We start from the raw sequence: 288,358 nt of genomic DNA on the forward strand, positions 1-288,358 counted from the left end.
CTGGAAAATCTACTTTATCCCTGTCCTTGTATCCCCGTGACTACTTTAAAAGTCATATCTTCCGACTCATTCTCAAACGGACTATATGAAAATCACAGATTCACTGTCAGGGTAAATCCTCTCTAAATTGCCAATAATACAAACTTTCCCAGAGCACAGGAAAATATCTTTCATTCATAACTAATATATAATGGCCCCCTCACTCACCAGACAAATAAAGCTTATATTTGGGCAATGAATGGCATATATAATAATACCTATGGTACTGTGCAAGTGAGTATACAAATACATTTTGACTAATAGGACAAGTCAGTATAGTTGTGTGCATGGCCCAACAGACTCTTTCAACGTGGCGACTGGATCCATTTCTTCTCCTGCTATGTTTTAACAATGAAGGTGATTTTAACCACTTTCAACCCGATGTCCCATATTTTGGGAGGTTTCAGAAATGTTCAAAACATTGCAAGAATCTTCAAAGAATTGCAAAAACAGCAGATCTAGAATGATAACAATGTGTCGGGATGAGACACATTGTGAACATTGTAACCTTTCGACACCTTCACAATTAGGCTTAAGTGGTTCACCAACATTCATGACCCTTACAAAAGCATGCAAAATGTGTGCATTTACAACTGAAAAATAACTTTAATTTGCCACAGAGTTGGCTTCACTGTTCATGATACAAAATTCACAAACTTGAGTGCAAAGCTGCTGCTACAAATTACCAGAAACTGATGAAGTAGACTCTCGTTATCACGTCTTTCAAAACAATGATCTTCAAAATTATACAGCCCCAGATTGAAACAAACACTTCTTCAGAAATAAATTATGCTGTGTTTCCCATGTACACGAAATGGTAATTATCACATGTATTGCATGCACAATTATGACACAGTTGACTGCAAGTTGTGACACAGACAACTGTTTTTGGACGCCTTCAACATCAAAGTTACCCCACCCATGATGAAAAAGCCACTAATTGCATCAGAAGGGGAAAAAAGAAAAAGACACACTTCCCTTCAGCCACATTTCATATTTTCAGTCTGTCTTTATTGGATGGCTATTGGCTACCATAATCAAACATCAGATTGGTGCTGCCGTGGTATGGATAAAACAATTAGGAGGGATATAGAAAGCTCTTACATTTTCTTCAAAATGGATCAAGGACACTTCCCTAAATTAGAATTTCATCAGGCTGATAATCCTTCTAATTAAAGGCTCCCTGTTATCCCTCAGGAAGAAGTCACCAGGAAAGGAGCAATAGACTCATAAATCAAATGTCGCCATCCTGTACTTAAAGGGGAACGTAAAGCTAAGCCTTGTGTGAGCATGGGTGGAATTATCCACTGGGTGGGATTTGAGGAAAAGGGGGCTTGTGGCAGTGGGGTGTGGTCAGCACTGGCAGCACGCGGGGAGAGAGGAGTCAGCCAACTCTATTTTCCTGACTTGCCATACTCCACAATTATGTTCCCTTGATAGAAGTTGGGGGGTGGTCTTGCCTGGTTAATAAACCATATCGAACACAACAACACCCCCTGGCGGTAGTGGTGTTGTAGTACGGTCTGGAACCGATCCATTGAGATTCTATTTCCTTAACCAGCTTCAAGGGTTGGCCAATCAGGGTTGTATGCTTGGGGCACGTGGTTTGGGGCTTGCGTCACTAGGCTTTAGCCTGCCCCCCAGAAATGAAAGCTCTTCCTGAAATCCCAGACTCTCTTCCCAAAACGAAGTTTGATAGAGGCTGGCAACGCCAGGCAAGGGGTGGTCTGCATTGCTGGACCACTAGCCCTCTCTCCCAGTCCAGAAGGGTCAATCTGTAGGTACCCATGCTTTGGTGGATACAGGCTATCATGTAAAACAGTGGGTTCTCAGGGGAAACCCGCTAAGGCAAACGCCGATAAGGCAAACGCTGATAAGGCAAACTGGGCAAATGTACTGCCCGGGTCTCCTACCGTACTGTCCAACGAATACAGAGTAGCCTCCTTTTGTTATGGTGAAATTAATAAAGATGTTTAACAATACAATGGTTATATGTCACAGTTATTGTCCACAACATTGCAAGCGGCGCGAAGGCCAGCGGACCTTGGTCCTGCTCTTCGCGCCCTAGCTCCGCAGGCACGAGTGCCTGCGAAGAGCGGGCCAGGGCCGCTCGGCCGGCGGAGCGCCGCGCGAGTTATGAAGCCGTGGTGAATGCAATCGTTATATTTATGCCCAGGCCGTAAGGCCTGGGCAAGTGCACGATAAACGCATGAATGGGATGAAGGTGAGCTCACATTTCACAATAACAAAAGGTTATTAACGGGACGCGATTATTCCTACGGCAGACAGTACGGTTGGAGACCCGGGCAGTACATTTGCGCAGTTTGCCTTATCGGCGTTTGCCTTATCGGCGTGTGCCCGGGTTCTCAACCTTTTCAGGCTGCGATATTTGAACTGGGGACCCCCCTACCCTGACGAGCACTAAGAGTTGAGGCATTACATTTTGTATAACACGGTTCTATTGTGAAAATAGCCGATCTACATACTCACAACGCCTGAAAACTATGATTTGTTCATGAAGATAACCGAAATCGGGATACATTTTGGCAGTGTGGGAAGCGCCCCAGGTTCAGTATGTCCTGGACATGAGAGAAAAACTATTCTCCCAGGTCTTCCTCAGGTTGATGATGTACTGTACACACCATCGGTCAGTTATCATGGGAGAATTTGCTCCAGGCCCAGAAACGTCAGCAGAGCGGCTGACTAGGCAGTTTTCACAAAGAGTTGAAAACTGTTTCAACACAAGATTTCACTTGTGTAGTTCATATCCTAGTGGCAAGGGCCCTTCATGGTCATACAAGAACTATGAAAGTGACTCACTCGGACAGAGGCGGGGAAGCATCATCTCAACCAGATGGTAGAGCCAAGTATCACTAATTATAACGAATTCTATCGTTATGCATCTCGGACAGCGTTGAGTCGACAGTACAGTCATCACACTGCTCGGTGTGGGCTCCTTGTTTGCACAGGTGGCCTCAAGGCCACTCCTGTCGATACACCTGTCTTGTTTTAAATGCCAAAGTGTTTATTCAATCAACATGGAACGTAGTCCACATTCCTTTGTCATCATCAAATAGTGAAAAAACAAGGCGTGCTTTACTTTTAGTTTCTATATTAGTTTACCTAAATCCAGCATACAAATTGTGAAGTGAGGGTAAATTATTTTCTATTTCTATTCCTATTCATGCGTTCTGGCACACATTTATCGTGGCAGCTCTCACCATACCTTACTGTAGGGGAAGCAGATATATTTCAGTCTGTGACATTTATGACAGTGTGTTTGGCACACCAAACACACCGTAATTCTTGCTGAAAATGTGACTAATTGGAACCAAAAGGCTCAATGACACTGGAGGCTATCTTATGCTCTGATTTCTATTTGAGGTTACATGCAGTGATTTACTAACTAACTTCCTGCTAAGATCAACATCATATATTTCTCACCTTGCTGATTTCAAGCTGATCTCATTCAAGTTCAACAATCAGCACAACACGTTTCTCACTATGGGCTACTTCCGTTCTGTAGAATTACAGCTCAGATCATATGAGACTGAAGTGTAACAATTACTACGTAATAATTATCTTGAGAAAAGTAGTGAAAAAATAATACTTGCTAATAATACGTGCTATCTCCTGTGTAGAATAATTGTAATGTTGGATGGATTAAAGTAACTCAGAATAACTCAAACATTACTGTAGCTCAATGAAGGCATGCACTGAGTTTATTAGGAGATATTGTGACTAAAGCTGCATTGTTTACTCAGCACTGACACCCCAGGAGACAACCTGCTGGATGCAGTTTTGGGTTCTCTGAGAAAACCAACATTCTTTTTGTTTTGTTTTTGGCTGGAGAGAGAGGCCTCCTTCCTCTTCGATGATCAGCAAGAGCAATGATTTAGTCTGAGAATATAGAAAGGGTGCTGCTGTCTTTTGTCCTCATCCTGTAATTCCAAAGCTGCCAGTTTGAAAGCTTCCTTCCTGCCCGTGAAATTACATGCTAATGGACTGCTCGTCCTTCTTTTACAGTCTCACTCACATCACAGCTGTCTGATGAGTGCATCAGCTTATAAATGGCTGTTGATGAAAACCATGGCCACTAAGCGATATAAATAAATTATGTTTTCACATTAGTGTAAACGTTTTATCAATTGTTGCAAAAGACCCTCCAAAGTAATGGAACATTACCTTTAACCTATACATATATTTACTATGTATGATGTTGATGTTGACATACAGAACATGTCTTAGACAGACTTGTTCAGTCGGTCAAATCTTTTATGTATTTTTTGTTTTTAATTTATGACACACCACCTGTGTGCGATGATTATGATATAACACTGATTTATTTTTTGATGAGGATCCAATATCATTATTTCGCTCTCTGCTTTTATTGGCTGATCGCCTTGTCAGGCATTCTGTAGGTCTTCAAGAAATGGACTATAACTCACAGAATGCTGTGGAGAAGCATTGCCATGCAATGATAAAACCTGTCTTCTGACATGCAATATATATACGTACAGTATGATGGTGCATCCTTTCAAATATATATATATATATATATATATATATATATATATATATATATATATATATATTTTTTTTTTTTTTTTTTTTTTTTTTTTTTTTTTTGATACCATAGCGTTTACCATATATGGTCAAATAAACTAATTTTCAAATGTGACTTTAAAAATGTACATAAACTATAAAACCAATTCTGTATGGAGTTTGCATGTTCTCCCCGTGTCTCCTAGGGTAGGTACCCTCACAAAAAACATGCAGTAATCCTGGTCTCTATACTGCCTGATGGAGGGGAAAGGAACTGGTTGGAACAACGTGTTCCTTCCACACGCTACGTCCAACCAGAGAAACTCCCCTCTGTCAGGTGGTGAAAAGAACCACCTTGGACTCCTCTTGCATAGAAGGAAGCATGAGGTCAGTCTGTTGCTCTCCCCAGGTTGGCAGAGGGAGTGTAGCACACAGGATTACATTAGATAATTTACACTGGGTGAAAATGGGTTACAAAATCCGAAATCGTGGGATAAAAATATATACATTTAAAAAAAGTTTAAAACCAAGCTCCTGGAGACACTGGAGCTTGGATATGTAGGGCTATTATTGACTGTTTTCTGTGTGTGTAAGACAGCAACACAATGTCACAAGACAGATGGGACCATGGCAATACTGATAAGGAGGACACTGTAGGCTACTGTGGTTACGCTGGTTTCTGGCAGTGAATGGGAACACGTGTGTAACATGGATAAGGTCCTTTAGGTGTAATGCAAAACCAGGGTCACTTTGTCTTGGCTCGTCTTGAAACAATTCAGGACAGGTCCAATGGTGTCGTGGTAACGACCCATTGGTTAGTGGTTACTGAACAATCAGTGGCACATGGCACTGACAGCAGCCATTAAACAATGTGGTCAGTCAGTGGTTGCTGCCCTACATGGGTTTTGTGTGAGAGACGGACACCTGTATCAGTCTTCTGGTTCTATATTCTCAGAGAGATGTTAAATATTTGGGAAGGGTGTGAAAGTTCTCACAAATCCAGGCTCCCTATACAGTTGTCAAAAGTAAGCATGTACCATGTACTGTATATTATACCATTAGCTATACTCTTAATTTTATTCATAGTTTTAGAATTATCCACAACTTAGCTGTAGGTGATCTACATGTATGTTTTTCAATAACCGCCGGGTATTTATACTGTGACATTTGATGTACTGTATCTGTAAGTCTATAAGGGACTGGAATTTTGATATAAGACTGCCACCCAATCATGTCTTTCATCCAGAATACATTTTACAGTTTGTTTACCCCATCCTTGAGACCATAGACTGTAATATATAACTTGTGACATGGTATAGAGTTGTCAAATGTTTTACGTTTAAATTAATTTTACTAGCCCTTACCCGTTCAAAGATATGAGCTCCGAAATGATGTGCAGTGTGTGGGTTATGGGATGTGCACTGTGCACAGTATATGAGGGATGGAAAGTAACTTTAACTGGTGCTTGCATGATAATGTAGGAGCATCAATGTAAGAAATACCCGTTTCGTTTAATGGCTACAGAGATACTGTGTACCCACCCCCCCCACCCGCCCGCCCGCCCGCCCACACACACACACACATGTACACACACACACACACACACACACACACACACACACACACACACACACACACACACACACACACACACACACACACACACACACACACACACACACACACACACACACAGCTGGTTAAACATGTTGCCTCATGCTAGATGCAGAATTGCTATGCCTCAAGCTAGATGCAGAATAGATATAGATACACCATAAAAATGCTAATATACAGCATATGATTTGTGAAAGTGACAAACGGGCTTCACAGTTATGTCAGGTGTGTTCATATGCTAATGGTGATGCGATTTCAGATCAATTGCTCCAGCCACTGAGGAGAAACGCTGTGACAGACAGACACTCAGACAGACACTCACTCACTCACTCAGACAGACAGACATTTGGAAAATTATATGTTTGATAGGCACACACAATGTGCTTATAAATTGTGCTTATAAATCTCTTGGCAGTGCCAAAATGCATTGTTTGAACCTCACACAATAAGTGCTATTGTATACTGAAATCCCACAGTTTCTCACCATTGCACATTACACTTGATGTGGTTAATTTGAGAATATGGCACTTCACCGACACAAAACTTTAAAGAAGCTTTAACATTTGTGTAGTATTTCACGAAGAGGTGCAACCATAGGTGCAACAATGTGCTATAGGTTCTGAACCGTTTGCAGCATGCAGGAAGTATGATTTCATAGGCGTTTTGTCTATGATTTATGAAGCCTTATTAGTTTTGGTGATAGCCAAAACTCTTTACCTACCCTCGCAAATCGCTTTGACAGTCACATGGGCATGGGAAAGTGGATAAATGTCCCCTGATGAGGACACGCGGGCGGCGCTCTAGGCTGCCTCCACGTATGCTTATCAGGGCAGTTGATACTGTACAACTAAATAAACAGAATAAAGTGTCATTTTAACCAGTCTGCATTATTATTATTTTTATTAACCTTTATGTATTCAGGGAAGACCATTTTTGAGGATGCCCTGATCAGAACATGATCACAACAATGTGCAATACATCAACGTATTAAAAACATCACAAATGGGTACCTCGGCTCTGTGTAGCCGGGCGGCGTGTCGCGGGTTCGCGTCACGATCCCAGCGGCCTATGCTGCGTGTCACTCCATGTCTAAAAATAAACCAAAAAACATTACAAATGCATGGCTACGCAAAGCAGGTGCAGTCCTTATCTCTGCAGTCGGGCAGAAACGACCACCTAACTCCAAAATGTAACGTTTTCAGGAAATGAAGTAGGCCTATACGTTTTTAAGGAAACAATGTATTTTCTAAAACAAAGTGATAAACAAAGCAATACTGCCTCATCAAAGTTGATACAAAATATTGTCAGATACTTGCATGTGTCATTATATTATCACCACTTTACCCCAATCCAGCTCAAGTGGAGTCGGTCATTGTCCGTCATTGATAAGAACAGCTGACAATGGACCTCCAAGCTCACAATGCATGGTGCGCTGGTACAGGGGCTGCACCGCGACTCAGCGTGTCACGTATGCGAATACATGACTGCTGTGTCGTAAGACAAATTTCAGTGTGAACTGACAATAAAGTACTATATCATATCATATCATCACAACATGTGAATTAATGCTTTTGATTGATTGATTGATTGAAGACTTTATTAGAAGTTTGCATAGGAAAAGGTACAGTTTCATGACAGTACAGTTCACTGGTTCAAGGTCGACTAAAAGGAGATCATAGAAAAGACTAAGCTTATTTCCACAGGAAACCATTTAAGTATCTCATATAACATTGAATGACAGACGAATAGAACACAGTACAATGCAGTAGATATGTAAATAAAATAAAATGAAAGAACAAAAAAAAAGAAAACAGTAAGTCTAAACAAACAGTAAGTATATACAAAGAAGGGGCAGGGGAGGGTAGGGCTGGGCTGGGCTAGGTTTTTTTGAGCGGTGGTCACAACGCTCCTATACGTGGCCGTGTGTGTGGGTCTGTCTGTCTGTCTGTCTGTCTGTCTGTCTCCGTGTCCGTAGCCTGCAGTAACCTTTTCTGACCACACATGTTAAGGGAGGGGCGCTGTTGCACACACACACACACACACACACACACACACACACACACACACACACACACACACACACACACACACACACACACACACACACACACACACACAACCGCTCAGTTCACACGAGTGTGATTTTTTTTTACCAGTTGCGAACGGCTGTTGCCTGTAAGTGGTTTTTCAGGGCAATTTTAAAGCATGCTAGGGATCCACACTCCTTTATGGCCTTCGGTAAGGCTTTCCACATTTTGGTGGTATAGCAGAAGAACGAGTTTGACCCTTTGTTAGTTTTGACTCTGGGTTGAAAGTGATCTGTAGCGCTGCCTCTGGTGTTGTAATTATGGACATCCTTAACGTTTATAAAGTATTTTGACAGGTACTTGGGTATCATATAGTGGTGTAGTGTATCTTGTTCACCAGGCCCATTGCAAGTTGCTGTACTCTGTCATCTACTCTGAGCCACCCCAAGAGGGCTTCATGGAGTTGCAGTTTCAGTAGAACTAGCGAGAGAATAGCCCTGAAGCATGACTGTCAGGAGACCGTTGTAGCATGGCTAGTGAGAGAAATGAACTAATTTCCGGTCACATATTTGCTCTCCTCAGAAAATACTACATAGATTTTAGAAATAGAATTAAGTGTTTTTATAACATTAGCATCAGTGCTAAGTTTGATAAACCTGTACACTACTTTTAAGTTTTAACTGACTATTTACCAGTAAGACTCCCTAATCGGGAGATAAGCGACTGTCAGGTCACATGTTATACACAAATGTGTCCAAAAATGAGTTTGAAAAAATCGGCCTGATGGTGGCGCTAAATGGGACAGATCCATGTTGATGACATGACTATAGATATACCGTGTAACACTTTGTGTGATTTTAGGGCCAAATCTGTAGGAGTAGTGTCCAAAAAGATGTTTTGGAAGTATTTTGTCAGGTACATGGGTATCTTAGTGGTGTAGTGTATCTTGTACACTAGGCCCATTACAAGATGCTCTGTCAGCTACCATGAGCCACTCCATACTTAAACATTGATCAGTGGTGGTAAGGTGTGCCCAAGAGATGGAAGGTTAAGCAGAAGCCTTATCAGTTTGTTTTGGGCTGTTAGGAGCCCTGTTTTTGAGGCCTTTGTAGCGCTGTGGACTCCATAGTCAAAGTGGGGCTGAATGAGTGCTCTTGCTAGAGTCTTCAAAGTATTTTTTGCTGACAATGTATTCATTATACCTACAATCTTTTTTGTTTTTGTATTTATTCTTGATAAAGGATGATTGATTACTGCATGCACATTCATACGGTACATTTGCCATATCTGCAATGAATTAACTATTAACAGCATTTAATAGCTCAATAACACATCCCATTATGACATGGTTGGTTATTTATTTTTAAACTCTTAAAACACTCACACTCAGGTCCACTGAAGCTGAGACAGTGAAGCAGAGGAATGGCAGCTTTAATTTGTCACGCTCACACATGAAACCGTGTCTCCACACATTTCCATTTCATGATTAGCCTCACTATATTCCCATGCAGCCTTGTGTCACACTACTCTGCCTAGTACTAACATACAAGTTTACTGCCTGCTACGTATACGCAAACAGAATTGTGGCAAATCTGCCAATTGATTCCTCTCCACTCACATTTCTGTGTGCTGTCACTGCTGTCCTACCGGCTCACCTGAGTGAGAAGCCTCAACCGGGAGGACGTAGAGCCTTCGTCCCACTGCATTTTGATCTATGGGAAAAGACAGTAAATACAGTTGAAATTGCACATTCAATGACTGTGAAAAACCGAAGAGCAACTCTTCCCCAGGTGACAGATAATGCTGGTATGTGATCAGAGTGTTAGCATACTGTCAAGTGTCAATAACTACACAGAAAGTGATGCTCTACTAGAGTTGGGTTACATAAACACCTCATTACAAAGACAAATGCAAATCTTTTCAGTGGTACGCCGTTTTACAAATATATTCTGCCAAGAGAACGATACAGGCCTGAAGGATTGACACCTACTGTGAGGGTTGCTCTGTTATGCCATGGGGGCGCATTTCAGTGGTAGGCTAGAGCAGTGGTTCTCAAACTTTTTGGCCTTCAGTAGCCCCTTTTCCTGCATTATATGAATCCAACTACCCCCTTTAATCGACAACAACATTTTGACTCGAAAATACTGTCATCAAAAGTCCAGTTTTTCTGTAAATATGTTGAAAATAAAAGTAAGTAACCTGTTTTCTATTCAGTAACAGTAAAAAGGCATACTTAATTTGGTTTAAAGCTTTACGAAGCAACACATTCACATACATTTGTCAATGTTTTATCATTTAACATAGTAAAATAAACGTTTCCATTTTCTCTCAAGTACCCCCTGTAGTACCCCTAGGGAAACACATACCCCCATTTGAGAAACACTGGGCTATTAGAGTAGGCTACACTTGTTACTTTAGAGTTTGAGCATGGGTCTTCAACAGGGGGTCCTCAGAGTTACTAGGGGGATCACCATATCTTTGTGTGATTGGAACGAAATATAGGCCTATACTGTATATTAACCACATCTGTCTGGAAGGAAACGTCAACAGGGCAGAGCTAGGACCAGATGGGGACATTTATAGCTCCACACTGGCAATGGAACGCCTCTGGTTCCCCCAGTTAGAAGTAAAGTAGCTATATGGCCCGGAAAGTCTGAGATTCTCAAGTAGGCCTACAACATAGATAATATAAGCCTACAAATAGACAAGAAAGAATATACAGTATGATTATACTGTAATTACATGATCTAAAGATGCTTCGCCTTCATTCACGTTTGATTGCGACCGTAGGTCGCATCTTACTACAGAAAGCTGCTCGAGGTGTCCGTGCGTCAGTCCGTCACACGTCACACGTCAGTCCGTCACACCTCACACGTCACACTTTTGGCCTGCTCATATCTCGGCCACCGTTGGCCCGATCCATGCCAAAATTTCCACACAAACTCCTTGCCTGCCAAACTACAACCTCCAAGGACCCCCGGAGTTCCAGGGACCCCCAGGTCCCTGGGGGACCCCCAGGTGTAAAAAAAATACCAAATGTGCAAAAATGACCAAATGACCACCCCAACGGAGCTGCTCACGGGGAATTCCTGGGGACCACCCACTCCTGGTGCTCCAGAACGGATGCAAAAGTGGTGGCGCCCCCAGTGGAGGACCCCCTGCCACTGCAGCTCACATAAAATGCCGTAACTCAGGCTAGGAGCGTCCGGGAGAGCCGGGGCCAGTACCTATTCGTCCGCCAAGGCAACGCGGACAGCCCACCCCTCATTTCTCACATGGCCCTCTTCTAGCGCCACCTACAGGCCGATTTTTAAAACACATTTTTGGCCACTGCTCCTACAGTTTTGGCCCGAAAATCACTACACAGTATGTCTACACTCATGTCATCAACATGGATCAGGAAGTTTATGGAATAAAAAATGTTTGCCCTATTTGTGGAGATAAGTGACCTACGGTCGCTTATCTCCCGATTAGGGAGTCTTACTGGTGAATATAGCCCTGGCCAGGAAGAGTTGATGTCTTCAGGGCGTTCAGGCGATAACCATCGTCATCGATAAGGTATTTCGAACCTTATTGAATGACTACACCCTCCAATAGCATGGGGTCGGCAGTGGTGGCCATTGGCCAAATCACTGCCCATCTCCTCCTGGCCAAGGCTAAACTCCTCCCTCCTGCTCCATACATACTATCAAAACCACCACAAAGTGTAACTCCGTCCGTCCGTCCCTCCGTCTGTCTGTCAGTCTGTCTGTCACACCTCACACGTCACACTTTTTCCCTGCTTATATCTCCGCAAGCGTTGCCCCGATCCATGCCAAATTTTGCACACACGTTCCTTGGCTGCCAAACTACAACCTCCAAGGACCCCCGGAGCTCCAGGGACCCCCAGGTCCCTGGGGGACCCCCAGATGTAAAAAATGACCAAATGCGCAAACATGACCAAATGACCACCCCAACGGGGCTGCTCACGGGGAATTCCCGGGGACCGCCGACTCCTGGTGCTCCAGAACGGATGCAAAAGTGGTGGCGCCCCCAGTGGAGGACCCCCTACACTGCAGCTCACATAAAATGCCGTAACTCCGGCTAGGAGCGACCGGGACAGCCGGGGCCGGTACCTATTCGTCCGCCTTGCCGGCGCGGAGACCCCACCCCTCATTTCTCACATGGCCCTCTTCTAGCGCCACCATGAGGCCGATTCTTGCAAAACACATTTTTGGACACTGCTCCTACAATTTTCGCCCTAAAATCACGCAAATCGGTACACAGTATGTCTACACTCATCCCATCAACATGAATCTGTCCCATATAGCGCCACCTCCAGGCCGATTTTTAAAAACACATTTTTGGACACTGCTCCTACAGATTTTGCCCTAAAATCACGAAAATCACTACACAGTATGTCTACACTCATGTCATCAACATGGATCAGGAAGATTTTGCCAAAACACATTTTTGCCCTATTTGTGGAGATAAGTGACCTACGGTCGCTTATCTCCCGATTAGGGAGCCTTACTGGTTTTTTAAACCAACAAGAGGCTCCTCTGGGGAGGTATTGGGTGGCTTCCTCCTGAGGTCTTAAGGTGACACAGGTGCGTAGAAATCTCCAGTAGGCCTACTGTGGGGTTATTCCTGCCTGGAGCTCTCCTTCACCTCACCAATGTATTTGTTTTGCTTTGGAATTGTGTAGGTAGGCTAATCTATGCAAAGTATGGGATCAGGTTTAGACTACATACGAGAATAGCAAAGTAAACATAATGTGAAAGTAAACAGAGGTATTTGTATGAGGTTCAATGACAATTGAAACGTCTTGTAATAACCTTACGTAATGTTGGCTACTAGCCTACTGTGACCATAATAGATAGGTTCCTAACTTCCTAAGGAAGTCTAGTAGTGAACTGTAACGTCATGTAGGTCTACCTTTTCCTATGCAAACTTCTAATACAGTCTTCAATCAATCAATCAATCAGTATGTTAAGGGTGTTGCTGATTTGCTAGAGGTTATGGTTGCAAGTCGGCCTTTCCTTGGATTCTACTCCCCCCTCGTGGTTGGCAATAATATTGCAACCAATGATGTGGGGGTGAGGTGTCAGTGTCAAGACTCAGCCTATGTTGCATGAAAACTAGGAGTGAATATAAAATTAGATTAGTAGAACTGCCGAAGTCCTTGACAATCTCAAGTTAAAGGAGTAGTTCTCCCCCAAAATGACTTTTTTTTCTATTGCATACTCACACCATGGAGACTTGAATTCAATATATATTTTTTCTTACTTGTAAAAGTACTAAATTGTTGCTATCAAAATGTACATAAAGTAGGCTACCAAAAGTAAAAGTACTCACACAGTAGGCAGAATGTCCCATTTCAAGTTTTCAAATGTACAAACATCTTTTGAAAATAGCAGATCTACAAGCTCACAATGCCAAACATTGTGAGCTTGTATTGTAAATTAGGAGCTTCTAAATAATCAAAATATACAAAGTAACTAAAGTGTTCAAATGAATGTATTGGAGTAAAGTACAATATTTGCATCTGAGATGTAGGCCTAGTGGAGTAGAAGTAAAATAACTGGAAATTGGAAATACTCAAGTAAAGTACAAATACCTCACAATTGTACTTAAGTACAGTACCTGAGTAAATGTACTTACAGCAGGTACTTTACACCACTGTGCTTGTGTCTGAGTTTCATTATATCCATGTGATGGTGGGCTCCCTGGCAACGAAGCAGCTAATCCCAGCAGTGCTACAATACCTCCGGGCAATGGGATGTAGACTCTGCCAATGATGTTGTGGGCCAATGCTTGATGCTTGGGCTCATAGGCATAGGGAGGGATCAGAACACAAGTGTTCCTGTTATGTCTGTGTTGTACCAAAGTCTGTGGTTACTGGTTATACGCCTGATGGAGCTGAGAGGGTCAGACTCCGCACAGAGCCAACACAACAACCAAAGCAGCTTCAAGAGACATGACAGCTCTTCAGGTGAAAATGGACGCCAACATTGTTGTGTTGGGGACAGAACATGTTGGTAAATCAGGTAAATAAAAAAGAAAACAATAATTTCCATGAATTGGCATCTAGATTCATTACATTTTTGAACAAAGATGGTGATAATAATTGTGCATGTTTTCTTTCTTCAGCACTCACAGTGCGCCTCCTAACACGAAGATTTATTGGAGAATATGGAGAAATTGGTAAGTAGCCATATCTTTCCGTAAGTTTTTACTGATCCTGAATAGTGTATATTACCTACAACTGTGCCATCTATCCTTCATTAACCTCCTGGCTAATGTATTACAGAATCCATCTACAGTCACAACATTACAGTGGATGGAAGAGAAATTGGCCTTAAAATTTGGGATTCGCCTCATTCTCAAGTAAGATAATACAGTATAACCGTGGCTTTCCAAATGACTGATTTATTTTTTAATGCTGTTAGAATGTATGAATTTATTAACTCCAGTGTAAAATGTTACCCTTATGGATCAATATTAATTATAGGGGTCCATTTTTACACTGAGTTAAATCAACATTTTATACTGTATTCCAGGACCTTTCTGTGGAGACATCACTGTTTGAAAAGCGGGTCCAGTGGGCAGATGGCTTTATTCTTGTGTACAGCATCTGTGACAGGGCCAGTTTCAGCACTGTCACCAGGCTCGTCCAGGCCATTAAAGCCTCCAAGGACTATCTAAACATAGACAAGGTGCCCATTGTGATTGTGGGCAACAAGAGAGACCTGGATCACAGACGGACGGTTCTAAGCGAGGAGGGCAGGCTGCTGGCGCTGGCCACAGACTGTCACTTCTACGAGGTGTCAGCAGCTGAGAACTACCACAGCGTGCTGATGGTGTTCCATTTGCTCGTGGACAGGATGAGGGATTCAAAATGTGCCGCAAAGAGGCCCCTGGGATTCAAGGGCATAGTGAAAAGCATGTCTGCGGTGTTCAGCAGAAGACGGACCGATTCCTTATAACGAGATCACACAAGGGCTTTAGAGGAAAGTGTCAGTGAAGCTACAGCATGGATAGGACACATCCATCGTGTCTAATCCACTGAATGGATGTCATGTTCAGGCCATAGGTTGTCATACGGCGTGTGCTGCAGTCTGCAGGGTTCTGTGAAGTGCTTTGCGGCTTTGACATCAGCAAATTGGGGCTACTTTGCACTGAAGATGTGGAGAGACTGGGACTTGTGACAGACAAAGCCAAAAGAGCAAGAGAACAGAGCGGTTATTCAGACTGTGTGATGTCATGAATCATTTTTAAAGCTTTACAAAGAGCGACTTGCACTTGCAGCTATGCTGGATTGTGATATTTACATAAAAATGCAAAGTAGCCATGTACATGAACGATGGACAAGATGCAAACATGGTAATTGTGCTTCGACGTGCTTTAATGAATGTAGAGAAGGGTTAGGACATTATTTCAGTTGGATAAAATAAAGTGTCTTTAGAGTGCAACCCAATTAAATTGCAAATTTAATTTGCTCTTATTTGTGCTGCGTATAATTATGCATAATCATAATCTATTCATATGTATATATGGCATATTGTTCTATTCACAAACTAAGTGTGCCTTCTGATTCATACACCAAAGTACACTTATGTGTTAAGACAGAAAAATTATAAATACAGTTGCTATGTTCCACTATTAAGTTGATATAATTAACATGTTAACACATTGGCCGCCATTTTAACATTGACTGTATGGCTCCCCTGCCATTTTGTTTAATGAAAAAATTGATATATTTTTTTTATATTGACATTTTTCCTAAATTCTGTGTTTTTTCCACAATGTTATACCGTACCTGACATGAAAGAAGACAAGCTCTAGTCTCATCAAAAAATAAAGAAATTGAATAAAAAGCTTTTTTTTCTATAGTTGTAGCCATCTCAAAATAGCCATTTTTGACCAAAATCCAGCTATATTTGAAATAACAGGAGTTATTCACCTTTTTGTGATTGATGGCTTTTCGAGCGAATAACTCTGTTGATATTTGTATTTATGGCGTCAGGCACTTATCAGATAAGTGTACTAGTGTAATAAGTGTAATTGTGTAATAGGGCAATAACTGGAATAGTGTAATAGGGCTGTAATAGGTCACCTCTTGCCCTTAGGGCGTCTTACTGACTTCACACAAATAGAAATAAGCTTTTTACCTTTTATTCAGCATTCAAGTGTTTTATTTTGCACAGATCACACACGCACGCACGCACACACACACACACACACACACACACACACACACACACACACACACACACACACACACACACACACACACACACACACACACACACACACACACACACACACACACACACACACACACACACACATAACTTTATATAAGGCCTATGTGTATAACTGTAAATATGTTCCCCATATTCAACTTTTTTATTTATTTGTGGCACTTGCTTTGGCGATGTAAACGTAGCCTATGTTTTCTCATGCCAAAGCAAAGCCCTGCTTCATCATACAAGACTGTCGCACAAAATAGCAGAGTAACTTCATTGCTATCAGTTCTCTATATGTCGTTGTTGGGTGGAAACCTTGTATGTCCAAAACCGTTCGTTTTGTATTTATCATCTATAAAATGTACTAAACTAGTGAAAACAGCCGATCTACAAGCACACAACGCCGGCGTTCTACAAGCAGATCTACAAGCACACTACAAGCAGATCTACAAGCACACAACGCCGGCGTTGTGTGCTTGTAGATCTGCTGTTTTCACTAGTTTAGTACATTTTATAGATGATAAATACAAAACGAACGGTTTTGGACATACAAGGTTTCCACCCGACAACTAGAGAACTGATAGCAATAAAGTTACTCTGCTTGTTGGTGATCCGGCCTGGGTCTGTACCGGATGCGGAGACGTTTCTTGCGTGCATGTGAATGTTACATAACCGGATACAGTAGGCGGGCTTTAGAACGGAACAGACTGCAGCGATCACACAGACACCCACGCCCTCCTTCAAGCTGCAAGCACTCCAAGCAGTTGTTGCGCGGCGCGCCTCAAACACGAGCACATGCGCGATTGCGCGTGCACGCCATAGGGAGGACGCACGCTGCTGCTGCTGCTGCAGAACAACAACAGTATAGTTTAGGTTAGGATGTAAACCACAACAGTAAACTTACTGACAATGACGATCGCCGTGTTTGAGTTTCTTCCTGTTGGATTCCACTCGGTCGCGACGTGTTGTAGATCTGCTATTTTCACTACTTTTCTTTTGTTACACCGCTGGTAGTTTGGACGCAACCTTCTTGTGAGAACTGGAATATAATACTCCTCATCAGCCTCCATGGTCACGCTTGGATGCAAGGCGTTGTGTGCTTGCATATCTGCTATTTTCAGCAGTTTTGTTACATACCGATGGAAGTTATATGGACGCGACGCGTTGCTTTTCTTCAATGGTTGCCTGACTTGAGGAGTCCGCCGGGGGAGGGGGGATATTTTCTCCTCTCCACTCCCGTAGCAGGGCTTGAAGATCGGTTGGTGCTCGACTGGACCGGCCAACGGCGCTGCATCTTGTCCAGTAGGTGATTGTGTTGTTTGTAACCTCGCCTCACCAGGCTTTATATATGTGTGTTTGTAGTGGGCTGAGGATCTGTTCCAACTGGGTGTCGGACCAAATGATGGGCCCTGGGTACAAGGATTCACTGCGGGCCCCCCATGAATTTTTTTGGGTGATTTCAAAAATAGATATATACAAGCTCACAGCATGGCACCGAGTGTCGCGCTACAAGCTTGTAGATCTGCTATTTTTCAATAGCAAAAGTATAAAATAATGAAGCCCCTTCCACCTTGGGCCCTAGTAACTCAGACTCAGTCCCACTTTTCCCTTGTGAGTTGTGACGCTCCTGCTCTGATCTTGTTGTCTGACTGGGCCTGGGACATAATATTTTGTCGTGGAGACTTTGGGGGTTATGAAGGTGTGTGTTCTGTTGGCCCATGTGGCAGGTTATGGCTTTCCAAGTGAACATTTTACTGGATTTTGTTTGATTTGTGCATGGTCTCAGATCCAGCTGCTCCGTTTCGCTTCTGCGAGCCCTTGCACCAGGCATGTACACACATAGACATCAAAGGGGGCTTGAGCCCCTGCCCCTGAGGGCTGCATTCAATAGAATTGTCCACCAAAAGGCCCCTTTAGAAATGTCAGCCCCTGCCTCTCTAAATATTCTCTGCACATCCCTGCCCCACATCCCTCTACATGCGTGTGCCCAGTGTGTCGCTGATTTCACTCTGCGGGCTGCGCTCTGCCACGCTAAATGCATTCACTGTGGTTTATTGAGAGTTTTATTCATTTTTATTGAGATTTATACATTATTACACTCTTGTTTTCAAACACACTTACTTTGATGAGTGATATCTTTGGTTCCCTTTAAGTGAGAAACCCCAAACTTTGTCACGGGCTAATTAAGAGTCTAATTAAACATTACATTATATAAAAGCAAATTCTCGGGACTATCGGGCCTGGCGGGGAACGACATTTAAAATTTCTCGGGACTATCGGGGGAGGCGGGGAATGAGTTAAAGACCAGCTTGTCTGCTGGGAAATGAAACATATGTATTTATTCAAGTACAAGCGCTGTAAAGATCAAAGTGAGCTATTTGCTTTGTATATTTATGAACCTGTCAGTTCTTTAATGTCTGTACAGTTCATCCAATCCATTGTCTGCATTCAAATGTGTCTTACCACTTACAGGGATCACAAGATCATGTCTAATGTCCTGTTTTCTATATGGCTGATTGTTGTGACAAATATACATGTATTCAGTGTTTCCATTCAGTAATGCATTTATAAAACGGTTGCAAGTAAAGAGAAGTGAAGTGCATATGCTTGTGAAATGTTACTGAATCTAATTTCACTTAGGCAATTTTGCAGTCTTTTTTGCTTCTGTGGTTTTGCACTCTCCTTGTTTTAGAACGCCTTAAATTAAATTGGTGTCCACCTTCAAGGCGGAATTCCTTTCTGCTACTAGGACACCAACTCCCCTGAAAGAATTCCTCCTCATTGACACTGGCCCGCTCCAGTAAACTTGGATTGACCTCCATGATGAGGAGGCAGACATCATGCCTCGCTCCTCTTTTCACTTCTTCCCTGGCCTTTGCCTCCTCGCCGAGCAGAGCACTTCCACACACAGCTCTCTGGACCCATCTCAGTGGGAATTAGGGGTAGCAGCTTGGGGAGGTTACATACAAAGAAAAAGAACATTCTCAGTGTTAATTGCCCCATTTGTAACCCTGGGAGTGTACAAATGTAGTGTCCATTTGATTACATTTGAACACCCCCCATCTCTCCAAGTCTTGTAAACAGAAAATAAAATCTAATTTATCAGCTTCACTTTTATAGCTGTTTGCCTGCTCATCTTTTCATTTGTTTCATTACTAACACTTGTACTTGTTTATCCTGTATCTTGCACCTCTCTCTGGATAGAATTGGTATCCTGACCTGAATGTATTGGCACCTTACGCAATAGCAATGCTTGCTATAATCAGAGTATATGCCATATTTAATGAACAATGACACATATAGTCTACCCCCTTTTAACACCCAGGATTTTGCAGTGTGGATGTCAGGTAAGCTGGTGCCAGACAGCCAGACTCATTGGACTCTCCCCCTTTTCTCTTCATGTGTTTCTGACAGGAACATGGCATGTGGGTCAGCAATGTCAAACCCAGCCTGTCTTTGGCCCCCTCAGCTCTTTGTTACATTCTCTGACCCCAGACACAGCCAGACTCAGCTAAACAGCAGCCTGACTAAGACAAAGACAACGTTTTACCTGCAAGAATAGAAATACTCACTGCTTTACTGAAGCCTTTATTATTTATCTGCTTGACTGCTTCCATTTTCAACCCAGAAAAACTCAAATTAATATTAACAAAACACTGGTACACTAGACACTACAACACATTCCTTGTTCACATACATAACAAAATATTAAATATTCAGTTCAGTCTGAATTAAAAAGAGTAACCTTGTAGGTCTAGGTTTAAATAATGCATAAATGAATAGCCAGAATCGTACTGTAGCATATAGTGCTCCATTTAAGTATGTTAAATGCTGTATGAGCAAGATGGTTGTCACTGTATCTGGATGTCAATAAATAGATACACACAGTCCTGTTCTACATGACCTGCTCTAGATCATATAATATTAGTAGAGGAAAGTAGAAGATTGACCAAACTTGTGCAGAATGATATGTTCCCTATTATCCCTACAATTCCAACACAAATGCATGCATCAGCTTCGTCAAATAAAGTAGGTCTATGAGATCCCCTCAATTCCCTTCAGTTTTGAATAAAAAAACGATTATTCCAGTCAGTATTGTACTTATTGCTGGTTTACTACTCCAATAGGCTTGTTGACTATGAGTAGGAAAACCATTTCACACATTTCCACCGCTGGATTTCTTTAGCTTTTTCAAGTTTCAAGCTCTATCAGGCACACTTTAATATCGCAACCAGTAAGACTCCCTAATCGGGAGATTAGCGACCGTCAGGTCACATGTATACTGTGTACCGCTTTGCGTGATTTTGGGGCAAAATGTGTAGCAGTGTCCAAAAATGTGTTTTGCAAGATTTGGCGTCATGCACTAGAAGAGGGCCATGTGAGAAATGAGGTTGTAGGTTGTGGTTTGGCAGCCAAGGAGTGTGTGTGCAAAGATTGGCATGGATAGGGGCAACGGATGCCGGAGATATGACTAGGGGAAAAGTGTGACGTGACGTGACATGACGTGCTGGCTGACTGACTGACTGACAGTACTATAAACTAGAACAAAATGTTTCTTGTTTGATCCTATGGTACCTTAATTGTGACATTGTAGACTACCAATGACACTGACATTGACTTTCAAATTACGAACAAAGTATTTATACTGCTCTGCAGGGGGTCAGGAATGTGTGAAATGTAAAAACAAAACAAAAAACAAAGGTCTTAAGTAACTAAGAAATGTGTTAGCTGTTCAAAAATGCCAGCCATCTCTTGGGTTGTATCCCTTTGCCCTTGCCATTCCTAAACGCCTAGTGGAGAATTAACAGCCCCCTGCAGAGCTGTTCCACTGGAGTGCTCTCCCAATATGGCCCTCTTTTGTACACACAATAACTATAATTCACCCCCAGTAGTGAGAGCAGTGGAAGCTCACAGGGCATAGTGCATGTTTGGCACGCAACACAGCAGCTGTTAGAATTAAATAGTTCATAGTTTTTTGGTCACGTGATCTATCAAAACTTTGTATCAACATTTCTCATATCTAAAGCCTAAAACTTTTCCATTCTCAGGCAACATTGCTTTGTCGTATCCGCATAATTCAGGAGAAAATGAATGTTACACTGATCAACAGCCTTTCTTTGTCATTATACTGTAAAGTGTTGCAGCTCTGTGAGAGAGGACAGATCCTTGGACTTTGAACCGTTTGTCAGCGAGAGCAGTGTGATGCAATGTTACATCTCTGACCGGGAAATGGGAGAAAGGGGACAATGACAGGGCTTGACCCGAGATTTCACGGGTCATATATGCATGTTTGTGTGTGAACCACAACATCTCAGAGAAATGCTGACTTAATTATGGCAACCCTACATTTACACTGGCTACACATCAAACATAACAATTGTCTGGATTAAATTCAAAATGTTTCATTTTAATATACACAAAATGTACACAATAACATTCATAAGCTAGTACAAGGAGTTAATGCCAGTATAGCAGTGTGTGTAATACAGGCTAGTCTCTTATGTGTGACATTCATTAAATGCCTCTTAAAGTTGGTGTAGTGTAGACATTGATGTCTGAGGATATGTAATGTACATGTATGTTACTTTTAGTTTATGAGTGAAATCCTACTGTAGGTCTGATGCATTTTGTAGCTAGTCAAACTGAAGTGTTTGACTCCCATTTATAAAACAATGAATTAAAAAAGCATTTATTTTGACTAACATGAAATCGATTTCCTTTAAATGTGCCCTTGCTGCCCTTCTGACACTGACACAGACTGGCAGATTGTCTCGAGGGCAGAGCTGATACTGCCTTTGATCTCGGATAATGGGTGATTGTGTTGGGGAGACTGTAAGTAGTTTTCCCTCACATGTGGGGTTCACGTGCAGTGGGACAGATCTCTGCACGTGATCTGGTAAATTGAATCTGGTGCTGTAGATGAGTGATTCATCGAACCATTGATGGTGTTTGTTCAGAGGGGCTGCTCCCAGGTGACTACCTGGCTACCAGCAGTCACAGCCAGCATCCTAATTTCTATATTTCTTGGCCAACGGCATTCATCCGCTCAGTCCACAGATCAATCACATTTCAAACCTAGAAGCAGTGCTCTTCTGAGCACGGGTCTCCGCCAGGTCAGGTATGTTATTGTGGCCTCCTGGTGGCGCATATAATAGTGAAAAGGGTGCAATATGTCCTCTTCGACCTTTCACTGTAATCTGACGCTGCATTTGTGATTTGAGACATTTTGTTCCAAAAATTTGTGTTGCAAAAGTCGACCTGCTGGTGCCGCTATAAAAGGCTGATGCGAAAAGGATGGGATTTGTTCCTCGACCTAGTGGGAATGTGCGTGCAAAATGTAACAGAAATTGAACCCTGCGTTCATGATTTAAGGTATTTTGTTCGAAGCGGACCAATCCTGCATATCTTTTAAGCCAATATTAGCCAATTAGGATGGAATATGAAATATCGGACAGATCCGTCTTAATCACATGACTATAGAGTTACTGTGTACCGATTTGCTTGATTTTTGGATAGAATCTGAAGGAGACTCATTAAAAAGTCATCACTTTTCACAGTTTTGTGGGTCCCTTTTTAGCCCAAGGAATGTTTTTCATGCAAAACAAATGCTTGCAATGGATTCAGAATCATGACAAACCCCTAGTTAGACCCCTCACATGCTACTTAAAGCAGATTCTTTTTCCTCCTGTAGTACAGTGTATAGAAAGTCAATGGGAGCCCAACTTGATTTGGCCACTGTGGTGACCCCGAAGGTCGCCGACTCGGGCGCCCTCGCTAAATCATTAGCTTTTAGACTGATTAGCACGAAATTACCATTCTATCTCCCTAAGGCCCCCAACTAAGGTCGAGGAACAAATGACACCCTTTTCACAATGGCCTGTTATAGCACCAGCAGCAGGTCAACTTTTGCTAAACACATTTTTGGAACAAAATGCCTCAAATCATGCATGCAGCGTCTGCACCCTTTTCACATTGGCCTATTATAATGCCACCAGGAGGAGGCCACAATAACCTACTGTACCTGACCTGGCGGAGACCTGTGCTCGGAAGAGCACTGCTTCTAGTTTAACCATCTCTTTACCTCAGTAAACTACTGTACATGCTGCTGAACAGCTTCCCACAGACACAAACCTCTTCCTGGCATGTAGCCAGTACATCAACAGTCAAATATATGAAAGCATACTATTTTCCTACTAAAATACTATGACTGTAATGATACCTCTACATATTCTATTGGTCACAAATATAGCAGGTTTTATTGTCACTGGCTCATATCCTCTTAAATTAAAGTAGATGATACATCATAGTAATATGTAGAAATTAAATAATTAGGGTGTATATATAATCAAACAGTAATAATGAATTGCACTGATTAAAAACAACAACATGAGTCATAATTCAATTTGAATTAGGATATCACCAAAATGTAACTCGTGCTGCATGGTTATATGCATGCCTATACTTTATGTGGAGGAATGACCAGGAAGATTTGGGCTATAGAGACTACAGTCTATGTATAGAATGCCTTCTGCCTTCTTGCACATTCCCCTCTCCAGTTTTGCTGCCTGTACCTGCATGAGTGAATGTCAAATGAACCCCTCTTCATTCTCGATTCTACTGTAGGTATATTGCGAGTGACACACAATGGCTGTGTCACTGGGTCCTGACCTGTTTGAACTGGATTACTTGTCTGATAATGGGTACAACTCTGTTGGACAGGGCCCCAAGGCCTTCTTGGACTGGACTGTAGCCAAGGAACACTGACATTAAATGACTATTCCCATGGACCCTCCAGTTCTGGAAGGAACATAGGCAAGCGCTTAGCTGCTGGACAGGAAAATGAATGTAAGGGCATGTTTCTGCCTTCCAGCTTAAACAGTTGATGATGGATAATTGAACATCTCATAACAAACACAGTTATGCAACAGCTTTTGGAGACCAGACCTCCATTCTTTAGTTGTTGCATAAAACATTATCAAGCTCACTTTAATGATGATAGATGGAGATTCCCAGAGCCATGAAAATGTGTCTTGAAGCTAGATTCTCAAGCAACGGGAAACAAGAACATTTCGATCAGACACCTCCCTGGCTACTGAGTTCCTTATTATGATAGTAGGTGTTAGGTGTTTAGGCAGATTGGTAATGTCAGCCTAAGTATGTGCCAATTTGATTGAAGGAGTGTGGGAGTAATATAAGTTAAGCTTCATAGTTATCTGCCATGTGAAATTCTGTTGCAAATTCGTCTTCAGTTGTTAGTGTTATGGTCCTTGAAGAATCCCACAGATGAAATTCACTGAGAAATAATAATGTTATAGTTAAAGGGCAACTTTGTTTTTTTTTTACAACAAGGGTTCATATCTTAGATTGTCATTAGAGAAAATAAAAGATGAGTGTTAAAATGTTTTCATTTACTTCTTTTTATCGTTTTAGTGATTTTAACTATTTTGATTTGCAAGCATGCCCCTGAGCAGAAATTGAACATTGTTCTATGCATATAATTTAAGGTGCGCTGAGCATTGACAAAATGCTTTAAAGCAAATGTAAATGCTGTAATCATTTAGAGCATGTTCTTTCACAATAGCCTTGCATTGCATGTGTGTGCTATTGAAGTATGGATATCTTATAATCTATAGATTACCAAGAGCTAGCTGACGCTCTGGACCAGAGCTAGAAGAAGAAATGCCACCCTTCACATTGGCGATTAGCCTAGTGCCACCAGGAGGCCTATACACACATTTTGTCCAAACAACACGCAAATTGATACACATTAGCAGTTTGCAATAGAAAAAAGTATATTTTTATGACAGCACAAATCACTGGTACAAGGCCTTTAAGGGCTGTGGCAGGGTGTTCCACATGTTGGTGGAATAGCAAATTGATACACATGTCTAAAGTCATGTGATACCAATTGATTGATTGATCGAAGTGTTTATTAGCAGTTTGCAATAGAAAAATTTACAGTTTCATGACAGCACAAATCACTGGTACAAGGCCTTTAAGGCCTGCGGCAGGGCGTTCCACATGTTGGTGGTATAGCTGGAGAACAAGCGTTGTGTGCTTGTAGATCGGCTGTTTTCACTACTTTTGTGCGACGGCCTGTATGATGAAGCAGGGCTTTGCTTTGCGAAAAAATTTACAAAATGGAACGAAGGCCGACATTTTATTTTTATCTTTTTCCTAATGGCCGGCCTGGACCGGCCGTTCGGGAGTTGTCCCGCTTTTCCCAATGGCCAGCACGTCCCCCCCCCCCCCCCCCCAACAACACATGGGTAGTTTATAAGAATCAGATCATATATTTAGTTATGCATAATACTTCTGTTAACCTCTCACCAATGGCTCAATGTAGTTTGAGAAAGAAAATGCTGGCAACACATGGAGGGAAACTTTCTTGCCAGTGCCACAACATTTCAAAACATCTTTCACTAAAGCTTAGTTATAATTATCATATTTCTCTTTCAAAGCCCTCTAGGCAGGCATGCAGGCTGGTAAGGTTTTTTATACAGTATATACAGTTTTTCCCCACTGGGTGGCAGGTGTGTCCACGATATGAATGATTTAAAGCAGCGGTTCCCAAACTTTTTAGCATGTGACCCAAAAGAGAAATGAGACATTCGCCCAAACTAGTGAAACTAGCAGATCTACAAGCTCACAACGCGTCGCTTGTGCACCGCATTGAGAGCTTGTAAATCATCTGTTTCACTACTTCTTAATTATTATGTTGTATTTATGTTTTTTTCCCACCCAAAATATTTTCCATCTTTTTAAATACATACATTACATTTTTTGTAGGCAAATAAAGTGGGATTTTTGCTCAAGTTGTGACCCATAAATTGGTCTGTGACCCACAAATGGGTCCCGACCCACTGTTTGGGAAACAGTGATTTACAGGACATTCATGATGAGTATTGATTTTATATGAGATACGTAAAGTGTGGTTCCTCTGGAAATAAGCCTTGGCTTTCTAGGACCTCCTTTTAGTTGACCTTGTACCAGTGATTTGTAGTCATGAAACTGTACTTTTTTCTATTGCAAACTTCTAATAAATTCTTCAATCAATCAAAAAAAAAAAGATCTAGCTCCTGAAATTTGGATTTGTGTTATACCAGAATACTTAAATGAATATAGAACTAATTGCTAACTGACGAAAATTGTGTCATGCAACACAAATTGTCCTGGTCAAACTGAAATAGCTACGCATTTTGTGCCAGTGTGGAATGAAACGTTTTCTATTGTACAGTATACAGTGCAGAACTTTTTGACTTAAATAGTTTGTCCAGTGGACCAGGCGCATACCATATAGGCATTGCCATTTCGGCATCAATGCCTGTCGGCGTCGCCGGTTTGATTCCCGATCCGGTCGACCTTTGCCGCATGTCACTCCCTGTCTCTCCCCCATTTCCTGTCAGTCTACTGTCCTATCCAATAAAGGCAAAAAGCCCAAAAACAAATCTTTAAAAAAAATAGTTTGTCAGTGTGCATAGGTATCTGGTTGGGTTTTTATTTGTTTTGATTTTTTCCCCCTGAGTTAATGTCGAAGAGTCCTTGGGCAAGAATCTGAACCCCTAATTGCTTCCGGTGAGTATAGGTTGGTGCCTTGCATGGTTTCCTCCGCTACCGGTGTATGAATGTGTGTGTGAATGGGTGAATGTAATGCACTCTATGTAAAGCAATTGGGATAAAAGCGCTATATAAATGCACCATTTACCATTTTATATGCATGGGTTGTTGATTGTGTTCATGATGTGTGTGGGCAGGGTGGCCTGCCTTCACTATAGACCATAGAATGATGTTAATTACCGGTAATTAACATTTATGCTGAAGACAACATATTATGAAAACGATGTGTGAATCTGGACGCACAAACCTGCAAGTAATGATTGATAGGCCTACACAAATAGATAGACCTTTATTGATCCAGAGAGAAAATACAGTTGCCATAGCAGCACCGGAATTTACATGAAAAACATACAGATAAAGATAGAAAAGTACATCTAAACTTTAAGAGTAACAAAAATGAAAAGAAAGGACTATGGTTGTAATGTAAATGGAGTAGAAACTAGAAGCAGTGCTCTTCCGAGCACAGGTCTCCACCAGGTCAGGTATGTTATTGTGGCGCTATACTAGGCCAATGTGAAAAGGGTGCCATGTCTTCTTCTGCCTTTCACGGCGATCGGACGCTGCATGCATGATCTGAGGCATTTTGTTCCAAAAATTAGTTTAGCTAAAGTTGACCTGCTGGTGGCACTATAAAAGGCCAATGTGAAAAGGGTGGCATTTGTTCCTTGACCTAGTGGGAATGTACTAGTAAAATCTCACGGAAATCGCGAGCTGCGTTCATGATTTGAGGCATTTTGTTCGAAACGGACCAATCCTGCAAAGTTTGTAGGCCAATCTTAGCCAATCAGGATGGAATATGTAATATGGGACAGGACTCTAGAGATATTGTGTACTGATTTGTCTGAAGGAGTAGTATCCAAAAATGTGTTTTACATAAGTTGGCCCCCAGGTGGCGCTATAAAAGGCTGATGTGAAAAATGCAGGGGAAAGGTTTTTCTTGGCCTCTGGGGGAGTGCGCGTACAAAGTTTGACACTGATCGGTGGAGTTATAGGTTAAAACACAAAATGGCCTGTTATAGCGCCACCATGAGGTTGATTTGAAATGCCATTTCTTCCTCTGCCTAGTGGGAATGTGCGTTCACAATTTCCCAAAAAAATGCACGCTGCGTTCGTGATTTGAGGCATTTTCTTCAAATGGACCAATCTTACAAACTTTGGAAGCCAATCTAAATCAGGATGGAATATCGGAAGAGCCGTGTCGATCACATGACTGTAGAGATACTGTCTACCGATGGTGCGTGATTTTTGGACAAAATCTGTAGGAGTACTGTCTCATGGTGGCACTATAAAATGTGAAAAATGTGGGTCAGAGGTTCTGAATTGGCATTCAGGGAGTGTGTGTGCACAAGACACACACGCACACGGACACACGGGCGGACAGGGGCGAAAACATAGTCTCTCCCATGCCTTTTGGCTGGTGGAGACAATAAGGTAAAAAACTAAAAACAAAAATCTTAAACAAAAATCTTGTTTAAATCTTAGGAGTCCCTTGACTGACTCCAGTCCCCGCTGCTGTCCCTGAAGCTTGCTTGCACTGATAAGCATCTCTTATGAATCCCATGTTGCTCTCACCGCCCCAAATTGAGGCAGCAGACGAAGTGCAGTCACAGCACGATATAACTCTGAGTCAGAAGAGCAGGCAGACCCTGCTTCCAACAAGACATGGGCCATAAATCCAGTATATGGCTTGACCATGCAGCAATGTGTGAACTTGTGGGAGGTTGTTACAGTCTTTGGGAGTGTGAATTCCTGGATATTAATTGTACATTTCTGTTATTATATAGCTTTGAAATGTTTGCGTTTACGAGTGCTAGTAGTTTTATTTTTAGGAATTGACTCTGTCTCTTTTAGTTTAGTTTTAGTTTTACATGAATTATGAGGAAAGTATTTCTTTTCAAAGGCTATAAAAGCTAGGATTCAGAATGCAGAATGCATGCACAAAATACGTTATTATTTATTAATAGTCCCATATTGAGCGAAGAAGCGAAGATGTTTTAGTACTAGACACAGTGAATAATTACATAAATTCAGGACATGCATGATAATTGCAGGTGAAGGTGATTATTACAAGATCCATTGAAATGCTACACATGTACGGTATGCTGGAGGTTTTGTGGAAAAAAACATCTGAGATTAACTGATCTTTTTTATTTATCCCACAAATTTGCAACCCATTTTTCACCCGGTGTCAATAATCTAAGGTAATCCTACACTCCCTGTGCCAACCTGGGGAGACAACTCCAAGTCGCTTCTTTTCACCCGACAGGGGGGAGTTTCCCCGGTTGGACGCGTAGAAGGAACATGTTATTCCAACCAGTTACTTTCACCTCAATCAGGCGCCCCGGTTGGCCAGGGGGAGGCAGTATAGAGACCAGGATTACTACATGTTTTTTGTGAGGGTATAAAGTACCATGCATAGTAGAACATAAGGACCGCAAGAATACACAAGAAACGGAGGGGGAGAGTGATTTAATCCGGTTGCTCCGTAGGTCCGTACGTATAATTGTCTCTGTCCGTAACCTTATGGACAACACTCAACCCGACGGATTAAAACCGATAAAAACGTACGTACGCTTGAACTACCCGTGGCGAACTTTTGTCAACCGTGGCAGTAGTGAGGAAAGTTACTTATGAGAGCGGTTCTGAAACTATGTGTCTCAACAAGAAATATAATTTAGCAAGAAACAGGAAAAAAGGAATGTCATTGCAATCACTGAAGAGGATGTATAGACTCCTCACAGGCTCAAACAGCTTTATTGGCATGAGAAAACATACACACAAACGCGTGCACGCACACACACTCACACACACCGCCTGTCCTCCAACAGCGAGACGGGTGCAGTGCACTGTGTTTTGTTATAATTACTCAGTCCGGGTGGTTAATCTGTACCTCGGTCCCTCGCGGAGTTGCATTTACCGCGATAACGTTGCTGACAGACAGCAGCTTATACCAAACATCACGTCGGTCGTCTGGTCAAGAAATTCTGTGGTTCTACATATTTTGGCTAAAAAAAGGCTTCGGTTTACACGTGTGTGCGGTGCAGAACCACTCCATGTGGCGCGCGGCCCCAACGGGAGCAGAATTGGAGCGGAGAGAGGGTCGGCACGTAAATAACGTAGAGACGAACTATGCATGTCGACGGATCTACCGTACGTACTCTCTCACCCAAAAACGTACACAAAATCATGCATATGTAACTATAAACGGCCCTTACCCTGGGAGACACAGGGAGAACGGACGGACAGGGTGCAAAACATAAGTCTCGCCATACCTTTCAGCCTGACAGAGACAATTAGGATATTGCCAAAACTCATGCAGGATATATGCATGCCCAGGACTGGATTAACCTTGGGCAGGTGGGGGCCATTGCCAGGGGCGCTTGGCTCTCAGGGGCCCTTGGGGGAACTGGGCTGCATGGTCATTGACAATTTACTAAAATTAAATGTATACGTTAATTAAAAATCAATCAAAAACCAAATAAACAAATTAAAAATAAACAAATTCTGGAATTGCTTTATTGCGACTGTCAGGTCGCAGTTACTATCAAAACCTCCACTGTCAGTCAGTCTGTCACACGTCACTTTTGCCCTACTCATATCTCCACCCTATCCATGCCAAACTTTGCACACACACTCCTTGGCTGGCAAACCACAACCCCTCTTCTAGTGCCACCATCAGGCCGATTTATGCAAAACACATTTTTGGACACTTCTCCTACAGATTTTGCCCTAGAATCTCGCAAAACGGTACACAGTATCTCTAAAGTCATGTCATCAACATGGATCTGTCCCATTTCCCATATTCCCTCCTCATTGGCTACCATTGCCTTCTAAAGGCAATGGTAGTCTTACTGGAGTCTTACTGGTTTAATATTTTGCCAATGTGTGTGTTTTGTGTTTATCTTTATTTTACTTTTGTATCATTATTATTTGTTTGTGGATTATTTGCTGACTAGAAATGCTTGTGAATTTGCATTGAGACATAATGGCAAATAAATAAATAAACCCGTATTTCTCCTGGGATTTTTGAGCAATCTCTGTGAAACGTACACACAATCTATGGACCATGATCTAAAATCCCAGTTTAATAAACCACCGTTTCAGTGCTCCTTCACCAGCCCAAAGGCTGGCAGCCTTTGCTATAGATTTCAGCGCTTTTGAGGTGATATTTCTGTCTTCTTTCAGTTTATCCCCACCGTTTGGTGCTCCCCCTAAGCATGGTGCCCTGTGCTTCAGCACATAAAGCACATGCATTAATCCGGCTCTGTGAATAAATGAAGTTTTGCATATTGCAATCTTTGGCCCTGCTAGCAGCTATATTCATATTTTATTATCTTTGTCATTTATTCATTCATTCTTTATGTGGGTGATTGGGATGTATGCGTGTGTGGGTAAAGCCTTGGTGATGTTGAGCAGAAAGGCAATGTGATTTTTGCCTGTATGTGTATTTGTGTTTTAGACACCTGTAAAACGAAATGATTCGTTTTGCAATATCTTAATATCTTTTGATGTGATTCAAATAGGCCTGCTTACCCTCATTTAGATATAATAGAATCTCCTATTTGGGAGCTGAGGACTTTTTTCTGCCAGTGCCAGTAACTTACTTCATATTAAAATGATTATGCCTATAGTATTTGTACCCCTAAATCAGGCTCTTGAGTGATTCTCTTCACACCAAGCGTCATGTCTGTGCTTGTCGAGGGCAGTAGAGGAGAAATGGACCTGCCGCTATTTTCTCTCCCCAATCATCGCTTGCGTGGGAGAAGAGGAATAAGGGACTGAAGCAACAGCAGCAGGGACACAAGAACACTTCTCGCTGGTAACATGATGTGCTGCTCGCTCTTTCAACTTCAGGTAGGCTACAGTAACTGATGGTTTCACATTCACTTTGAAAATGACTGTACTCCAGGTTAAATAAAAGTGACTCATCTTCGTCACATTCTTTTGATGTAACCAATGGAGCAATTCTTTAGTGGAGGAATCTATATGATCAGAGTCAGTGAAATATTCAATGAATAGGCTATTTTGGAATGAGAATAATGTATTCTGATTTTGTAAATTGTCTACATTTACACTTATGGCTATGATACAAGAAGAGTGGGCACTAAGGAAGTGTGACCACCTCGATGTTTTGCGTTTGTTTGTTTTTTGTCTTGTCTTGATCATTTTGTTTTATCTTGTGCTTGTTTTTTTGTTCCTTCTTTTCCAAATGCTGAATATTGTAATTTCTTATACTGTCTTAATGTATTGTATTTGCTACAACTATGCTGGTATATGGGATTGAGAGTAGGTATTTGTTGTAAGGATGTGGGAGGGGTGGGGGAGTGGGCAGTGTGTGTGGGGGGGAGGTTTGTTGGAGTGTATATGAGTTTTGTTGTCTTTATAACAAATAGTCTACGGTATCCATAAACATATTGTTAAAAATATATATTAGAAAAATGATCAAAAGGCCTATATGAATTAGAACTTCTATGCATGTACTTTGCTATAAAAACTGCTTGAAATGGTGTTAGTTGTGTGACACTCCACTGACACTGTGAGGCTGTCGGTTGGGGACGTGGGCAATGGGCATCATGAAATCCATTCTACAATAAATCGGACAATAAATCGGACGAACTCTACCTGCCTGCATTTCTCTCAACCTCTTCTCAAGACAAGACTTAGAACTATTCACACTCACATTCTCAAACTCAATTTCAGTCTAATGCAGTCCTATTATTTATTGTACACACGTGTCAATTTAATTAATTCTCCAATCTGTTTCTTTCCTTCTACGTATGCTGTTGATGTTCAGTTCCACTGTTAACTCAGCTGTGGAGCCATAGCCTCCAAATCCCTGGATTCATGATGTTTCGTCAAATGACGGAGCAAACAGTCAACGGCAGCTGTGAGAGACCCACATTGTTCTGCAACAGGAGCACAAGTGGACAGGAGCACCAGCTTCCCACCTTCTCCACAGCGGCCAAAGTCAGAGTGATCATCACCTTTGTTCTCTGTGCTGTGTCGGCAGTGTGCAACTTGGCTGTGCTGTACGCTGCTGGGCATGGCGGAAAGCGCAAATCTCACGTCAGGATACTCATAATGAATCTTACGGTGGCCGATCTGCTAGTTGCTTTCATTGTAATGCCAGTGGATGCCGTCTGGAATATCACGGTGCAGTGGCAAGGGGGAGACGCAGCCTGCAGGGTGCTGATGTTCTTGAAACTGGTGGCGATGTACTCCTGTGCCTTTGTAACAGTGGTTATTAGCTTAGATAGACAGTCTGCTATCCTAAATCCACTGGGCATCAGCGAGGCCAAGAGGAGAAGCAAGGTCATGTTGTCTGTGGCCTGGACAATGAGCGTGATTCTGTCTCTCCCTCAGGTAAGAGTGCGTGATAAAAGCCAAAGCTCTCCGAGCATTGTATCAAATTCATCAAATTCTAAGTTGTAAAGGTGAACTGTGTACACTGCAAAAGCTAGACGGTCCATTTATCCCGCATCTCAGAATTAAAATGACTCTCAGAATGTTTCTCTGTAACCTTCAATCAATTGTTTTCATCAAACGCTCTGTTCAATTATCTCTAAAACAGGGATAGCTGGCATGGTTCACATCCCATGACCTTTATTACAATCGCCCCAAAAAATTAGTGTGTTTGTTTGTGTGTTTGTGTGTGTTTCCATCTGTAACTCCACGTTCAGCAGTTGTTCAATTGTCTAAAAAACATAATACAAAAATCAATAACGCATGTACCTTGCCCAACATCAACTTTATCACCTTCAGATTTGTCTCTACTTTTCATATAATGCCAAAATGTTTAATTTTTTTTGGGCCATATATTGCACAAGCCATAGTTGACCGACGACACGATTCACGTCACAAATGGGCGTAAACAAACACTGCCTGCAAGCAGAGATGCAGAGATGGAGGAGATGGGGGGGGGGGGGGGGGGCAGTTGAGAGAGAGCAGCGGCACAGTATAACATATGATAGGAATAGCGTGCTTTAAACCTTCTACTTTACCCTTTCTGACTTTCCTGCAATGACAACCTTAATGCAGCTAGCAACAAAGGACCTATCTAATTTCGTTATGTGCCCACATGTGTCACAATTAATCCCACAATAACTGTTCCACTCTGTCTTTCTGTGCGCAAGGTCGCATTTCCCTCGGAACACTCCGGACACGGGACTGTAATCATCATGTATATAACCCAAGAGGACCTGTTAGGACCCGTACTGTGTGTGTGACATGTGTGTACTTTCTGCTTTTTATGCAAACTATAAAGCAAGCAAGCAATCAATCAATGTGTGTGTGTGTGTGCGCTGGCGTGCGCTTCTGCACTATATGATCAGGATACGGAACGAAGTGGAGTTGTTGTGTTTAACGTGCGTGCTGTGCTGTGTTTAGGCTGGCCTGGGATCAGATTCAGGTCCGTTATTACTATTAGCAGCGAGGCAGCGACATGAAGAATTCTGCCTGTCAATCAGTTAAGCGCACGCCGCACAGCTGCTGTGAGTGAGGGATCTCGGTACATGAAAGGGGATTTTAATAATGATTTACTCAGCGGCGGCGGACCGTACACGCAGACTACGCATGCTGCGTAGGGCCCCGCCGACCAAAAAGGCCCCCCACCGCCCCCTCCTCAGCAGAAAAGAACTACTGCTGCATGGTTAATCGTTTTCAAACCGAAATCGCGATGCGAAATCCCGCGATTAGCGAATCGCAAAGGCCCAAATCGCAAATCCCAAGCAATATGGAGACATTTTAATTTTTGAAATCCCTTCATAATTGACTAAGGAATGATCAAATCAAACTGTGGTGACTTTCTTTGCTTCCGAGCATCCACACCGCTGAAAGTGAAAGTAAATTTGTGCAGGACTCTGCCAGTGCGTGGGAACTAGGGGTGCTGCAGGTGTTCCAGCACCCCATGGGGAAGTTTTCATTTTTTTATTTAAATAAGAAAAGAACAAATCAAACATAGCAAAAATACGTTGCCTGTTGTTGTGGTTTTTTATTTATTCATTTATATATATATTTGTATTTATATATATATATTTCCATTATAAAATGGATACAAAAATTATAAAAAATATTAGGCCTATTATTTTTAAATAAGAAAAGAACAAATCAAACATAGCAAAAATACGTTGCCTGTTTTTGTCGTTTTTTATTTATTCATTTATATATATATTTTTTATATATATATATATATATATATATATATATTTCCATTATAAAATGGATTAAAAAATGATAAAAAAATATTAGGCCTATTATTTTTTCGCGAACAACAACGTGTGTAGAAATTACCTAAAACAAACAACATCTGTGTAGAAATGACATAAACATGATTTAAAACATCAAAACATCGCAGGCACCGTTTTCTATAGTTCACGATTCGGTGTATAACACCAACGGCAACGTCCGTTGACGCTGCGAGTGGAAAAGTACTGAAATGTTTCTACTTAGGTAAAAGTACTCTGTTACAAGTAACGTGTGTGTTCGAATGTGTTACTTGAGTAAAAGCACAAAAGTATTAGGCTACCGATGCCAAAATCATTCCATGTTCTACAACAACTTCATAATTAAAAAAAAAACTATTCAACAGTAGGCCTATACCATTGTACACTTTATTTCAACATAATATTTAACTTTGCCTTTCCTACTACACTACACATCCCATGCCACCTAAACAAACGCCCAGGGGGTGCTTTTTTTCTATCTTATTATAACCCACCCAGCCAAAACAGAGCAGGCCACCCTGTACCTGAGGGGTTTGTATTTCTGAAACTATTGTATATATCTTACAGACTCAACATTTTACACCATTTTGCATTTTGGAACAAACTGCATATTTAATGTTGAGCTATCCTACATTTGTAGGTATATTGCTTAGCTGCCCTCTGGACTGTATCCATCTCTTGAGTACAGGGGACTTTTACATAAGGGGCCAGGCCCCCGCAGGGGGCTTTTTTCTAGTTTCTATAACCCATAAGTTACTGCAGAGAGCACCTTGAAGCAAGCAAAGATAATACATTTCAGATAACACAAATATTTGTGTTATCTGAAATAGGCAGCATTCTTACTTGAGCTGAGTGTACTTGCAAAGGATGTTTTGCTGTTCTTCTTTAAACATCTCAACATAGATCGCTATCCTAATGAAAGGATGGATATCTGCACACTGACTTAGAGCCTGCTGGCCTGTGTACCTGTCATGGTCAGCACACAGTTTTGGTTCACATAATTTTGTGGAGCCACCTATGGGAAGAACTGAACGTGCTTATAGAGGGCCCTCAACAATTTGGGTTTAATTGGATGTTGCATGTCTGCATGTCTATGCAAGAGGATATGAGGGTCAGCCTGTTTGTCTGTACGGATCAGCATCAAATGTCTTGTGCCCAGCCAAATATGGTTGTATGCTCTTTGAAATATTTAACTTTCATTTTAATAAAGTAAATGGGATCTGATCTGGCTGCAATTTTTCCCTAACTTCAGGGTCATAGATATGACATACTTAGTACATATGACATACGTAGTGTGGCAACCCAGCGGATGTGTGGAGGTAAGTTTCACCATAAAACTGAGGTTCTTAACGCCTGGGGTCTTTGTCCTTGAGCTTAGGCTCATGGAATCTCACGCCTGGGGTCTTTGTCCTTGAGCTTAGGCTCATGGAATCTCTTTTGTCTTGTAATGTCCTTCTTACCTGACTCTTGCTGGAAAGTGTTGCCTCCCTACTGTCTGGCACCAACTGACTCTCCATGTTACTTGTTTGCCAGTGTGTTAAAGGTTCAGCTGATTGATTATTAGATAAATAGTAGGGGTGTAAGAATCACACCTCTATTGACACGTTTCACACAGATTTAATGTCTTTGCTAAATAGTTACTATATTGATTTTAAATCATTAAATCAAATCGTATCGTATCCCCATGAATGAACCAATATTGTCCATGTATCATATCGTCAACCATGTATCGTGATGCGTACCGAATTGTTGTTCAAATGTATTGTTACACCCCTAATAAATAGGCTCCAGATACATCCATGTGCCAATTACCTAGTGCAGGGGTAGGCAACCTTAGGCACAGGTGCCAAAATTGGCACCGGCACACTGGCAGAAGTGTGTGAGAGAGGATTTTTTATTTAAAAACAAATCTTTTTTGAAACATGGTCAATTAAATGAAGTTAGCTAATTTATAGCAAATTATGTCTTGCACAACATTCTACATTCATTAAAACTCTGAATTCTGACTGCGGAGGGAGTCAGGGAGATAGTTGGGTTATTGCTCTGGGACTAATGATCGTTATAACAATGTCCTGCCAATCAAAATATGTCAAAATAGTTGTCATTATTATTTTTTTAAACATGGTAATTAATGAAGTTTGCTAATTTATTGCAAATTACATCTAGACTTGCACATCATTCTACATTCATTAAAACTCTGAACTCTGACTTGGGAGAGAGTCGGGGAAATAGGTGGATTAGTGCTCTGGGTCTAATGATCGTTATAACAATGTCCTGCCAATCAAAATATCTCAAAATATTAGTAATTAAAATTCATGTTGACATGGCACACTGACACTCTAGAAAATAAAAACATGGCGCTTCATTTCAAAAAGGTTTGCTGACCCCTGACCTAGTGGCTGTAGAACCTGGACAGGTCCCTCCCTCTATCACCTCTCTCAGTCTGACAGCTGAGTTGACAGCTCAGTTCACCCTGGTTTGCCACAGTAGATAGACAAGTGACGTCATAGATGACTGACGTCACACGATACCTACACAAATCTACATTGCAGCCAGGCCGTTCCGCTCCTATACTGTACATCTGGCTTTGTCCGTTTGTCCTGAGAAAATGGCCGCTCAGGGTCACATTGGCTAAGCTTTGCAGGACACTAAGTAATCAAACTAGAAATACTGTTCCTACGAAACAGTGAGGGCTTGCATATAACACCATGTATGGGCGCAAAGATCTACCGTTTGGCTGCACCTCATTGGCTAAGGGCCCTGCCTTTGTACTGTCGAGGAGAACTTGACTGATAAATAATGAAGGTAACATACGTGTGCTTTCAGCGAGCCCACAACAACTAACTCATAAATAGCACCACTCACTTCACACCCAGTGTGATTTTCTTTTTATTGTGCACAGCTATTATGGTTTTCTTGTAATATCCTATATTCTTTTGCAGAGAAATTGTCCACAAAATGTCTCTTCAGAGAGAAAAAGCATGTTTATATGTGAATGACAAATACAGAATAGCCCAGTGATTGAGATTGCATGCTGAATACAAATAAGGCAGGTTTCTGACCAGATGCACTTGACTCTTCTACAGTACTGGTTCCCAAACAGTGGGTCGGGACCCGTTTGTGGGTCACGGACAGATTTTTATGGGTCACGACTCGAGAAAAATCCCAATTTCTTTTCCTACAAAAATAATGTGTGTATATATATATATATGTTACAATACGTTTGGGTAACTCAGTACGTTCATTGTAAGAGCGCTTGTTTTGTCGTTCACCACACACTAATCACCACCAGATGGCGACGACAGCCATTCACTAGTGCAGGCGCTGAAGTCACTCGTTTGCGACTCTCTTTCTTTATTTACTAGCCTAGCTCGGCAGTGTTTAGCCATTAGCTTACTATGCCTTACTCTAACCCTAACCCTAACCCTAACCTCAGTAAAACGATGCCTAACCCTAACCCTAACCCGAACCTCCGTGGGGTGAGGCGTTGTCATTCCTGCCGACGCTACGTTGTTGTGGATCAAAGCGACCGCTTGTTCCGCCCCGCGCTGCACGACGAGCGCTCCGTTTCTCGATCGTACTGTTTCTCTATCAAACCGTGACATATATATATATATATATATATATATATATATATATATATATATATAGTGAAAATTGCCGATCTACAAGCGCACAACGCAGCGCAAAGCTACGACATGTTGTGTGCTTGTAGATCTGCTGTTTTCACTAGTTTGGGTCCCGGTCAAATGTCTAATCTCTCTTTTGGGTCTTGAACTGAAAAGTTTGGGAACCACTGTTCTACAGTATATTACTGTGTTGATACATGTACTGCACAAGATCAAGATCAATCAAGGGGAGTTTATATGTCGCTATGGCCCTCAAGACAATAACAGGAATTATTACATTATACATAAGATAATATCTATTGAAGACGTAAATATGCTAAAACAAGGTTATTTACAGATCAATGCAGCTTATTGTTTTAGTTAGTTTTTTTCTCCTTTTCATTAGTTTATTATGTATTTATTTGTCTGTGTTCAAGGCTCCGACAGTCACAGAGAAAAAGCTCTTCATAAGCCTTGAGACTCGGGCTGTGAGACGCCTGAAGCCATTGCCAGCCTGCATCATGAAACGGCCTGTTACTGTGCTGCTGTGGCAGTCACTTAAGCAGTGTATTAGGACAGTGGTTCTCAACCTTTTCGGGCCGTGACCCCCAAAATAATCATATTCTAACTGGGGACCCTCCCACCCTGATGAGCACTAAGACTTGAGGCATTACATTTTCTATAACACGTTCGATTGTGAAAATAGCAGATCTACATGCTCACAACGCCTCGCAACGCACAATGCCTCTAATATTTGACAATTTGTTTAATTTGGCATTTAATAGGCATTAAAAAGTCAATACATTGTCACTTTAGAAATGTGCTATACACTTAAACTTTATGTTGGTTTGTTTACTGTTGAGTGAGAAAACAATGTTGCACATTAATTTAATCATCTGAGGACCCCCCAAAATAATTTGGGGACCCCTCTGGGGGTCCCGACCCACAGGTTGAGAACCACTGTATTAGGAGACCATTTAACATTAAAAAAAAACATGTTGAATACGGAATATAAACAAATTCAACATTCCAAAGCAGTCAAATGAAACAAATGAAAAAAACTGTGTTTTTCAAAAATCAGCCTCACACGTGGCGCTATAGCAGGCCCATGTGAACAAATGTGGGGCATAGGTTCATAATTGGCATCCAGGGAGTGTGTGTGCACAGTTTGGCAGCAACCGGGTCAACGGTGCCAGAAATGAGCTGGTGACAGACAGACGGACACACGGATGGACAGACAGGGTGCAAAACACACTCTCTTGTGAACAATGCTGGTCTCTTGTATGAGCAATCCTTTCCTTGCCAAAGGATTTCAACCCCTGCCATCTGCAATGACTGTTGCAGGACATCTGATGGCTGACTGGCAATGAGTTTGTTTGTCTGGCCATGTGTCTATAGCTGCTGCTCTCCCCCATTGATTCATTGATTTAATACTTTATTAACAGTTTGTAAAAAGTTCCTAAAAGGATAAAAAAAACAAATCCCAGAGGGCTTGTTTCCATTATGGTCCTAGGTATTGATTACTTATTTGCCTTTTTATCACCTGAAACATTGTTATCTAAAATACAATAAGCCATTAGAGGCAGTTTGCCAAGTATTTTATAATGGATGAGGTGTGTAGTAACTCACACTCATACATTTTCCCAAAACTCGATTTAGATTTTCCATTCTAATAGAGCAGGGGTAGGCAACTTAGGCACGGGTGCCAACATTGGCACAGTGGATGGTGATCACTGGCACACTGGCAGAAGTGTGAGAGAGCCCGCACATCTATATGGAACTTACTGCCTGCATATACTGTAATTCTACATTCATTCAAGCTTATAACTTTGACTGGGGTGAGACTGCCTAGTCTGGGAGACAGTCTGGGAGAGTGGGTTATTGCTTGAGTCTAATGATCATTAGGCCAACATAAGCCTACATCCTATTGTAAAAGAATATATTTTTAAAGAGGAAGGACAAAAATAAAGGTTATTTGTAGCCTGTCCAAATCAATTGGAAATATGACATTTTGATGTGTTATGGCACACTAACTATCAAGAAAATGAAAACATGGCACTTCATGTCAGAAAGGTTGCCGAGCCCTGTAATAGAGGGTATGCGTGTTGATGTATTTCAGAGCCATGGCTAAGAATAACTATATGTTGTGTCTTCACACAGATGTTTATATTTCACAACGTGACCATCACAGTTCCTGAGAACTTCACCCAGTGCACCACCCATGGGAGTTTCGTCAGGCGCTGGCAGGAGACCGTCTATAACATGTTCACGTTTGTCTGTCTCTTTCTGCTTCCTCTGGTCATCATGATCTTCTGCTACACACGCATCTTCGTGGAGATATCCAGACGCAATCGTACGTTTCCATCTTTTTAGCCTAATATGCAGTCGCAATGGTTGATTTATGTTTTATATATATTTGAGTGTACAGGGGAAAAAAACAACAATTGATGGTGTTGATTTAACTGTGAGTAGTGAGTGTTATGTTGTGAAGTGACACTCTTGTGGTAAAGTACAGTATTTATGTATGATTGCTACAGTCCTGTGGTGAAGTCAGTATTTTATGTCCATTACAGTTCTGTCCAGGGAAGATCATCTCCGGCGCTCACGCAACAACATCCCCAAAGCTCGTATGAGAACTCTGAAGATGAGCATCGTTATTGTGACATCCTTCATCGTCTGCTGGACCCCATACTATCTTCTGGGCCTGTGGTACTGGTTATTCCCTGATGAAATGGAGGAGACCGTGTCTCATTCTCTCACTCACATGCTATTCATCTTTGGTCTCTTCAGTGCATGTTTAGACCCCGTTACTTATGGCCTGTTCACCATTCACGTTCGCCACAGCTGTAAGGAGCGCTATCATAGTACAACAATGCGAACAGATTTGGAAAACTACGCATCACTTTCAAGCTCTCTGAGGTGCTCCAACTTACAAATGACACGGCTCTCTCCTCAGAGGCAGGCTGTCACCAGAAGCCACAATGCACACACACAGGAGAGCAAAGAACCCCTGGGACCCCAATCTACACCGTAAAATACTCCGTTTTAGAGAGTATTCTTCTGTACCAGATGGAACATTCCATGCATTTGCACATGAGTTAAACACCTGTGTCCATTGTGTCCATTTGGTTCCTAACTATCAATTATTTCGCTCGGGACCCACTGGAACCCCAACCCCCCCCAACCCCCCCCCCCCCCCCCCCTGCCCAAAAGAGGATTCTCAGACCCCATGTTGAGACCCAGTGAGAACCCAATGGCAGCAAAGCCTAAGCATTACCAGAGGCGTAGCCATTATAGGCATATTGGGTGGTGGCAGCCACCCCAAGTGCAATCTTGCCTCCCTTAGAACACTGACTGGGCCCACACTTATCTAGCTGCTGAAAGGCTGAGGCAAGAAAAAACAATCTGCTCTACCGACAACAGTAGCTACATTGGCTGCCCCATTTGCACTGTTTACCAAGCTACAAAAGCTATCCATTCTCCATATCAATGTGTGACGTTTTAAGTACTGTGTGTACTAATTTTGTATATAGTGTATTGCAACACATTGCAATATTACAATAGAGACAGACTTTGTGCAAACATATGCTCAACTGATTCAATGTTTTATTTATGTACCGTAAGTATATACTGTATATTGAGAACTGTACCGATTTCATGTCATCACATATTCCAGAAAAACAGAACACCAGATACTGGTAATGTCAAGAAAGGCAATTAGTTCAATATCCCTTCTTGTGCTGTATGTGTTTGTGTTTTCAAAGACACAAAGGTGGCAAAATGTATGCATGATAATATTAAATTCTTGCTCCAAGTAATACTGTATAAGATATTGTGCATGGTAATGTCAAGAGAGGCAATTAGTTCAATATCCTTTCTTGTGCTGTATGTTTGTGTTTTCAAAGACACAAAGGTGGCAAAATGTATGCATTGATAATATTTAATTATTGCTCCAAGTAATATAAGATATTGTCCACAATATGATTGCAACCTGTCAGCAACCTGTCAAAAACATATACTGAATAAAGTGTTTGTGCATGATTTGACTGAATTCCATTATACCATTACCTAATTAATACCTACTGTATATGATCACAATTATGTTTTTTCGTCATTTTAAATATTCACATTCATGTTGGAGAATGGCTTAATCAAAGTAAGACCCAGACTTATAATGCAAAACATAACTAGAAGCAGTGCTCTTCCGAGCACAGGTCTCCACCAGGCCGTGCGTCCTGGTGGTGCTACTGTATAATAGGCCAATGTAAAAAGGGTGGCATATGTTCTTCACCTTAGATCTTTCATGGCAATCGGACGCTGCATGCATGATTTCAAGCATTGTGTTCCAAAAATGTGTTTTGCTAAAGTCTACCTGCTGGTGGCGCTATAACAGGACAATGTTAAAAAGGTAGCATTTGTTCCTTGACCTAGTGGGAATATGTGTGGCAAATGTCACGGTAATCGCAAGCTGCGTTGATGATTTGAGGCATTTTGTTCAAAAACGGAGCAATCCTGCAAACTTTGGAAGCTAATATTAGCCAATCAGGATGGAATGTGAAATATCAGACGGATCGGACTTGATCACATGACTATAGAGATACTGTGTACCGATTTGCATGATTTTTGGATAAAATCTCAAGGAGTAATATCCAAAAATGTGTTTTACATAAGTCGGCCCAAAGGTGGCGCTATAAAAGGCTGATGTGAAAAATGCAGGGCAAAGGTTTATCCTTAGCCTCTAGGGAGTGCGCTTACAAAGTTTGAAACTGATCGGTGGAGTTATAGGTAAAACCACAAATCGGGCTGTTATAGCGCCACCATGAGGCTGATTAAAAAATAATTAAGTGGCATTTCTTCCTCGGCCTAGTGGGAACGTGTGTGCGCGATTTCATGATAATTGCACTTTGCGTTTGTGATTTGAGGCATTTTGTTCAAAACGGCTCAATCCCACAAACTTTGGAAGCCAATCTTAGCCAATCAGGATGGAATATGCAAAATCGGACAGATCCGTGTCGATCACATGACTGTCGAGATATTGCCTACCGATTTGTAGGATTTTTGGACAAAATCTGTAAGAGTAGTGCACAGAAATGTGTTTAGCAAACATCGGCCACTAGTTGGCGCTAGAAAAGGCCCATTTGAAAAATTTAGGGCAGAGGTTCTAGATTGGCATCCAGGGAATGTGTGTGCTCACTTTGGCAGCGACCGGGCCAACGGCGACTGAGATTTGGCGCTCAAAAACTGCGAGGACGCACGGACGCACGCACGGACGGACGCACGCACGGACGGACACACGGACGGAGGGGAAAACATACTCTCCCTCAGCCTTCGGCTGGTGGAGACAATAAGGTAATTGTATTTAGACAGGTCCAAGAAGGGGATTTTAATGCACTGTGAACATCTTCTAATTTATGGTGCCATCAGACACCCAAAACCAATTGACTCTGTAATTGTCATTTATACTAATTACAAGCCATTGCAGTCATGTATTTATGAACTATTGGACAAAGAAGAGTGATTTGTGAAAATATCCATATCATGTTACATCAAAAACCTGTGGCATTTTACATTACCACAAGAAAGATGTCTCTTAAAGTTTGGTGGCTATTTTAATGTTTGTAGTGAGTGTTTAGGAATGTAGGAATTCAATGAATTCACTGGCAGAATTCATCAGTGGTGGACGAATTTCACCAATACTAGTCAGTTCAGTAATTGCTTTTAAATATATTTAAGTATTCAAAGATTCATGCTTTCAGCTAGTGGTTGGCTAGGGAGGTAGAGTGGCCGTCTTGGAATCCGCCACTAATGTCTTTGCTGTGTTCTGTTATTGTGGGAAAACAATAACAGTGAATAATCCTGAATTAGCCGATCAACAAGCTCACAACGCATTGTGAACTTGTCAATCTGCTATTTTCTGTGAAACAATACAGATGCTGGGGTTTAGTTTTTAAATTAAATAAAATGGTGGCATGTGTAGCATGTTTTTACATGTTTGGTTTAGCTTGTACTATCCTATTTATAAAATAAGAAACTAGAGATGTTATGTTTTGTTTATATTGTTCATAGTTAGCCCGGTTGGTAGATTTAGCGACTTGGTCGGTAGATTTAGCGACCCGGTCGGTGGATTTAGCGACCCGGTCGGTCGATTTAGTGACCCGGTCGGTCGACCGGTCGGTAGTTTTAGCGACCCGGTCGCTGAAAACTACCGACCAGGTTGCAACCCGGTTGGAGGTCGCTAAATGATCTCTATGAAAATCTATGAAAATCCTGAACTTCCTCTGGTCCATATGTGCTTTCCAAGATATGGACTTAATACTGATGACATCAGGGATCTCCATATATGGGCATAAATGGGACATAGACTGACACAGAGATTTCCATAATTGTACTTTTGGTACTTTAAGTACATTTGGATACCAATACTTTTGTACTTTTACTCAAGTACATTTTTTATTCTGGACTTTTACTTGTAACAGAGTGATTCTACATTGCAGTATTGATACTTTTTACTTAATTATAAAATGTAGGTACTTTTTCCACCACTGTGTAAACGTTTGTGTTCTCATGCCAATAAAGCTTCTTTGAATTGAAGATTGGCTTTAAAACTTGAATATCTCAAAAGTACTATTTCAGCATGGCATCATTCTATAAGCTATATCTTCAAAACGGTTGGGTCAATCTCCACAACCAATATATCATTTTGTAGCTATGATCCCCAGCTTTCAAATGAAATGAAAGAATGAAAATGAAAAAAAGATCAATGACTAGCTGTCAGCCGTGTCCAGTCACATATACGGCCGTTCATTTATTTAGTGAATTAATTTCCCCCATTGACTTCAATAGGGAAAATTCAAATGGTAAGACAAAATTCATTTGCGTCCCGACAACCACACTTGCAATTTCCAATTGTATCTTTCTAGTTTAACTTTGTTCTCCATCAAGGATTTCAATTAATGTTTTTCTTTTTACGTACAGTAATAGCTTGATGTGTAGGCCTATACTGTTGCAACACATTCTACTGGCTACATGACAGAGTTCATCTCTGCAGACTGTTCTGAGAACAGTATTGCTTATTGTATGGAACAGGTGTCACACTGAATTACACCAGTGAACAGGGCATGGCTGGTGAACCATGTAAATACTGCCAGTAGTTGGATGACAGGTGCATCTTGAGCTACTGTACGATGAAATTCTAATCAGTGACCTAGAGCAGATACGTGGCTTTGCATGAACATCAGATTGCAAAATCATTACTCTCAGTACATTTAACACACATTAACTTCCATTGAGACACACCATAAACAACTCCCAGTGGGACTATGCTAACAGTGTTGTCCATTCCTGCTTCACTGTTATTGCTTTAACGCAGGGGTCTTCAACAGGGGGTCCGGGACCCCTAGGGGGTCCTCAGAGTTACTACAGGGGGTCCTTCAAATCTTTGTTTGATATAAAGCTTTTTTCTCCTTAATTTCTTATATGTACCCACTTGAACCCTAATGTCCATATTCTGAGAACCTTTGCCAAAAATAGACGATCTACAAGCTCACAGCGCCTATTTTTGGCGTAGAGGGGAAAAAAAGAGTGAAAGGTCAAGTTTATTAAGTATTGACAGTTCAAGTGGTTAGTTATATATCTGATAACACAATGAATCCAAAATACACCGATGCTTGTGCTGTCAAACGATGAAACTATGGAATCTGGGGGTGAGTCCCTGCTTCATCTCTCTCTCAGCTAAGGGGTCCTTGGCCTGAAAACGTTGAAGACCCCTGCTTTAACGCATTAAAGTTAGTTAGTTAGTTAGTTATGAGAAAGGGCTCATGAGGTAGCTATGATGTCATTATGTAACTAGAAATACTGTTCCCACGAAACAGTGTGGGCTCGCATGGAACACCATGTATGGGCAGATTGGGCACAAAGATCTACCCAACGGGCACTCCAACATATATGGGCATAAAGATCTGCTCAAAGGGCACTCCAACATTACTTCTCCTACCTTCAATCCCTCAGATCCCCTATATAAAGTTTTGGGAGAACTTACTACAAAAGATTTCATGTTGTATATTTATATCAGGTCTCACTTGTTGATGGTGATGTCACCAAGAACGCTGCTCCTTGTTGGCTAAAGGCCCTGCCTTTGTACTGTCTGTCATTTCTTTTAGGAGAATAAACTATAAAGATTTGAGAGAACATACTGGTCCAAAGTTCATGTAAAAAAGGTTTTGTGCACGTGATGCGAAAATCCCAGGAGGAGATAGATTTTAACAGTTTACATATAATTCAAAATGGTGGGAGATCTAAAGGTCAGAGGTCAAAAGTCAGAGTGGCAAAGTTGTTCGGCATGAGGAGACGCACATGTGCATACAGGTTTCATGGCTGTATGTCAAACAGAGCATGAGCTATACCTGTTCAAAGTTTGCACTTTCAAAGGCTTCCTACAGTGCCACCCTTTGGCCTGAACTGAATGAGAAAAACAAAAAAATTCTAAACTAAAACTAAACTGATTAAAATTCCAAAACTATTATAACCTTGATTACATCTGTTTAACTCTACCTGCCTCACTGGACCTTTACATACCGCAAAAAAAATCTCTCTCTCTCTCTCTCTCTTGGATGGGACAAAGGGGAAGAACAAATTGTAAACGACAGCTCAGCATTCGGCTCTGTTACTACAAGTTTGGGCCCAAGCCAGAAAGAAAGGTCATGACCTGACGGGCTTGTTCGTGGAGGTAGTTAGTAATGAGAATCTTCTATTTCCATAACGTTGATGACCCAACCCAGAAGTACGCTGAATGAAAGTTTCATTGACTTCCATTATGAGAAAGGAATTTTTTTTTCAAATGCTTCCTCCTCAAAGTCTCTGCAATGGAAGTGCTGGAAATGCTGACTACAACTCCCCATACCATCATTTCAACTTTTCAGGGGTGTAAATAACCTATTTAGCTTGCTACATAGCCAGAGCCTAAATGGATATTCAAATATATTCATATAAAATGGAAAGATTTTTTAAATGACAAAAAGTTCATCTTCTGTTCGAAACTTTCAGGAGGTGAAGTAACAGAATGTGTCACATTCAAAGTTTGTGGAAGAATTGTCTGGCTCGAGAGACTACCAACCTAGAAAATTAGAGTTGTGTATAAGGTGAGCCATCTGGATCATCATGTTTCGTTCCACTTAAGCATGGCCTGAGTGGTCAGCGCCATCTGTTGGACAACTCACATCTGTTGGACAACTCATTTGTTGAAGTGTGGAGATGATGGGTTGTCATCAGAATATGGAACTACAATATGGAACTGATCTTATGTGGTGTGGAGATGCTGGTGCATCTTCAGAGGCCCTAGCTCACTGAAACCCTTGTCGCACAGTTTACAGGCAAAGGGTTTTCTCCACTGTGTGTGGATACACTGGTGCGTCTTCAGACTCCCTAACACACTGAGACCCTTGTCACACGGTTTACACACAAAGGGTTTTTCACCACTGTGGATATGCTGGTGCTTCTTCAGGCGACCTAACACACTGAAACCCTTGTCACACTGTTTACACACAAAGGGTTTTTCTCCACTGTGGATACGCTGATGTATCTTCAGACTCCCTAACACACTGAAACCCTTGTCACACTGTTTACACACAAAGGGGTTTTCTCCACTGTGGATACGCTGATGTATCTTCAGACTCTCTAACACACTGAAACCCTTGTCACACTGTTTACACACAAAGGGTTTTTCACCACTGTGGATACGCTGGTGTGTCTTCAGGTAGCATAGCTCACTGAAACCCTTGTCACACTGTTTACACACAAAGGGTTTTTCTCCAGTGTGGACACGGTGGTGTTTCTTCAAGGTTGCTAACTCACTGAAACCCTTGTCACACTGCTTACACACAAAGGGTTTTTCTCCAGTGTGGACACTCTGGTGTTTCTTCAAGTTACTCGAAACACTGAAACCCTTCTCACACTGTTTACACACAAAGGGTTTTTCTCCACTGTGGATACGCTGGTGTGTCTTCAGGTGACCTAACTGACTGAAACCCTTGTCACACTGTTTACACACAAAGGGTTTTTCTCCACTGTGGATACGTTGGTGTGTCTTCAGACTCCCTAACACACTGAAACCCTTGTCACACTGTTTACACACAAAGGGTTTTTCTCCACTGTGGATACACTGGTGTGTCTTCAGGTGACCTAACTGACTGAAACCCTTGTCACACTGCTTACACACAAAAGGTTTTTCTCCACTGTGGATACGCTGGTGTGTCTTCAGGTGATCTTACTTACTGAAACTCTTGTCACACTGTTTACACTGGAAAGGTTTTTCTTTTGGGTGGACATGCTGTATCGATACCTCAATGAAACTCTTATCACATAAGAGGTTTTCTTTCCTGTGTAAGTTATCAAATGTTTCTTTACTTCTCCTGGCTGCGTTGAAGCCCTCGCAAGATCTCGGTTTGGATCTCGGTTTGTCTGTGTCTCCTTGTTGCTGGCTGGTTACACAGCTGGTGGAAGATGATGGCAGCTGTCCATTGCTCATCATTTGACAGTAGAGGTGACCCAAGACGTGAAGGCTTAAGGACACTCAGAACAGGACACCTGCCTCTGCGTCTTGGAAGATTGGTTCAAGTACCGCTTCAGCTACTTGAATTGTAAATTGGAAGGCTTGTCTTTGTCTCTTGCAGGCTGGAAATACTAATATATTCTCTATCAATCTCTTTCTCCCCCTCTATGTTTCCCTCTCTCTGGCTCTCACAGTACACTCTGTTTATAAATACTCTGTCTTGGCCGTACACAGACTAAATGTGATGTTTAAAAACTATGTCACATCTTATTCAGGTCGACCAGAGCTCTAGTCTGACGTCACACGACACAAACCATTGACATTATTACTAATAAGACCGATTTGCACATCTGACAGTTGCAATTCATCCATCTTTGAATTTAGTTGAGTCATTGAATCAAGTTGATGACCAAACGCGGAAGTAAAGGCAGGAACACACTTCACACTGTCTTTCTTGAAATCGTCTGTCATAATGTCGTTGTGGTTTTCACAACCCGATTGATCGCAGGGAAGGCATTGCACAATGCAAGACGTTTCACGGGACAGAATAGCCGAGTTGTAGCCGAGCTTCTGGCTAATGAGAGGGAGTGTTGTTGCGGACTCGACGTTAACAGCATGAAGCTCAGGGATTGGTTGAGAGGGATGTTTTGGTGCGCTGCTGTGAGTTTGTGTGAAACTCGGCTTCTATGTGTTGCTAACAGTGTCGGCGACTGATGTGTAGCAAGAAAATGGACTTTGAAGTAGGGCTGCACGATTTTGGGAAAATATCTAATTGCGATTTTTCTGACCAATATTGCGATTGCGATTTTATTCGCGATATTTACAGGGGCTAAAGCAAAAAAAAAAAAAACCTAAGATGGAAATTTATTTTGACTTGACTAGCAAGTATTATGCTGCATTTTGACGATTTCGGTCATGTTATTAACTCATATGCTGCGATGGCCGTGAATCCCGCAGATTTCTCTATGTCGCTCACTGCTTGCTTCTCCTACCTGTTAACGCGGGCGCTCATCCAATTCCCATCGTGCGCGATCGGACACTGCTATGCATCGTGCGTTCGCGTAATCCATCAGCTTCTCAAATCCGTTGAAACATTGAAAATTGATCAATCCGTTCTCCATCTGTAAGCCGTTGACTTCACACAGTAAGCTGACGGGCCAAAATAGACGACCGACCGGACTTCCGGTTTAGGGGTTCAATGTTAAACTGGTCCGCTCAATAATGTGTCCGTGTAGAAACGATGATCACGAAACATTAGTTCCGGGAAAAAAAATAATAAAAATAAAATATTTTTTTTTTTATTAATTTTTATTACATTTAAGGGATTCACGGGCATGGCAGAGGGGAGTACAAAGGGGTATTTTTTAGGCAGCATATGAGTTAACATCACGGCCATGGCTACACCCCCCCCTCCCCCACCTCCATTTTTTGTTTTCTTTTTTTAGCAAATCTGCCTTGATCTCATAAATGGCACCTAGGGACTCCTCAGGACGGAAATCCGTCCCCAGGACGGAGAACCTTAACCCCTGTATTTATATATTTATTTCAAGGTAGGATAAGTGACAGGTTTTTATTTTTTGTTAAAAGGATGATATAATAAATTATTTTAACCAAAGGAAAATCACTTCACTACCTTAAGTCAAGCTTCTGTTGAATATTTATTGTGTAATTAATTTAAAAAATAAATTGATTATTACTAACTATCATACACTTTTACGTGCTGTTAGACAGACAAGTGTCAAGCCTTGGCTTGGCTCCTCTCCTCTGAGGAGATTGGAGCAACCCGTAATGCTAATCCTCGGTGCGGCCGGCGATGCGCAAAGAAAGACACCACAGTTTGATTTGATCATTGCTTAGTCAATTATGAAGGGATTTCACATTGCGATTTCGGTTTGAAAACGATTAACCGTGCAGCCCTACTTTGAAGCGAGAAAAATAACCGTATTAACAATATATCCAATCTTTACCCGTTTGAAGCCCTGTTTGGTATGGCTTGACCAAAAATGGAATTGCATCTTTTCAAAACGGTACACCTGGACCATGTTTTGCGGCACCAAATAAATACTTTGAAAGGTAAGATAGCCGTTTTGGCCCGAAATTCTCCTTTAATCACCTATTTTACCATAAAAAAGTTTTAACAGTCAACCACAAACCAAGTCATAAACCTTGGTGTAGTCATGGACATGAACTTTAACAGCCAGATTAACACATCACGTTAAAAATATTTTTAGGTTAAGGACTTAAAGGACTGTATGTCATTGAATCAATTTCAAAACACTACTGTTGATCTTTTAAGCATTGAATGGTTTATGGGCATAATACAATGCTGATCTTGTGCTACAGTACATGAACGATCCAGAACTCTCAGGTCATCTGGGAACGGTATGCTTTCTGTCCCTACAATCAATACTAAGCGTGGAGAAGCAGTGTTAAAGGAGCATTTCGTGGTAAATCAATAATGTGATTGCATGTTTACAAGGATGTTGACATCCTTGTCAACATGCAATCACATTATGACCTGCCGTGGTCAGCATGCAATCATATCACTAAAATACTTTAGTGCCAATCACTTCTGGAGGGAGAGGGGGGGGGGGGGTACTGTCATTAATTCCATAAAAGTGGAGTATGCATCGGCCCCATACACTCTTCAATCAAACATGAGGCAAGCCGAACCTTTGTTGAGAGCCCCCACCAGGAACATGCGCCCCTCTGGTTATTGCAACACCGTTGTACCCATTGAGTACTAGTTGTATTCTGACAACGGTGAAAATCTGGGATCTCGATTTAAGGGCCATAAAAGGGACAGAGACAGACAGATACAGACATATCCATAAATGGGCATAAAGGGGACAGACGCAGACAGATGCAGATATGGGTATAAAAGAGACACAGACAGACAAACAGATAGAACCAGTAAGACTCCCTAATCGGGAGATAAGCGACTGTCACGTCGCATACACAAACTTTAGAAGGCAGTCGTAGCCAATCAGGAGGGAATATGGGAAATGGGACAGATCCATGTTAATGACATGAGTCTAGACATACTGTGTACCGATTTGCGTGATTTTAGGGCAAAATCTGTAGGAATCGGCCTCATGGTGGCGCTAGAAGAGGGCCATGTGCAACGGGTGGACGTTGTGATCTGGCAGGCAAGGAGTGTGTGTGCAAAGTTTGGCATGAATTGGGGCAACAGTGGCGGAGATATGAGTTGGGGAAAAGTGTGACGCGACGGACAGACAGACAGACAGACTGACAGACAGCCGGTGGAGGTTTTGATAGTAACCCATACAAGGAGATATGTTGTATTAGCACTGCTCAGTGCTCACTTTGCACTGGTGCGATTTTGAATTTGGGGATTACAGTTACTGGACAGGTAACGTTTGAGAATTATGGGATGTAGCTGTCTTCGACTCAGTCGCCGCGAGTCGCGGGGGTTATTCCGGCGTGTCGACGAATCGTTTATGTAAAAATCACACCTGTGTGAAGTGGAGCTGTGTGTGTGTGTGTGTGTGTGTGTGTGTGTGTGTGTGTGTGTGTGTGTGTGTGTGTGTGTGTAGATCATGTGTACCGATTTTTGTGACATTTGAAGAAAATATGTAGGAAAAGGAGCAAAAAGTGTGTTTTGGAGAAAATTCAAGATGGCGGTAAATCTATCCTGGCGCAAATGGGCGTGGCCTATATGAGGAGATGCGTCATGACCCAAGGAATCCAGGGAAAAGGGAATTTTCCGACCTACGGATCAATTGTTACAGGCCGAAACGTAAAGTGGACTGTTATAGCGCCACCATGAGGCCGAGTGACGATTTTTTATTTTATTTAATCCTTGATATCATTATAAATCTCCTCTCCAAGTTTTGTAACTGTAGCCCCTATGGTTTGCGAGAAAAAAAATAATTGAATGTGAGTTTTTGCCATTCCCATTATAAGTCAATGGGGAAAATTAATTCACTAATAAATTAATATCAATTAAACGATACAACTTTTCTCTTTGAAAAGTAATAGCACACGATTCCCGATGAAGCCGGTCAATTTGACATATGGCGCGAGTGTGTGGTGCAAAAACTGTGGGACTAGTGGCGTGCCGAAGTTTAGGAAGTTCAGGCTACATACACACAGACAGACCCACACAGCCACGTATAGGGAGCCTGTGTTTCACACAGCTCCAAAAAAGTATATACATTTTTTGGAGCTGTGTGAAGCACAGGCTCCCTATACGTGGCTGTGTGGGTCTGTGTGTGTGTGTGTGTGTGTGTGTGTGTGTCTGTGTGTGTGTCTGTGTGTATGTAGCCTGAACTTCCTAAACTTCGGCACGCCACTAGTCCCACAGTTTTGCCACCACACACTCGCGCCATATGTCAAATCGACCGGCTTACTCGGGAATCGTGGGCTATTACTTTTCTAAGAGAAAGGTTCTATAGTTTAATTGATATTAATTTATTAGTGAATTAATTTTCCCCATTGACTTATAATGGGAATTGCAAAAACTCACATTCAATTATTTGTCTCTCGCAAACCATAGGGGCTAGAGTTTCAAGACTTGGAGAGGAGGTTCATAATGATTTCAAGGATTAAATAAAAAATAATTGTGTCATTTGGCCGCATGGTGGCGCCATAACACCCCACTTTACGTTTTGGCCTGTAACTCTTGAACCGTAGGTCGGAAAATTAAAAATATTTTTTCCCTGGATTCCTTGGGTCATGACGCATCTCCCCATATAGGCCACGCCCATTTGCGCCATGATAGATTTTCCGCCATCTTGAATTTTCTCCAAAACACACTTTTTGCTCCTTTTCCTACATATTTTCTTCAAATGTCACAAAAATCGGTACACATGATCCACACACACACACACACACACACACACACACACACACACACACACACACACACACACACACACACACACACACACACACACACACACACACACACACACACACACACACACACACACACACAGCTCCACTTCACACGGGTGTGATTTTTTTTTTAAGTGGTGCTGCAGACTGGAGTGGAGACGCAACGCATTGATAGAAAAGTAGGTACAAAAGCTGTTATAAACCAATTATTGCGACCGTCAGGTCGCACTTACTATCAAAACCTCCACCAGCTGTCTAGTAGAGGAGCCTATCAATTTCCGTAATTTTGGAATGTTAATTTTTGGAGACATGTATATCTTGATTCTTGGGGTTCTCAGAATGCCAAAAAAACATGTCTCCAATTTTTATTTTGGGGTTTAGCATGTGTAATTAGCATAATTAGCCAATTCATTGCCCAAAACAGGAAATGGCAATAACTTTGCTTCTAGGTAACTTATAAAGGTGATCTAAGAGTCTAAGTCCATGTTTGTGAGGTCCAGAAATTCATCTGTTACCATTAATACAGTATCTGGCTTAAAGTCCTGTTCGCAATTTGGTGTTAGGGGAGTTTCTCACCTGAACTGAGTCAGTGGGTCCCTAGACATGAAAAATCACCGAGGTGCTCGTCCGCCATAGTGCCAGGAATGGCGCAATGGCCATATCAAATATGGCTGCCATCGGCTATCATGAAAATCCAACTTTTCTGTTTCTGGGTGTATATGCACATGTAATACCTCTATTTGGACTAATTGTGGTGTGGGGAATTCATTTCTGATATTGTTTTGACCATTTTGGGTGATTTGGACCTCAAAAGGTCATGGTCAAGGTCATTTTGCTATTCCGAAGACCGTGGGCCATAACTTGGCCATTGTTAGGAGTAAAAACAGGTGCAGTAGGTCTACATCAACTAATGCTGACATGTATAATTCATTTCTGACATAGTTTTGACCATTAAGGATCATCTTGTCTTTGAAATATCAATGTCAATGCCATTTTACAAAAACGATTTTGTTCATTACTTGCACTTTTATAGTATTTTTTGTAAGTTTGTTACTATTTTATAGTAAGTTTGTTTTGTTTATAACAAAAGACATACTAGTGAGAAATACAACAAGTGAACATCCACATTTAACTTTAAAGGGGGGTTTAAAATGGGTGTTTAAATGAGCAAATAAGACTATTTACGAATAAAAGTGACAAATAAAAATCACACACAAAAGCACACACAAAATTAAATAACAATTTCCCTCAAAGTGCACCATATTGTGATTGTGTGCATCCAAGTTAGTACTGTATGATGTGTTTTTACAGGATGTATTTGCCATTGTTCCATGGCAAAATATGATGCACCGATATTGGGGCGGCATAGCTCAGGGGTAGAGAAACCGTTATTAGAGCACGAAGGGTTCCCGAAGGGTTCCCAGTTCGAATCCAGGCTCCCCCTGAGTTAATGTCGAAGGGTCCTTGGGCAAGACTCTGAACCCCACATTGCTCCCGGTGAGCTGGTTGGTGCCTTGCATGGTTTCCTCCGCCACCGGTGTATGAATGTGTGGGTGAATGTAATGCACAATTTCTGTAAAGCGCTTTGGATAAAAGCGCTATATATATGCACCATTTACCATTTATCCATCAGCAAGGCAGCCATATCCTCGAGAGTCGAAGTGTTCCTTGCATCCATCCATTTTCCATTGGTTCTAGTCTTTCCTCGGGTTCCTTGGCTGTTGCAAGCAGGTAGCAAGACATGCACTAGAAAGGTGCCTTGTTGGTCTCAGCAGTTGTACTTCTCTGCTACCAATGCTGTGTCTTGTTCTGTCAAGGTCTTTGCCTCTCCAAAGTTTGTTAGATATTGTATTCGGTCAGAAGCCATAGCTGCATGCTTAGTCCCCACCATGCAGTCATCTCCAGTTTCCAAGGCATATGTCCCCTGATCACTGTCTTGGCTAGTGGTGCTCCAAGATGAGAGACTGCTTGATGCTGTAGAAGCATGTGCCGCTGCACACCTAGTGCCATACTGCTACCAGATCTACTTAATCCCCAGTGCTTGGAAGTATCACTACGACAACTCTCTGGGGTCCACTCATAATCCTGGCGACCCATTATGCCCTCCATTAGGTTAGGGTTATGGGTAGGTTTAGTTATAATAGGGCCAGTTGACTCCACATGTACCAGCAGCTTGGTGACAGCCTCCTCAATCTAGTTCAATCTTTGGGATCTCTTCACCTCCAGCCCCTTTTGCAGGGAGCCACTCATCATCAGAGATAACAGAGTCGACAGACCCATCCCTCATCAACTTTACAAATTCTGGGTGTCTGAGGAGAACAAACATCTCTCCAGCTGTGTGTTCGGAATATGGTGTCCATTCAAGCTTGTGGCGATGTAGGTAGAACGGCTGCCTCCTGCTTATTTGTCGAACCCCTAACTGCTCCCGATGAGCACCTTGCATGGTTTCATGGTGTGAATGTATGTTTGAATGTATGTGTTAATGGGCGAATGTGAAATACATTGTACAGCGCTTTGGAGAAGAGTGCTATATACTGTAAATGCAGTCCATTTACCATTATCAGCTCTGTTGTCTCTGTTGATGATGTCGCTAGTGGAGAAGAGATCCCAGACATCTTGAATAGGATTGAGGGGGCTGACACCTTGATCATGTACAGCCTCCATTATAACTAAGCCTATCCCTAACCTTCACTAACCTAATGGTCAGAATAATGGGATGTCGGAACTATGAGCGGACCCCAGTCTCCTTCACATTACTGCTATACTACACCCCATATTTCCAAGCACTGGGGATGAAGGAGATCTGGCAGCAGTATGGCACTGGTGAGACTCACTTCCACTGCATCAAGCAGTCTCATCTTGGAGCACCACTAGCCAAGACAGTGATCAAGGTACATACTGTATGCCTTGGAGACAGGAGATGACTGCATGGGCCAGGTGAGGATTAAACATGTAGTTATGGCTTCTGACCAAGTACAATATCTAACAAACTTTGGAGAGGCAAAGACCTTGACAGAACAAGACACAGTATTGGTAGCAGAGAAGTACAACTGCTGAGACCAACAAGGCACCTTTCTAGCGCATTTCTTGCCACCTGCTTGCAACAGCCAAGGAACCTGAGGAAAGACTAGAACCAATGGAACATGGAACAGGACATGACATAAAGGCTTGTCCTGTTGTCCGGGACAAGTGCCCATACTATGGAGTGGAGGGAGCAAGGGGGTCATTAGCCGTCCTTTTGTTATTATTTCAATGTATGACATTTTTATCCGGACAAGTGACTTTTGTCCCCAGACAAGTGAATGGGAAATATACTTGTCCAAAGGACAACTGCCTCAAAAAGTCAATGTCAAGCTCTGATGGATGGAAGGAGCACTTTGACTTTAGTACACTCCTGCCATGTCTGAAGCAAGACACTCGACACTGATGGAGTTCTGTGCATCATATTTTGCCATGGAACAATGACAAATCCATCCTGTAAAAACACCTCATACTATACTTGCATGCACACAATCACAATATGGTGCACTTTGAGGGAAATTGTTATTTAATTTTGTGAGTGATTTTGTTGTGTAATTGTATTTGTTACTTTTATTCGTAAATAGTCTTATTTGCTCATTTAAACACCCATTTAAAACCCCCCTTTAAAGTTAAATGTTGATGTTTACTTGTTGTATTTCTCACTAGTATGTCTTTTGTTATAAACAAAACAAACTTACTATAAAATAGTAACAAACTTACAAAAAATACTATAAAAGTGCAAGTAATGAACAAAATCGTTTTTGTAAAATGGCATTGACATTGATATTTCAAAGACAAGATGATCCTTAATGGTCAAAACAATGTCAGAAATGAATTATACATGTCAGCATTAGTTGATTTAGACCTACTGCACCTGTTTTTACTCCTAACAATGGCCAAGTTATGGCCCACGGTCTTCGAATAGCAAAATTACCTTGACCATGACCTTTTGAGGTCCAAATCACCCAAAATGGTCAAAACAATATCAGAAATGAATTCCCCACACCACAATTAGTCCAAATAGAGGTATTACATGTGCATATACACCCAGAAACAGAAAAGTTGGATTTTCATGATAGCCGATGGCAGCCATATTTGATATGGCCATTGCGCCATTCCTGGCACTATGGCGGACGAGCACCTCGGTGATTTTTCATGTCTAGGGACCCACTGACTCAGTTCAGGTGAGAAACTCCCCTAACACCAAATTGCGAACAGGACTTTAAGCCAGATACTGGATTACATTGTGAAGTCATACAACCTTTCCTAATTATCATAATTAGCATACATTATTCAAAAACGGGTGAAAATAAGTAAATTGCTGCATTTTTTAAGTTTTAGTCAACTTTGAAAGCTTCTCACAAACTCTAAGATGTATGTTTACAAGTCATCAATTATCATCATCCTATAAATAAATCATGTAACCCTTTGTCTGTGTAATAATTATGTAATAATCACACCCAAACGAGAAATAGCTATATTTCTTTGCTTTAAGTTAATTAATAAAGATGATCTTACAGACAGTGTAAGTCTGTTTGCATGTCTAGAAAATATTCTCTTTCCATAACTAGGATATCTAACCTTTCATTATTAGCGTATATATATTGTAACGACCCTGCAAGAGATTGGGCCGTAACTCGCCATGCCAAGCAAGCTAGCTCTCTTGGCGTTGCGGGTTGCTTGCCTTGTCTGCTGAGTGGGGGGCTGGGGTTCGCTTGCCGGTTTGGGAGCGAACCGCCTCACTCAGTCTGCAAAACGCTACATTAGTCAGACGGGCGGGCACGTGGAGCGTGCCTTTGCATGAGGGACGTGAGGGACTCGGCCGTGGGCAGTGAAGCGTGAGGAGGGGGTAGTGTAACGACCCTGCAAGAGATCGGGCCGTAACTAGCCATATTGGCGTTGTGGGTTGCTTGCCTTGTCTGCTGAGTGGGGGACTGGGGTTCGCTTCCTGGTTTGGGAGCGAACTGCCTCACTCAGTCTGCAAAACGTTACAATATATCTAGGCCTATATATATATCCCTCATATAAAATAAAGAACAATATGAGAAATGGTCACAGATTGATTGTTTGATCTAATATTTACAGAAAGTTTTGTAAACACATTTAAATAGAAGGGTCTCGATCTTTGTTGTCATCATCATCAATCCCCAACAGATGTGACTTGCTTACATTACAACACACCTATTCATCTGCCCCACACATGCATATCTGAGAGCAGTTACACATTTGAGATCGACAAGAACAATGTGACATGCACTGGGATTTCAGTTGGGTAATGGTGGCTGGAGCTGGGGGATCATGTGTTGTGACTAGCACCAGTTGATTTCCCTCAGCCTCCCATCCATATTCAGTTGCTGGTGGTATCTGTGGGTGTACGTGGTCCTGACTCCTCAATCATACCATACAAATGCCTGGTAATGGGCACGGGCAATGGCTTGATGTAATGCTCCTTGTGTAGGTTGCAGCTTCTCTGCTTCTAATTGTTTCTTTGTGAATAACCTCCAACTGAGCTCACCAACATCCACAAGATTTGTACCGGGATTGTATTTGTAGCTGGCAAACAAATGCTTCAATCTTTTTTTCTGTGTCAGAACTGAGCTTGTTTGCAGTACCTAGAGTAGCAAATGCAGATACCACCTCCACAGGACACGGGTGTAGGGCTTGCCAACAGGTTAACTTTCCCTTGCCAGCAAAATGACCTGGCTGGTCAGCTCCAGAAATGGCATGTAACCCTGCTAAGGCTGAAGTCCTTGTTTTACCCAGTGCACTACTGGCTCCAGTGAGATGATACGTTTTTTGTTCCCCACACCGGTGATGAAATAGGTGTCCTTGTACAGCTGATGGTAACCCACACACAGCAGGCTGTGCAGGATTATCCTTGTGTCAGCCTCTTCCTGTGAGCTGTGGAGATGTTTTACATTGATAGAGTTTGAGTGGACATGTTGCCTTGACGTGATTATGAAAATGTTGGGTTTCCCCTGGAAGTGTTGGAGGGCTTTCTTAGCCAGATAGACAGTCAGCTCATCTTTGGTGTGGATACCTGACAGTTTGTCTGACACCTTCCCTATCGGGGTGTTGTCTTCCACATGATAAGTGGTAGGGGGCTTGCCACCCTGGCATCGCTTACATGTGGCCTCCCTCAGTGAAGATGCAATGTCATGGCGGTCAAATACTACATGGGTCTCACTATGTTCTTTGGTCTTCCTGTCCAGTGTGGCTATGAAGTGGTCAGCCCACTGGGAACATCTCTTGATCCATGATGGCTTTCCCATTTGCATTTGCTACTCTAGGTACTACAAAAAAACTCAGTTCTGACGCAGAAAACAAGATTGAAGCATTTGTTTGCCAGCTGTACGAGCCCGGTACAAATCTTGTGGATGTTGGTGAGCTCAGGTGGAGAATATTACAGGTTACAAAGAAACAATTAGAAGCCAAGAAGCTGCAACCTACACAAGGAGCATTACATCAAGCCATTGCCCGTGCCCATTACCAGGCAATGGTATGGTATGAGGAGTCAGGACCACGTACATAACCCACAGATACCACCAGCAACTGAATATGGATGGAGGTCAACTGGTGCTAGTCACAACACATGATCCCCCAGCTCCAGCCACCATTACCCAACTGATCAAATGTGGCTGCAAAAAATCCCAGTGCATGTCACATTGTTCTTGTCGATCTCAACATTTTAACTGCTCTGAGATGTGCATGTGTGGGGCAGATGAATAGGTGTGTTGTAATGTAAGCAAGGCACATCTGTTGGGGATTGATGATGACAACGACGAAGATGGAGACCCTTCTATTTAAATGTGTTTACAGAACTTTCTGAGAATAAACAATCAGATAATTCTGTGACCATTCCTCGTATTGTTCTTTATTTTATATCACTTCACTGCCCGCGGCCGAGTCCCTCATGTCCCTCACGCAAAGGAATGCTCCACGGGCCCGCCCGTCTGACACTAATGTAACGTTTTGCAGACTGAGTGAGGCAGTTCGCTCCCAAACCGGGAAGCGAACCCCAGCCCCCCACTCAGCAGACAAGGCAAGCAGCTCGCTTGGCATGGCGAGTTACGGCCCGATCTTTTGCAGGGTTGTTACAATATATATGCAAATTAAGCTAATAAGGAAAGGTTAGATATCCTAGTTATGGAAAGAGAATATTTTCTAGACATGCAAACAGACTTACACTGTCTGTAAGATTATCTTTATTAATTAACTTAAAGCAAAGAAATAGCTATTTCTGGTTTCGGTTTGATTATTACATAATTATTACACAGACAAAGGGTTGCATGATTTATTTTTATGATGATAATTGATGACTTGTAAACATACATCTTAGAGTTTGTGAGAAGCTTTCAAAGTTGACTAAAACTAAAGAAATGCAGCAATTTGCTTATTTTCGCCTTGTTTTTGCATAATTTATGCTAATTATGCTAACTAGGAAAGGTTGTATGACTTCACAATGGTAACAGATGAATTTCTGGACCTCACAAACATGGACTTAGACTCTTAAATCACCTTTATAAGTTACCTAGAAGCAAAGTTATTGCCATTTACTGTTTTTGGCAATTAGTTGGCTAATTATGCTAATTACACAAGCTAAACCCAAAAAGAAAAATTGGAGACATGTTTTTTTTACATTCTGAGAACCCCAAGAATCAAGATACACATGTCTCCAAAAATTAACATTCCAAAATTACGACCAACAGAATCTGCTCGATTGGCTCCCCCACTAGTCTGTCAGTCAGTCCATCCGTCTGTCTGTCACACGTCACACTTTTGCCCTGCTCATATCTCCGCAACCGTTGCCCCGATCCATGCCAAATTTTGCACACATACTCCTTGCCTGCCAAATCACAACCACCACCCATCAATTCACACATGACCCTCTTCTAGCACCACCATGAGACCGATTCTTGCAAAACACATTTTTGGACACAGCTCCTACAATTTTTGCCCTAAAATAACGCAAATCGGTACACAGTAGACATACTGTGTACCGATTTGCGTGATTTTAGGGCAAAAACGCATGTCATCAACATGGATCTGTCTCATATAGCGCCACCTTCAGGCCGATTTTTTGAAACACATTTTTGGACACTGCTCCTACAGATTTTGCCCTAAAATCACGCAAATCGGTACACAGTATGTCTACACTCATGTCATCAACATGGATCTGTCTCATATAGCGCCACCATCAAGCTGATTTTTTTAAACACATTTTTGGACACTGCTCCTACACATTTTGCCCTAAAATTACGCAAATCGGTACACAGTATGTCTACACTCATGTCATCAACATGGATCTGTCCCATATAGCGCCACCTTCAGGCCGATTTTTAAAACACATTTTTGGACACTGCTCCTACAGATTTTGCCCTAAAATCACGCAAATCGGTACACAGTATGTCTACACTCATCTCATCAATATGGATCTGTCCCATATAGCGCCACCAACAGGCCAATTTCTTCAAACAAATTTTTGGACACTACTACACATTTTGCCCTAAAATCACGCTGCGACCCGACGGTCGCTTATCTCCCTATTAGGGAGTCTTACTGGTGATTGGTGGATTCTCTGCTTTGAAAACTGCCTGGTTGTAATGATTTTATGCCTCTCCAAGGCTAAAGGAACAGGGCTAAAGCACTAGCATGCTAACGATTTAGCCCCGTTCCTTCAGGAGGAAAAACAACAACAAACGTTGGCTAAAAAGTAACAATTATGTAACATCACTGCGTCGATGCAGAACAGCACATGGCTGCATCGGAATGCAAGCAAAATTGTCTTGATCTAAAACTTTTTAAGAAGTCCTCTACTCCACCACAGTCCTCAGCCTGAGACCATCACCACACTTAAGGGCCATTTATAGTTACGTATGGTTGATTTTGTGTACGTTTTGGGTGAGAAACTACGTACGGTAAATCCGTCGCCATGCATAGTAGATAGGCCTGGGGCGGTATGGACATTTTGTTACCGCGATTACCGTCTTCCCATTTACCGCCGGTACTGCGGTAATTACCGCACCCCCGTATCTATTAATTAAGGTTCGGCGATAAGCCAAAATATTCATCTTCCCAAAAGGAGGGGCGACACAGCCTGACTGCCCGAGTTATACTTCTCCGTACAGCACAGCGTGTCTGGCTTTCAAAGGAGCAGATCTACAAGCTCACAACACGTCGCATCCGCGATGCGTTCTGAGCTTTTAGATCTGCACTGTCGGGTTACCATAGTAACGTAGGCAAGCTACGTAGGCTAGCTACTTGGGCTATTCATACACAAACAGCTGAAGGAAGGGTTGTCAGATCGTGTACAGTGATTCTGTAAACTCACGTCACGTCTCAAATCGCAGTGATTGAGTGCTGCTATATACAGGTTTTAGTTACAAGACTTGACAGAAAAGGTTATAAAATCGCCGACGCGCCGCTGGACGGAGCACAACGTGCGACGGAGAAAGTAAAATAGTTTCTCCACAGTGGAGAGGCGACACAGCCTGACTGCCCGAGTTATACTTCTCCGTACAGCACAGCGTGTCTGGCTTTCAAAGGAGCAGATCTACAAGCTCACAACACGTCGCATCCGCGATGCGTTCTGAGCTTTTAGATCTGCACTGTCGGGTTACCATAGTAACGTAGGCAAGCTACGTAGGCTAGCTACTTGGGCTATTCAGACACAAACAGCTGAAGGAAGGGTTGTCAGATCGTGTACAGTGATTCTGTAAACTCACGTCACGTCACGTCTCAACTCTCAAATCGCAGTGATTGAGTGCTGCTATATACAGGTTTTAGTTACAAGACTTGACAGAAAAGGTTATAAAATCGCCGACGCGCCGCTGGACGGAGCACAATGTGCGACGCGGTGGAGAAAGTAAAATAGTTTCATTTTCGGCTTTAGTCCACGCGGCCCGCGCTCCGCCAGTAATCCGTATGAATAAAAAAAGATATGCCACAACACAAGGTAGCCTATGTATTAACATCCTTGTGTCGAGTGGATTACAGAGAAAGAGTTGTGCTCCGTACTCTACCTATGCCCTGCGTGCAGCCGTGCACTGTGTACACTGCAGGTCTCTGTGTGTGAGTGACGTATGTGGCTTCCAACGTGTGGTACACGGCCCAGAGCAGAGCGGCATGGAGCGCATGCGGTCCTCGCTTCTCCCCCGTTTTAAAACTCGCTTGTTTTCCAATAAAGAATAGACCTTTTTTTTGTCTTTTTACCGCGGTAAGCACAATGACACCGCGGTAGACCTCGGTATACCGCGGTACGGCGGTACGGCGGTTACCGCCTCCAACCCTAATAGTAGACATGCACGTTATTTATGTGCCGACCCGCTCTCCGCTCCAATTCTGCTCCCGTTGGGGCCATGCGCCACATGAAGGTGGTTCTTCTCACACGTGTAAAAACCGAAGCATTTAGCCAAAATATGTAGAACCACAGATTTTTGACCCGCCGTGATGTTTGGCATAAATACGTGGTATTAACCACATGGATGCGGACCCGGAGTAATTCTAACAAAACACACGTACACACACCCGCTCATATATATTGAACATAATTCCCAAGTAATAAATGAACCGCATCATCATCTCTTCTTGTGACTTGTGTGCCTCGCTGTCTGTGCTGATGACTGTTGATGCGGTGAGTGAGTGTGTGTGTGTGTGTGTGTGTGTGTGTGTGTGTGTGTGTGTGTGTGTGAGTGAGTGAGGAGTCGAGGCGTCCTCTTCAAGTGGTTGTGTAATGACCTTTTTTTCCGTTTCTTGATAAAATATATGTATTATTGGGACACACAGTTTGAGAACCACTGTTAGAGCAGAGTTAAAGTAATTTTCATCACTACTGCGCTTATGTTTTATAACGGTGGCCGTGGGTACTTCTTGCTACGGATACATCTTGTACGTTGAGTCCGTCCAGTTGGGAGCTGTCCGTAAGGGTCCGTATACGGATCTAAATCATCCGGAGTACGGAGGCTTGGGAGACAGACCGGATCAAACGGACGAGATTTCTCTCACCCTCCGTTGCTTATGTAGTCCTGCGGTTCTTATGTACTACTATGCATGGTACTTTAGTCAGTGCCACAAAGTGAGTGAAGCGTATATATCGCGCTGCTACAAAAAGTAGAAGAACAACACTTCAACGCATTTCCTCTGAAAGCGGTTAGCTTCAACATAAGCGCCTCCTGTAATATGACCACGGCAACTTTCAAGTCACGTGAACTGGTTTTATTTTTAAGTCTAGTACAAGTAGTAGGAAGTATGGACTAAATAAGAAGTACATGACAGTCCAGTCCAGCGCTCTCATACCGCACCACAGTAACTGGTGTGATAAAAAAATACTTATTTTCGACGGCTCGACTCAAACAATTGGCGTCGATTCCGGGGGCTTAAAACGACGCGTCGATTCGTCGAATTTTAGAAGACAGCCCTAGTGGGATGTGATGTAATTGATGCTGGTGAATAGCTCCTGGGGACACAGTTATCCTATTCTTATGAAACTAAATCAATTGTTATCATCTCCTATGTGAGCATGCACATACCTGTTTCTATAGTAACAACAAGGGGTCACAAGCCTATTTCCATTGTGGCAGTAATTTGAGTGTGTGTGGTGTGTGTGTGTGGGGCGGGGGTTGCAGAGACATACAGAAGGTTAACAATGTACCCTGGTACATCGCTAACCTTTGAAAATTGCACATGATCATGTTGGAAGATTACACAACTTTTATTGCTACACAAGAGTACAATTATTTGGTTTTGGTTCCTCAACATTTTAGCAGCAATAAAAACAATGACATGGTGATGGTGGAGGAAAATTATCGTAAATTGTAGCAAATTATGTACTGTAGATAAATCCTAACATTGAAGGGCGCTGTGTTTATGGTTCCTTCTTCTAAATGGTATCCATGTGCACCGTAGTATGTGGTGTATAAACATCCATTTACATGTTGCAGAACATATGCTTATGAAGATGCATGTGTACATACTAACGAGTAATACTACTGCGTTAATTCAGTTAACAGCACTGTTAATTAGTAATAAAGGTCATATGACTCACTCAGTTACCTGAAATAAATTGAATCTGTGAAGTTTTCTTATAACTACTGCGAATGGAGGTGAGCTGTAGATGTAGCCGTGCCGTTTCCTAGCAACGTATAGTTTCAAACATGTCATGAGATCTGTTTTTAGAGGAGGTAACAGAAAAAAATATATACACACACACACACACACACACACACACACACACACACACACACACACACACACACACACACACACACACACACACACACACACACACACACACACACACACACACACACACACACACACACACACACACACACACACACACTCTTTGTTGCTGTGTCATTGGGGCATTTTACAAAACACAGCTGCTTTGGGTTGTGTTTATGCAAACACCATAGGCATGAGAAGATATCTGCAGCTTAAGCTGCAGTATAATGGAAGCCCCTATACTTCACAATTTCACCGGATAAAAAGAGCCTTCCCTTTGTGATTCGTGATGCTTTTATTTTGATTCAGCAGGTGAATTGCGTCATGTGACCATGACGTGCAGTGCTGTACATAACTGTTGGGCTTGCAAGCAACGTGACCAGAGGACGCCTGTGAGGATATTTATACAATCTTTGCAGGTGTAAATAGAGATTTGTGCACACTTCTGTGGTTGGCCCATACACAAAGGTTTTCACAGAAATCCAGTAGGATTATTATTTCATGTATCATATGAACACTATAAATTATACATTAGAAGGAGGAGGTGCAATTGTTACAATATACAGTATATCATACTGCCAGAAGGGACAGAAATTAATCGTTTGAGGGATAGAACTCATATGTGGTATTTCCTGGATGAATTGTTCACATACCTACAGTATGCAGTTAGATATCATCCAGAAAAAAAGCACCAAAGATCATTGGTATGGATGAGAAGGACTATGCCATAAATAATTATACCATTACCAGGCTGGGATATCACAGAACAGTTGCTGGAACGCTCAATACTTTTTGAGACTTCCAACTGTCCAGTAGATCTCAAAGCACTGATACCCTCAACTACATTCAGATTTAATTATAAAACATTTCTGATGCCTTGGGGGATCAAGGAGTTGTTCCTGACTGGCGTGGCAGGCCTAGATTTGTTAGCCTCACCTTCAAGTGCACTTGACTTGAGATAAAATAAAGATGAAATAATGAGGAATCCCATAATGGGGTCAACCGTCAATTCAAAGATTACTGTAGTCAAGGTAAGAAAAGGAAAGAACACGAAAAGGAAGGACAATGCAGACATTATCCATCATTATTCATTTCTTTCAATGACCTTCCATTTAGAACATCTTAGAATGTTAATATCATAGAGTGAGGATTATATATATATATATATATATATAAATATATATATATACGAGAAGAAAAAAATATATATATACAGTATATACACACACACACACACACACACACATACATACAAGAAGATACAAAAAAACGCAAAGGGAGAAGTAGCCGATCAAGCACTTTGCTTGGCCCAGTGGATGCGAAAGTTTGATTTAAAAAACTCACTCGTTGATTCACTCCTACAACAAAATGGGTTTTACTTGAAAAAAAAAAAAGCTTCTCAGGTTAAATATCGATGTGCGATTAAAATGTGATTAATTAATCAGAGCCTGTAATTAATTAGATTAAAATTTGTAATCGCATCCCAGCCCTAATATATATATGCACACATACACACACGCACACGCGCACACGCACACGCGCACACACACACCAGGTCATAAGTGCTATGATGGATAGGAGGTGATTGCATTGAGGTGGGAAAATATGGATGGCGCAATGTGGTTAGGAAATGGCTTTGTGTCTGGCCTTGGATAAACTATCCTACTGTATGTGGTCAGAGGTAAATTTTAGAAATACAGGGAAATATAGGACACTTTTATGCAAATCCTGGAAGGTGCTCAGGATGTAATTAATGAAACTAGTAAATCAAAAGACAGCAACTACAAAAAGTAGCCAATTTATAACATAAATCAGGAGGATCGAAGGCATCTCGTGGAGCCAGCATGTAACAAACCAGGCCCTAAGAGCGCAAACCAAACAGCTCCCTGCATCCTGTCTCGCAGCAATGCGACATGTGCACTGGTATGGCCACGTTATCCGCCTGCCCGTGGAACATCCAACACACACACACCATCTTGGCCTTCAATCCCCAGCAAGCTGGCTGGAGACGACCAAGAGGCGCTCCCGGCACCCGCTGGCTGGATGTGATAGCCCAGGACCTTAATGCATGCAATATGACACTGGCACATCTCAACACCTTGCCCACGACAGACCCAGATGGAGAGACCTGGTTGCCATGGTTGGCTCTACGCGCCTTGAAGTGCAAGAGGACTAAGTAAGTACCCACTCCAAAATCCCATGCAATCATCTTGTTTCCGGATCTTTGTATTCCCTTTTTAAACAGCTCAGTGTTGTGACACACAATCAGGCAGACGATCCACAGACGTTCCATTTGTTCCTGAAATCTGCCAACATCTTGCAGAGTGTTAAGAAAAACCTTTTGTTAGATCACATATAAATAACTTGTGTTATGTATCTTCACAATTGCCAGTAGTGCAAGAAATACTTAATATTAATATAATAAAAAAGCAATTCCACTATGTACTGTAGAAATACTCAGTTACAAGTAAAAGTCCTATATTCCGAATTTTACTTCGGTAAAGTATAAAAGTATTGGCACAAAATATACTATATGTGTGTGCGCCAGGCGCGGATTTACGCAGTGGCTTTGGGTGCTTAAGCACCACTATTTTCTGGACTAGCACCAGTAGTTTTCGGGGCTAGCAAAATCCGGAGAGAGACGGTCAGACGGAGAATACCCAAGTGCAGTACTACTCCTAAACAACGGCATCTCTCTCTCTCTCTCTCTCTCTCTCTCTCTCTCTCTCTCTCTCTCTCTCTCTCTCTCTCTCTCTCTCTCTCTCTCTCTCTCTCTCTCTCTCTCTCTCTCTCTCTCTCTCTCTCTCTCTCTCTCTCTCTCTCTGCTTCTTCTATTTCCAGGACAATTTCAAAATAAACATGTTGAATGATCGATTGTATATGAAAAAATAAAATAAAGACTCTTGTTTTGAAATGCGCTTCTGTGCAGAGAGGAAATGGCTTTCATAGGAAGCACCTTTACCTCTCTGTCGTCATGCGTCATGGACTCATGGTGAAATTAACAACACAGGCATAAAGGAGGAGACATGTAACCCATAAAGGAATATAAACAGAACACCAAGACAAGACCATGTAGGCTATAAAGGCATTAAACATCGTCCTCTGCTCCTCTCATCCTAACTCAACACTTGGTGAGTCGTGGAGCTATATATTAGAGTTAGAGTAATGATGATGGATGCTAATGCTATGCTGCCTGCTGGCTAATGTACACTGTTGTGTGGGCTAGTGGCTACGTGAACCAGAACCACTGTTTGGTCGTGATCGATGCGTGGGTCGCGTCGCGGACACATTGTATGTGTCCTGAAAATAGCAGATCTAGAAGTTCACAACGCAGCGCGAAGCGACTCGTTGTGAGCTTGTAGATTGGCTATTTTCACTACTTGTTTGGGTTTAGTTTCTCTTGGTTCACGGGCTAAAACGTTTGGGAAGCAATACCATCATGCTTGCTGTAGTAGACAGAGTGGTGTAAAATTAAGTAGACTAGACCTTACCCGTTTGAAGATATGTGTAGCTGGGGAGCCACTGGGCCAAAATGAGAGAGGACCTGTGATGTCATGACATACTCCAAATTTTTGTTTGTCCTATTAATTTGGTCAATAAGGTACACAGAATGAGAGGCCTGCTCTGCCGGAAATCCTGCGAAAAAAAGTTTCCCATTGACTTCACTATACTGGAAAAAAACACACCAAAAAAAGTAGCATTTGAGGGGTCAAACTAAGGGTTCTTCATGATTCTGAATCCATTGCAAGCATTTGTTTTGCATGAAAAACATTCCTTGGGCTAGATTTCAGCCTCTCAAACCTGTGAAAAGTGATGAGTCATCACTTTTCACCGTTATTTTGGTCCGTTTTCTAGCCCAAGGAATGTTTTTCATGCAAAACAAATGCTTGCAATGGATTCAGAATCATCAAGAATCCCTAGTTTGACCCCTCACATGCTACTTAAAGCATATTTTTTTGGTGTGTTTCTTTCCTTTATATTGAAGTCGATGGAGTGAATATACAAATGGCCATAACTTTTTTTCGCAGGATTTCCGGCAGAGCAGGCCTCTCATTCTGTGGACCTTGATGACCAAATTAATAGAAAAAACAAAAATTAAAAGTATGTCATGACATCACAGGTAACATCCTATTCTTTGAGCTTTTGGGCCTGTGGCTCCCCGGCTAGTGCTCCAATATATGTGCAGAGTGTGGGTTATGGAGAAAGTAACTGTAACTGGTGCGTGCGTGAGAATATGTGGGAGCATCATAATGTAAGGAGCAACCCATGGAGGAGTGTATATTTTTTGATGGATACAAATAATTTAACAGCTAAATTAGGTGAATAGAAGTATGGGGATGTATGCGCTTGCTCTACATAATTTTGCCATACCCGTCGGAAGATAAGACACACATCAAATACACCCGGTGCATTAGTGACCCGTGCATGCAGGCAAACCACATATATAAGAGAGAGAGAGAGAGAGAGAGAGAGAGAGAGAGAGAGAGAGAGAGAGAGAGAGAGAGAGACACTGCAACATTCCTAACTGTGAGATTGGTGTGTGTGTGTGTGTGTGTGGGGCTACAGATCCCATGGCCTGGAGGAACGGACCGTAGCCCTGACAACAGGCTGAAGTTGAGTTGAACAGAGGTGGTATAAAAACGCTAATAAATAGCTTGAATTTGGTAAAAATGGAAATCGGGCTCGGTCACCGTCTGTATAATGCTAATGGCCAATGTCATGTGAAAATTGGGATCAGTTGCTGAATAGATAAAGGTGGAAATGCATTGTGTGACTGACTGACCTACTACTGACTGACCACTGACTGACCGCTCTCCCTAATTATAGTACGGATTAACTGAAAAGCTTTTGGAACTGAATGATTATATGACACTGGTGTTGTCTGTCTGTTGTGTTGGAGTGTTGGTACCAAGAATTCCATCTACTATAGACTATCTTGCTGGCTGGTGCATATGGAGAGAGAAAGAAGTAGTCGCCAGCACTCAAGGAATATCCTTTTTACATGATTTTATTTACCTCAATGCATGGACAGTATACGGACGCGTTTCGGCCCTTCGGCCTTCCTCAGCGTTGCATGAATGCGAAGTGGAAGTGACGTGTTTAAATGCATTGTGTTACAATCATTGTGATTAGTACCAGCTGACAAAGCTGTTATCACACAAAATAAAAAATAAAATAAAAATTACAATACAATTGCAATACATGCTTTGGTACCAAAGACAAATCGTATGTATATCTTTTTTTTTTAAACAGTTGAATGTACAAAATAGTTGAATGTACAAAATACAAAAATACAAATCCAATACCACTTATAATGACAGTCGACTCTCTATAAGGAGGCGCCCCGTAGGGGTCTTGGACTGGCCAGTCCTATGGTTTGTGAAGACCAAAATGACACTGATCAAGTGCTATAAGTAGTAAATAGTAATATAAAGAGTAATAAATTGTAAAATGTAAAAAGTTAGTTGGAGGAAGAGCCACAACTTTTTCACCCGTCTCTAGAGACATAAGACAAGCCATTGAGAAACACTGGCATGTTCTGGCTAGTGACCCTAGCATAGGCCAGGCCTTTAAAGAGAAGCCTGTATTTGCCCATAAGAGGGCTAAGAACTTGAGAGATACATTGGTGAGAGCAGATCTCTACAATCCCCCAAAACACTTTTTGTCCACGTTACCTTCTGGGAATTTCCTGTGTCAAAACTGCATACATTGTAATGCAATGATCAAAAGCGAGTCATTTCTGCATCCACACTCGGGGAAGAAATAGTTAGTCAAGGGCCGTATTTCCTGCAAAACAAAACATGTTGTATATCTATTAAAATGTCCATGTGGACTGTGTTATGTGGGCAAAACGATCAGAGAGATAAAAACCAGGTTCTCGGAACACAAAAGTTCTATTCGAAACAAAGACGAAAAGTCGTCAGTAGCTAGACATTTTAACAATGTGGGTCATGACGTCTGCACTCTGCGGTTCATGGGGATCGAAGTGGTTCATCCACTGAAGAGAGGTGGTGATCGAGATAAAGCTTTGTTGCAGCGAGAGGCATATTGGATACACACCCTCCAGACTGAACAGCCTAAGGGCTTAAATGAAGAGCACCTACTGAGCTGCTTCCTGTAAATGCAGTATTTTCTAAACAATTTCTTATTATACTTACTACTTTTCTTATACTTGTCTAATACTTAATACATTGGAGTTCATTAAGAGGCTCCTATTTGGAGGCTTTAAGAAGACAGTGTGTCCAAGTGTCCTCTTCCTCCAACTAACTTTTTACATTTTACAATTTATTACTCTTTATATTACTATTTACTACTTATAGCACTTGATCAGTGTCATTTTGGTCTTCACAAACCATAGGACTGGCCAGTCCAAGACCCCTAGGGGGCGCCTCCTTATAGAGAGTCGACTGTCATTATAAGTGGTATTGGATTTGTATTTTTGTATTTTGTACATTCAACTATTTTGTACATTCAACTGTTTAAAAAAAAATGATATACATACGATTTGTCTTTGGTACCAAAGCATGTATTGCAATTGTATTGTACATTTTTTTATTTTGTGTGATAACAGCTTTGTCAGCTGGTACTAATCACAATGATTGTAACACAATGCATTTAAACACGTCACTTCCAATTTGCATTCATGCAACGCTGAGGAAGGCCGAAGGGCCGAAACGCGTCCGTATACTGTCCATGCATTGAGGTAAATAAAATCATGTAAAAAGGATATTCCTTGAGTGCTGGCGACTACTTCTTTCTCATTATGCTTCTTTGAGCCGTGCACCTAAAAGCCTTCATCTAACTTGGAGTGTTGCGGGCTGTCTGCTTTATTGCAGATACCTTTCTCTGCATATGGAGAGAGGCAAAGGGAAAGTGTAGTGTGCCGTTCCCGATTGTTTAGCAAAGAAATAAACCGCGGAAACCCGAATAAAACGCGATCAAATCCGCAAAAAACCGCCAATGCACGTGGAGCGGCCGCGGGCCTGCGGCAAAAGCTCCCTGCAGCACCCCCTGCTGCTCAGGGCTAGAACCGCGCCTGGTGTGCGCGTTTGTGTGTGCATGCAGTAAATGTACTTAGTTACTTTCCACCACTGTCCATAGCATTATGCATTATGCAATCATGCAGACAGAATGATACAAGAACTGAATTTACAAAGGCGATAGTGCATGCACACCCAATCTCACCCATGTGCTGGACAAACAGCGATGCAAGAGTGTTTGTTATTATTATTATTATTATAATTATATTGTTATGTCAAAGCTCCACTTGTTTAATGTGTCAACTATCCTACTGGATCTTCCTCAGGATTTTTTGGAAGTTATCTGAAGAAGATAAAGTAGGATCGAAACGCTGAAGCTTTGGAGCTGAGAGTGTTGCAGACTTTATTCGCCTTTAAGAACCGAATTTCCATTGCCGGATCAATAAAGGTCATTGCTCATCTAAAAACCAACATGTCCCATTTATGACACATGATACTTTACAGACATGGGCAGAGTATACAGAATACATTGTGACTAATGATATTGTTCTGCTAACAGACAGTTTTGCCTTGCAGAAACAACCACTTTGAAATCACATCAAAAGTTACTCAAGATGTTGAGTCACTACTTATGTTAATCCACCAATTATTTATACGCCTTTGAGCATCCTCATGAGACTTACTGGCAGGTACCACAAAAGAAAGTGAGGTAAAAAAAACTAAAACAAAATAAGACTGTATATTAACATTTTTTTTACCCAATAAAAGACTTTGCTGCATTGAAATCTGGTGAAATCTGAAAAAAGCTGAACAGTACTAATTTCTGTAGAGCAGGTCACCAATATAACACATCACCCATATTGAAAGAAACCTATATGCAATGTAGCATTCAACTGCAACCATATTAAACCTGAAGATTGAGCAGACTGGAATATTTTTGCCCCATGGGCAGTGGTTATTCATCCAGCATAGGCCCATGGTTAAGAATAACAGATGGCATGTATTACCCTATAATGATCTGCTCTACAGAGGCAAGTGCTGTGAAAAATGAAGCTGCAGGTGCATTACAGAATGCAGTGCATAGCAGATCAATGAGGTATATGGTCTTCATTTCTATAACGTCTTAATCCAAATCACTTGCATTACATTCACCGATTCACATACATATCACACATAAGAAACAGTCAGGAAGAACCCTCTAACTCCTGAGGTAATAGGCTAGTCAATTACCCCAGCACTAGTCCCAGAAACGAATCTTGTCACCATGGGTGACCGTGCTTTCTCGGTCCGGGCACCGAGGCTCTGGAATGCCCTGCCTGAGGCTCCAAGATTAGTTAGATCACTGTATTCTTTTAAGACACAACTGAAAACTCACCTGTACACCAATGCTTTTAATTAGCCTTTTATGTATTATTTTCTATTTTCTTTTATTATTTTGTTTTACTTATTTTGTTTCGTTGTTTAGCTTTTAAATGCTACTGTTTACTGTTGTCTTATCTCATTGAATTTTATTGCACTGTATTTTATTCTGGTCCTTTAATAATGGTACAGATAACAGTGTCAAGTATTAACAAAAAATAAAAGTGGGTGGGATAATGCTTCCTCGCTCGTGTAGAGAAATGAAGATGACTCATGAATAGATAATGGAACAATTCTGTGAAGCTATTAGGTGACCAGTCAAGGAGATGAGTGCACCCATCCTCATCAAATAATTATCCCTCTGTGAAAAAAGGATTGTAAACTCTATGTTGACATGTGGTGTCAATTAGAATATGATTGCCTGATTAGGTAAGGATGACTGGACCATAGAGCTCTAGCTTGAAAAAGAGATTCAAATCTCAATGTGATTATACCCTGGTTAAATAAAGCGTGAAAACAAAAAAAAAACTAGTGTGCACATTAAAAGTAAACACATAAGAGCCAATTTGGGTAGTTGTGGCAACAAAGGATGGGTGGATTTTTCTACACAAAGATACATGTAAATCAATATATTGCCATTCATACCATATACTACGAAAGATAAATACAAGTTAAGCCCTTTGCACACAGGACAGTTGTGTTTTTTTTTTTCGTTTGCGGCATGAATAAAACGCATTGGATTTGGTGTGCAAGGCTGTGCGGAATCGGCGCTGCGGATCCAAAAAGGAGTCATAAAAGGAGTGATGAGTTTTTTACCGCATGCGACAAGACGCACAAATCGAACTGGGTTCGATCGAGAAAAAAACGCACGGCGGCAGCCACTCGACGCACGGCTAATTCGGAGCCGGTGTGCATGAGGTCGTAGAGAATCATTGTTTTCTTTTCAAAAAATGATATTGTCCGTTTTATCCGTGCGGTTAAACGCGCCTGTGCGCAAAGGGCTTTACATAAGTTATCTTACATTAATGGACCAATTAAGGTTAAAAAGGTATATTCCTTGCTTTCCACTGGGTCATATTCATAGAAAACATAATCTGTAATGACAGCACCACTACGTAAAACATGTAGTGTTTGTAGGAATAAACACAGATGCACCCGGGAGGAAGTGGCCTAAGAAAGGAGATGAGCCAAACCAAGTTCCTGTTTCTACACAATTACAATTAACAATGAATCCAGAGCGATTTACATTAAGCAAGGGCAGCACAAGGTAATACATCAAATGCATAGAAATAGTAGTCTAAGGTCATACGTAAACCAAGAACCTATATCATCAGTCTAACAGTAGAATAACCAAAATATCTTATGTGTACATTGAAACTATAAACACTATAGGAGGATGCCAGGTCAACAATGACCTGGCAATCTGGTATCAGTCTACATAACATGCTATATAAATTACATTTTAGCCTTTGCATAAGCCTGCAAGGTCGTCCTGGGGACTGCCCCATGGTTAGACCTCCCTTTGGTTAGACTTAGGTTTTAGAGTTAGAGTTAGGTTATAGTTTTACCGAGGTTAGGGTTAGGTTTAAGCATAGTTTTACGGAGGTTAGGGTTAAGGTTAGGTTTAACTGGTCCAACCAAAGGAAGGTCGAACCAATGACATGTTAGGACAAGTGTAGCCATAAATCATAACTTCCAGGAGAGGGCGCTAATATTCGGACGTTATGTCTCTCCTGGAGTTATAAGGTAGAGTCATATGGCTCTCGCTGGTTGAGCCCCAACGTCCATACTACGCTCAAAACATGTACAAATCAATAAGTTGCTCACCGCGTCGTCTAAACAGCTTTATATCTACCGGCGAGCCCACTCGTTGGCATGTGTTAGTCCATATGTTTCTAATAAATTGATGTTTATTGTTTACTCAAACTTCTCCGAGACTCACGTTTCCTCGAACGCTTCAGAACTACAGAACGTTGGAATACTTCCGCATACAAAAACGTCATGTCCTAGTATGAGCGAATCGCAACGGCAATCGACGTCACGTGATATGTTCGGCCATTTTTACCCAAGCAGTTCAAAAACAAGGAAAGCGATGAGTCTCGGAGAAGTTTGAGTAAACATTAATTTATTAGAAACATATGGACTAACACATGCCAATGAGTGGGCTCGCCGGTAGATATAAAGCTGTTTCGACGACGCGGTGAGCAACTTATTGATTTGTACATGTTTTGAGCGTAGTATGGACGTTGGGGCTCAACCAGCGAGAGCCATATAACTCTACCTTATAACTCCAGGAGAGACATAACGTCCGAATATTAGCGCCCTCTCCTGGAAGTTATAATTTATAGCTAGGACAAGTGCTACATACAAGTGCTACAGGCTTAAGTGGAGTCTGCAGAGGTCAGACTTAAGATTTACTCTGCAGAGGTCAGACTTAAGATTATGGTGAATGATTGGGAGTGAAGCTGGTTGCACACTGCTGCGTTTTTCGGGCCGAATATCGGAGTGAATTTCGGAGCACGCAAATAAAAAAATCAACCTCACGTTGTGTCAGTCACGTTTGCACACTGCCGCCCGTTTCGCGCACCACTCAGTCCCTTGCTCTCTCTATCTCCCTCTCTCTCCTTGTCCTGAAAAACGCATTTCGCAACGAAAAACGCAGCAGTGTGCAACCACCTTTAGTCTGTTCTATTTGTAATGGGGAGTTCATTCTACAATTTGGTAGCCAGAAGGGAGAAGAGTGGAGCTACACAAAAAGGAGGTGGTGCCACCAGAGGCAATACAGAGTCTATACAGAATGAGTTCAGAGACTGTAAAAACATAACAGGCAAGGTCTTTCTCCTCTAAGGCTATATACCCACACATACATGCCTGCATGTGGTCATGATGAGTCAGGCCCTGTGACATCAGACCCCTCTCACAGCACTGTGTGACAGAGACGACCTTATTATACATAATGTATTCTCAGAACACATATTATTCATTATAACACAAAACAACAAACATACATTCCCAACCCACAAAGCACAGACTTCCCAACCCACCAGGCCACGAGACAGGTGTTATAAAATAAGGGAACATCCAGTGAGATAAGATAAAGAAAAATGGACTAAGGACTTGATGATAGTAAGGAAAAATAAAAACTTAAGGTTTTTGTGTATGGAAAAGGAGGGAACAGTTTCATTTATTGTCATCTGTGCTATTCCTTCATGAACAATACGTTAAATGGTATGTTCAAGAAGTGAGTCCCTTCTGCTTGTGTTTTAAGGCATGTTTTCATTTTTGCTCATGGACACGCCTAGAGAGACAGGCAGTCAATGATTAGAGAGACAGGTGTTCAACTGCTACACCAGAGCGCCACCCTGTGGCTCTCACGAATAAAATAAAATAAAAATATATTATAAATTAGTTTTGGCATTCTGTCAGGGAGGTGGCAGGGCTTTGGATAGTTTATGATAGTTAGTTATTTGATAGTGTGTGATACAGTGTGTTTTGCCATTGGAAATAAAACAAATTAATTCTGCTGTGTCGTCATGCTCTATAACAAAACAACATCAACATATGATGATGTTTTGTTAGATCTAATTATAGGAGGAAACACAGGCTATTGTTTTTACTTGGTAATTATGAAGTGGGCTGTGACTGTAGAGGGTCAGACAGTGATAGCAGGTACATGGTCAGTGACTAGTAGGTATAGCCTATATAATACTGTATCTCTTAGATAAGCTTCTCAGTCAAAGGTCAAGCTTCTCAAGACATCCACAGAAGCAAAGCAAGACTTGACAACTTACCATATAGAGCCACTACCTGTGGTGGAAAAACTACTCATATTTTGTACTTGAATAAAAGTAGAAAGTAAAAGTCTGGAATTCAATATTTACTTGAGATGTAGTAGAGTAGCATAGAAGTAAAAGTATTGAAAATTGGAAATACTCAAGTAAAAACCTCCAAATGGTACTTAAGGGCAGGCTGCTAGGCTACTTTAGTAAATGTACTTAGTTACTTTACACCACTGCACTTACCCCATTTACCAAGACTGGTGCGTTCTCTGCGTGGTCCGTCAGGGGGCGTCAATTGGGTATGGCAGGGCAGCAGGGGTATGCAGCTGCCATACCCTGGGTCCAGGGGGGGAACATAAAAGTTACTTTTAAATATAAATCCATGAATGTCTCTTTGTCTATCTGTTCTGGTTATTATGTTGTTAAATTACAGTAAAATAACTACAAATGCAAAGTTTAACAAAATAGTCACTTTAACAAGGTATTATAATGATATTCCCCACACTTGTATTCTCCCCATCTTGACAAAATGGTACAGGTGCAATTCATTATTGTTAATTGTGGCACGTTTACTAACAATCCAAGTTTAGCTGCACTTTAACAATAGTTCCAGGCTGCCATATATCCAGCCCAAGAAACCGTAGAAACGGGGGAAAATGTAATGTACTTCTTAAAATAAATGTATCATGCCTGTTGCTTTTTCTGAACTGTCCTTAGTTTGCTCAAACACCACCGTTCCGTCCGCTAAACGTTCCGTGGAGAAACGAGCAGCTATCCCATCCTATCCCTCTATCTATGATCCTATCCTGAATCTCCTCTGTACTTATACTTAGCCTAGACTAGTAGCCTACTGCTCGTGTATCGTTCGAGTCAGGACGGCCAGGATAGGGGAGGGGGATTAGTTTGGGCACATGGCACCATTAGTTTCACCGATATATTACTTGGCTGTTGTTCGTGTTAAAGTGCCACTGAGCTGCATTACAAAGGCAGTTATTGTTGCGTTAACCTGCTCCACCGTTGAGCAGCAGTGTCCTCCGCCGCACAACTAGAACAACTTGTTCTGAAAGGAATCCACCATGGACACCTTCATTAAATTCTCAAATCAAAGTCAAGGGCGGGACCGTATATTCAGGTAACGTTCATTTAAGTGTATGTTTTGACGCTATCTTTGTAAATGAGCGGGTTTTCTACAACTAAACAACGCATGCTTTTGACTTGGGAGACTGAAGTATCATTGACTGAACACTGAAGTAAAGATGGGAAGAGATTCACAGATTTCGCTCTTCCGGGCTAATTGGTTGCTGTAATGTGCTGCTTCTAACATCGTTTAGCTAAAGATAGATGTGATGTGATTGATTGTATTAACACAGTAGTGGAAAAAGTACTCAAATGTAGAAATACTAATAATACTAAAAATTGCTTGTGTAAACTGTAAAGAAATTGCAAAAGTATATTTTCAAATGGCAAAACATATATAAGGCTGAACACCCTGAAGTGGTTAATGCACGTTAAGTAATAAAAATCGAAAATTACAAAGTAGGCTAAATAGTAGCTAACATTGTCAAATAATTGTAGTGGAGTAATAGTACACTATTTGGATCCGAGATGTAGTTGAGTAGAAGTAAAAGTATTGGAAATTAGAATTACTCAAGTAAAGAAATACCTCTAAATTGTACTTAAGTAAATTTACTTTCCACCCCTGAAGTTTATGTGATAATTGTGGGCCAGGGCCACACTTAAAGGGATACTCCTTTGGTCATTTTATAGTCTAATCAGGCTTTTATGAACACCATGAACAGTTTTTAATTTGCATGATTCAATATTTAGATAATTGAAGATTTTTTTAAAAGTGAAATATCCCTTTAATACAATCACTTGTATGCCCATATATGGAGAGGAGATCCCTGATGTCATCAACATTATGCCCATTTCTGGGAATGCCCATATATGGACAATTGGACATAGTATCAGTCTCATGATTGACACGAGTCACACTTGCAAATGAATTCCTTCCTATGGAGATCCCTGATGTCATCAATATTAAGCCCATATCTGGGAATGCCCATATATGGACATATTGTGTTAATCTCATGTGGCCTATGACGTCAGACATCTATGATGTCAGTCATCTCCTTATTTGGGAAAATATGGCCACATTTTGTCCTACCTAAACAACCAAACAGGTCTGTGATTTCTTTTGGTCAAAGTTGATCTCATGCCAAAGCGCCAGTGCTCACCCAGCAGTCTGCTGTCACCCAGGTGGATGCGTAGCCTGGGTGCCAGCCTGCTATGCTACATTCTGTGGATTTGTTTTGTCACTAAGCTTCTCAGTCTGGCCATGATTCAGTTGACTCCTATTTCCGAACGTCAGTTGTGACGTAGGCAGTGTCGTTGCTGATTGGATGTTGTTCCAATGAATCAGAGAAGGGTTATGGTAGCTACGTCATCAGCTAGCCAATACACACACTGGTGTATTTGTCCCGCCCCGCACCACAGACCATTAAGAAGCCACGGTTGGATTCCATTATTTTTCTATGTCCCACTTCCCTTTGAGATAGGAGGCTGGCCAGACTGAGAAGCGACGTGACAAAACATCCACGGAACGTAGCCTAGCAGGCTGGCACCCAGGCCCTTAGGGCGTCCTTCTCGCTCTTAGGGCGTCTTACTGGTATTCAATTCAATTCAATTCAAAGGAGCGTTAATGTGGTATTAATGTGTGTATTCCCATCCAGGGCGACCCAGTATGCCTGCGCATTGTCCAAATATTTACTCCGCAACAATTCTGACAGAAAAGAGCTGGCGACTAAACTCCACAGTCTGGAATCACACATGAGTTCTGGACGGAAATGTGAGTAGTCAACGTAACTCTTGAGTGTGAACGCAACCCCAGTTACAAATATTGATCAAATAAAATTAAATGACAACACTGATGATTTTGCTGCATATACTGTAGGCGAATTCCAAAGAACTTATATTAGTGCATGTAGGCTACTTAGTACATGAACATGGCAAAATGGGGAATTATAGAGGAACAGTGCAGAGCCCGTTTTACTGTTAATGTTATTTAAGGCCCCGTACATACGGCAACGCTCTTTAGAGTAAACGGCGAGGTCCCGGGATATCTCCGTTGCGTTTTGCTTTTTATGAAGCGTTCATATGCAGCCGAAATGATGTAGTGTCCACGTCACCGTATGAGCAACACAGAAACGCAAAAAGCAACAACGCATGTAGGCTTTTCTCTCATACTAAAGCATACGGAATGCCCTTCTCAACGTTATGGTTTGGTGGCCAGTGGTTAAGGCATTGGTTTTTTGACCTGAGCGGTATTATTACATTATTATCCATGATGGAGGCGATGAGCCGACTCAACGCGTTACCGAGTTATGTGAATAATGTAATAATAATAATAACTTTATCGCCTTAAAAAAAAGGTGGCCGTGCGGGACGCGAACCCCGGCCGCTCGGGTCGAAAAAACAATGTCTAACCACTCGGCCACCAAACCATAACGCTGAGGAGGGCATTCCGTATGCTTTAGTATGAGAGAAAAAGACTACACGCGTTGTTGCTTTTTGCGTTTCTGTGTCGCTCACACGGTGACGCGAGGGGAGAGAGGAGTCAGCTTTTCCACCCAAATCTGCGGATCCAGATCGTTCCGTTTTTAACCCCCGAAAATGCCGTTGTCATCTGAACGGAAGGCCTATCTGACTTTTCCTTTTGCGGAATTATCGTTGCCAAAACGCAGTGTGAACGGCGCCTAAAACATTAAGAAAAAATGTTCTTGCAGACCTGCAATTTCATGGATTGCTGATATGCTTGTCTGAAGGAGTGGCCTCTTGGATTCGGCTAAGCTTGGTAGGCTTAGCTGGAGTGAGACACTTCTCACACCTGCTAAAAAAGAGGCCTGATGATGAGTGCATACAGCATATAAATGGTACAAATTGCCAGAGATGTTTCAGATGGTGCTGTAAAGTAAACTCGTCCTGCAATTTGTTGAAGAGGCAGGCTCTGCAGGAAGAGATGTACGTTTGTCTGCAGGCTTCTGGGAAGAAGCTACAAGGTTGCATTTAGGAAGTGTAAATCTTAATTTCATCTCACACATCCAATGGAATTGCTCTGATGTCCTGTTCTTTTGTTTTAGTGTTCAGGCTGGGGAACACAGTACATTCCATTGAGGCTGCCAAGCGAACCGTGCAACTCTCTGACCCAGTGCTGTGCCTGTGCCTTACGGTGGCCAATGTTAACCGTGCCCTCTACTTCATCTGTGACAATGTACTTTGGGCCAGAAATGTCGGTCTCATCCGTGACATCAACAAGGACAGCTGGAGCCTGAACGCTTCTCGCTGCTACTTCATCTCTCTGGTTATGAACCTGACCAGAGATGCTTACGTGATCTCCCAGTTGATGGTGCAGAGGGCGAGGGATAAACGCTTTCAGCAGAAAATGGATCGGCACCTCAGTGACAGCCCTGAGGTAGCGGAGGTGATGTTTCCACCGCTGGATGCTTTTCTTTTCGTGCTGTTTGAGAGCCTAAAAAGCCACCCTGCCGTTGCCTTGGACACGTTGAAGAATATCTGCGATCTGTTCATTCCATTAGACAAGTTGGGTATATACCAGTCGAATGCAGGAGTGGTGGGCTTTTGTGGTCTGATGTCATCACTGCTAGGGATACTAACCCTCATGCAGCCCAAGTTAAAAATCAAACCATGATGACCAGGGTTTAATGTCTTTATTGGGATCCTACATGTGTGTATGTATTTGTGCAGAATGGCTGGAAAGCCCCTTTTAGGTTAGACATTACCAGCAGCTACCAACTAGTCTAATTTTACAACAAACCACACTGAAATAGCCAAACGTGCATTTTGTCCTGTGGTTTTTCTCAACTCACTTTAATGAGCAAGTCTTTTTTGTACAACAGTGCTTGGAATGTCTAAAACTTTTACACTGTACTGTATTTTTGACTAGTTTAGGGATCTGATCAAATTAACGGGATCACGTGTTTGTCCAAAAGAGTAATTCAATTTCTACTTTCTGGCTCTGTGTCTGCACTGTTTATATTTACTGTAAATGTCTGATTTATACTTAAGTTGTGCGCCACTGTCAAAATGCGCTGTGAATTTGACGATCTGCTCTTTTTCAGTGTGTGACATAGGTAATATATGAGAAGAGGTATTATGAGAAGAGGGACACTAAATTGATAGCAGTTGTCATTGTGTGGGCCTGCATACTAATTCATGCCTTTAACCAGCTGGCACTGTATAGCTGTCTGGCTGGCCTAATCATTTTACAATTACTGTATTTCTTTGTCAACTGTTCCACAGTAACATCCAAGTACTGAAAAATCTGCAAGCCAAAACATCTTTTACATTTGGCTCAGTAAAGGACTTATTTATTTATTTGCGTGGCACTGCCATTGATACAGCATTTGTCTGTCTGTACTGTATAACCCCCAGCCTGGAATACTTAAAAGAAAAAGAAGAAAAAGCTACAATCCATGTTTTATGAAAATTTTCAACCTTTATTTAGTCCTCGGTAACACACTGAGGGCTGGTAAAATAAAATCTATGCAAATCCTTTTACTAAATTAAAGCGCCTTAATAAATGGGTCTGTAATGTGTTTTATAGCGTGTGTAACAGAGTATTTTGAAATAAAGTCTTAATATATTGTATGTTCCTAATTGTATGTTTATATATTTTTATTAACTCTGTTTTTGTCCCTGTTGCAAGATGGCCATCCTACAGAGGACAAGTTCTACCCATGTCCCAATTCACCTACCAGCCAGATTCTATAGGACTTGTTGTAAGAAAATCTCCACACTGTTCTATGTTGTCAAAACACTATATAACAAGCAGGGTTCTAGAGTGCACCCATTTTGGGCACACGTACACCCCAAAAATCTGTCCAGTGCAACTTATTTGAAATACGTATTTCAAATACCTTTTTGCAATTTGTGTTTTGCTGGGATGGAACATTTTGATGTAATTTGTCTGGCTCTGATTGGCTTACCCACCCTCCTGACAAATTCAACCACAAGTGAGGGACAGTAGGGCGGGTTTTAAAACAGACTTCATATCGCCTTGCCTCAACTAGTGAATGAAGCCTCTTAGAAATGTCCTTGTGCATTAAAGATAGTTTACGTTTGTGATAGCTATACATTACTGCTTAACCCATAAATGGTCCGACAAGCCTAATATTTGTGATGCTTTGTGTCAGTATCATGGTCCTGGTGTCGGTATCCTGGTGTCTATGATGTGCAGGCTTAGAGGCAGCTCTGTGTAGGATTGTGCATTCAGTCTCATGCCATAGTTCTTGTCTAGCTTTGCTGTGCTCTCACACAGTAGTAATCATTTTGGCTGCCTGCTCACCATGAAAAACACTCGATTAGACCATTATACTTGAACTTTGATATGAAAGACATTCCATGGCCAAGAGGCTGCCATGTTCCTTTCTCCGACACATTCTTTTTTGTTACAGTGTCTGATGGCAGTGAAACTCATCATACTTAGGTCATCCATGGCCAAAGGAAGATGTAATTTTCCCTCCTCTGACAGATTAGACCATTATACTTTAACTTCGATATGAAAGACGATCTTATCTTTTATATCAAAATGATACGATACTTGGGCCATCCGTGGCCAAAAGAGGCTGGCATTTTCCCTCTGACACTTCTTTTTTGAGCACCGGTGGCACACTGTCTCCTGTGCGTGACTGTGTGTGTAGGTAACTATGTATGTAACTTTGTAGCATGAGCGGCAATGCCGCTGGTGACCAAGTGGCGTTGAGAAGCCCAGGCGCGCGAGCGCACACACACAAACACACACACACACACACACTTTTAGTCCCCGCAGAGGGGAGGGGGCCAAATCCACCGCTAACTTCAAACTATTTATTTTTTTTGTGCTAGTGTCTGATGGCACGGCAGTGGAACTCTAGCCTGACACTTCAGTCCGCACATCACCACCCCCTGCTGGTGGGTGGTGTGTAGTGTGGACTGAAGCTGCACACATTTTAATCTATTTCGAAAGCGCCCAAAGAGCGGGCGCATTGAATGGGCCAATCAGGGTTGTATGCTTGGGGCACGTGTGTGGCTGCTCCGGTCCCAGCCCCCTCCAAACAGAGCTCTTGAGCTCACGTGAGACTCGCTCGTGGACTCTGATTGGTGTCCTCTGCCCACGTGAGAGTCTAGTGGACTCTGATTGGTCCGTGAAAACTGTCATGGCGGAGTCAGACTCGACTCGTATTATTTTAATAAACTATGAAATAGTGCCGTTTCTTCACGTTTTAATACCATTTTGCACTAACGTAAACATGCAGACATATAATATGTTATGAGAAATAACGTATTTTTGCAATGTCACGCCACGTCGCCGTCGCGTGTGTGTGTGTGTGTGTATGTGTGTGTGTGTGACGTCAATAGGCTTTAGCCCCCCCCCCCCCCCCCCCCCCGCCGAAATAGAATGTCTGCCCTCAATTTCAGACTCTCATCCCGAAGTGAAACGTAGTGTGAGATGTCTGGCGCTCGCAGTCAGGCAAGTGGAACTCATCATCATACTCCATTGGTAAATGATCGGACTTCAGTCCTCAAAAGCCTGCAGATCCAGATGTATCCAAGCATACACAATATTATTGTAACATTGATTTTTTTTTTGTTGGCTACAGTGAATCACATTGCAATATACATATAGGTTACATGCTATCCCTGCAAATGTCTTCTGAACATTTGCAAACGTTAATTAAGCAAATAAAACTGCCATTCAATGACGCGCGACGTTTAAGCCTACTCCCAACCAAGTTCTGCTGAAAAGACCCCGCGTTCACTTCCCCGACCCTTTCCCACCCGCACTAAAAGGTAAACATTATTATGTCTCTAAGCAGAACTGCTATAACACACTTCCTCTCAGAAGATGTTTAGACCAGTGGAGTAAAAACTAGTCATATAAACACAGTGTTTCAAATATAAATTTCACAAATCTCTTAAGTTTTGCTGTTGTTTGTCCATGTCTATCACCACACACTAACTTGCATGAGCATTAATCCTTGATTTCAGAGAGGGTCGGTGGAAATCCTTTTTTGAGCATTGCTGCTGGAAGCTCCAACATCTGGCTTTGTCCAGTTCCCAAAAAATCTCCGGTCCCCCAAAAAATGTCTGGGCTCTGAAGAGTGGCCTACATCTGGCTTACATGTTGTCACAAACGGCTCAATGTTCTCCCAGGGTCCCATTGGCCAAGCTTCGCAGGACGCTGTGATTGGCCAATGGGATGCTTAATGAAATTAACTCATAAATAGCACCACTCACCTCACACTAGGTGTTTTTTTTAATTAGAGTAGGCCTTTAATCACGCAGACTGACTTACTTTTCAACACAAATGCCTACTACTGCTGCAATGGTTAACTAGAAGCAGTGCTTTTCCGAGGACTCCGCCAGGTCAGGTAGGTTATTGTGGCCTCCTGGCGGCGCTATAATAGGCCAATGTGAAAAGGGTGGCATTTGTTCCTTGACCTAGTGGAGTGTAGTCTGAACTCCCAAGGAGGGAAGTCCAAGTCCCCAAGTATTTGTTTTGCAAGTTTTACACTGATAGGTGGGGTTATAGGTTAAAACACAAATCGGCCTGTTATAGGGCTGATTGAGGCTGATTTAAAAAAATATAAGTGGCATTTCTTCCTCTGCCTAGTGGGAACAATTTCACCAAAATCTCACACTGCATTCATGATTTGAGGCATTTTGTTCAAAACTGACCAATTCTGCAAACTTTAAAAGCCAATCTTAGCCAATCAGAATGGAAAATGATCCATGTTGATCATGTGACTATAGAGATAGGGTCTACCGATTTGCATGATATTTTGACAAAATCAGTAGGAGTAGCTGCAAACAATGTGTTTTGCAAAAATCGGCCTCATGGTGGCGCTAGAACAGACCCATGTGAAGAAATGTGGGGCATGGGTTCTGAATTGGCATCCAGGGAGTGTGTGTGTGCACAGTTTGCCACTGACCAACAGTGCCAGAGATTAGTTGGTAACAGACAGGCACAGACACGGACGGAAAGCAAGCAAAACATAGCCTCGGCCAAGCCTTTCGGCCTGGCGGAGATAATTAAAGAGACTTATTGAAAACAGCTGAGAAACCCACTGCAAGCATAGGTTGTAACTTTCCCCCCTTCAATTTACAGCTGGATTAACACTGCCCTCTTCTGGAAACATTGTACATTGTAAAAATCAGTCATGTAAAGAGCTTTATTTGTCAATTTTACTGAGACAAGAAAACACTTTTTTGCATGTAAGCATTTCTCAAGAGGATGGATTTGTTATAAAGCATCCACCATCAAAACTGCAAAAATATATTCCATTTCCCTTTCACCATACTTCGAGTTTTGCTTGTGAAAAGACTGAATAAACTGTGCAAAGAAAGAACCCCAAAAAGAACAAACACATAAAAAGCAATAAATAGTTACAGAAATTTGTTCTCCTAGGTAGATCAATTGCAGTGACTTAGTTAAACTAGACACGACATTTCATTTCACATTTCTAGTGAGACATTGCTTTCCCGATACCAAAACATAAGGTAAGCGCACCGGAATGAAATACAGTTTGAAAGAAGGGATTGAAAGTGAAAACATTATTTAGGGTCCACTCATGAAAATAATAACTTTTTTTGATTGATAGTCTTTTTGAGGTACCAGGGGTAATCAAACTGCTGCTTCCACGGTGGTGGGCAGGAACCTTACCCCTGTGATACCCAGACACCCTGAAATAATGACATGTATGCACACAGCAAACCAATTCAATGCCATCAATTGGGTGTCCTGATAAACCTCTTATTTAAACCTCTCCAAAAGGCCATTATTATGAGAAACTGGAAAATACTGAACATTGTCATCACAATCTGAAATGAGGCTGAATGATCTGTGAATCGTAAACCGTGTTCTGTGAACACTACCAATACTACTTTATGGCATGAAAGGTGAAAGTGGAAATACTGTAAACTCATGGGTTTTCCAGAAAAAAACAATGATGGGTTAACTCCATGTAGCTCTGCTTTCCTTCCTAAAAGGCACCTACAGTAGTTGAAACAACAGGAAAACACACGTTTTATCACAATTAGCACTTGATTACCCCCACAGCCCAGGTTTCCCAAAAGCATGGTATTGCATCATCATCCTAATTATAAGATGCTTTCTGGAAAACCAGCCCGGTCAAATAAATACTGCACACAAGGGATTGTCATAGTCGGGTGCAAACCTTGTACTGTCTACATATCGAATCTTGTTTAATAAATTAATGCCCTATTTTATACATTGTCGTCATATGATCGTATCACACAAAAGTATTTTGGAAAATGTTTCAGCTGAAAATGTTCACCCAAAGGAGGGACACCGGGTTGAAAGTGGTTATAAATATTGAAGCAATAAAAATAAAAATAAAAGCTTGTGACAAATAACTATTTGGAATACAGGTTATTTTCTTTCCATTCCTGAAAATTAACAGTTAAGGTTTCCACCCGACCGTGACAATATGTTCTGAGACCAGTCTGTTGATACTGAAGTTTATAAATTATACTTAATCTTTTTTAAAATACCTGATACTTGAACTTTATATTGTCCTAATCAATATTCTTCATGAATATGTCTCATACAAAAGGAGACAGAATACCACAGTTGCAAACATGCAATTTGGTCAAAAACAGCAAATAAATATTTGATAAGATCACATAGATCTAAGATCTGTTGGAGGAGTCCAGCACATGTTTCTTATTATGTGTAAAACAATGAAATAATTCTGGCTTTAGATAGATAGTGGTGTTTGATAGGACTGAACAATCATTTCAAATAAATTCATTTTCTGCTCATGATTATCTAACAGATTACATTAAGAAATAAAATGCATCTATGACACAAAATGATTAAGACTTACATGAACCAAAACAAAAAAAGTCAACACAGATGAGATAACATTTGCAGTACAAAAAAAAAAAAAAAGAATCCATTAACTTAAATTCAGCATTTCCTTCAAACTAATAAAGACATTTAAACAAATTGTCTTAAAACACTTTTGACTGTGCATATGAACAAAACTGAGATTAAGTACATTTCAGAACATGGGTATCTGAGTCAAAGAAATGTGTATCAGGCATATTAAGGCATAGCTTCATTATTCCATTTTAACCCATCTTTAAGACAAACGTTTGCTTGAAAGGACCATTGAATCTGGTCCCTATAGTTTCTTTCTTTTTCAAGCCATGACAGCTTAAAGTGAAATGAAAACTCACAAGTAGCAATGCTTTGGATGTACATGCCATGGTACAAAGTTGTTAAAACGTTTTTTGAAAGGCATGTCTACCACAACCAGTGGCCAGACGATTAAATATCTAACTTCTGTTGCTAGAATAGAGAGACGGTGAGTTTGACCATGTGTGACCAAGAGGGAGGAATCTGCTCGTGTCACGGACAGGGGAAAGTTCATTTTGCTTCACTCAACATCCTGCATGAATGCAATTTATAAAACAGGCAAAAACCTATTCAGTCCACCACAACATGTGCGAGGCCATCGGCTGCTTGGCACAGGCACTCGCTCGCCTCATGATCCATAACCACTTGAACCCCAGCATCCGTATTCTGCAGAAAACTCTAGTATAGAGCCCGGAGGGTCAATAGAGTTTAAGTGATTATGGCCTCTCTGTTGGCGTGCCTGCCTTTTTTGCAAGTTAGGGCTGGACGATATGACTTCAAATCAATATCACAATTATTTGAAAATAGCAGATCTACAAGCGCTGTGAGCTCGTAAATTGGCTATATTTCTTTGTACGTGACCATTCTACAAGGACGTATAATACAGTGTTACACTGTAAGTGTTTAACCCAACTACGGTAATCGGTTTTGTTGATTATAAACAATTTATTCAACATTTTAAATGTGTTGATATATAAGAAAAATAATCTATTTGGTTATAATTCGGTTATTGGTTCTAAATATCAGTTTTTGATATATTTTAGTTTGACCTCCAAGCCCTAATGCATCTTTAGTCAGTCGAGAATCAAACAAAACGAGCATCTCCCTCTGGCACATCCAAGCTAGCACTGCGCGCCTCGGAGCACTGCTCTCTGGTGGCTGTCAGCGCGTGTCAGCGTGATGCTTATTAACTTGTTGTTTGACACATTTTCTGGCCTGCTGGTACAGTATGTCACATGTACCATGACGTATATAATTCACAGAGGTGAATTATATAGTAAACGTATTTAAAAAAGCATCCAAACAAACCATTACTTAATGTAAAAGGGGATTCCAGGAAGGCTAGGTTGTTGAAAATAGCACTGCTTATGCTAAGTTTCGCTAAATATCAGAATGGTATTTGAAAGAGCAGTTTTCTGGACTACATGTTACAACTCATTGCTCACTATCATCAGAAACGGATGATAGTGGTTACCAGACTCTGCACATTGTGCTTTATGAATGTCATGAATTTCATGATTACACTATGAATTAGAATTACCTTTTGAAGCCTTTCATTTCTATAGAATGGACGTAATTTTTTAGTAGCCTCCAGAAATCCCAGGTGTTATGTGAAAGGAAAAGAAGTGGTATTTTCCCCAGGGCGTTATTACATGGTCAAAGCAGATAATAGTTGTGTTTTTAATGGGATTTCTTCTTTTGTTTACTGTATTATATTGATTTAAACCTTATTGTGGCAAATTAAGGTATTATGTCTCATTATTTATGTTTGTACCATGAAAAACAATGAATAAGCAAAGTACTTTGTACTTAAATATAAAGACTTTAGTAACATTTGTTTTCTGCTATGATTGTACCATCAGATCAAAATATGCTCCTTTTTTTTAGTCATGGCAAAAGACATACTTACAAAGTATGCGGGCAGGAGAAATTACATCTATTTAGCATTTCTTGATTTTAGAATAAAAAAAAAGAATTTGGCTTTCACTACATCACCTCACCATTTTATAGCAGAACAATGTCCAGCCATTCCAATAACAATCATTCTTAAAAACTATTGTATTAACCACTTAAACCCCGGCATCCGTATTCTGAGGAAAACCTTTCGCAGGAAAATAGCAGATCTACGAGCTTGTAGACCGGCTATTTTCCTGCGAAGATAGTTAGTTTAGAGCGAAAACAGAAAGGTTACTAGCATAGAGCCCTGAAGGACTCCTGTCAACCAAGTATAGGGTTTAAGTGGTTAAAGGGCGTCATTTGATCACGAGTTGGTGGTCTGGGCCCACTTTTGAAAAGAGAACCTTGCTCCTTGATTCCATGAACACTCGAGAGGAGTAAAGTGAATAGTGTTTTCAGCTTGTACACAAAGTCATTAACACTCCAGCTGGCCAGTCATTTGGTCCGTGTCGTAGAGTCTTTTGGTCCAATCACATTCCACCCTGGTGAGGGTGAGGAGGACGGTGCCTGCGTCCGGTCGTAGTCCATGATCAGGCCTTTGATATGTGACAGTTTCAGATGCAGGTACTCACATCTCTTCTTCTCTTCCCGATACCCAGGAAACTTCTGACCAAGAGAAAGGAGAACCAAGTTAGCTTTGACAAAACGTGGGGATTTGAAATGAGGGATACTGAATTGTTGTACAAAGGTAGTACAAAATATTCTTACTTTCTTATATTTTCTGTACTTTTGTAATATTTGGTCCTCCATAAGCTGTAAACAAAATAATTGTTAGCATAAAAAAACACATCTGTGTTCCAAAACACATCAGGTCTGAAATCTGTTAAGAATAAATAACTTGTGCTTGTGTGGAAAATAGAGCTGGCATCAGTTCCTGGCCCAGTCAGTACCTTGTACTCTTCTGTTCCCGGAGACAAGCTGTTGATCTTTGAGCCCAGCTGTACAAACATCTCTGTGATAGTACCAATCCGGTCGTGAAGAGCTCTGTACTCATCGTACTCAGCACAGAAGTCCTCCTTATACTGTTGACGCTGCTCCAATGCTGCTATGGCATTGTATTTTCTGGGGAAGAAATAACCATCCATAAAATAAAGAAAACATGGCAGATAACTGTAATTTTGTTTAAGTCCTTGGGCTTGCCTCGAAGTAATGTGCCCTGAAATTCACAAGGCAATGCTGTGTGCTAATCTGTCCAGTAGATGGCGACACAGATTGGTGGCATGGCATGAACAGCCTGTGACACGTCAAGGATTCAACACTGTGATGTGTTGTCCAGATGTAAAAATGTACAAGACATTAGATCATTTGTTTTCTGAGTCATTCTCTGTGAAGCTTTGTTATTACTATGTGTGACGGCCCTTTTAGATATTTGTTTTTCTTCCATTTTCACAATGTATGCGACTGGACTCTCCTGAATGTTAACCCATAGCTTTTTGGGACAAACCTTTCTTAACCAAAATACGTTAAGAGTAGGTGGACGTTAACCTGAAACATCTCATCAACAAATGGGGTTCAAAATAACTATGGCTGCAACCTTTAGACTTTATCAGAAACTGGTGGATTGTTTGAACAGGTTTCAGAAATGCCTTCTGGATCTGGGAGTCTTAAACAAGATTAATACTTCACCACATTAACGGGTGTCGCATACCGAAAATAGCCGACCTACAAGCTCGCAACACGTCACAGATTGTGTGACGCGTTGTGACCTTAGAGGTCACTTAGGTAATTACTAATTAGGCTTTATTCAGAAACCAAGCATTGCGGCAAGGAACCTACAAGGCCAAATGTGTTTTTGAACTTACATCAAATAGTCAGGCAGCTCCTCAGCTGGCGTGCAAGTGACAGGTGTTTTAGCCCCGTCCTGGTCTGTGGATAAACACACACAAAGAGAGGGTTAAAGCAATTGGCCAATACAAAAGGTGATAAAGCTCCCATCATATCAAGGCTGATGGAATCGTTTATCACTGTCCCTGATAAGAGAGCTGCTCCGGGGGAAAGTTGTGACGCCAGAGGCCCGGAGTGAGAGGCAACACTGCCTGCTGACTCGCTAGACCAGAGGTCACCCAGCTGTTCCACAGTCAATCATCAACAGGGCCGAAGAAAAGAAAAGTAATAGTACCGAACAACACGCTGCCGTGTGAAAACGTGTCACTGTAGTTCACCTACGTCAATAGAACATTACGCTGTTTACTTGGACATTTGCTAGACAGAAGCTGTTTTGGAGATTTGTTGCAGTCCAATAGGCCAGGGGTTTTCAAAGTGGGTGACGGCGGGTCACCCTGGGGTGCCACGACAGCAGTCCAGGGGTGCCGCGAGATAATTTGATAATATTTGGAATTTATTTGGACATTTGCAAAAATATCATTTTAAACTTGAAGTACAAAGTTATTTTCAGTCAGTTTTAACCAAAATGGCTATTATCTCAATGTTTTCCTCGCAACACAAAACTAGTGAAAACAGCCGATCTACAACAAGCACACAACGCCTCGTGTGTAGATCTGCTGTTTTCACTAGTTTAGTACATTTTATAGATGATAAATACAAAACGGTTTTGGACATAACAACGATATGCTATAAATATAAGGTGCTGGGAGTGAAAATTATAATGGGGGTGCCCTGAGACAAAAAAGTTTGGGAACCCCTGCAATAGGCAGTATTTGCATTTCTGTCTGATAAGCTATTCAATCAATCAATGTGAGACAAACCTGGGTAATTAACTTCTTAACAATGCCTTTTGGATTTGTATTTACCGTTAAGATTTTCCTGGTTTTGCTTCAGATCCGGGCTGGTCTCAATCCAGTCTGGTTTTAAGCGCTCTCGTTCCTTCTCCTTGTGCTTTTTGGACCTCTTCTTTTTATGTTGGCCATTGGCAAGCTGCTGGTCAGTGCAAACGGAGGTCTCAGTCTGTGGCGGCCTGGGACTTGGGGCTGCAGGGGTGGGCTCCATTCTCTCCAGTTTGGGAATATTTGATGAGCCATGGACTTTGTGCCGCAAATAGAGGCCATTCGGGCTCCCCTGGATGTGATTGTGGGTTCTTTCAAACTCCGTTTTCGTCTGTACACTAGTGTTTCCTTGACTAGAGGGGGTACGGGTCCCATTGGGGCCATCGTCTCCATTGGAAGGAGACTGCAGAGGTAAACTCTGGTCTAGTAGTCTTTGTTTCTTAGGGGTCTGACAACTGGAAGGGTCAGAGGGCACTGGGCGTTTCTACAAAATAAAGCGATAAAGTGATTATTACCTTTTAGGATTCTTTTTTAAAATAAAGGCTCACAAGCTGTAACATAAGATGTTATGTTATTTTGCATAGAAAATATTTTTAAAGAAGAGTCTACACTGCCTCTAGCACTTCAATAAATATAAAACAGATGGTACCACACCAATAAACTTTCCTTTCCTTACTCACTGAAGTGTATTTAGTCACAGGCTGCCTGACGTGATGTTGTTATTGAAAGATCAATCAGAAATAACACTCTGAAGCAGTCTATATCAGCAGAGGAAAGCCGCATACAATTGTCTGTTTTGTGCGAAAGCAATAGCGAGGTAGAACTTCAAGGTATAATTCATTTGAGGTGAATATTTACCGCAGAGAGACTCTTGGCAGGGCTAAGTTGTGAAGGAGAATCCCCAGGGGTTTTGTGGAATGAATGGTTGGACTGGAGACTCTTCAATTGGCTACTGTGGAGTGGCTGAAGTTTCCTGCAGAAACATTGAGAACATATCGCCTTCAGTGAGATAGTTATTCTTATTTATAAATAGGCCTATGTTAGAATGAACTCCTACTGCAGAAGAGCTGTAAAAGAAGAGCGGCAATTTATGTGGGCCATGCAGTTAATTCTGACAGTTGTATGAATTTTAAACGCTGAATTATCCATCGCGATGACATGCCTTCCAGAGAGCCCTGGCTCAGTTAAAAAAATGTTTTGAAAGTGACACAACACATTTTCTTTGAGCATACCAAATAAAAACTAAAATAGAAGTCAAAAGGCGTTCAATCCCATTGCAGCCATAAAGACTGCACTGGTATCCAATGCACTGAGCAGAACAATAGTAACAGATGCAGGTTCCGTAGGGCCAAACCCTCTCCTCTGGCAATCTGCTTCCTACAGCTCCTTCCTCATCCAGACCTCGCTAGACCCCGAGACTAGCCGTTACTCCCAGTGGACTCAAACAACGCTTTCAACCACATGATCAATGGAATCTGTTCTAAGCTCCTGTACTGTTCAGGATATTGTTGATATAAAGCTTACTGACTAGGCAGCCAGCTAGAAATGATAAGGATTCCAGTCAAAAGCAATAAAACGTATTCTGTCCTTTGGAATCAGCTCCAGGAAGAAATGTTCCACACTAATGAAAAGCATTATATATCCTGTTCATATGTGGCAGAACATTTTGATAACAACCATTTTGAGCCTCTTCTTTTTTTTTTTGTGTGTATCTGAGAGTGGGTTGTAAAAATGAAAAGGCTGTGCAATCAGCTGGGCTTGCAGTTCTTCCAAAACGTTTACGAAGCATGCGGCCAGAGTGTTTACTGCCAGGTAGAGCCCAGCATACACACATACAGTACTGAGGGACAGCTTTCATCCTGAACAGCTCAGCCCCTGCTACTCTGAGCCTCCACTCTGTGCTAATGCTATTTGGCAACGCCATGCAGTGAATATTTTCCCCCTGCTTTGATGTGGCTATTAACAGATTCATCAGTGCAGAGAAGTGGTCATTTAGTAACTCGCCTTTCACTGTGATCACACTGGACTCCTCTATTAATCCAGTCACCTGGCCATATTAATGCCAGCACATTGTCAAAATGCATCAATCCTACCGTGAGGGCCATTTCCCTGTATTATCTCCTCACAGATATCTGCAGTGTTAAAGAAAGTGTGAAAGAAACGTTTTTGTTACAGGCTTCCAAGTTTACCACATGAAACAAAACACCACCACGTTGGGGCGACCCGATAGCCGAGTGGTTAGGGCACAAACCACGTGGGCTCTAATGTATGTCTGACAGCGAGATCCCAGTTCGATTCCAGGCCAGACTCTACGTGTTTCCTATCTCTCGACACTGTATCTATCAAAAAAATAACGCAACACCACCAACGCCACGTCATGGCGAATTCAAAAAATGAAAATGAATAATCCACATGAGTATGATCGCTGGAGAGATGATGAATAATGGAAATCAGACCAACCTGGCCAGCAGCCTGTGGATTAGTTGCTTCTCCTCCTCTAGATAGCCAGGCCAATCCTTCTGGACATGCCTGTAGAACTCATCCTTTAGAGTGAAGCTTTGGTCCTTAGGGCTCAATTTAGCAACCTGGAAAAGAATTGCTCCACATTTAAATAGCTGAAAACAACAGATATCTGAGAGAGAATAACCATAGTAAAAGTATCACATGCCATGACCCCATCTTAAACAAGTAAAACAAGACAGCTTTAATGACCGCAAGAAATCCATAGTCATGTGAACCAAAGCACTTTATATCTACTTAGGGTCACCGTTTAATTCTACATACAGTATGAGGGTGGATTCTGGCAGGAACGGAGCGTATTTCCGCGAATGGCAAGAAACCACTCCATTCCCATTGAAAATAATTGGCAGAATCCGCCCTCATAGGTAGAACTAAACTTCGGTGTGACCGTACCCTTATACAGTTTTAAGTTGTGAATTCATTACATGCTGAACTGAATCTCCCCAGAATACATATTCTGAAACCATCTCCTTTTCATAGAACAGTCAGTCCAGCTGGAGACTCTGCACCCCTCTCCTGTCAAAGCACAATCTTCTCCTCCAAAGATAATTAAAGCACAGCCCTAATTACAGCTACCAGCGCCGGCACTGTCTCCCCTTGACGACTGCGGTGGTACTTTCAAACAGAACTGAGTGCAGGAAATACACCTCAGATAAGCGTACTTGAGATCAGCAATTTAGTTCACTGTTTTTCGCTTGTGGCAGTAAACGACTATTCTGTTTCCAGAGTGAAGCCCAGGAGTGATGTCCACGTTTAAGGAACCAATGAATCTTTTGACCCTTTCTACTGGTATCAGTCATACATGTGATGTGATGATTACAAAATATAACTAATAATATATATTTCAAAGGAGGATTAGACAAATCAAATCATGATGATTTACACGTCAATCTTTGCTCCAGCTGCTGCTCCCAACTTCTCCACATTTAAATACTTAAAAGCTAGCATCCTTATTCTGGGGGGGTACAGAGCTACAGAGCCTGTAGGTCAGGTTTACTAAGTATTGAGGGTTTAAGTGGTTAAACACTAGCCAGCTACGATGACTACACAGCAACGTGCCAGATGTCTCACCTCGTCCAGAACTGAGGTCAGGTCAGCCTTGTCCTTCAGGCTGGCCTTCTCTCTCTCCAACCACAGTAGCAGCTCAGGTTTCCTGTAGGGTTTTAAGGCCAGAAGGTGAATGATGCGTTCCCTCAGCGGCCGGTGGGCCACGGGGCTGGGAGGCACGCTCCTCTTGTGGCTGGGGGAGTGCTTGTGACTGCCGTCCACGCTGCTCAGTGCCGGGCCATGCTTCCTCTGCACCTTCACACATTTACCTGAGTTCGACAAGGCAAGGCAAGTTTATTTGTAGAGCACATTTCAGGTGCTTTGCATAAGACACCAAGACACAAGAGCATAATAAGCACATGACAAAAGGCCATTTGAACACAGCAAAATGAAACAGAAAATGAACAGAGTAAAATTACAGTGCAGAATAATGAAAACAAGAACACAAAGTGGAAGTAAAATTGTTTTGGTGTGACGATGCCATTTTCAGCTAACTTCCTGGGGAGACTTATTTGATCAATGATAGTATAGGCATATTAGTTAATAAGATAATAACTAAGTGCATAGTCATCATTTATTTTCAAGTAAAAGGAAAACGCTTGAGGAAACGCAAAAGGATTATAGTCTGACGACTAGGATTGAAATACACAGACTGTCTCTTGAATAGCCAGCCAACACACCACCCCGATCTAGTCCCCAGGGCTTGGATTTTGAACAGGAAAAAGAAGGCAATACACTTTCAACTTCGCCATTATCTCTCAATCTTCATCAAATATAGTATGCAAACACAGAGGAGACAAGCACGGCACCTTCTAGCAGACGCTGGGGGGAAATCGCTGTTTAACCACTTTCAACCTGGCGTCCCTATTTTGGGCACGACATTATAGGTGAAAACGTTTGTGATGCTACGTGTTTTAGCTATTTCTGAAATAGGGCTTAAGTGTTTAAAACACATACATTTGGCAATAGCTGGAACAGCCCGGTGCGCTCATGCACTTGAGTGCTGGTGTGTCGAGGCTGTGTTACTGTGAGTGGAACACTGTGAAAGGGGTTGACAGTAGGGTAAGCTTACTGCTGAGTAAACAGAGGAGCATGGAAACCAAAGCAGCTAACACAGAGAGGCCCTTTCTTCCCACTGCAGTGCTAATTCAGCCGGACCCAGACAGGCAGGGCACCACGGTGCATATAGCTATCTGCCGACCTTAATCTCATTATAACTTTAAGCCATACTTTGAAGGTTGCCATAGGAGCAGTGTCTGTCTTTACAGTGAGGATGTAGTATCATATAGCTAGCTACTGCTTTACACAAAGGAATGTAAGGAAATAAACTATACTATACTCGCTCAACGAAGGTAACCAATTTTCATTGTGGTGTGATTTTAATTTGATCAAATCCCGGTTAACTTGGAATCGAGTCAAGGTCTGAAAAATAATCTGTTCTGTCTGTATTATTCAAGGTGCCAGAGTAATTTTATTTATTTATTTTTTCATGAAGGTGGGAAGAAGTGCTATTACATGCAAAATGTGACAAATCCAAACTTTGTGAGGCCTGTCATATTGGAAGCCTCATACAGTACGCTAAATGCCTATTGGCGCATGCACTGACTGACAGCCAAATATACAAAACTTTCAGGAGCTTGTACTGACATTTACTTTGGATTACTTTGACTTTCAAACATGCAGCAACTAGAGACATTGTTGAAAGTTGAATAAAGCAGCTTTGGGGAGGTTTTAAACTGTCAAGGTGTCTTTACTGCAAAATTTGCCATGACATTGGCAGCCTACTTTAGATAATTGAGGTGGTTCTTACTGTTAGTGAGAGTGCAGTATTCTTTGAGTGATGAAAAAGAAAACAGGAGATGGCTTTGGGGTTAATGTGTGTGAATAATTAACTCTATTATATAACAATATCTAGGAGGGTCCACTGTTAGGACCCAGGACCTTGATCCGAAGACGTGTCCAAATTCCCATTCTCCTGCTGTATATCAGTGACTAAACATGTCTCTCTTTTCCCTTAAATAAAATGCTTTTCTCTGTCAACAACAACATGTCTCTACTCTGCAACCTATTATTGTTATTTGCGAGTATATCATCATTAGTGTCAGTCACCACTAAGTAGTATTTGTATGTTGTTCTGTATTGCCTAAAGGACTTCAATAGCCTTCCAGTTCACCTCTTTACCAAGTACCTACAGGCCTCAGTGTCTGTAAATAAGGGTTAGTCAGTCCAGCTATGTCTGTCAATTTAAAGTCCATGTTTGACCACATGTTTCCAACCAGCCTCTGCCATTTCTCTTCCAAACAGTCAAGCAGACATTGAGACAGAACTTGAGAGGTCATTTTCAGGAACAGAGCGTGGCATGTTCACTGGAGAAACTGGTTTCAAGACCTGATTAATTTGACTTCAGGCATCAATTACTATTATGTGACAATGCCATGACTTTCTGCACAGCATGTTTCCATGCATAAAATATAATCTATACAAACATGTCAGTTCACACGGGAGCTATAAATGTCATGAATCCTCCAGACTAAATCATTTAAAAAAAGATTGTGTGTTCCGCTCAAAAGATAATTACACTAAAACCATGGGATAGCAAGTGGTTGGCAGAGAGAAAAACCAATTCGGAGAAAAGTCTCAGGCCTGACACCCACTAACCACGGTTAAGTACAAATGTTATAAATAAATGGCAAAATATCAAGAAATGAAATATAATTGAATCCCTGCTGAAGTAATTAAACTCTTAGGCAAAACTTTGTCTACTCAGCTTGAGACTTGTTATTGCATACTATTGGCAGACTCAATCACATTAATGGTGCTGGCAGGCAAGCTGGCACGGTGCCTGAGCAATCTGGTCAAAATGAAGGTAAAATTACAAGAAAAGGGGGCATCCCTCCTGCATGAATAATTGCAGACCGACACTTTGATCAATTATGTGATAACTTCCACACCATATGGCAATTATCAGCAGGATGAAATGTCGAGAAGCAATGAATTAGAGGGAAAAAAAACACTCTGTGTGGTAAAAAGCTTATCCTCTAGTTAGATTTCAAAATAAAAAGGTTATTACTTCATGTAGGTTCATATTATAATATATTGCAGCTGTCAGGCGCTAACATAAGACCGTTACTTTTCAGAAAACGGAAGAAAAATAACCTTCTGATTAGTCCAATGTAGTTATTATTTGGTCACAGGCTCTTGTTAATACTTTTCATTGCCGCCCTGTGAGCTTGTAGATCTGCTATTTTTGAAAAATCTTGGTTTTTTTTGGAAAATCTTTGAATATATATATTTTTAAAGCGAACATTTTGTAACTCAAATATTTGCTTCTGGGGGGTCCCTGATTCATAATATTTCGAGATCGGCGGCCATATATATAACTCTTGACATTAAAAACTTTGAGCACCACAAATAAAGAAACGTACGTTTTCTTTCAGAAAACCATTAGGATTTAGAAGACATTCTGAAGTATTTTTTAGGTCTTAATGGGTTAAGTAGTGGTCAAAAACCTACTTGGCCCTGGCTTGATCTCGATGGCCGAACGGCTCCAGATGTCCTTCTCCACCTGAGACATCCTCTCCCGGGTCATCTGGTAGGAGTCGTCTGTGGCACACACTGTGATCTTGTCCTGAATGCTGCCCTGGCCCTCCAGGTGCTCCCTGCCCTCCCTGTGTCCGTTGAGGAGAACACAAGGAACACGTTGTGAACTTGTGGAATTTATTTTCTATTATTATGATTATTTTTTTTGTTCTGTGTTCCCAAAATAGGAACCCCAGGTTTAAAGTGTTAGAGATAGAGAGAGAGAGAGAGAGAGAGAGAGAGAGAGAGAGAGAGAGAGAGAGAGAGAGAGAGAGAGAGAGAGAGAGAGAGAGAGAGAGAGAGAGATAGAGATAGAGATAGATAGATAGATAGATAGATGACATGAGATACTTGTTGCACTAACTAGCATTGACTGCTATGGTCACTTTTGATTTGGACACTGTACTATTTTGATAGTTGTGCTTAAGGACACTTTATGTATATATATATTTATATATTATTTGTTCCCTCTCTTGATGTACCTTGCTCTTTACTGTACTCTGTTCTTGTTTTTCTTTTATCTTTTTCTTACTTCTCTGTAACTTTGTAAATAACCTTATACTGCTGTGCTGCCTCTGGGCAACTGATTTTACCCCTTGGGATAATAAAGGTATCGATCGATCGATCTATCGATCGATCGATCGATCGATCGATCGATAGATCGATCGATAGATAGATAGATAGATAGATAGATAGATAGATAGATAGATAGACAGACAGACAGACAGCAAATTTGCAGTGTCTCTCTCAGAACTAAGGCTGTCATGATCATGACATTTTACTTGGCGATTATCATTATAATCCATTTTTGTATTTATTGTGTTTTGGCCATTTAAAATTGGAACATACAAATAGAAATGACATTTCTGTTTGGCTTTGTAAACAAAAATTGCAATGACTGACAATTTATACTTTCAAAAGAATAGTGAATAGCCTATCTACAAGCTGTCAATGCTTCACATTGCGACACGTTGTGAGGGCTTTTTCTGCAATTTTTGGAAGATATTTGAAAATGTATGAACATTTTTCAACATGGAAGCGATTATGATGATTATGTATAATTGTGACAGGACTACTCGGCCCACCGTTTGGGAAACTCAGTATTAGCCACACTCAAGATCAGCGGTTCTCAAAGGATTTCATTTCAAGGACCCCCAAAATCATATTTATTAGGCCGCGGACCACCATCCGAAAATATCTGATGCCAGGCATATCTGATTCTGCACAGTGTTTTTGAGTGTGGCTGCTGTTTTTCCTCTTTTACAATGCCAGGGATGTATCAAAAATATTCCACATAATTTCTTTTTCTCTCTCTCTTTTTAAATAGCTGATACACCTTGAAGATTTTTTGCTAAATGAACTATGATTGGGTCCCGGGCAAACGTCTAATTTCTCTTTTCGGCCCCCTCGTTGAGAACCACTGGTTCAGAACTGTGGTTCTCAAAGTGGGGTCCGGGGACCCCCAGGAGTCCTTGGTGGGGTACCAGGGGGTCCCCAGCTAAATGTGTTAATACAGCATCACAATAATTTACGCTGTGAGCGTTATTACGATATTCGTCCGATGCTGCTGAATGTTAACCTGGTGAATGTTAACCTGGTGAATGCTACTATGCCTAAACCTAACCCTAACCCTTAAAGTTATACCTATACCTAAACCTAACCCTAAAACCTAACCCTAACCCTAACCCTTAGTCGGACTAATGGAACGTCGAAATATCGAGATTTCACCATTTGCAGACATACAAGCTTGTAGATCTGCAAGTAATTTATTTCTTTGTATTAAACGCAAATCTTCTCTTCTGGAGGTCCCTGGCACAAAACATTTTCAGATGGGGGTCCGCGTGGACAAATAAACATCAAGGGAGTCCTTGACATGAAGAACTTTGAGAAGCTACTTGTCTAGAGGAGTCTATGATAATTCCATTTGTCACACATGTGGCCTGGACTCTCTCTACATGACTTGTGTCTGTGTGGACGTTCCAGACGTGCTGGAGTATAGAATGTGAGGCATGAGAACGGCGTTACATAAGTGAGTAATGGTGAGGGCTAAAAGACTCCTCTGAGTAGCAGCCGGTCAAATAAAGCAGCACTAATGTAACCCCGCGGAAAACCCTTTGACCCCGCAGGCATCGCCACCACAAATACTAGCGCACTGTTCTCGCCTTTTTTCTGCACGCACCTCCGAGGTCAGGTGCAGCGTGGCCGGCCATGTCAGCCGCTGCGTATTAGAAGTTGTGAAATGCTTAAGTCACACAGCCAGCGGTGGAAGAAATACTCTGTTTTTCTCATTAAGACCCGAGGCCGACTCTACAAAATGCCTTCTAAATCAATAGTTCTCAAACTTTTTCGTGTGTGACTCGCGATTTTGCAAACACTTTCGAGATTTTTCACGAAGTGACGCACTGTGAGCTTGTATATCTGCTATAACATCTACATTTTAAATTTGTACTTTACTAAAAGTATCACAGTATTCAAGCTTCAAATACTTACAGTAGCCTACCAAAGTAAAAGTACTTTTTACTTGCAAAATGTGTCAATGGTTAATGGTTAATGCATTTTTGTAATATTAATTTAAATCTGCAAATTAACTAGTAACTAAAGTTGTCAAATAACTGTAGTGCAATTAATAGTACAATATTTGCCTCTGAGATGTTAGTGGAGTGGAGTTAGGAAATGCTCAAATAAAGTAAATGTACCTTAAGTAAATTTAATTTAATTAAAATTTACCGCTGGTCAGAACACTAACGTGTTCCGCAAACAAGAGTCAACTATTAGCCAGGATGTAAATAAAAATAGCTGGGTAATATACTCTCTGTTGTTGCTTCAGGTCACATGGGACACGGGGGGGGGGGGGGGGGGGGGTTCGGGCTGCTTGAATTGGCAATTGGGAGTGTATCGAAGAGAGGGGCCACTGTTTAGGAGGCCCTGCGGTCTGAATCTGACACCCCAAAGTTGCTGTGAATTCCATCTGCGGGCTGACTGTGAAAACAGTGAGGCACACGTGCCGCTCACCCTGAGACATATTGGTGAATGCAGTCAAAGCTGGCCTGAGGTTTGTCTTTGCTGTCGCTGGACAAGTAGAAGGAGAAGACACGGAGCGCGTCGGGAGCCTCGGGAGACGGCGCTGGGATCTTAACGTACTGTCAGGGCAGGGGAGAAAAGCAAAGAGAATGACATCGTTAAGATACATTTGGGGGAATTGCAATGTGTCTTTCTTTAGCTTTTTAACCCATTTAGAACGGGTACACATTATTGTGCATCATTATTTTATGCTTTGACTATTGAAAAATAGCAGATATACAAGTTCACAGCGCGGCACCGAGTGCCGCGCTGCGAGCTTGTAGATCTGCTATTTTTGAAAAATCGTGAAAATTAGAATTTTGACCCGATTCTATAAGTGTCTTTTGAATCCTTCTAAGACTTTTTGAAAGACCTAGGTTTCTATGTCAGCAATCTGGCTAGCCATCGTCAAAGAAAAGGTCCTTTTCACTTAAATGGAGCTCAGTTAGTCTGTTCTTGAGAGACTACTATGTCAGTGGTGTTCAAACCTTTTCATGTGAAGGACCCCCAAAATGATATGTATTTTGCCACGGACCCGCATCTCAAAATATTTAGTTCCAGGGACCACCCAGAAGCAAAATTTGAGTTACAAACGTTCGCTTTGAAAATACATATATTCAAAGATTTGCACACATTTTCACGACTTTTTCAAAAATAGCAGATCTACAAGCTCGCAGCGCGGCACTCGGTGCCGCGCTGTGAGCTTGTATATCTGCTATTTTTCACTGGTTAAAGCATTCAATAATTCTTGGAAGCCTCAGTAAACAGCAGATCTACAAGTTCACAACGTGTCACGTGAGCTTGTATATCTGCTGTTGACGGCATTCAACACCAGCGTGCAACGAAGTATATATCAGGCTTAAGACAGATGTGGGTGTGTGGCCTTGGCGATGTGACTCGGAATCAATATCAGGATTATTTAAAACTTTTGCCTCTATTATTCGACGGATATTTACAAAAATATATAGTGAAAATAGAAGATCTACAAGCTCACAGCACGTCGCAACGTGACATGTTGTGAGCTTGTAGATCGGCTATTTTTGTACACCGCCATTGTAAAACACAGTACAACACAGGGTTAAGTGGTTAATCAGACTAATTGGTTTAGTCGATTATGGAATATCGATTAGAATTTGTTTGTGTTTATTCGTTGCTACGGTATATCAGAAAAAAAGAAGGGGAAAAAATGATTCCTCTTAACCTACATGATCAGCAGGATTATGTTGGTTATTGGTTCTAAATATCGGTTTTGATATATTTTCGGTTAATTGCCCAGCCACTAATGTGTTGTGCGGCTATATTAGCCTGAAGTTGAACAGGTTTGATTCAAAATGATAAAGCTTTGCTTTAATGTTCCATTGCTGATATCTGCAGTACTGTCAGTGTTCCTTCAGCTGAACCTTGTGTCCGTCTTCTAGAATTAATCTCGTTTGTTGAGTTACACATTGTGCTCGAATAAACATCCTGGGAGAAACAACGATGTACACTACACACACAGCACGTCCGGGAACAGAATTCTGTTTTCTTTTCCCTTGAGATAGCTCAACAAACAACACGCAGGTCCAGTCTTGATTTGTTCAACTCCCTGGTAGCGTAGTTATGTCCATACACAACACTCACACGTTCCATCTGCACCCAGACATGACTGACACCACTCACTGTTTTCTAATAAGCTTGTATGAACAATACAACACGCTGGAATAATAAAACTATAACAGGGGACTTGTGAACAAATCCCATTTGCACACTAAAATCCTCAGTGTTGATTTAACTTCCCGGGTGTTTTTTTGTTTTTTTACACAGAAGACTGAGGATTTTAGTGTGCAAAAGACAATTTGCCGGCCCAGGTAATTATTAATCAGTTACAGTATTCTGTGTACCACCCTCTGCCATACTGTCCATCTATCTGACAGTGTTGTCTCTGTGTTATTGCTCTATGGGTGATTAATTACATAGTGAGCACGTTTTTTTATCTTTCCAGATATAGCCTGATCTCAATGACGCTAAAGCAAAACTAAATAAATAAATAACACTGCATGAAGTGAACTGGCTCCTCCTTTCATTGAAACTGAAGGAAGCGAGCTTGACTGATTGTCCTCCTGTCTACTTTCCTCACTAAAAAAAGTGACCTAAATAGACGCCACGTTAAGCCAATCACAAAGGCCACGTGGGACCTCCCAGGTCAGAGATGACGACCTGCAGCCAGCCATGGGTGGAGACAGCCTGATAGGCCCACCACCACAAACATAATACAGCCCAATGCCTCATACTAGGGCATTCACGAATAGTGATTTTTAGTATTCGAATTATTCAACCTCAAAGTATTCGAATAGTCGAATATTCGACAAGACTGTCCAAACTGTCAAATATTAAGTAAGCAAGAGGCGAACATTGTGAAAATAGCAGATCTACATGCTCACAACGCCTCGTGTTGCGAGGCGTTGTGAGCATGTAGATCTGCTATTTTCACAATATTTATCTGCGGAACGGACTCAACGGAGTCACATTAAATGTAATGCCTACAATTCCAAGTGCTTGTCAGGGTGGGGGTCCCCAGTTCAAATATGTTTATTTTGGGTGTCACAGCCTAAAAAGGTTTGATAACCCCCTGGTATAGAGCATTAACAAATTCATCCACCAGGGGCATAAAAAAAAAAAAAAAATAATAATAATAATAATATTCGACTTCGGTGAAGAACGTCGAATAGTGACTTTGATATTCGAATATTCGAATATTTGGTGAATGCCCTACCTCATACTAGCCTCTGTGGTCGTATACTGTCTGTGCCTCCATAGTGACAAACAAGCTGGAGGGGTGCCGTCTAGCTGTGTCCCAAACACTGTTACATACAACGACCTGAAAACCTAGTTCCCCTAGAATGCCATTTCAACATAGAATGTCATTAACCAACAGGTAACTCGTGTCCTTTAAAACATATTGGCAAACGGCTCTCTTTCGCAGACCCTGCAGCTGTGTTGCAGCCTGAAAATGCCCGACAGACGGTACCTTTTGTTGATACCATGTCCTAGATTCAGGGCAGTGCCTACTGCCTAATGATTATCACCAATCCCTTCAAAACAACGATGCTGCTGTCACAATGACACGTAGCGCATTGCGTATCACTCTACTATATTTCCAGTGCTTTGGTTGCAGTCAGATGCAGAGAATCTGCTTCTTTTTTCATTATGTTGCCACAGAAAACAGGGTATATAAGGTCAGGCCAAAAGACAAAGCCCTCTACACCAAGTTGAAAGCAGAAACCTTGTATCTCCAAGTCTCAAATTGTTATGTTTTTTTTTCTTTTTTTCTCGTAAAGCCCTGCTTCAATCATACAAGACTATCGCACAAAACTATTGAAAATAGCAGATCTACAATCACACAAGATAGATCTGCTATTTTCAATAGTTTAAATATTATTAATACAAAACGAATGGTTTTGGACATACAAGGTTTCCACCCGACAACGGCGAGATGCCGTTCAATCGGAATTGAAGCAGCTTCTTCAGTTAGCAGTGCTACTAAGTGATGGATTACTGGCTGTTTGGCAACGAGCGGAGTGCCCCTGGCAGATGTGGCCGGGCAGGACTCTAGCTGTCACAAATGCCCAGTCATGCAGGAAAGAAATAATTCTTCTTTTTTTTCTTTTTTTTTGCAGCGTGGAGCCAATGAGCAACTCCTCGCTCCACACCCCTCCTCCTCCCCTTACTGAAACCAAGAGAGCTTGCCATTCACCCTGCCCCCCATCAGCTCTTCAAATGTATACAACCGAACCCACCCATCTCAACACAAATGTGTAAGGCAATCCACAAGGCAGTGGACACTTGAGACATTAAACTGACCGTGTATATATATTCTGACCTATTTATGTCTAGCCGGTCACGTGACGAGGCAAACGCATACATGTCTGCCTTGCCCTTTCCGCTAATTAACCCCGATCAACCAAAAAAGCATCAAAGTGAACAGGCCCAACAGACGAGCCATGTCCTCAAGAGCCATTACTTCAGGACACTGTCTTGAATGGTGGCTGCCTTGACCAGAATTAGAAGCAACAAGTCGGCAAAAAAGAGGTTGTGGAAGTAGGTCACGGCATGCAACATAATTGCAACAGACGATACATCTTTCCCCTTGTCTTTTTAAATGAGAATACTGCTAAACAAACGCTGGCTTGGCCCTCTGGCAACACTGCAGTCCAAGGAATTACTGTCTTGTCTTGAGCGTCGGCAATTATGGTACCCCCCAAAAGGCCAACGTAAACATACCCCCCCGCGCCTCAGTCCCATATTGCCATGACACCCCCTCCCTCTACTCTGTGTGCCTGCAGTGCAGTGGGACACCCACCCCCACTCCAGTCAAGCGTTAGATTTGCCTGTCACCCCCATCCATGCCACTCTGCACACTTCACATTCTAATTCTAATCAATGTCACTCAGGTCAGACCGTTCAGGGTTTGGCCCCGTTTTTTAGGCACAGCCGGCTTCTCCATCTTCATAACCATATGTCACTTAACCCATTAATTCCCAGCTCTCTGATATTGAAGGAGAGAGCCTGTCTCCCCTCAAAACTGTTAACACAGCTGCTTTAAAAAAAAAAAGATTTGTAAGAAAAGATCTTAGAAACGCAGACATACCAACTAAAACAGCCTGGTTTGAGCAGGAGAAATGTGCATTCGAGAGTTAAAAGCACTATTTGAAGGGCTAGTTTGGACTTGTTGCGATCATTTCACGCAGTGCAATAGGGTTCTGCATTTTCATGTGACAAGTCATTAGTGCAATGTGCAATCATTGCAGGAAGTTACCATGACTTGTCATGTCAGTGACTTAATCCACAGTGAGCCATATGATCGTCTCTCCCCAACCTGATGAAATCTACTCCTGGCTTTTTCAGTTGTGCTGTGACCACTGTCTGAACCCCCCACCTCTCCTAACCCTGCCCACACTGGCAGGTTGAGTCATCTAGAAGCTACTATCAGTCAGAGAGGCCGTGTTCATTTCCATAGAGCCGCTGACTCACATAGAGGTTCCAGTCTGGGTCTGCTCTCCCTAGGGCCCGGGGGGTGCCTGTCCGGGCCCCTGCCCAAGGCACTGTGTGCAGGGGTGTCGCACAAAATTCTGGGCCCTGGGTATAAGGATTCACTGCAGGCCCCCCATGAATGTTCATCATAGTGGGAGGGGGTTAAACCTATTTAGACTAGGAGGAATCCATTATTTTGTGCTTTAACTATTGAAAAATATCAGATATACAAGCTCACAGCGAGCTTGGAGATCTGCTATTTTTGAAAAATCTTGAAAATCTTGAAAAGTCTTTGAATAGTTCAAATCCTTCTAAGGTTTTTTTTTTGAAAAACCTATGTTTCTATGTCAGTGGTGCTCAAACTTTTTCATGTGAAGGACCCCCAAAATGATATGTATTTGGCCACGGACCTCTATCTCAAAATATTTAGTTCCAGGCAGGGACCCCCCAGACGCAGATTTTGAGTTACAAATATTTGCTTAAAAAATACATATATTCAAAGATTTGCACACATTTTCACGACTTCTAAAAAAATGGCAGATCTACAAGTTCGCAGCACGGCGAACTTGTAGATCAGTCCTAATTTGACTCCAACAGGTCACTGCAGGGGTCTACGGTCAAACATCTCCAAAGCCAAACCACAGCTGGAGCTCAGGACGGACTTCAATCAACACTATCAAACTATTATCAGTCAAATGGTTTCACAAAATATTTAACATGGGGTTTCATATCTCTCCAGTACGTATGTAAACAATGGGATAGATAGGCTATGCCACAAAATAAAAACATACAAATAAGATAGGATGCATGGTTTTCATTTCCAACAGAGGCATTAAGTAAAGTAAGTGTGACAGTAAAATATGATATGCTTAAAAATATTTTATTTTACATTTGCAGTGTTTGTAATTAATGTCGTTGCCAGTAAACATCATAACACTGATATTATACAGACCAATGCTCTGAATCAAGCTCAACTTTCACTTCCTCTTCAGATAGGATTAAATATTTACAAAATAAAACTAGTCATGACTCATCATGTACTGTACAGTATGTGTGTTACTGAGAGTATAATGAGTTCTGTGTAGCCTGGTGTAAGCTTCGTCATACAAGCGTAAATTAGGCATAAGTGATCCTTAGCAAAAGATCAACTAATACGAACAGCGAATATGAATAGTGATGTAAGTGTAAATTGGCCACCAGTGTATGAATATGGTCAATGAACGGTCTTAAGGAAAGGAGGTCGCACAACTCGTAGCCATGATGCAATAATCTTTTCAACAACAAAAAAAAACTTCTTCAGGGTGGGATTTTTTTTGTTGAAACGTTGGTAAAATAAACACCTTCCATTGACCTCCTTTCTTCACAACAGTTTATCTCCCGTGGTCAGCAGCACCTCCTCACTAATGGTGTGTGCTCCTGTCCTCTTGTTTGCAATGAAATGTCTTAAACATTTAAGAACTATATAAAAGTGAAATAGTCGCTCAAGATACGTCCCGGTGCAAAGCTTGTAGATCTGCTATTTTTTGCCTTTTCTGGGACATGAATGGACTGACAGGGATGCCAGGTTCAAAGAATGAGCAAAAGGGGTGCAGAGATAACAGTACCGTCAGTACAGTACCATCGTAGTATGAGTCCAAGTTAAACTAACCAAGATTTTTCAGATTTTGTTACAATCCTTGCAGTTATGCTCTAGCCTAGCTGAGCTAGACATCCCAGCCATGTTAAAACAAGGAGGGATACTGCAGTTAGTTAGCTAGATGCATTAGTATCTAGGCTGGCCCCAGGCTAGTTATGCTCATCCCAGTCAAATGGCAATCGTCAGCAGCACCATGGCTGCACTGCCCCCCCCCCCCCCCCCCCGCCCCGCCATGGCAGATACAATAACCACCTCTGTGGCCCGAGCCCAGCCACATCTGCTGCCCTCAGCCCTGTGTGTGTTTGGAGATGTCAAATACTTTGAGGCTGTTGTAAGGTGTGAACTGGACCGGAACGGAAAAAACTTGGCAGCGGGGAGCTCCCACAGTGGGACGTGGACAAAGGGCACTTTCGGCGAAGTCCATGGAAAACTATACTCCACGTTCAACTTCCAACCCCCACGTGAGCACTGGATCCACTCATCTTCAATTTATTGAAACAGCACTTTCTTATGACTCCTGTTTGGTGTGAGATTTAGGGGGAAATGTTTTCACTAAAAAGAGATAGATCACTTTTACTAGATCTACTTTTCTCGTTTCTTCTACAGCAGGTCGGCAAAACACATTTTGCCAGGAAAGATGAGAGAGGCTGGCCTTTCTATCTCTCACCCTTTTTTTTCTCCTTTTCTTTGCAAACGTGAGTGAGGAGGCAGAGTTCCCGGCTCTGGTATTTGGCGTGGCAGCTCTGCAATGGGAGCAGGCGCCTGGATATGTGATTTACTCTGAAGGCTGTGTCTGTACTGACACTACGCTGCAAAATTCTGACTGTTAATTTAACTCTGAGCGTGCAAAGATTGACCACAAACTAGATCCATTTTACCATCTCGGAGTTAAATCATCCCTCAGGCTTTTTTGCAGTGCAGCTACCATTGTCATCTCGTCTCAGCCCAGCACAGCACTGGCTGTGATGTCCATCTTTTGTTTCTAGTGTCTTTTCCCCTGCAGAGCTGAGCGCAGCAGGTCCATCGGCCCGCCTGGATTATTCATGAACAGTGTGGCAGTGGCAGTGTGTTGATTGGGTGGGGGTGGGGTGGTGGTGGTGGTGGTGGTGTGGGTGGGGGGGTGTGTTAATGCCTCCCTCAAGCCTGTGCATGAGGGAGGGATAGCCCCTTCACAATCCACTCCCCGGAATGTGCTAAACATTGCTAAGCGACTCAGCAATGAAGGGGGGGGGGGGGGGGGGGGGGGGGGGGGGGCAGTGTATGTATCTATCCCCCAAAACATGCTGTTTTGTTATTGCAATTGACCTCCCACTCCCAAACATGTTGTTATGTGTTATGTTATTTGAGAGTTGCAAGTCACCGTGGCGAGCACAGAAGGATGTGACACTGTAATTTCTCTAATGGACTCAACGCGCTGAGACATTATTCTGTCAATACAAATGGACTCAACGCACTGAGCCATTATTCCGTCAATAAAAAGCACACAAGTGTCAATTGAAAGGAAGGCACCATTTCAGTGGCAGAGGCAGACAAACGTGATGACGACAAACAGTGCCTCGGGGAAACACACGGCTACATTAATTATGGCTATTCGTTATCCCCACCACTGTTTACAATGTGATCTATGATTCCACAGTGACTCATTTGTTGTGAACACATATGTGAGATCGCCTCTTTGGCTCTAAATCATGCTTTTAGTGAGGGGTGGATGTGATAAAGTCTATCCAACCCATTGGTGGGGGTTGGGACTGGGAGACAGGGGAACCAGAGGTGGGGGGTTGGGTATTTTTGACGGGAGCAGTGTGGGGATGTGGGGATGGGCAATTGCCGAGCATCCCCCAAGGTATTGCCTCTCATGCCAAGCAAGATCAGTCTTCTCCAAGGAGCCGGGGCTAATCTGTCAACCTCCACAAACACTCTCCAGCCTCCCCATCCCTCCTAGGGGTGACTCCCTCTCTGCTGAACATGGAGACACCACTTTCTGGTCATGGTCATGTTTGAATTTTTAAATGCCCCCATGTTAAAACAACAGATGATAGCAGAGCAGTATGAACCAGTGCTTTCTCCCACCATCTCAACAATTCAAAGCCTTTTCAAAAACTGCCATTAAAATCAATGGATGTGGGGAAACCCTTAAATCCCGAAAGACTAAAACAAAACACTCTTCTGTTCTCAATTTGCGTAGCATTGGTAACAGTATATTGAGAGAAGGAACATGGATTTAAATTGTAAACCGAGTCATGCCATTCTAAAACCCTTTTTACTTCATTACTATTATCTTTACTACATTTGACAAAAATGTACATGATGTCTTTGCACGGAGATTACTTCAACAGAGACAAATAAAGCAGAGAAGAACAACACTTTTTCTCTGCAATTCAAGCAATGCAGTGATCCTGATCCACTTGGGAACATTGTGCTATACTTCCATTACTGGCCCTGGCAGTCTGTAATCCTTTAACAATTCACATATTGTATATCGGAAACATATCCAAAGCTGATGAACTTACAGGCAAACTCAAGAGGAACCAGACCAAATCCAAAACATGCACCAGGAAGTGACGTGTACACGTCGTCCAGGGCACAACGAGGAAGGAGATAAGCCCTGCTCAATAACAAACTCTGAATGCTCACATGGTCAAACACACACAATTGGTGAGAATAGGCAGGGACCTTTGATCGAGTTGCTATTCTTTGGTCACGATTAACTGTGATCCCAATCATCAGTCCATTTCAATCTTTGACTTGAAATGATAGATTGAGAATTGTATTTATAGGCAATCAATAATGTCTGTCTATCTATCTATCTATCTATCTATCTATCTATCTATCTATCTATCTACTTTTGTATTTGACCATAATAGTACAAAGAATTACATAAGCTTGTTAGCCTTCTTTCACCCTATAGGTTAAAGTTTAAACAATAGCTCTCGGGTGCTGATCTCCAATTGAAGGCTTTGAGTAAACTAGCTACAGCACACAACAGACAGAAACACTGCCTTCTGACCGTGTGTCCATATATTCCTGTTTATCTGCAGTGCCAATGTCAATTGTATCCTGTTGTGCTGAGTTTTTAATAACGGGAAGAATAAAAATCAATGTCGCAGGAAGACTTCTTTTGAGCCACCGCCAGCCGAGCATATTTGCACTCTTTTTTTAAAGGTCTCAGGCAGCTTCCAATGGAATGACACTTAATCTAGTATCACAGGTTGTTTACTAAACCTCACCTCACGTAACACCACCTCAATGTTTTAATGTCTCAACTTCCTGGTTGGCAGACAGACTTTAGCCTGAATAGTTGTGCAAGTTTCTTATTCTATTCTAGTGGAATCCCTGGGACAGGTAGGGAATATGTGTCTCGCTCAAGTGCACTTAAACAACATGGATGACCATTAAACTGGCAGTCCCAAGAATACAACCTCTATGAACGCCTTCATAACCACATTATACATTATTTTAATTCTGATCATCTGCAACACTTTGCTTTGTCTACAGCCAACACTTCCTGTAACTGCAAAATTGGCTTTAAGTGCTCTGGTCGTCACAATAATATCCATGGCCAAGTCCTTGTTTGAAACTACAGTATGCCATAATGACAGGGGAGCTGACTTCAGAGCACTTTTACCCCGGCTTCAGGATCTCGTGAGGTTCTGTTCCTAAAATAAGGCCATCTAAAAAATCCTGCAGCCAAACTGCCCTTCCGTGAAAAACAGTGGGCCTCAGATGGGCAGGGCACACCGGGACTTTTGCCTCGCTTGACACATCTGGATGAATAGAGTGGCGTGTGCCCTTTCAGACACACGTGGGACAACTCCCCCCCCCCCCCCCCCCACACACACACACACTGGAAGACGACTGCTCTCTGACCGCATTCCTTTTATTGTTATTCTAATAAGCTTCCAGAAGAAGAAGGAAAAAAGTCCCACCCTGGCCTGGCGGGTGTGCATGTGCAAAAACACACACACACACACACACACACACACACACACACACACACACACACACACACACACACACACACACGCCAGCACGCTCACACACACACACACGCGCGCGCGGCCATGGCAAAAGCTTATTTTCAGTGGAAGGCAAAGCGCTGTGATGATGGGGGTTAGACCAAAAAGCAGCCATGTGTAAGATAGAGGTCCTGATGTCTCCCAAGGATTCAGCCAAGGCACGGGGTGAAATGGCACAATAATCAGGGGGGCAGACAGGGGGGAGGGGGAGGGCACGGGAAGCCCAGCCTCCAGTCCTCCTGAGAATAATCTCTAAGAGCGCTGCTACATTCCCCCGCCTCTGAGCACCACTGCCTTAACCCAGCAGCTGTGCATATAAATATAGACAAGGCCACAGACAGAGAAACATCCTTTCATTGGCTTGGAACATTGCAATTCACTATTGATGAATGGAAGAAGAAGTGACTCCATTGTCAAATCATTAACCCAGCAGTAAGATTAGTCTCTTAAGACAGCCACAATAACAAAGTGCAAGTTGCTCATTATTATATGACTATTTAAAGGGAAAAATATATAATAGCCATATCTCAACATGTTTACAATACAATACCAAAATACAGTATTTACAAGTCATAACCATTCTCTCTTTACAGGAAAAATATCCCCTAAAACTGGGCAATATATTCATGCGACAAAATATACAGGGGGGGGACTATATAAATTGTTTCCTATAGCTTGGTTCTAGGTATAAGAAGAAGTACTATGAAATGAATGTATTACTAAATGGATATAGAACATGCTAGCGAGGACTATGTGTTGCCAGCCCTTAAGGAAAATAAGCAGCAGCATGTGAAATTCCTGGCCATGGGAACTAAACCTGCACCGAATATATTTCTCAGTCCCTGGTGATGATTTCAAAGTAATGCAGACCTGATTTTTTTTTAACCGGCAGCTTTTATGAATAGTGAAAATGATTTATCTTCCCTTCTCTTATTTCTTTACAGTTGCATCACCCTTTCCCACTTTCAACTTGTACCACCGGGATAATGTCTTCTCTTTTCCTGTGCAGCCTAACTAATTAATGATCACTTTTCTCCAATGTCCTTTTGAATCTAATATACTGGTTAAATTAGTGTGTCTGTGTGCGTGCGTGTATGTATGTGCTCTTGCTCAAGTATGTGTGTGTGTGTGTGTGTGTGTGTGTGTGTGTGTGTGTGTGTGTGTGTGTGTGTGTGTGTGTGTGTGTGTGTGTGTGTGTGTGTGTGTGTGTGTGTGTGTGTGTGTGTGTGTGTGTTTGTGAAAGGGGGGGTATAAGAAGTTCTAATCCTAATTTATTTCCTGTCTGTCAGTCATGTGCAAGTCAAAATTAAGTTCAAATGTTCACATGACCAGCCTAGAGATCCTGGATCAGTTGTCCTATTCACTGGTCTTTACGCATGTAAGGGCCTTGGCTTCAAAGAACGTTCTACCCAAAGATATTCTTGCAGTGTAAACATGCAGACTTTGAATTCAGCTTTTGCCTGCCTCGTGAGGGATTGTACGCATGCTACAACTGAGTAAACCTTTGTTGTTGTTTTCAGTTTGTGTGACTTTTTTATACACTCTCCTTCAACACTGGTTCCAGATCGAGGCCATCGCCTTTAGTATTTGATTACAAACCCAGGAAGACAATTTACAGGAGTAGTGTGAATTGCAGGGTCCAAGAAAAATTTGAAAAAAACTCTGGTGAAAACCTCAGCATGCTATTTCTCGATTGGAGCACTGGCCTCTGACAACATTGAGTCCTGGAGCAGTGACTGCCAAGAGAGCAGTTTTGAGGGACGCCTTTGGCTTCATGGCCCTGGAGGTGCCTCCAGACAGGAAATGTGATGTGAGTTGGCATAAAAAAACCACACCCGTGTGAACTGAGCGGTGGTTTACCCCCCCCCCCCCCCCCCCCCTTCCCCCCTGTGTGTGTGTGTGTGTGTGTGTGTGTGTGTGTGTGTGCGTGTGTGCCTGGTCTGGCCTGGCCTGAACAACAGCGCCCCTCCCTTAACATGTGTGGTCATAAAAGGTACTGCAGGCCTGCAGGCTACATACAGACACACACACACGCACACACGCACACACACACGCATACACACACGGCCACGTATAGGAGACGGTGTAACCACCGCTCAAAAAGTGCCCTTTATTGTCGGCTCTACAACCACCACTGGTCCCTGGTCAGCAGGCCGCTCGGCACTGCATTTGACCTCATACTACTTGCAGACCCCTCCCCCCTCCATTTCTTCCATTTTTTTTTTTTTTACAAATAAGTACTTTAGCAATGATAAGCATGATTATAAAATGCTGGGGAATGCCCCCAGTTGTTTTTAGTCCAAAGTATAGTACAGGGGCCCTCCAAACTTGGACACAAGCACAGACTTGATGTCCGTTATGTTAGTTGCTCTCCATACTACCACGTTCACCAGCATCCTCCCCCCAACCAACGGCTAAATCTGTCTTTCCCCCCACCAACGGCTGCAACTATCTCATTAAAGCTCAGTCGTCCAGCCCAGGGACCATTGTCACACACAGGGGGTGGGTGGGTGTGTTTGTGTGTGAGGGAGGGAGGGGCATGCTTGAATTCCACATCAAGCAATTTGAATATGTAAAGTGCCAGCCAAGATATAGCCTAATCACCAAACCCTATTCAATGATTAAAGCATACTTAAATTGTACAGACATAACGTTGTTTAACTGGAAGTCCGCAATCGTCCATAAGCATAATGTGCATCGCCCATTTTGCAATTGCATTAGGTCCGACTGTTTCTATATGCTGATCAGCACTGTCAAGATATGTGGGGGAAATAAACCCTGTGTTTCAGATCATTCATGTCTGTACTGAGACAACAAGCACGGGGACATGGGAGATCCCTGTGGTTCGCCACCTCATGTACCACCACACCTCCCCCTCTCTGAACAAAGCCTGCCCAGTTGCAAGCCTGACCCAGTAACCTGGCGAGTGGCCTGGGGGTATAATGTACCCTGGCTACCAGAGCCCAGGTTAGCACACGGGGCCAGCACTTTTGTACAGCGCAAAGTCACTTTCGTCAATGCAATCGGCTCTTGCAGGGATTAGAGCAGCTCCTTTTAGACAGGGCCGATTGTGTGGCAAATGTGCGATAGCCTAGCAGGGCCTGAGCTGGGGAGGGTGCAGTAGTGGTGGCTGGGCTAATCTGGCTGGACACAGGCATCTTTCTTCACTGGCAATTCACAGGAATGTCCTCTCTATTTTACTGCCAAGTGTTTTTGTAGATTATGCCCCCCTCCTTATGTTCACAATCCAAGATATTTGATTCTATGCATTCAGGTTGAGCAAACCGTGTACTACAGCCTCCCTACCCCTCTGCATCCCAGGAAAGACCTGCACTACTCATGGTTGAGGGTACTGAGAAAATAATCAAGCCTGCATTTACAATAACCACATTCCCTGTGCGGATTGTTGAGGCTTTTCACTTATATAGCAAACATGAGAAGAACTCCACCATATCACAACATTTGCAGTCTCGCAAAGGCAGGCCTCTAGGGCCTAACATCAGATATACAGTACGCAGCTGCCGATCAGATGCCTTAGGAATTAAATGAGCAAATGTAGAGGGACAGTCATGAGCGTTCTGCACACCCAATCAGAACTAATTAAAGCATTCAATTTCTGAAGCCTTAGGAAGGACATGCAAAACACATTCATCTTACCCCCTGGCTCCCCTTGAAGCAAATTGCTGGCTGATTTGGAAGTGATCCCTGCGGAGAAAGAGAGAGAAATTGGTTAACATTTAACATAAATGGATTTGGATTTGTAATATGGTTGAAGAGTGTTTGTCAATCAGATAGGCAGTTAATATGGTGTTTTTTAATTGATAATACGTTAGATAATATATATATATAATAAGAGCCCTATACTGTAAGGTAAGCACAACAGGGTTATTCTGACAACACCAGCTCGGCATAATACCCAATGTAAAAGCCAAACATCACATTAACTGAAATTTTTCAATTAGGCATTGCCCTAGTGGCTCAGTGACATAGTTAATAATTTTGACAGGCTGCCACATTAAAGATTTTCAGCACCATTGTTCAGTGGAATCTGATCAATCAATCTAGCAGAAAACCTTGCAGTCAGTTCTAGGTGTGTGTGTGTGTGTGTGTGTGTGTGTGTGTGTGTGTGTGTGTGTAGGGGGGACTGGGGGGAGGGTGTTACAAAGTTAAACCCCCTCCTCCATTATTCTGTTTATTTCCCGAAACGGGTAAAGGTTGCAACAGATCCCAAAGGGCAGCCTAAGCTAATTCTAGGACCAATTATATCTGTGTAAACAAGTACTTTCTATAAGCCCTGTACAGTGGCTGGTTGAAACCTGTGTTCCCTTTGTAAAGCTGAACTGAAAATACCAAATTCCTTATATAACAGGGGCAACATAATGTGCCTGGTTTGAGATTGTGATCGAAAGGACGTCTTGCTTTCATCTGAAGACAAATATCTTTCTTCTGTTGACAAAGCTGAAATATCGTTTTAAAAATGTATTGCCTACTTCAGAGGTCAGAGATTGGTTGAGAGATAAGACCTATTATCTGCAAGTGACAGCAGTGACAGACCCAAGCCATTTCCTCAAAGCATTTGAATTTGGATCAATTTGAACATTCTTAACAGCCATCATGTTTTGTGGTGGAAACTTATCGATGAAACAGAAACACTGAAACATTTATATGCCGATAACCTCTTATTTGGTAACCCTTGACAATTGCACCCCAGGGTTTGCCTGTGAGGATGAATAATTCAGTGGGGTAACCTATCCTGCGTTTTGGCCTGGAGGAAGTTGTACAGCACTCTGATTGGAGCAAGCGGCACAGGAGTTTACCCTGCCTGGCGGACCAATGAGCTTTGGAACTGGGCGGGCTTCCGACCGTGCAAGGGCAACAACAATGCACAAGAGCCCAGCAACAACTTGCTGTGCCCCACCACCCAATGAGCAACCAGTGGTGGAAAGTAACTAAGTACATCTACTTAAGTACTGTACTTAAGTACACTTTTGAGGTATGTGTACTTTACTTGAGTATTTCCAATTGACAATACTTGTCCTATACTCCACTACATCTCAGAGGCAAATGTTGTACTTTTACTCGACTACAATTAATTGAAAACTTTACTTACTATAGTTACTAAAACATAGCCTACATTAGCCACTTCAGCCCTAGGCCTATATAATAGGCCTAGATTTCGGCCATTGAAAATACAAGCTCACAATGTGTCTTATACATTTGAAACAGTGAAATGAGACATTCTGCATAATGAGTAGCCTACTTTTACTTCTGGTAGGCCTCTATTAACTACAGTTTGATCCCACGTTGTAGGCCTACTTTTACTCGAGTACATTGAATTCCGGACTTTTACTTGTAACAGAGTATTTCTATATCGCAGTAGGCCTATTGATACTTTCACTTAAGTAGGCCTACAAAATGTGAGTAAGCTACTTTTTTCCACCACTGCCAATAAGCAACGGAGTGTGTTCTGCGGGGCTGTGGACTATAAACTACCGAACCCATGTCCACACTCCACAGCTCCCATTCTGTGGTACAGCTGCTGACATTTAAGCAAATAACTGTAGGGATATTTATAGGCATAGCAGTGACTGTCAGAAAACTCACAAAAGTAGGATTTTAGCCTAAACCATAAATATCTGAGGGAGACAGGGAGTATATTGTTATCTGACACACGCAAGCAAAACAGTCAAGAGAAAATAAACGAGAGTTTGTCTACACAGAACATCCAAAGTGATTTCATAGCTTAGCCTACTGCTTACGGACAATTTGCGTATAGTAGGCTAGACAGTAGACATTCATTACCTGACGGGCGAGCGGAAAAGGAGCCCTATAATGACTGACAATATTTTTCGCCGATAGATAGCTTATAAACTGTATATAGGCATCAGTCACGAGTGACTGTTTCTAGCTTTAATGTAAAAGCATAATAAACGCTTCTTATCCGAACTTGAATAGACTACGTTTATATTTTCATAAGTAAATTGGCTATTTAAGCATTAATTATCTAGATCTATTTAAGGTCCAAATTGGATTTGCTCAAGGCTCGTGCAACTTAAACAAATTCCATTCATTCATCATAGACTACTGCCCTAGAGTAAAGCAACTATGATCATAATAAATCAAGCTCCGCCTGATAGGCTATGTCCCGTCCTGTGTAACTGTCTCACCCTCAGACAACGAATAGACTATACCCTATAATAACCACGTTATTCTCGATGACACTTTAGTTCAAATGGTGCTGAGTATTTCAACTATTAGGAACTTTTCAAGATGTAGAAGTGTCCCGTTTTCCCCTTTTTTTGTAATAGTTCTCACTCACAATTTAGATTAGACTATGACCTAAAACAAGTCTTCAAACGAAAACGCAGTCCCATTCTGTTGCCTTTACCTTAAGGTTCTGGTAGGCTTCGAGCGTCCGGATGGCAGTGTCAGTGAGCTTTACGTGATAGAGGGTTTTATTCGGGGTGGTTTTGTTGATCTTCCCACAGGAGAGTCCATAGCGATGCTCCTGTCTCAGCGCTGCCATCTCTACAACTGAAGCCTGGAGTTGGCGACATTCTCCGCGAAACGTCACGAGGACCTGGGCGGAGTTATGTGCTGGCTGCCGTGCGTTGTTGCACACGCACACGCCACAGCCTTGTTACTTTTGACGGTTTTGACACGTCACACGCACGCACGTGTACATACACACACACACACACACACACACACACACACACACACACACACACACACACACACACACACACACACACACACACACACACGCTGATAGCCACAACGTTTTGCATTTATTATGTCCTGTTTTTAAATCTTGTGTCATAGGTCAGTGGTCCTCAAACATTTTAATTCCAAGGACCCCCCCCCCCATTTACAGACTTAAAGGAGTAGGCCTAGTTCACCCCCAAAATGAAAAAAATGTTCTATTGATTACTACATTACATTATGATTCAATAGGGGGGGAAAAACATTTTGGGGGTGCCTTTAAGGGTCCATTTGGAACCCCCCAAAGAAGCCTGCAGGGTCCCTGGACCCCAATTTGAGAACCACTTGCTTTGGCAATGAAAACATATGTTTTCTCATGCCAATAAAGCTCCTTTGAATTGAATTGATAAAGAGCGACTCATTTAGAAGCAGATGTGTTAACTAGACATTGTGTTGTTCATTAAAAAGTGTACAGATCTAATAGATAAACATCTGTCTTGAGACAATACATATTTAATGAAATCTCTGTTATTTTACATGGATATTGAAAGTGTCTTATTTAATTTCCCTTTAAAAAAAATAAGATTCCTAATCATCTCTATCTAATATCTCTTATCTGTCTTGTCTCTTTTGCAACCTATTGTCTTGAAATTGATTTAATTAATTGCTAACACATAAGCTAATAATAGCCTAAAATAATGTTATTATTTTAATAATTAATTACTAATAATAATAATGTATTTTATATAGCTTATATAGATTTTTATATTGCATGAAAACTATCAATCACAAAAGGTAAAACAAAGTTTAAAAAATGTATATATTGCTGACAGTAGCTACACACAATTTAACACGAAAACACCTTCCTAAATAGAAAGGTCTTTAGGCCTGTCTACACACAATTTAACACGGACACATACAGTAAAGGTCTACTTACATGCGCGCACGCACGCACGCACGCACGCACGCACGCACGCACGCACGCACGCACGCACGCACGCACGCACACACACACACACACACACACACACACACACACACACACACACACACACACACACACACACACACACACACACACACACACACACACACACACACACACAAAACATGCATTTTGCCATTTGTCTTCCAATTATAGTGGAAAAACATTCTTATTCCTGAATAAGAAATATGTAATAGCAAATTTGAAACAAATTTCAGGATTAGAAGTATTTAAACAGATGAAGTGGATGAGACAATGATACAAAAAACTATCAAATGTGGGTTAATTAAGTCTTAATCCCTCGCAGACAAGATGCTTTGGCTTTGGATTAAAGAGCTGTCTGTCTCATAGTCAATGATGGAGAGTTTGAACATATGGCAATATGATGACTTTCATCTATGGTGTAAACAGTACAAGCATTTCCACAGAGATTTTGTCAGTAATCATAATTCAGTATTAATATTGTTCATAAAAGAAAACACATGGCAAAATAAAATAAATAACATTCAAGTGAAGAAAAAACTCAAACAAAATCATTAAGTATGAAAATATTAGGGTTAATAAACAATTATTCAATCTGCATACAATTAATCTACAATTAAGCTTGGCTTTATATGAGAGGTTGAATGTCAAAGCGTTTAAAAAGCTTAGAAAATACAACAATCAATGCCTAAATCATTTTCAGGTCTGCGATTTTTCATTTGATGCTGAAGATAGTGGTCTTTGAAGACAACAAAGTATGCAATCTGGCTAGCATCATGAAAAAAGGTCCTTTTCCTTTGAGAGAGTCTGTTCTTGAGAGATTACAAAGTATGCCCCAGCAATTATTTTTATTGCTTCAGGCCATTATTCATATTTAATTGAGATAATACATCATCCATTTTTGATGCTTAACTTTATTCTCCTCATGCCCAGGTGAAAACTCAAGCTTTTGAACTTGTGTTCACATACAACTCTTATTTTCCATCCTATTATGAAGTTGTCCTCATTTACAGCTATTATCTTATTCTCTCTTTTTGGCATGTTCTTCACATTTGCTTTGTTTTTTGTGCTTGGTCAAATGAAGATTCATGATTCTGACATTGATTTGAAACATAGAATGTATCCATGAACGATAACACAACCGTTTAAATCCAACACATTGCATCCGACTTTGTCAACTGTCTATATGTACGAACACGATTGGCCCGTGTTCGGGGTAGGGAAGCCGGGGCAGGGCGGGTAATATTTGTCACTGCAAGTAATTCTATGGGCTGGGGAGGCACATGTCAGTGGGATGTGTTGGGCTGGAGGAGTTTCCCGAGGAACTTAAGCACAACGGTGGGGGCCGGTGGTGGGCAAGGAGGTAGGGAGCGCTTCGCTGTGTTCACTTGGACTGCACGGAGGTGCCGAATGTCGGGGGGACAAAGATTTACTATTCTGTTCATAACGGCACATAACTCTGTAATGACGCTGAGTCGGCTCATGCGACCGTTGCAACGCTCGACACAGCGACTCGCTCGCCACCGCTCACTCGCCGGTGTCTCACGTGGCTCATGGTCGCCTGAGACGGCGTGCCTTTGTCGTCATCACCGAAAACAAGCGCTCCTTTCCCCCCCACACCCATTGGGAAAAACATGGACGCTATTGGACAGACGCTCTATATGTCCTCCCGGTGGGGGCTCCTCACTGGCAACAGCATGCACATAAATGTGGGTGGGGAGGAATGAATTGGCATAACTACTAAATTGGGGAGAAAAAGGGATAAAAGCAATTGAAAACGTCTAAATATGCTGTATAATCTCAAATCTCAAGTTAATTTTTCTATAATTATTTAGCAGTGGTAGACCGTCTCCTTGGCATGAGAGTGTGTGTAGGTTACTATGTTACTATCTACACTGGCGGCTTTTTGCTCTACGCAGACTACGCAAATGCGTGGATCCCCGAGGATAGCCGAGGCCCCCTGAGCTGCCCCATAAAAATTACCTTTCAGTCTGCCTGTATACATGACATCGCTCCGTCGCGGACTTTCTCTCTGTCTCTCTCTCTCTCGCTCGCGCTCTGTCTCGCTCGCTCGCTCGCTCGTTCCCACCCACACACACACCATACGTAGCTCAGCTGCACGTCAAGCTACTGCATGCGTCATATAAGCAAACGTCAACCCTTGACTTCCAGTTGGTGGGCTTCAAAATAAAAACCTTTTTCCCAGTCGGTGGACTCTATGCGTGTGTACTGTATGTAGCCTGAGCATGAGCTGCAATACCGCTGGTGACCAAGTGGCGCTGTTACTTCACACACACACACGCACGCACGCGCACGCACACGCACACGCACACAAATGCATGCATGCACACGCACTCACGCACGCAAACACGTGCACACACGCACACAGGGGACAAGGACTGTTCAGAGCAATTCCGTGGACACGCAGTCTTAGCGCAAAGAATGCAATTCTGTGCGCCTCCAGTCCGCAACGGCTGTTGTTGATTGACAGGATCACTTCCCTGTCATATCCCACAGCCACACCTAATGCAGAGCCGTGCTGCTTTCATTGGCTTCAAGAGCTCACAGATGGACAAGATTTGAATAAAGTCGGTTGAGACAAACTTCATTCAAATTAGATTTGTCCTTGTCAGTCCGTCTGATCCGTGCGATCAGCGTGAATCTTTCCGTATCGCACTAGACGGACTGTCTCGCAAGCCTCCATTGGAAATGAAAGAGATGCACACACACACACACACACACACACACACACACACACACACACACACACACACACACACACACACACACACACACACACACACACACACACACACCACCGCTCACTTCAAACTTGGTTTGATTTTTTAAGTCACTTTGAGTATTAGGAAATCACTTAAATCTGTATTGGGCATCTACAGAATAGGCAGTGATTTTGATTTGTAGGCATTGTTAAAACTAAACTGTGATGTTGAGTGTGATAGGGAGGGAGAACAGTTTCTAAAAGCTCCATGTCTATCTGCAAGTTACACTACTACAACCTGGAAGGACAAATTATCTGCAATAACACACACACACACACACACACGCACACACACACACACACGCACACACGCACGCACACACGCACGCACGCACGCACGCACGCACACACACACAGACACGCACACGCACACACACGCACACGCTGCATGCACACAGGCATGCATGCACGCACGCATACTTACACACACGTATAGCATACTTACACAAACAAGTATTTTAAAAAACATTCCTAAAGGTGTTTATGAGGGTCCTTCAATGTTATTTGTTCTATATCTTTCAGATTAAATAGCTAACAGCGAGGAACCACAAACAGACTAAGGCCTGCCTGCTGTCTGTCTCACCACTCCCAACTAACTATACCAATATGTCGCAAGCCTTGAAAAACCTGTTTGTTGGAATATTATTATCTAATTATTCAATTAGATCATGCTACGTAAATCATACCATGCATAATATACTATCTTCAACATCTGTTGTTGTTGTTGTTGTTGTTGTTGTCTACTTTTAACATGCAAAGGGATTATGTGAATGAAAGTGCATTGCTTTTTCTTAGTTTATTAAAATCCTTTTAGTCTCAGAGAATGTACACATGTGACACGTCATGCAGCTGCAACCCCTTATGAGCTTATAGATCGACTATTTTCACTATAGGCCTACTTGGCAGTTGGCACAGGGCTTAAGTTATTAATTCATAATATTTCTTTGTAAGTTTGTCCTCCAAGAAATGTAGTAAATATTTCTATTTGAAATAAAGTGAAAGGCATAAGCTTGTAGAGAATCAAACCCTGTTACTTAAGTATTAGTACTATGTAACTGGATAATCTGGTGCGTGACAACTCAGGGGTCAGCAGGTCACAGCAGGTTGTTCTATGAGACATGTGGACTCGCTGAGGCACTCACAGAGTGAAACTACAAAACAAGAATCACACAACAACAGCGTATAAATTAAGCAATAGAGACTGCAGCTCGACTCCTGAGATCTTATTAGTAGACTAGACTGCATGCATGGAAACTGCATTATGGGTCAGTGCGATGAACTCATTAAGAAGCTTACAGACGTTCAGGCAGATTTGGTTTTGCTCTTCTAATCCTGCAGATTACCATCCCACAAGCCTGCTGACCGAGAGTGCTTCGTCTCGGCGTACAATTTCTTTACATTGGTCATTTTCTCGTCGCTCCCATTCCTTTCCCGGGTGCAATGGAGGCTAAGTAGGACACTTGCAGAGGAGCGGAGAGGAGGTCAAAGTGCAGCAACCCTGCATTACCTCCAACACTGCGGTATACCAAGCTTTAAACTAATTGTAGATGAAGCTAGTATTTAGGGATGCATTTGGGAGGTGGATTTAATCAAACACCACGTGGATGCTCTTTTTTACTTCATTAATATATCACATGGTGTCTTTTATGGATGAAGATATTTTTCGGTTTTAATTAAACAGCAGGGGTAAAGATTTAATTTACAACCGAACGACCAACCAACACGTTCATATAAAGAGATAGTTTGGAGAAGAAGGATCAACCCTCTCTTGGAGGCTTCCTCGGATGATGCCTCTTGCTCCCTATGGTGAAATGGAGACCGACGCATGTTGTGAAGACACTAAGGAGCCCGTTGTGGAGTCTACAGGTGCTGAGGTGAGAGAGGCCATTTCTGGGCCTGCCAACAAAGACAACGGAACAGAGACAGAGCAGACTTATGAGTCCGTACAGGAGCACGAGGAGGCACACAGGAACGAGGAGGACGAACCTGAGAGCCCATGTGGAGGGAGTGAATGCACTGGGACAGAGACCTCCGTTGGCGTTCCAAAGGGAAAGGGAACACAGACAGAACGCGAGGATGGGAAGACACTTCTGAAGAGAAACAGTTGGAAGACAGTCCGATTTGTTGACCCATCTATAGCAGAGGCTGGGGAGGAGTGGGACAGCTTCACAGAGAATCTGTTCCCAGAGTATGACACAGAGGAGTGGATTTCCTCTACATTTGAGGAGCTGTTCGAGGCAGAAAACTGGGAGGACATCACAGGTATACATAATTTATGCACATTGTACGCAGAGTCGGGTTACATTAATACCGCAAACAAATGTTGTAAAACAATTTAAAATAGATTTTCAGAAACTTTCATATATTTTCCAAAACAGCCAGGACAAGTAGCAGATTAACAGGCTCACAATGTGTTGGGACGTGTTTGGTAAGCTTGGTAAGATTGGCTATTTTCGCTATTTGTCACACAACAAAGTATATAGGGCTTAAATGGTTAAATCACTATTAGATATTAGATACCAAGACAGTACCACTCACTTTCAGTGGTTGTTTCAGATCTGCAAGACAACAACAACAACAACAACTTGTTAACAGATTAACATTGTTTCCACAACATGACCTTCCTGTCCTGCTCCTCATCCAGATGAGCGGCTGTTAAGGAAGAAGGTGCTGAAGCCTGGACTTCCAGATGCTCTGCACCCTGCCTGGGGTCAGGAGGTCACTGTAAAGATGCAAGGCGTCCTGGAGGACCGCACTGTGGTGGAGAGAGACTGCAAGATGGTCTTTGTCATAGGAGAGGGAGACGTGAATCAGGTGAGGGCTTTTAACCTCTCAAACTTCTCAACAGAAGAGCAGGTCTCACCTGTATCTGGCTATACACCTAATATAATAGTGAGTAGTAGTACCACCGCAGTCTGGCGGAAACCTTGTATGTCCAAAACCGTTCCTTAATTATTATTGTTTTAATTAGTGAAAGTAGCCGATCTACAAGTCTATTATGACATGACCAAAATAGGGATGCCAGGTTGAAAGTGTTTAAGTTTGTCTGTGTGTTTTATAAATATTATTTTACCAATTGTCACGAGAGCCTGTGCCTAAATAACTACATTGGATCCATAATTGGACACAGGTTACTTTCTTTCCTTTCCCGAAAAGGTTCAGTTTTGGACATTACAAGGTTTCCGGGCCAACAGCGACGATCTAAGAATGACAGTCTCTTTATAGTTAAAAAGTGAGTAAAATAACGTGTATAGATTCACTAGCAACAGCAAACTGTACTGGGCAAGTTCGGATTCAACATGCAGAGAATAAGACAGCTGTTCAATAACTGTGTGCAAATACATGTCCACTGAGTAGTGAGTGATGCCATGCTGTTCGAAACCTGCAGGCCCTGGAGGAGTGTGCCATATCTATGCAGAGGGATGAGATTGCGTTACTGCTGGCAGATTCGCAGTTTGCTTATGGACATTGTGGAAGGTAGGGATGCTGCCACTCGCCTTCGCAACACCGCGGCATGGAGCCATCCATCCAGCAACGGCTTTGGCATATCTACCAGTTTGTAAATCTGAGGTCTGTTTATGATGTTACAAGCCCGGGGAGAGGATGTTTGAACTAGATTTCCAGATTTGCTCATTTATCACCCTGATTTCAAAAAGTATCTCTCATCTATCATCGCTCTGTAAGAGGCCCAGGGCTTTTGTACCTGTTGCTGTGGGGGCAGCCTGGTTATCTTCAGTAGCAGGGTTAATGAACCATAAACAGGAGCAGATGGCCTCCCCCTAACGCCATTCAGAGGTGGCCAGGGGCCAACACCTCCCAGCCTAAGGGAGGGCAGTGCTCATATTACAGCCAATGGCTTAGGTTTATAATGCCGGTGCCATTAAAAGAGGCAGTGTAAACTGAAAGGAGTCTGGTTTGTTACTACCCAAAAATGTGTTCTCGCATGTGTTTGTCTATTTTCTTACTCGGAGATAACATGAACACATTGTGAGGATGAGATTTCATTTTCCCACCTAGTTTTTATGGGTTGCCTCCATACCATATGTACTATATCATGCATCATAATTTGTTTTTGATCATGAATCATTTTATAGCACAGATGTTCTCCAATTAATACATACGATTTTGTGATAGATCAAATGTACATTATATTTTTTATTTTGTTATTCAGTCTTTCACGAGTGCCAGGATCAGTGCCAGCATTAAAGGCTGGTCATTTGAGGACAAGTGCAGTTCAGTCACGTGTTTCCGGATCAACTGATGCATCATAAACAATTACATCTGGAGTCTGGACATCTGTAGCGAGGAGTAATACAGATAAAAACAAGGTCACTTGCACCAAGACGTATCACATCGTAGGTAGAAACCTTGTATCTCCATATTATAGATTTTAATGTTTGTTTTAATAAATCAACGCACTAGTACTTTGTCTAACGATAGTGTCATGCAAAAGTAGCAAAAACAACCGATCTGCAAGCTTATAACACGTACGTCGCGATGCGTTGTGAGCTATAAAAGGGTGAGCTTTATTTGACCACAAGTGGTGGAAATGTAGAAGCAATGGAGATGCCAACCAACCGCTTGGCAGCAACCACAGGGTGATTCCATGTATAGAATACTCAGAATGAATGAAATATCGGTCATTCCAATCCAAGGTGCCCAGAAGCATGTGAGCTTTACCCTAGATTATGATTGCCACTTTACCCTCATTCATACTTTGTTGTACAACGGCATTGCTCACCGAAAATAACGAATGCACGGTGTTGGTTACTTTCGCCTTGAAAATTGTTTATTTTCATAGTAGGACAAGGTATGAATTAGGCTTTAGCCTGCATGCTTGTGTGTATGATGAAAGCATAATTCCCCAGCTCTAACTTTAGAAGTCATACTTTACATCCTGGAATGTATACAACATCTGATGCCCCCAGACGGAAAACAGCATATTTTGAGCATGTCATATGTGTGTACTGTTTTTTGTGGTCTTCTGTTTTTTCATCAGGGTCAGTGTGATGTGTGTGGTTCTTTGTGGTCTTGGGGTCTACTATGTAGTGTGCGTGCAGGGTGTGCAGTGTGCGGGCGTGCATCGCTCGCATGTGTGCCATACACACCACGTTTGTATTATGGTGCTCACGAGAGAGGTCACAGTGGTTGTTAAATCTGGTTAGGTGTGTTTGTGTGTGTGTGTGTGTGTGTGTGTGTGGGGGGGGGGGGGGGGGGGGGGGGGGCAGAGAGAGAGAGAGGGAGGGAGAGAGAGATGGAAGTGAGAGAGGTGCTGATGGGTGAATTTAGGTGCGAGGTGGGAGTAGAATCTTCTGAGTCACACACAGTGTGTGTGTGTGTGTGTGTGTGTGTGTGTGTGTGTGTGTGTGTGTTTTGGGGGGGGGGGGGGGGGGGGGAGAGAGAGAGAGAGAGAGAGAGAGAGAGAGAGAGAGAGAAACAGCGGGAGCCCAGTTAATGATTGTTTTGATGCACTTGATTAGGGTTGTATACCGTGGAGTCAAATTTTACCTTGCCCCTAAGGTAGACAATCTGGGCACCATGCCAGCTATGTAAAGGCTAGCGACACACTGAGGTTGTTTGTTCCCAATATACAGTAGTTGTACTCTTAGGAACACAATACTTAAATACTTAATTTACAACAAAATAAGTGATTGACAAAATAAATATCTCCAAATAAATCTGATAATGATTTAGTGTGATGTTTGCATTGAACATCCAGCGACGATTGATCAGAACAGTATTTGACCGTTAAGCTATTCAAAAATATCCGATCTACAAGCTCACAGCCCATCTTGGTGCATCACTTTGTGATCTTAGATTTGCTATTTTTTTTAAAGAAAAATCTTAAAGGTTAAACACCATTTCTATTGTGGGTCCCTGGTAAAAAAAAAAAAAAAAATCAGATGGCAGTCAGCAGCCAAATACATATGGCAATCTACATACAGTAGGGGTCCTTGTCCTTGACATGAAAATGTTTGAGAACCACTGATTTAAATGAGTTCAGAGGGGTCTATATTAGAGACAATTTGACAAGCCCTGGGTGTCTGTGCCATTCAAATGACAGAGAGACAAGGAGGGGGAATTTCATTACACCCTCCTTCTCTGATGGATATACAATGATTGAACTCTGTCACCTGTAGCAAGCAGCCACAAAACGTGTCTTCTAAGAGCATTTCACAGTTATTTGTCTGAGCAGTACACAATACCCTGTAGAGGACCTGATTCATCACTGCACTTGTACTAGTGGTGGACAAAGTACTCCTTAGTTCACAGAGTCAAAGTATAGAAACTCTGGTGAAAGTTGCTCAGTCAAATTTAAAGTTAAGGAGTACTTGTATTTAGTATTAGTATTCAAAAAGTAGTAAGTAGTAGAATAATATAGAATACATACGTATTCAAAAGTACAGAAAAAGTACAGGCTCAATGCAGCTTGACAGGGCGCAGGTTTGAATCCCGATCCCAACTGCCTTTGCAGCAGTCACTCCTCATTTCTCTCTCCCCATTTCCTGTCAGCCTACTGTCCTGCCAAGGCATAAAAGTTTTTTAAAAAAAGAAGAAAAAACTATGTACATTATAATAATATACTAGTAAGACACCTTAAGGGCGAGAAGCTAGGGCGAGCTCGCGCACAAAGACGCCACCTGGGTTGACAGCAGACTGCTGGGCGAGCGCTGGCGCTTTGGCATGGGATCAACTTTGACCAAAGAAAATGCACAGACCTGGTTGGTTGTTTATGTTGGACAAAACAAAATGTGGCCATATTTTCCCAAATATGATGACTGACGTCTGACATCATAGGTGTCTGATGACCACATGAGACTGACACAATATGTCCATATATGGGCATTCCCAGATATGGACTTAATATTGATGATATAAGGGAATATATATGGAGCGTGACATTAGGCGTGTGACGCACGGACGCACGGACATGATCTGTAGGTTTTCATACTAAATGCGACCTACAGTACAGTCACAATAAATATCGATAATAGTGAAAATAGCTGATCTACAAGTTCACAACACGTTTGATGTGATGTGTTGTTGTGAGATTGTAGATCTACTATTAACACTATATTTAAAATAGTGCTAGTTAATTCATGATGTACTTTTTCCCATGTAGTGGAGTCAAAAGTCATAAGTATCAAAAAATATAAAAACTCAATTAAAGTACAGATACTCACAAACTGTTCTTAAGTACAGTAGTCGAGTAAATGTAGGTTTGTTACTGTCCACCACTGGTGATGGGCCAACTAACTATTACATCTGATATACTGTATGCTGTGTTGTTGTGGATTTAACTACATATGAATAATATGTGGACATAGCCAATAGAACTCCCTGAGAGGAAGAAATTGGCAGGAACCTCATTACTTGATTGATTACAACCGACACAAGTGGTAAGGTGGTTGTGACTAAATCGGCTGTAAGGAACACATTTGTCCTGTCAGAACCGGCGGCATTGAGGAATAGAGAAATGAAATGGGAGCAACTTCTCTGTCATACTGCCTGTTTCCGACACAAGCATGTGTCACTCCCATAGTCTGAGATGCTTCTAGAGGGTTTCTGCAAGGACAAGGATCAAATTGCCTTCAATTGGCAAGTCATTTACAAGAAATCCATCTGTGAATATCTGGATAGACATAAACAACCCCAGGGGCCACAAGGGGCCCACCTCCCTCAACCCTCTCCAATGCCATCATTAACAATATGAATAGACACCGTCAACCACATGACTTGTAATGTGGTTGACAATCACGATAAAACAATGTGTAACCACACATTGCGGTGGAGGCTGCGTGTGTGTGTGTGTGTGTGTGTGTGTGTGTGTGTGTGTGTGTGTGTGTGAGTGTGTGTGTGAGTGTGTGTGTGTGTGTGCGTGCGTGCGTGCGTGCGTGCGTGCGTGCGTGCGTGCGTGCGTGCGTGCGTGCGTGCGTGTGTATGTGTGTGTATGAATGTGAGTGTGCCTGGCCTGAGGCTGAACAACAGCGCCCCTCCCTTAACATGTGTGGTCAGAAAAGGTATTGCAGGCTACATACAGACAGACATGCACGCACGCAAGCATACACATGTGGCCATGTATAGGAGACGGTGTGACCACTGCTCAAAAAACAAGTAGCTTGCAACGCCTTCGCTCTTGACGTTGCCAGGCCCGTCTGTCTTTCACTCATATGATTCGACAAAGGGGGGGAAAAGCAGCAACCGTCTTGCACATTTATCTGCTTCAAACAGACCTTTTCTCTTTTGGAGGCACCCTGGTGCATAGAACGCATAAACGCAAGGTGTCCGCAACGCATGGAAAGCTGCGCAAGGGCAACAAACAACTCCATTCCCTTTGGAGAGCATTGCAAAAAGACGGCCACATAGGCAGACTCAAAGTCCAGAGTGTCCGTACCCAAAGGCAATAGTGCTGACAGAATGAGAGATTAGGTTATGGGGTGATCATAGGATTACCCTCACAAATTAATGTACACTGTAGTAGTATTTTTGGTGACACCTCTGGTAGCTCTGTTGTCTGTAAGAACTGCAATACCCAGAATTCTGTTCAAAACAACCACAATAGTACTGAAGACCTCTTCAAACTCCACCTTAGCCTATAGCACTTGCCATAGCACTTGTCCTAGCCTCCTCGACCTTACAAGCTTTTGCAAAGGCTAAAATGTAATTTTGATAGCATGTTATTTAGACATCCTATGGAGTGTACAGATTATTACAATTTCTATGCATTTGCTGTATTACCCCGTGCTGTCCTTGCTTATTGTAAATCGCTCTGGATTAAGAGCGTCTGCTAAATGCCTAAATTGTAAATTGTACTTATTTGAGGTGAAGTGTCTTCCTTGGCCGACTGAAAGTGGGCATGCACATTTTACGGCAATCGGTCGAGCGCTGTCCATGATCAACTGCGCAGACACAAGTGGACAGGGCCGAAAACATAGGTTTTGCCTCCCTTCCAGCCTGGCGAAGACAGTAATCAGTGCTTAAAACTGCAGATGAAAGAGAAGGAACTAGAAAAGGTGCTCCTTGGAGCACAGGTCTCCGTAAGGTCACTGAGGTCAGGTAGGTTATTGTAGGCCAGCAATGTTCGGAATTTGCCAATCAGGATGCAATGTGAAAAATCTGTCACGTGACTATAGACTATAGAGATAATTAGTACATTGCGTGATGTTTGAAAAAAATCTGTAGGAGTACAGGTAATATACAGTAAAAAAGATTTTAGTCAGGAACACTCACGTCTAAGTAGATTTAACCATTTATTGCATAAATGGAATACAGTTAATCTTGGCGTTAAAGGGCTCCGCGTTTGGAGATGTTCCCTGAATTTTGTGCATGCTTTTTGAGCATGCTAAGCAAAACCAGGGAACGCAAAGCAATACCCCCCATAGCGATACAATAGCAGAACATTCCACATACATTGACATGTAACTTAATCAAAATCACAGTATTCGAGTTTAACAACTTTGACATGTAACTTAATCAGACAATCACAAGTATTTGAGCTTAGCCAGACTGATTGTGCAAAGGTGGAGGCTGGGGTGGAGGAGGCAGCTAGCAGCGAATGATTCAGAAACTTTGGAAACTAAGCATACTGTAGGTTAGCCTCGCGTAGCCAGGCTTACTCATCTCCGAAGAGAAAAGCCTGGTGACAATAGAAGGCAGAAAGCGTTCAACTTCCGCCGTAGGAATTTCACCGGAAGCTGTATTTTTTCACGGTGCGGTGTTCCTGCAAACGTATGCCCTGCACGAAATGAACTCTGGTCTACGTCTCCTGCTCCGTCGGTTGCGCTCGCAATAAACAATATACAAACAAAAACATTGATTCAAGCAATGTTACACCTATTAAGAGCGAGTTAAGAGCTACAATCTATTTTAGTTTTTTCGCTGGGGAATGTAAACAGACCCGCACCGCATGACGTAACGTCCGTTAAACGCAGACTTCCGCTAGAAATCTTGGAACACACCGGAAGGCATATTGTCTACAGGGTGACTGTAGGTAGAGAAAGCAAGCCGTAATTAAAGGAGCCTTCCCTACTGAGTGAGAGCTTGATTGGAGTATGGCAGTCATGTGACGTAATGACCAGCAGATATGAGAATGAGGAATGAGAACAGAGCTGACTGACAGCTGACTAACAGCTGGGCGGGATGACTCCCGTGTCCTGCATAAACTAACGCGGTCGCTTCAAATTTTGCAAAAATATGCCTACTGGTGGCAGTATAACAGGACAATGTGAAAAGGGTGGCATGTCTTTCTCGGCCTAGTAGGAATGTGTGTGCCAAGTTCCAGGCAAATGAAAACTGCGTTTATGATTTGAGGCATTTTGTTTAAAACGAGCCACTGCAAACCTAGCCATCAGGATGGATTGTGAAAAATCTGACAGACCACATGACTATAGAGATGTACCGATTAGTTGTTTAGCAAGAATCGGCCTCCTGGTGGCACTATAAAAGGCTGATGTGGATTTTCCTTAGCCTTTAGGGAGTGTGCGTGCAAAGTTTCACACCGATCAGACCAGTTATAGGTAAAAACACAAATTGGCCTGTTATAGCGCCACCATGAGGCTGATTTGAAAAAAATTACCACTACAGACTGATGTGATGAAATTCACAGTTTCACGTTGATTGGGCCAACAGACAGATTAGCTGTTCACAAACAGATGGACGCATGGATGGACGGACAAACAAACAGGGTTCAAAACATAGTCTCGGCCGCACAGAGACAATAAGAATTTCATTTGATTGAAAATAATGAAAATGTAGTTGCACAAGCCTACTGGCCTGTAAACGTGATTCACATTGAATAGAATAGATCTACAAGAACTGGCAGCCGCAGCTCTGCATGAAATCGTGGATCATGATGTACAGTACAGAAATCATGATGTACAGTATTGTACAGTACCTCCTCAGAAGGCCTTTCCATCTAACTCACTGCTGTTTGGCCGCAGGCTTTCTCATAGATAGTTGTTTGCTTTTCAACAGCATACACTTGGGAAACTGTGTTAAACCAGTTTTCCATTTTCACTGTGAGTTTCCTCGTTTATAACCTCTGCACTTCCTCTTGGTGGACCTGGATTCTGCTGGGTCTCAAGGCCACACCGGCTTAAAAAGTAAAAGGAAATAGGCTAATGAATGTGTTTTGTGTTGTCTCGAAGTTGCATGAAATATACTACCTGCAAAAGCAAAGGCTTCTATGTTTTAACATGGTAGGCTCTTAAGCTACATGGGCATGCTGTGTAGTATAAACAGCCGCTCATGGCCTGGTGCTCATAGCGAACTGAACTGCTATCATTTTTGGCAAAGACTTCGGTTCTTGGCAGAGAAGTGAACCTCCTCAGTGACGCATGTTGGAGTGCTGTTTACTAGGCCACTGGGATATGTCGAATTGTTCAATGATCCCAGCCCAGATGGACAGTGTGAACCCAGAATGCAATTCAGCTGTTTTAGCAATGCGCCTTGTGGGAGTTGTGTTTATGATGAAATGCTATACAACAACATGTAATTACATATCTACACTAAACCTTCCGACTGCGAGACATGGTGGAGTCACTTTGATAGCTGTGTGTGTTCCATACGCAGCTATCGCAGTGACTTTCTGAGCTAGGAATAACAACAAACAAGTCTGACTGAAGGAGGAGGGCGCAGTAGGCCCCAGGGGAAAAGCTTACTCAAATGGCTACCCAAGCCTTGATGACTACCAACTCTGCTGGCCCAGCACTAGCCACTGGGTTGAGAGCGTATGTTCAGCAAAGAGAAACCTCAATCCAGGCCAGTGTATGTAGGCCGAACATTTCCCTTGTTGGATGATGGTCATTACCAGTGTCTGATTTGTTTATCACCATTGGGGATCTGTTTGATCCCTGTTTCTGGTCAGACTGAATTACATTTCCCCAAAAGGAATTAAAATATCCTTTTGGGAAATTTAGACTGTCTGATAGGTTTGATATTTATGTTTGATAGAACTTAACAATTTAATTTAAAAAATAAGTTAACCACACTAACCCTGGTGTCCCCATATTGAACTTATAGATCAGCTATTTGTCATGATGAAGTATTTGAGGCTGAAGTGGCTAAGAAAATGTCTTCCTTCGGGTTTTCTTTTTCTTTTCTTTTCTTTAAAAAAACATCGATCATTACATAATCATCAACTGTCAGTGACCTACCGTATGTTGAACAGTGTGCATAATTGAATTACATGATTTGTTATTGTCATGTGTTATACGTGACAATTATGCAATATTGCATATTATGTGACATTTACCTGTGCTGCGATTAAATAGATTACGTTCCTTTGTTGACACCGCTCTGGAGGCCGGCAAGTGTGGAAGCCTTTCCTCACAGTGTCTGAGACACACCCATATCCCGCTGGGAATGCAGCTGTTTAAGATAACAGTGGCATTCTCAAGAGAGAAGGCATGCAAACAAATACACCCATAGACCAAACTGGCAACATGTTAGAGAGAGTGAAGTTCAGTGAACTCTTAAATGTGATGAATGGGATGCGTGAGGGTTACCATGGGCTTAGCCAACAAAATGGCATCATGGTAAGCTCTCCCTCTCTCTCTCTCGTCTACTGCTCTTCCAAATATTAGGCTTCTGGGCTATGGGCAGAGTTACTCTGTTACACCTCCCCAAGACTTGAAGAACAAGAAGTGACAAGAGAAAATAACTAGCTTGAACTTGTTCTCTGGCACTTGTAAAGTGCATACTACGATTTTCATGAGTGAGAGTGTACAGTATATGTGTGTCTGTGTGAGCAGTGAGCATAATTATGTACTTATGTGTGTGTGTGTGTGTGTGTGTGTGTGTGCGTGCGTGCGTGCGTGCGTGCGTGCGTACATGCATGAGTGAGTTTCTTTGTACTATGCACATGCAGAAAACACATGCACGCACGCACGCAGGCAGGCAGGCAGGCAGGCAGGCAGGCAGGCAGGCAGGCAGGCAGGCAGGCAGACAGACAGACAGACAGACAGGCAGGCAGACAGGCAGACAGACAGACAGACACGTGCGAGCTCAGTGCTTCTCCTCGTTGCATAATAATCTCTTATCACCAGTGTTAACCTGATACAGCCTAGAACTTGAAGTTCTGCTTTATGCCTCATGAAATACTTGCAAGAAGGACATTTACAGGGACACTAAATCATTTAAACTCTAGGGTCTTTCTTTGCTTTTATGCAAATCTCCATTCCTTTACTGATGTCCCCCCCCCCCCCCCTAGTGTAGAGACAGAGTGCAGAGAGAAAGACAAACACACGCACCACACGGCACGCACCGCACGGCACGCACGCACGCATACACCAGGGGAGGTTAATCTGGAAGTGTGAGGGTGATCACGTAGGATAGCTCGCGGAGCCCATGGTGGTGTGACTCATCCCCCAAGACACCAGCAATACAAACAGTATGCTGACTTTTCACACACAACTGTTAAAGAGCAAGATTTCACTCTAACTTTAAGGTTAAAGTTGACAGACGAGGGTTAGAGATCAGACATGAGGAGTTTTTTTCCTTTTCTTTTCCTTTCTTTCTTTCTTCTGTGTACCATACCACCGTAAGAGATTGCAGCAGCAGTCTTGAGCAAACCTGCAATTGAACGCCTGGGTTTAAGTTTTTCTTCTTTTTTTAAAGCTTTTGGCCTCTGTTTGTAGCTTTCCTGGCACACCCGCAGCAGGCCAACTAGAAGCCACACCCAGACCTCATGCTCCAGGAGCACGCCAACATGCACAGACAACTGTGACACATGCAGTCGAGATAAAGATCACCACACTGGCTCTCAGCATGTGTTCTCCTGCTGCTGCAGCAGCACACTCTGTCAAAACCGTTCACATAGTCTTGAAATAATAGTATATTTTTTTATACTTTAAGACTAGATTATACTTTAAGTTAAGACTAGATTTAATGTCACTCTGACATTGGTCGTATGTATTTACCTGTCGATCAAGTGTTTGACCAGTGCATGTGCCTCAACTAATCTCTGGATGTTTACCTTTTTCCTCTCCTGCGTGCAGGCTTATCTCTGTAGTCAACACAGCCGGCCCCCAGCTGTAATATGGTACTATACCCTCAATGTGAACTTCTGCTTTTGCATGCTTTTTTCACTAGCCAATAGAGCTTTCTCGGTGGTTGTTTGCAAGGAGCGGTAGGCTATATTTGTCGCCACCAGGCCGAAGCCATGGGTAGACTATGTTTTCGCCCCTGTCCGTCCGTTCGCGTGTATGTCCGCGTGTCCTTCTGTCTGTGGACAGCTAATCTCTGGCTCCGTTGCAACGATGTCAGCAAAACTATGCAGGCACACTCCCTGGGTGCCAGAGCAGAACCCCCAATTTTCACATGGGCCTGTTATAGCGCCACCAGGAGGCGGATTTGTGAAAAACACATTTTTGGACAGTACTTCTACAGCTTTTGTCCAAACATCACGTAAATCGGTACACAGTATCTCTATTGTCATTAATCGAAACTGGTCTTTCACATTTTTCATATTCCTTCCTGATTGTCTGAGATCTTCTTCCAAAGTTTGCAGGAGTGATGTTTTGTACAAAATGCCTCAAATTATGAACACAGAGTGTGATTTCTGTGAGATTTTGCATGCACATTCCTACTAGGCCCAGGAAGAAATGACACTTGACATTTTTCAAATCAGCCTCATGGTGGCACTATAACAGGCTCATTCGTGTTTTTGCTTATAACTCTACCAATCAATGTAAAACATTGTATGCACTCCCAAGAGGCCAAGGAAAAACGTTTGCCCTGCATTTTTCACATCTGCCTTTTATAGCGCCAAATCGGTACACAGTTCCTCTATAGTCATGTGATCAAGATGTATTTGTCCGATATTTCACATTCTAGCCTAATTGGCTAACATTGGATTCCAAAGTTTGCAGGATTGGTCCGTTTTGAACAAAAGGCCTAAAATCATGAACGTGGTCTGTGATTTGTGTGAGATTTTGCATGCACATTCCCACTATGTCAAGGAATAAATGCCACCCTTTTCACATTGGTCTGTTATAGCACCACCAGCAGGTCAACTTTTACTAAACACATTTTTGGAAAACAATGCCTCAAATCGTGCATGCAGCGCCCGATTGCCGTGAAAGGCCCAAGAACACATGGCACCCTTTTCACATTGGCCTATTATAACGCCACCAGGAGGCCATAATAAGCTACCTGACCTGGCGGAGACCTGTGCTCGGAAGAGCACTGCTTCTAGTTCTTTCTGTGGTAGTGCTCGACTCGTGGTACATTTATTTTGTCTGCATACAGCGGACAGACTGTACAGTACGATATACATCATTGGCGTCACACCCACAGAAACATGACTTAATCCCCCTAACATTTGCCTGATGTTTTTTTTCCTCCCCCCCTGCTGGGGTAGTCACTTGCATCCAGCATTGCATTGCATCAACTAAAACTCCCCATAAGAAAACCTATTGGCCAATTTAGATTGATTGAACGGCCATCCAGCCATACGTGGACCATGGGTTGCTTGAGTTGCAGTGTAAATTTCTAGTCTCAGGCTCTGACACAACAGGTGTTCCAATGGATCCTATAATCAAGAGTTATTAAAGCTCTTGGTATAATACTTATCACTGGTTAAAATTGCAGCACCAACAGACAGATGTGAACCAATTTCAATCTAATTGATTTATGAAAAAAAACGTAAAAGAAAGAAGAATGAAACGAGGCGATACAAGGTTTCCCGATGATTTGAGAGATCATTTTCATACAGTATGTCACGCGGTTTCATCATCCCTTGCTAACATTACAGAAATTGCTTCGGCTCAATCATATCGACAGGATTACCCCTTAATCCGTTTTTCAAACTGCCAAAAATAATAATTTCTAAAGAAGATAAATAATAATCTCCTGGTGGGTTCCAGCTAGGTCAAAGAGGCTGATGTTGTCCTTTACAAACCCCCTACACCTCTACCAGTCACCCCAGTCCACCCTCACCCTCCCCGCTATCTGAATCACTTGTCACATATTCCTGTCCAAAATCAAGCTGTTTGTGACAGAAAATAGAGGGTCACAGAGGCACAATCGCACATTGTCCAGCGATGGTAAATGGTAAATGGTGCATTTATATAGTGCTTTTATCCAAAGCGCTTTACAGAGATTGTGCATTACATTCACCCATTCACGCACACATTCATACACCGGTGGCGGAGGAAACCATGCAAGGCACCAACCTATACTCACCGGGAGCAACTAGAGGTTCAGAGTCTTGCCCAAGGACCCTTCGACATTCACTGAGGGGGAGCCCGGATTCGAACTGGGAACCCTTCGGGAACCCTTTGTGCTCTAATAACGGTTTCTCTACCCCTGAGCGATGGCCGCTCTCTGTCCATTGTACCACTAGTATTGTGCTGTCTAACCATAGCCATGTGGAAGTAGAGCCACAGAGAGACAACATAGGAGGAATACACTAGGGATGGGACGATATGAAAATGTCATATCACGATTATTGTGACAAAAGAAATCCGTGATTTACGATATTATCGCGATAATCAAAATCCATTATCCTGGGGCGGAACAATTGCCAAAGAATAGCAGATCTACAATGCGACGCGTTGTGAGCTTGTAGATGGTCTATTTTTTGGCAAAGACATTTGATAGAGAGTGGGAAAAAAAGACTGTATCAAGTACGTATATTATAAGTACCTTTTTACCAATTATAGAGGGTTTAAGTGGTACCGGATGTGCAGCTCGGCAAATAAAAGGTGAAATGATCCCAGTGCATGACGATGACGATATCACACGTATCTCCACGATACGATTATCGTGAGTGTTTTTTATCACGATAAACGATAATATCGCTTATCGTCCCATCCCTAGAATACACATGAGATGCCACTCCAGATTCAATCTAACATCCCTAGCACAGTGGTTCTCAAAGTGGGGTCTGGGGACCCCCAGGGGTCCTTTGAGTGGGTTCCAGGGAGTCCACAGCAAAATGAGTTAACCCATCAAAACCGGGAAATTATCTGTGTCATTTTAGATTTAGAAGCAGCAATGAAGTCTTCTTGGGATTACTGATCCTGCAAGCTTGGCACATCTTTTTATGGAAACTTCTCCCATTCTTGGCAGAATGATTCAAGCTCAGCCAGGTTGGATGGAGAGGTATATTGCACGTGGTCCTTGACCATGCATTTAGTAAAGTAGGAAAGTGACGATTCTTTATTTGTTTTCTTCCACGGAACAGTGCGCTAAATGACCTGGTGACCTATGATGACGCGTCAATATTGTTGGTTACTGGAAACTAAGGGAGTTAGATTCTCAAGAAGGGGAAGTATACTGGATTGCCTGATTGAGTTATCATTATTAGGAAATGTGCCCATATAATCACATGTTTGTCTCAATGATATCTCCCTCAATGTACTTTGTTTGGGACTGTACATAATGAACACAGCAACAAAACTACAGTAGTAGTAGTTCATCCGTATATAGTCCCAACATGTAACAATAACACGCAAAATTCATAACCATTCTGGACCATCATCATGGACCATTTCGCTAGAAGCTTCTGCCAAAAGTCAATAGACAATAGTCTCAGTAATTCAAGTGTACAATAGTAACAAGCGATGTATCATGATTTCATGTCCCAACAAATACGTCTGTGCTTAATAACTTGCGTGAAATTGCTTTTTGAACCGCTTCTAAACCTTCCACTGCCACTCGCCACTCCTGCATTTGAGTGTGGGTCTTTTGTATTCATAGCTGGATCCAGTCATCTCTGTTTTTCTCTGTATCCACAGAAGCTGGTTCTGGGACCCATTCGCTTTCAGGGCCACCCAGTCCCTCGCTTAATTTGTAGCCACAGGTCACTTCTTATTATGCTCTTGAAGTCTTAGACAGACCTACCTAGAACACACCTTTTCCATTATTTTTCTGCCTAGTGATGACAGACAAACAGTTGCAGCGCAACCCATGAACACACCTCCTGTACTGTATATATGCCTTTTGCCTGTTTGTACCACCAGCATAATGGAAGCAGATGGGAGAGTAGAGAGGCCAGCTGTTGTTGCACGAACGCACATGCACGCACGCACGCACGCACGCACGCACGCACGCACACACACACACACACAATACAAAACGTATTGCATGTACAGGCACACAAACGACACACAGACGCATGTGTCATGCACACACGGTCGCACGCACGCACATGCATGCAAGCACACACACACACACACACTCACTGCATGTGCAGGGAGGCAAACGGCACGCGCAGACGCACGTGCCATGCACCCACGGTCGCACGCACGCACATGCATGCAAGCACTATGGCAACCTTGCAAAGTTCTGGTCTTTATCGGAGAGTCAACATGTTGAATGTATCACACACCAGTATGCAGACCATAACACGACACGAGTACAGAACATAACAGCAGTATACAGAGCATAACCAGGTGACCTGGGCTGCCTGGGAGGCTGGAGACAGTAGACTCACAGCAGAGCAGCCACGGCTGTGGGGGTCCATCACCATCATCCATCCAAGCCTCTCGCTCGTCACTGGAGACGTGGAGCGTGACTCATCTCAGAGAGACGTCAGCGCCTCGTCATCACATCGCACACACACACACACACACACACACACACACACACACACACACACACACACACACACACACACACACACACACACACACACACACACACACACACACACACACACACACACACACACACACACACACACACACACACACACACACAACTTCACAATAATCACTTGCAGCCTCCCTCTGAGTGCCTCTAAAAGACTGCAAGATCAAAACCAGATGTATTGTAAGGTTTGGAGATTATCCGTGTATAGCTGTCATTGTTATTAGTGTGGCCTCCACTGTCTCATACCCATGAACACACTAGCTACACTGCTGTAATCGATTCCTATTCCCCTGTAATGATTCATTTTCCTAAGATGACGAAGGATATTCTGTGTTTCGCCCACAATGTTTTGTGTTGTTGGAAAGGAGTAGCTACAGCCATTGTAAGGGCTCAGCACGGGTCAACGGTTTCGGTTAAGATATGTATTAACTGTGTTCACGGTGTTCAGGTGAAAATCTGAACATCTATACTATAATTGTGCAGGAACACTCAAATTCAACAGGGTTTTCGCCCCCAAATATCCCTCAGTGGTCTGGCCACGGTATAGGCTATATTACCTTCCCCACCTTGAATGGACTTACACGATGTATAATGTAACTTTTTGCTTAATTCTTTTATTTTAGCCCTATATCAAATGGTCAAATTTTAGCAGCAGATTTTAGCAGTTAATTCAATGGACTTTATCTGTAACCTTTTCTGACCCCAAAAGTCCAGTTCAATGGACTTTTTGAGCGGTGCTCATGGAAGAAGCGAAGCTCCAACATTTGGCTTTGTCCGGTTTCACAAAAATGTCCAGGCCCTAAAGTAAATTGAAGCGTGGCCTACATCTGGCCTAGATATGGCCTACATCTCTTGGCACAAACGGCATAAAGTCAAGCACTCCCTCATCTGCAGGGGCTCGTACTTTAGAACCTTGGGTGTCACTCCATCCTCCCCAAAGCTCTTGCCACACTTGATGGTAGCCTTGGTCCTCCGGTAATCATGGTGAATGGTCCTTCAGGTATGGGTAGGTCATGGAAGACGGGAGCTATCACGTCATCCTCCCCCACAATTTCAGGAGGATTTCCCAGGAGCTTCTTGAAATGTGGACACCAGTACTGCCATGACAACCTGGCTAATTAGTCTGGAGGTACAATAAATGTGCTGCTATTAGCCTGCAGGGTGTCTTTATTCTTCAGCAGCTGCACAACATACCGTATATTACTCAGCCAGCTCTGCTGCATATTTTCTTAAGGCTGGAGGAAGACTGACAATGTTTTAAAGGCATGACAGCAACACGTAGGGCTGTCACAATTATTACATAATCGTCTAAATCGTGATTATTTGACATTATCACAATTATTTTGTCATAATCGTCATAATCGTGAATGTTGAAAAATGACAGAAATAGTGGAAATAGCAGATCTACAAGCTCCCAACGCGTCGCATCCACTATCAATGTTATTTTTTAAGTAGTAAGTCGTCAAATATGTCAGTAATGTATTTGTGTGTTTAGGTTATGTATCATATCTGCCATATGCAACTTCAAAGACTAAAAGCCAAACAGAAATGTAATTATCAACGACAAAAACACGTTAAGCAACACGTTAAAGCACAAGTCCACACATGATAAAATTATAGGCTACTACCTTTTGCATAACATTTCCGTAGTTAATCAGTTTAGTCCAAGATTCTGCGTGGTGTGATAGCTAAAGACCGTTTGTTGTAAAAGCGGTATTCCAGAATTGGTGACATTTCTTTGATTGCCATTTCCCCCTGTGCTGGTTATCTTGTTTATAGCACACGCGTCTGTGACAGGTTGTACTTTGAGGAAATGAATTTTGGATTAATATCTATCTTGGTGACATTTATTATCCTCCCAGAACGTAATTTATAAAGGACTGACCAGCTTGTGGTCACAAACACTTCTGTCACACTGTAACATAAAGCTGCAACTGTGATTCATCTTCCCTATCACTTTAACATTTACTGGTGGTCTATTCTTTTTTTGCACAGCTCCCCTTTTCTTTTCTTTTTTCTTCAGTGTACATTAATTCATCCATCTAAATTGATTAGATGAAAAAGTGTGTATGTATGTAAATACAGTTTTGCTTTCTATAACTACAAAGTAATCACTTCACAGTCAGTTTATTGATACTGATACCTTTATAATCCCATCCTGCTATATTTACATATAGATCTCAGGTTTCCATTTAAGATGGCAATGAAGTTTGATGAGCTATAACAGAAAAGGAAGGGCAAGACTTTCATCTTTAAAAGATTCTAGCTTTTGGCTCCCAGGTCAATGTGTTGTAACACAGTAGGCTTTGAAGTTCAAAACTGAAATCCAAAACTGCTGCAATTCAGTTTGTATGATCGTAAGACCAAACATCTACGAAAGGAAGGAACCCGGCTGTCATTGCTGTTTAACTGCAGTTGTACCATTGGACTCTAAAAGGAGTTTTTCTGGACTGAACTAACCCTCTGTCCCTTGAAGTGAATAATAACTTAACCCTTGACAACAGCTTGCATACCTCAGAGACCTCTGCTTGTGAAAACTAATTGATAATGAATGAGTTGAGGTTGAGATGAGATAAGGTTGACTGACAGTCTGACACTGATGATTGCCTCTGATAATCTATCTATCTATAAATGCGAGAAGTCTCTGCGTGTCTGTCTGTCTGTGTGTCTGTAATCCGCGTATCTCGAGAACCGTTCGTCCCACCGGCTTCAGATTCGGCACGCGCGTTCCCCGCCGCGGCACGGAGTGCAGTGCCGGGTCTCGACCCGACCCGACGCGCGGTTTTCCCGAACCGGCGCGAAACGTTCGGAATCTCCTTATGCGGGGTTGATTGTTGACATCAGGCTGTTCCGGAGGAAATCGGCGAAAGCTCTGACTCATTGTGACATCACTTCATAAAAGGCTCTGACATCACGAACGCCACTTGAGTCAACAAAAAATCTCTGAATATCTCCATATATAGCATATATGGGCATAAAATGAAATCGGCGAAAGCTCTGACTCATTGTGACATCACTTCATAAAAGGCTCTGACATCACGAACGCCACATGAGTCAACAAAAAATCTCTGAATATCTCCATATATAGCATATATGGGCATAAAATGGACGCAGAATCACAAAGATCTCCATATACGGGCATAAAGGGACACAGACAGACGGATACAGAGATCTCCATAAATGGGCATAAAATGGACGCAAATGGCATATATGGGCATAAAATTTACGCAGAATCACAAAGATCTCCATATACGGGCATAAAGGGACACAGACAGACAGATACAGAGATCTCCATATATGGGCATGAAATGGACGCAAATAGACAGATATCTCCATATATGGGCATATGGGCATAAAATGGACCCAGAACTATATCTGCAGTGATCTCCATATATGGACATAAAATGGACGCTGACAGACAGACAGATAACAGATATCTCCATATATGGGCATAAATGGACACAGGCAAACAGATGGTCAAAACGGGTCCTATGACAACAGGTATAATGGGGTTTGCATTAAAGGGCGGGGCATTCATTCCCTATTTACATCGTTCCCGAGTTGGCCAGGTCGCCGACTAGACGCTGGGCCTAATTAGACCCATTACACCCATATTGTTCTCTTTTCCACTTTTCATTGACATACTGTATAACAACACATTTGGAATATTTATAATGCTGATGCATGACTTAAGTTGTGTTTATGTTGTGCTAATGTGTTGTTGTGGTGATACCACCTCACCACTTCACCATCTTGAATGAATGCTCTAGGTTTGTATAGCCCAAGCAGTAACAAAGTTCTGATATTAACGACGTTGTATGACAAGATGACAAGATTTATTCAGACTCATCTGGTCAGCCTATTGGCTCTTGGCCTATCTAGCATAACCCAACATTTAACCTGCACCATGATGCTAGTTGTGGTTCAACTGGCTGATTCTTCACTTGTCGGGCTACCCTTAATAAACCCTCAAAACCCTCGGAGTCGGAAGATAGGCGCAGGGCTGTGATTGGATTCATTTTAACAGGCTGAGGGAGCCTGCTGAAGATTATATGGGGACGTTTGAAGAGCTCTGCAACCCCCAGGCTGTAGGCAGTGGCTACCCTTGATCCCTGCTGGAACCCCCACATCCCTACAAGCCAGACAAACAGTAAACACAAACCGAGGCAGTAGTAGTGAAGAATAACAGCCGACAGGCTGTTTGGTCCTAAATCATAAGCAGTATACCTGGGGTGCTTCTTTTTTTTGTGTGTGCAACAAATTAACCGGTGTGGCATAAGGGGAGGAAAAACAGCTGTGACGATTCACCGAGGCAAGGATTAAAGCTAAGCTCCTTTGTGTGGCTGCGTTGGTGCGTCCACCCAAATGAAAACACAGACAACCAACAAAGCAGTTGATCTGTTTATCACCGCAGAAAGGACAGCGTGCAAACGAAACAAATCTTCCTGCACTCCATTAGCATACAATTCGCATTTATCATCAACATGCTGGCCAGTTATCGCCATAGCAACTGCTATGAGGTACACTGCAGGCCTCTCCATCACTTAGGGGTTGTGATAAAATGAAGAGCATGACGTCAAAGGCGCAACTGTCTGTTTTTTTTTTTCCTATCCGAGGTTCTTTTTCCTTCCATTCAGAGTGGCAAAGGTGTCCTCATGGCAGATAACACGAAGTGAGTCATCTGCTGTGAGAGCCATAAACATTAATAAGGAAGTTTGCTTTGCAGCAGTGCGTGAGTCAGATGGGTCATCCTTGAATACATGCACGCCATAGAGGTGATATGAAGATGGGAGACAAAGCTCGTTTTTAAGTGAGATTTTATTTTAAGTGAGAACCGTTTCTATTCATAACAGAAGAGCACGGGATGGAAACATTTTGACGCCATGTCTCTGTTGGAGGCAATTCTTCTAGAGTTCAAGTTCAACTTGGACTTATTGGAATATTTCCCTCGCAATAAAAAATAACCTCAGTGATCGACACGTTTTTGACCAATGATTAATGTGTGACAAGTTGTTCCTCTATACAAACATTACTACATTTTACAACAAACTACAAAAGCATCCAACTGATCAGCCTGGCAGATGGGTAGTAGGCATCATACATCATGAGGCCTTTAGCAGTACAGAATAGATGAACACTAGACCTTACCCGTTCGAAGATATGTGCTGCAAAATATGTGCAGAGTGTGGGTTATGGGGAAAGTAACTGTAACTGCATGGTGTGTGCGTGAGAATATGTGGGAGCATCATAATGTAAGGAGCAGCCCATGGGGGAGTGTATATTTATGATGGATACAAATAATTTAACAGCAAAATTAGGTGAATAGAAGTATGAGGATGTATTTGCTTGCTCCACATAATTTTTCCATACCCGTTGGAAGATGAGACACACATCACCCGTTGCATGCGTGACCCATGCAGAGAGAGAGAGAGAGAGAGAGAGAGAGAGAGAGAGAGAGACTGCAACATTCCTAACTGTGAGAGAGGTGTGTGTGGGCCCAGGGCTACAGATCCCATGGCCTGGAGGAACGGACCGTAACCATGACAACAGGCTGTAGAGCTGTAGAGTGAAGAAACGCTAATAAATAGCTAGAATTTGGGAAAAATGAAATTCGGGCTCCGTCACCGTGTGTATAATGCTAATGGCCAATGACATGTTAAATTTTAGATCAGTCGCTGAAGCGAGTGAATAGATAATGCATTGTGTGACTGACTGACCTACGACAGACCGATCTCCCTAATTATTATATGGATAGCCAACAGACCTATAAGAGACTAGACAGGAGATAGCACAGAATACCTTGGTTAACATTCTATTTTCTGCCAATCCACAGATAAAGTTGTATTTTGCTACACGCCATGATGTTCAAACCGGGGAGGAACCAAGTTCTAGAAAACAGGATAATTGACTCATGGACGGAGAAGATAAATAACACATTTCACTGCAATACCTTTGTGGGATTTAGGAAAGATTATTTTTGATATTTTGCCGACGCTCTCTGCCTTGGATATTTTACATTGTGTTACTGAAGATGCATGTGCTGACTGCGGAGCAGATAGCGTTATATACTGTAGATCTGTATAGCTCTACTTGGACTGGCTTTCTAAAATTGGTTCCTCTCACTGAACCAGTGAACCACCCACAGACGCGCTGTCTCAGCTAATACTTACGTCTAATGTCTAATGTCGATGTCTCCAGTATTTAACCCAGCTTAGCCCTTTTCTTCCCATGGGCTTTCTCCCACTTCTAAATCTCCTGCTGTAGTCTATCTGTGTAGCCTACTAAATGAGCACATACTTAAGTCCTAGGACGTAAGCAGTACTCTTGGGTCAGATGGTTACTAGTGGGCTAATTTCATTCTTGCAAAGTGACTAGAATACTATATAGTCTTCTTTTTAAATGTATGTAAAGCAGTTTTTATGGTTTGTTTCTATCAACATAGCTGATCCTGTACATTTTAATTCCCAATTCACAATTTATATGGAAGTTCTACAATTTTGAATACACTTCACATTAGCTAACATCTAAGCTTGGCTGTGATTATCAATACAACTGGAAGATGATTTTTATTTTAAAGGGAAACTAGATAAGTCTACAGTATGTGTCTATAAACACCCCACCTCCTCCCCCCCTCCACTCTCGGATAGGCATCAAACAGGTTGCTGTCTTTGATGCTTTAATTGATTAGAGAGAGCACTAACGAGCACAGAACAGGATTGACACTTTTATGGCCCAATCAATCAACTCAGTGCACAACCCCTTTGAAGTTCAAAGGGAGCAATTAAGAGCTCTGGCCGAGCTCTCCCCTCCCCTCACAGATATAGAAGTCCCTGCAAGGGACGAATGTCCAGTGGAATGTCAACATAAACAGTGGAACAAAACCAAAATACAGCCAGAGGGATGTGTCTTTCTGCAAAGAAACACCCCAGCATAATTAGAGTGGCTGATAGAGGGAAATGACTGCTAAAGTATGTATATACAATACATACTGTATATATAAAATAGAAATACCCTTAAAGTTACGTAGTTTCCATATTTTAGTTACTTAGGGCTCAATTGGCCCAATAAAGCATTATAATTTAATGTTTGTGTGAATGCCAGAACATAAAGTAAGAGTTAATTATTCTAAAGGAGGCAGAGGACTACAAAGAAAGAGAGAGCGGGGGGGGGGGGGGGGGGTTCAGCCTACTTTTAAGTGGACTGAGGTTCCAGATTCAGGTTTCACTGTGAGCCAGTGTGAGGGCATGGGGCTGAGTAATGGTGGGAGATGACTTTGTCCCGCTGATCAGTCTGGCTATGTGTGTTTCCTGTCTGCTCTAATCAGACCCTGGGGGCTCATTGGCTGGACTCGATGCAGGAGTGTTTCTGTGTGGTGCCGATCACTAATGCCCTTCTTGACACCATAAACCGTATAGATCTGTCAGCACATTGCGCTCTCAAATTACACTTGACAGCACTCCAATGCTACCTGTTTTTCTCAGAGTTTGTGACAATGGCGTATCCGCTCCACACAGTGTCCAATGCAATCGGTCCATAATTACAAACACATACAAGCATGTGTTGTGTTCAATATAGGCCTAGCAGTTAGTGTATGCAGTGGCATGCTTACCATCCATGCGCCAAGCTCAGCTTAACGATTCAAAGGTCACCTGTCCAATACTGCAAGAGGATGATTGGCTGCTTTTGTGAGACATCACTTTGAATCAGACAACCTTAGATCCAAGTAGTGTGTGTGTGTGTGTGTGTGTGTGTGTGTGTGTGTGTGTGTGTGTGTGTGTGTGTGTGTGTGTGTGTGTGTGTGCGTGTGCGTGCACGCGTGTTTGTGTGACTTTAATTACTTTTATATGAGAACGCATCAATGATTTTGAATTGATTGAATGTTCCCCATCTGGTCTGAATAACTAGCCTTGATGTAGCTGTACCTGAATAAGGAATGACTCATCACTTCTCATCAAATGTATTCCTATGTGACTCATGGCCAGCAAAATGGGTGCCTGTGGTCTTCAACATTTTCCAATATCTGGCATCCAAAATGCAGTTTATGTGGTTTACATTTTGATTCTGTGACATAACCTTGCTCACTTTCAAGTCTTAGCTTAAAAATAAATGTAAATCTGTTGTATCAGAGGGATGCAATTGTCATCTTACACATACAAATAAATAACTTAAGAAATTAATGAAACTATATACAGATCCATCTTTTAAAAAAAAAAAATATTGTGTAAAAAAGCATTGCAGATGCACCCCAAATCATAACTGACAGTGGAAACCTCAGACTGGACTTCTAGCAACTCTGACTTCAGAAGGTTGACATTTCTCTATATAAATTCTTGTTTTGAGTGGTCTTGTGTAAAATTGTAATATTTTGAAATATGCACTTTTGATATTCATGTCCAATCTAAATCAAAATTTTAACACAAAAAGGTTGGGAATAATTCACTGCATGCACAATGTATCTCTAGAATATATGAAAGTTTCAAGAAATATATGAAAGTTTCAAGAAAATGTACTTTTACACAATATTCATTTTTTTTAGACGGATCTGTAGAATAATATGTAAGATGTTTTGCTTTTGATGTGGCGTGTGCACACATTCTATGGTTCCGCTCTTCTGTCAGATTAACTTGAAACTGCTGTGTGAGGATCTCTGAAAGCTGTCATATGGACATAGCACAGCAGCCATGGTAACATCAGAGTGGCATGGGTGACACAGAGTTTCTTTACGTAACGCCAGGGGCGTCACACCAGATTCTGGGCCCTGGGTACAAGGATTGACTGCGGGCCCCCCATGAATGTTAACTATTGAAAAATAGCAGATATACAAGCTCACAGCGCGGCACCGAGTGCCACGCTGCGAGCTTGTATATCTGCTATTTTTGAAAAATCTTGAAAATGTGTGCAAGAAACCTATGTCAAGGACCCCCAAGATGATATGTATTTGGCCACGGACCCCGATCTCAAAATATTAGTTCCAGGGACCCCCAGAAGCAAAATTTGAGTTAGAAATGTTTGCTTAAAAAATACAAATATTCAAAGATTTTCACACATTTTCACAACTTTTCAAAAATAGCAGATCTACAAGCTCGCAGCGCGGCACCGCGCTGTGAGCTTGTACATCTGCTATTTTTCAATAGATAAGGTTATTAGGGCCCCTCCACCTTGTGGCCCCAGTAAAGCCCTTTGCACACAGGACAGTTGCGTTTTTTTCGTTTGCGGCATGAATAAAACGCATTGGATTTGGTGTGCAAGGCTGTGCGGAATCGACGCTGCGGATCCAAAAAGGAGTCATAAAAGGAGTGATGAGTTTTTTACCGCATGCGACAAGACGCACGAATCGAACTGGGTTCGATCGAGAAAAAAACGCACGGCGGCAGCCACTCGTCGCACGGCTAATTCGGAGCCGGTGTGCATGAGGTCATAGATAATCATTGTTTTCTTTTCAAAAAATTATATTGTCCGTTTTATCCGTGCGGTTAAACGCGCCTGTGTGCAAAGGGCTTAACTCAGTCCCACTTTCCTACCCCTTGTGACGCCCCTGCGTAACGCTGCTGTGATAACAACATCAGTCTCAATAAAAAAAGTGTGTCCCAGAGTCACAGCGATCCAAGGGGATGCTCGGCTAACTTTCTCTAAAGAATGCAGCCAAGTGTTTTCCTCAGGGTTGACTGATCGAGTCCTCATTCAGAAACGGGGCCAGTGGAATCCCTATGGGCACTGGGAGTGGTTGTTGGATCTGGCCTCAGCCAGTAGGATGACAGCTATACAGTGTATGCATTGTTGTTAGACACGGTTACATAACGTGTAGCCTTTGGAATATTGTGAAATACTGCCAGATAACAGCGGCAAAGAAAAGAATAACAAGTGAGCAAAGCAAACCACTTGAGTATTCACATGCATGCAATGTCATGACCTGGGAAAATCTACTAAGGAGGAGGAATCAGGATTAGTCTCTCATCATTACCAAGGCCCTCTCTATAGAAACACTCATCATGTTACCCAATATATCCCAGGCCAAGTGTCATAAATGTGTTCTACAGTGGCCGTATGCTCACCCATTACACAACCAAGCTAACTCTAGGTGAGTCTTTGAAACTGTTAAGAGTCAGATGCGAAAAGGAACAGATACAGCAAGCAACAAGTGGTTCCATCACAAATAGTTGTGACAGGCTTCTACTAAATGCCTTGTGTGTAAACCAGTTTTGGGTAATGTACACTACTGTATTATTAACCCAGTAACTAGTTTTACAGTATTACAGTTACAATCCAAAATAACTCTGCATTAGTTCTTTGTGTATACCATCAGGTTTGAGAGGCTGCAGAGTGTGCAGTTGGCTGACTGGTGACTCCTCCTGTGAGGTTAATTCATCATTATTGTTCATTCCAATAAAGTGGATTCAGTACTAAAGAGGGACAGCGAGTGCATAGGAGCTGGCTAAACAGGCTGTATTGCTTTTTCAGAGGGGGGGGGGGGGGGGGGGGGCAAGGTGTGTGTGTGTGTGTGTGTGTGTGTGTGTGTGTGTGTGTGTGTGTGTGGGGGGGGGGGGGGGGTAATATAGAATTGATTGATTGATAACCATCATACTGACAAATGCATACATGCATATAATTGTATCTGCCAAAAGAACAAAACACAATAACAGTCGAGAGCTTATATCCATTGTGGTCCTTTGAGTGTGGTCCAGCGGATACAGTCCCCGGGAGGAGAGGTGAAAGGGTAACCCGATTCCACCTGCTGACACTGCCTCCCACCGACAGGCGGGGGTAGGCTACGCTAATTCTGTTAGACAGACATAAATTGTGTCATTGACACAGCCAGGTTGAATAATTCATGATTTGACACAACTGCACGGTAGCTGCTATCACCTTGCACCAGACTGGCACTGGCGTTAAATGGCGATTTTAGACAGTCTGTTTGTTTCTTTCTACTATTGCATGTGACATTTGTTTTACAATTCTAGCATACGGTAAAGGAGAATGTAACTTTTAAAAGCGTAAGGAAAATCGAAGATCATTTCCTCGTCCTCTCTCTCTCTCACTCACACACACACACACACACACACACACACACACACACACACACACACACACACACACACACACACACACACACACACACACACACACACACACACACACACACACACACACACACACACACACACACACACACACACACACACACACACACACACACACCGGAATAAGAGCCACCACAGAGGTAGTGCTGATAATACCCCATTGTGTGTCATGTGGTTGCAGAGGCCGGATGCTTGGAAACTAAATTAACTTTCCTTCTCAGTGATTCTTGAGTAAAGCTGAGGCCGTTCATTGCTCACAGGTACACCAGTGACCAGTTTACATTTCTTGTCTGCTAAAAGGGACTTGAATAATGTATTTCTTCTTCATCTATCAGTGTAGGCTAGTATCTTGATATCTCTTCAATGTTTGGATTTGTTGTTGTTGGTTTTTTGAGTGATCAAGATTTCAGCAACCTTGGAACAGCCCACCCAGTTAATTAACGCTGGGTCCCTATTTTGGGCATGTCATTATGGGTGAAAATAGACGATTTCCAAGCTCACAACACATCACGATTCGATGCACTGTGAGCTTGAATATTGGCTATCGGCTTCACTGCTTGTTTTATAGGGTGTCTTCTTCATATTGTGGTACTGTGGCTGGGAGCCTGTGGGAGGACTGTATACTGTAGCAGAATGGGGGCCCCTATCTATACCTGCATTGCAATTAGGGGAAGCAATTCCAACTGGAGTTGGTCTACTGTACTGTGGCTGCTCACTGCTCCAGGATGGATCAAATGCAGAGGACACATTTCTCCACAGGGACAATAAAGTATATAATGCACCTCATTACCACTTGCTTGAAGGCCTCTGCCTTGTCTTCCACACTGCAAAATCCTCAGTATTTCTAAATGTAATTGCTTTACAAGACCTTGAAATTGGTTGCCTGGCTTCTTTTTTTTACCCCTTCTTCATCTATTAGAAGTAATTGTTGTACATTAAGTTACTTTGAACTTAATGAATTTATATGTAAACCTTCCAAAAGAAGCTAGCATTCTATGAGAGGACTTTAAACATCTAAAGGGCACCTGTCCCTCGTGTTGCTCTTGTATGATGAATAATATAATAAGTGTACTTGGCAGGCCCCCCGGCATATGCAACAACATGAAGTGAATCCTAAAGCTGATATTTAAATATCCTTACCTGTGTTCCCTCACTTCCCCATGATGTTATTAGTCATGTATGAGTGTTTGTGTGTGTCTGGCAGGCATCCTGATATTCCACCCTGGGCAGCTCTACTCTACCAGCTCCAGCTCCTGGACATCAGAGACAAACCAGACCCCCTGACTCTGCCCATACCCGACCGCATCCGCATTGGCAACGAGAAGCGGGAGCGAGGGAACTTTTATTTTCAGAGGGAAGAGTACAGCATGGCTGCAAGAGCCTATTCCATGGCTCTGAGTGTACTACTCACGTGCAACAAAACTGGTAACTGACCATAGAAATCTAAGGTTTATATTTACGCAAACATTTTGAATAATGCCAGACATTAATCATGGCAGTTGACTATAAAGTCTTATTGTACACCTACTGGTGCGTAGGAGTGAACATCTAGTATAGTGAAGAGGACAAACGTCCTGCACACAAATACAAATGTATTTAAATAAATCACATTGACCTGACCTTCATCAGGTATCTGCAGATATCTGATGAAGGTCAGTTGACCGAAAAGTGAAGACGCTGGGTGAGCCTGTTGAGACATAACCGGTGGAGCGTCTAAACGGAAGTACTGTAGAAGTTTCGTTGAGGCTGTGTTGAGATGGTCTTTGTAAGTACTTCTAGGGGAAGTACATACAAAGGAAGTCCTGCCCTATAGACACGCTCTGCATAAGGTCGTAACCGAGCTTTACTCCTCAGACTATGAGAAATGGATGAGAGCAAGGCTAAGTGAGGACAGTATCCGGGACATTTTACCATTAATACTATAACTTGAAAAGAAGACCGAAGCACAACTCAAAGGTTAACAACAGTGCGTAGGACAAAAAGTAAGGATATCAATGATACTGTAGAGAGAGGTCCCGCACACTGTCTGGAACTTCAAAAAACGTATAGCTACAGTAAACAACACTTCGGTCAATAGACCTTCATCAGGACAAAACTTCAATGATGATTTTTGAGCGGTGTTCCTGTCAGGAGACAACCACTCGTACATCAGGCTTTGTCCGTTTGGGACGCTTAACGATATTAACTCTTTTACTGCCAGATGTTTTATTTATTTATTGGGTCTGGCGCCAGCAAAAAGCGGCTTACCTTTGCGACGTTATAGTAGATAGATAGACATTTATTTATTTATTTATTTATTTTTTTGGATTGTGCAACATGCACTTTGGCAGACCAGGCAGCAGAGGGCGGCGTCATGCAAGAATTAATGTGAATTTGGCCGTTATGTGTTGCCATCCATTGAGGCCAGAGGTCACAGAGCCACAGGGCCAGAGAAATCAACACGGAAGAGAATTGGTCTCCGTTGATGTTAACACATAAGGGATTTTTAAGACCATCACTGCGGGCGATGTGATTACAGTACACGGCGGCGCGACCCCTCATCAGCTTACGGACATCATCAAGGTAAACGAACGAACGGCCGTATTGGCGCGACGCGACACAGAGAAATGGGGCGAACGGGAACGTCCGTAGCAGTAAAACAGTTAACTCATAAACACGGCTCACTTCACACTGGGTGTGATTTTTTAAATACTGTACCCCCCCCCCCCCCCCCCCCCACACACACACACACACACACACACAAACTTTCATAGCCACTTCTTATGGAACTTTGTCAGCTCTGACGTAACAGCTCTCTCTCTCGACCTCTGACATTCACTAATCACGCCACCACAATGCAGAGCCACATCTCCCAATGCAGGGTGACAGCCGCCATAAATGTTTTAGCATAATTCTAATGAAAATCAAAGCTAATCAGCTTTCATATTATTTCCACCACATTAATTACTTTAATTAAGGAGATGGCGCTGTCACCCCAAGAGGGGAGCATGGCGGAGTGGAGCATGTACTGGTTCATAACGTGTCAATGATGATGGACCAGTTGCTGAATATTCGGTGGTACTTAAGGAGGAGGGATGAGATCAGGGCCATCAGGTTCATGTGTTTAAGTGGGTGGAGAGGCAACCGGTGAGAAATCATTCGGCACGGACAGTAACATGCGACTCCTGCTTTCAGGTCTGTTGCATTTACTTTACAATAAAATTATTCTATAATCAATAGAAATGTAAACTCACCAGTCACGCACAGTAAAAATATCCTATAACCACGCAACACCCCCCCCCCCCCCCCCCCACACCCACACACACCTAGCCTGGTTCCAGCCCATAGACCCCGCCCACTCTCAGAGTAGACTGTCAGCTGAGTCTGAAATCAGGCTAACACACACCTCTCTTTATTGGGCTCTTCATAAGCCGGTCAATTCTGTCATTAAGGAATCTGAACATCACGGAAACTGTCTGAACAGAACAGGACAGGTAGCCTATTTCCTTATAATCCCATTAGGATGGCCGTTGCCATGGAAACCATTACAGTCCACTCAAACTATCTAGAACTACTTATCATCTCTATTCTACATCCTTGAAAGGATGGAGCTTATGAAGGGAATCTTCGAGCAGCATTATCTCTTCGACACAAAACTAATGACTCGCACTTCAGGTGTTGACCCTAACACCATCCCAGAGGAGCGATTGAGGCGGCACTTCCGTAACAGAATACATTTTAACACAAGCAAAAACAGGAACGCACGCAGCCTTCACTCCTCACCCTACAATACCTCAAATACCTGATCCATCCCACTCGCTTTCAGCTGTTTTCTGTCGACATTGCGCCTCAGTCACTAAAAGGTTAGAGAGGACAATGTAGGACAGGAAATACCCGTGACAAAGTGGCAGGTGTGAGAGTCTTATGTGGACCTGTTGTATTGTAGATGGCAACAATGCAGGTGTGTTGGCGGTGGCGGAAGAGGAGGAGGTGAGGGACTACAGGGTGAAGAGTCTGAACAATCTAGCCGCTGCTCAGCTCAAACTGGAACAGTACGAAGATGCACTGAACACCAGCAGGGATGTTCTGTTCCTGGAGCCTAACAACGTCAAGGCCTTGTACAGGACAGGAAAGGTGAGGCCACTTCCCTTTGGATTTCCTATTGCTGGTAAACGTAACAGAAACGGTTACAACTCAAGATTATGGTTTCAGATCATGAGGTTTAACCTCTTAAACCCTATATATTTAGTTGACTGGGCTCCCCTAGGGCTCTAGGTCTGCCAGTCTTTCCGGGGGCAGACCTCCATTCAGAAACACCCCCACTTAGAAACATCCCCATTCAGACTCTAACCCCCCACTGAGGTTAGGGTTAGGGTTAAGTTTAGGTTTAGGTGACACCTCCATTTAGAATAATGGAAGTCAATCTTAAGACACCTCAGGGCGAAAAGCGACCTCCCCCTTTAGGGCGAGGCAACAGTGATGTGGACATCAGGGATGTGGATATAAGGGATCTCCATATATGGGCATAAAAGGGATTTGTTCCCCCTGGCATCACAGGGATCTCTCTAACAGGGCATCATTAATATTGATGAGTGATGACATTAGGGAACTCCATATATGGGCATAAAAGGGATTCTGTGTGTGACATCAAAGTGAAGCCAGAGCGTGATGTCAGAGCGGCAAACCCATTCTGGTAGAGTGGTTCCCCTGACATCACAGTGACATCAGAGCATGGTGTCAGAGAGGCAAACCCATAGACCGTAAAAATGTGTACACGTATGGACAGACGGACAAGCTGTGACGTTTCTCATTGTAAACTGCGACCTTCGGTCGCAATAAGCTCACAATGCATCGCAATATGACACATTGCGAGCTTGCCTTGTAGATCTGCTATTTTCTCTGAATATTTGCCCAAGAATTGTGAAGCTAGGGTTCAATTGGTTAATATCAAATAAACGGTATTATTCGTATTCTTTGTCCAAGGAAGATTCATGTGACCACTCACAATGTAAGGCTACTTTTTGCTGTAGCACTTTGAGGACCCTGATCACTGCCATCTGTTTAACTTTATTGTCAGATTTATGGGTGTATTGCCTTCTCTTTTTCAGATCCTGTCAGACAAGGGTGAGTATAAAGAGGCAATGGAGCTACTTAAAAAGGCCTTGAAACTGGAGCCTGCTACTAAGGTGAGACTCTATATGGGTGAGCATGTCTGTCCTTTCGTCACCACCTGTGCTTCCCTTCCAAAGACCGCCTGTGAAACCCAACCATACCACACACACACACACACACACACACACACACACACACACACACACACACACACACACACACACACACACACACACACACACACACACACACACACACACACACACACACACACACAGAGCAAAGGTCATTCTAAAATAGCTCCCTAAAGTCAACCCAAATTAATGATGGACTAATTTGTGTTCACTTCATGCAATTCTACAAAGATACTTTGAATGCTATTTAACCAAAAAGAAAACTACCATGATTTTTAAATATATATAAGACTACCCTAACCTTAACCTCAGTAAAACTATGCCTAACCCTAACCTCCGTGGGGTGAGGCGCTATCATTCCTGCCGACGCTACATTGTCGTTGTTGTGGATCAAAACGACCGCTTGTTCCACCCCGCGCCGCACAACGAGCGCTCCTGTTCTCAATTTCACTGAAACTCAAAAAAACTGTGACATATATATACACACACGCGCGTGCACACTATATTTTTACATTACGTGTGGGGACATTACATAGACTTCCATTCATTTTTATGCAAGTCCTGTGGCCTTACCCTAACCTCTATCCCTAAACCTAACCGTTGTGGGGACCTACTATTTTGTCCCCACAGTCAGAGGTCCCCTGCAGGTGACTTTGTGAACATGCGTTTAGTCCCCATAAGTATAGCTAGACACACACGCACACGCACACACACACACACACACACACACACACACACACACACACACACACACACACACACACACACACACACACACACACAAGACCTGTGTACTGGCTGAGCAAGTTGAAATTTGGGGGGGCTGCTCTCCATTCCGACATGTCTCCATTCTGACATTGACTTCTTATTGTCGGAGTGGCAACACTTCCATAGAGGTTAGGGTTAGGTATAGGGTTAGTGTCGGAATGGAGACATGTCGGAATGGAGACATGTAACCGAAATTTGGACAACTCACAAACCCATATAAACACATTCATCACACTGGCAATTCCTATGATCTTAGTGCATTATTACTCGTGCTCCTTTGAGGACCTGTTCCGTCTTGCTTGTGTGGGTAGTGCAGTCTGCCAGATCCTCCACCTGACCACACTGATTAGAGTTGTCTGGAAAGCCCTGCACCTCGTACGACCCAGACATCAACTAAATAATGTCCCTGACAGCAGATAGAAGGGTTGCTGCAGTATCATACTGCAAAGAAGGCCATGACACTTCATACTCTACAACAGGGATTTCCAAAGTGGGTGCCGTGGCACCCTAGGGTGCTGTGATGCCAGTCCAGGGGTGGCTCAGAATAATTTGATAACATTTGGAATTCATCAATATCACTTCACTATGCTTAGTTAAACAGACCTGATATGCACTGTACTTGAGGAGTTATTTTTCCATCTACGGCCAACTCTCTTCACCAAATATAGCACATCTACAAGCTCACAACGCGTCAAATTGTGACGCGTTGTGAGCTTGTAGATCGGCTATTTTTGGTGAACCTTCCCCCCAGTTCAGTCAGTTTTGATGGAAACGGATATTTCTCTGTGACATAGCCTACCGTATCGCAGATGTGCATATTTAAGATTCTAAAAAATAACTGTAATGTAAAAGTTTTAAAACCCCTGCTCTACAATGCCTAATGAACAGCACTCATCCACTGACCTACAATGGAGAATGGTTAAATATAACAGCAATTGTAACATTAACCGCAGAGGCTTTCACTTGATCAAACCTACTGTTGGGGTGAAATGGCAAAACATTGTGAGATACAAGATAATTTACTAATACAACACAGAACACAAATCATGGCATCAACTCTTGTCAAGCCACTGTTGGCTCTGCCCCTCTAGAACAGACCTAAAGTGCAGTGCCATAGCTGTGAATACGTCTAGTCTCGTCTAGTCTAGACAAAACTAAAATATCTGCTGGCTTGGTAATTACACCCTTGTCTCGATGGCGGATAAAATCCTTTTGAGAAACTTAATTTCGCTGCACTGTGAGAAGGAACTGGTCTACGGTGTGAAACTGGTGGCAGGAAGGGGAAACAGATTCAACAGATAATGAATTATTATAATGAACCACAAAATATTGCCTCAGTTGATTCTGCTGCGTTGGTACAATAATTCTTCACCTAACAATTTTTAAGATCGATTTTGAGCACTTTGCATAACAGTAGAGCAGGGGTCTTCAACGTTTTCAGGCCAAGGACCCCTTAGTTGAGAGAGAGATGAAGCAGGGACCCCCACAACCTTTTTGTAGATTCCATATAGTTTCATCGTTTGACAGCACAATCATCAGTGTATTTTGGATTCATGTCAATTTGAGTTTTCAGATATTTAACCACTTGAGCCGTCATTACCTAATAAACTTGACCTTTTACTCTGTACTTAGTCTGCTCTTTTACCCCTCTAGAGCAAACCTCTTTGACGAAAATAGCCGATCTATAAGCTCACAACGCCTCGCAGCGCGAGGCGTTGTGAGCTTGTAGGTCTGCTATTTTTGGCTAAAGTTCTGGATATGGACACTAGGGTTCAAGTGTTAAAAAAAAAAGTTCTATCACTCAAAGATTTAGTAACTCTTAGGGTCCTGGACCCCCTGTTGAAGACCCATGCAGTAGAGCATGCAGTGAAATTAAACTTTTAAATAGGTAAAGAATATGTGAAGTTTGTTTTCTGTTGAGTTTCAGTCATTTGAGCAGAATGTATTTATAATGAGACTTCTGCTGCCATCTACTGGACAACGTCAATATTACAGTATCACATGTAAAGATCCTATTTTAATTCAACTTTGTAATGAGATGAAGGTATTTAGATAAACTTGCTTTTAATAACACTTGTTTTTAAAATGTTTTGTCTTTTTCACCCAAGGCAATCCATGTTGAGTTGTCTAAAATTGTCAAAAGGCAATCAGGAGGCTGCGAAACCCAGAAATGGAAAGCTAAACCTGCCCAGATTCTTGGAGAGAATATTGCACCGTTTCTTGGAGAGAATATTGCACCGTTTCTGATCCCATCCAAAAAGAAGCCGCCGCCTGTAAGCCATTCATAGCTTTATCCGAGTAAGAAATGTCTTTCACTCAGTTCAGTTTATAATACAAACCAGTTGTTTAAGTATAGATTGTTTTTGACTGTTGTTTGGTGTTTTAGGGAATGTCATGGAAGTTCCTGCTTGGAGCTCTGGTGGTGGCCTTGGGCAGCCTTGTGACATCAGTCATTCTGACAGCAAGAAACTGACATCACCAACAAAGGAAGTATCTTCTTCACCTCCAGGTTATGCAATAAAATAACTGAAGCAGAAAGACATGGCATGCACTGCACAAAGGCCACGGTGACAGTGATGCTGATCTCCCAAGTTTTTACATGAGAGTAACAAAGTGTAGTAGAATAATGTTCTTCGTTACATGACTGTTTTTAATTTATCAAGTGCTCGTCAAAAAGAGTCACAATTTGAGCAAAAACACGATCACAATCCCATCATCCCTCATATAAAAAGCTGCACTAATGGCAACTAATCTGATAACAAATATATGGCAAAAATAATTGCTATCTGCCATTTCACTGTAGCTCATAAGACCAGAAGAATTCAAAACAGCAGGGAAAAACATTGTTCAGAGTTCAACTGAAACAGTGAAGTAAATGTGTTGCAGCTGTAATGCCTTATTGCTTACAGTGACGCTCAATAAAAGATTGATTGAAAAAACAACTTGTCATTATTTTCCCACCACATTTTTTAAGAGGCAAGTAAATAGACATTTATTTTCTACTACTTCTGAAATGAGTCAAACCCTAACACTTAGCAAGACATTTCAATTAACCACATGAACCCTGGTGTCCCTATTCTGGGGCCAACAATCGGCCTAAATAGCCAATCTACAAGCTCACAACACGTTGTGTTGCAGCACCTAATGCATTTGTAGTTGGTCTTTTCTTTTTTTTTTTACAACGAAATTTGGTGTAGAGGGAAAAAAGGGAGGATGACTAGTATACACCCCTGGGGGATGCTGGTCTATGGTTTAAGTTGTGTGACGCCCTATAATATGGCCTTTGGCTGGCTCCTCACAAGGGCTGTGCACCATGAGATAGCCCCATGGCCTTTGCCAGGGTTTGTGTGCGCCTGTCTTCTATTGCAGTGTGCTGGTTGGTGGCTGGAGGTGATCAGGTGATGAGACACACGTGACTACTAGTGTCTCCCCAGAACTCTTGCCCTTGCTCTTTCTCATCTTCCTTCCACATGGGCTACACTTGTGTTTGCATTGTTTTAGTTATGTTTGGCATAGATTGGCAATAGGATTCCCTGCTTTGTTGGAAACAGTCGTGTTGATCATTTCGTTTTTAAATGAAGGGGCAGCTGACCCTGATAGGTCGTAGCGCGTTTCCTCTGTGGGCTTTGAAAAATTTCACTTTTGACACATGAGCATATAGTGCGTAAATACCTGCTGCAATTAGCCCCTGAAGACTAGAGTTCTGAAAACATTTAAGTAAGTAAGACAAATGATACCGTGTTGATGATGGAAAGTAGTCAATCCATGTGTACCATAATATGTACATGCAAATGTGAACTGACACAGATTTTGTGCCTAACTTCTAATAATAAAAAAAGAGAGTTCTGTTTTTGATCCGTTATGGATAGGCAGCTTATAGGGAGGCAAAATCTACTGGCTTGACATTGTGTATTTTGGCAGTCCTTCTCAACATCCCCAAAAACTTTTGTTTACAGGGACTGGGGTTATTTGTTTTTATTTTTAGCATTTTTTGGTCATGACAGAGGTACTTATCATGCCTGTGTGTCAAACAGGCACAGCACGCACCAGTGAATGAGGCTCTTCCAGTACATAGGAAATAATATAAGAAAAAGAAAAAAACAACATAGTTGTGGGTACTTTGTCTAAGGCACAGAGGAGAATGCGTCTACATCTTGTTATTGTAGCCTACCGGTATTTATTTATATGCTGGACATAAAGGCAAGAATCAAGAAAAAGGTAAAACATCCACACACTGGTTTTAAGCTACCAAAACTTATTTCATTAAAGCCACAACATTTCAACCTTACAGATCAGGAAAATGTACCTTAGCAAATGTTTTTGCAAAGGTACCTTCTACTTTGTCTAAGGCCCCATGTAGTAACTAGTTAGTAGTTGGTCATATTAGTGATGGCGGAAATAAGGAATGATGGAATCTCAATCTTGATCGCATCAAAGCTTGGAAAAGGTTTTATTAAAATAATTACAATTAAATACAAATCTTAAATACAAAATTGAAGTGATTAAAAAAATGCATTCTCTCTTCATTGTTCAACAAATTAATCTAAAATATCCCAGAGATATTTTTAAAAAGTCTAGAAAAATATGGTATAGAAAATAACCATATCAATAGTTTGAACTATTAACACTGGAATTAATTCATAAAAAAGACTTTGTTCCACTTCCTTCTTCTCTCCATCCCAGACTGTTAGATTTGTTGACATGCATGCTTATAATCCACAGCAACCATTCAGAGCCTTCTTTGAATTATTTGGACTCAACTTGACCTGCGAGGTGGACTCACGTCTCACTTTAACATTTTTCTTCACTTCTCTGCGGTATGAAAAGAAAGTATTTTCATTATGGTGAATTTAAAAGACAGCCTAATAAGCTCATTTCCAGCTATTATATTTTTTATTCTGGGACTCAATCCACTTAATAAGCTTTGCATGATTTACAGTTTCAAAGAAAACTCATTTATCTTTATGCAGCCCCTCATATTAGCATGTCTGAAACATGCCGTTTGCCTCCTGCCTCTTTAATATGAACATTCAACAATTTAATACGACAGAAAATAAGGAAAAACATAATAGGTCACCTTTAATGATACTGAAAGACGAGCTTACCTTGCAAGGTGAAGTACAGCCTCAACTACGTTGGTCCCCTCTTTGGCACTAGTCTCACAGAACAACGCCCCATATGCCTGCAAACAAAGGATGGATATGCATGATTACCTTCAAATGATTCAGACACTGATAAGGAGAGGCGGCATTGCGCCAAATAGGTTTTTGTTCAAGTACAACAGAGAAATGCACCTTGGCTAACTTCTCTCCATGCACGCTGCTAACACAGCTTCCTTCTGGTAACTCTTCTCTTAGGTCCACTTTGTTCCCAATAATGCACATTGGGATTTGCTCATCTGTTGAGTCCTGTACAAACAAGGTGCCATAAGTGATTTCCCTTTTATTTTTTTATTTGTTAAGTGATGCTCTATATTACTATAGTAATCATCATTGCTATGGAGTTTGTTCAGTAACAGTGGTCTGGTCTCTCTGCTGTCTCTCCAGCTCTTTAATACAGAAAATACATTTTCAGGTGGGTTGCAAATGTCTTCCAATCAGGACAGAGAATCCGTATCAACTTGTGTTAATGGCAATTATTTTTGTTTCATCACTTGCCATTTAACTTGTGTATATTGTATGATTTCTGTTCTCTATCCTGATTGGATGAAATTGGTATCCCGACCTGAAAATTGATTTTCTGTTTACTAGAGCCGTTGTGAACAAAGACTCTATACAACAGTCTTTGTTAATTGCTATGGGAATATAGTCATTTAACTCAGATAAAAATGAACTGCTGTTCACAGTCACCTGGATCTGATCCACCCATGCTCTGACATTGAGGAAACTGCTCTCTGAAGTAACATCGTAGAGCAGTAAGACACCATGAGCTTTACGGAAATAGGACCTGGCAATGCTGCGGAACCTATAGTAACAGGAAAAACAACAATACAACTTGAAATCACGTCATTACTTGTATAGTTATCTGAAACCGGTTTTGAAATAACACGGATCAGCAACAAGGCCCATATGTTGCCGTTGTTACTTCCTCAAAAACCCATCTGAGTATTAAAATCATTACCTCTCTTGTCCGGCTGTATCCCATATCTGCAGGCTAGTTTTTTCTCCATCCACCAGCATCTTCTTGATTTGGAAATCAACGCCTGAGAAACAGTTATGAAACATTTGTATTTCTATATTTTTGATCCAAGGATTTTGTAACCCATTTTTCACCCAGTGCCAATTGCCTAAGCTGTAATCCTGTGCGCTATTCTCCCTCTGCCAACCTGGAGAAAGCCCAGAACTGAGCTCATGCTTCCTTCAATGCATGAGTGAGCAAGCCGCTTCTTGTCACATGAATTTCCCCAGTAGGGCATAGCGCGTGGAAGGAACACGTTATTCCCCTCCATCAGGCATCCCAGCTGACAAGGGGGAGGCAGTATAGAGACCAAGATTACTGCATGTTTTTGTGAGGGTACCTGCCTAGGGTACACGGGGAGAACATGCAAACTCCACACAGAAATGCCCTTTTGCCAACCCCACCTAGAGTAGGGCACTGGTGGCGGGAGGCAACAGCGCTACAGACTGCGCCACTGTGCCCAAAGTTATAAAACATTTTAGACTTTTTATAAATTAGCATCAGAAAACATTGCATCAATGTGTTTTGTTCAGTGAACATAACAGTGTAACACTGCTAGAGCCCTGCAGGGGGCCCCGACCAAACCGACAACTGTCTTCAATGAATTTATTAGCCCAAGCCCGACACAAAATTAATGTAATCTCTCTCTGACGCGCACCTTCCTTGATTTGAGAAGCACACAACTCTATGATGATGCGTGCTCACTCGCACTGAATGATACATGCAAACACAGAACACACACGTCCCGCTACTAAAGAGGTAAACTTATTGAAGCTTCATTAAATATAACTAATACTTGTGCCACTGACAAAAATCTGCACCCAGATGAAATTGCCTTTCACTGCCTGGGGGGATTCATTTTGCTTTCAAAGCTATAATGTAATCCAAAGCACTGTTTCACTCACCCAGTGTTGTCTGCATATCTCCTCTGAACTCATTAAGGGTCAATCTCAGCAGGAAGCTGGACTTGCCAGCCCCTGCATCTCCAGCTAAAACCAGGCGGTACATTGGAGTAGGTCCATCATCCTCTTCAATGTCTGTTTCGCTCGGCTTTGTAGCAAGGATACAACAAATTACCCAATTGCATGCAGTTTTCTCACAGTATTACAACAAGATTAGCTAAGATGTTAATTGTATTCAGAATCCAATTACATTTCGTGTACTGCACAGCTGCACAGTGGGTGCAGCTGTGCAGTACACGAAATAGCAGTATCATCATACAAATACAGCAGCAGCATTATGCAATAAACTGTTAGATTTGTCATGTCATGTCATTTGTCAAGTCATGTCACAAGTGATACAAGTCTGTTGTCAAAGATAAGAACATCCATAATACATACAATATTTGTATTGATTATTAAAGAAATATTAATGTCATGGCCAGTGACCGCTGCTACCTACCTTCATGGAAGAGAAAGCAGACAAACGTCTTCTTATTGATGATGCAAAAGAGCTGGTTTTGCTTAGAGCCACCGACACAGTAGCCTCTGATTTCACATCGGATATCTATCAGAGACAGTGAGGTTAAAGATCAACACTCCATACCATAGCCATCATACTGTAAATGAGTATGCAAGGTGGTTGGTAGGCCTGACCTCCACATCAGAGGGGACACATGAATAACTGTGGTGAACAGTTTCCACTGATTCTCTGCTGTCATCGCTGTCATAATCGCTGCCTGAGTTTTCAGTAGTGTCCATCTGTATGCTAACTCCACTGTCCAGATACCTATCTGCCCAGCTGGCCACGTGGGAGTAGCCTGCTTTATCAGCAGCCATCTGTTGACTGCACAGCACGGGAAGACAACAATTACAACATTTGGGAAAATGGTAATCCAATTCACAAGATCAAACCACATTTAAGAGACAACAGGGAAGTTGGAACATGGTCATACAGTACCTGCTGTGGATGAGTGTGCTTTCTCGAAGGGGCTTCATTCTTCTGGATGGGATTTCATTTTGAGGAGATAGCTGTTGTGGTAGATAACACAGGTCATCATGTTCAAGTGAACATGATCAATTACCTAGCAGTCCTCATGTGTATAGGCATGCCAACATGTAATGTATTATTAAATAGATTACCTAAAAACAACAAGACTTACCCTCCTTTTGGTTGCCATTGTTTCACTGGCTAATGCGGAACGCAGACCATCATTACTGTCATACAGCGTTTTGTTCATTTCTCTGTCAAGACGTTTCAGGAAATAGAAAAACATTTGTCGCTGATCTTTTGTATTTTACTGCACAAACGTGTTTACTGTCATACCGAGGGTGTAGTCAGATTACATACTTTTCTCTGACACGCATTGTCTATTATGATTACAGATGCACATAAACGTGCCAATCAAATGCTCTCAATCATTTGCATTAAATAATTTGCATCTCGACTCAGGTCTGTGTATGCACCATGATTACAATTGTAAGAAAGTGATCAAAATATTTGTACTCTTAAGACAAAGACTTACTGTAGCAATTCAACCTGACTAGAGCAAGACTGGAATTCCAACACCATCCTTTTCAGGTCATCACTCTCTCTGCAAATTACAACCAACACTATGGTCGTAATTGTGTTACTTTTTTGTTTTGTATTATGGATTGAATGGAAGAGTCTGTCCCATATGAGGTGTGTGTTTGTGTGCTGCTGTATGCAAATGGGTCTGTACTCTGTGCCACTCCACGGAGATCACTGCTGGGGCTGCTGATTGGCTGATCAGCTATATAAGGAGACCGGGCGCCACCTGTCTTTTCGTCTCTCTACCGGCCACTCATCCAAGGCTGTGCTTGTTCTTTGATTTGTTTGTTTGTTAGAATGTGAGACACATTAGTTACCGTACTCTACTGTAGCGCTCATAATGTTGATTTGTCAGTTCAGTTTGATCTTTCGATTTTGTTTCCAGGAGGTGGTATAAATATTTCCTGTACCGGATCAGTTTCTCATAGCTTAATTTGAAGGGCTCAGCAGCAGATTTGAACCGGAAACGCATAATCAAGGTGTTAGGCGTTTCCAGCTCAAAGAAATCAGCTGCTGACCCGGAACCTTCTGGAAATGAAATGGCTGCCATACTTGTAGGGATGCTGATTTAAGAAAAGTGTGGAGTGGTCTCTTAATTTCTTTCAGAGCTATTTACTGTATATTTAATGCCCTAAAGAAATGGTGTTTACTATGTGTATGGAATTGAAATGAGTATGGCCGATGGCACCTTACCTTTCATGCTGAACCTTTTGATCTGCATACATATTCTTCAGCTTATCCAGCTCTGAATGCAGAATGGAGATGTTTGTATGTGCTTTGATCAGAGAGCTTCGCAACTGCTCATTTTCCTGAGGAAACCAACAGCAGAAATAACTAAAACATCACTCTATACTACAGCACTGTATGTGCATTAGTATTCAGCCAGTAGAATTTCATAGCTAAAGCAATTATTCCCAACATTACCTACCAGTGTAAGCTCAATGATACGTTTGTTTAAGCTGTCAACATCCTCTCTTGAGCGGTTGAGTTCAGATTCCTCTTGGTTCTTGAGTATAAACATTTCAATGACCACATTATTAAATCAGCATTAAGAATGAATTAGGTTACTGTGGATAAGCCTGTATTGCTAAATACTGGAAGACATAGGTTACTGTGGATAAGCCTGTATTGCTAAATACTGGAAGACAACATAGCATCTCTTCAGAAGTCTCAAACAATTTCTTTGCTAGACTTAAAACAGTGTAAGGAAAATGGGTTTTGTTTGGAGAATCACGAAATAGATCTGAAATTGCGTTCTTGTTGTGTAAACCTTACCTTTAACAACCTGTCTAAAGCAGTATGTAGGTCCGAAACCTCATTTTCATGTTTCCTCTGCATGGTGGCCATGATTCCCTCCATTCTCTTACGCTCCTATAAACATGAAACCCAAGGAGATAGAGTTGCCCACGGACACAAGCTTAAAACAGGGGCTTTCATCTAACTTTACAGAGAGGCCCTTTGTGAGAAATGGAACCAGCTGCTGTGTCCTGCACCCAAAGTGTCTAGGTAACTCTCCAGAAGCAGGAAAGAATGCAGCAGGGTTATTAAGTGTCCCTCATTTCACTTTGGAAAAAAATAAGGTTGTTTCCTCAAATACTATAATTCAATGTACAAATGCCATTGTCATTGATTTTATACATATTAAAATGCACATTTCTAAATAAAAAACACAAAAAGGTACACTACTACACACTACACAGTAAAATCCTCATAGTTCATTTAACACAGTCAACAAATAGAAGCAAATGGGTCCATTTGGTTCCATTTGTACATTCTCAGAGTGTACAATGATTTTGCTCTGTATTAACAACTTGGCATGTCACTAATAAATAAGGCTGGGCAATATATTGAAAATGTATCGATATCAAGGTATCAACATGCAAGGTATAGATCGACAAAGACGGCTTGAAAAGAGGTATTGGTGTATGTATCAAATTAACAGACACACTATGCATGCACGTAGCACATGCAAAAAAGCAGTCCATCTGTAACCAGGTGTGGTTATTTCAATAAAACCTACCTAACCCTTCTATGTGTACTGTGCAGTGTGCATGCATGGATATGCTATTCATTATCTGAGTTAGGCAGGCAGTAGACCTAAAGCAGAAAAACATTAAAAATTATATAATGCAATTGTTTTGACTAATTTTGTGAGTAATATCGATATTGAGGTATTCAACAACATTATTGAATATCGAAGTTTTCCTAATATCGCCCAGCCTTACTAATAAATACATTCAACTCACCTCTTCTCTCACCCTTTCTTCTAGTGTGGAAAGTTGCTGTTGAATGTCATCTTCTATTTCAGCCAGCTGGCTACTGTTCATGTCCTCTGCTCTGTTAGGGTCACAGACCTATGATTTAATTTGTACCTTAAGCAGACTTAAGTCCAACTGTCAAATGTTTGAGAGACGAGGAAGATAGATTACCACCCCAACACGACTTCAGGAGGTTTAAATGAATCAGTCAATCCATCATAGGTGAACTACGATACAATACAAAAACAACAAAAAAACAACTACAGCTCAGACATACATTTCATATCTACTGTACCGAGTTGAGCAGGATCTCACACTGACACACAGTGTCGTACCACTCCCTACTCTCATCAGATGACAGCACCAAGGGAGGGAGTGTCTTTAGAAAACAGATTCCACAGGAGAACATTCTTTTCTTTTTATGCGAGACTCCTCATATCCTCAGTATAAAAACATATTTATATTCAGTATACACAGTATAAAGAATATTGTGTAAAAATATTTTGTCTTGTAAGCCTGTGCGGGCTGGGCATCTTTATAGGACACTATAAAAATTATAAATAATTATGTATTTATTATTATATATAATTATAACATTTCTATCTATGTGCAAACTATCTATATACACATATCCTTTACGGGGCATTTTCAATGTAGCTTCAATAATTGTACAGAATGTACGCAACCTGTTTTGTTAAAAGGACCGATATAAACTACTACTACTGTGTATGTATTTGTGTGTGTGCGTGCTTACGTGCATGTGTGTGTGTGAGAGAGAGAGACAGAGAGAATGAGTGAGAGTAAAATTAGAGGCAATACGGGCCTACAAAGGGAATACTTTCAGGTCTTATGTAAAATAAGAAGGAACAGGCAGTGCAACAAGTGTTCATAATCACTTCCTTGAGAATGGAATGTCACTTCTCCCTTGTGCTTTAGTGAAGCAAAAAATATACCAGACACAAACCCCTCCCATGACTTATTAACCACACAATGGTGTTTAGTCAACATTGACTCAGTTATTCAGGTAAGTTCGGTAATGTTTGAATGACTTTGGAGAAAATGGCAAGAAATGCAAAATTTTAAAAGCCTATTTGTGCAATATATATGTCCGAAACTGTGAATACACAATGACATACTATATTATACTAACTACTATGGTCAAGTTTAAGCATTGAAAGATGAAACCCCCAATATTTGCAATCTAAGTTTGTATCAGTTGTATAGATACATCCTTGTTGTGGCTTTGAACTGCACCACAAATGTATCTACTATTGTGTATGTGAAAGTATAGAAAATATACTATATAATATAATTACTGTATATCTGCAGCTTATTCAAGATCGCTTGTGTCATATATTTAATTTATATATATTTAAAGCAGTTTAAGTTAAATAACACATGTCTGCCTCTTAAAAGATATTATTCACTTCAGTCATCCTAGCCAACCCTATTATACAAACTGATCTATTATCGGCATAAGTAAGCATTTTACTTGCATTCATCAAAAATCAAAACAAAAGCTTGAAATCTTGAAATTACCAATCACAGCCCTCCTCTGAGACAGAGCGAGTAGACAGAAATGCCTCTGTCTTTATAATGAGCAGTAGAGTGAGGACCAATTATATGAAGATAGGTTGAAAATGGCTGAAGTGGTTGAAAATGGGTGAAGTGGTCCTTTAAGTGGAAGAAAGAGCAAAAACTAGAACTTGCATATGCCCACTGAATAGTTTCAGATGGCATATGTGAGTAAGGGAGAAGCCTGCATGTTGCATTCTTGTGGGCCACAACTGTGTAGAATCAACAAACCCTCTGGCTATGTAAAACCAAAGGCTGTCACATTTAGTGGTCTATGCCATCATGTGTGATAATTTGCTGTTGAGAGCAGATGGATTTGTGAATTGACATGTCCTCAATGCTGTCCTCAACAATAAACCAGCTTATGGAAAGAATAAAGTAAACCATGTGAAACAACAATACAGAGAGCATTAACATTAAGTTGGTCTGAATCTACCTCAGTGGTAGCCTGTCCAGATTGGACCCCAACTAATTAACCCAGGGGTTTTCAAAGTGGGTGACGGGGCACCCTGGGGTGCCGTGACGGCAGTCCAGGGGTGCCTCGAGATAATTTGATATTTGGAATTTATTTGGACACTTAAAAAAAAATGTAGTATCATTTTAAACTTGAAGTACAAAGCTCAGTCAGTTCTAACCAAAATGGCTACTATCTTAACGTTTTCCTCACAAGTTCACAACATAATCGCTAAAATATGCCATAAATATAATGTGCTGGGAGTGAAAATCATGAATATAATGTAGGGGTGCCTTAGATGAAAAAAATATTTATAGGGGTGCCCTGAGCCAAAAAGGTTTGGGAACCCCTGCCCTAACCCACTAATTGAACCGCGCTTTGAGAACGCAGATACTGTACTGTATGTTCTTACCTCTTTAAACTGCTTTCCAGCTGTTCTCTCTCCAAGCTGTGATCCATGCTTTCTCCTATGAGGGCGTGGACAACTCCCTCATACTGCTGGAGCATTTCGATATTTGCGGAGGACTGGAGGGTCTGATACAGATCAGCCAACTGATCCTTAAGACTATAAATTAGGAGCAGAATAGTACAGAAATGAACAGCTGAAGTACAGAAAGGTAGGGGGAAAAAGTCTATAGCTACCTGCACCAGCTTGTGTGCTCCTAATATTAGCCCTAGAATGGATGTGATTTTGCATACATTTCATGTATTCCATTATAATACAGGAAGGGTGGGCACTAGGGAAATCTTTTGGGAAGACTGTGCATTATAGAAGAGTGGGCAGCAGAAAGAGTGGGCACCAGGCCTCAGAAGAAGACTGGGTATTAGGGAAATATGGGCACCAATACAAAGTGAGAACCAGACTGGGCACCTTTAAAGGAGTAGTTCACCCCCAAAATGACTTTTACTCACGCCATGGAGATTTGAGTTCCATAAAACTTTAGTTTTTTTGTCGCATTCCTAAGACGATAATTTGATTACAATAAATGTAGGCCTACCCCCATTGATTCCGGAATCCGGATGGGGACCCAAATGCATCCGGACCAGAATCAATGGGGGCAAATTTACTATAATACATTTTTGTCTTAGGAATGCGAGAAACACAAAATAATATTATTGAACTCAAGTCTCCATGGCATGAGTAATCAATAGGGGGGAAAAAAACATTTTGGGGGTGAACTACTCCTTTAAGCAATATAGGCTATGCCTAACTCTAACCTTAATCCTAACCTCAGTCAAACTATGCCTAACCCAAACCTTAATCCTAACCTAAGTAAAACTATCCCTAACATTAACCTCAAACTAATATAACATGTCTGAAAATGCTTTAGATGTTGAGGAGGGGAAAAAAAGAAAAAATCATGTTAATGTTTGCATTCCAGTAATATGAATCTTGAATGACAGACCTATACCAGTTGTAGTAACTGGATTTCCCCTAGTGCCCACTCTTCTGAGGTCTGGAGCCCACTATGTTTTGGTGCCCACTCTTCCAAGGTGTCCAGTTTTCCCTAGTGGCCAGAATGTTTTGGTGCCCACTTTTCTTTACCAGTTACCTTCCAGGATACACACACAGCCACATATCACCCCCTGCTATAATATGTTTCCTCTGCTAATATCACAGCCATTCTAGGGCTCTGCACATATTTAAGCCTATAGGCATGACGGCGACTTACCTTTCGGGGAGAAGAACTGCACCATCGACTTTGCTCAAAAACTCGTCCCACGGGGAGTCTGGAACCTGAGAAGCACCGAAGGACGCCAGATCCAGGGTCTCGGAAACCTCTTGGAAACTCGACGAAAAGTTGCTGTAATTGATGTATCCATTGTGATCCGCGTCGAACTTGTTGAACAAAGTTTTCATCTCACTCTCGGAGACATTGAGCTCTCGGCAGACGACTGTGAAGTCCTCGTATTCGATCATCCCAGACTTGTTCACATCGCACGCTGAAAATAGTCTTCGGAGGCTGGGTCTGTCCATTTTCATCTATTTGATCCAAATCAAAAATAAATAAATAAACAAAACAAATATGCCTATCACACGGATAAGGAAACAACCTAGCCTTTCTTGTGCATAGATTTCCTTGGCAGGTATCGCCTGTAACGAACTACTAGGTAATATAATCCTTGTATAAACTTAGTGCTGGTATGTAGCCTGCCTGGGACAGTCAATATTGTCAATGAAAAGCCCACACCTAATTAAACACGCACAGGAAACACCACACACTGATTGGACAGCGTCGCTGACTGTCTGAAACTGCGGCGGACACCTGTCGTTTGTATTTTAGTTGCGCATATATTCGTGTAAATAGGGTCCTGTGTTAGACATAGATGTGGGAGCAGCTAATGTCATTCACTGTGCCCACATGAACTATGGAGGCAATTTACTGTGTGCCTACATTACATGAAATCTCAACCCCAAACCACTGTTTGGATATTTTATATTAATTGAGTACAAGGGACCCCAATTTAAACAAGCAATTTAGTTGACCTTGTATTAGTGAACTGTAGGCTACTGTCCTGTACTTTTTCTTATGCAAACTTCTAATAAAGTATTCAATCAATCAAAAACATGTTGATTTAATTAACTGTTTGAACTTTTGACACCGACATTTTCCAATAATGTTCAACTAAACAAACCATATGTAGGATAGGCTAACGTTATAATATAAGCTCTTTTTTGTTTAATTTATGTGACATGACATCAACATGCAACTACCTGACCGTGTTAGATATATTAGTAAGGGGAAAGTTAGCCTATTGCTAGACCAATCTGGGAAATCACTAGCTTTCTTCACAAATGTGTTCAAAGGTGTCTACTATCACCTCTGAACTTTGTCAAACCCAACTCCCTTGACATAGGCCTACTTTGTGGGAGCCAAGTTATTGGGTATCCAGAGGGCCTGGGATTAAAGGGGGAAAATAAAAAATGGCCAATATGAACATATGAGGTGCGTAATTTGGGTATTTTTGGGCCGCTGAATCCATTCCAAACATTAGTTTTCAGTTAAAATGACTCCTTGGCCATAAAATAGGCCACACCTACTTTTGTATGTCCATGAGACATATTGGCAATAAAAAAAAGGTTGGAGTAGGCCAGTAGGGTTTGAATTCATGAAAACTATTCAAAATCAGGTGGGTAAGCGCACATCATGACACACAGACAGGATAACATGATACAATCTGACAACAAACCGGGTTTAAAACAAGCCACTAACAGGACACAGGTGAACTCGAATGACATGATTGGCTAAGCCTTTTGCCAATTAGGCCTTTTTTTGGCCAAGGAGTCATTTTTACTGATAACTAATGGTTGGAATGGATTCAGCAGCCCAATACCCTAATTACACACCTCATATGTTCATATTGGCCATTTTTAATCTTTTTCCCCTTTAATCCAAGGCCCTGGGTATCCCAACACCCCCAACTTTGATTGGCTCCCACAAAGTTTGTCAAGGGAGTTGGGTTTGACAAAGTTCAGAGGTGATAGTAGACACCTTTATATACATTTGTGAAGAAAGCTAGTGATTTAGATTTAGTTCCTAGATTGGTCTAGCAATAGGCTAACTTTCCCTTACTATATGGGCTATTAGAAATTGCATTTCAACTCTGTTGTATACCATGCCGTGATTACACCAATAGACGCGCAACTAAATACAATCTGGCTTGACCATGATTTCTTGGCTGACTTGGTCGCAGTTTACCGAGGGCGTTTAGTGTAGCCGTGTAGGTGTAGGCCTACCATCTGACTAATTAACTCTACTTATTATAGCTTATACAGTCATTATTGTCATTTCTGTGATACCTATCTATCTTCCATTTTAGGTTGATTATTTAGCCTATATGTCCTGTCCTTTAGAGTTGTTATAGCCTATATGCCTACCCTCATGTTGTAATGCACTTGGTCAATACATTTTTTCATAGATGTAAATCATAAAGTGCTCTGTTACAGAATATTTACCTTTAAGGTGTGTGAGCTTCATGACAACCTTGAACTGCTTACCAATAACAACTCCACCCATATGTGAGATTTTAATAGGCTAGTACTTAGATTTCAATGATCTATTGAGAACTGAACTATTGCTATGGTGGTGCTTTAATATTTATAACTTGTCCATTTTATTTCTAATGTTCTTTAAATGAGATTTTAGCCAGGAAAGAACCGAATCCTAAACTCTGTCATGTTGTCTGCAATACAATTGTTGCTATCCTATAGTGTTAACTATTCAATGTGCAGATTTTTACATTTGAATGTGCAGATCATAAGAAACACGGATCATCCCCCAAGACCTTGTTTTTAGCATGGCTATCAGAGGATGCCATCATGCCACATTATGTTCAGTGGGGATCGTTGGCAAAATTTCACCAAATAATCATGAACCATCCAAATAAAAATGTATCCGTTGGATCTTTATTTGAAAAATTAAAATAAAGTGCTTTTATATACAATACAATATAAAAGAAAAACAAAACAGTAGTGATGTATGATACAAAAAATACAATTCACAATCTTTTTCTTTTTTTTACATTGGCAGCTCAATTTACAAAAACAACTTTACATAAAAACTGTCTTACTTACAATACATGTTGACAAGAGTCTGAGCAACTTGCAGTGTCAAAGATAGCAGGCTTGACCGTAGTGGTTTTAACAGATGACACTGCAACTCAGCAATAATTGGCATTTCGGACCATTTATGCATTTCATGAAACATAAACTTGTTCAGACTTGCGATCAAATATTTTGTACTAAATCACTACCATCTTTATTTTGTTTGCACTTGGCAAATGTATCATTGTTCCAACAACCATATCACTAAAAGCTGCCCTTTATTTTTTTATTAACAGTCTTTAAAAAACAAAAACAAAAAAAGTACGGTGTGTGTCTATTTTGTTCATAAAACACTGCAGCCCAGGGTTTGATTTTCTGGAAGGGGGGGGGTCCATGGTTCTGCTTTTTGATATTGCCCCTCTGGTCCTTCATTTTGATTTGATTTTGACTGTCTATCAGAATTTAACAATTTAATTCAAAATGTATGTTGACCACATTAACCCTGGCATCCCTATTTTGGGCACATTTGTCAGAATCTGTCAATAAACGATTAAAAAAAATCTTCCAAAAATAGCTACAATAGCACATCTATAAGCTCACAATGTGTTGCGCTGCAACAGGCTGTGAGCTTATACCGTAGATTGGCTATTTTTGCTATTTGTCGTACAAATAAGTATATAGGGTTTAAGTGCTTAAGAAGATGCGCCCCCCGCCCCTTTTTTTGCAAATCAAACACTGCCTAAGCCCCTTCCATGTATGACAAGAGTACAGCAGTCCAGTCTTTGATATCTCTACAGAGCCAGTATGTATTGCCATTTACAGGAACTGTACCTCAGTACTGTGCTTTTAAAAATACAGCCAGTGGTTATACTTGTGTGCTATACCGTAAAGAATAAACATTAACCCTGACTAAAGTTGAAGCCACAAAAATAACTTTTTCAACGCATACATTACTGACAAAACTGGCCCACTGCTGTTTTGCAATTATGGTCAATTGTGTCAGAGTATGCAATTCTACTGTGCTACCACCTGGTTATTATATGTTACTTGTAACAAACATTAGTATTCCAAGATCTCTTGACCATTATGCTTGCTTAAAGGCATTGTGAATTTTCCCAAACTGCAGGCGTGTCACCAAATACAGAACCTGCTCAGAACTAAGGCTTCCCAATTCCATGTGCAAAACAAATGCATTCTGACTCTATAACAATATGTCTTTATGCATGTTTGTTTGTTTATTTAATTAGATTTTTCTTCTTCAATTTTGTTTTTTGCTAACAATGTTTAACAAAGCTGAAATGAGACTTTAGTATAATTGCATTTAGTTGAAAAATGCTTTGAAATGCTATGTAGCCTACTGCAATATATTGTTGAATTGGCTAGCACATGTTGGACTGTGTGATGAAATTCATTGTCTTAAATTGTATCGATGGATAGTAGACAGATTCTAATCAGAATCAGAAAGCATATATTATGCCAATTTAGAATGTCAGAATGAGAGAGTGGTTGACATTCAAACCATTTGATCAAGGAATCTATTTTTGGTTCTTAAATGCATGCATTCATTCATTAACTCTGGTCAATTATGATCTAGGCCCAGTTATTAAAATCCAGGTTGCACGCTCCCATAAAGGTCCATTTTTGAGATTCAATCCATTTGATAAAGGAATCTATTTTTGGTTCTTAAAAAAATGCATTCATTCATTCATTAACTCTGGTCAATTATGATCTAGGCCCAGTTATTAAAATCCAGGTTGCACACTCCCATAAGGTTCCATTTTTACATTTTAAGACACTCCGGATTTTATTCTGCTGTCAGGTGTCATTGAAACCAGATACCTCTGTTTACAGATATTCAAAACAGTTCATACCGGTATTGTATAATGAACATGTAAGTCTAGAAAAATGAATCCAACATGAATGTAGTGAGATAAATGAACACCTTAGATATTAGTGGTCTGTACTCTGTATTGTGACATAATCAGTCTGCTAAGTACCATTCTGGCTCTCATATATCCAAGATTACATTTGTGAGCAAACTACGGTACTTTGAAAATATATTCAGCCTTGATTCATGGTTCTCTGCCCGTAAAAGGTTTGTGCCTGGTCCTGGACCCTCATCTTTAATCATTTGATTTTGGATGTCAGGCTTTCAGAATGTCCATTATTTTTCTTTGCCTGATAATACAAGAATGGCTAAAATCACTTGCATACTTATGCGTGCGTGTGTGCGTGTGTGTCTGTGTTTGTGTGCGTGTATGTGTATGTGTATGCATGTGTGCGTAGGGCTGTCACGATATGACATTTTACATGACGATTAATTGTCGCTCAAATAATTGCGATTAACGATTTAATTGTGTTTTTGTCGTTGACAATTACATTTCTGTTTGGCTTGTAGGCTTTGAAGTTGCACATGGTAGATATGACACATAACCTAAATATACAGAGAAATGACAGGCATATTTTACTAATTTATACTTGAAAAATAACATTGATAGTGGAAATAGCCGATCTACAAGCTCACAACGTGTCGCAGCGCGACGCGTTGTGAGCTTGTAGATCTGCTATTTCCACTACTTTTTAAAAGTGTTTGAAACTATATTAACATTTCTCAACATGGAAACGATTATGACGATTATGCAAAATAATCGCGATTACCTCAAATAATTGCGATTAGACGATTATGTAATAATTGTGACAGCCCTATGTGTGCGTGTGTGTGTGTTTGTGTATGCATGTGTGCGTGTGTGTGTGTGTATGTGCGAGCGTGCATGTGTGTGTAATGCCTCTGGTCCTCAGTAATGAACAGCGCTGACACCTTTGTGCTTCACACAGTCTCTCAAGGTGAGAGTTGTTCGCCTCACTTCACATTATTTGCTTTGCATAGTCTGCCTGTTTCATGAGGAACAGCATAGTAATAATACCTGGAATGGGGGGGGGTCCATTCATCACATGGTGAACTCAAGCCCTGTCGAATATTGATTCAACGCTAAACACGTCTACTCGTTATGGGATATCACCGCAGTCGGGCAGAAACCTTGTATCTCCATGTTTCAACTTTTTATGTTTTTCCATAAATTCATGCTTTTATCACATACAGTATATACTTCATCATATGACAGTATCACGCAAAAGTAGCGAAACTAGACATTAGACTGTCGGTGCGTTTTATAAATATTTAACCAATGCAAAGTAACAATAGCATTGGAACACAGGTTCTTTCTTATATTTCCTGAAATGTAACGGTCATAAAAGGTTTCTGCCCGAAAGTGGCGATATACTCAGAAAATACATGTGGGCACACATTTCTTTTTCTTTTGATTGGAGTGATGGAGTCTAGTCGAGCAAAAAAAAACTAAAGTAATCCTAGTCAGTGGTCCCCGTTTCTTTCTGACCTTGTATTTGAACACCATGATGAATTCAAGTCTAAGCATTGGGTAAACTAGAATCGATGCACACACAGTGGTTTATAAAAATATGTTTTTCTTTTACCTGCCAATATAGTAACTTTGTGTGTGTGCGAATGTTTGCCTACCTACAGTACAGCACACTGTGCATAGGCTTGGTGAAAGACACGCTCTTATAAGATGATGCACATGGGGGGAAAAACAAACAAACAGTAGGTCTGAACTCAGTGGAAACAAAGATTCTTTAACACGTTACCTGTAGATCATTTGGACGGACTGAGTGGTAACGCTGTGAACTTGTATCACTGAGTCATGGTGGGCCAATAGAGCTTCATCACTTCCACGTATGTATGTTACATTCCCTCCGTGAGTACAATACAAATGCATCCAAAAAACATCTGAAGGCAAACTGGAACTGTTCTTTTTTTAGTTGTGCTTCAAGTGCACTGGAGAAAGAGGGGGAGCATCAAAAAGAATGCAGGAAATGTACACGGACCACAGCGTCAGGAACAAAAAGAGACAAAGTGCAAAATCTGTGTAATGAAATGTCACTCCGTGGAGAGTCCGACGCCTTTCAGTATTCCCTCGTTTTAAGTTTTTCTTTTTTTCTTTTCAGCAAGTGCACTCTTTTCAATTCAGTTTACATTTTACAGTTCACAGTTTATCAAAAGCTGTCCTCACACAATGGAGTCTTTAATCTCTGAGCCCAGTCTAACCCGGGGCCGCGGGCATGTAGGAGAGATCTCTACATGGCTCTCTTTCAAGTTCAGAGGCCTTTTCTCTGACTCTGAAAAACTCTTGCTGTTTTCTGGTGAGGAGCACTCATGTGGAGGCGTGCTGCAGATATAGTTGTCATTAAGTGCCTGGTAGCCCTTATGATCAGGGACAGATACTGGCACTGCGTTGCCGTTGAGTGGAAGGTTCTCTGCAGGCTTCCCTGGTATCCTGGGCTTCTTCTGCTGTATGTTTGGACACTCCCCCTCCTTGAGCATGGACTTCATGCGGTCCCGGTTTCGGTAGACCACAAACAAGGAGAAAACGACCAGGGAGAACGCGAGGAGGGCACACACCACGATGAGCTCGTTCCAGTAGGTCTTGGTGTTGATCTGCGGCGAGCGCGCCTCCCCCGGCAAAATGGGTTCCTCCTGCGGGACGTGTGGTGTGCGCGATCGACCCGTCAGGGTGGTGCTCTCCTGTTTGGCCTCGCCCCTCACGCAGTAGTTGGCCAACAGCTGTCTGAAGCCCTCCTCCACTGACCAGCACTCGTACGTGTCCTGCCTGTCGGCCTGAGCCACGACAACCAGGCCCCCCTCAGGGCTGGGGTAGTGGAAGTGGCCCGCAGTCTCGCTGTACTCCCACCTCCGCTCAGCCAAGTTGGAGCGCAGCTTGCACGGCAACACTTTGAACGTGTTGGCGGGTATAATGATCACCTGACATGAAGACATTCCTGAAAGAACAGCACAAGGCAAACAAACTTTATGTGACAACACGTAAAATAAATAATGTAATCATAAGGTAAATTCAAATGCAGCACATAGGAAGAATCTGGTAGAGAGCAAAAAAGTATTTTTGTACTTACTTGTAGGTGGGGGTTTAGCAAGCCGTGGGCTGGGCACTGTCTTGTTGCAAATAGCTGATGTGTCCGCATCGTCAACATCCTGCTGCCAGTGACTGAAAATGCAGACATTTTATTAGAACAGTGCTTCTCAACCTTTTCAGGCCACCCCCAAAATATCCATATTTGAACTGGCACCCTGCACAAGCACTTGGAAGTTGGCATTACATTTAGTTTGACTCGATCTATTCCATTGTGAAAATAGCAGATCTACATGGAGTACATGCTCACAACCCCTCGCGAGGCGTTGTGAGCATGTAGATCTGCTGTTTTCACAATGTCTGCCTCTAATATTTGACAATTTGACCAATATTTGACCTGAGGTACTAAAAAGGTCTTTAAAGTCACTTTAGAAATGTGCAGAATCTGCAGATACCATCTATACACTTATACTGTATGTTGGTCTGTTTACTGTTGTGAGTGAGAAAACAATATGTATACAACATTTAGCTAAACATCTGGGGACCCCTCTGGGGGTCCCGACCCACAGGTTGAGAACCACTGTATTAGAACGATGAACTTTCCAGAGTTCTCAAAGTGGGGAACAGTTTAACTGACTATTTGACTCATCAAAAATAGCTGCAATCAATGACACATTGTGGGTCTGTAGATCTGCTATTATATTTATTATTATTAAACCATGAACGATTGTGAAATAACTTATCTTATTTGGGGCTCTGTAGCCAAACACATACCAATTTGTGGGTCCTTAACATGAACATGTTTGAGAATGGCTGCTTTAAGACCATATCTGTTCGGTCGTACTGTACTGTAGAATGTCCTGTGTGTAAAGTGCAGTGGAGAGGATGTACACACCTGCCTGGTGGAGCCTGTCTGACATCCATACATTGCCTCCCGGTCCAGGCACAGTACGGGTCCCTGGATAGCACACACTCCCCACAGCTCTGATAGTTTGTGCAGTTGGCCACTGGGACCTCCACCAGTCCAGAGAAAGTGGAGACGTAAAGCTGGCCCTGTGGAGGACGGAGGACCAGGGGAGGAGGGAAGGGAAGGAAAGGTGTCCCAGATACAGTCATTGGGGTTACTATTTTCATCCCATCACGTCCAGAACTGGCCTCGATCTCAATACGTTACACTTGACTTTTTCCTCGATACAATTCTATTGGTTTCATGTCTTATGCACTAGGCCAGGGCATTAACGAAAAAGTCGACAAGTCGACTCAGTCGACTTCATTACACAAGTCGACTCCCACCAGAGAAAGTCAAAAGTCGAAATTGAAAAAAATAAAACTAAAAAAACGTTCTATTGTGAAAATAGCAGATCTACATGCTCACAACACCTTGCGATGCGAGGCGTTGTGAGCATGTAGATCGGCTATTTTCACAACTTCTGCTTCTATATATTTGACAATTTGGACAATGTTTAATTTGTCATTTTAGAGGTATTGAAAAGTCTTAAATTGGCACTTTAGAAATGTGAAGATACCCTAATACACTTAAACTTTATGTTGGTTTGTTTACAGTTGAGTGAAAAAAACAATGTTTCACATTAAGTTAATCATCTGGGGACCCCCCAAAATAGATGACGTCATCAAACGATAAAGTCGACTTCAACTCAACTTTACTGAGTCGAGTCGACTTGCAAAAATCACAAGTCGTTAATGCCCTATTATGCCCACTAAGCTAAGGAGGGGAGAACTGCATAACAGGGCAGAGTTTAGAGAGGGCAGCGTTCATAAAGTGTCACATGCTGTTTAAAGCCCATCTGTTTGTTGCTCCCCAGAGAGAACGTTGCATGTAATTATCTCCATGAACGTGAGAGCCGCCTTTAGGCGGCTGCTCTTCATGGCTCATGGAATCCCATGAGCCAATAAAGGCATTTAGTGGGCTTTCTATTACTTTCCACTATGAGAACACTTCCGGAAAATCATCAGAGCAACATACCTTCTCAGAGTCCAGCTCAATGTGTTGCACCGGCTGGGAATCAGGGAAGAGCACCATCTCCTCGATTATGTGCATTTTGTTCTTCACGTTGATTGCTTTATGAATCTTCCCATCATCTGCAAAAGGTGAGATATGTTTTGTAAAGAGTTGAGAGCTGCAAAGACATATAACATGTGATCACAGCCAGGGATGGTGATGAATTGGCCAGGAGGGTGCTATATTTAGGCCTAGAATTATTTAATGCTTTAACTATTGAAAAATAGCAGATATACAAGCTCACAGCGCGGTACCGAGTGCCACGCTGCGAGCTTGTAGATCTGCTAATTTTGAAACATCGTGGTTTTTGAATATATCTTTTTAAAAGCGAACATTTGTAACACAAATATTTGCTTCTGGGGGATCCCTGGAACAACATATCTTGAGATGGGGGTCCACGGCCAAATAAATGTAATTCTGGGGGTCCTTGACATGAAAATGTTTGAGAACCACTGATTTAGAAGAAGGATTTAGAAGACATTCATAGAATCGTGTCAAAAATATTCAAAGTCTTGCACAAATGTTCACGATTTTTCAAAAATAGCAGATATAGAGTGCCGTGCTGTGAGCTTGTATATCTGCTATTTTTTAATAGTTAAAGCATAAAATAATGGTTCAAATCTAAAATTACACAGATTTGCGTTCAGGCCTAAATGGATTTTAAGTTCCCTACCTGTGCCAATGAAGATCACGTTGTAGGCTTTGTGTATGGCCTGGACGCGGTGGACAGCAATCTGCGTGTAGCGCACATTGCGCTTCAGCAGGAGAGGCTGACTGCGTATCACGCTGTCCATCAGGAAATGGTCTTTGACGAAGTTCAGCACCTTGTCAGGCATGTGAAGCGAGGATGGGATGTTCTGCTCCCTGGCAGCATTAGTGATGCACTGCGGAGGCAACAAACCCTTTATTCTCACACATTCATTCTCACCAACTGGATAACAATACCAATGGCAACAGTAGCAACAACCTCCTGCCCATCTCCGCTGTCTCATCAATGGGTTATATGTTTGTAGGATTTCAATTGATTGGCCTGTGATAAACCTGCCAGGAAATGAAAGCAGCGACACTCTGATAAGAATCAGAGTCTTACGGGAAGGGGGGCCGGCTAGACAGATAGCTGCTCGAGAGCTGATCCTCAGCAAAGATCGAGGACGTGGCTGATGATGAGCAGGCGGAAACACAATCTTGCTCCACACATGGCAGTCTCTAAATTATTCTCATTTTGCCCAGCAGAGGGCGGCATTAGAATAACTCACCGCTCCAGGCCGAGGCTCAGGGACAGGGTGGTTGTAGGTGTACCACTGCTGGGTCTCCCGGTTCACTTCCCGGTAACGGCCGTCGAAAGCCTTCTCCACTTGGTCCATGGTGAAGGAGCAAACTGCAGAGCTACCTGACGCCCCTTTATACCTTTGAAGACATAAAGCGTCGTCTTAGCATTGGCTCTGCATACAACGGCCATGGAAAATACTAAGTTCTGATAGCAGGATATCGGAGCACCAATGCATTATCTCTTACTGTACACATTCCCGTTTTATTCTGCTTGGTATGTTGTGACTTAGGTCCTATTGTAGAGTGACCCATTCATCTTTGTTTGAGAAACATTTTATAACCCTGATATAGGCTACCGCAGGTGAGGAGCTATTTTCTTTTTACCACGTGAATACAATCCTATTAAATACCATTACATTTCACATCTGTGAAATGGATTAAAGTGTAGAGAGCTCACCACTGAGATGTGAATACTCCGTAGAACACAGTGTGCTTCCAGTCTTCAGGGCTGGGTGTCAAGACAAACATGTCCTGGATGATGTTGAAGGGGAAGCCATCGTCAGGCAGAGAGCACAACAGCTGGGCTTTAAGAAACGTGGTCCATTTCTTTTGCAGGACTCTTTCCCCTCCTTGGTCACCCTGCAACACAAATAAAAGTTATCTTTAAAACGGCTGCTCTCAATCTAACCAGCAGAGGGTGCAAGCACACAAGGTTGACACCTGTCTGTAGCAGAACTGTCACTGACTGGTGAGAACTGCAAAATCTCTGTAGATAAAAGATTTCTATGCAGAAATACAGCATGGGACATGTGCATATGCAGGGCATTTCTATGATCAGTACCCTTCATTGTGACCATAAACAAACAAAGACAGCACTGAAATTGCCATAATGTACAGTATAGTAGTACAGCTGAATACAGAAAAGGTCGACCTAAAATAAAGTCGACCCAAACTCGTTTCCCAACAGGTCTGTGGCCTTAAGCTAGATGCAGAATAGAATGAAATCTAATCTTTGCTTCTGGGGGTCCCTGGAACAAAATATTTTGCGATAGGGGTCCATCCGTGGAACAAAATATTTTGAGATGGGGGTCTGTGGCCAAAACACATTTTGGGGTCCTTAACCACTGATAGGCACATTATAAAAATGTCTTCTAAATCCTAACAGTTTTCCTGAAAAAACTTACGTTGCTATCATTGTTTCTCAAACTTTTTCATGTCAAGGACACCCAGAATGATATGTATTCGGCCACGGACCCCCATCGCAAAATATTTTGTTCCAGGGACCCCCAGAAGCAAAGATTTGATGTTGGTCTATTCTGCATCTAGCTTAAGGCCACAAACCCGTTGGGAAACGAGTTTGGGTCGACTTTGTTTTAGGTCGACCTTTCCTGCTACCGTACAGCTGTATGAATTGACTAGATTGAAAAAATTAGGCCCCCAAAGGGAAAACCATGCCAAGCAAAACAGACTGTGGCCATAGATATCACTTAACGCAATAGACTTCTAGGTAAAGGAAACAGTATGCGCGGTTGGAACCTGGCTCGTATACAAAACATTACAGGCATTGGGAAGGGCAAATGCTTTTAAAAGAAAATGGGAAAAGGGCACTGCTCTTTAGACAATGCTTTTTCACAGACACTACCTCTCTGGTGCTTTTGGCACCAGCCTTGCCCACTAGTCTGTGGGACACAGCCTCTCTCACATGCAGCTCCTCCAATGAGAAACCCTTAAAAGAATGGGGGCTAACACTACATCATTGAGCCTCAATGAGAGAGCGATTGCATATGGGCCATGAATGCTAAACATGAACATAAGTTATATTTCACTGGGAATTATGGGCCTTAAGGTTACATTAGGTGACACTAAATGTTATCAGCCATAAATGAGTGCCTGTTTTCTTTATGAAAGGACATTGGTTTAGAAGGGAGGATGATCAACTGTGTATCTACCGTCTGTCTACACTCAGTCCATGGCAGCAATTACTCCAATGTTTGTCAAGCATAGATCTGAAGCGAACTAAACAACCGATAAGTGGTTTTAAAAACATGCCGTAACAAAGGGAAAGACTACAGAAAGTGAGCAAGACTACACAAAGAAAATAAAGTCTACAACATGTAGCATCATTGTGTCCTCTTGTATTGCATTTATCAGAGGAAATGACAGCCTAGGATGGAAAGGGAAATGACACGTGACTGATGCTGAGCTTCTGAACCATTACTTTCTGTAGCAAGAGAGCCAGTTAATGAGCAACATACATTCCCTGCTCCTTCTGCCCGAACAGAACTTTACGATTTAGTGCCACGCAGTACATAAACGTACTGTGGAATAATTGTGGCCAATTCCTCCTGCTCATTAACCCCATGAGGGTATCCACTGAGCAGCCCAAAGGCTGTTGAAAAAGCCATGAAGAAGCAGGTAGTAAGGGCTCAATTCTGGGAACATGAACCATAGGTTCCATGGGAGCGTTATATGCTTTGTTTGTTTGACCCAAAACACTGTTTATGATTCCACAGCTAGCCTCAATGAAGTGGAACTTGTGTACTAAACACCTGACTGAACACCTGAGCTGCAGCAAAGACCATGAGTCGAACGCTGGATTAGGAAGGAGAAAGATAGGCTTGAACCGAAGATAATAATTGATTTGTGTAAAAATATCACTGTTTCTTATAACTCCAACTAAGTGACGCCATCTGACCTCTGCTGCCATTTCTATCCTCTTTTACTCACCGTTTTTCATAATGTCACATTATGAAAAACACAGCTAATTTATCACTGAAAATAGCGGATTGCAGAGAAAGCTTTCCCCACAATAACATAAAAGACTGGTATAGAGCCCTGAGGGACTCAGCTAAACCATATGGGGTTAAAAAAAAAAGGTGTCAAAGGGTATCCGTGGACTATAACGCATATCCAACTGAGGAGCCTTGAAATGAAAAAAGGTTGAGAATCACTGCCTTAGATCAAATGTATCAGTGTACCGCAGTGTGTAAATAGAAAAGAGCCAGAGATGTATTCTACACATGCTGAGAATGCTTGTGACTGTGAATTATGGCTGTGATTGACAGCTTGGGCTACGCCATCTTCCTGGGGGTTTATGTCTGATGTCCTGCCTGCTTCTCACAGCAGGGTACCTGTCAGGAGGAACACACCTGGGGACAGCCCAGCCACTTCTCTACATTCTGTGGGCACTGGCTGCCTGCTTGTACATACAAAAAGTGAGTCAAATCAACACTTTGCGAGAGTGCGTGCGATCAATATGGAAAATACTGGACATTTCAAATGATGTCACAGATCAGTCATTATAGGTGAATAACTTCAGAAACTCCTACTGTGTGACCTTTTCAATTAAAATATTTGATAACTTGTATAACTGGTATATTTTTCACAATAACCATTCAACCAAATGTGTGTTTTGACTTCTTTAAACACTATTTCTAGTCACAACTGTCTGCACCTGACACTTGTATGCCTAACACACATGCACCGGGATTTTTTGCGACCGAAGGTCGCATATACTCTGAAGAACCGTGTCGCTTGAGTGTCCTTCCGTACCCCTGTGATGTCAGTGTGATGTCAGCGAGTTGTGACATCACTTCCTGTACGGGGCGGCTACACGAAATGTGGATAACACTATATATGGAGATAGTCCAGTCCATCATGTCATATGGGACTACCGTCATAGACAGTAGCCAAAAGAGAAGGATACACAAGACAAAAAAAGGAGGAGGAGGATAAAGATACCAAAAGGAGAGAGAAGAAAGGGTGGATGAGGTACAATGTGTCTCAGAAAAGAAAAGGAGGTGGCAACGGGGGCGGCTAGATAAAGTTATTAGGCCTGGATCCGACTTTAAGTCGACGCACAGGATTCCAGAAGTGTAGCACTTATTCGCTCTTGTATCAAACTGGTACTCGAAACTTAGAATTTAATATATATTTTCTAAAGTAAATATGGGGGCGGCTGTGAAAAAAAGAGAAGAATAAAAAAGAAAAAAAGGAGGAGGAGGATAAAGATACCAAAAGGAGAGAGAAGAAATGGTGGATGAGGTACAATGTGCGGTATCCTCCTTGTCAAGCTCGACGTTGGTCATTTGGACCTATACATGGAGAAATGGAGCAAACCTGTTTGGCCTAAACATGGAGATGTGGTACAGAATGACTCATATATGGGCATACAAAGTATGTCATGTGACATCACTTCCTGTACAGACAGTCAGACAGACAGCCATTGACTCTGGCCTAACAATGGCTACTGTCTATGACGGTAGTCCCATATGACATGATGGACTGGACTATCTCCATATATAGTGTTCTCCACATCTCCATGTTTAGGCCCTATCGCTCACACCCTAGGTGGGGTTGGCGATAGGGCCTTTCTGTGTGGAGTTTGCATGTTCTCCCCGTGTCTCCTAGGGTTGATACCCTCACAAAAACATGAACAAACTCCCCCCAGAATGATAACAACTAGAATCGTCAGAGAAATGCTGTGGTTGGCCAGATAGTCAAGAATTGGCGCGACCGTCGTCACCCTGAGGTTGCATTCCACCCTCAGGTGTCTTACTAGTTACATTTACCGTTATAGCATACTGCAAAAAAATTATTCAGCACTAGGACCTGGCCGCATCCATTTTGGAGAGGTATTTCTGTGGTTTTGTTTCGAACTGAATTCTGGGAATCGCAGTTCTAACAGACCATAGACGGACACTGTAAATGACAACCCAGCTAAAACTAAAATAGCAAAAACAGCAGATCTATAAGCTCAAATCACATTGCAGGGCTAAAAGTTCACTCTTTTCATCGTCTGAGTTGTTAAAGGGACCTCAGTGAATTCAGAAATTGTTTTAGTACATTTGCTACTAAAACTGTGTTTCCCCTGGCTCAATTGATTGTTCTAATTAAGAGTGATGAAGGGCTCTGGTGCTTCCAATATGTTTGTTATGTTCTGGCTGCGAAGCCCAGTGAGTCATACTGTAGCACAACTTCTCATAACCCTCACATCTGCAGCTCCTCAGTGGAATCTGTCAAAAGTGTAAAATGAAAAATAGAAGAAGAAAAAAAAGCTATGAAGAAAGGTGTCTTTGATGTTACAAGGCAGCCTGTGTAGCCAGCAGACACGATTCAGAAATTCAAAGCAAAAAGGGGGGTTGTGCATTAAACTGTCAGTGAGTGTTTGTCACTCTCCTTGGACTGCGGTAGATGAGGCAATGTCACCGCGTGTGACATTCTGTGACAATCTGATAATCAACAGAAACCTCGTATCTCCAAGTTTCAAATTTGTAAATGTTTTCGCAAAGTAAAGCCCTGCTTCACCATACAAGGCTGTTGCACAAAAGTGCGAGGCGTTGTGTGCTTGTAGATCGGCTGTTTTCACTAGTTTAACTAATTTTTTAAATGATAAATACAAGACAAACGGTTTTGGACATACAAGGTTTCCACCCGACAACGACGATATGTTGATGATAATTTACAATCTTTGCATAGCAAACCCTCATCAGCCAATAATATAAGAAAGCGTCAAAATGACATGCGAGTCAAATCTAAAGCACTGAATATAACTGTATATACACAATGTCGTGGTGATCCATTTATGTGCAAAGGGTCTGGTGGTGCAGTCATCCTGAGCCGTTGGTGAATCCTGTCTGAATGCTAATATTTGGTGAAATATGATAAGAATAGAGGGTGGAGTGGATCTGGTGGAGAGGACTCGGGCAGGCAGAGGAAAACACGCGAGAGGAATGTTTTTCTGTAATGAGAGATCCTGCGTCAGGCCAAAAAGACTGCATGCTGCACCACCCTAAATAAAACACATACAGCTGTTCAGCAGCGCATGCTATGAGGGAATATAAACACGCACACATCCTCCTCTCTGTCTGTCTTTTCTCCATTCACCCTCACGCACGCACGCACGCACAGACGCGTCATGCGTATACACACACACAGCAGATGCCCAAACACAAAAATGTACCACTTTCTCTGGTTATGGGCAGAATTGTTACCATGTCTTATTCAAGAGGAGTAACATAACCCATGTCTACCCTTTGGCTGAACGGTATCCACTGAGGCATTGCTCACCTTGCACACGCGAGCAATGCGTGACACGATGGTGTTGTCAAAGAAATCAAACTCCTTCCCGGCTTCGCTGAAGAAGAAGTAAATCTTATCATCATCACCCACTGGGTTGCCCTTGGGCAGGCTCTCCTCTATGTAGGCAGAGCCCACAAAGGCCGGGTCTGAAAGAGTAAACATAATGGTTTTAGTTGTCAGCTCATACCCAGGGGCCAGAGAGGTCCCTATTCCCTGTGACGTCAAAATACTCCAAGCAACCGGCAAATAGCAGGAGGAATTCTGCTATCAGCAGCACAAGGGCAAGCCCTGCACAGTAAAAATAGTCAGTGTTCATTTAACTCTCAGAGTATATTACTGTGTAGAAGGGCTACTGTACACTGTAATTGTTACAGTGTGGGAGAGCTATTTCAGCAGCGTCAATTCATTTCATCATAGTTACAGCTGATTGACATTTAATTACGGCTTATTTGGGAGAAACCATCACTGCCTGTATAGTTCTGTAATACATACACATACTGTATTGCAGCCATGTGACCTTGAAGCGTTACCTTGTAGCCAGTTCAACGAGTTTTCTGTTTTTAGAGCCGTTCCTTGACCGAGGCTCTTGTAAATGATGGGTTCATTTCCTTGGAAGTTACTGACCGTACCAGCATAAAGCTCCCCATCTGCAACAAACACAGGAGAACCAGGGTTAATCATACTCTGTTTACTAACACAGGATGGGCCTCTGCGTCATGCACGCTAATGTGATCCAGAAGTTGTATACCGGTATCTCTGTTTGTTTGTATCCAGTGAAAAACATGAATCCAGAATGAATGCCAATCTCCTGTATCCACTTACAGTACACTACTAGATTTCCATGGAGCTCCCTAAAGAGGTCTATAAATTCCTGTCATCTTATAGGGTGTGTTTTGACCTACCAGCCATAATGGCAGTGGACTTGTAATCAGGGTTGAAAGGACAACGGCTGCGTCCATCCTCTGTAACAATTTCCCCGGTCTCGCTCCTCACGAGAGAGAAGTCTGTTGTGTTCTGGAAATCATGCACGCACGCGCACACGCACACGCACACGCACACACACACACACACACACACACACACACACACACACACACACACACACACACACACACACACACACAGATCTTAGTTGAAAAGTACAGTTGAAACTTACAGTACACTTGACCACAATCCTTGGGTCACTTGGCCCACTTCAGCATCCCGACCCAAATGAAGGGGTGGTCAGGCTCTCTTGGGTTTTGGTTCAAGCTCAGGTCAGGCTTGTATGTCTGTCAATTACCACGGGCCATAATAAAAGGCCTTGATAGAGTGATGAAAAGACTGCAAACCGCTACACTGTGCTTTGTCTAACTCCATTTTCCACAGTAAAATCTTATTGTCTGACTGATTCAATTTAAGACTGCTGGGTCTGTCTGTGTGGGCAGAGCCTCTGCCAGTGCGCCAAGGGAGCTCAGAAGTACCTGGAACTCTGGGTCAGAGTTTCTCCATTCCCTAAGTCAGGGGTCTTCAACATTTTCAGGCCAAGGACCCCTTAGTTGAGAGAGAGATTAAGCAGGGACCCCCACAACCTTTTCATAGATTCCATATAGTTTCATCGTTTGACAGTCACAGGCTCACAGCACAATCCATCAGTGTATTTTGGATTCATGTCGATTTGTGTTTTCTAATAAACTTGACCTTTTACTTTGGTCTATAATTAGTCTGCTCTTTTTCCCCTCTACACCAAACCTTTTTGCTGAAAATATCCGATCTACAAGCTCACAACGCCTCACAGCGTGAGGCGTTGTGAGCTTGTAGATCTGCTATTTTTGTCTACAGTTCTCAGAATATGGACACTCGAGTTCAAGTTGTTAATATAAAAAGGATTGGAAGATTTGGAGGACCCCATGTAGTAACTCTGAGGACCCTCTAGGGGTCCAGGACCCCCTGTTGAAGACCCCTGCCCTAAGTGTTCTCTGTCTCATATCCAAGTAAAGCAAAGGGGATCAGGAGGAACAACTACAGTATGTCCATTGCGGCTGTTAATATTCCAAAATGGAAAATATGCAGCCTTCAAGGAGAAACATTGGATAGAAGTCCTTGGGAAGGGGAAAAAAAGATCTAAGCACAACAGCTTAATTCATCCGCCACAAGCTGCACGTCTTGCTTGACAATGCTGAGTTCTCCCTGCACACTCGCTCGCTCTCTCTGGTACAGAATACACGGTGGAGCTAACATTTACAGCATTCATTGAAAAAAGTTAATCGATTATATTGACTTTTTTATTGACAGAAAAAGCGACGTACAAACATTTGATTGAACACAGTAGTCAAATGAAAGGCAAAGAGCTTATTTCCATAGTGGTCCTATTGACGTAAATGTGTGACATTTGAGTATAGAGTATAGAGAGAGAGAGAGAGAGAGAGGGAGGGAGAGAGAGAGAGGGAGAGAGAGAGAGGGAGGGAGGGAGGGAGGGAGGGAGGGAGAAAACATTTAAGTATCATCAGACAAAGCTGTGTCACATGCACACTTACTATGTATGCACAGATGGGACTGAAGGCATACGTTCCGCACACGTAGAGATGAGTGCTGTTCACATGCAGCAAAATCTTGATGTAGTTGAAACAGTCTGTCTGTGTTGGAAACACGGGAGAGAGAATAAGTGATGCCCTTATATCCAGGGCTTGACATTAACTTTTTGAGGCACTTTTGGACAAGTACATTCCCCATTCACTTGTCCAGGCACAAAAGACACTTGTCCGGATAAAAAAATTACATTTCTTAAATGCATGCAAAGGAGTCAGACATTGAAATAAATAGAATGAATAACAAAAGGTCCCTTGCTCCCTCAACCCTCCACTCCATAGTCCATAGTCTGCATACAGCACAAAGCTGCTAGGAGCCACTTGGCTCTTGGTTTTTAATGAACTTGTCCAGAAGGATTTATGACTTGTCCCGGACAACAGGACAAGCCTTAATGTCAAGCCCTGCTTATACCATTATACCATGTTCACCACTGTACTAGGTCACAACGCGTCGTCATGCGACGTGTTTTGAGTTAAAAGAATGGCTATTTTTGCGTACAGTACACTAACGAAGGGCATCCTGTGAACAGGTGAGGATGACCTTCAGGCCCAGCCAACAGGTACAGCTACACTGTCAACGATATGTGGGCCAAGTGAACTCGGCTACATGAGTTCTACAGCAGCAGTTCACTTACCTGCAAGTTTTTGCCTTTGAAGCTGCACTCGTCTCTCTTCCTCTCTGGAGTGCTCCATGTTAGCTGCAGGAGGGGAAAGGGTTGGAGTGGAGTCACAGAAGAATAAACCTGCGTGCTGCGCCTTGTCATATTCACATGTATGCATGTGTGTGTATGTGTTTATGCATGTATGTACTGTACTGTATATTGTGGGGTGGAAACCTTGTATCTCCATATTTCAATATTTTCTTTCTGTAAATGAATACCCTATTTTGTCGTACTATGGTGTCATAAAAAAGTTGACAAAATAGACAATGTAAAAGCTTGTCATGATGCAACATTTTGCAAGCTTGTAGATCTGCTATTTTAGTTTTTTTTTCTTTTTTATATTTTTTATCCCACGGTTTTTGCAACCCATTTTTCTCACCCGGTGACTACCTAACCTGTAGTCCTGGTTTCCGCTCTCCCCCTGCCGCGCCAGGGGACATTGGGGAGCACCCGGCTGGCTAGGGGGAGGTAGTATAGAAACCAGGACTACTGCATGTTTTTGTGTGAGGGCCTATGCCCAAGGAGACACGGGGAGAACATGCAAACTCACCACAGAGAGGCCCTATCGCCAACCCCACCTAGGGTGTGGGTGCTGATGACACGGGTGGAGGAACACGCCCCCAGCGCCCACAGCTTCCCCCAGCGGGAATCGAACCCAGGACCTTCTAACTGTGAGGCGAAGTGCTAACCACTGCACCACCGTGCCCCCTGATCTGCTATTTTAGTTACATTTTTAAGTGAACGTAAAAGTGGTTAAGTGTGTCTGTGGGATTTATAAATATTTAACCAAGTATCAACAAGAACCTGTGACTAAATAATAACCACACTTGATTGCATTGGGAACACAGTTTATTTTTTCCATTTCCTGAAAAGTCACAGCTTTGGAAAGAGTTCTGCCAATGCGGAGTCACAAACAGCGCCGGTCACGAGATTCATGTAACTCGAAATGTCACTTTTCCCTCAGACTCCAAGCATTATATAAACCTCCGGTTTGCGCTTTGTCACTGTTTGCCAATAGATGAGTATGTAGAAGACCTGGCCCCATGAAGTGAACGGAGTTGGCACGACTCGCCAATAGAGGGCTCTGGTATGAACTATGCCAGTGGTTCTCAACCTTTTCAGGCCAGGTCATATTTTAACTGGTGACCCCCCACCCTGACGAGCACTAAGAGTGGAGGCATTACATTTTGTATAACATGGTTCTATTGTGAAAATAGCAGATCTACATGCTCACAATGCCTTGCGCGTTGTGAGCATGTAGATCAGCTATTTTCACAACTTCTGCCACTAATATTTGACAATTTGACCAATGTTTAATTTGTGATTTTAGAGATATTAAAACATCCTTAAATTGTAACTTTAGAAATGTGGATACCCTCTATACACTTAAAACTTTATGTTGGTTTGTTTACTGCTGAGAGAGAAAACAATGTTCCACATTAATTTAACCCCCCAAAATAATTTGCCGACCCCCATGGGGGTCCCGACCCACAGGTTGAGAACCACTGAACTATGCAGACATATACAGGACACACACACACTTGAGCATACAGTACTTACGTGTCTTTGTAGCTTGGCTCTGCTGATATCAGTGAGATTGAGAGCAAAGAGGACCTCCCTGGCTCCCACGTACAGCATGTTATCTTCCTTACTGAGGAGGAGGGAGGTGAAGTTGGAGACCCCGTTGACCGAGAAATGCTTGGCTCTTCTTTCCTTTGCATCTGGAGATGATGAGAGAGCAGACAAGAGGAGGAGACTGTTATGTTACTGGAACGGTGCCAAACTCAGGAAATTATGCAAATTACCTTGTGGGTCTGGGTGTTCATAGTATTTGTGGAGCTGTACAGATGTATGGTGTTTAGGGTGGGAGTATGTGTGCACGGACACGCACACACATACACACATGTGTGCGTGCGTGTGTGTGGTCACAAAATGCGACTGTACAGCAGGGACACAGATGTTCTTTGCTAATCAAGACACCAACGCAGTGTGTCATTATCAACCAGGTTCCTTAGGCTTGTTTCTGGTTCCCATGACAACTATACGGACTAGCATTAGATGCGTGCGTGCGTGCGTGCGCGCGCGCGCGCGTGCGTGTGTGTGTGTGTGTGCGTGTGTGTGTGTGTGTCCAGTCAGACGTCTTTCATCACTGTGCTTCCGTTCAGCACAGAGAGAGGGAAGTGGAGGAAGCAAGCCGTCTCTCCCTAAAAGGATGTCTGTCCTCTCAACACACTGACACACTTCAGAGCCTCTCACTGCTTCCTAAAGCCTGCTGTCAAAACATCCAGTCTCACTTCATGATTGCCTAAAAGCTCTGTAGCCCAGAGCAGTGGTTCTCAAAGCGGGGTCCGGGGACCCCCCCCTCCCCATATGGGTTCTTGGGGGGGAGGAGTATTTTAACACAAATCGTATTTATAATATTTTCATATGGGGGGTCCGTGGCCAAATACATATCAATTTGGGTGTCCTAGACATGAAAAAGCCTGGGCTTACATGTGGGCCTTCCATGTGGGCCTAACAAATCAACTAAAAAGTGTAACCCACAAACATCCATAACCTGAACCTTTCCAGTTCTGTATAGTTTTTGGTTTACCTTTCCATAATAGCGTTAAAAAGGTAGAACCTGCATACCAACGATGGTAACCACGTCTTAATTTGAAATAAGTTAAACAACGTTTTGATCCAGCGTGGATCTTCCTCAGGTCAAATTAATTTGACCTGAAGAAGATCCACAAACGTCTATTTGAAATAAGAACGTCTTTGACATCGTGGTTGGTGTGCGCGTTCTACCTTTTTACTGGTCTGTCTACATTTCAATTGTATAAACAATATACCAACCATGAATAAAATAAATCGCATCAGTGCGAAGTGAGTATGAAACACGCCACACGTGCATATCTCCTTGTATGGGCCGTTCTGTCCGTGACATCAGCTGTGTTGATGTCAGTCTCTGCGTACTTTCTATGGCTTTCTATTGGTCTCGTGTGACTTCAGTCTCGTGCTCATACGGACACTCATACATACATGATACATACACACATACTGTACACACAAAGCCAGACGTAGGAGCAGTTAGCACCACTCAAAAAGTGATGATAGCAGATCTACAAGCTCACAACACGGCCATAATCTAAGGAATTTTTGGGCCCGGTGAAGAATAAACTACAGACCACGGTACCAATCTGAGACTGTAATTAGATTCTAGAGGTAATAAGTACAGTGAACAGTACCATACCTGCAGAACCATGTGACCTAACGTAACCTGGCCTCACAGAGGGCATGCAGGAGGTTCAGAGACTTCCTCCCCCTTGGGGAAACAACACACTAATAGCAGCACATCGCCACAGCAACAGGGGGCCTTATTATGGTTAAATCTGTCTGCAAAACCACAAGAGGCTCTTCTCTACATACTGTAGCAACGACCCACTGGGGCCTTTCTCTCTGTCTCTTTGATTAAAGGATGAATCGAGTGCTGCATCATGGCTGTGCTCTTTCGCTTGATTCGTGCACTGATTAATAGCAGATCTACAAGTTCTCGGTGCGACCCGCTGTGAGCTTGAAGAGCTTGTAGAGCTTGTACGTGCCGCTTGTGACACCCGCGCGCAACGAAGTATAACCCAGGCTTTTCTCCTCCTTCAGAGCCCTGGGCAAATTTAACAGTGATTTACACAGACGGAGACAAAGGCCAGAGCTTGAACCAAAACAAAGGCTTTCAGGGGGTTTGTGAGGGGAGGATATCTACACAATTACTCTCAGGAGTCAGATCACCACCGACGTCGTACTCAGCAACCACGGCTGACGCAGAAAAACAATAGGGCTGGTAATTGTGTATCATTAAAGGGATCCACGAGGGCTTGAAACGGTATGAATCTTTCCATTCAGAACTTCAGGCAAACATTAATCATCTCCCCGTTTAGATTTATTTTTTCTGCAACACCGTGTTCCACTCAAAGTCTAGGCTACTGTTAAGTCTTCCATACCACCACAACTACAGCATATATGTATTATATCATGTTTCACCATCATGTTCCCTGTTATTGAAAGATGGAGCATGCCTCAGAAATCCATAATTTATAAAAAACAGAAAAGAAATAAATATGAAAGACAAGTTGCTTCGTATGAAGTGATTTTTTTTCCTTCTTTTTTTCATAATGTCTGAACGGTCAACTACTCCATTCATAAGGAAACTCTTGGCACACAAGCAGACCAGTTTCCTCAGCAAAATACTGTTTGCTTGCCGAATCCACAATTTTACCACATGAACCCTAGTGTCCCTATTTTGGACTTCTCATTCAACAAAACTGCAGCAAACATTCTCTAAAAATAGCTGATCAACAAGCTTGCAGATCGTCATTTTTTTTTGCCTAATGTATATTCAGCAAAGACATTGTGTGTAGAGGGGGGAAAGGAGCGGACCAAATATAGAGTCAATAAAGTACAGTATATAAAGTCGTTAAACAACAATGTGTTGGTGAACCAGGTGCACCTGATTCTTAAAGATAATGGGCGACGACGGCACACTGACTGGTTTAATTCATGTTACTGCACTGTATGTCCAAAACATACCCGCGCTAAATTAAAAGATTAAAAACAACCCATTTGCAACTTGCAGCCTTGCATTGTGCCCAGGTAATGCACTGTTTAACTAGCAAAATTGGTCTTGGACACACCCTAAATGCACTTGCGCCATGCCGTTTAAATAGGGCCCCATGTGTATCAGAGGAGACATGTGGTTGTCTGCACCCTTCACAGACCAAACAGTTGGGTTGGCAGCAGTGACTGAGACTATAAACAGGGTGGGCACAATAAAAATGGACAATGACTAATTTGGAGAGAAAAAAAAAGAAAAAACATTTTCATTATGTTTGTTAGGAGAATCAGTATAGTATAGTATAACACAAGCCAACAGATTGTTTATATTGATCGAGAACTCTTCTCTCAATATATTGGATACCTGTGCGACTGCTACGACATACACATACTGTACGGCACAGAATTACACATTAGGATAGTAGAAAATAAAGACCCATGGAAAACATATATCTATATATATCTATATATCCCTCTCTCTCTCTCTCTCTCTCTCTCTCTCTCTCTCTCTCTCTCTCTCTCTCTCTCTCTCTCTCTCTCTCTCTCTCTCTCTCTCTCTCTCTCTATATATATATATATATATATATATATATATATATATATATAATATCTGTTCTCAGTAGATAATCTTATTCTGTGATTTCTTTATTTGAGTTTATGTCACAGATATAGATGGCAACAGGATTTTCTTTTTAATTGTTGACCTCCATTTCAACCAGATTGTTCCCAAATAGGCAATTCAGCCATGAATGAGCAAAAAGACATAATGAGACATTCATATTCCAGGGACCACAAATGACAAAACAAGGATGGGGTAACGGCTGCATGTCACCCACTGTACAGACAGTTACCCTCAGGTCACCATTACCAGGATGTGTGTGTATCCCATTTGAACCCCCTCCACACACACACACACACACCACATTCTCTCAAAGAAACCATGCTATTGTCGTTTCGACCATCTGACGTTGATTCCTCGGGGCTATCCCATGACAACGCAGCCCCAGAAAATGCTGTGGCGTACAGCTGGACGAGGTAAAACCGACAGGCTTGTTCAGAGACAGCACTTAAGAGAGTGTTAGAGTGGGTAGTGTCTGCTGGAGCCATACAGTAGGGGGTGTCAGTGGGAGGGCAGCCAAGTGGGCAGCAGTGATAAACCAGAGAGATGCAACATATCATAGCTGGTTTATCCTCGCCGTGTCTGGGCCCCCGCCTCCTCTTGAGGGATGTGCGCACAGTACTGCATGTGCACAAGTGTTCAATTGTGCTGGCTACGGCACTTTGGAGGCAGTTTGTCACTCACAGTCTCACTGGGAAACTCTTATTATTGACAAAGTCAATGACAAACAAAGAGAGGCAAGTCATTTGAGTATATCGTCGTTGTCGGGTGGAAACCTTGTATGTCCAAAACCGTTCATTTTGTATTTATCATTTTAAAAATGAACTAAACTAGTGAAAACGGCCGATCTACAAGCACACAACGCCTCGCACCGCAAGGCGTTGTGTGCTTGTAGATCTGCTGTTTTCACTACTTTCGTGCGACGGCCTTGTATGATGAAGCAGGGCTTTAAAACATACAAATTTGAAACTTGGAGATATGAGGTTTCTGCCCGACAGTGACGATATACTGTAGTGACACCATTCTAGAGACTGATCACAAGGCTGACAGAATGTCCGAAAAACCCTCTCTGTCAAAAGTTTGTTGGTGGTCTCCCACCCCTAGAAGCAAAAATTGCCACCATATTCCCTTTGTCAGCCTTCTGGTTGGTCCCTGACTGACCAACCAGCAGGCTCTATCTGCCTTGTCCCGCCCTGGTTCCGCCTTTTTGATGTTGAATTTGCTAAAACATAATTTTTGGAGAAATAAAAACATTTAAGAACATTCTGAGTCACTATACTGCCACTGAGCAGCTCCATTTGACTGAAACCAAGTTTGAAATTAGAATTGAACGCACAGAATAACAATACGAAGCAACTGAATTTGAATGGTAGTGGATGGAGTGTCCCACCGAATGTCCCACCAAGACACTGCAACCAATGGGTGTGAAGAGGGACGGGACAATGGGTGGGACTTGACAAAGGGTGAATTATTAACACGGTTGATGTTTTGACACAAAATAAGAAATACTGCTGAGATAGCACTGGGTAGTTATTGCCTTTAACAAGTGTAAAGTGTCACCTGGGTCCAAACGCAAACACAACAGTGTGACTATCAGCTACACAGCTTCAAACACCTCCAGTACTTCACCCAGACAAGTACTGAGTACAGTGCTATTTAAACCTGCTGGATGATGCCAGAAAAGCTCCTCTTGACTATCTTGCCAATTGCACCTCTCCAGTGTCTGTGTGCCGCTCACGCGCAGACGCGCGCGTGTGTGTGTATGTGTATCCACGCAGGCACGCGCACGTGCCAGGGCTCTCATGGTATCGAGGTTCCCAGGCCTGTGATCCCACATCCTGCAGTGATATAGAGAGAGCAGCTTTTGTGTGGCTCGGAGTATTCCCTCAGCGACTCCACAGTTCCACGGTCACATGAAGCGAGTCGACAGAGCTCACAGTGGTCTCTTCGACCTCTTCGCAGCTGTGAGCAATATAAGATCATTACCATCATTATGCAATTAAATGTCATTTCTGCAAATGACACTGCTAAATGGATTGTAATACTCCACCCCTTCCTAGACTCTGCTTTAAGGGAACCCTCGCGCTCTGTCGCAGTGGAGCTCCCGATGGGTTTGAGTCCAAAAAAGTACAGTTAATTAAAAGCATGGAGCATCCCCCCTGAAAGGCAAATTAGTGCAATCTGTCCCTCCTTGTGGAACATCTAAGTGCCTAATTTCATGAGGCAACTACAACAGAATGATTCAATCAGTCCTCAGGAGGCGGCAGTTTGTATCGGCTCTGACAGCCTGTGAACACTGCACATCTCATTAAAAGACACGCGTTCTTGCTTACTTAAATTATGCAGAACTACCATACAACAAAAAAGAGTCAGAACATTTATAAATAAATCTAATTATCTCTTATGCACCTCACCGAGCGGCAAATTGCCAGTGTCCTGTTTAGCAAACTCCTCTTACAACAGGGCCAGATTCAGTTCATTCATATTAGAGAGGTCGTTGTTCCCCCAAAACAGTCGACTAAAACTATGACGAAAAATGTTTGTCGACTGCATTTTTTACACTGACGAAAACTAAATAAAAACGAAATAAAAAGTAATCTGTGATGACTAAAACTAAGACTAAATATATTGACAATTTCGTCAACAAAATAAAAACTAGACTAAAACGTTAGGGAGGGACTAGTGGAGAAGAGAGTAATTTTATATTTGGTTGCTCTCAGGTTTTGCGTGCTGAAAATAGCAGATCTACAAGCTCACAACGCGTTGTGCTGCGACGCGTTGTGAGCTTGTAGATTGGCTATTTTCAGCACGCAACCAAGTCATTACGATGCCATCAAGGCCTGTCAAAATGTATTTCAGTTGACTAAATCAACTGTAGATTTAGTCAACTAAAATCGTATGATATTTAGTCGACTAAAATTAGACGAAAACTAATACTTTTCAGGTGACTAAATTATGACTAAAACTAAAAATACATTTTATTCAAAAGACTATGACTAAAACTAAATCAAAATTTGCTGTCAAAACAACACTGCAAGGCACGCAGGGGAACAAAGAGTATTGCGTGACATCATCAGCAATAAATGACAGCTCCTCAATGCGGCAATAAGCCAACGCTGTCTGTCTAGTGCCGCAAAAGATTAGTGCCTGTCATGCTCCGCCAGTAGGTGACCTGGAAAAAAACACCCGTCTCTCTTTGAGAGTGCGAGGGCATTCTATAGAAATCTGATGGGACGTCTTTAAGAGATATGTCTCATGCCCCATTTCCAGTCCTCTGTCCATAAACATGACCTAGATTCCCATCTGAAAAGGGACACGAGAGAAGATTCAAGACAGTAACTATGCTTTCAAAAAGAGACGCGTTAACCGTTTTACATTTTCAGAAATGTTAAAGTATTACTTATTTTGGTGAGCAAACTTTTATTTTAACCCATGGTTAGAGAATATAAGAACAATGGGCCTGATTCATCAATCTGGTCGTAAATATAGTGTAAATAAAGTGACTAAATCTGGATTATATTTCTGTCTTAACTTCAAAATCCCTTCAAAATCCCAGAATCTGACCATAACTTGGGAATTGTCCTAAATGCCGGTAAGATCAAAATATGGGTGTAATTTGGCAGTAAAGTGCTTGATGAATCGGGCCCAATGTAACTAAGCATAATAAAATGTACAATGATAAGCCCAAAATATGGAGACCAGGGTTAAAGTGCAAAGAGATAAAATGTTGTGGTGTAGCTGGGATTTGACAAAGCCTATACGTTATGTGAGGTTCGTTATGTCAGTAGGTCTAGTTTGGCTATACTGTACAATTGATCAAGGTGATCTACTGTCACTACTGTCAGCTCTAAAGGGCAATTTATAGTTACGTATGATTGATTTTGTGTACGTTTTGGGTGAGGAACTACGTACGGTAACTCCGTCGCCATGCATAGTAGACATGCACGTTATTTATGTGCCGACCCCCTCTCCGCTCCAATTCTGCTCCCGTTTGCGTCCGCGCGTCACATGAAGGTGGTTCTCACACGTGTAAAAACCGAAGCATTTAGCCAAAATATGTAGAACCACAGATTTTTGACCCGCCGTGATGTTTGGTACAGTATAAATACGTGGTAACAGTCTGGACTGGATCTGCTGTCTGTCGGCAACATTATCGTGGTAAATGCAACTCCGCGAGGGTACAAATTTAACCACATGGATGCGGACCCGGAGTAGGCTAATTATAACAAAACACACGTACACACCCGCTCATATATTGAACATAATTCCCAAGTAATAAATGAGCCGCATCATCATCTCTTCTTGTGACTTGTGTGCCTCGCTGTCTGTGCTCAGCTGATGACTGTTGATGCGTGATGAGTGAGGAGTCGAGGCGTCCTCTTCAAGTGGTTGTGTAACGACCTTTTTTCCGTTTCTTGATAAAATATATTTATTATTGGGACACACAGTTTGAGAACCGCTGTTAGAGCAGAGTTAAAGTAATTTTCATCACTACTGCGCCTATGTTTTATAACGGTGGTCGTGGGTACTTCTTGCTACGGATATACATGTTGTACGTTCAGTCCGTCCAGTTGGGTGCTGTCCGTAAGCGTCCGTATACGGATCTAAATCATCCGGAGTACGGAGGCTTGGGAGACAGACCGGATCAACCGGACGGAATTTGTCTCACCCTCCGTTGCTTATGTATTCCTGCGGTTCTTATGTACTACTATGCATGGTACTTAAGCAGATGATGGGTCTTGGTTGTTTTACTGTGCTCCTCTCAGCTTTACAGATCAACTTAGGCTCTCTTGAGGCTTTCTTCTCCGTTTATTGGTCACAAATGCTATTAGCTGGCATGCTTGCACATAATGAGGAATGTGTCTTCTTGTGAATTAGTGCACAACACTGAAGCAACAATATAGAAACATGAATACTAGCATAGCAAAAATGTTACTGTGTGAGGTGTCACACCTGTACATATGTACAGTATATAATGTATGTATGTATGTATGTATGTATGTATGTATGTATGTATGTATGCAATTAATCAAAACACTGTATCGTACAGTATCATCATGAAGTCTAAACACAAGGCCATGCGCTTCATATATTAGATCTCTAACTCCAGTGTCTGACCTGTGATGCAATTTGGTGGTCAAAGGTCAAGGCCAAGAAGGTTACAGTATGTGTACACAGTATAATTATGCAAAACTCTTGGTTGCCCTTGTTGAAGAATATTCAAGGTCTGGAGAGGTGAAGACAAAGTTGGAAAACTTTAAATTCTCCATTTAAATATCGGATATACTAAGGCTGATTGACTGTCCATGTCAAACACTGTACTTCTTCAAACAAAGACTCAGATGTTACAATATGGCTCTGGAAGGTAGTGATCAATGACCCTCTGTTGAGAAACCACAGATATTCTGAAGGAAGCCTGACCGGGTCAGTGTCACAAAGCTCCAGCGACTGTCACATTGTCCGGCAGCCGCAGAACGGGGACAAGGCCGTGCTAGAGTGCTAACGAAATTAGCCTGAGTCATTTTGCCCTGGTTATGCGAAGCTCCTGAATGTATATTAGTGCAAGGCAACTCAACCTGGGAAGCACAGGGACAGAGAGGCATCTGGATTGCATTAAGATAACAGGCCAGGAGGGGTGATTCACCAGGAGATTCATTAGGCAAGCTGTGAGCCCGCTGTTTGTATTGGTAAGTGCTGAGGCTTTCTCTTGTTAGCAGGATATTGTCTCCACCGGCAGCCTGATGCAAGCACCATGGTGATGCCGAGAATGCCCTCAATTCTAAGTTCAACTTCGAAAAACAGACATTGGGAGGTTAGTGCCACAAGATTAGGAGCAAAGATGGGCATATATTTTGTTGGGGAAACTGACGAAAGCTTACCATAAAGCTTACCAAGGAAACGTCTATTGGGAGAAGGAATGACATTAAATTTAAGGAAAGCGGTAGTTTCCAAGAGCTGTATGAGCCCAGAAGTTTATAGACAAGTGTGCACCTCAGCTATACCGGATTCCACTTCCACGAGCGAGAGGAATTTTGCTCTGCCATCAAGTCCTCTCGGGCCGGGGAGTCACATGGAGCCGACCCACGGTTCAACCGCAATATGGAGGACAATAATGCAAACCAGCCGTCTGCCTCCCCAGGACCTCGGCGTGACCCTCTCTCCTCCTGTGCGAACAGGTCGGGAGCAGCAGCCACATGCCATGACCTCATGTACACTTAGTCCCCATGGGCCGAGCACTGCACAGGACGTCTACTTGACTGGCGTGGCTTCATGCTGCGTGCTTACTTAGCAGCCGAACGACACCAAGGATGTCCCCGCGATACCTTGGAAACGAGTGTGAGAGCCCATGAGAGTGTTTTTACTGGGTCTGTTGAGCGTGATTTATAGTTGATTCTCTGTTGGACTGGAGACGGTGGGTCTAGTGAACACTGTGCCACATCACAGCAGTGGTCTGTCTGTCCTGTCATGAGCCTTAGACGAGAGACAGCGACAGACACAGAGACAGGTAGATATGATGGCATCACACACATCATCATCATCATCGTCTCACATAACTTTCAACCTGGCGTACCTATTTTGGTCCTATTATAGGTGGAAAAACTTTACAAACCATATTTTTCCTCAGTATAACATAACTATGATACATCATCATTGCGCAGTGTCACAACTTTCGGAGGGCACTTTTCATACTGCCTAATACTCATGCATGCAACAACCGCGGCCAGAGAGATCTCCCACTGCCGTACAGTCCACGCAGGATGAAAAGCATATACCGGTAGCTCTTTTGTTAAGCGTTAAACAAACGCTGTCTCACTTAGTGTCACTGTCATTCTCCATTACTAGAGAGTGACTGATGCAAGTAGCCTGCACTCACTCGCTCAGATTAATAACGCTGTACGTGTGGAGCGGCTGCAGGGATGGCTCCTAAACCAAATTATAGCATGACTGACCACATTCATAATGTTTAACAAGGGGATAAACGGACGGGCCAGGACTCAGGAGAGACGACGTAAAACGCTTATACTGTAGTAGGAGGCGCCTTTAAAATAGCAACGTAACGCACTAAGCCAGCCGGCATGGTCCACATTAAAACCAGGAACAAAGCGCAGGACAGAAAAGCAGATGTAGGCTCTCTTCCCCCGAACCCATGATCCATCCTGATAGGCGCATAATGAGAACCAGACGAGCGTTCACACCATAACACACACAAATCCCCATTCATTATTCATGGCAGATTACCCTCTTCATTAAGGCGAGGCCGGGACCGAGGGACCGAGAGGCAGAGAAAGAGGCGGGGAGGGGAAAACTGTCCAGGAAAATGTTGCCGCCGCTGGGGACAAGGGAAACGACTGGCCTGCCCACTCCACTGACATTAAAGGCACGCAGCGCATCGAGCTAACAGACATCCAGAGAAGACACAGAGAGCCTGAGGCGAGAGGGGCGGTGTGGGGGGGGGGGCGGGTAGTTTTCTACGGCATAAAGTTCAGGTCTCTGAGTCCCACAGCGCTGATACAGTAAACACAATGTGACAAAGCCCTTCTGCGGGGGGGCTGGAGAATGCCAGTGTAGCAGAACGGACGCTACCATCCCACGGCAACTCCTGTCACCACGGAAACAAGCCAACGTCCCCACGGTGCACCGAAAAAATCCAGAGCATTAGTTTAACTCTGAAAGTGTACGAATTTGACCTGTAAGGGAATTCTGCTGCGTAGTAAAAGCTGGTTTCTGTGGCACATTACTGCTTCCTTTACCAGTCGATTAATTCAGGTCTTCGTGACACAGGCCCTGCGGGCCTGCTGGGGTCATCTGTACCCTTAGTCGATCACCTGAGTCACACAGCTCTCTTGTCAGATTGAATGCCTCATCAGACAGCTAGTCAACTGGATATGACTGTAACCATGATATTGATAAGCTGGTACTTCCTCTGAAACCAAGCGCTCAGGCGTTCTACGCCTGACAGAGCGTAACTACTTCTGTAAAGTCAATCATTTCCCCAACGTTAACGTGCATGGAAAAAGACAAGAGCACATCAGCGTGGCGAAAGTTACAGCAAATTATAATGGCTCTATATGAAGCAAGGTTGACCCATTTAGAACGGGTACACATTATTGTGTATCATTATTTTATGCTTTAACTATTGAAAAATAGCAGATATACAAGCTCACAGCGAGCTTGTAGATCTGCTATTTTTGAAAAATCGTGAAAATTACAATTTTGACCCGATTCTTTAAGTGACTTTTGAATCCTTCTAAGATTTTTTTGAAAAACCTATGTTTCTATGTCTGTTCTTGAGAGACTACTATGTCAGTGGTTCTCAAACCTTTTCATGTGAAGAACCCCCAAAATGTATTTGGCCACGGATCCGCATCTCAAAATATCTAGTTCCAGGGTCCACCCAGAAGCAAAATTTGAGTTACAAACGTTCGCTTTGAAAATACATACCGGTATATTCAAATATTTGCACACATTTTTTTTTTCAAAAATAGCAGATCTACAAGCACGCAGCGCGGCACTCGGTGCCACGCTGTGAGCTTGTATATCAGCTATTTTTCACTGGTTAAAGCAATCAATAATTCTAGGCCTAAATGGGTTCAAATGAGGTTAACCGGTTCTTAAAACCATACAAAAATAGACTAGAGGAGGAAAAAGCAGGTTATTTTCATTCTACATAAAGTCATCTGGGCTCGTCACATATGCATCTGACATGTTTTATCGCCGCGCTCAACACCGGCAAACGCGCCTCGAAAGCAAATCTTCCCGTCAGAATGGGGAGGAGTGTGAACTGTGAACGTGAAGGGTCTTTTTCAGTGAGTGATTGATGGTGTGTGCTGTTGTGGAACGCTCCAGCGGGGCCAAGCTGTGAGCTTTGTAGAGGCTGGCAGGTGAGAGAGATTACCTGTTGGTATAAAGATCCTCTGTGAGGGAGAGGCTGCAGGCTCAGACATGCAACATGACTGACCCATTTGAATGGATGCATGCTCGCCCGGCCCCAAGGAGCACTGCTTGGCTGCCTTATCCCAATCTAGATAGATAGGACTAGCATTGCTCTGATTGAGGCCCCCTTCCCCGTATACTAAGGCCATAATGATGCCCAAATGTGAGTCACAGTTCAATCACTGCAAGCCTGCATTGGCATAATAATCCATCATTATGCTTTGTTTTCTGCAACTCGACCTGCGGTGCCGTGGGTTCGTCAGCAAACACAAGAACTGATGGGGCACATAGATTGAGCATGCTGGAGGAAAAAAATAATTAAACCCAACCCCTCTTCTTTAAGGCCTTGTTGTCGCATGTGATTAATTGTATGGCAAATTAAAAAATCAATACTTGACACTAATGCCGTGCACAGCAATCCATTGCATTTGTCTTCTGTTTGTAAACTATCAGCGAATCTAACTGGAGTGTAAAAGATCACATGCACACTGCACAGCAATTCAATCCCACAAGAAGGCTTTAAATTAACAATAAAGATATCTAAGTAAAAACATTTGAAAAAAAGGGAGAAATTGAATCTCATCATCATTCATCTGGGTTACTCTGCATTCCAAGGCTTAAGTTAGTATCGAGAGAACATGTCCCCATAACTCACCTACGAATAGATATAACACAGATTGTAAAGGAGCAATTCCTCCCAGCGCCGGTGACGTCTGTGTCACATTGTCCTGAGTAAGGCACAGCACAATGCCTCTGTTCATTTAGTGATTAGGGTTGACCTGTGAGTACTTGACGGAGCCAGCCCAATGGAAACGCCATTCATAGTATGGATTTAGTTGGATTTCTTACCATTATAGTCTAGACGCACAGTCTAAACAAAAAACTCTTTCTAGCTATTTCGGAATGTTTCACCTTTTAGAATGGACACCTTCGGAAACGTTTGAGTTCATGAATGAGAACACCAATGCTTAGAGTTACATAATTAGATCTGTACTACAGTACAGGCAGGACCTCAAGATAGAAGATTAGAGCATCCTGGTGTATCTGGTTGGATAGGCAAATGCATATAATCGCTGTTGGACAGAAACTCCAAATGTCATCTTTTTATGTAAAAAAACATTAACGGCCTATTTTATACTTGGTCGTATGACAGTGCCACACAAAATAAGGAAAATAGCTGACAATCTACAAGCTCACACGTTTCTAGATCTGGCTAATTTCTTTTTGGCTAACCAAGTTATAAGTACTTAAGTACTTAGGAATAACAATTCCATTGCATTCATTGGAACACAGGATCTTTTTACCATACTGAAAAGTAAAGTTTTCCAATGACAGCGATGACATGAACACATTAAAAACGGTTGCGTTTTAAATGCAACAGCTAGGGTTCATCATCAGTGTGCAGTTACCGGTATGTGAACGCTGCACTGTCTGCAACCTCTGTGTCTCCTCAGTGAGACTTCACAGAGCCATGCAGGGCCCAGAAAAGAACAGCCCTGGCTCTTGTTTATGTGTTTGTCAACACTTCACCACACCCTGCTGTCCATGTCAAGCATCTCACAAAGCCCCGGACCGGCACGCACGCAGCCCCGGGCACCTCCTTAGCTCTCATCACCCTGGCCGAGCTGGGGCCACCTCAAAGCCACACTTTATTTATAGATGAATAACAATTATATGAGCGTGCGTGCGTACTCCCTTACGCTCCAGTAAACGAATGATGCGCAGACGTACTGCCAGTGCCGGTCAGTGGAGCGGACACAATGTCAGGGTAAACACGGAGGCCTCTCGCTCGTTCCTTCTCCAACATCCAAGGAATGCTGGGTTTCTCCTGATGAGCTGTACCCTGAGGATCAAATACTACTAGTCTGGCAGCGTCGCTAGACGATCAGAGATCTCCGCCTACTGTGTGGTGACATCTCAACTCAATGTATGGGCTAAAACCATTCAGAAAACATAAAAGCATTGCAGAAACAATCATTCATAGGGTGGTCATTCATCGTCAGCGGCTGTTCTCACCACTGTTCTAGTCCAGTGGTTCTCAACCTCTTCAGGCCGCGACCCCCAAATTAATCATAATTTTAACTGGGGACCCCCTCACCCTGACAAGCAAGAGTTGAGGCATAACATTTTTTATAACACAGTTCTATTGTGAAAATAGCAGATCTACATGAGAGCATGTAGATCTACATGAGAGTCACTTTAGAAATGTGAAGATACCCTCTATACCCTTAAACTCTATGTTGGTTTGTTTACTGTTGTGAGAGAAAACAATGTTGCACATTAAGCTAATCATCTGGGGACCCTCCAAAATAATTGAGAACCACTGCTGTAGAGGAGAACCTGATGAAAACTTACTGTAGGAGAAACTGAGGCGCGGAGTGACGTCGTCTTCGGCGACCGCTGCGTGAACGAAGCCGACCAGCAGCATGCTGACGGCTGGGAGACAGAGCCGGGCCATGCTCACTGTCCTCATGTCTCCTTGGTTCCGCCTGCCAACGCGCAGTGTTTGCCTTTCAGGGTTTTGGGGAGTTCATGAAGAGCGCCTTTCTCCTGCCCCGTGTTTGTTTTCTCTAGGTCTTTTCCTGTAGCTCCGGTGCTCCCTGAATGGGAGACCTGTGCACTGTTGTTGTGAAAGCCAAGCTGAGGCACTCCTCCAGGGCTGCAGACGACACTGGGCTCGGAATGGTGACCTGTGACCTCAGAATGAGCCTCCCTGGACTGACGGCCTCCGCAAATATTCCTCCATATGCACACGCTGAGGGCTCTCAGCTTGGACCTGCAAGGACACAGAATAGAACATTCATTCAGATCAGTATATAGCAGTGCTTCTCAACCTTTTTTCTGCATGGGCACACTTTTCATGTCCCGAGAATCCATGGGCACACCAACATAATACGGGGGTGTAAATATCGTCACTGTCGGGAAGAAACCTTGAATCTCCAAGTTTCAAATTTGTACGTTTCTTCGCAAAGTAAAGACCTGCTTCATCATACAAGGCTGTCGCACAACAGTAGTGAAAACAGCAGATCTACAAGCACACAACGCCTCGCACCGCGAGGCGTTGTGTGCTTGTAGATCGGCTGTTTTCACTAGTTTAAATCATTTTTAAAATGATAAATACAATACTGGCTTTCAAGTAGTTTCAAGGGGCACACTTGACCCTTCTCAGGGGCACACCAAAGGTCCCCAGGCACAGTGGTTGAGAAACACTGGTATATAGTATATACAGTATAAGAAAGCTTTCACAATTCCTCTATGTACTGTACAGTATGCTGGAAAAGTACTTTGTAAGAAACATTCAGTTACAATACTACAACTGCATATGTGCTGCTACTGTTCAAGCACTACACAGTCAGTTGGCCGATTGGTAGCAGTTTAAATGAGCTCACGACTCACGAAAAAATAGTCTAGACTCTTATCTTGACAAAAACAAATAATCCTCTAGCCCCATAATGATCACAACGTATTATATTTGAAAGCTTGAGTAAAGAAATGCCATGGGACGATACACCCCAAAGCTGATTTCTTTGTCTGTGGGTCTCCAGCTGACCTTTTGTTTTCACTAAACATTACTATCATTCCAGAGGTTGCATGGGGTTGTTTTCACTTTCTGTTAAGGGGAATAAACCGGCAATATCATTGTAGTAATCATTAACGATATTGTAACCGGAATAAACTTTGTCTATGCACAATACGACACAGTAAAATCCTCAGTGTTGATTTATCCATTTGTAACTCGCACAATGTAACCAAATGGACCCTTATGGTTCCATTTGGCTACATGACGTGTGCACTCTCAGAGTTAAATTAACACTGAGGATTGTGTACACACAGGTACACAGAAGAAAACAGTCGATTGCTTGGAAATAATATGCCTGCAATTAAAGGCTCATGTTTACAGGAATTGTCAGAGCTGTTGTCCAATTTCGACACTGAAACTGGCTGACATGGAGCTCACAAGCAACAAAAACAAATGTACCTCTTAACACAAGTTGGCAGCTTTGTTTGATTTCCGACAGCCAAGAAATGTGTGTGTAATTACAATTGATCACATTATAAGATGTTTTGGTTTCTGCAGAGCATAAAAGCCTCAGTGGTCTGCTTTCAATTATAAACTCCCTTAAAACTCATTAAGAAACTAGGATGTAGTGATTTAAGGCTTTCGTGGTGAGGGAATTATGGACCTAAAAGGGCCTACAGACCACAAAACCCTGTTAAAGAGATCTTTGTGCTGCTTCAGATACTGCATACAGTATGCTACAGTAGAACCATTAGAATCAGTGATAAGCAATTAAACAATTAAAATTTGAAAGAAACCCCCCACACATGCTGCACATTAGCCTTAATGAAGTATTTATGTTGTAAGCACTGATGTGACTGAGTATAGTAAAGAGACATACAGTAACTTAATACAGACATGGCTTTTATGATGTGATTCCATTACAGATGCCACGGTTGGGAGCAGCTCTTTAAATACTACCAGGATGGAGGTTTGGTTACATGTGAGCTTTGCCAATCAATGGCACGAGTTAGCGAGTGAAGCAAGAGTATTTTGGGGGTTCTGTCATGCCATTTTTGACTCTTAATCAGCCATCATCATTGATCTGAAACCTGAAGACAGTCTATAGGGTAGGGAACAAAGAGATAGAGGAACATATTGTTGACACACTAAAGATTCCCACAGGAGAATTACATGCAAACACATGTTTTTTTAATTGAATCCTTTCTATAGAAACTCAGCCAAAGTCATATACAGTAGTAGCTCTGTATTCAGTACAATATAGTAATAATGAACCCGATGGTTTAGTGTTTTGTGCTCATATTGGTTTAAAGAAAAACATGTACACACAGTAGCCTTCTGTACTGTATATCCCTGGTATTCCATGGATACCGGTATTCATTAAATTCATGTATGATCACTAGTACGATGAAGGCAAATTAATGTGGTGGCAGATGGGTTTATGATTTCAGAGCCCCCATGACTCCAAACTCAAAGGCTAGAAATGTGCTTGACCAGCAGCCAACGGGCTTTCAGGGGCCAGTGCTGGCAGGTGGCTGGCGCAGAGGTCCAAACCGTGGTGGATAGATGTCCCACTCAACAGAGAGGGAAGACATACGCGCTTACAGACATATTTGTGTGAAAACAATTTGGAGTTGTGCCCCACTTTACCAACAGGTAGCAAGGACAGCATACATTTTGGGTTGGTGTGAAATACAGGGAAAAGAATATACTTGTTTTAGCGTAACGCTGCATTCAACGGAGCCACAGATAGAGAGATCAACTCTGTGTGAAAGAGAGAACAAGGGCCCCTCTGACCGCGACACAATCTATATGCAACTCTGCACTCCACTGCTCTCTCCTCCATTGGGCATAAGCAACGCACTGAATCATCCCTTTATTGACTACACCAGGGGTCTTCAACAGGGGGTCCGGGACCCCTAGGGGGTCCTCAGAGTTACTACAGGGGGTCCTCCAAAACTGAGTTATAGAACCTTTTTTTAGTGTCCATATTCTGAGAACTTTAGCCAAAAAATAGCAGATCTACAAGCTCACAACGCCTCGCGCTACGAGGTGTTGTGAGCTTGTAGATCGGCTATTTTCGGTAAAGAGCTTTAGTGTAGAGGGGAAAAAGAGCAGACTAAGTACATAGTGAAATATCAAGCTTATTAAGTAATAACGGTTCAAGTGGTTAAATATCTGAAAACACAAATTAACATGAATCCAAAATACACTGATGATTGTGCTGTCAAACGATGAAACTATATGGAATCTATGAACAGGTTGTGGGGGTCCCTGCTTCATCTCTCTCTCAGCTAAGGGGTCCTTGGCCTGAAAACGTTGAAGACCCCTGGACTATACTGTAAAATCCTGAGTGTTCCTTTAACTCTGAGAGTGTACAAATGGAAATAAATGGACCTTTATAGGTGCTAAGAGCAAACTTTCTGGTTAAAACCTTCTGGTGATTTTATGCTTCAACATAAAATCACCAGTTCCAGTAGGAAGTATGTTGTATGTATTGCCATCTCTCACACTGTGGGGGGTGGGTAGAGAGTGGTTTTCAAACGTTGTTTCCATGGCACACCAAGGACAAGTCCAAATGTCAAGGCACGCCAGTATTCATGGTGAAACCAGCCAATCTACAAGCTCACAATGCATCGCGACACGTTGTGACCTTGTAGATCTGCTACTTTTGCCACTTTTGAAAATATGTATGTATAGTATATAGTCAAAATAATAACAAATAAATGAATAAATAAACATAGGTTTCACCTATAAAGACATTCCCAAAATAGGGCCAAAATAATTAGGATATAGAATTAGAATTTGCCATTGCTCTGTATTGGAAAATGATTGTTCAGAAAGTAATCATATAGTAAATTAAAAGATAATTCATAACATTAACTTGCAGAATTTGCAATAATGAGTGATTGTTACAAAATCCCAAAGCACATCTGGAGTTGTCTCACAGCGCACCAGTGTGTCTCGGCATACTGTTTGAGAATGACAACCACTGGCCTAAAAGACTGGCACAATTATTATTCACTTTTTCAGTGAGGGTGCCAAGGGGCTTTCTCACCACCAGCCCATCGTTTGCATGAGTAACAGCAGCAATTTTGACCGTTTGTGCGGGTGAATAATTAATTGGGGAGAGGCAAGCCATGAATCAAGTGATTGTTGCTTCCTCTCTGTTTAAATGTGTGTGTACAACTCTGCCTAGAAATAAAAAGAGAAGCCAACACACCTGATGAACTGCTTCATTCACACATGGCTGAGATAAAATAGGCCCATAAGTTAGCAGGGCTGTGAAGACGAGCTCTTTTGAAGGAACACCATGTCTTTCCAACAAGCTTCGAGTTTCTCTTACCACCTTCCTGCCAATTTAAAGATAATAATAGTTCCTTGACTAAACACAATGACACATATTCCAGCAAAGTAAAGTGTGTTCAGTTTTAAAGGCTTTCAAACCTTCTGAAGAGAGGTACATTTCAGCATAAACAAAATTGTATCACTCCTACAGCTACAATGTAAGAATGCCTCAAAGAGGAGTCGGACAGGAAGTAAGCTTCATGTTGACCAAACAGGGAAATTCCCAACCCCACTCTATCAGTCAGTTCCTGTAATACAGCTGGTATAAAACAGTCAGTATACAGTAGGCTATAGTAGTATATCACTGAATGGGGAAAAAAACACTGGCATTGCTACTTATAAGTCTCTGGGAGTAACATTGACATACACACACACACACACAGTATATTATACACGTGTGTGTGTGTGTGTGTGTGTGTGTGTGTGTGTGTGTGTGTGTGTGTGTGTGTGTGTGTGTGTGTGTGTGTGTGTGTGTGTGTGTGTGTGCGTGCGCGCGTGCGTGCGTGTGCGCTCACACATACGTACAACGTGTATATATATAACAGCACTGCCTACACTGCAGAAACAGGTGGCATGGCCATTAGGGTTTGTCATTTGAGTAAAGAGGGAGGGGTCAGGGCTGGATTCCACGCACACTGTTGCCCATTGACCGGAAAACTGTGGAGTGATAAATAAGGCCTCTTTGGCATGCCTACTGCCTTCTACAAACCACCTGTAAACACTCACAAAGCAAAGCGGGCCACCTACGTCACGCCACCTGCATGGCAGGCCCCTAGGCCACATGCTCCCAGATGTGGCCTTCAGCCCGGGATCAACACCTCCCTCTGCCACTCCTCGCCTCGCTGAAGGACCCCTCAGAAGTATGGAGCAGATGCGAGATGTGGAAGATGTCATCTGTCAGGAGGAGCTTTAACCCCTTTCAGAACGGGTACAAATTTTGTGTATCATTAATTTATGCTTTAACTATTGAAAAATAGCAGATATACAAGCTCACAGCGCGGCACCGAGTGCCGCGCTGCGAGCTTGTAGATCTGCTATTTTTGAAAAATCGTGAAAAAAAGAATATTGACCCGATTCTATAAGTGTCTTTTGAATCCTTCTAAGATTAAAAAAACAAACCTGTGTTTCTATGTCAGCAATCTGGCCAGCCATCGTCAAAGAAAAGGTCCTTTTCACTTAACTGGAGCTCAGTTAGTCTGTTCTTGAGAGACTACTATGTCAGTGGTTCTCAAACTTTTTCATGTGAAGGACCCCCAAAATGATATTTATTTGGCCACGGACCCCCATCTCAAAATATTTAGTTCCAGGGACCCCCCAGAAGCAAAATTTGAGTTACAAACGTTCGCGTTGAAAATACATATATTCAAAGATTTGCAAACATTTTCACGACCTTTTCAAAAATAGCAGATCTACAAGCTCGCAGCGCGGCACTCGGTGCCGCGCTGTGAGCTTGTATATCTGCTATTTTTCACTGGTTAAAGCATTCAATAATTTTAGGCCTAAATGGGTTAATGCAAGAGCAAAGGGAGCACGTTTGGATGGAGTGACTGATTCACTGGCATGTCAGAGGGGAGTGTGGACACGCGGTCGCTCACCCACGCTCAGGTTCTTTCACAACCATTCACCCAATTCTAAAGAGCTGTGAGTCAGATCAGAGCTTGTCGTGTGGAAGGACTCCACTGCAGAGCTTCAAGTATCGGTGACAAAGTGACTAAAATGATGAAGCGACTTCCTGTAATTTCAACATCCTTTTGACGTCTTTTAGGTACTGCCCTCACTAACCCAAATTGCCATTCCTGTTTGAATGATTCTCCAGTCCCTCCCATAATATGGAAATTCTATAGCCTGTATTTGTGATTAGGTGACTGAGGAAAAAAAGAAAAGAAAAAAAAAAAAACCTTTCCTGCGTCTTTCTTGCTCGGCCCATTTTAAGGCGAGTCCCCAGACCCAGTAGGAGTAATTAATGGCTCATTCATCCCTGAGTGAACTGCCCACCCGTAATTATGACCATATGCTATTTCAAAGACTTTTAATTGCCTAATTAAAATCTTATTAAACTATTGAACAGAGATGGGGGACATTTTGAACTTAAGGTTTAGGGGGGTTAAATTCATCAAGCCTGCTTTACCATTGGGGCTTCTGACACATGGTTAGAGAGGTTAATGTAATCACAAGCGCTGACTAGATACAACATTTGAAGCCACTGCAAGTGTATTGATAGATTAATGTAATATATGGCCGTGAAAGTGGACGGGAACATCTCATCACCTCTGCCTCTGAAACCTCACAAGTGCCCCAAAATCAACCAGCACTCAGTAGTGAAAATATTTGAAACGATATTCCATTTCCATTCCATTTCTCCTCCGCGCAAATTTCCATAACAGATGTGGAGCCAGCAGAAGCAGCTCACTGATGAAATGTAAAGTAGCTGCGTATAAGGTCTGCAGACAGGCCTGCTATCACTATCAGGGCAGAGGTGGGTGAAGGCGCACCCCTCTTCAGGCGGGCACCAAAAGTGTTACCAGTGCATGGCAAAAAGCAAAAAGGCTTTCACATCGCTGCTGGCTGCCACTGTTAACATCCAACTCTTAATGTATTCTTCTCTGGTTCTTGTGTGGGCACTGGGCATGGACATCCAGGGGCGTCACAAGGGGGGGGGGGGGAAGTGGGACTGAGTTACTAGGGCCCAAGGTGGAGGGGCCCTAGTAACTTTAGCTATTGAAAAATAGCAGATATACAAGCTCACAGCGCGGCACCGAGTGCCGTGCTGCGAGCTTGTAGATGTGCTATTTTTAAAAAGTTGTGAAAATGTGTTTAAAATCTTTGAATATATGTATTTTTAATCAAACATTTGTAACTCAAATTTTGCTTCTGGGGGGGTCCCTGGAACTAAATATTTTGAGATGGGGGTCCATGGTAGCCTGACACTCAGCCTGAATTGACATTTCGTTTCACTCAATTTAAAGGGGTGTGGCTAGCGATTCAGGGTCTGGAACTAGGCTAGGTCCATGGCCAAATACATATCATCTTGGGGGTCCTTGACGTGAAAATGTTTGAGCACCACTGACATAGAAACATAGGTTTCTTGCACACATTTTCACGATTCTTCAAAAATAGCAGATCTACAAGCTCGCAGCGCGGCACTCGGTGCCGCGCTGTGAGCTTGTATATCTGCTATTTTTCAATAGTTAACATTCATGGGGGGCCCCCGCAGTGAATCCTTGTACCCAGGGCCCAGAATTTGGTGTGACGCCCCTGTGGACATCCTACCAGAGCAGCTAATCTCACCCGACGGATGTCCCTTTTTAAGAGTCGCAATGAGATCTTTATTACTTGAAGCGGTTCTGTCTAGTGCATTTAACTGGCTCTCCAGTGTGTGAGTAACTTTGCAGCTTCTTTGTGTTTTTCTTCATGGTACTAGAGCCAAATCTCCCTGTCAAAACACTTCAGGGAGAGTATAAACCCAAATTAAAACCTTTCATGTGTCCCCTCCAGTAAACACGGAGGGATTGACAACAAGAAGTGGAATACGCTTGCAGCAAGTTCCTGGGTGTTAATTCAACCTCTAGAACGTAAAACGTAACCCTTAAGGGTCCATCTTTTACACTCTGTTTAGTTTAACAGCAGTGTAAGTTGATCTACTTCTGGGAAGTAGCCTGCCCTGTTGATCAAGCTGAAGTGGCCTATTTCTATTCCACGGTGCATTTCCCTCTCATCACACCCTGTATTGTGGAGAGGAACACCTATACCCCCAACACCTGAGGCCCAAACGTCTGCTTCGTAACATATAAAACCAAAATGAAATTCAGATCTTTTTGTTTTCGTCGATAAAGCATTCAATGTTCTGGAGGGTGTGAGAACAATGCTGTGAGGTCAGCAGCATGGGGAGTCCAGAGGAGAGCCCCCCCCCCCCCCCCCCAGGGATTAATAGCATTGGTGACAACCCTCCTGGGTGGAATGGGTGTTCCGTTGGTTTTGAAAAGGAGGAGAAATGATTCAATTCACCTGGCCCCCCTCGTATATAGCATGGACAATACTTCAAAGGAAACAGAGACTCAGAAACACCGCAACGTTGAGGTTGGTTACCTTTCAGACAAATGCAGGGGGAAAAAAAATGTTTGGTCAAAACGAAATACAAAAGAATTCATCTTTAAAAAAGAAACATGTTCGAGGCTTCAGAAAATCAGAATGGAAGTGACTACATCTAGCAAGTCCAGTCTAATTTAAAAATGATAATCATAAACATCAGATCATAAAAATCCTTTATGATGTCTCCTTGCCTTGATCTACATCACTCCTAATTGATACTGACATTGGCTTTAGCCTGGATTGAGCTCCTCAGTCCATTTCCTGGAAAAAGTACACTCAATTGTATCATAAGACTACCAAGCCTAAAAGGCAAACATTTTTTTTTTTATTCAAATGTTCCAATGTTCAATGCCAAAAACACAATTAAATTGTCAATCGCAATTATTGGTATTGGTACTTAAATGTAGAAATCGTGACAGCCTACCTGAGTGTTAGTTTAACCTTGGAGTTACAAATGGATAAATGAACAGCGAAATGAGAAGATATTAAGCCTACTGCTTACTCTACAATTGCTCCCATACTTAAATGCTGCCAATGCCGGAGGCTCTGCACTGAGAATAAGTAATGCTGACGTACAGTTAAACTGTCAAAGCAATGTTTTGAAAAAGATTTGAGTGACGAGCGAGTCCAGGTTGTTCATTTCAAGTGTTTTTATTTATGCAATTATGGTACTTACAACCGATATGCCCATATACTGTATGTGCAGACATAGTACTGACGTTATAGACTGGCTTTCAGTTACTATACGGTCGCAGTTAACTATGAAAACCGGCACGTCTTGTCCGTACGTCCTTCCTTCTGTAACGCCTCAATTTTGATGACATTGTGACATCACATTGTGTGACATCACCTCATCAAAGATCAAACCCTGGATATCCAAACATGGAGACAGCAGGATCATCACCTAGATCTCCATATATGGAGCTGACCTCTACATCTGATTCCCTGTTAAGGCAACCACACTAATAGAATCCCTTTTATGCCATCAATATTAAGCCCATATCTGGGAATGCCCATATATGGACATATTGTGTCAGTTTAACCAGTCCAACTTAAACAACCAACTGCAACTCGAATCACTTGCAAATGAATTCCGTCCTGCGCAACCTCGCCCTTTTAGGCGTCTTACTGGTAATAGGTACTGCACTAAGTACTCTGACAGATTACAAGAACGTTCGCCCCAAAACACGCACTGGGTCAAATCTTATTCCTAAGTGTAACCTCAGTAAAAACTGTTCCTAAACCTAACCTTATTCCAAACCTAACCTCAGTAAAACTATGCCCAACCTTAAAGCTTATTCCTAAGCTTATCCTCAGTAAAACAAATACAAGAAGCGCTCGAGGCGAGCATTCCGCGTAAACTAATGTCAAGTGCGTTTTGGGGCCTTCCGCTTACCCTCCCAACAGGTAATGTTCCCAACGGGCAACGGTCTAGTCACTAGACCGATGCCTGCTGGGAACTATGCCCGTTGAGAACGATTCCCGTTGGGAGTGTTACCCGTCACTAAACTCTAGTCCCTAGACTCTAGTCACTAGAGTCTAGTGAATATAAAATCATTGATTATTCCATTTCTCTGTACATGATGACGAATATGACAACATCACACGCAAGTAAGAGCAAGACTGCAAGTCCTCCCCCCCCGCTAACAGCTGCCAGAAGAGTCAAAACACTTCCATCAGAAGACTCTGTTAAGGCTCCTGGCTGCTGGAGCTGTCAGAGACGCTCCACATGCAGTCACAGCAATTAGCACTTCACATATGTTTAACATGCAGTACTGGGACAGGAAGGAGGCGCTAGGAAAGGACCACTGTCTCCCACAGCTATTTCTGCGGACTTTCCGTCAGCCTGGCTCGGCAAGTGCCATATCGTTGGCTTGTGATGAGATGTGCATATGATGAGGTTCACATATGGCAGTGAGACTACAGTATGGGGTTGTCTTTCCATTTCTATTTTCCATGGCATAAGTGGGATCGGGGCTTTCAGCCTGGTTACCCAGGCCACTGACTTCACACTTTCCTTTATATAACCTTGTAGGGTCACAGACAGGCCTTGGGATATTTTCCAGCAGGTTTATAATGTCACTTCAGATTTGCACATGCTACATACTGAAAGATGAACTCAAAATCCTAAGCAAGTTAAATGTAATTGTGTTCCTGCAGGTTCATCTTTTCTGTGCACTGTTAAAGATATCATGTGCTGATGTTTTTATGAGGGATCCCAACGTCACAGGTGAGGATTTGTTGAAGGTCTGGCTGCTGTAAGTAGGTCAGGCCTGTTGAAACACTTGTTGCTTTTCCAAATGCCCCCACTTGCTTGGATTTATCTCACTCAATAATTCCTTCTGCCTTCACCATTGTGAAATATTGACCCTGATAGGGTGAGAGGTGATATCACTGCAAAACCTTATCTCTTGTTCCTGTTTTGCTGCTGTGTTGACTTGATATGTGATAGGTACTGTAAGTCTACAGAAGCCATCTACAGAATGTTGTAGCTATTGCTGGAATACAGTTATATTAAAAGGTCTTACTTTACTGTAATTACAGTGTATATAAATACTGCTCTAATCTAACTACTACATCTTAAAAGCAGCTTTTGTATTGAACAGTGTTCTTAAGTAAAGTCTTTCTTATTCAAACATGTTCCTTTGTCAAAATAATGCACACAAGTGTCACGTTTTAACCTTCAGCATATAATTACTATTTTGTACTTTTGTTTTTTATTTATTTAGAAAAAGAAGAGGTAAAAAATAGATCAATAGGCCCAGAAAAAAAGCAAAAAGGCAAAACAAAGACCTGACTTAAGTTAGTCCTTAAGCATTAGTTACCCAAAACTGTGGATTAGAGTGCATGTTAAAAATAGGAATTTGGCCTGATAAAAAGTATGACTACACAGTAAGCAAATATTTATAGTTCATTTGAATTAATAAGGGCCTCGGCTACGTTCCCATTTCTTCCCCATGCCGAGTCATGGATTCTATTCACACCACAAAAAAAAATACGCATTGAAACCTTTGTCTGCCTCAAAATCGATTAGGACGGTGTGGCATTCGTGAAATGCTGTAAACAAAGCAGCGTGGCTGTTCTCTCTTGATGTCCCCAGCAAGGGGCTGAACGCATTCCTCTAGCTTAGAGGCTTTCCAGCGACACATCCAGGGACATGCTGGCCATTGGGAAAAGCGGGACAACTCCCGAACGGCTGGTTCATTCCAGGTCGGTCCAGGCCGGCTATTAGGAAAAAATTAAAAATAAAATGTCGGCCTTCCTTCAATTTTTTGGGGCTGGGCGGCCAACAAAGTAAATCGTCACTGTCGGGCAGAAACCTTGTATCTCCAAGTTTCAAATGAATAACTTTTTTCGCAAAGCAAAGCCCTGCTTCATCATACAAGGCCGTTGCACAAAAGTAGTGAAAACAGCAGATCTACAAGCACACAACGCCTCGCGGTGCGAGGCGTTGTGTGCTTGTAGATCGGCTGTTTTCACTAGTTTAAATCATTTTTAAAATGATAAATACAAAACAAACGGTTTTGGACATACAAGGTTTCCACCCGACAACGACAAAATACAACTCATGTAATTGGCCCACTGGCTTGTCACTTGTCATGATCTGAAATGGCAAATCTTTGAGTAGAAGCAGCGCTATAGAGAGAGATCTCTCTCTATAGCGCGCAATGAGGGCATCTACAACTCTTTTTCCCAGGCTGAATCAGGGGCCCAGCACGTCCCAGCGACACATCCCCACTGGCCACTGGGCAGCGGGCTGAGCACATCCATCACTGGGTGACACTGATAAAAGGCTCAGGAAGTCTGCTCATCAATGACACAGACATCCCTTTCTTACACAGTAAAATCCATAGTGCTCATTTAACTCTGTCACTATACAATGGAACGAAATGGACCTATAAGGGTACATTTTGAATATTCTCTCTGAGTAAATTGACACTGTGGAGGGCACCTTGTCCTTCACCAATATTTAACCTGAATCCTGTAATCATATTGTGAGGTGGACATGTGGAAATCTGACAACACTTCCGAATGCGTTTGTCAGAAAATATGCTGTGCTCAACATAAAACAAAGAGTTTAACGTGGGCTGGCAAGCTTGGCAGTGATTTTCCAGTGCATAGAGATGTGTTCGACACACAGAGTGCATTGGGAAGTCTACAACAATATTCTATTTGTATTGCAGATGGATTGCATATAGTGCTTTTCTATTCTTACGGCCACTCAAATCGTTCACCCATGACACACCGAGGGCAGAGGAGATGGCAACCTGCTCATTGGGAGCAGTTAGTGGTTCAGTGTCTTGCTCAATGGCACTTCAACCCGATGCCAGGAAGAGACTGACCTTTTAGTTCTACACACTAGTCTGTCTGTCTTTCAATGTTATATGAGATACATAAAGTGGTTCTGTGTAAATAAGCCGTAAAGCTTACTAGGATCTCCTTCTAGTTGACCGTGTACCAGTGATTTATGCTGTTATGAAACTGTACTTTTTCCTATTGCAAACTTCGAATAAATTCTTCAATCAATCAATCTAGAACAGTCATGCTGGTTCAAACTGACTGACACTCTCGTATGGCACAGAGATTGTTGTGATCTGGTGTTATTACATAAGGCATGGATCCTGATTACCCACCTGAAGTGGCATATATGTCACATTAAGATTCTAGGGTTAGGGTTAGTCCTAACTAATTTCATATTTTTGTATAACTGTATTTTCTATAACTATTCCTGTGAGGCAGTGCAAATTATAATACTCAGCACAGAGCTAGCTCTAAAATACACAAATGCCTACTTCGGTGTTTATCATATGTTTATTGCATCTTTTGAGTGGTTTATTATGTGCAATTATTGTGAGGTGTATGGTCAATGGAGGGTCAATTGTTTACATACAGTACTGCTCATATAACATAGGACGGATATTAACAAACCTGAAGGTGCCATTAAACTGAAGCGTCTCTCCCCTTTGTAGACGGGCCGTGCTCAGCATATTAATAGGCTGTGTTTTGTGCCGCTGATGGCATAAAATGCTCTCTAAGCATTTTGAGTTCATGTGAAAGTGCAAAAGATTGGCTGTCTGATAATTCTCCTTCAAACCGGGAGCACTGAATTCCTTCACAGTGATAAGATTATGCAAATGTCATACTACTGTCATAATGTCTACTGTACAGCTGATCCTGGGGCAACAAACATGGAGAGACTTTCTTGTCATGCTGACTCCTGTGGTTGGTTGTACAGGCTGTTTCCTCTCCTCGGGCTACGGTCCTGACATACATCATGTGTGCAGTGATGTTGCTAGGTTTTCAATGTAATAGGTCCCGGGACCCACAAGTGGCCATTCAAATGGGTCCCAAAATTATTTTATGAGTCCCGCGACGACACATGCTTTATGTATCAACGGCGAAAACATCAAAACGGACTTTAATTTAAACACATAATGGCAATTAGCTACTTGTATAATAAAGGACAGAAGCATGGATTTACAAGACAATCTCAATCATCTCATCAATAATGCCAGAACGCACAGCTGTGGAGACTCCACCACATGCAGCTCAGCTGGTGCAGCGAAATGATTGATAGCAGGAAGGATAGAGTTGTATGCATCCTGGGGATGCAGGGATGCTTAGTTTAATGAGTCCTTTATTAAAAATATGGGTCAGGGACTCAGGATGCAGGGCTGGTAGCATCACTGTGTGTGTAGTGATGATAGCCAGACCAGACCCACAGTTTGATTTCTCTCGCAGATATTTTGCATTAAGAGTGCATGGGAGGGGCTGGCCCCTTCATGTGGGGTCTTTGGGGCAGCCCCCCCCCCCCCCCCCCCCCCCCCGCATGCAGTGACCTCACTTAGTCAAGATCAATAGCAGGCTGCACATTCCTTACTCCAAATCTTCAGGAGTCACTTCGCCGGCATTGGTATCCCAGTTATGCAAGCCACGTTCTGAATCCTTTACAATGCAGATATTTAGGGTAAATTCCAGTCATTGACATCCTACGTCCTAGACAACCGGTTTTGACCTGTGAGGGCAGCTTAATTCACAAACCATACGGGGGGAGATGAGTTCCTGTCACTCAAGCTCTCAACCTGCCAAGCCATGGGTCCTATATCACAGACTATTAACATTTCATCAATGCAACTCCAATTTATCATGCTGATATATCACCCACTTTAGGCCTAAGTTAACTTGAGTTCTCAACGGGCCTGAAAATTAAGGCCCGGCCCTAACTGGGCCCTAACTGGGAAGGCCCGAGGCCTGCCCTAGGTATGGTCGGGTCTATCACAGAGTAATAGTAATAAAATAATAAAATACTTGTTAGCATACATTTTAGGGAAAGAAGTAGTCGCCAGCACTCAAGGAATATCCTTTTTACATGATTTTATTTACCTCAATGCATGGACAGTATACGGACGCGTTTCGGCCCTTCGGCCTTCCTCAGCGTTGCATTGATGCAACGCTGAGGAAGGCCGAAGGGCCGAAACGCTTCTTTGAGCCGTGCACCTAAAAGCCTTCATCTAACTTGGAGTGTTGCGGGCTGTCTGCTTTATTGCAGATACCTTTCTCATACATTTTAGGCCCTACCCTACCCTAAATGTCGGGTCGGGTTCGGGTATGGTCGGGTTCGGGCAGAATTTGAGAACTCTAAAGTTAACACGATGTTTTGGAACATCTCCCTGTAATTTCAGGCATTCCATACAGAGCCGTGCACACTGTAAAGTTATGGAGTTTACATTGATCTGTTGGCTGGTGATTTAAAGGCTGACTGACTGCTCTATTTAACAAGACAGGCATAATAAGGGGATTAGCAGCCTATCAGATGACAGAGTTCAGTGCAGCTGGCTGCAGGTATACGGGCAGATATCTTATGTCACATGCTTTGTTTAACTATCAGTATGAAGACGTGGTAAATTAGTACTCTTATATGTGAGGCTTGTGTGAGGTAAAATGTAAAAATCTCATTACAGCAAGTGCTTGGCAGCTTTCTTCTACCAGGCATTTAATGTAGCCTACTAGTGATCTTCAAAAGTACCCACCACGCACTTCTTCATAACCTCTTTTCGTGCAGTGATACACACGCACGCACGCACGCATGCATGCACGCACGCGCGCACTTGGAGAGCCAGTCAGAGTCTTGACATGTCCACACAGTGCAGCAGTCCCTGCGGCTGACTGTGCGTAGGTGGGTGCCGATGTCACAGAGCGATGGAGGTGAAATGATCTGTTAAGAGGAAAGCTGAGCCTCTTCATTGTGATATCAGAGCCCACATAGCGTGGCCTCACACACATTCACCTACTTTCACAACTTAGGGGCTTGGAGCAAGTCGAGCCACAGAGCACTGCTGCAATGCTATTCCCCAACCTGCAGTTTTTTTCCAATATGAAACCGTCCAGGTTAAGATATAATAGAAATGTCAGAATCAGAGGTGAATCAGAAATATAAACATAATAAACTAGCTATTTAACATGTGTCACTGAACCTTGACCACATCTCCCTTCATGTCTTAGAACCATAATGTTTATGTGGTTGAGTGACTTGGTCACTGATCCTAGTTCTACTATTATTCTTAGAATCTATATATATTTCAGGCATGATTTATCGTTTTACTCATCTCATGGGTTAATCATCAAATCCACTAAATTCTCCTGGATTTGAAGGCTTTAAAGATGTAAGGAGACGGTGTGGACCCTTGAGTGGGCTCTGAATAAACACCAGACTTTCTGCTTAACCCAAAGTAAACCAACTAATCGGCGTGAGCGAATGTAGGCAAATATGAATCTGACAAGGACCAGAATCAGACACAATCTCTCAAAGTATCCTTCATGAAGTACTCTCAGTTATAGAATCCTTCTGCATACTGGCCTGAATGATTACCATCTTCTGCACAAAGATATCAGACACGGTTTGAATATATTTTCCAGAGAGGTTAGTCAAAAGTGGTTTGTTGTCAAATGAACTTGAAATGCACCATGTCACACCGCCTCCAACTAGTCTGTGGAGGATTGGTTTTAAACGGCACATAGTCATTTTGACAGACAGTAACACGTGCTACAGCATCCCTGGATATGAATGGGGACCCTGTTACCTGAGCAAATTAGACCAGGTTGACCCCTGGAAGCCGCACAAAGGAAAGAGCAAAGCGACAACGGTGATAGTTCCTGTGAGCAGATACCTGCATGCAAAGCAGCTTTCGGCCCCTCCAGATGTCTAGAGGCCCTCTCTGGACCCAGAGAGTATCTATGACTTGTCTTCCAGACTGCCCAGATGCCGGTGGACAAGTGCCAGGAAGGGAAGGGAAGACGCGGGGATCTGAGCCCTGCAGCCCCTCAAAACCACAGAGAAAGCACGGGAAAGGGCCACAGGAAGTCTCGCACGGTGTCTTTGTCTTAATATATCACATCTTCGATCCAAGCTGATGAATTATTCAGACTGCACTATCTACTGTGCCTCTCACCTAAAACATCTGCCCTGCCAGCCTTACTGCTAGGCCTGGCGCACATTCTGCTCTGCTGCGGGAGTCCTTTGGACTGCTGCTGTCTTATCCTACCCTGGGCCCTATTATATTTAACCTCCCTCTCTGTCTTTATGTCAGAGCATTAGAAGCACAAGTATCAGTGAAAAGATACAGTATGCTATCAAATCGTAAAAAAAAAAAAGAAAAAGAAAAGAGATGAGTCTGTAAATGTAGGGGGGAAATGGTTCAGTAGATTCTTTGGTGTGCAGGAAGACGGATGTCTGCAGACCATATTGCTATAACTGGGTCATATGCTGTCATATGCTAACCTCACTCAAGGGTAACTAAAGTCAAGTCTTGCCCCCATTACCATAATAAAGGAAGAGTTGGCAAAGCCTTTGACTTTGGGGGCGAGCGGTTGTAAAACATTCCAGCTCTGGCCAGCGTCATGCGCACCCGGAGAGACAAGCAGAGCAGCACATGTTGTCTTTTCATACTTTGTGACAATTCAAATAAATGGCCAGGGAGAACACAATCTGCACACTCCTGCTCTTACACACAGACACACGATATAGGCTACTGTAAGTTACCTGCACTCTCTGGATTTTGGACCTGGACTTGAGTTTATCTTTGCACAATCTGGCTGGCCATCGTCAAGGAAATATTCGGTCGCTCTTTTCACTTTTTGCAGCAATGCGGAAGTCTGTAATCGAGAGACTAATCTTTGCATGACTTAAGTCATTTGTCAAAATGAGTCACCATGCAATACTGTACGTTGTGAACTTGTAGATTTTCACCTTTTTATTTATTTTATTTTCACCTTTAATGACACAAAATAGGGATGCTAAGTTGAAAGTGCTAAAACACCAGCATCTTTCATTCCTTCTTTGCACATTTCTGATTTCAACTGTCAACAGGCCAAATGGAGAAACGTGCATCCCAACATTCTCGACTATGCATGCCCAAAGCCAATAGGAGGATTGATTGATTGCCATCTTCATTGAGAAAATGCATATCTATAAATACATGACTGTACATACAGTATCTGTCACAAGGATAAAACAAGAAAGCTAGCTCAAGAGCTTATTTCCAATGTTGTCCTTTGAGAGTAAGTGTATCTGTAAACTGAGTGCCATGTGCTGGGGGGAGTGGGGACCCTACACTAGGCCTGAATATGAAACTGTGTACATCCAACTGTGCACGTGTGTGTGTGTGTGTGTATGTGTGTGTGTGTGTGACTGAAAGTTCATCACTTTATGATGCGAGTGATACTAGAAGAAAGCTTGGCTTGCTTTTGTAGTGAAGCAATTAGAAGTGTGTGATCAGCGGCCTGCAGTTGGAATGTCTGAGCAGGTCAGTAGCGCCATTAGTAGAGTAAAGGGCACAACCTGGAATGCTCAGAGATATCAAATCACAGCAGGGGGAGGTGGGGGGAGGGGGGGGGGGGCTGGGCTTGGGGGGGGGGGGGGGGGGGGGCAGGCTGCTAACAGAAGCCGGGATGAAGGCTGATGCCATTAATCAGCACTGCTCTCGTTACTCATGACAGGAAGCACACAAACATATCCACGCGGCTAACGAAAAACCTCCTACACATTCGCTGAGGTACGCGAGTCAACGTGACGGCGCGCGTACCCACTATTAGCTGGTCCAGCGCTCGCTGGGAAGAGGCCTGTATGTGGATGGACGTAGGGATGGGACGATATGAAAAGTTCATATCCCGATTATTGTGACCAAAGAAATCGCAAATTACGATATTATCATGATAATCAAAATCCATTATCCTGGGGCGGAATGCGACGCGCTGTGAGCTTGTAGATCGGCTATTTTTTGGCAAAGACATTATGATAGAGAGTGAAAAAAAGACTGCATCAAGTACGTATATTATAAGTACCTTTAACCAATTATACGGGGTTTAAGTGATACCGGATATGCAGCTCGGCAAATTAAAGCTGACTTGATCCCAGTGCATGACGGAGGACGATATCACGATAAATCAAATCTCCACGATACGATTATCGTGAGTGTTTTTTATCACGATAAACGATAATATCGCGTATCGTCCCATCCCTAGTATAGATGGATGTCCACATTCCAGCACCGGCTACTGTTTTAAATAGAAGCGTATATAATGCGCGTAACATGGACATGCAAGAAGAACAGGTGTGTAAAGTAAAGGGTGACGGACGCCGCGCCCTCCACCGAAAAGACAATCACGCCGCTTCTCACACACACCAAGCACATGAGAAACGCTGACGCACGTGTAAACATACCCCGCTGTCTTCCCGAGGACATTCCACACAGACTTGTGTACAGTTAAAATAAGGACCTGCGCAGGAAAGGAAAAGCACGCTGCCGAGGCATCTTGTACGTATGTGCTGTTTTTGTGCACGTCTTATAGGGGCTAAAAAGGCAGATGTGAGGGCTTCTCTTTGAGACGCCACAGCAAACACGACGATATCTGGCCCCCTTCCATGTCCACAGTCATTTCCCACGTCATGGCACTGTGCTGGACTGGGAAAAGACATAGGCAACTGCTGTGCTCCCAGAATGCATGTTTACAGAGTTCCCATCAGTGAGCGCACAGTAAAAGAACTCCCTGAAGGCCTGTGTTTAACCTTCAGGTTACGAGTGGCTGGCCACTCCAGGACAGCCCGCCCCCTACTCCATCGTCTCAACCATTAACCCTTTTCTTACTTGTTCTGGTCGCAGGCCGAGACACAAAAGCTCTCTCTCACGGTGACACTCTGACCCTCGGCTAAGTTCCACTGCCACAGCGAAGAGAGTCGATTCTAAAGACGTCATCAATGAATAGGATGTTATGAATAAGATAAGTCACTGCTGCAAACTCTTTTTTTCTGTGATCACATCAGATGTTACACAGACACCTTTTAAACACAACTTAACAACATGTATCACATTATGGCTGCATACAGCCATACGACATTAGAATTTGATTTATTTGACCCTTTGAAGCCAGTGTTCTCCAGAATGACTAGGACATACATCTCATGTCTGGGGCCAGCAACGTTGGCCATACTTTGGCACTTCAATGAACTTGAGCAAACGGGTCTTCTGAGGTGATGCACCGTATTGTTACTGAGGTTTATATACATTCCTTCATTTCACTACCAAAACTAATTGCATGACTGAACTTGTGATCTAATTGACAGCAATGCACACATCAGACAACCAGCCATATGAGGATAATCGCTAGCACACATGTACTGTAAGCAAGTACGAGCAAGCATGTTTACAAATACTTCTCTCTCGCTCTCTCTCTCACATACAAACACACAACTGGGGTGGGGGGTGGGGGGTGGGGGGGGGTGGATTGGTTAGTCAACCTGCCTGTATAAACAGATGAAGTTTAATGCGGAGTAAATGCCCCTGGGATATGCTGACAATGATTGGAAACATGTGCTCATGGGGCCAGGGTAAGGGATTATGCTGTGATAGAGCGGTGTCATGCATTTGTTCTCTTCTTTCTTTCTTTCCTTTCTTTAGAAAAAAGTCAAGTCAGGTTGTCTGTCGCTTTCACTCTTCTATGCTTCATAACACAGTAGCATAGCTTTTCTTTGCTGACCTTTCTCAACAGCGGCGATATACAGTATCATTCACAGCAGTACAACAGTGACACTGTGTTTCATTGAGTATCCGTGATTCAGTGATGGTGAAATTAGTAGCAGCGCTAATTAGGCGTCCTTGACGGTATTATCTACAAGCAATGGCATGACAATGCAGACAAGGCATCAAGGTTTGCTTAAGCCAAACTCGGTGCACATTAATCAGACTAGACGTTTCCTGCAACAACTCGACAAATCCAACGGAAGTACCTTTTCCAGGTCATGACGCATCATAAACAGGATATTTTCATTTCCCTCTCATGACTGTTAATATTATCTTGATGGGGTCTGGATTTCAGCTATTGATATAATAGGCACCATCCTTTACCAACAAGCCAAACTCATCCTGACAGCATCATACAGGCAGCTCATTGTCAAGGCCCCGTTACCCAGAATGCTGTAGCCAGCTGTTTTCTTTGTGGATCAAACCAAAAGAAAACACCGGAGCAAGGTCATCAGCAATAGCCAGGCTTTTCTCCTTGGAAATCTACCACAGAGAGAGGAATCACCACTATGTAACAAGTCTAAAAACACTGTTCTGTTTGTTCTCGCCGAGATTCTCTCCGAGATAGAACTGTCCATTATTCCGCCTCCTTTACTCCGAGAGAGAGAAAGTCCCGCTCTTTTACGGGGGAAAATAAATAAATAATGCATAACCCATGAAAGCTCCTCTTTATTACAATGTTGTTGGGTGTATGTTGATCAGCTAGATGTGTGCGTGCGTGTGTGCGTGCGTGTGTGCGTGTGTGCTTGTGTGTGTGTGTGTGTGTGTGTGTGTGTGTGTGTGTGTGTGTGTGTGTGTGTGTGTGTGTGTGTGTGTTAAAGCTTGGTTGGGAGGGTTATCTCACACATCCAGCTGTCCAACTGCACGCTAGAAAGGATAGACAACACCAACAGTATCAGATAGGCTGGCCTTCATGTTCCTGGGGTCATATCAGACAATGACTTTGATTGCCCTCTTGACGTACTGACAGGTGCCTCTGAATGGACAGCATAAAACAATCAAATGATAAAACCGTTTGACAGTAAAAGAAAACATATTACTCACTCATCATGCAGTGCATACTGTATCATACATTTAACTTTGTCTGCATATTATGCCAAGGAGAAAGCAAGTAAAAGCTGTTTATCCAACCGCAAATCAAATGGGACTATACTGTTTTGTTGAACTCTTCATAAACCTAATACAGCATCCATTATGGTCTCGATTTAGTAACCACTGATAGAGTAACTATACCTCCCACACGTCTTTGGCAGGCATTCGTCACAATGCTGTCGGCAGCAGGAGAGGGTGGGAGGTTTGAATTTCACACACAAGACACCTGAAGCCTTTTTGCCCTGCGTCTGCCCCCACCGCCAGACTCGCATCATCAACCCTTTGCTAGCATCACGATTACAAACCTCCACAGCAGGCTCACTCATAAAACTGCACACAGCCAATTGCCAAGAGAAGTAAAACGTTTTAATTTGATTTTGTTTTCACTTTCTTTTCCTTTCGGATTTTGAAATCCAACTTTAAACTGCAAACCTATAAAGTATGTCCTTGCCAAAACAAATGAGATTTTCAAGGTAAAAACACTTCACTATTTTTTTGTTGTTGCAATAAGCAACAGAGTTCAGCCTCAGAGTTCATGGAAAGTTTCCTAGCTGGATAGAATTACTGTTGCCAGAGAAATATGAAAACAAGACAAAAAGAAGCGACTATTAGGCCACACAAGCACTCTAAACCTATTAGACATTTGAAAATAGCTGATCTACAAGCTCACAACGTGGCGCATTGTGAGCTAGATCTGTCATTTTCAAACTTGAAAAAAGTTTTGTACTTTACTTGAGTATTTCCAGTTTTCAGTACTTTTACTTCTACTCCGGATCTCGGATCCTAATATTGGACTTTTACTCCACTACAATTATTTGAAAACTTTAGTTACTAGTTACTTTGCAGATATAAATCATTATATTATAAAACATACATTAATCCACGTGTTGTGAGCTTGTAGATCTGCTATTTTCAAACATTTAGTACTTTTACTTTTGGTACTTTAAGTGCATTTTGATGCCAATACTTTTACTTTTAGTACATTTTGAATTCCAGACTTTTACTTGTAAGGATGCCCTCACACCAAAATACCTAGAGTGGAATACGCCAATGCATTTCAATGAGAATGGATTTTTTTTTGCAGAAATCCTCTACTGGCAAAAAACGCTCCATTCTCATTGAAATGCATTGGCGGATTCCACTCTAGGTATTTTGGTGTGAGGGAACCCTAACAGAGTATTATTATATTGCAGCATTGACACTTTTACTCAAGTAAAAAAATGTAGTACTTTCTCCACCACTGCTGGATAGGATGTGCGTGCGTGCCATGCACTGGCTGCCACATTGGTTCACTCCTGTGAGTGGACAGAGGGGCCCTGCTCCCAGGCACTCACGCTCATTGCTCATGGGTCGTGCAGTGGCTTAAATGAGCTGCAGAAATGAGAAGTCAGATACTGCTGGAAAAGCCACTGCTATTCTGCATTAGCAGAGGTGCTCAGCCTCACACACACAAGCCAGCAGGTCTTAAAGTGTGAACACACCCAGGTAAATAGCTGTGTTTCCACAGAAAATAAGTCCAAAGCCAATATCTCTTAATGCAAGGGTAGCTATAACACGCACGCACACACGCACACAGGCAAGCTGTCTCTCGCACACATAACACACACGCACACGCACACGCGCGCACACACACACACACACACACACACACACACACACACACACACACACACACACACACACACACACACACACACACACACACACACACACACACACACACACACACACACACACACACACACACAGTATTTAATCACCCCCCTGCCTGGTATCACCTTGTGATAAAGACTTACTAGAGGGAGAGAGAGAAAGGAGGGCTGTCTCACATGAACTCACACACTCTGCCCTGGTTTAGAAAGACCAACAACAAACCTCATACTGCCTTTAGCCATAAGAAAAAAAGTTCAGCATAATTTCAACAGCAAAACGACAGACCACAGTAGCATGCTTTCCACTAGGTAACCAGAACTCCTACGCCATCACATCAATGATTAATAATAGCCAAGGCAACAGAATAGATAATGAACACAAGGATAGCTTGTATGCCCGGGGAGTACTTACTCAGTCTGTCCCACTCAGGTTCAGGTTCTAAAAATATTGTTAAAAAAAAAAGATATATGCCATTAAACAACCTTTCCTTTTGTACGACGGAGATGGAATATTCCCTCCCAAAAAAAATCAGTTGCTTATCCAAAATAGAGGTGACGGGGTTTAAATCTCACGCTGCCTGCACTGTGCGTGTGTAGTCCGCTCTCTCTCTCTCTAGCTTGCTCTGACACACTGTCATAGTGCTGCCTGCCTCTGGGCACTCACTGCTGTCTAGCCCCACCCCTCACACACACACACACACACACACACAGAGAGAGAGAGAGAGAGAGAGAGAGAGAGAGAGAGAGAGAGAGAGAGAGAGAGAGAGGAAGAGAGGGGGAGAAGGGGGGGAGAAGGGGGGAGAGAGAGCAATTAGGCAGTTAGGCAGATGTGGATATACAACCGCGGGAAGTTTAGTTTATGTCTATACACAAATCTAACTATCTGTATAGCTGAGAGGTAACACAGAAGATTTGTATGTGTATTTAGCTCTATGGGCATTCATTAATTACCTCCCTAACACGCATACCTTCAAACTGCTAGTTAATACTGCAGAACAGGAAGGTGTGTGACACATTATGGGCTGGCAAGAACCAGTTAATTTACCTCTATTAACATTTATCCCTATCCATTTGCATGGGTTTACTCATTATTAAAGCACCATAATCTTGGTTTAAATCTTGGTTTAAAACTTTAATATTGGGGCACCACTTAGCCTAGTGGTTAAGGCGCATATACCACATATAGGTTCTAATGCCTGACGGTGAGTCGCTGGTTTGATTCCCGAGCCCGACGACCTTTGCTGCGTGTCACTTCCCGACTCTCTCTACCTGTTTCCTGTCACTCTCCACTGTACTATCCAAATAAAGGCAGAAAGCCCCAAAATATCGAAATAAAATAGAAACGTGTATACAATCCCAGGATAGTGTAGTATTACACTATACTGAGATGTTTGCAATTGTGAATGGGCCATGATGCAATGGCATATTATGACAGCATCATAATAATGGTCATGATATGGAATTAGAACCTAACTGAATTATGTATTTTCCAAGAGACATCCTCAGGGTACAACGAGAAAGGGGTGTGATGAGAGTGTTGAGACGGGGACGCCTCTCTCTCTAAAATAGCAGGTGCTAATTATACACGTCACAGCTAGGCACCGCTAAAGAGGCAGACGGTATGCCAAGTTTTGAGGTGTCAAGAATCGGAATGTCGACTCGCAGCATCTGGGTGAGGGAGTATGGAGTTGAGATTCCTTGCGGACTGTCACCCGAGATCCGCACACCGACGCCTCACAGAGAGCCTCCTTACCCGAGTTCTGACATTCTGCAGTCCATACTGCACCGTCTCCATCGGAAACACACTGTCTTGTATCGGTAAACCATTCTCTCCTTGAGTAAGGCCACCTGCCACTGCCATGCAGACGACACTGTGTAAACAGGCCACAGAGCACAGTGAACCTCTCACATCTAAACACATGGCTCAGACTAGTCAAACAGAGGAAGACCGGTCCTTCTTTATTGCTTGTGACCCCATTAATATGGCCAGTCTCAAAATGAGCAAAGCCATGTTCGGTGAGCGACACTTGTCATACGACAAAGTATAAATCAGGCTTTACTCACACACAGCCACCACCAGAAGCGCTGACAGGTCCTTCTATATAAATGGGAGACAGTCGAGGAATTACTGTGCTGAGATAAGCCCTCATGTTAAACATGTTAGCTTAATGGACACACAAGATAGCAAGGCTTTGCTACTTAGAATAGCTGAGGTTGACAGTGCCAAAAAGACAATAATTGAGCTCCACTTGCTGCTTGAGCACTTTTGTGCTCAAAAAGGCAATTTTTCTATGCAATAATTCCTACATTAAGATTGTACCATCCAATTTGTCAGTCAAACTATTTGATCTTAACTTATTTCTTTATAACAATCTTTTTTTTCTTGAACTGCATAATCATAATAATCTCCATATGTAAAATTCCATATATGGGTATTCCCACTTGACCATATATGGAGATCCCTGATGTCATCAATATTTAGCCCATATCTAACAGGACTTGATATGGGAATGCCCATATATGGAGGCCACATACCACACTAACAGAATCCATATATTGCCAAGACAGATGGCCAAGACAGACCATATCTGTGTGGCTGGTTCTACAGACAGGGATCTCCATATATGGGCATAAAAGAGATTGTATGTATGATGTCAGAAGTCATAGACGTCATAGGACTTTCACATAACGAACGAGCACAGGTCTCCACCAGGCCACACAAATCGGCCTGTTATAGCGCCACCATGAGGCTGATTTAAAAAATGTGGGGCAGAGGTTCTGAATTAGCATCCAGGGAGTGTGTGTGCTCAGTTTGGCAGCGATCGGGCCAACGGCGCCGGAGATTAGCTGGTAACAACCAGGCCACACAAATCGGCCTGTTATAGCGCCACCATGAGGCTGATTTGAAAAATGTGGGGCAGAGGTTCTAGATTGGCATCCAGGGAGTGTGTGTGCTCAGTTTGGCAGCGATCGGGCCAACGGTGACTGAGATTAGCTGTTCACAAACTGCGAGGACGCACGGACGCACGCACGCACGGACGCACGCACGCACGGACGCACGGACGCACGGACGGACGGACGGACGGACGGACGGAGGGGAAAACATACTCTCCCTCAGCCTTCGGCTGGTGGAGACAATAACTGAGTAAGCATGTTTGGGGTCTCACAGCATATCTCCATATGGATCTCCATATACTCATTCCCAGCAGGTCCGATATACATCACTGGCCAGATGGCCAAGACATGGCGCGACCTCGTCACTTTTTTCCCTTAGGCGTTTATTATCCAGACAGTTAAATTAACAGTCAGGATTTGTGACCCGTTGTGAACTTATAGATCTGCTATTTTAGATTCTTTTAACAAGTCTTGAAAAAGGTTGAACTTTTTAATCTTCTCTCCCTTGCACAAAATATTTTTAGATGGGTGTCTGCATATCAAATACGTATCAATTTGCCAATGGTCTACAACAGGATCGAAGAACACTGGATCTCTTTTCTCTCTATCCAGAAGCAGAGGAAACACTGTTGCATGTTCCAGACGGCGCTGAGTGCTTGGTATGTTTACAGTGCTTAGGGCAGCGAGCACTAGATGTTAAAAATACAGCCATCCTAAACAGGCTGTCAATTGTAAGACAGTTAACAGCCACGTCCAGCACTGCACGTTTCTGTTCAGTGCTAATGGTTGAAAAAGAAGAAGCTGTACCTACCAGCTACACATTAGTTCCATTTACACAGTCCAGCCACACAATACCAGCAACTAGGGCTGGGCAATTAACCGAAAATATATAAAAAACAATATTCCTTTTTTATATATGAATCAACGCAATAATCGGTGTTATACTTTGTTTTACAATGATGGTTTACCAAAATAGTGAAAATAGCTGATCTACAAGCTCACAAAGTGTTGACACATCGTTGTGACGAGTTGTAAGCTTGTAGATCTGCTATTTCCACTAATAAAAAAACAACAACAAACATTCATTAATCGTAATCTAGGCAAAAGTTTTACATTATATTGAATTGAGAGTACCAGTTTACTATATACAATACCAGCAACAAAGTTAGGCTAGTACCAATTACATACTACCAGCAATACTATACCAGCTATACAACGACAGACTCTTTTCAGCTTTCCAAGTAAATTTAAATTAATTCAGAAGGAAAAGAAAATGCTTGTGGAGACTCAATTTTATGTAAACTGGCAAAGTCTGTAGGTGATAAATCAAGAGTCAAAGTCATCCTTGTCCTCTTACCTACTGTAGATTTGTCCTTGCCCTTGTGTTAGATATGTCTATTCTCTCTGACAAACACTTCCAGACCCGGAAACTCATTTGAGGTTATTAGCCTACTCCTATACTATACATCAGTTTAGTACAAATGTTATGACTTGGATTGTAAAACAATAATTTGACTATGCAATCAACTGTAGACGCCAAGCAAGATTATCCCCCCCCCCCCCCCCCCCCCTCCCCCAGTGGTAACGATCATCATTGCTATTTGCTACCCCTTCAGTTGAAATTCAAGGTGAAATTGTTCATTATATCCTCTGACAGGTGAATCGGCTGTTGGGAAAAGTACCAGCAGGAGTGGAATTGTGTCATTCTGTCGAAGCAGGGTGACTCATATTTGGGCAAAAGAGAACTACAAGTTGAGCGTGTTGAGAGGCGTACGTCTGCGTCATCACTCGTGATCCAGGGTGCCCTTCTCAGATGACTGAAGTCAGACAACCAGGTGAGTGGAGAGGTCAATGTGTTCCGTCTGGGTGACCAAGTGATGACATCATGGCTTTGTCAGATTCAGTCTTTGGCCCGAAGACATACTGTTTAAGTACACATGCATATCGTCGTTGTCGGGTGGAAACCTTGTATGTCCAAAACCGTTTGTTTTGTATTTATCACTTTTAAAATGATTTAAACTAGTGAAAACAGCCGATCTACAAGCACACAACGCCTCGCGGTGCAAGGCATTGTGTGCTTGTAGATCAGCTATTTTCACTACTTTTGTGCGACGGCCTTGTATGATGAAGCAGGGCTTTACTTTGCGAAAGAATTTACAAATTTGAAACTTGGAGATACAAGGTTTCTGCCCGACAGTGACGATATACACCCATTTACAGACATTACTTCCTCTTCCCCTGTGACTAAAGCCATTATAGTTTATACCCCTTGTATTATTCTGCCTCACTTGCCAAAGTTATATTCTTCTATCGATCTATTAGTTAGTTCCAGGAATCACTGTGTGTATACTGTCTCTCTAGTCCGATATGACATCACTCCCCCAAACAGGTACTGGCTGTCGCCAGGCACTGAAGTGGTCAGCCGCCCCGAATATGGAGACATATTATGTCTCCATATTATGTCTCCAGAATGGCCTCCGCTCCAAGTACTCTGATAACGGGGTACTTCACGAGTATATTCAAATTTCTGCGGCCTGGCTCCAGGGGGGCGAGGCGTTCTGTTTGCGTTTCAGTCAGTCTGTCTGTCTGTCTGTGGTTAATTTTGCAAGCCACAGGACTTATCAGCACTGAATTCCCTGGGCAAGTGGGCACGGCATGCATGCCATTAAGATAAGGAAGTAAAACCTGGGTAATTGTCACATATTGTGCTTTTCTCATGGGACTATTTTGTGATTCATAATCTCAGAACGACCTGCCCTCCATATTCAGACAATTACTGATGCAATCAACATGACATCATCAAAATGAGAGTCACTCATTCGCAGCAGGGAATATGGGAATAAAAGGGACATGGACAGAGAGAGATCTTCATATGGGCATATTGGTCAGATCGGAGGTACGTCAGATCGTAACGTACAGTAGGTGTGAGTTACCCAAACTCTAGATGTGAGGGCCACTATCGCTATGCGGCCCGAACATCTAGTATAAACCAGTAAGACTCCCTAATCGGGAGATAAGTTGGTCGCTTATCTCCACAAATAGGCCAAAAGTTTGTTTTACCAATTATTACACTCTATGTGAACATTTACATCAACAAATCCCAAGTACTATGCAGAACGACCCATTTCAAGTTTTTAATGTACAACAATATTTAGAAAATAGATCTACAAGCTCACAATGCTACGCATTGTCCTCGTCCCTTATATTCCCATAGGTTATATGGAGATCTCAGTGTTTGTCAGTCCTTGTTCATGTATGCCCATATATGGACATCTCTATATCTACTGTAACAGTCCTTGTCCCTTTATGCCCATAGATGGAGATCTCTTAACTGTAAGTCCTTGTCCCTTTTATGCCCATATATGGATATTCCTGATGTCATCAGTAACTGTAAGCCCTTGTCCCTTTTATGCCCATATATGGATATCCCTGATGTCATCCGTATATGCCCATATATGGGCTTTCTAATATGCCCATATATGGAGATCTCTGTATCTCCATATATGGGTATAAAAGGATACTTCAGGTCTGACATCAGGTTTGTTTATATTGGGTTGCTAGGTTTGACATCACAAACTCCATGGGCCATCTGACCTAGAAATCTATATTTGGGCATAGATGACTCATCGTGACCTCATCATGATTTCAATCGCTATAAAAGGACTCTCAGTGACATACACTCTCCACAGATAAAGCAGTCAACCAGCCTACCAGTCAACCCATTCTTTGATTACTTTGTACAACTAGATTAACTTTTCAATGGCATCCCCACTGGAATTGACCGAAATGTACGACAGACAATGCCGGTCTTATATAGGGGTCATTTGTGTACGGTGTGATGTCATACTGATGTCAGCAGTGTGATGTCATACTGATGCGGAGATATGAGCAGGGCAAAGGTGTGACGTGTGACGTGTGACGTGTGACTCAGGGACGGACGGCCGGTGAAGGTTTTGATACTAAACTGCGACCTTACGGTCGCAATAAGGCCCCCCAAAAGGCCTCAAGGGCCCCAAAAGGCTCAGCGTGCACGTTGGAAGGCCCCCCTGGGAATTTTGACCTAGGGCCCCCTGGGAATTTTCACCTAGGTCCCCATAGAATCTAATCACCCCGTGACATCAAGATATCCACAGGGAAGCCACGACATTAGTATACCAGGTCTGCCGCGCCATGGTGCTTACGAGAGACGAAGTCGTACGTCAATGTATAAATTAGACTTGGGAAATAACAGCATAAAGAAAAATTATTATATTATTATATTCTCTAAAGACAGAAGCATTATCCCATATCCCTGACGCTGTGGCTTTGAGGCAGAATTGGTGTGCCCTCTGGCAAGGCAGTTATGCCAATGCCCCATCCCAGGAGACTGTGTGCGAGCACTTTGTGATAATGTTTGTGACTCGGCCTCATCCTTTTCATTAGAGTGCTTAGCGTATGTGTACTCATCCCTCTGTAACCCTCCATTTACCATTACTCACCACAACAGTGCACTTCCCAGCACTTGCCAGTCATGTGTGTTCGCTATACTCAGAAGGCTACCTTGAATCTTACATTCTGTTTCATTCCAGCCTGACTAATAGTGAATATGTCATGTCATCAGTCTTCTAGGAATTCACAGAACCATGCCTTTGGCTTTTTGACTTCCGTCCTTCGTTTGGCGGTTATCTCTTCCTGTCTGTCTCTGTCGCCGTCGCATCTGTTCTGCCTCTACAGTGTGTTTAAGTGACACAAGTATTTATTTGTGCCACTATTTAGCACTAGCCAGTCCTAACATTTGCAGGGAGGAAATAAAAGAAAAATCCTTGCAACGGAGCCAAACCAAAAGGCACAGCTCCAAGTCAAGTGAGTCAGTTTAACATTCAGCTGTGCTACAGAGAGGGGGAACAGCTCGCACGCTCCTCAGGTGGCCTGCCTGTGTGCGTGTGGACAGGGGCGTCACACCAGATTCTGGGCCCTGGGTACAAGGATTCACTGCGGGCCCCCCATGAATGTTAACTACGTGAAAATGTGTGCAAGAAACCTACAGTATGTCAAGGACCCCCAAGATGATATGTATTTAGCCACGGACCCCGATCTCAAAATATTTAGTTCCAGGGACCCCCAGAAGCAAAATTAGAGTTTAGTGTTTGCTTAAAAAATACAAATATTCAAAGATTTTCACACATTTTCACAACTTTTCAAAAATAGCAGATCTACAAGCTCGCAGCTTGCTATTTTTCAATAGATAAGGTTATTAGGGCCCCTCCACCTTGTGGCCCCAGTAACTCAGTCCCACTTTCCTACCCCTTGTGACGCCCCTGCATGTGGAAGATGGCAAAGCGTCAACTTTCATGTCTGTTCTACTTCGGCGGCAATCCCTCTCCCTCCCCCTCCCATCAGCAGGTGCCAGTATCACATGACTCCCCGGTCCAATAGGGGAGGGAAATCAATCAAGCAGATTGTTTGTAATTTGATACTGCAGTCCAGCAATGTCCGTCATCTGAATTCTCAAGAGCTCGCCTCGTATATCAATGATGTAACATGAATGTTCTGTATGCTGCTTTTTTTCCTTTCTTCCAAGAAATTAAACTTTCCTGGCGGCATCCCTATTTTGGTTCTGCCGTTAATGGAAAAACAAAATGTATTAATATTTTTAATGTTTGATATTTCAAAAATGTGAAAATAGCACAAATGTCGATCTAGATTTAGGATGTAGATAAGATATTTTCAGTTAATAGTCAGAAAATGTTTTTTTTTCTTTGTCAATGCAATTAGCTTGCTGGGGCCTATTCCCAGCCAGTTCTCTCAGGGGTCTTTACTCTCAGGTGAGGGTTAGTGTCGCTGTGATCAGATGAGGTCAGCGCTTATGAAGGACTGATTACCTCAGGCACCCTGCCTGGCTGTTCTGCAGGAAATGGAAGTCTATACTTCTAGCCACATATAGTAAATAAGTATGATAAATGTACTTATTTTCACGTTGGTTAATAATACAGCAAATTAAAAAATGGAATTGTATGTTTCACGGTATAACAAAGTGGCCTCTCCTTGTTCTGTTTGTACAATAATTTAATAAACCACAACAATTTATTCTGTTTCCAAGACAGGCCTAGATGTAGTCCTGATTTCTGCAGTTCCAAAGATGATTTCCATCTATATACTGTACTACAACATTATTCAGATGAAATGCATGGCGGGCATATCTTTCCAGTCAGAAATTCTCTCAAGTGTCAAATACTGTAGGTGTAAAGACCTCAGAGAACATGTGTCTGTAGAATATTACCACAATACTGTAGCCTAGTCATTGCCTGGCTTGAGAATGTGTTTCTCTCTGTGTAATCCTGTTAATGGCATTTTGTCCATGGGGCAGTAACACTTCTGAAGGTCAACATGCCATGCAGGGAGACTTGTGTTTTTAATTTTAGCTTTGCATTTTACATTTGTTAAACACATGCCATGGCTTCGCTTATCTGCTCACCAGCATGTACAGAAGAATACATTGCTGCAAGGATAATATGTACTGTGTCTGCTGTGTCTGAAAGAGCCAATTACCTTCACTGTAAACATGACCTCTTCCCTATGGGGAAATCATGAAATGACCCTAAAGCATCACATGGTATTCCCTGACCAATCAAAGCAGACAGTTGCTCTCCCCCCCCATAAATCGAGACCACAAAGGGCTTCAACATTCACGCCTTCCTTCTGTTCACTTGGAGACTAATGGGAATGTGTTAGTTCATCTGCCCACAGTCACAGCAGTGTTCAATGTTGCGCTCCATAGCATATACATGGAACATCCTCGCAAAAAAAGCCCTTAACGAGGTGCATGGGTGTAATAAAATGTGAGACTGAATGCTTGCAAGTCAGTGATGGCATTCTTGATTTTTTTGAATATACTGAATTAATTATGACAACATCTGCATGTGGGGCAGACAGACATAAAATATTAACCCAGCATCAGGCAAAGTACAAGAGTTAGGGTTAAGCAACCATTTCATCCAAAGCGAAACCAATAGATGATGTAGAGTCAGTTATATGGGGTAGAGCAACGAATTACTACCCCATATAACTACGGATTATTTGACACGGGCACATGTCAAATAGTGTTTTGTAAAAAAATAATATATATAATAATAATGATGAAGACAAGATATGTATAGTCAAACATCTGTATTCTGTAATGCACACTGTATTCCTGAAGTAGGCTACACTACATCATTGTCCCCACGCCCAGTTTCTTCAGAAGTCAGAAATGAAAGTGACAAACATCCCAATGAGTAATCAAGAAAGTGAGATCGAATTGTTACACAATAACTGAAAAGTAAAACAAAAACCATTAGATAATTATGTTTAACATAATTGAGCAGGAAAAAATGATTCCTGTAAATCTATGAAATCTGCTCAGGTGAAAAGGAAACACTGACTGAAGCTCCCTACCCCTGAGCCAGCCCGGGAATCCATCCCATATTTACCATGGAAACCAACACCATGCTGCATGCACACACTCACACACACTGAAGGGAGCCACGGGAAGCAAAATTCATCTATTGCCATGACTCCCAGCGCCGTGGCGACCACAAGCTTTCACCGACCAGACCAATTCTCCCAGCAGCTATCTTGGACACTCAGCCTCTTCTCTCCCTCTCCCTCTCTGTCTTGCCATTTAGCTGTCCCTTCTCTAATCCCTATTTTACAATGCATCTCCTTTGTCATAAGCCAGAAGAATTACCTTCAACAGCAGAGAGGACAAGGTCTTGCGGTGCTCAGTAGCGTCAGCCTTCAGTCGAGTGGTGACAGAAGAACAGAAGCTCTGCAGGGATCCCTGAGATGCCCGGGGTTGCAGCTGTAGCAGCACCCCACACACACGCACGCGCACACACACACGCACACACGCACGCACGCACACACACAGAGACTCACACTCACACACACAGTCACACACACACATACACATGGACTCATCCACTACCACTACCACTACCACTGCCACCAGCAGCAGCAGCAATAGCAAATCGGAAGGGGAGGGGAAGAATCAAAAGGAGGAGAGGGGGATTGCTCTATCAGCAGCAGGCACATTACATCATAGGCTTCTCCTGTGGAGGAGGGTGGGTGAGAGGAGTGGACCGGGAAGGGGAGGTGCTCCGTATAACAGCACTGTCTCTGTCATCCATGAGCTCCCTGAAATGTGTACACAAGAAGGAGTGCAATATTTATGATCTGATAATAGTAAAATGCTCACAGTGGCTACAGCTGAGCCACTTAATGATTAACCTGAATGCTCCTAGGGTTGTACCGTCCGTCACCGCAGCTTAATGTCACCACTGATACTCGCATGATGATGCAGACGAGATCTAATGACTTATTTCCCAAGGGCGAAGCTAGTCTGTGTCTGTCTCTGTGTGTGTGTGTGTGTGTGTGTGTGTGTGTGTGTGTGTGTGTGTGTGTGTGTGTGTGTGTGTGTGTGTGTGTGTGTGTGTGTGTGTGTGAGAGAGAGAGAGAGAGAAAGACAGACAGAGACAGACACACAGAGCCTTTGCTTACGGATATTCATATAGCGTGCTCATATTCAACCTTTAAATATCATCATATACTGTCCTTACATTCAACCTTTAAATAAGGTCATTTCAGATCCCTTAAAGCGCTTGAGAAAGGGTATAGAATTAATATAGAATCAATCGATCTAAATCTGCCTGTCACAATGAGGTTCATTCTAGAAATAGGCCTGTGTCTGCCACTTTGTCTGGGACGGAGCGACCAGCCACAATGGGCCAGACGTGGTAGTTTTGTTTTCCTAGTGGTCAGCTCTTTACCACCCACACACTGAAAAACCACAGATCACCGGCCCGACAACAATGTCAACAAAGCCCGCAGCGAGGAGAAATCAGAACCACCGGAGCTTAAGCAGAGCCTCACGAATGCATACACACACCAAGTGCATTCATAAGGTCTTCGAGACACGCCTTGGTGAACTGCCCTGATATGTTCACAAAACCTAACTGGGAGGGAGGGTGAGACGAGTGCATGTTGGGGTGGGCCTGACACAGCACATTTAGTCAAAGCGGCATAAAATAGCAGCTTTTTCATCTCCCAGTCAGAGCCAGCTGTTAAAGGCAGAGTGCGTAACTCCACTCACACTCACACTCACACACACACACACACACACACACACACACACACACACACACACACACACACACACACACACACACACACACACACACACACACACAAACACACACACACACACACACACACACACACACACACACAAAGATACAGAAGCATTAGCCTCCGATTCCTGTCACGCTGATTCACAAGGGTAACTGATAATACCTTTGAACAGAAGTTAAGGCTTACTGTAGGTGTTAAAACATAATACTCTTCGTTATTAGGTCCCCTCCTTTTTTCCCTCCATACCAAGAGCCCTATTTTCGTCCATGCCTTACCCTTTATCCCTAAACATCTTTGCCTTTTTTTCGTACTATTTTGAAATACGTTTTTAAATTGTTCAAATATTTTGATTGATTTCTTTTTATTGATTTGTTCATTTTCGTGTCCTGCAACCCTCATGGGTTTATGAAGCCCGTATCAGAGTCGGGTCCGCGGTGGAAGGCTATCCACCGCGGTGTAGTGCCGTGTAGTCTTTTTGAGTCATAAAACTACAACGTTAACGCTCAAAAAAACTACACGGCACTACACCGCAGTGGATAGCCTTCCACCCGACTCTGATACAGGCTTAAGACACCATTTCAAGCATGTCTTACAATATACATTCAGTTACACAGAATTATACAGAGTATTTTGTCTTCTCTCCCAAGCTTGACAAAAAAAATCTGACACAATAAAAAAGACTCCTTTGTCAAAATATATCTGATCTACAAGCTTACAACGTGTCAATGTACATCGGCTATTTGAAGTATTTTAAGATGTTTTTCAAAACAGTAAAAAAAGGCAAAGAAGTTTAGGGATAATGGGTAAGGCACGGACGAATATATAGCTGCAGGTCTCTTCTCTTCTTCAAGTCTCTATGCTATTAGGGGACACGGTGGCGCAGTGGTTAGCGCTTCGCCTCACAGCTAGAAGGTCCTGGGTTCGATTCCCGCCGGGGGACGCTGTGGGTGCTGGCGGCGTGTTCCTCCTCTGCGTCATCAGCGCCCACACCCTAGGTGGGGTTGGCGATAGGGCCTTTCTGTGTGGAGTTTGCATGTTCTCCCCGTGTCTCCTAGGGTTGATACCCTCACAAAAACATGCACGTAATCCTGGTCTCAATAGTGCCTCCCCCTGGCCAGCCGGGGCGCCTGATGGAGGGGAAAGGAACTGGTTGGAATAACGTGTTCCTTCCACGCGCTATGTCCAAACCAGGGAAATCTCCACTGTCAGGTGAAAAGAAGCAACTTGGACTCCTCATGCATAGAAGGAAGCATGAGGTCAGTCTGTTGTCTCCCCAGGCGTGGCAGAGGGAGAGCAGAGCCCAGGATTACATAGGCAATTAGCACTGGGTGAAAAAATGGGTTACAAAATTGTGGGATAAAAATTATAAGAGATAAAAAAAAAAGTCTCTATTTTACATGCAACTGACCTCTTGCTCAAAATGTGGGTTGCCCTTGGCTACATTGTAGATCTACAGTACGTATGTGCAAAATGTCATTTAAATCTAATGACGTAATGAGGTCTGAATGCCATTTGTAAAGGTACTGTATCTCTACTGCATTCTCATAATATGCTACATGTTAAAGCAAATAGGTTAGACTATCCTGCAAGTAATAATACTAATAATAATGATACAATACAATATTATTAATACAATATATCTTTTAATTGTTCTGAAAATTCTTTTACTTTAGTCAACCTCCATATAAAATATGCAGGTTGACAGAGGTCAAGAACAAAGTATCCAATGTAAATCAGACTAGCATGGGTGGACAAGAGATGCATAAGAAATTGGAGGGCTACCCTCTGCTTGAAGGGCAGATGTCACAGCATGTCTTGTCAGTCAAGTCCAAATAGAAGGTTAACAGTTTCAAATGCAGTCTTGTTAACAGCAGCCACCCGTTTATGAGTGCAGCAATTTGAGACCGTACACAGACCTTTAATAATTGTAGCCCTGATGACAACCTACACAGCACTGATCCTCGGCCCTCAAATGATCACGGAAAACCGACAATTGCCATCTTTGCAACCTACTGTATAACTCCAAAAACAAAGAGTCACCCCTTTGTAAAATATCTCATTGCCTTGTGACACGTAATTTCTGGAATAGTAATAAAAATACACCAGTAATACGCCTAAGGTCGCACCATCTGTCTTGGCCATCTGTCCCATATATGGAGATCACTTTTATGCCCATATACAGTATGGAGATCCCTGCTCTGAGTACCTGACATCACTGTGATGTCACCTGTGATGTCACAGTGGCGTGTCAGGGTAACCACAGTGTCAGTCAGGCGTTACAGACAGAAAGAGATACGGTTCACATACTAGTAAGACGCCTCAGGGCGACATACGACCTCACCCTAAAGGGCGAGAGAGAGAGAGAAAAACCATAGAGATACGGACAAGCTGTGACCGTTCACATACTAAACTGAGACCTACGGTCGCAACTAGACTTCAAAAAGCAACTAATTAACTTCAGGTGTTCATATACGGATCCAACATCATACAATAAGTGACAGAAGTGATCTTTGCAAACACAGCAACATTATCATCTCAGTTGTAATCCGCCCATACAGATCCGTACAGAATAAAGGAGCGCTGTGTGCCCTGTGAAAAACGTAACAAGTGTGACAGACAAGGGAGAAAATCTATCCAACAACTCTTGTGTATGACATTTTGCAAAGCGGAACACAGAACATTCCAAACATGCAGTATTGTAGGTTGCCTGGAATGCACACAGTTCTTGTACATGTCCAGTGTGTGACTCTATTCTTCAGTGCACGACCGCAGAGGAGGGAGGCTACCCCCAGAATGTAAACAGCACTCCAGATGGACCTGACCTTTGCTAATACAAATTGGTTGAACCCTTATGACCGCAGGGGACAGCAGCATTGAAATATTATTGCTACAGTACAGTCTCTCATTCTATTTCCCACAGCAATAAAAAATCCTCTTTCCAAAGGAATTGTTCAATTACAAAGTTGCAAATAGATTCCAGTAGGTCATTGCAGGCAGAGAGAGAGAGGAACAACAATGACTGTATTGAGTAGGAAGAGAAGATGACCTTGACATGAGATCCTAATGAAGACAGGCCACAGCACTCGGACAATAAGCCATTTCAGCTGTTTCATACAACCACAGAAATACAACACAATAAAAATGTGATAATAAAGCTGAGTCTTTTATGAGAATCAAATTAAAATGTTGATAATTTGAAACTTTCAGTATAATGCTTCCTTAGATCCTAAGCAAGAGGTTATTATTAAGAGCTACACACATTCATGAATGTTGAATTGGTCTTTCAACTGTCATTAAGCGTACAGTACATGTAATACCAGTAATGTATCCTACCAGAAATCAAGCACAAGTCAAGTGTAGAGAAGACGATTAAAAGTAAGGTTACTTAACACAGTTAGCTAGATACAGTATATAATAAAAAAAAAAACACAATATCAGGTTGGATTTGTTTCTACAGCAAATTAGCACACAAATATCAATGCTTCAATATTTAACCAAATTAAAGAGGAAAATGTAATGTAAATCTTATGAATGAACGTGTTCAGTTGTTATTATACAGGCATGTTTTGTCCCCATCCTTTTGTCTGTCCACAAGTATCATAGCTCAAAAGGTTATGACCCGATATGCACAAAACTTTGTGGAACTTTGTGTTATGGCCAAGTAACCCAATTAACTTTTCAGTGCAGCTGGCTAAAAGGGGGCTTGATAGTGGCCTATCACAGAAAGTCACATACAGAAACTTGGGAATAGATAATAGTATTTGGAGGAAAGGTTTTACAAGGAAAAACACTCCCACTTCCAGTACTCCTTCAATGTATCTGAAGGGGGCCTTGTGGAGTGTCATTGAACTGAACAGTTGCTAGCCAGTCAAGGCCACTTCTGCTTTTTCAAATGTCTGCTCTTGGCCATATAGGGTCACACGCTATGTGAAGCGTCATTGAACTTGAACAGTTGCATCCCAGTCAAGGGCACTTCTGCTTTATCAAATGTCTGCGCTTGACCATGTAGGGTTACACACAATGCCCCCCCCCCTCCTGAAAGCTGCAAATCTTGTTTTATTACCAAAACACTTTACGGACAAGCTGTCTCTTTGGCAGAAGGCTGCGCTCTACTGAGAGCCTTTTCTAATTTGGAATATGTTTATAAATATAGGTACAGAAAGAAAATGTTTCGCTTTTTGCTTTTCAGCCTTGACACATTAGGCTAGCGTACAATATGTGTTCTCAAAAGGTTTCAGAAGCAATCGATTTGTCTAATTCCCTTTGAAATAAGGACTTTAAGGTTAAATGTCACTGAATGCCCCAGATTTCACACATGGAGTAAGAAGTGTTCAACCATGATGCATGGTGCTGATTGATCACATTTGACAATAGCATCCCAGCTGTGGAACCGCAGGGAACATTTCCTTGATTAAAAGGTCATACGGTAGGTGATTGCCAGGGCCCTTGTGCAGACAAGAACAATCAGCCATGCTGATGTACACTCGATATGACATCTTCTCCCATGATGACCCAGATGTGCAGGTGACAAAGAAATTACAGTTGCAATACTGTATGCAACTTTGTATTATGAGTCTCCTGTGTGGCTTTGTTTTTATCGCTCATTCTTTTATGTCAAAGCGTAAGATACTTCCGTTATACTGTTATATTAAGCTTCTTCACATTTGGGGCACCATGAAAAAGTTTCAAGTTTGATACTAGTGTATGTAGCTAATTTGTGTACATATCTTGAAATTGCATTTGTGTATCTGCACTGAATAGAAATTGACCAATTAATGTTCAAATGCATTACATTAATAATCAACTACAGTTTTCTGCACAATGTTAGAAAATGTATGATTTGTTCCAAATGTTGAATGCTGTGTTAATACTGGTCATATCATATATGTGAATGAAACTGTACCTCCGACAGTTGCAGTCAAACCCAATTTATGTGTGTATTGTATGGGCATTTCTCTCAAGTATGGAAGCGTCTAAGTTCAGCTACAGTAGCCTGTACATTTTGAACAACTTATCCTGTTATTTTGCACAGTTTTAGGGTTGAAAATAGGTAAAAGAAAAAGAATAGTAATAATAGTTCATAGGGCCATAATTATTATTGCTGAAGGAAACACATTTAATCAATATTTATGGGCGGTACTTCAGGGTAACCAGTAATATTTTATATTGTTCTTTAAATCTCTAACATATACAGTAAGGGAGCGTGACGCTGTTACTACATGTCATCTTTTCGACACCCGACTCTAACCCTCACCCTAAGGCTAACCTCCGTGGAGTGAGTCGCTAACCCTCCGGTCGAAATGATGGTCGTTCGAAAGAGCGCGATTTCCCCATACAGTAAGTCATTTAGCTTGAAACAGGGTCACTGGCTAAACCACAGCTGTCAGGCACATCAAATAATTACATTATTTGTGTATCCTGCAACTGCCTAAACTAAACTAAGGATAGTTGTTTATTTAATGTATCTAAAGTAAATAAAAATGCATGATATGAGAAGTAATCAAGGATGTATCTGGCTATTGCTGTTCATTTAATACTCTCTAGTTCAGTGGAAGGCATTGCGTACAGATAGGGCTGTCACAATTATTACATAATCGCCTAATCGTGCTTATTTGACATACCGTAATTGCTGGACTATAAGCCGCACCTGAATATAAGCCGCACCAGCTAAATTTAGAACAAAAAACTAATGTTTACATATATAAGCCGCACCTGACTATAAGCCGCAGGTGTCCTTCCTGCTTCCGGTAGAGCAACCTCGGTGGCAGTTAGCTGTACAAATCTATATATAAATCCTTGTTAAAGACCATTGTAAAGTTAACTAACTGGCCGTTAGCTGTAAAAATCTCTATATAAGCCGCACCTTTGCATAAGCCGCAGGGTTCAAGACATGGGAAAAAAGCTGCGGCTTATAGTCCGGCAATTACGGTAATTGTGATTATTTTTCATAATCGTCATAATCGTTTCCATGTCAAAAATAGTGGAAATAGCAGATCTACAAACTCACAACGCGTCGCGATGCGACGCGTTGTGAGCTTGTAGATCGGCTATTTCCACTATCAATGTTCTTTTTTAAGTATAAAGTTGTCAAATATGTCAGTAATTTATTTGTATATTTAGGTTATGTGTCATATCTACCATGCAACTTCAAAGCCTAAAAGCCAAAACAGAAACTTAATTGTCAACGACAAAAACACAATTAAATTGTTAATCGCAATTATTTGAGAGAAAATTAATGTAAAATGCCATAATCGTGACAGTCCTACGTACAGATGTTGCTGTCAGTAAAGGGCAGCAGTTGCACCTTACTGGCTGCCGTTGCCTTGGAATGGTAGTCCTAATCCTCGGCATACGCTGCGACTTAAGCCGGGAGATAACAGAGCCCCACCCTTGGCACCATGCCTTAAAAGTCCTTTCACCACAGTCAGAATGTGAAGAGTACTATGAAAGGCTACAACATGACCCCCGATTGCCTCACAGAGGATCTGAGGGACCATAGAGTCAGCTGCTCTGTAGAAGTGCTGGTGCAATATGGAGGGCATTCACCATCCCTTCATAGTACAGAGGTATTTGGACATGTGTTACAGTAGGCTGGCTAAATATATCACATAATAAACATTAATAACTCGCTCTCCCAACCAGAGGACTTGACGACGGCTATTTCCAAGCACTCATACTTATGTGTGCCCACAGCACCACAGCGCAGTATTAATGATCTGCCTGGTAAATGAGACAAACTGCTACTGTTACAATACAACCATGCAGTACAATTACGTTCTGTATGTTTTGCATGTTAATTTATAACATGCCTGATGAAGTCTTTAAACTATTTAAGTTTTAAGTGAAGACAACTGTCTGCGGGACTCCCCTTTTTTGCACTCCTCAAATTCATTACTCTGACACACCTGTCCATTTCAGTGGGTGTGCAAAAGGAGTGTTTCTACTAAATTCATAAGAGGAAAATTCTTCTCAAGTCTGCATGTCGAAAGATCTTTAACATTTTAGTTGAATGCATAAAGCTTCTTTAGACTTCCCAAACGGCCTCGAAGCTCTTCTCCACCACCCCCGAAGAGTGTTTTCTAAAGCTTTTATATATCAGTGGCAAGGACAGCACAGCAACAAGAGGAGAATTTGGATTTGGATTTTCAACCCATGGGCCAAAAAAAACAACAACTGTAACTTTTTGTGGAAAATAAGGACTCTATTGTGGAGCTACATGAGCTCACATCACCTCCCCCTCTGCTGCTAAGCTACAGGTCTACAGGTAAACTGCTGTAGGCTCTTATGTTACTGCACTACCTGTCCAGTCACCTCCCCCGCCCACTCTCACTGTAGTGTCATGTTCTACGTTACCCCGGCAACAAGGTGATTATGTTCACCTATCCATTCAGGTACCACTCTCATCCCCCCAAGAAACACTCTGGTTGTCACCACAGTCCGAGCTAACAAAAGAGAGACTCATTACAATAAGCACCGTCGTGCCCAATTCATGCTCCGTCGTACAAGGAAGTATAAATCATGCTTGATCAGTTTCATGACTGAAGCATATTATCCTTTTTTGACACCTCCCACCTTTTTTGACACAAAACCCAAAAGTCAGAAGGACTGCAAGAATCCCTGTAGCACAGGCGATTTGAGTTTGCGTCTTGAACACAAACAAATCCAAAAACTAATCCTATAGCTCAACGATTTCCACCTGATTCTGCCTCCAAAAATGTATATTGTATGGAGTTTGTGGGTACGTGACTATATATGAGAAGATCTTCTTCACTCGTACAGTGGCTACAGTATGTTACCCTGTTCCCAACAAGGAAAGGAAGCTCATACTAGTACGAAATGTGCAGTTACACTTGTCCTTCAACCGACTGGTTTTATTTCGAACGCTTTCTGAGAGTACATTTCACCTGATTTCACCTACGTATTAGCCGAGTGCAGTCGTCCCCGAGGTAAGATTAAAACATCCCCCCTCTGCATGCAGAAGCAGCCCTCGCCTGCTCTCCTCAATGACACCTCCTTCCCCAAACTAGACATTATTCTGTTTTTTTGTCTCTGTCTATGATGAGCAGTGGTAATTTGAGGGTTGGAGTTAAAGAGCAGGTATGCCATGGGGCGCACTGAACTGTAAGCACATTGCCAACCCGTTTATTTGCTGCACACGCCTGTCTGCCACGCTTCTAATGACAGGCTGTGATTCTGATAAAATAAGGAATAATCAGCCCCCTCTATGTGACCTTGAGGATTAGACACACTAAAGATCAGAGGGCACAGGCACTGAGCATGAACACATCTCTGCATGTATCACACAGCAGCTTTGAGATTATTTTAAGTTGTTCCTGCTTTTAGATACAGATACAGTGGAGTGAGACAGGAAGGACGGGTAAGAGAGCTTGTACGCATCGGCACATACTGTTGGCATCCATACCAACTGGCTGACATCCAATCTACAGTATATCACAGGCACTAGAAGGGCTGGTCGATATGACTTCAAATCAATATTACAATTATTTAAAACCTTTGCCTCGACAACACATGAACAATTCATTTAAAAAAATAGTGACAAATGGCGATATAAAAGCTCACAACATGTGTCGATGAGACATGTTGAGAGCTTGCAGATCAGCTATTTTCTCCGTTATTATAAAAAGGGTGTTTTTTGTGTTGATTCACTGATACAGAAGAAGAAAAAACCTTGCTCCTCGATTATCTAAGACAGGGTTCCCCAATAGGCGGCCCGCGGGCCATTTGCGGCCCGCGGGGGGGGGGGCTACTGTCTGGCCCACACCAACCCCAGTAATAATGGTGGTATAAGAGCAGCAACAACACTAGTATATTGTTGTTGTCGGGTGGAAATCTTGTATCTCCAAATTTGTACGTTCTTTCGCAAATCATACAAGGCCGTCGCACAAAAGTAGTGAAAACAGCAGATCTACAAGCACACAACGCCTCGCACCGCGAGGCGTTGTGTGCTTGTAGATCGGCTGTTTTCACTAGTTTAAATAATTTTTTAAATGATAAATTCAAAACGAAAGGTTTTGGACATACAAGATTTTCACCCGACAAGGACGAAAACTGTCGCTGGAGTAGTGGGAACGCCACCGTCGCCCCCTGCAATGTTGTGGCCCTCGGCTTGGTACCCTAGACATAATTCGGCCCTTGGGGGAAACTAATTGGGGAACCCTGATCTAAGATATCTTTGTTATATTTTTGGTTAATTGCCCAGCCATATTACATAGTGAAATATTAGGTATGTGTGAGCATGATGAAGACAGATCCTTCCTTTGGGATAATGCGTAGCTCTGAGTGTCCTCAGAGGACTAGAAGAGGACTGAGCTTCATTACCAGCCCTGCCATGGAAGGCAGGGACGTGCTGGCCATTGGGAAAAGAGGGACAACTCCTGAACGGCCGGTTCATTCCCGGACGGTCCAGGCCGGCCATTAGGAAAAAAATAAAAATAAAATGTCGGCCTTTGTTCCATTTTGGGGGTTGGACGGCCAACAAAGGAAATCGTCACTATCGGGCAGAAACCTCGTATCTCCAAGTTTCAAATTTGTACATTTTTTCGAAAAGCAAAGCCCTGCTTCATCATACAAGGCCGTCTCACAAAAGTAATGAAAACAGCAGATCTACATTAAGCACACAACGCCTCGCGGTGCGAGGCGTTGTGTTGTGTTGCTTGTTGTGTTGCTTGTAGATCGGCTGTTTTCACTAGTTTAAATCATTTTTAAAATGATAAATACAAAACAAACGGTTTTGGACATACAAGGTTTCCACCCGACAACAACGAAATATAACTCATGTAATTGGCCCACTGGCTTGTCACTTTGTCACAAATCTTTGAGTAGCAGCAGCGCTATAGAGAGAGATCTCTCTCCATAGCGCGCAATGAGGGCCTCTCCAACTCTTTTTCCCGGGCTGAATCAGGGGCACAGCACGTCCCTGATGGAAGGTATGCTGAGTGACATCTCCCAGTGCAACACTGGGACAGAGTTAGACAATCAATCAGTTGGGGACATAATCTCAATTTTCATGTCTACTGCGCTCAGCTAAATATGATTAAGCATGGTAATGAATGCCAGAGCATCTCATTTCATACACAAGCTTGGACGATATGAATTATAAGTACGTAGCATAGGCGCCATACGTTTTTGGATTCAGAGGGAGGGTATGATTTAAGTGGTGTTAAGTGATATCTTTTGTTAAACAGAACAAAAATGTTAAAGCTGTATATTACGATAGTAATCATTGCTATAGTGTTTGTGTGTAAATATATTTTCATGTGGGTCACAAATTTCAGATTAAATCTTATACCAATTTATTCCAATTTGGTCAACTCAATTATTTATTTAATCACTTCTTCAATTTCATCTTGTAAACAAGTGATGTACCGGTATGTATGTATGTAACAATATAAATAATAATTTAGTCCACTTTTAGTCAGGATATTTGTCACTATACATTTGAACATACTGTACATGAAATGTGTCTGCATTTGGCCATTCTATTGAACAGGAGCAGTGGGTGATATGAAGCGTTCAAGTGTCTTGCTCAGAGACACTTAAGCCCCTTTTCGACTGCAGCTTTAGCACCACTGCACCACACTACATGACACTACACTACACCGCACCACAGCACACCACATACAAATATCTACATTTTCCATTACACAAAAGTACCCCTATCGGTAAATTAACAAATTGACCCTTTTAACTGTGATTGTAATACAATATACATTTGTATTACAACTATTCTAAATTATAATGCACTATAATGGATTATAACTGTGATTATAATACACTATAAAGTATAAATATATTACCATGATAATTATAATACACTATAATAGATTATAATAGTGGTTATAACACAATATAATCTATTATCATGTATTACAACTATATCCTGGTGGTCTAAATGAAAAGTCAGTGAGTGATCAGTCATTATGCTAGCCCTGTTTGGCCTAGCTCAGACCTCTTCTAGATTGGATACTTTTTAGTACCACATTTGGTACCGCTTTAACACCACTCTACCCAGGTCCTTGTAGTGGAGAACCTGGCACAAGTGGGCGGTGTGGAGTCGTGTGGTGTTGGGCCATGTCAGTGGAAAAGGGGCTTTAGACACAGGATGGAAGCCTTCTGGTTCCTCTCTACCCACTCAGCTAATGCCACACACAAATAAAAAATATATTAGCACTTTCTAAATGCATTTAAATGTTAACTGGGAAAACTCAGACTACTTACAATTGGTCCACTGTCAATGCCACAAAGAGATTATGAAATATTATTCAGTGATCTGTTAGTGGTTTGTGGAAACATGAAGCGCTGACAGAACCTTCTTTACGGCAGAATGTAAGCGGTAGGAAACTGTCAGAATTCAGACGGGATCACTGGGTTTTACCATAACACATTTGTCAGTGGTGCAACCCAGGTCATTTCATAAAATGTTCAGTGTTTGATGCATGCAACAGTGCAGTGGTGCAGGCACCAGTACATACTGTAGTCACTCAGGATTATAGCTTCGGAGCCATGGCTGAGTTGAGATGAGGGTATGTTGTGCGTTGCTGGGCTCTTTTCCATGCTGTGCTGTGCTGTCCTAAAATGAACCAAACCAAGTTTAAAGTAGAAGCTGCATAACTTTATCATCCAGTGACACCAAGCATCAAAGGAGTGCTTATGTTTGGTCTATTTTGTTAGGTCCAACTTTACGTTTAGCTCTGACTGAGTCTTAACATTTGTCGTGTAAAATTGATGTTTTCATCATCCGAATTTGCCACAGCTCTAGGAGACTAGGTATTAGGCAAATGATGCATAAGGGGATACATCATTTTTACATTTAGACACAACAACACCTAATTCCTGTTCATTATACTAGACCGCCCTCGCCGATGCACGGCATGCAGCATTTGAAGTTGGTCAGTGCCATACATGCAAATGACCATATACTGTATGGGCATACTGTAGCAGTAGGATCTGTGGATCTGGACAACCGGATCTCCATATGCCTATATATGGGCTTATCGGTCAGATTGTGGTTCTGCAACTCTCCTTGCTGGTCTGCCTATTTTCTCAAACCTATAAAACGGATCCAAAATGGGGCGCCCGCTGGCCTACTGGTCCAGGCACATACCACATAGGCTATGATGCCTGACGGCATGTCGCCGGTTCGATTCCCGATCCGGATGACCTTTGCCGCATGTCACTCCCCATCTCTCTCTCCATTTCCTGTCTACTGTCCTGTCAATAAAAGGCATAAAAGCCCAAAAACAAATCATAAAAAATTAAATAAAAACTGGTCCAAAATATGGCAGCACACCTGGTCTTCAACCTCCAAATGTTCATCATGTCCCATTTCCAAAATGTCTCTCAGCAGTGAATATAAGAATACACAAACCTTAGAAGCCAATCAGAAGGGAATATGGGAAATGGGACAGATCCATGTTGATGTCATGACTTTAGAGATACTGTGTACCGCTAGATACTCTAGATGCTACTTAAGTTATCCAGATGTATGTTGGTTACTTGTTCAAATATGCTATGCTTGTCAGTCTGCTATCCAAGTTACTTAAATGTTTAACTTATTTTCTTGGCACTCTATCTACTCTTGGCGCTTACCCTAACATTGTTGCACTTAAGTTGCTCTGGATAAGAGCATCTGCCATCAATCACCTATGAATATATGAATCAATATACGTATAGACTATAAACAGTGAACATGAATATAAATATTATGTACAATGTAAACATGCCTTCAAAATGTATGAATGACTACATACCAGAGGGAGTCTATCAACAATACTGTATATGAATGAACACAAGTCTCTCATCAGTTATCCTTAACATTAGTGCCGTAACAAAACAGTAATTGCATCGATTTCAATTTAAACTACCTTGATTTATTCAACTGAAAATCGCCCTTTAACACGTATCTGTCAAGGTTCTGTAGTGAACATCCTAGTAGTCCATGTGCACCAGACTCCAAAAGAACAGACAGTGCCAGAGTCAAAACAGGGGTCAGTAATCCCAAAAGAACAGAACAGACAGGTGCAGGTTTTAAGCTCTGACATGGGGATCAAGCTCCGTTGTGGAAGCTCATGGCTACTGGCACAAAAGTTACTGTCCGAGTTACTTAGTGAGGAGTCTAATGCAGTCCTTATCCTCACCAACTCATCATAGAGGGGAGGATAGGCGGTCTCCAGAATAACGTCTAGCTTCCTCCACATCCTCACCTTCTCAACCGCCTCCAGTTCAACTACATACACATACAAAGTTAGCCTTATTCAATGGGTTGTTCAGGTGGTTGGCATCCCTTGTGTTGATGTATTGTATTGTTACCTCCAACATAACACAGCAAAAAGGACAACCGGAAAAGTGACAGCCACGGTACCTTAGGGAGCTCATGTTGTTCACCAGCACATCCAACAGGTTGAGAGGCTGTTAGACTGTGGATAGACTTGTATTGAGTGAGTGTTTTCTTTGGTTTTACTTTTTTCAATTGTTACTCTTACTTGTGATTCAAAACTTGTCCATCTGTACGCACCCTCAAAGGCAGTCGTGCTGGAGTTAGCGTGACAGGTCCTTTATTTTTTCTTGTTAGTTCACTCTTTTCCTTTTTCTCCTGCACAACTCCTAACCGCCTGTCCATGCTTGGCAGGCAATTTGCATGCATAGTAGTTTTTGTATATCGTTTTTTGGGACGTGTTTTTGCCTCTCCCCCGGCGAGCAGGCTGGCTGCATTGAGAACTAGAAGCAGTGCTCTTCCGAGCACAGGTCTCCACCAGGCCGTGCGTCCTGGTGGTGCTACTGTATAATAGGCCAATGTAAAAAGGGTGGCATGTGTTCTTCACCTTAGATCTTTCATGGCAATCGGACGCTGCATGCATGATTTCAAGCATTGTGTTCCAAAAATGTGTTTTGCTAAAGTCTACCTGCTGGTGGCGCTATAACAGGACAATGTTAAAAAGGTAGCATTTGTTCCTTGACCTAGTGGGAATATGTGTGGCAAATGTCACGGTAATCGCAAGCTGCGTTGATGATTTGAGGCATTTTGTTCAAAAACTGAGCAATCCTGCAAACTTTGGAAGCTAATATTAGCCAATCAGGATGGAATGTGAAATATCAGACGGATCGGACTTGATCACATGACTATAGAGATACTGTGTACCGATTTGCATGATTTTTGGATAAAATCTCAAGGAGTAATATCCAAAAATGTGTTTTACATAAGTCGGCCCAAAGGTGGCGCTATAAAAGGCTGATGTGAAAAATGCAGGGCAAAGGTTTATCCTTAGCCTCTAGGGAGTGCGCTTACAAAGTTTGAAACTGATCGGTGGAGTTATAGGTAAAACCACAAATCGGGCTGTTATAGCGCCACCATGAGGCTGATTAAAAAAAAATTAAGTGGCATTTCTTCCTCGGCCTAGTGGGAACGTGTGTGCGCGATTTCATGATAATTGCACTTTGCGTTTGTGATTTGAGGCAATTTGTTCAAAACGGCTCAATCCCACAAACTTTGGAAGCCAATCTTAGCCAATCAGGATGGAATATGCAAAATCGGACAGATCCGTGTCGATCACATGACTGTCGAGATATTGCCTACCGATTTGTAGGATTTTTGGACAAAATCTGTAAGAGTAGTGCACAGAAATGTGTTTAGCAAACATCGGCCACTAGTTGGCGCTAGAAAAGGCCCATTTGAAAAATTTAGGGCAGAGGTTCTAGATTGGCATCCAGGGAATGTGTGTGCTCACTTTGGCAGCGACCGGGCCAACGGCGACTGAGATTAGGTGTTCACAAACTGCGAGGACGCACGCACGGACGCACGGACGCACGGACGCACGGACGCACGGACGGACGGGCGGACGGAGGGGAAAACATAGTCTCCCCTCAGCCTTCGGCTGGTGGAGACAACAATGTAAATGTTTGTAAACAAGATGCAGAATGGGGACTCTGTAATGAAGCACCTGGCTTGGAGCAGTGCATGGGAGTGCATGGATTTAGGTCTATTCTATTCGGTTGCTGCTATGACACCTACATTTCCCTCCAGGAATCAATATAGGTTTATCTTATACTTTATCCATCTCACCCCCTAAAACTTCTTCTTTCTACCAGTAAGACTCCCTAATCGGGAGATAAGCGACCGTCAGGTCGCATACACAAACCTTAGAAGGCAATGGTAGGCAGCCAATCAGAAGGGAATATGGGAAATGGGACAGATCCATGTTGATGACATGACTTTAGAGATACTGTGTACCGCTAGATACTCTAGATGCTACTTAAGTTATCCAGATGTATGTTGGTTACTTGTTCAAATATGCTATGCTTGTCAGTCTGCTATCCAAGTTACTTAAACGTTTAACTTATTTTCTTGGCACTCTATCTACTTGACCGCTTACCCTAATATTGTTGCACTTAAGTTGCTCTGGATAAGAGCATCTGCCAAATGCCTAACATTTCCCATATGATACAATCATATTTATGTTGCTACTTGCTAGTCAGGTTTTCAAATAACATTTCCCCTTCCCAGAAACTCTCCAGAAATAAACTGATGTCAGACTTGTTTTCAGGCTGCGTACACGGCAATATATATTTTGTAACTCCCCAATTTAGTTGTTGCAAAACTTTGTATAGGTCATGGTCAAGCCCCACTGTTTGGTCAGGAAGAGTGTTGACAACCACGTCTCTCCTACAGTATGTCGGAGTGGCTAGTGCAGTGACACAACACACAATTATGATCCTGGGCAACTCTGTTCATTGGAGAACCTGGCCACGGCAGAGGCAACGCAGAGGGATCAAAACCCAATCATGGACAGGAACTTTACCCAAACATCCCTAATCCTGAGTGTTAATTAATCGAGGATCTTACAGTGTGCAGACCAACAGCAGTCCTCAGTCAGTTGAGGTTTACCCTGGGACTGAGATGAATGTGAGAAGTGTTTGTGTGTGTGCGTGTGTGTGCGACGTGCATGTGCGTGTATGAACTTTTGTCCTGTGCCAGGCCTAATAATACACTGACCGGACCAGGCAAGGGACACGGCCACTACAGCAAGCAGAGGCGTCCATTTCTCTGGCACCGCCCAGAAACCCTCTCAGGTCACTCCTCTCTAAAGACCTCTAAACTTAGCTCAGCCCAGAAAGCAGGCTAGATCAGACAACATGGGCCTGCCACCAGGTCGCGTGGCAGACCCTCAAAGGGGTGTGTGGAGGTACGTGACAACTGTTAACATTCCCGGGCAACTACACAGGCGGCGTGGAGAATGCAACAACAGTTTTAATCCCCAGAGGTTACCAAGGCCTTCCCAATGCCAGACAATGAAGGACATGTCAGCGACATTGTTAAATAAGCGGGAACACTTCTATATGTTCAGCCTACATCCTAAGCCACATACCACACGATCCGATGCAAAGATGGGATTTATTTAAGCTGACATGCTCTTCGCAGTGCGGCCATTAAAAGAACCCACGGTCAGCTTCCTCACATTGGAAACAGATGGGTCCCGTGCCACATCCAGATCTGACCTCTAGCATGTCGTCTTGGACCTCTGACTAGTAGAGAACGGGGCGTGGAATTCACACAGCGAGAGGGGCTTATTATCGATCCTGTCATTCTGAGTCACACGTCCAGCTGCGGGGCATGTTATTGGTTGATTGTGCACTAAGCAAAACTGGCAGCACTGTGTCAGAGGGGGCAATTTTTTTGGCACTGGACACTCTCATGTACAAGCACTGTACAAGCAATGTGAATGAATATATCAATGGTGTTATTCTATGGCTCACACTGGCTGTTTCCCAGATACATTCATATGTGGTTATCAATGGCATATAGACAGAATCAGCAGTGATTTTAGAACACTTACATGACTGATGTTGTCAATAGAAGAAATATAGCTTTTTCTCATGTTAAGTTTAATCTCAGGTATTAGGTAAATACAGAATAGAATCTTGAAAACCACCCCACTGTAAAACCATGTGGTCTAATATGCATTCTGTAGTGGTAATGAAATAAGCTCCCTAAAGACTTTAGTACAAGTATTCTGATCTTCTCTGACAAAGATGCTTAGCTTTATGACCAACATAAAACCACCAGAATGAAACTTTATGAAATGTATTTATGATTATGATTGTGTTTATTCATTATGAATAAGCAATAGATACTATAACAAGTTCTAGTTTATTTCAAATTCAAGGCTTCACTATAATGTCTTATAATTTACATGCATGTCCTACGACAGCAAAATAGTTTTGTCTTTGCCATTAGAACTAATATTGCTACCTCTGTATAAGCCAACAATAAGATTTCTTTGGATGGTCTGTCTGACTGTATGATAGTGACAAGATACATGATGCATATAATTGATTGCAGTAAATATGGACTCGTGTTTAAGTGCAAACACAAAGCTTACACAATCTATCTTTACCTGCCCAGATATACTCGTACAGTATGTTCAAAAATCTTATGTAAAGAGCTATAGCTGGTTGGAAACTTGGAAAAATAAATTATAATTAATATAATGAATAATAACAATAATTATCCTTTAAGAAAAAAATTGCATAGGAATTTGCAGGACTACAGATGACAACTGCATGAGTTGCAGGTATTTTGTGGGTTAAATTAAAAAATGTCTACCATATTGTGTTTTTTCATACTAGTGTTTATTGTATTAATCTGTTTACAATATAAAAACAGATTAATACAATCACTAGTATGAATATAGTATATTGAGTCACCTGAATTTGTCTTTGTAAATCAAAGACAAAATGTCATCATCCATGCCAACATGAGGTATTCATCAGAGACCGCTGACATTGGGCATAGTGGCAAAGAAATTTAGTTTAAAGCTATACTGTGTAAGATGCTCAACTAGTGGTCAGTAGCCCTATAGCAAACCGCGTTCGCGTCTTTCGCCCGTTTTTCGTACCTTCATACCCCCGCGTCTGCCTCCACAACGCCGAGAGCTATCTTTAGAGGGGTCCCTGGTTCCTGTGCGTTCAGGCATTCCGGAGAAACTGACTACTTCACCCTGCCTGGTAGGCGAGATTACCTTTTGAGTAAAGAGACACACGGGCGACTACAAATATGGCGACCCCACTTCAAGATGCGCTGTGATTGGCCGGTAGTGTACCATGTGTGCATGATCGGCGATGTGATTGGGCAACGTATACACAACGTATACAGATGATGCAGATTACGTCATTTTGGCGCGAAATCCGGTCCACGGCCAGGATCATAGAAAACATATAAAGAGAAGGCTTCAGAAGCTGAAAATAACGGAGTGGGTGTTCTAAAACTTTAGCGATTTAACAGTTAGGACAATTTTAAGATTTGTTTTATAAAAAAAGTTACATGGTACAACTTTAACTACTTTTTGCATTTAGAACTAGATGCAGCTGCAAGAAACATGCAAGGGCATAAGGCCGACCTCTCAACGTTTTCTTCTTAAATAGAGACATTCACTCCGGGACCGAGGCTGGACTGCAACAAATGAGTCTGTTCAAAGAAGTGAAACAGAGATGAGAGAGTTACAGAGAGGAAAAGAAGGCTCATTAGTGTGCAGTAGTTTTCAACCTTTTCAGGCCACGACCCCCAAAATAATCATATTTTAACTGGGGACCCCCCCCCCCCACCCCGACAAGCAAGAGTTGAGGCATTACATTTTGCATTACATTTTGATCTACATGCTCACAACGCCTTGCGTTGTGAGGCGTTGTGAGCATGATAGATCAGCAATTTTAAACATACAAAACATTACTTAAAACATTCTATAAGGACAGGGGAGTAAGATAGATCACCATTCAGGACATATGCCATAGACGATACGTAGAATATTTATGATGAGTACCGTAGGTTATGTTTGGTAGAGCTACAAATAGACATTTCTATTTATTTGACATGAGCACATGTCAAACTAGATAGAAATGCTCATTAGAGCACAGGTCTCCACCATGGTTGGTTATTGTGTGATGGTGGGCTGTTATTATAGCGCCTGGTGGTGTTATAATAGGCCAATGTGAAAAGATTTTTTTTCCTATGCCTTTGATGGTAATCAGCCACTCCTGCAAACATCAGATGCCAATCTTAGTCAATCAGGACAGAATATAAAAAGTCTTGATCATGTGACTATAGTGATGATTGGTGATAATGTGTACTCATTTGCGTGATGTTTGGACAAAATCGGTGGGAGTAAAAATTCAGTTTCCTGGTGGCGCTATACGTAACAGGTCTATCTGAAAGATTTGGGGCAGAGGTTCTGCTCTGGATTGTGTGTCCACGGACAGACAGGCGGGGGGCAGAATATAGTCTCGGCCACACCTCGGCCTGTCGGAGACAAAAAAAAAAATCTGCAGGTATACCAGCTGTATAATATTAGGGCTGGGTTTGTTAAAACTAGACAATGGTTTGTCTGGTTTTACCAAACTCCCATAAACATTCATCTACATGCACTTACAGTATGTGTGCATTTAGGGATTTCATGCTGGAATATGAACCTCCACGTTGCTCAGCCCATTATTATATGACCTGAAAACCCAACATATTTATTAATTTAATAGCACATGGGAGGACAATACCAGACGTTCTGAAGCCAATTGATTACACTTTACATGACATGAACCTACCCTGTGCGTCTTCTTTAGCAGGCTTAACAATATTGTCAGTGGGCAGGATAATAAGCCGAGTTGACTTCCATGACGGTTACTAGTATGAAAATTCTGAATCTATCAATGTAACTTACAACCATTTCTATCATTTGGCATTTTCGTACCCATTTTTCTTACAACAAGGGTTCATGTTTTAGATACTTAGAGCAAAGAAAAGATGGGTGTTCATTTACTGCTATCTATCATTTTAGCGATAGATTTGAGTGGGTGGGGGGCATGCATACAAGTGGCTAATTGTGTCTTTTTTAGACACAATGAGCCGGAGATTTCTTTGTTACTATTTACTGTAGGCCTACCAATAAGTCACAATATCCCATGAAAGTCTGCGGGGCATCTTGGGAATGTGGGAGGTGACCATAGGCTTGAGCCCTACACATAGCCTACTGTGTAGCAGTCGAGTCATTGGTCACCTCTTATCAATCTCAAAATTCAACACATCTTTGTAGATCTGCCCTTTTCAAATATAATTGTTTGCCTATAATGACGTACCCAAAACAGATATCACTACTTTGGGAATTCAGGGAACACTAGTGTCCCCCACTCCCCCTATTTGTGTTGCACAAAACTAAAAAGTTATGTAAAAAGTAATGGACCACCTGGACTGTTGGGCTTAGCGGTCCAGGCACCTAGGCCACCTAGCCTCACAGCACATTGCCGGTTTGAATGCCAATCCCGTCGACCTTTGCTGCATGTCACTCCCCTTCTCTTTCCCCATTTCCTGTCAGCCTTAATGTCATGTCAAATAAAGGCATAAAAGCCCCCCAAGTAATAAATAAAGTAATGTAACCACAGTCAGTGATTGGTCCTCATTGTTCATGATCAAACTCTACTTGACAGTGTGTCATCCCAGCTGGAGATCTGTGGTACAACACCTCAGAGACATCAAATGACAACAAAGCTTACGGTACCTACTGTACAGTAGACATTTGCAAGTGACTCATCAGATGGATGCTTTTTGACACAGAGACTGTGTCAAAGGAATGTGTCAAAGTGTTTCATGATGAGCTCCAGGCTGGTCGCTCTATTTTCTGACCATCTGTTGGAAAAGGGCCTTGTGGTGCTCGCACCTCCCCGTGTCGAGCATATCCGGTGTTTACTGAAATCGCTCAACGAGAAGATTTATTTTGACAACGCAGGACCCAACCTGCTAGGATTAGCTGAGATGACTGTCTGGATGAGCCTTCAGTGATGCTTTCTAAGTTGAGCTCCCCCATCTTCACGGCACGCTCCCTTTAGCCGTGCAGGTTCAATAATGCCACTGCATGGCATAATTACACATCCATGCATGAATGCATATACACCATATAGCATGCAAATCTAAATACCCCATTGTATTCCAAATTAGATGTTCCTTCCAATTGCACCCGTCCGTACTGTATGATATCATCAAGTCTCTTACTATCATTAGGTTAAGAAACAGGCTATTGGCTTTGGGTAATTATTCAATACAAATCCTGGTAAGACGCCTAAGTGGTGAAATGCGACCGCAACCTTTCGCAGAGGGCGAGGTCACACAGGACGGAATTTATTATTAATATATATCGGACCAGTTACCCATATATGGAGATCCATGATACCCATGTATGGAGATCCATGATCCAGATATGGGCATATTGGTTGGATCAGCGGTTCTACAAAAAAAAAATCATACAACTGTACATTGAGCAAGTACAGTAATGGCAGGGGAAGCAGCTAAGAACATAGGCAAAAGTCTGAGCTATCTGTGTGCAAAAGTTGGAGTTGTGGGCTGTGAGACCCCAGCCATGCTTATACTCGGTTACTCGTTATATGGGCATACAAGGGACAAAGATGGAATGTGATGTCACAATGTGATGTCACGGATAACCAGGGTTTTATGTCACAACAGTGTGATGTCACACTGTCAACGATGTCACAACAATGTGACATTGATATTGAGGCGTTACGACTCTACGAGATGTGCCGGTTTTCAGTTAACGATGTATAAAGGAAGTGGTGACATTCAGCCAAAGATGACTAATGAAGTTATCAGTACTGTATACCAGTAAGACGCCAAGATTGCGGCAACTCGTCTTGGCCATATATGGATTCTGTTATTGTGTTTCTTCTAACAGGGCATCATCTGGGATACAATCCCTTTTACGCCCATATATGGAGATCCCTAACAGAATCCCTTTTATGCCCATATATGGAGATCCCTGCTCTGAGTATCTGACATCACTGTGATGTCACCGGTTTAAGCCCATATATGGAGATCCCTGCTCGGAGTATCTGACATCACTGTGATGTCACCTGTGATGTCACAGTGATGTGTCAGGGGAACCACAGTGTCAGGCGTTACCCGTCCGGACGGACGTCTACGGACAAGCTGTGGCGGTTCTGATAGTAAACTGCGACCTATGGTCGCAATTATCCAGGAACAGGAATATATTCCACAATATATTTGATATGCCAATTCCGCAATTACCCCATGTAGTCCCCATGTCACTGCTGACCTATATGGTTTGGTCTTGGGGAGTGTATAGACGACCACGTGTCTCCCCTGAATCACCTGACAGCGAGGAGTTTCACCGGCAGGGCCTATGGAGGAACAAAGACGTTTTCCACTGAACACGAGGGAGTACGTTTCTGGTGTGATTTGCTCACTCAACCCAGATACTACTACACCACTTGAAGAATTATGTACAGTATGTCGGCAGTAGGTGAGTCAAGCATTTCTAAAAGCTTTGATGTTGCCACTTAAGTGGCACTCAAGCTGACAAAAGCACACAGTGGTTGACTATACATTAAAGGCCACGTAAGCATCCAGCTGCATGACCCTATCAGGGTTACAATGAGTTGTTTTGTATCCTAAAAGAAAGCAGTGGCAAGTTCAATACAGCATCTACCGGTATGCACTATTTCTGTTTTGTCTTTTTAAGTGCCCAGATCAAGTGGAGCTGCGGTTACCCATCGGTGCATAGTGCCGGTGTTTACCAGCATGGTAATACCAACCTACAGATAAGTACAAAGAAAGTACCAACATGACAGAAGTAAGCAGCAAAGTCCTCAAAACCCATAAAACAAACGCATCAAGAGAGTGTAAGTAATAACGATACACAACATCTACATAAGTGCTTCAGAGGAGCCCACTTCAAAGCCAAAACAGTGCATAGAACCCCTGTTTACTTAGCAACATCCATCATGACCTGCTTTCAAGATACGGGCACAGGAGAATCAGGACATGTAGGCTGTGAAATACAACACCTTATTATCAGATGACATTGACCTCAGCGTAACCTTGGGTTACTACTACAATCAAAGCAAAGTCTCGAGAAATCCAAGAAGGTTGTTTCATGTTGGTCTACTCATATAACATGTGAGGAGATGATTCAGCTTCTTTTTTTTACATAATAATTACAGTATTTTAATGCTTTTGTATGCTTTATTCTAATAGGACAGCGAGGGAAAAATAACATGGTGAGGGTAAGGATGCGATAGCCCATTTTCATGTGGCCTTTCGGCATTCACAGAAATGCTGAATTGCCATTTCATAGGAAAAAACAAATCTACTACAATGTCATCCGTTTATTGTAATTTCATGACAGTTCCATTTAGTTTTTCAAGCATGCAAAACGTGTATTTGGTATTACACATTCATGTCTTTGCTGGAGGGCAAATACAAAGCAACGATGAACAATGCAGTCTGTGAGCTACAAATAAAAAAGGAATTTTGCCAAGGCACCACGCATTACAAAGAATGAAAATGATATCTTTTGAAGTGACGGAGTATATCATCAAAGCAGAGAATTAGGCCTGCAGCACAACTTGACGAGTGGCACAGTGCAGGCCCGTTGAGTATCATTGACCTGGAGGGTCTTTGTGATGGGGGTTTCAGTCAGACTGAGACCAGAAGAAGTGTAGAATAGAGGTGGGACGTTTGCGAAAGAATCAAGTCTTTTGAATGGCTCTTTGAAATGAACGATGGGATCCGGTTTGCAGTATAGGGAGCTGTTCCTTTCTAATGAACAGTGGTGTAAAAATAACTCACATTCTTTACTTAATTAAAAGTACCAGTAAGACTCCCTAATCGGGAGATAAGCGACCGTAGGTCACTTATCTCCACAAATAGAGCAAAAATGTGTTTTTCCAAAATCTTCCTGATCCATGTTGATGACATGAGTGTAGACATACTGTGTAGTGATTTTCGTGATTTTAGGGCAAAATCTGAATCGGCCTCATGGTGGCGCTAGAGGGCCATGTGAGAAATGAGGGGTGGGGTCTCCGCGCCGCCAAGGCGGACGAATAGGTACCGGCCCCGGCTCTCCCGGTCGCTCCTAGCCCGAGTTACGGCATTTTATGTGAGCTGCAGTGGCAGGGGGTCCTCCACTGGGGGCGCCACCACTTTTGCATCTGTTCTGGAGCACCAGGAGTGGGTGGTCCCCGGGAATGCCCCGTGAGCAGCCCCGTTGGGGTGGTCATTTGGTAATTTTTGCACATGTGCTCATTTTTTACACTTGGGGGTCCCCGAGGGAGCTGGGGGTCCCTGGAGCTCCGGGGGTCCTTGGAGGTTGTAGTTTGGCAGGTAAGGAGTATGTGTGCAAAATCTGGCATGGATCGGGGCAACGGTTGCGGAGATATGAGCAGGGCAAAAGTGTGACGTGTGACGTGTGTGACGGACGGACGGACGGACGGACGGACGGACACCTCGAGCAGCTTTCTGTAGTAAGTGCGACCTACGGTCGCAATCAATACCGCAACGTGGAAATACTCTGCCACAAGTAGAAGTTCGGAATTCAAATGTACTTGAGTAAAAGTACAAAGGTTTTGGTATCAAAATGTATGCAGAATGTCCTATTTCACAGGTTTTCCAATGAATATAATTTAGAAAAATCATTTGAAAATAGCAGATCTACAAGCTCACAATGTGCCGCGCAATGCTTGTAGATCGGCTATTTTCAAATGGCGTAAACGTATATATGGCAGAAATGTATATAGGGTTGAATTGATTTGTAATTATAATCAAAATCTACAAAGTAACGAGTAACTAAAATGAGCAAGTCTTTTGAACGGCCCTTTGAAAGGAACGGATCCCAGAGATCCAGCTCACTTTAAAGAGCCATAAATCCCATCTCTAGTGCAGACACATGGAGGGATTCCCCATAGTGGCTGGTTGCTATTTAGGTTAAAGTAGATATCCATTTACAGGGCTATGATCAGATCAAACAGACAGCAATCTCTTTCTGACCAAACCTCAGGAACACTCAACCTAGCAAAAGTCAAGTATCCTGTCACAGGTGGTGTGCTTGTGTATTGGAGTTTTATGGCTATAACATTGCAGTCGCCATTTTATGTACTAAGCTGCCACACCTAAGAAGAAGAAGAATTTACCTACATCATCCCACAAGGGAAATTCACCTGCGACCTCTGGGACCTCCGGAGTCCTAGGTATGGACACTAACCACTCAGCTATCAGTGATAATGCTACATTATCATGTAATAAGCCTACAATATATGCCAACATTCTCCAACATACACCTCTATCCATTAATCCATCTTCAACCGCTTCATCCGGAATCAAGTTGTGAGGGTAACAGTTCCAGCAGAGAGCTCCAGACCCTTTGCCCAAGAAACGTAGCAAATTAGCCACTACTGGGAGATCCAGAGGCGTTCTAAGGCCAGATCTTGTGGCGATATAATCCCCCCCATCCGGTCCTTGGTCTGCCAGGGGGTCTCCTCCCAGTGGGACGTGCAGCGAGGACCTCCCTAGGTAGCCTCGTAAACCAGTCTCTTCCTGCCTTCATGGGAGGAGTCAGCTTACTAGGCTAACTCTCGGGAGGCATCCATACTAGATGCCCCCAACCACCTAAGCTGGCTCCTTTCCAAGTGAAGGAGAAGCGATTCTACTCTGAGTCTCTCGCGGATGACTGAACTTCTTACCCTATCTCCAAGGGAGAGGTCGACCACCCGCGGAAGAAGATGGCTAGGTTTTTGATTGATTGATTGAAGACTTTATTAGAAGTTTGCATAGAAAAAGGTACAGTTTCATGACGGTACAGTTCACTGGTACGAGGTCAACTAAAAGGAGATCCTAGAAAAGACTAAGCTTATTTCCATAGGAAACCATTGAAGTATCTCATATAACATTGAATGACAGACGGATAGAACACAGTACTATGCAGTAGATATAGTTAAAAAAAAAAGTAAATAAAAATAAAATAAACAGTGCAAAAAGTAGGTAAATACAAAGAAGGGTCAGGGGAGGCTGGGCTAGGTTTGTTATTGCCAGTTGCGAATGGCTGCCGCCTGTAAGTCGTTTTTCAGGGCGATTTTAAAGGATGCTAGGGACCCTTTGTTTGAGTTTACTTTGGGTTGAACCTGATCTGTGGCGCTGCCTCTGGTGTTGTAATTGTGGACGTCCTTAACTTTTATAAAGTATTTTGCCAGGTACATGGTATATTGCCAGGTATATTGAGAGCTTTGCCTTCTGGCTCAGCTCTCTTTTTGTCGCAACAGTGCAGTACAGCGACTGCAATACCGCTCCTGCTGCTTCGATTCTATAGCTGATAACCTGCTCTGTCCTCCCCTCACTCGTGAACAAGACCAGAGATACCTAAACTCCTTCACCTGGGGCAAAGTCTTGTTTTTTACCTGGACTGCTGAGAACCATGAATGGACCTTTACTCACACATTAACCTCTCCTTCACTCTTTGGGACACCTGAATTTCAATGTTTCCCCTTTTTGAGAGACAACCGTCTTTGGTGATGTATGAAATAGGGCTTAAGTGGTTAAATGAACACTGAGGTAGACGTGACAGCAACGGTAGGTTTACAGTTATTTGTGCGTTACATCCGCTTTATCTCGCACTCATCGTTAGAACTTCCGTCTCCCAGACTGTATGCCGGGAGCATTTGAAAATCGCGGAGGCAACAGTCTGGCCACGCGAGACTAACCACACTGACTGTCTCTGTACATCAACTGCACTGTCCTCTATTGTACTGTACGTGCTGATATTTCACTACAGAGCTGAACAGCATAGTTCAGACAAAAGATTCACCATGAGAAGAAACCTACAATATTTAAGCCTGATTTATACTTCACCGTAGAGCGGTGTTGCACACTGAAAGTCCAGCCAATCTAAAGATCAGCTTTTTTTTCAGCACATTTGTAAACAAGGCCTAAATTAAGCATTAGTACATTGCAGAGAATGCATTACCCATGACATCGAAAGGCATTTGGTCAAAGATATGTGATATTTTATTTTGTCCATATTGCCAAGCCCTAATCATGTTTCAAAACCACAAACATAGCCACAAATTATGTTGATTTACTGTGCAAGCCAGCAAGGATCCGAACTATACTGCAACATTTGAGAAGATATTCCTATATAAAGTGTATCATGTTACGTTTGCAATTTCCAGTGAAAGATCAAATAGAATGATAAATATGTAATATAATCTCTAAGTCCTTTGATGTGGAGAGCCAGCCTATTAGTAGCCTATAGAGTAGTTATGATTAATCTATTTAAGAAGGGCTTGCTCAACATCGATAGCCAGTGAAATGTTTTTTTGCAATTTCACTGGAGACATGTGCAAAAAATGTATAGAGAATATATTCTGATATATTCTATCTTCTAATTCTAATTATCGTGCATTTGCATGGAAATGATCTTGAAGAACTTAGATTTGTACATTAGTTGAAGCACAGAGCACACACTTACTTCAGCCTAGGGCTGGGCGATATAACTTCAAATCCATATCCCGATTACTTTAGCCTCAATTATGATTAAAAACAATTATTTAAAATAAATAGTGAAAATAGCAGAGCTACAATCTCACCACACAGCACGTAGCGACGCATTGTGAGCTTGTAGATGAGCTATTTTCACTATTTCTGTACACAACCATTCGGACTGATCGATTTAATGGATTATTAAAAAAAGAAATAATAATAATAATTTAGTGTCAATTGGTTTATATACAAGGAAATAATAAAATACACAAAAAACCTTGCTTCCTGATTATTCATTTATTATTCTAATTATTAGTTTTAAATATAATTCTTTATATATTTTCGGTTAATTGCCCAGCCCTACTTCAACCTACTTGTCTTAACCTATGCCGTGGCACAGTCCTAGCAATTGGGATTCTAACGGCTCACACCTGCAGGTTCAAATTAAGCATGCTCAAGAAATGTGAGTTGAGAGAGAATGCCAGCGACTCACACCCAAGCACATTGCGGCCACTTTTGTAGGCTATATGTGCAGTGCAGCCTCATATCATTCCAATGCACTATTCCACTATGCCATGCACACACACACACACACGCACACATGCACGTGCACACGCACACACGCACATGCACAAGCTGCTGCAAACAGGCTGCAATGGCACAGCACTTAATGTTGTAGGAAAGGGAGCTACAGCACAACAATCTTTTTCTACAGTATATGCCCTGTCCTATCCATTGAAACCCAATGGGAACACCTTCGGTTACATATAATCAAGTGTATGTTTTATATACAACATAATATTGAAAATATGTATATTTATATTTATATATGAAAATTCATCCACATCCAATCTAGACCCACAAGGGCAAAGGCTTTTCACAAGACAGAGGGCTTCAATAACGCTGATGCCTGGAATATTTAATGGGGAAGGGCGAAATAAAAAGAAGTCAAGGACCATGACACATATATAATGTGTTCTCAATGGCTGGTTTTGTTCTATATTTAGTCCCTGTATGGATCTTCTTTTCTCTCTGCGACAAGGGCAGAGAACACTCAAAGTCTAAAACAGCATGCTTTTAGCACAGCATCGGCTCTAAATAGTCAAATGGTCTATTCTTTATATCACGTGTTGACTCTAAAAACTATAGCAAACAGGGGAAAAGTAAAACTGCCTTTGAGGTGACACGCTTAAACCATGTTGAGTGTCCCTATAGCTATTCTATATACTATCTTAAGTGATATATTCCGAAGAAAATCAAGGGCTAATGGCCACCCCTGTAGCATGGATTAGTTGATGCCTATCCTTTAACTGATAACATGGGATCTAGAGATGGAGGATTAAGCGGAGGCATGCACGCAAGCCACACACACTCACTCACACACACACACACACACACACACACACACACACACACACACACACACACACACACACACACACACACACACACACACACACACACACACACACACACACACACACACACACACACACACACACACACACACACACACACACACACACACACACAGCCCCTATATCAAAGGGCCCTTCTTGAAGCTTTTCATAGGCAAACAGGTGCTAGATTAAATCAGAAGGGCAGAGACGTGGAGAGAATTTTAGAGAGGCAGGGGCTGAAATTCCCAAAAGGTCCTTTTGGTGAGAATAGCGAAAATAGCAGACATCCAAGCTTGGAGGTCGGCTATTTTCGGTACTTGATACCACATTGAACTAATCATAATCAAGTAAATACAGGAGATGTGGAGTAACGGCATGAATTTCTACACAGAGATCGAGGGCAATTCGTTCGACATAAGACGCTGCATTCAAGTTCAGGAAAGTTTGGACAAGGCAATTCTCCTGAATGCTGCCTTCAGGTATGGCATGGAAATGGGGCATTTGCATTTCTTTCACCATAGTAAAAACTGCATTCATGGTCTGGAGAGGGCACTTTTTACGGACGGATAAAAGGGCAGGGGCTTAAGCCCCCTTTGATGTCTATGTGTGCACGTGCCTGCAGAAGGGTATAGACAAAAGCTTAGTGTCTGTTACTTGGCTTGTCACCACAGAAGTCAAGTCAAAGCTTGTAACGAGAGCCTTTGCATTTCATATAAAAGCAAGGAGTGTTGAAAGACAACTGTAAATGCAATAAAAAATAAATCCTTTCTATTAACACATCGGGTGCCCACGTGGTGTCTACGCGTCAATCTCTTTGATCTTTACGAGTGCCCAACGACGCGTTTGACGCGTTGTACAGTAAACTATACTGTACTGTAGCTACTGCACTTGGCTACCGCAGTGATTAAACAACTCCATTTCCCAACATGCAGCGCGCAATTACGTCACCCGGACGTGCTGTGTGGCTCGTTGACTTCCTGTTTACCGGCTGCACAAAAGTGCTGTTTTCTCCGGATTCTCTTCCTTTTTTCATTTTTTTCTCAAAACGGCAGCCTCTTCTACATGCCGTAACACAAACACTGTGGCTTAGAAATTATAAAAAACGGTCCTGACTGAAAGAAAAGATTTTCGCGAAATAAACAGGACATACTCGGATTACATTTACTCTGATTACTTTTCTCGCCAGTACTCTCGCCGGTAGGTAAAATGACGCGTTGCCATGGGCACCAGCAAATTAAACGTGAGAGATCACGTGGGCATCCGATGTGTTAACAGGCCCCAAAAACAACAAATTCAGATAACCTGGGTGGTTTCCAGCCCTCGATCCACAAATTACATAAACTAGTATATGAACTTAATTTCGCACATGAACCCAAAAGACAGACAAAGCAAGATTTAAAACAGATACCACTGTACTTTATAAAGTGTGGGCTAAACCACATGGTTTGCATAAGATAAGATAAAATACACAGAGCATACAGATTTATAGGACGGTCCTTTTGAAGTCTAAATAATGTCTTGTGTACCTGAAAAGCTGTTATTCCCGAAACAGATATGCCCAGTAAGATGGACAGCTGTTCTCAAACTTTGGTGAGGTTTAGCTGTAAAGACGGGTCTGCGGTTGAAGGGAGGTGAAGGTACAGTAGCAGTGAACAAAGCTTTTAACTCTATACTAAGATTCTTTTGTGGGTGCTCCTTCTAAAGTAGTGATATACAATACAAGAGGGGCAAAGCAGTTGTGGCCCCACTGATGGTACAAACACTAATCCTGACAGTGTAAGTGCCATGTTCTGCCATTTAATTACAGGAGTACACCAGCCAAAGTCAGGTACCATATGGGAAACAAAAGCTAACATTTTTCATCCAGACATTTTGTTTTACCAGCCTGCACAATACAACCAGACTCATATTACTTGCATATTTCTCAAGCTGACACAATTGGGAGAATACAAATTAAAACTAACAAGACTATAAGGCTAATATAGCATTCAGACACAAATTATCTTAGAGTAACCAACCAGTGGTGTGTTCCACCCTAAATTAATTTGTGTCTGATTACTGGAGTTAAAATAGTGTTTCAATAAACAGAACAAATTGTGTTATGCCTGGATTGCGGTACATTACGTTTAGAAAGATTTTTAACTTGGGGTTTATTTGTTTATTTCCACTCCACAATTGCTTGGACGTTCAAGAACTACCACAAAACTACAATATAAATAGATAAACAATGAAAACGGAAAAGTAACAAATTGACCTCTCTACATGAAAAAATAACAGTCTTAAGAATTGTTTTGAGTTTGAAGCTGTCAAATTTAACCGAGTAATTCAGCCTTTTATTGATAGGTGTACAGTAGGCTGACAGGAAACGGGGAGAGAGATGGGGGGGGGTGACACGCAGCAAAGGTCGTCAGGATCGGGACTCGAACCTGCGACGCTGCAAGGCTGGATTACCAGCCTAGGTGCCTGGACGTGGCCCAGGCCTCATTGCCTAAACAACGACGATATCCGAACAGTCAGGAACGCCATCGTCGGCCCCTGCAAAGTTGTGGCCCTCGGCTTGGTACCCTAGACATGATTTGGCCCTTGGGGAAAACTAATTGGGGAACCCGGCTTTAGACTAACCACCATTCATTTCATTCTACATAGTCCAGTCTCTAATTTGAGGTTGATTTGCATTCGTCACAAGCTTCTTTCCTTTCAATGTAGCTCACTTTACCACTTTCTGAGCAGTGCTAACCGCTCCTACATGGCTTTGTCTGTATGTACCGGCCTTTATGTATGTTTGTACTGTAAGTATGTCCGATTGTCCGTCCCACACATGGCTCATTGGCCAAGCTTCGCGGGACACTTAATGAAATTAACTCATAAAAGGCACTCATGCTCACTTCACATTGGGTGTGATTTATTGAAGCGGTGAAAGCCGCTTCCAAGGAGTGGCTTTGTGTGTAACGTGCATCCAGAATTGAGGATTGGTCATGACAATTTGGCATTCAGAATTCATAAAAGTATAGAACTAGATCTAGTATCTAGATCTAATATAGATCTAGAACACAGATTTCATAGCTCTAGAACACATAGAATAAGAATTCACCGCTTCACTTCGAACCGAGGTTTGATTTTTGCCAGACCCATGAAATGGGTAGGCCTACATAAGCAAATGTCGGTCTGTCCGGTTTTTCTCCATAGATGGTCATGATGATGACATGATGATGACATGAGGGAGGGATAGACCGACAGACAAAGCCTTCATGTCATCACAATGACATGAGGGAGGGACAGACCGACAGACAAAGCAAAAGGCTTTGTCTGTCGGTCTGTCCCTCCCTCTTTTCTCCATATTTGGTCACAATGATGTCACAAATGATGATGACATGAGGGAGGGACAGACAGCCTATAAAGGGACAGACAGCCTATAAATGTACCATTAAATTTATAGGCCCAGAGGGTTGGCAGAACCGGGGTCTGGCACAACCAGGTTGACCTGGTCTAGTTTAATATGTAATTCTACAGCCTGGGCGGCTGGCGTATCGGTCCAGGCACCTAGGCTCCAATACAGCCCGACAGCGCATTGCGGGTTCGAGTCCTGTTCCCGACAATCTTTGCTGCATGTCTCCCTCCATCTCTCTCTCCCTATTTTGTCTGTCTCTACTGAAAAACTATAATTAAGGTATAAAAGCCCCCAAGAATATCTTTAAAAATTACATTCTACATTCTACACATGGGCGTGTGCACATGGGCGTGTGTAGGCATCCAACTGGGTGACAGCAGACTGCTGGGCAAGCGCTGACGCTTTGGCATGGGATCAACTTTGACCACAAAAAATGCACAGACCTGGTTGGTTGTTTATGTTGGACAATATGTGGCCATATTCTCCCAAATATGGAGATAACTGACGTCTGACATCATAGATGTCTGACGTCATAGACCACTTGGGGCGAGGTTTCGCACATGGGCGTGTGCGTGCACAACTGCACATGGGCGCGTGCATGCATCCGAATATGGAGATGGCATCATAGATGGCCATGTATGGCCTACGTGTGCGCCAGCAGAGCGTGCCCTGTTATTTATATCAGGTCACACTTGTTGATGGTGACGTCACCAAGAATGCTTAATATTGACACTGATCATATTGACACTGATCAGGGATCTGGAGTGTGACATGAATATTGATGACATCAGGGATCTGGACTGTAACATGAGGCATGACGGACGGACATGATCTGCAGGTTTCCATACTAAATGTGACTTACGGTCGCAACAAGCTCACAATTCATCACATTGCACAGCGTCATGTAAGCTTGTAGATCTGCAATTTTCACTATATGACAACGTATAGGTAGGTTAAAGCACAGACTTTAAGCGGGTTAAAGAGCCACTTTGAGTGGCAGCGTGCCCTCCGCATCCTTTTTTACAGGTCGCTCCGATGAATTGCAGAAGCGAATGAGGTATCTAGCTTTTTATATCTATATGGGTTAAGTTTAGCTTAACCCTGAGTCAACAACTTCTGCCGGTTCATTAGCCTTTAGCCCCATGTGTGTATTCCAAACCAAGGCCCTGCCCATAAATAATGCACTGGGCCAGTGGTGGAAGAAGTACTGAGATTTTTTGAGCGGTGCTCCTGGAAAGAGCTAAGCTCCAACATCTGGCTTTGTCCGGTTCCCCAAAAAATGCCGGTCCCCAAAAAATGTTTGGTCTCTGAAGCGTGGCCTAGATACGGCCTACTACATCTTGGCACAAACGGCTCAAAGTTTGTTGAGGAGAAATTCTACAATATAACAGCACTCAGTTACAAGTAAAAGGCCCGCATTCAAAGTTACTTGAGTAAAAGTACAAAACTACTGGCATTAAAACATACTTAAAGTACAAAAGTAAAATTACTCAAATTTTTGAAGCGGTGAAAGCCGCTTCCAAGGAGAGGCTTTGTGTGTCCCGTGCGTTCAGGATTGAGGATTGGTCAAGCTTCACATGACAATTTGACCCTCCAGATAAAATCATTCGTTCATTCAGAATTCATAAAAATATAGAACTAAAGCACATAGAAAGTATAGATCTAGAACACAGAATGTATAGATCTAGAACACAGATGTCATAGCTCTAGAACAAATAGAATAAAAATTCACAGCTTCACTTCGAACCGAGGTTTGATTTTTTCTAAATAATAGCAGATCTATATCCTCACAATGCATTGCAATGCACTGTGTTGTGAGTTTGTAGATCTGCTATTTTCGAAAAGCCAAAGTATAAAATAGGGCTATTTTGTAGCCTGCATATTTTGTAACAATCTAAATCTGCAAAGTATCTAGTAACTAAAAAAAAAAAAAACATGTAGTGGAGTAGAAGTAGGCCTATGTAAATATGTAGGCCTACCTAAAAGTTTTACTTGAGTACAGTACTTGAGTAAATGTACCCAGTACACCAGTGCACTGGGCTGGTGGATTTTAACCCTAACGTTCTCCTGTGAACATGTGATTAAATCAACAACACAGGCCAGGACAGGCCTACACCTGCACAGCTGGGCGCTGTGGGCCATGACATCACACAGCACAACACAATCCCCAGACAGCCCTGTTGTGAGTAATATTAGCCCAGACGAGCATAGAGAGGATTAAATGAGTGATAATGCATGGACAGCTAGTGCTTGTACCATATAGTAGCTGACAGGCGGAAACCCTGTATCTCCATATTTCAATTTTATTGTATTATTTTATTTTTTGTAAATTAATGCCATATTCTTCATACTACAATGTCGAACAAAACAAAAATAAATGGCTGAGTTCACAACACATTGCATTGTGAGCTTGTAGAGCAGCTATTGTTGCTATTTTAGTGTCTCTGTGGTTTATATTTATTAACACATAACCAATGAAAAACATGAACAAGAGCTGTGGATATAAACAATACACTGGATTCATTGGAACACGGCTGCTTTTTTCCTGAAAAGTAAACTTTTGGACATACAAGGTTTCTAGCTGCCTGACAGTGGTGATACTAAATATTTCATTTGCGCTTTATATGTAGTTTGAAGTGCATGCACTGCACTTTGAACTTTGTAGCACAAATTCTCATGTCATCCTATTCTACCATCAAGTTTTATTTTCACATTCATGGAAAGCGGTAGCTTGTGTGTAGGGGAGACCAATGCGGTTTTCTACGTCTAATAGCCTTCATCTGTTCAGTGTCCATCTCAACAGTATCTCATGTACACCAAAGTCTGCTCACTCACATCAATCACAAAACCCAGAGAGCTGATCTGTGACTCGCTAGATTTGGAGGAAAGGGGTAATGCTCTGCCCTTGAATTGTGGATAAATCGATTAAGATGATTCAAGTGTGAAGCTGTGACTTGACTTTTCCACGCTTTAATCCAGGACAGACTACATGTAATACAGTGGGGGGTTTTTCTCCCTTTTTTACCATGGGGGATCAAACTACTGCAGATCATGGTGTGCTGTGCTATGATTTGCAATAGTTTTACACTGAAAGGGTTATTTAAATTGAAAGGAAAGGGAATAAGTTATAGGCCTACTATATAATAACATGTATTTGATTGTTGTTGTTGTTAAATAATAGTGACAATTATTGGCGAAGGCATAGGGGGAAAAGATGTGTAGACTACAGTCTTTTTTGTATTTTAATATATAGTAAAAGTCTGGAATTCAAAATTTACTGGAGTAAAAGTACAAAAGTATTGGTATCAAAATGTACTTAAGGTACAAAAAGTAGAAACTCATTATGCAGAATGTCCTGTTTCACATGTTTTCAAATATATAAAATGTATACACATCTTTTGAAAATAGCAGATCTACAAGCTCACAATGCGCATTGTGAGCTTGTAGATCGGTATTTTCAAATGGCCAAATTGTATATAAAGTGGTTAATGTCTGTTTCGTAATAATAATCAAAATCTACAAAGTAACTAATAACTAAAGTTTTCAAATAATTGTAGAGGAGTAAAAGTACAATATTTACCTCTGAGAGAAATTGGAAATACTCAAGTACAAATACCTCAAAATTTTACTAAAGTAGGCTAGAGTAGGTCTACTCAAGTAAATGTATCACTGTGCATTACCTTCAAATGAGGTTGTATGTTGCCTCGTGATGGAGGTTAGGGTTCCCTCTAGTGGTCATCTGACTGAGTCCAGTTCAGAGGGCAATCTCTGTCACCTGTCTAAATCAACCAGATGCATAGCATAAAGATAAGTTAACTTGTAGACAGACAGTTCAGTGCAAATCATAAATTTATAGTAGCAAATGAAATCATCGTCGTACGTTCGGTGTCGCCTGACGTTGTGCGTGCAGGACAGGTACACAGGAGTACACTACACACACGACACGACACTGAAGATAGCACTTTGGGCCCAAATACAAAAGTTATGGTAGGCCTATTTTATTAGGCCTAGCAAGTTGCATGGCATATGTCGTCCTTTAATTGTTCTGGCGCAATTTGGTCTTCTGAACCCCTTCTGAACAGACCGTGCAGTCTTGCATTCTCGAATATCGGATGTTATTTGCTTGCTGCTCGGTCGATATTAAACTCGCACAATCTGTAAAGTAGGCAGTTAGCCTATGTGTGAAAGCCTTTGGCAACAGCTAAAATCCCAACATTTATCAACTAGCCTATATTAGCCTAGATATAGTTAGTAGGCTAGGGCTAGCTCTGGTAGAGCTCTAGAGCTAGCCTATTATAGGACCTACAGACAACATTTCAAGCTTACACAGAACACTATTTGGAAAAGGAAAAGAAAGCATTTAATAGCCTTTAGCACCAATTAGGCATTTGATACAGACTATACACCCCAAACTGATTTGAAATCCTGTAGCGATCTGACTGTACTACTTACCACCAATTAATCAACCTATTACGATAAGAGGAGGGAAGTGGGCAAGGCACATGTGTGTATACACTTCTCATACACACACATCACTCACACACAGGCCTACACACTCACACACAGGCCTACACACTCACACAGATGCACATGTGGGTGGTCTGGAATATTTTCAACAAAGCACCACTGCCATCTCATGGACACTATATGTAGTACATGTTCAGAGAGGCCCACCAAAATGTTTCTTTTTGTTCTTTATTCGCAAATAGGCCTAATGCATTGTTCCAAACGTTCTGTTAAATATAGAACTTCCCAATTTCGAAAATTCTAAAGCGTATGACACGTTTATGTAATGTATGTCCATGCAGAGTGTCTTTGTGATGCAAACATATTGTGTTCCTGTGTAGGATTCTTCATTGGATTGAGTTCATACCTATGGACCAAGTTGAACAAGAAGGTAAATGCAAACACACACACACACACACACACACACACACACACACACACACACACACACACACACACACACACACACACACACACACACACACACACACTACACACACACACACACACACACACACACACACACACACACACACACACACACACACACACACACACACATTTGTGTTGTCGCTGCTGTTGTATCCTATACTGACTCACGGCCTGTACCAGTGAGGAGGCCTAGGCATAGAGCCTTCGTCCTAGCCAGACCAGACCGATCCGCCTAGAGAAAAGAAAAGATTAGTGTTACAATGTTTCCATTTACTGCTTTCTATTGTTTTACCTACCGGTATTTTAATGATTTTGATTTCAGTGGGTGGTGGCATGTGTCCACTGTCCATTGTAAAAGCAATGATTAGTGTTAAAATGTTTTCTATCGTTTTAGCTATTTAATGATTTTGATTTCAGTGGGTGGGGGCATGCGTACAAGTGGATAAATATGTCTTTTTAGACACAAGCCCATTCCCAGGATGCACCACCACCTTTCATGGACAGGACACATGTGACTTATGGGCGCTAGTAGTGTTACTGTAAATAGTAATAAAGAATTTGCTGGCTTATTGTGTCTAGCCACTTGTACGCATGTCACCCACTGAAATCAAAATAGCTAAACTCGCTAAAACAGTAAATTAAAACATTTTAACGCCCATCTTTTCTTTTCTCTAATTACAATCTAAAATATGAACCCTTGTTGTAAAAAAAAAAAAAAAAAAAGTTGTCCTGAGTGAGAGTAGCTAGCCATTTCCCTGTGTCTCACTCCAAGTGAGATTTGAACCCTGCATCTTACTTGTTTGGAACAGCGGGTTTGGCCTTCAAATAATGTCAAAATCAAAAGGATTTGGAATGGAGGAAACATGAGGCACAATACCCTCACCCCGCCCTCACCTTACTATTAATCAACCCCCCTAGTCTTAACTGAACATCATTTTCATAAGGACTTAATGGGAACCATTTAGTCAGACATTCTCACTGCAACATAAACTTTGAGTAATTGATGTTAATCAAGATCAACTTTATTATTCCCAAGAGAAAATGTGTGCGGTCAAAGAGATGTTACAATAGGACATGATGACAGACAGCAATCAATAGAACTATCAGATAACATAAAATGTCAAATATACTGGTAAACAATTACAGACAAATTACCTAAAATGAAGATTGGCTACAGTACATGATATTGCCCTCTTGCATTCTAAATATATTGCACTATCCTTTCACCACCTTTATAAAATTGCATTCTCCCAATTATAATACTGCACTGTCTAGCTACCACCATTATTCAGTAAACAAATATTTGGATATTTGATGGATCAGGGAACCAATGAGTTGTTGTCAATTGTTCTGACTTTTTGATGCATATTATTCTGCCGATTGGCCACATGTTTAGCTGGACTTTTAGGTGGAAAGGAAGAGGCTGGCTGCTCATTAAGGGTTTGATCATTAATAAAAACAAGGCAGGGTAATGATTGGTAGCTAATAACTGATAAATGGCAAAGATCATGCAATGCAACTCAGTCAGTGCTTTCCAAGCACACATAGGCAAAAGAACAGAACACTAGTAGCACGGATGTACAGTAAAACAACTTTGAAATCCTTCGCTCAGTCTAAAACATCCATTGTATATAAACCATGCCTGTTGACCAGAGTCCTCCAGGCGTCTTTACTTGGAGGATATTCACCTATGATATGCCCAGCCCCAGACTGGCTCATGTGCGTTTCGGGCAGTATTTTTGATGGAATCGTGTACTTTACGATAAAAGCATGAAATTTGGCACACAGTTAGAACATGCCATAATATGGAACATTTTTGGCTATAGGGACATCGCAGATTTGTTTTGGGAAACTTGTGGGAGCCAATCAAAGTTGGTGTCTCATAGACTAGGGGACGTTTTTCGGAAAGGAATGTTTTTCGTGTTGTTTTTTCCCTACCTCCGGTTATACGCTAATTCCATGTCACCCACATACTTAAGAAATGCGTGGGCCATGGCAGTCTTGACATTCATTAGTTTGCACTACAGGGTGTATACAATTGGTGAAAAACAACACACAACCCTGTGGAGCACCAGTGCTAATCATTAATTAGGGCACATGGGTGTATGTATACAATTGGTGACAAAACACAACTCTGTGGAGCTCCAGTACTAATAATTCTTGATAATGAGAGGACAGGGAAAAGTTTCACTTGCTAGATGCAATTTATAAGAAAATAATTTATCATAATCTTAATTGAGCTGACCCATAGATAGATCCACCTTTGCTGAACAGCAGGTGGTCTATATATAGTAAGGCCTAACAAGAAGAAGGCCCCCAACTCTTCTAAGTTGGTGCGGTTTATGTATGTCTAGTGAGAAGTGAATTTTCAAGGATTTGATATGGTACATCATTGATTGATTCAATTTAAATATTTGTCAGAAGAACCGTTACTCATTCAAAACGACTTGACCACACTACTCCACATTTTAATAAGCTAAAACGTTTCACTATCTTCCAGATCAACACCTACTGTATCAAATATGCACTTTTATTTATAAGATCAAATATACCCCCAAATATACTTCCAAAACCTTTTAGTAACTACTTTCAAACAAATTCTCAAATAACACCAGACAGGCTACAGGCGACCTTCACCCCCCTTTTTACCACACTAGTCAAGGTCAATTTCCACTAAAATACAGAGGTACTACCCTGTGGGACAAGTACTCTACAGGTTTACAACTCTCATCATTGAACGTATATAGGAACGAATTGAAGGATGTTCTGGTTAACCAGTAATCTTGTTATGGATTTTTAGGTATTGTTTTGTTTTTCTATCAAGTTTTAATTATTTGTGTATGTATGTGTATATGTATATGTATATGTATATGTATATGTATATGTATATGTATATGTATGTATATATATGTATATGTATATGTATATATGTATGTATGTATGTATGTATGTATGTATGTATGTATGTATGTATATGTATGTATA

General features: G+C 42.3%; 7 protein-coding genes across 8 annotated transcripts; 4 read left to right on the plus strand and 3 right to left on the minus strand.

Annotated features, from left to right (window-relative positions):
* Positions 1-14,184: 14,184 nt before the first annotated feature.
* LOC308293988 (ras-related and estrogen-regulated growth inhibitor-like protein) lies at positions 14,185-15,193 on the plus strand (the record flags this gene model as incomplete). Its single annotated transcript, XM_080736677.1, has 4 exons — positions 14,185-14,254; positions 14,358-14,411; positions 14,518-14,594; positions 14,768-15,193. The coding sequence occupies 4 exons, from the start codon at positions 14,185-14,187 to the stop codon at positions 15,191-15,193; spliced, it is 627 nt and encodes a 208-aa protein (XP_080592803.1).
* A 17,727-nt stretch (positions 15,194-32,920) lies between these two features.
* gnrhr4 (gonadotropin releasing hormone receptor 4) lies at positions 32,921-50,170 on the plus strand (the record flags this gene model as incomplete). The annotated part of the gene is made up of 4 exons (XM_080736931.1): positions 32,921-33,436; positions 41,064-41,256; positions 41,477-41,749; positions 50,151-50,170. The coding sequence occupies 4 exons, from the start codon at positions 32,921-32,923 to the stop codon at positions 50,168-50,170; spliced, it is 1,002 nt and encodes a 333-aa protein (XP_080593057.1).
* Positions 50,171-79,548: 29,378 nt separating this feature from the next.
* Positions 79,549-83,378, plus strand: pex11a (peroxisomal biogenesis factor 11 alpha; the record flags this gene model as incomplete). The annotated part of the gene is made up of 3 exons (XM_080737346.1): positions 79,549-79,802; positions 81,403-81,518; positions 82,810-83,378. Exons 1-3 carry the CDS (start codon positions 79,747-79,749, stop codon positions 83,376-83,378), a joined length of 741 nt encoding a protein of 246 aa, XP_080593472.1. The 5' UTR covers positions 79,549-79,746.
* A 4,626-nt stretch (positions 83,379-88,004) lies between these two features.
* Positions 88,005-121,691, minus strand: LOC308293882 (RNA polymerase II elongation factor ELL). The gene is made up of 12 exons (XM_080736531.1): positions 121,548-121,691; positions 118,817-118,864; positions 104,450-104,577; positions 101,372-101,526; positions 97,883-98,127; positions 96,752-96,876; positions 95,150-95,264; positions 94,319-94,775; positions 93,371-93,434; positions 92,459-92,630; positions 92,277-92,321; positions 88,005-92,174 (listed from the first exon to the last, which is right to left on the minus strand). The coding sequence occupies exons 1-12, from the start codon at positions 121,683-121,685 to the stop codon at positions 92,004-92,006; spliced, it is 1,863 nt and encodes a 620-aa protein (XP_080592657.1). The 5' UTR covers positions 121,686-121,691; the 3' UTR covers positions 88,005-92,003.
* A 5,709-nt stretch (positions 121,692-127,400) lies between these two features.
* On the plus strand, positions 127,401-163,754 carry fkbp16 (FKBP prolyl isomerase 16; the record flags this gene model as incomplete). The annotated part of the gene is made up of 8 exons (XM_080736932.1): positions 127,401-127,875; positions 128,258-128,427; positions 129,002-129,090; positions 156,493-156,713; positions 159,214-159,401; positions 160,376-160,453; positions 163,390-163,554; positions 163,668-163,754. The coding sequence occupies 8 exons, from the start codon at positions 127,401-127,403 to the stop codon at positions 163,752-163,754; spliced, it is 1,473 nt and encodes a 490-aa protein (XP_080593058.1).
* Positions 163,755-165,990: 2,236 nt separating this feature from the next.
* On the minus strand, positions 165,991-176,240 carry rasef2 (RAS and EF-hand domain containing 2; the record flags this gene model as incomplete). Its single annotated transcript, XM_080736933.1, has 16 exons — positions 165,991-166,093; positions 166,387-166,463; positions 166,576-166,689; positions 167,131-167,245; positions 167,402-167,483; positions 168,364-168,508; positions 168,860-168,964; positions 169,054-169,243; positions 169,358-169,428; positions 169,560-169,641; positions 169,923-169,991; positions 170,663-170,778; positions 171,245-171,340; positions 172,216-172,306; positions 174,669-174,821; positions 175,930-176,240. The coding sequence occupies 16 exons, from the start codon at positions 176,238-176,240 to the stop codon at positions 165,991-165,993; spliced, it is 1,920 nt and encodes a 639-aa protein (XP_080593059.1).
* A 5,122-nt stretch (positions 176,241-181,362) lies between these two features.
* On the minus strand, positions 181,363-236,867 carry sema4ba (sema domain, immunoglobulin domain (Ig), transmembrane domain (TM) and short cytoplasmic domain, (semaphorin) 4Ba). 2 transcript variants are annotated; one of them, XM_080737668.1, is made up of 15 exons: positions 236,678-236,867; positions 212,843-213,263; positions 197,905-198,065; positions 196,318-196,380; positions 195,632-195,730; positions 194,018-194,129; positions 193,646-193,762; positions 193,104-193,261; positions 187,492-187,673; positions 187,022-187,172; positions 186,439-186,649; positions 185,730-185,845; positions 184,641-184,798; positions 183,789-183,880; positions 181,363-183,656 (listed from the first exon to the last, which is right to left on the minus strand). In XM_080737668.1, exons 2-15 carry the CDS (start codon positions 212,958-212,960, stop codon positions 182,887-182,889), a joined length of 2,508 nt encoding a protein of 835 aa, XP_080593794.1. In that variant the 5' UTR covers positions 212,961-213,263; positions 236,678-236,867; the 3' UTR covers positions 181,363-182,886. The 2 variants fall into 2 exon arrangements, with proteins under 2 accessions (XP_080593794.1, XP_080593795.1); XM_080737669.1 differs by lacking the exon at positions 236,678-236,867 and adding an exon at positions 218,103-218,193.
* Between the last annotated feature and the right edge of the window lie 51,491 nt (positions 236,868-288,358).

The sequence above is a fragment of the Nannobrachium achirus genome (genome assembly GCF_963921795.1).
Source record: "Nannobrachium achirus genome assembly, chromosome: 11".
Lineage (NCBI taxonomy): Eukaryota > Metazoa > Chordata > Actinopteri > Myctophiformes > Myctophidae > Nannobrachium > Nannobrachium achirus.

Bases quoted from the DNA above. Each gene is read 5' to 3' on its own strand.
- sema4ba (XM_080737668.1), bottom strand. From the start codon at position 212,960: ATGAGGACAGTGAGCATGGCCCGGCTCTGTCTCCCAGCCGTCAGCATG. The intron at 195,731-196,317 runs GTAAGTGAACTG...TTTCCAACACAG, and splicing joins TCAAAGGCAAAAACTTGCAG to ACAGACTGTTTCAACTACAT. The intron at 184,799-185,729 runs GTATGTTGCTCT...CGTCCTCCACAG, and splicing joins TTGAGCTGGACTCTGAGAAG to GGCCAGCTTTACGTCTCCAC.
- LOC308293882 (XM_080736531.1), bottom strand. From the start codon at position 121,685: ATGGCAGCGCTGAGACAGGAGCATCGCTATGGACTCTCCTGTGGGAAG. The intron at 95,265-96,751 runs GTTGGTCTGATT...ATGTTTCTGCAG, and splicing joins ATCCACAGGCTGCTGGCCAG to GAAACTTCAGCCACTCCACA. The intron at 94,776-95,149 runs GTAAATATTCAC...TTTATTTTGTAG, and splicing joins CTGCCAAGAGTCTCTCTGCG to AAACGCCCAGTGCCCTCTGA.